Source organism: Stigmatopora nigra, chromosome 2 (genome assembly GCF_051989575.1).
Source record: "Stigmatopora nigra isolate UIUO_SnigA chromosome 2, RoL_Snig_1.1, whole genome shotgun sequence".
Lineage (NCBI taxonomy): Eukaryota > Metazoa > Chordata > Actinopteri > Syngnathiformes > Syngnathidae > Stigmatopora > Stigmatopora nigra.
This window is the reverse complement of record NC_135509.1, coordinates 7,613,544-7,843,439: the sequence shown is the minus strand read 5'-3', so window position 1 is coordinate 7,843,439 and position 229,896 is coordinate 7,613,544. Positions and strand designations below refer to the sequence as shown.

General features: G+C 39.0%; 6 protein-coding genes and 2 long non-coding RNA genes across 13 annotated transcripts; 2 read left to right on the top strand and 6 right to left on the bottom strand.

Moving 5' to 3' along the window:
* Nucleotides 1-22,577: 22,577 nt before the first annotated feature.
* LOC144213123 (teashirt homolog 3-like) lies at nt 22,578-78,382 on the bottom strand. Of its 2 annotated transcripts, XM_077741408.1 has the most exons (3): nt 78,367-78,382; nt 42,645-42,838; nt 22,578-26,652 (listed from the first exon to the last, which is right to left on the bottom strand). In XM_077741408.1, the coding sequence occupies exons 2-3, from the start codon at nt 42,682-42,684 to the stop codon at nt 23,366-23,368; spliced, it is 3,327 nt and encodes a 1,108-aa protein (XP_077597534.1). In that variant the 5' UTR covers nt 42,685-42,838; nt 78,367-78,382; the 3' UTR covers nt 22,578-23,365. The 2 variants fall into 2 exon arrangements, with proteins under 2 accessions (XP_077597534.1, XP_077597524.1); XM_077741398.1 differs by lacking the exons at nt 42,645-42,838; nt 78,367-78,382 and adding an exon at nt 29,233-29,318.
* A 2,375-nt stretch (nt 78,383-80,757) lies between these two features.
* On the bottom strand, nt 80,758-182,307 carry LOC144191252 (neural-cadherin-like). The gene is made up of 33 exons (XM_077710888.1): nt 181,099-182,307; nt 147,823-148,020; nt 144,414-144,639; nt 143,077-143,281; nt 140,270-140,381; nt 137,916-138,165; nt 133,762-133,904; nt 131,322-131,494; nt 128,407-128,575; nt 126,857-127,027; nt 126,609-126,781; nt 122,020-122,187; nt 119,284-119,533; nt 119,089-119,216; nt 118,279-118,465; nt 117,023-117,166; nt 115,040-115,323; nt 113,345-114,953; nt 112,235-112,328; nt 109,932-110,116; nt 108,631-108,860; nt 108,024-108,301; nt 103,705-103,919; nt 103,365-103,492; nt 102,921-103,048; nt 101,732-101,855; nt 100,743-100,932; nt 100,277-100,443; nt 96,932-97,196; nt 95,588-95,771; nt 93,122-93,372; nt 86,664-86,818; nt 80,758-81,531 (listed from the first exon to the last, which is right to left on the bottom strand). Exons 1-33 carry the CDS (start codon nt 182,081-182,083, stop codon nt 81,034-81,036), a joined length of 8,667 nt encoding a protein of 2,888 aa, XP_077567014.1. The 5' UTR covers nt 182,084-182,307; the 3' UTR covers nt 80,758-81,033.
* Nucleotides 147,600-157,997, top strand: LOC144191321 (uncharacterized). 2 transcript variants are annotated; one of them, XR_013325006.1, is made up of 3 exons: nt 147,600-148,006; nt 150,342-150,500; nt 157,730-157,997. It is a non-coding gene; the product is annotated as an uncharacterized LOC144191321 (long non-coding RNA). The 2 variants fall into 2 exon arrangements; XR_013325005.1 differs by lacking the exon at nt 157,730-157,997 and adding an exon at nt 156,027-156,405 and having other exon boundaries at nt 147,601-148,006.
* LOC144191310 (uncharacterized) lies at nt 177,433-195,159 on the top strand. Its single transcript, XR_013325003.1, has 4 exons — nt 177,433-177,507; nt 181,183-181,330; nt 184,502-184,621; nt 194,435-195,159. It is a non-coding gene; the product is annotated as an uncharacterized LOC144191310 (long non-coding RNA).
* LOC144191268 (protein MTSS 2-like) lies at nt 190,116-212,599 on the bottom strand. 2 transcript variants are annotated; one of them, XM_077710889.1, is made up of 15 exons: nt 212,204-212,599; nt 207,710-207,771; nt 207,558-207,631; nt 197,413-197,497; nt 197,244-197,335; nt 197,094-197,168; nt 195,821-195,978; nt 194,852-194,959; nt 194,667-194,764; nt 194,456-194,588; nt 193,432-193,506; nt 193,116-193,271; nt 192,111-192,263; nt 191,874-192,039; nt 190,116-191,175 (listed from the first exon to the last, which is right to left on the bottom strand). In XM_077710889.1, exons 1-15 carry the CDS (start codon nt 212,270-212,272, stop codon nt 190,529-190,531), a joined length of 2,151 nt encoding a protein of 716 aa, XP_077567015.1. In that variant the 5' UTR covers nt 212,273-212,599; the 3' UTR covers nt 190,116-190,528. The 2 variants fall into 2 exon arrangements, with proteins under 2 accessions (XP_077567015.1, XP_077567017.1); XM_077710891.1 differs by lacking the exons at nt 193,116-193,271; nt 193,432-193,506 and having other exon boundaries at nt 212,204-212,597.
* A 3,690-nt stretch (nt 212,600-216,289) lies between these two features.
* Nucleotides 216,290-220,252, bottom strand: mapk12a (mitogen-activated protein kinase 12a). The gene is made up of 12 exons (XM_077710892.1): nt 219,926-220,252; nt 219,195-219,324; nt 219,063-219,121; nt 218,536-218,647; nt 218,441-218,470; nt 218,330-218,377; nt 218,134-218,248; nt 217,618-217,689; nt 217,454-217,533; nt 217,319-217,397; nt 217,086-217,259; nt 216,290-216,642 (listed from the first exon to the last, which is right to left on the bottom strand). Exons 1-12 carry the CDS (start codon nt 220,042-220,044, stop codon nt 216,575-216,577), a joined length of 1,086 nt encoding a protein of 361 aa, XP_077567018.1. The 5' UTR covers nt 220,045-220,252; the 3' UTR covers nt 216,290-216,574.
* Nucleotides 220,253-221,155: 903 nt separating this feature from the next.
* Nucleotides 221,156-225,943, bottom strand: selenoo1 (selenoprotein O1). The gene is made up of 9 exons (XM_077742711.1): nt 225,249-225,943; nt 224,560-224,763; nt 224,317-224,494; nt 223,681-223,811; nt 223,344-223,621; nt 222,733-222,901; nt 222,476-222,661; nt 222,240-222,396; nt 221,156-222,083 (listed from the first exon to the last, which is right to left on the bottom strand). The coding sequence occupies exons 1-9, from the start codon at nt 225,794-225,796 to the stop codon at nt 221,859-221,861; spliced, it is 2,076 nt and encodes a 691-aa protein (XP_077598837.1). The 5' UTR covers nt 225,797-225,943; the 3' UTR covers nt 221,156-221,858.
* Nucleotides 225,944-226,230: 287 nt separating this feature from the next.
* Nucleotides 226,231-227,548, bottom strand: kxd1 (KxDL motif containing 1). Of its 3 annotated transcripts, none has more exons than XM_077742717.1 (5): nt 227,411-227,548; nt 227,107-227,227; nt 226,844-226,996; nt 226,727-226,773; nt 226,231-226,623 (listed from the first exon to the last, which is right to left on the bottom strand). In XM_077742717.1, the coding sequence occupies exons 2-5, from the start codon at nt 227,202-227,204 to the stop codon at nt 226,403-226,405; spliced, it is 519 nt and encodes a 172-aa protein (XP_077598843.1). In that variant the 5' UTR covers nt 227,205-227,227; nt 227,411-227,548; the 3' UTR covers nt 226,231-226,402. The 3 variants fall into 3 exon arrangements, with proteins under 3 accessions (XP_077598843.1, XP_077598841.1, XP_077598842.1); XM_077742715.1 differs by having other exon boundaries at nt 227,107-227,230; nt 227,318-227,528; XM_077742716.1 differs by having other exon boundaries at nt 227,318-227,528.
* Nucleotides 227,549-229,896: the final 2,348 nt, after the last annotated feature.

Sequence of the window (229,896 nt, the reverse complement as noted above, 5' to 3'; positions counted from 1 at the left end):
AAACTTTTTACAATACAAACGTAGAACAAATTAAATGTTACCATTTCAATGTCATCACTCCAAATTAAAAGCTAAATTTCTATAAAATCATCACAGCAAAAACAATTGACACAATTTTTAGCTGGTTTCCATCAAAATTAGAAAAAAGTAGCGACTATCTCAAAAACAGTAGCAAATATCTCAAAACGTTTTACATCAGAAAAGAATGCCATCGTCATGGTTCCATAACATTGTAGCTGTGTAACGTTATCTCTACAAATTAAAAGCAAATAGTTACAATAAAACTGTAGAGCACAAACATTTGACACAATTTTTAGCTGATTTACTACAAAATGGAAGCCAGTTGAGCTCAGATTAACCCATCATAGAATCATAACTCTCTCACAAACCATTCAACCACAAATTTAGGGGATTTGTGACCTCATCACGAATTAAAAACAGAATATCTACAAAACCACTACAGCAAAAACAAACACTTTTCCAGCACAAACGATCGAATTTCAGCCCGTTCAGATAAAAATGATGGATAGACGTCCAGTCCATTTTGACAGGGACCAATTTAAGAAAACACATCTAGTATTTTTCTTGAAAACCCACTACAGATGGTGCTTGAAGACTATTTCTTCGATTAAAAAAATTGCCCTGGCCTAGAACTACCCTCCCATTTTAGCCCTCCCACAAACAAAACCCCGGCACGACTAATTAGCCAAAGAAAGTCCAGCGTGAAATTCCTGAAAGCTTTGAAAAGAAGCAAACAAGAGCATTGGGTGACTGTTATTGATTGTGAGGCAGAGTCGAGATCAATGAAAAGAAACAGCCAGAGACAAAGAGTGGCATTTAAGTGCGTAAAAAAGCTGACATTTTCTCCATCACTGTCACAGACGCGGCCATAAAGCGCCGGCAAATATTAAAACATTTCTCAAGCGCGTGGGAGTATTGGCAGAAGAAATTGTTTTCTCGCCGCCGTGATACTCGGCTTGAACTCCCGGTAGATTCCCTCGGGGATGCAGATTGGTGCCGGTGACATATTGGCATCGGCGTTTCCTCGCAGCTGCCACTCACTCACTCACGCCGCCGCCGCACCCCCGGGCTAGGCTGGAGAGGGCAGATAGCGGGCGCTTGGACCCTCGTGGAAGTAGCTCGCCGCGCCCGAATCCGTCATTGATAAGGCCTTCTCCGTTTTGGCGGGGCTTCGGCGAAGTGGTCGGATTCTAATAGGAAGTCTTACGTGCGGACGGCGTTCCTTATCGTCTGTGTTTATGTATGTGCGTTGAAATTAATTGCACGCCGTGTCCTTTGGATGCACTCGCCGTGTGGTCTTGAACTCCCAGCGACACGGTTATTGAGGGGTCACGTGTCTATTTGGAGGATAAATGATATTCGGGCTACACTAAGAGAATTACACGGAGGATGTCCCTCGGAGACGACGGGCTGGGTGATCACTCATCGTTACTTTGCGTGGTCTTTGTAGCTTTTCTATCTGTACTTATCCGCCGGGTTGGAACGGGCGTTAAATGGCTGCGAGATCATATCCCGTCATTAGGAGATTATGTCTTTAAGTGACCCACATCAGGAGATTTTGCCCGGTAACTGACGAGGGAGATTCTTTGGCGAGTCACTTTTGGCCTGGGTTTGCCAGAAACTTGTGGTCAGGTGGGCAGCAAATAAGTTACATATTGTAATATTCCTTAGACGAAAAAGGTCGTTTTAAGAGATCAACTTTGGAATAAGATAAATGTTAATGTTAGGACTAGCTTGGAATTTAGTTGGACCCAAATGCAGGGAAGCAATCAAGAGGACAAGGACAGAAGACATGGAGGAAAACGAGGACCATGGAAGATGGCAGGGTATCCAACCAAGACTACCAAACACACAGGGTTTAAATAGACAGTCTAGGGTTGATTACAAGGTACACATACCTAATCACATGAGGAAAGCCATGAAGGACACAATAGGAAAAAGCCATACAAACCAACCAAAACTCCAACTAATCCTAACAGTTAAGTCCATATTGTAATATTACAAGATTCAAATTATGACATTAAAAGATTAAAGTGTGTGATGACAAAACTGTTTTTCACGTAATATTAAGAGATTCAAGTCAACTTGGAAAAAAAGTCAGAAAATGGCCGGAATAAAATCAGTTTTTACTATCATTTTGCTTATTTACACAATGATCCTGGAACGGTCCTGGAATCAAACTCTCGACCCCAGAACTGTGTGACCGACAAGCCGAAGAACCGAAATCTTTGATATGGTGTGTTTAATTACACCTTGTTGAGACTATCTTCACCAGAGTTGTGATTCTGGGGCTTTTTTTTGTAACTTTTCCCCACTGCTTCCCTTCCCTCAGAGGCATTGGATCGCAGTGAGTGGGGGGAGCAAACAGCAGGTGAACTCGCTCTGATCCTCTCTCGTGCCATCTGCTGCAGTCACATGACGCCATGATGTCCCATCATACCTGACACACCCATCAATCAGCGGCAAAGTGGAGGGCGAACATTAAGTTTTGTCCCTTGCCTCCTGATCATTTGAAATGTACACTCACAAAGGCAATGCAATACCTCACCTTACAAAAAAAAAACCCAACTGACCAATAATCCAAGTTATGAAATGCCTTTACGGTAAATTTGCATTTCTGAATGCAAAAGTTAATTCAAGTTACGATATGCGAAATCCTAGAAACTCAAACATCAGCCAAATTTCCCAAAAACCTAAATACAGTGTGTTATTTTGAAATTTTTGGCTGATTTGAAACAAATAACGACGCAAATATGTATGACCTCTGTTTTGGACTAGACTTTTCTCTTCTCAAAGTTATGGTAAAAACTATAATAGTATCAAATATAACAGTAGTCATAGTTGGTACTAACAGTGAGAATTTTAAATGCAGAAAAAAATATTTACTGGTTGCATTGTTTAAATTGTTTTAATTAGACTAAAAAAATGCTATGTATGGGTTAAATATAGCCTAAAAAATTCTAGTTAGATTGGAAATTAATAAATTGAGACATCCTTATACAAAACCGATTTTGGAAGAAATTAATTATGTAAATTGCGGTATGACAGTGTACACATAAAAACTCCATACCAATACAAAAGTCACCATAGGGGTCGAAGACACTATTTAAACAGCGTCGGCCATCTTTTTCATGACGTAAACGGCCGACCAAACCACACCAAAAACGTCACTTGAAGAATTCTTCCAATACAGTCCGTGCCTATCTGACCCCGTTAAGCCTTTTAGCATTTTTCCTCCAGGATCATATAGCGTAATTACACGGCAGATAGCGTTGACATCCCAACGCCACTTTCCGAAACCCACACGGCGTTGTCGCATTCCGGTTCAGGTGCAAAAAGAAGATAAAGCAAAATGCAGATCGCTCTTTGTGCCTTTTTTGAAAGGCTCGCTTACTGGCGTATTCTTTGGTTCCGCCTCTGGCCGGCGCTGCCTGTGTTCTCTGATGTTTTATTTGATATCCCACAATAAAGCCCCTCTTTGAACTGCCATCAATTGTGTATGGATTTTTCCTCTGAGGAGAAACAGAGAGCTGTCTGAAAGGGCTCCAGTCCCGCAGGCTGCCTTCATATTGATGCAGAGGAGTATTGCCATCTTCATTGCTGGATCAATCACTCACGTCACTCTTGTTTTATGGCCGGGGCCACTTCACAGACAGCCGCCTGACAACATCACCGCCGAGGTTTGCTTTGCAAAGCGATACGCCTCTGATAGTCCAGGCGAGAGGGGAGGAATTTAGATTCGGGAACTGTCACCAAAGCCGACATACACTTGTCTTTCCTGCGGCCCCGACACAGCCTCTGGGGTTCTCCTTTGGATGGAAAGCAGCACCAAGTTTTTTTAATCGTGTCGGTCCTTTACTTTATTGTGGTAGTTCTTGAAACCTGTCTTTCAATTTGGTGATTGGTTTGACCTGGTGAGAGGCTCGTGTCCTGGTCTGGATGTTAGGGTTACCGTATTTTCACGACTATAAGGCGCATTTAAAAGTCTTAAATTTTCTCCAAAATAGACAGTGCGTCTTATAATCCAGTGCGCCTTATATATGGAAAAAACTGAAAACCAAAAACGAAAAACCACCACTGTCGGATATTAAGAAAACAAAAACGCCTGAACTGAAACAATATTGTTAAATATGCAGATGCCTTCTTAGTTTACAAAATCTTCCATCATATAGCTCCTCCCCCACTGCAAGATTCTATACAAAAAATCCAAAACATCAAAAATGGCTGGCTCTAGAGGTGACTGTGTAGTGAGTCCTTCATACCTGCAAGTCAATAGCAATTACCGTATTTTCACGACTATTAGGCGCACTTAAAAGTCTTACATTTCCTAAATAGACAGTGCGCCTTATAATACAGTGCGCCTTATAGTCGAGAAAATACGGTAGTTTGGTTTGTTTGCTTTTGCCTCTTGTGTCCCTCCAGGCTTCCCTTCCTCTCATAACCAGCTGCGTGTACTTTGTAATCAACCCTTGTCTGTGTATTTAAACCCCATGTGTTTCTTAGACATTGTCAAATCATCAACTGTGTCTACCTCTTGCCAAGTTGCCACGCCACGTCTTCTGTCAGGTTTGGTTTTGTGCTTTGATTTCTAAGTCATTGTTATTTTCTAAAGACTCCTGCCTTTGGTAATTTAAGTTTTTTTTAGAGCGTGCCATGCATACGGAACACTTTATGTGACATTGGATGGTGTTAAGTTGCTCCCTGTATTTTGGGAAAGATTTGCCAAGTGGGTGTTTGTGATTGAAATTGCGCATTTCATTGTAAAAGTAAAATAACCATTTGCAATTAAATGCAACAGCCTAGATAACACAAGACAACATAACATAATTGAGAAATGGCTACACAAATTTAACTCATTGACTGACAATAACAGTCATTTATGTCCAATCAACTTCAACTGGGAGGTTTGGCTGCAAATAATTTGATGTCGACTACTGAAAAATTCATTAAATTCATCCTAGAAAAATGAAAAGAGCCCAAAATTGGACGTCTTAAAAAAAAGTTCAAGTCACCCTAATTGTTTTGTGTTTATAGCAACATTTTAAAGACCAGTTACTGTTAATCAAAGCATAAATCCTATTAAAAGCATAAAAGCAACAGGTGCGTTATATCCAGCCAAAGCGCAATCCTCCTATTTCTCTCCGTCCTTCTTCCTATTAAATGATGACGGGCCAAGCGATGACATCTGGAGTCATTCGGGGTTCATCTTTCATCTGAGGGAGAACAGGCCAACAGCTGTCCATCCGTTTAACGGCGGCGGCATATGACATCAGTGGTGTCCTTGGTCTGGCGCACTCCGGTCGGTCCCAGTTTTGCTCATCGGGTTTGTAGAGCGCTGCCCTACCAAGCCATCCGTCATCTGGCTGTGAACTCTATGTGACCCCCTATTTGTGTCTGCCGTTGCCACGTTAACCTTAAAGATACAGACGCTGTTTTTCCCAGTAAACCGTACATTGTCCCAATCTAATACTCGGTAACTTTGTCTCAAACGGCTATGCTAACATGTCTGCTAAGTAGAAAAAAATCTAATGACAGAGTTGGGCTCACTTTAACACTAAAAATATGATTTATCTTTTAATGGTGATATTATTTATTGCATTATATTCACTCGATGAAAAATTCTGGTCTTGGATCAGTTAAAAAAAATCTGAATTTATAAAAAATCTGCAAAGTTCCAATGCGAAACATTATTTTATGCAACCAAAAGTGTTTTTTTTTTTTGGTATACCGTATTTTCACGACTATAAGGCGCACCCTCAATGAATGACATTTTCCCCATATATAAGGCGCACTGGATTATAAAGACGCACCCTCAATGAATGACATTTTCCCCATATATAAGGCGCACTGGATTATAAAGGCGCACCCTCAATGAATGGCACATTTTATTTTTTTCCATATATAAGGCGCACTGGAATATAAGGCGCCCTGTCTATTTTGGAGAAAATTTAAGACTTTTAGGTGCGCCTTATAGTCGTGAAAATACGGTATATACATATTTTTCGACACAATATTCTATTGCCTTTGACTTTACTCAATATGACCGTGCAATGGTGCAATTATAACACAAATCCATCACCATACCCTCCCAGTCGAACCATATTGGACTTCTATTGGCGTCTACCAAAAAAAAAAAATGCAAAAAAAGAGAAATCGAGAAGAAAGATGAAAAGACATAATTTCTGTAGAAATCGCATCTTGTTATTATTGCCTTGATTCGACTCTTTACAGCTTGGCGAGATTGTCTGGTCCCGCACGCCTCCAGTGATCAAATTGCAGCCAAATTGGTGCAATTGGACTCATAATTTTGATATTTGCCATGGTGCAAGCCTCTAACTTTGTTAGGATCAGGTTTGTCACTCTTGCTTGTGTAATCTTTTTCCTTTAATGGCTTTGTTTTCCTCCCTTCTAGCGTCCCTATCAATGCTTTCACCAATACAAATGAGATTCAAAGTCCAGCTCCAGCTTTTCATTGAGCTCCGTCCCCTCGGGCAGAGTTTGTTTTATTTCTCTGATTTTCTTCTCTTTCCTACCTTTTGTCTTTCCAGTATATTTATCTTTTTTTTTCTTTTCTCTTCCCTATTATCCTCCACTCTGAGACACCGTGCTTGCACACACGCACGCATTATCCTTGGGCTATTACAGGATAAGTCAATTTGATCCATCCCAGGCAGCGGATGTCATTTTATTCATATATTTTCAAGCCTGCTGACTTTATTAAAGGCTACTGCTTCAGTCTATCTGGAATGGATGAATGCACCTACTGATGAAACAGAAGAAAAATGAATCCCGCACAAATAACGGCCGCCATCACGTTGGCGCACTCAACTTTTGTCATCTTTCAGAGAGCTGCGTGTTACCGACGTGCATTTGGCTGCTGTGTTTTCTATTCGTCTGTGAGCGACGAGGCCCGACGATGAAAGTCAAGAAGAAAAAGAGACATTATGGGCCGTGGAACAAAGGACTACCAGGTCACAGATTACTAAACCTTGGGTATAGTTTCGTAATCCAAGGGTATGGTTTACTAAACTGTGTCCACAATTTAGTCATCTGTGGGTACAGTTTAATAAAGTCGACAATCCGGTTTAGTATTCTGTGTTTAAATATGGCTAAACTGTAGGCAAAATCTAGTAATCTGTGGATACAATTTACTAATCTAGGGGTACAGATGAATAATACTGGTAGTCTAGTTTAGTGATCTGGGGTTACAGATGGCTAAACTTCAAAAGTGTAGTATAATCTGTGGGTAAATATTGCTAATCTGTGGATACGGTTTTGTAATCTGTGGGTATAGATGAATAAAATTGGTAGTCCAGTTTGGTAATCTCTAGTGTAATCTGTGGGTAAATATTGCTAATCTGTGGATACGGTTTTGTAATCTGTGGGTATAGATGAATAAAATTAGTAGTCCAGTTTAGTGATCTCTAGTGTAATCTGTGGGTAAATATTGCTAATCTGTGGATGTGGTTTAGTAATCTATGGGTACAGATGAATAAAATTGGTAGTCCAGTTTAGTGATCTGTGGTTACAGATGGCTAAACTCCAAAAATATAGTCGAATCTGTGGGTATACCTTTGTAATCGTGGGCAAAATCGAATAATCTCTGGGTAAACATGGCTAATCTGTGGTTATTTAGTTTCATAAAATTGCCAGTCCAGTTTAGTCATTTTAGTAGTTTTAATAAATCTACTAACCCACTTCAGTAATCTGTGGTTAGAGGTTAATTTGTGGGTACAGTTTAGCTATGAAAAATGTTTTTTTTTCTACTTTGGCACCATACTATTCAAAAAAATATTCTTAAACTCCTTGAAAATGGAAATGTCATTTTTTTAAGTTACCAAAAATGTTTTTTTTAGTTCTAAATGAGGTACAAAAAAAAAAAACGTTCTCTAGCTATAATACTCGCCAAATTTGCTCATAAAACGGAAAATCTGTCCCTCGGGCTGCCACTTTGGCACCTGTGGTTTAAAGTCAGGTGTAAAATATGCAAATTGGATAGCAAAGATAGAACTGGATCCATTTTGAAATGTAAAACTTTCGATGCCATTCTCCCCGGTTTATCCTTGCCTTGGTCGGCAAGCGTAACGCAAGGATGACAGTCGCACTGGACGGCTGTACAAGGAGACACATGTCTGTTCTCTGCTCTTCAAACGTCCAGTTTAAACTCCTGCTATGTGTGAATAAAGAGGACAGGAAGTGGCAGTTTGGCAGCTCCAACCAGGAGTGTCACTCTCAATCGCATCCCCTGCCAGCTCCAGACACGTCGCCAGTGCCGAGAGGTCACGGCTCCCACTTTTTTTTTTTGCCTGCGTCCCTCCCTTGGTTTTCCCCTTTCACTCTTTTTTTTTCATTTGTTTTTCAGGACATTCCATCCCGTGGATACCTACGCGCTGGAGGAGAAGACAGAATGATGCGGTAAAGACGCTAGCCGGAGCGCTTTTTGCTGGCGACTCCGGCCTTGTCTCGTCACGTTAGTGTGAAAATCGGCGTCAATATCGCGGTTGAAGTAGAGAAACACATATCCTGTGTTTGTTTTTGTGGCCGGATGGACCGTTGGGGATGTCCTCGTCGTGTGTGGGGGGGTTTCAGGGACATTGACGGCGATAGACGTCCAATCCGTTTTGACTAAGAATGAACAAAAGAGGGTGGAAATGAAGATAAGTTCAATTTGTTGAGAAAAGATGAATTGACAAATAGATTACATACAAATTTTCTTATTAAATGTAGTCCAATGTACTGAGAAAAACTTCCTACTATTGTAGATTTTTACACAAAATAAGGAGTCCAAAATATTCCACATATACATGGAGATTTTGGATCATGTAGGCCTTCCCAAATATTAATATTTTGACCCAAAAGTGGATATCCATTTAGGAGATGTCAGGTCTAGATCATTATCAAATATTTCAATCCCAATTTACTAAATAATTGACAGTAAATTAAAAATAAGTGTTCCCTTTTTTCAAATACAATTCTTCAGGAATTTTTCATCCAAATACCGCATTTTCTGGACAATAAAATGCACTTTTTTTGTCATTTGTAAATTCTGCAATTTATTTATTCTTACTTCTGACCATCAACAACTTATGTTGTTGTTGTTGTTTTGCCAAATTTCCCAAAAAAATCTTGTTCCTATCACGTGTCTGCCGACCAAAAGACCGGCGACCAACGGGGACCAAACATCCGGGCGACCAAACGTCTGGCGACCAAACGTCCTGTCATTAGGCTCCATTACCAAAAACCCACTCACCCAATAAACTGTGAAGTAATCGCGCCCACTACCTACACTACTTTCCCTATCAAAGTCTTTTGATAGTGATTTACGAAGCTCTAATTTAATCATTCCTGTAGGCCGAGGGGGCCGAAAAAAGCCCGGCGAGCGTGGCAAAGTGACAACAAATCAAAAAGTGATTCCACCAAGGCAGAGATCCATCAGAAAGACGGCGGCACACGCGGTGCCAGGCCAGGTGCCAGCCGGTCCGGGCGCCGTCCTCCGTGCCAGCTCCCCGAGGTTGCGCGTCCTCGTGGCAAGGACGGAAAGGTCGTTAGGACGGCGGGCGCACTAAATCAAAACACCTCCTCCTGTCCGCCGTCACGGCCGACAAAGCAGCTTGATGTAGAGTTACTGGGAGGCCCGGAGCGCCACGTACTGGTTTGCCCCTCATAATAACATCCTCTTATTGTAAATGATGGCATGATATACGAGGCTGTTATGACACTTGGCCTGTTTTTGAAAGCAACCCAATGTCGGCCAGGTTTTAACGCACTGTGACGGATTCCTTCTAAATGCATTTCGGGGTTTTACGCAAATACCTTTTCGGTGCTAAGTAAACAAACGCCGGGCCATTATGTAGATGTATCGTTTCTGTATTTTACCCTCGGACAAACAAAGAGAGACGGACAGCTCGGGTTGTGGCGGCGACGCTAATGGCCAAGGCGTGTTTTTTGCGTTCTGTCAGCATTTTGGCTATAAACTGATAGCAAAAGGTAGCACTTTGTGTGACGCGGGGACAGAATCGAATGGATTGATACACAGGTTTTGACATGCTATTTGAGCGAGGAGCTCCTTTATAATTGGCCGTGTCATTGTGCATTAAACTAACGATATATAGAGAGGTGCCCCGAGAAGAGCAAGTCTGTCAGATGTCCACGCAAAACGGATATGACAGCGACGGGCCCGCTGGTGAAGACGCTTTTGGAAATGGGCCCAACTCCAACGCTAAATGTTCTTTTGGCTCATTTTATTATTTCGCTAATTGTCGTGTGGGATGCTTTTAATTCTTTGCTATCGGCAGATGTATAATTCGTGTATGCTGGGAGGGTTGGCCTTAGACATCCAATTCATTTGAAATTGGAAGAATGGTAGTGATTATTGACCTTTGACCTAGTGGGAGTGTTACCTAAACAAATTTTATATGCATTTTCAATCATTTTGGATCTGTATGTGTTTGGATTACCGTATTTTCACGACTATAAGGCGCACCGCATTATAAGGCGCACTGTATTATAAGGCGCACTGTCTATTTTGGAGAATATTTAAGACTTTTAAGTGCGCCTTATAGTGGTGAAAATACGGTAATTGCTATTGACTTCCAGGTATGAAGCACTCACTCACTACACAGTCACCTCTAGAGCCAGCCATTGTTGATGTTTAGGATTTTTTTGGTATAAAATCTTGCAGTGGGGGAGGAGCTATATGATGGAAGATTTTGTAAACTAAGATGGCATCTGCATATTTAACAGTATTGTTTCAGTTCAGCCGTTTGTGTTTTTTTAATATCCGACAGTGGTGGTTTTTCCTTTTTGGTTTTCTGTTTTTTCCATATATAAGGCGCACCGGATTATAAGACGCACTGTCTATTTTGGAGAAAAGTTAAGACTTTTAAGTGCGCCTTATAGTCGTGAAAATGCGGTAGTTTTATTTTGGTTGGTATATTTGCTTGCGTATGCATGGTAATCAACCATTGTCTGTCTATTTAAACCATGTGTTTTTGTTAGTCATTGTTGGATCTTCTGTTTTCTTTTTACCATCCCAATTTCCTCATTATGCCATGTTTTTCCACGTTAGGTTTCCATTTGGGTCCCTCACTACATTCCACGCTCGACATCGCACCCGAAACCCAACAATGTGAGTCATAATCATCTTTTTTCGACTCCTCTTTGACGGGATTCTATCATTTAATGAACATGCAAGTAGGATTTTTCGAAAGGAGAATACCGATGAGATATTTCCCAGAGTTTGACGAAGAGCTTTAGAAGCATGCCTTGGAAGAAGCGACGATAAATTGTGCCGCGCCCACGGGCTATTGCTTTGGCAGCCATTTTGTTTTTGTAAATACAAGGCCCGTCTTCATCCGTCCGTCCGTCGGCGAGTGGTTGACTGTGATGGCTCTGACGGGCTGAATGCTCATCACTCTGTCAGGCAGGGCTCGCCTTTCATTAGGACGGGCCCCTCCGTCCGCCACACTCGCACAAATCACATTGACATCCAAACTCCTCACAACCACGGAGCAATTTAACTGATATTCATTAGAGGGATGACAAGAGCTGATGGGAGATCCGTAGAGTCGAGGCGGAGGGGAAGGAAAGGAAGGAGGGAGGTAGAGAGAGGGAGTTAGGGAGGGGAGGGAGATTCTCTTATTTCTCTTTTTTCCTTCTTCTGGTCCTGTCCGCCTTCTTTCTTTCCTTCCTTACCGCCGCCGACTTTGTTTTAGGAGCACCCAGGCACATCGGCGTCTGTAACGAGGCAACCCTAGAGGATGGCGCAGACAAAAGAACAATGCGTCTAATCTCTTTATTATCACAAAACGATGGAAAGGAGAGCTTTGCGCTTCTCCGCTCAAAACAAGCTCCAATGTCAAATCCGCACTTAGGACAATTCCTGTCCTCTTACAGACGCCATAATGCTCAACCAAGCAGAAGTCCAGTCATTTAGCCGTCTCCCTCCAGCCCCTCATTAACCCTCAAAGTGTCAACTATCTCATTAACGCCCCCGAGCATCTTCACTAGCATTGCGATGATACCATTTTTTTTTAGCTTCTGATGAACATAGCTAGCTGCACCATGAGTACATCGTCGCCATTTTTTTCTCTTTAAACATAAATTACTGTACCGTATTTTGCGGACTATAATTTGCTCTCTGCTGGACCTGCGACAAATACTAAAGTGCCATTTATACATGTTTTTATTTCCCTTCTGACCACCCAAGATGTTGTGTTTTTAGATTATAGTGATCTGCAAAAACTATTATGTTAATGCATGCCTATTTACCCGTTGTTTCCCATTTTAATGTTGTGTTTTTAGATTATAGTTATCTGCAAAAACTATTATGTTATTGCATGCCTCTTTAACCATTGTTTCATATTTTAATGTTTTGTTACCTTAACTTAAAATGGTTTAAAACTAAATTTTGAAAAAAACACACTGTACATTATTGTTGCATTTTTTGTTAGTTACTTAATACCAGTGACATCATTTTAGTGGCATTGTTACAATGCATAAAGGCATATAAAAATTTGAAAGAAAAGCTCCATTATGTCAAACATAACTGAACGCCCGCACCAACTTTGTAATGGCGGCTGATATTTAATAAGGCTGCTCTTTTTCATTTTATCATTTGTCTTCTTTTTTTTTCAAGGGCTACTGGCGTGAGTGCCATCTTTCAATTATCACTCTTTGTTAAGGGTTTTATTCTCGGCCGTCAGACGTGAGTCATCGTCAACGTTAGACCGATGTAGCCGAAACGTCGCGGGGCCGGCCGGGAGCCAGTAATGAGTTTGTGTGAGAAGACGGGGTCAGGACATAATGTGTGTGTGTGTGTGTGTGTTAATTAATCTGTTCCCGGGTGGGAGGAACTGAAGCGAGATGATGAGATTTAAGTAAGTAAATGGGTGTGCTGCACTGGAGCTGTCCTCTGCTGAGTGAGCGAGCGGGGTTAAAGGCTGGCCACATGGCCGTCGCCATGGTAACCTGCTAACTTCCCGGGTCTCAACCGGGCCATCACGTCAGTCAATCATGACCAGAAAGAGAACACAGCGTCCCTGGTTTGATTCCAAGGAACGCTAGTTGAAGCTGGGTCAATCCATTTGGATCGTATATTAATAATCATGGATGGCAGCTATGCGATTTTTTTTAACTATAAGGGCTATTTAAGAAATAAAATGATTATTTTATATATAAAATGCATGGGGTGGGATAGTTTAAAGAAAAAGCCTGACTATAATATGTTGTCTTTTTTTGTAAATGCAGACTAGGAATTGAACCCAGGATCCACATTTTGAGAGGTTAATGCACTAACCACTCAGCCAGTGGAGCCTACAAATTTGCATTAGACATGCGTTTAGACCACGTTAGATTTGATACCCGGACGTTTGGTCGCTGGTCTTTTGGTCGCTGTAAGGTTGAGTTGTAAAATGTAAAATGTAAACCCTAACCTAACTTCCAAATCACTGATCTCAGAGATCACTGTGGTCCAGTGGCAAGTGCTCTGCTCAGAACTTGAGATGCTGAAGTTCAAATCAGGAGTGGGTTTGAATCCACTCTTTGCAACTGTCAAATTCTTTATTGAGATAATTAAAGGATAAATATAACTTCCAAATTGTAAATTTCAGAAGTCACTGTGTTCCAGTGGCAAGTGCACTGCTCGGAACTTGAGATGCTGAAGTTCAAATCAGGAGTGGGTTCAAATCCCTTCTTTGCCTTTGTCAAATTCTTTATTGAGATAATGAAAGGATAAATATAACTTCCAAATCATAAAGTTCGGAAGTCACTGTGGTCCAGTGGCAAGTACACTGCTCAGAACTTGAGATACTGAAGTTCAAATCAGGAGTGGGTTCGAATCCACTCTTTGCCTTTATCAAATTCTTTATTGAGATAATTAAAGGTTAAATATAACTTCCAAATTGTAGATTTCAGATGTCACTGTGGTCCAGTGGCAAGTACACTGCTCAGAACTTGAGAAAGTGAATTCAAATCAGGAGTGGGTTCAAATCCACTCTTTGCCTTTATCAAATTCTTTATTGAGATAATGACAGAATAAATATAACTTCCAAAAAGTAAAGCTCAGAAGTCACTGTGGTCCAGTGGCAAGTGCTCTGCTTAGAACTTGAAATGCAGAAGTTCAAATCAGGAGTGGGTTCAAATCCACCCTTTGCCTTTGTCAAATTCTTTATTGAGATAATAAAAGGATAAATATAACTTCCAAATTGTAAAGTTCAGAACTCACTGTGGTCCAGTGGCAAGTACACTGCTCAGAACTTGAGATGCTGAAGTTCAAATCAGGTGTGGGTTCAAATCCACTCTTTGCCTTTGTCAAATTCTTTATTGAGATAATGAAAGGATAAATATAACTTCCAAGTAGTTAAGTTCAGAAGTCACTGTGGTCCAGTGGCAAGTACACTGCTCAGAACTTGAGATGCTGAAGTTCAAATCAGGAGTGGGTTCAAATCCACTCCAAAAGTGACACAATTTACTACATGACATCTGTCAGAAGCGCACGCATCACGTCAGAATTTGGACACGGTCGTAAACTTTCCGACAAAGTGTCAGCAGAGTTAGCAAATGGCACCACGCCTAAATTCAAACTATTCTGATGGCATCAACACCTGCCAGTAATATTGTGAAATCCGCTTTGAGGGAATAGCACCTGCCAGAGCATTCCACACTGCTGTCAGCTGGTCTCCACGCGCATATCCAGCATCCCCTTTATTTTTTCCAAGGGACAGTCACGGAGTCCAGGTGCGTGCCAGAGCGGCTGTCTGCGCCCGGGGCTCCTGATGGCATCGCAGCCCCTGTGGTAATCAGCCCACTCCGCCTTCTGCGCCTACCCCCTCCTTTGGTGGCTTGTTCCTGAAACATCTGGTGGTTTACATGCAGCGCGCAACACCTGCCAGGCGCCTGGCGGGTAAATCATCGGGAAAAAAAAAGCCTTACTATATTATGTCGTTTTTTTAAAGAAAAAAGCCTTACTATACTATGTCGTTTTTTTTAAGAAAAAAGCCTTACTATACAATGTCGTTTTTTTAAAGGCCTTACTATACTATGTCGTTTTTAAAGAAAAAAGCCTTAATATACTATGTCGTTTTTTTAAGAAAAACGCCTTACTATACTATGTCGTTTTTTTAAGAAAAAAGCCTTACTATACTATGTCGTTTTATAAGAAAAAAAGCCTTACTATACTATGTCGTTTTTTTTTTTAAAAAAAAGCCTTACTATACTATGTCGTTTTAAAAAAAAAAAGCCTTACTATACTATACTATGTCGTTTTTTTAAAAAAAAAGGCTTACTATACTATGTCGTTTTTAAGGCTTTTTTTAAAAAAACGACATAGTATAGTAAGGCCTTTTTCTTTAAAAAACGACATAGTATAGTAAGGCTTTTTTCTTTAAAAAACGACATAGTATAGTAAGGCTTTTTTCTTTAAAAAACGACATAGTATAGTAAGGCTTTTTTCTTTAAAAAACGACATAGTATAGTAAGGCTTTTTTCTTTAAAAAACGACATAGTATAGTAAGGCTTTTTTCTTTAAAAACCGACATAGTATAGTAAGGCTTTTTTCTTCAAAAAAACGACATAGTATAGTAAGGCTTTTTTCCTTAAAAAAACGACAAAGTATAGTAAGGCTTTTTTCTTTAAAAAACGACATAGTATAGTAAGGCTTTTTTCTTTAAAAAAACGACATAGTATAGTAAGGCTTTTTTCTTTAAAAAACGACATAGTATAGTAAGGCCTTTAAAAAAAACGACATAGTATAGTAAGGCTTTTTTCTTTAAAAAAAACGAAATAGTATAGTAAGGCTTTTTTCTTTAAAAAACGACATAGTATAGTAAGGCTTTTTTCTTTAAAAAACGACATAGTATAGTAAGGCTTTTTTCTTTAAAAAACGACATAGTATAGTAAGGCTTTTTTCTTTAAAAAACCGACATGGTATAGTAAGGCTTTTTTCTTTAAAAAACGACATAGTAAAGTAAGGCTTTTTTCTTTAAAAAACGACATAGTATAGTAAGGCTTTTTTCTTTAAAAAACGACATAGTATAGTAAGGCTTTTTTTCTTTAAAAAAACGACATAGTATAGTAAGGCTTTTTTCTTTAAAAAATGACATAGTATAGTAAGGCTTTTTTCTTAAAAAAACGACATAGTATAGTAAGGCTTTTTTCTTTAAAAAACGACTTAGTATAGTAAGGCTTTTTTCTTTAAAAAACGACAGTATAGTAAGGCTTTTTTCTTTAAAAAACGACAGTATAGTAAGGCTTTTTTCTTTAAAAAACGACATAGTATAGTAAGGCTTTTTTCTTTAAAAAAACGACATAGTATAGTAAGGCTTTTTTCTTTAAAAAACGACATAGTATAGTAAGGCTTTTTTCTTTAAAAAAACGACATAGTATAGTAAGGCCTTTTTTCTTTAAAAAAATCACATAGTATAGTAAGGCTTTTTTCTTTAAAAAACGACATAGTATAGTAAGGCTTTTTTCTTTAAAAAACGACATAGTATTGTAAGGCTTTTTTCTTTTAAAAAATGACATAGTATAGTAAGGCTTTTTTCTTTAAAAAACGACATAGTATAGTAAGGCTTTTTTCTTTTAAAAAATGACATAGTATAGTAAGGCTTTTTTCTTTAAAAAACGACATAGTATAGTAAGGCTTTTTTCTTTAAAAAACGACATAGTATAGTAAGGCTTTTTTCTTTAAAAAACGACAGAGTATAGTAAGGCTTTTTTCTTTAAAAAACGACAGAGTATAGTAAGGCTTTTTTCTTTAAAAAACGACATAGTATAGTAAGGCTTTTTTCTTTAAAAAACGACATAGTATAGTAAGGCTTTTTTCTTTAAAAAACGACATAGTATAGTAAGGCTTTTTTCTTTGAAAACGACATAGTATAGTAAGGCTTTTTTCCTTAAAAAACGACATAGTATAGTAAGGCTTTTTTCCTTAGAAAACGACATAGTATAGTAAGGCTTTTTTCTTTAAAAAACGACATAGTATAGTAAGGCTTTTTTCTTTAAAAAACGACATAGTATAGTAAGGCTTTTTTTTTTAAAACGACATAGTATAGTAAGGCTTTTTTCTTAAAAAAACGACATAGTATAGTAAGGCTTTTTTCTTTAAAAAACGACATAGTATAGTAAGGCTTTTTTCCTTAAAAAACGACATAGTATAGTAAGGCTTTTTCCTTAAAAAAACGACATAGTATAGTAAGGCTTTTTTCTTCCCGATGATTTACCCGCCAGGCGCCTGGCAGGTGTTGCGCGCTGCATGTAAACCACCAGATGTTTCCGGAACGCCTTACTATACTATGTCGTTTTTTAAGAAAAAAGCCTTACTATGTCGGTTTTTTAAAAAAAGCCTTACTATACTATGTCGTTTTTTTAAGAAAAACGCCTTACTATACTGTCGTTTTTTTAAAAAAAAAGCCTTACTATACTATGTCGTTTTTAAAGAAAAGGCCTTACTATACTATGTCGTTTTTAAAAAAAAAAGCCTAACTATACTATGTCGTTTTTTTAAGAAAAACGCCTTACTATACTATATCGTTTTTTAGGAAAAAAGTCTTACTATACTATGTCGTTTTTAAAAAAAAGGCCTTACTATACTATGTCGTTTTTTAAAGAAAAAAGCCTTACTATACTATGTCGTTTTTTAAAGAAAAAAGCCTTACTATACTATGTCGTTTTTTAAAGAAAAAAGCCTTACTATACTATGTCATTTTTTAAAAGAAAAAAGCCTTACTATACTATGTCGTTTTTTAAAGAAAAAAGCCTTACTATACTCTGTCGTTTTTTAAAGAAAAAAGCCTTACTATACTCTGTCGTTTTTTAAAGAAAAAAGCCTTACTATACTATGTCGTTTTTTAAAGAAAAAAGCCTTACTATACTATGTCGTTTTTTAAAGAAAAAAGCCTTACTATACTATGTCATTTTTTAAAAGAAAAAAGCCTTACTATACTATGTCGTTTTTTAAAGAAAAAAGCCTTACTATACTATGTCATTTTTTAAAAGAAAAAAGCCTTACAATACTATGTCGTTTTTTAAAGAAAAAAGCCTTACTATACTATGTCGTTTTTTAAAGAAAAAAGCCTTACTATACTATGTCATTTTTTAAAAGAAAAAAGCCTTACTATACTATGTCGTTTTTTAAAGAAAAAAGCCTTACTATACTATGTCATTTTTTAAAAGAAAAAAGCCTTACAATACTATGTCGTTTTTTAAAGAAAAAAGCCTTACTATACTATGTCGTTTTTTAAAGAAAAAAGCCTTACTATACTATGTGATTTTTTTAAAGAAAAAAGGCCTTACTATACTATGTCGTTTTTTTAAAGAAAAAAGCCTTACTATACTATGTCGTTTTTTAAAGAAAAAGGCCTTACTATACTATGTCGTTTTTTTAAAAAAAGCCTTAAAAACGACATAGTATAGTAAGGCTTTTTTCTTTAAAAAAAACGAAATAGTATAGTAAGGCTTTTTTCTTTAAAAAACGACATAGTATAGTAAGGCTTTTTTCTTTAAAAAACGACATAGTATAGTAAGGCTTTTTTCTTTAAAAAACGACATAGTATAGTAAGGCTTTTTTCTTTAAAAAACGACATAGTAAAGTAAGGCTTTTTTCTTTAAAAAACGACATAGTATAGTAAGGCTTTTTTCTTTAAAAAACGACATAGTATAGTAAGGCCTTTTTTCTTTAAAAAAATCACATAGTATAGTAAGGCTTTTTTCTTTAAAAAACGACATAGTATAGTAAGGCTTTTTTCTTTAAAAAACGACATAGTATTGTAAGGCTTTTTTCTTTTAAAAAATGACATAGTATAGTAAGGCTTTTTTCTTTAAAAAACGACATAGTATAGTAAGGCTTTTTTCTTTTAAAAAATGACATAGTATAGTAAGGCTTTTTTCTTTAAAAAACGACATAGTATAGTAAGGCTTTTTTCTTTTAAAAAATGACATAGTATAGTAAGGCTTTTTTCTTTAAAAAACGACATAGTATAGTAAGGCTTTTTTCTTTTAAAAACGACATAGTATAGTAAGGCTTTTTTCTTTAAAAAACGACATAGTATAGTAAGGCTTTTTTCTTTAAAAAACGACATAGTATAGTAAGGCTTTTTTCTTTTAAAAAATGACATAGTATAGTAAGGCTTTTTTCTTTAAAAAACGACATAGTATAGTAAGGCTTTTTTCTTTAAAAAACGACATAGTATAGTAAGGCCTTTTTCTTTAAAAAACGACATAGTATAGTAAGGCTTTTTTCTTTAAAAAACGACATAGTATAGTAAGGCTTTTTTCTTTAAAAAACGACATAGTATAGTAAGGCTTTTTTCTTTAAAAAACGACATAGTATAGTAAGGCTTTTTTCTTTAAAAAACGACATAGTATAGTAAGGCTTTTTTCTTTAAAAACCGACATAGTATAGTAAGGCTTTTTTCTTCAAAAAAACGACATAGTATAGTAAGGCTTTTTTCCTTAAAAAAACGACAAAGTATAGTAAGGCTTTTTTCTTTAAAAAACGACATAGTATAGTAAGGCTTTTTTCTTTAAAAAAACGACATAGTATAGTAAGGCTTTTTTCTTTAAAAAACGACATAGTATAGTAAGGCCTTTAAAAAAAACGACATAGTATAGTAAGGCTTTTTTCTTTAAAAAAAACGAAATAGTATAGTAAGGCTTTTTTCTTTAAAAAACGACATAGTATAGTAAGGCTTTTTTCTTTAAAAAACGACATAGTATAGTAAGGCTTTTTTCTTTAAAAAACGACATAGTATAGTAAGGCTTTTTTCTTTAAAAAACCGACATGGTATAGTAAGGCTTTTTTCTTTAAAAAACGACATAGTAAAGTAAGGCTTTTTTCTTTAAAAAACGACATAGTATAGTAAGGCTTTTTTCTTTAAAAAACGACATAGTATAGTAAGGCTTTTTTTCTTTAAAAAAACGACATAGTATAGTAAGGCTTTTTTCTTTTAAAAAATGACATAGTATAGTAAGGCTTTTTTCTTTAAAAAACGACATAGTATAGTAAGGCTTTTTTCTTTAAAAAACGACATAGTATAGTAAGGCTTTTTTCTTTAAAAAACGACATAGTATAGTAAGGCCTTTTTTCTTTAAAAAAATCACATAGTATAGTAAGGCTTTTTTCTTTAAAAAACGACATAGTATAGTAAGGCTTTTTTCTTTAAAAAACGACATAGTATTGTAAGGCTTTTTTCTTTTAAAAAATGACATAGTATAGTAAGGCTTTTTTCTTTAAAAAACGACATAGTATAGTAAGGCTTTTTTCTTTTAAAAAATGACATAGTATAGTAAGGCTTTTTTCTTTAAAAAACGACATAGTATAGTAAGGCTTTTTTCTTTTAAAAAATGACATAGTATAGTAAGGCTTTTTTCTTTAAAAAACGACATAGTATAGTAAGGCTTTTTTCTTTTAAAAACGACATAGTATAGTAAGGCTTTTTTCTTTAAAAAACGACATAGTATAGTAAGGCTTTTTTCTTTAAAAAACGACATAGTATAGTAAGGCTTTTTTCTTTTAAAAAATGACATAGTATAGTAAGGCTTTTTTCTTTAAAAAACGACATAGTATAGTAAGGCTTTTTTCTTTAAAAAACGACATAGTATAGTAAGGCCTTTTTCTTTAAAAAACGACATAGTATAGTAAGGCTTTTTTCTTTAAAAAACGACATAGTATAGTAAGGCTTTTTTCTTTAAAAAACGACATAGTATAGTAAGGCTTTTTTCTTTAAAAAACGACATAGTATAGTAAGGCTTTTTTCTTTAAAAAACGACATAGTATAGTAAGGCTTTTTTCTTTAAAAACCGACATAGTATAGTAAGGCTTTTTTCTTCAAAAAAAACGACATAGTATAGTAAGGCTTTTTTCCTTAAAAAAACGACAAAGTATAGTAAGGCTTTTTTCTTTAAAAAACGACATAGTATAGTAAGGCTTTTTTCTTTAAAAAAACGACATAGTATAGTAAGGCTTTTTTCTTTAAAAAACGACATAGTATAGTAAGGCCTTTAAAAAAAACGACATAGTATAGTAAGGCTTTTTTCTTTAAAAAAAACGAAATAGTATAGTAAGGCTTTTTTCTTTAAAAAACGACATAGTATAGTAAGGCTTTTTTCTTTAAAAAACGACATAGTATAGTAAGGCTTTTTTCTTTAAAAAACGACATAGTATAGTAAGGCTTTTTTCTTTAAAAAACCGACATGGTATAGTAAGGCTTTTTTCTTTAAAAAACGACATAGTAAAGTAAGGCTTTTTTCTTTAAAAAACGACATAGTATAGTAAGGCTTTTTTCTTTAAAAAACGACATAGTATAGTAAGGCTTTTTTTCTTTAAAAAAACGACATAGTATAGTAAGGCTTTTTTCTTTAAAAAATGACATAGTATAGTAAGGCTTTTTTCTTAAAAAAACGACATAGTATAGTAAGGCTTTTTTCTTTAAAAAACGACATAGTATAGTAAGGCTTTTTTTTTTAAAACGACATAGTATAGTAAGGCGTTTTTCTTAAAAAAACGACATAGTATAGTATGGCTTTTTTTTAAAAAACGACATAGTATAGTAAGGCTTTTTTCTTAAAAAACGACATAGTATAGTAAGGCGTTCCGGAAACATCTGGTGGTTTACATGCAGCGCGCAACACCTGCCAGGCGCCTGGCGGGTAAATGATCGGGAAGAAAAAAGCCTTACTATACTATGTCGTTTTTTTAAGAAAAAAGCCTTACTATACTATGTCGTTTTTTTAAGAAAAAAGCCTTACTATACTATGTCGTTTTTTTTAAGAAAAAAGCCTTACTATACTATGTCGTTTTTTAAAAAAAAAGCCTTGCTATACTATGTCGTTTTTTAAAGAAAAAAGCCTTACTATACTATGTCGTTTTTTTAAGAAAAAAGCCTTACTATACTATGTCGTTTTTGTAAGAAAAAAAGCCTTACTATACTATGTCGTTTTTGTATGAAAAAAAGCCTTACTATACTATGTCGTTTTTGTATGAAAAAAAGCCTTACTATACTATGTCGTTTTTTAAAGAAAAAAGCCTTACTATACTATGTCGTTTTTTAAAGAAAAAAGCCTTACTATACCATGTCGTTTTTTAAAGAAAAAAGCCTTACTATACTATGTCGTTTTTTAAAGAAAAAAGCCTTACTATACTATGTCGTTTTTAAAAGAAAAAAGCCTTACTATACTATGTCGTTTTTTAAAGAAAAAAGCCTTACTATACTATGTCGTTTTTTAAAGAAAAAAGCCTTACTAAACTATGTCGTTTTTTAAAGAAAAAAAAGCTTAAAAAAATAACAAAAGCTGTTGCCGATTAGTATAAAAAAAATAAAAACATTTTTAAGGCACACTTGAATAGCCAAAACATGAAAACAAAGTGACGCATAATGCAGAAAATACGGTAATAGGCCGAATGCTATAAAAAAACAAACAAAAAAAGATTCCCAGAAGGACATATGGGCTTAATTTATTTAAACATATTGTTTTAAAGTTTGTTTCCCAATTTGAAAGTGTGTCTGAGAAATGTGATCAATTTCCACATTGCTATAAAAAAAGAAACTAAAGACATCATATGCAGCATTAATTCGGTTTAATAATAGAAGCACGAGGCATTAACATAGTTGTCGTTTTTTCTTTATCAAATAACATTTATAAAACTAGTGTGCAAAACATTGTCCTTTTTAATTCTTCTTCAAGGCTCTGCACCAGTGGATAGTCGTAGTCCTTTTAAATTAAGAAATATAACAAGTATGCATAATTTAAACAGCAAATTGTAAGCATATATGTACACATTATGTACATTTTTTACACAAACAGACCTGGATTGTGTCTCTTAATCACTTTAGAAAGGAAAGTGAATTTTTACAATCAACAAGAAACGTCAAAGATTGACATAAGAAATGCATTGAAAAATAACATTTTGCCGTTGGGTCATTTTCGGGATTTTTTGGGGGTTTTGGTTATTTTTTTTAAGCTGCTTTAAGACCAATCAGAAGTGTCAAAAAAGTTGGGGCAGAACTGTACAAATGGGGAACATGCGGTTTACCAGCAACTCAAAACCAAATCAAATCACCAAAAATACAAAATAAATATGATGGGTACATTTCAAGTTTTGTCTTCTTGTGGCCAAACGTGAAAAAAAATGGAGACTGGCGGCACGATTCCCGACAAACGGAATATTTCGGACATTCAAATTGGATCTGAAAATGCTTGCTTTGTTTTTCACATGGAAATCCTTTGTACTGTCACTTTTTTTAATTACCAGTAGTAGTAGTTCTCGCCATCTTAGTGCATTTTACCGCATTTGTTGTTTCCAACAAACAGAACGGAACTTAGCCCGGCTTTCCCAGTGAGCAGCACACTAGTGTTTCTCCAGCTCGCATACATACAGCAAGTGATCTTCCGGCGACTTCCCATGACTCTTGCTGAGGTGCAGTTTGATGGCGTGCTTGGTGGCGAATTTACGGACGCAAAGCTGGCATCGGTACACGGAGCCGTTACCACCGCCGCCGCAGTCGTCTTGCGTCGACACGTACGCCTCCGTGGGCGTGGGCTTCTCAGTACGGGAGTCCCTGACGCTCTGTTTCGGGGAGAGCTTTGCCAAATCTCTAATTCTGAAGCCCAGGTGAGCTTCCAGGTGACTGACATACCCCGCCGGGGTCCGGATTTGCGAGGCGCAGTCGCTACAGAAGAAGATGGGTTGACCGGAGTCTAGATTCTTGAGGAACTTGGTCCGGCCTGTTCTTCTTAGCTGGTACTTGACGTTAGCTAGCCAGTGGCTAATGGTCGTCATGGAGAGACCGGTAAAACGAGACACGTGCATTCGCTCTTGTGGACTCAGGTCGTTGATGACGTACTTTCCCTCGGAGCTTTGTCTTAAAGTGGAAGCGAACTGGGCTTGCAGGAGGAGGAGATGCTGAGGGTTCCAACTGGAATGCCGACCTTTGCGTTTGTGACCGTGCAGGGTCGCATCGTCGTCCTCGCAAGCCGAAACCGGGCCCTCCGTTTTATCCACCGCCCGTGACCGAGAAGCCGGTTTGGGGGCGGGTTGAGATCGGGTCAGATTCCGCAGCATATCCGAAATATCGGACAGGGCGTTCTCGTGCAGAGGGCTGTCGGACATGTAAGGAGAAACAACTGTCAGCTGAGCGGGGGCGACCAGAGACGAGGGCGAGACGGAGGAAGCGGTGGACGATGGCGTCAAGGGGGCTGACGCCACGGATACTCCCTTTTCGATCTTTCCTTTGGTCAGGTCCATAGGTTGGTCGTCGCCCGACTGGCAAAAAGAATCGTCGGGTAGGATTTGGGGCTTCCTGGGTCGCGGAGGAGTGGCGGCGACGGCGGCTCGTTCGGCCATGCTTTGGCTGAACCTGGAAAGGAGGCTTAGGGGATCTTGGTTGGGTAAAGAGGGCTTGGCTGCTTTCCCCAAATGAATGCTCATCACAGACTGAAGAGCACTTAGGGGATTGACGAAGGGCTGCTCTGGAGGAGCGTGGCCGGTGATGATGGCGCTGCTACGCGCTAAATTGGACGCCGACGGGGATTTAACCGCAGGCTCTCTTTTGTTTTCCATTGCTGGGGATGCTCCCCTGTCGCTGCTCGCCGGGGTGACCGCCCTTAATTCCCGGGGTGAGTCGGCCTCGCCGCCCTTTTGCCATTCGCCAGCTTCGCTTTTACATGGAGAGAGACGGCTTTCCCTTCTGGGAGACGAACGCTTCACCCTCTGCTCTACTTTTGCTACTTTCTCCGTCACTTTTTTCACTAAATCCTCCATGGCTTGGAAGTTGTTGCTAGGGAAAGGGGAGGATTGGCTAAGGGGTGGGCTAATGAGAGGCCGGTTGCTAGCGACGGACGATAGCGCCGCGTCAATGCCGTTGAAGGTGAACTTCATTGGGGAGTTTTTTTCTAAGTTCCCCTGTTGTAGTTTCATAGCGCCGGGGAACTGGTAAGCGGCGTGAATGCTTGGGTAGCCCCCCCAACTGGGATTTCCACTCTGCGCCTTGTTAATGGCGGATGTGACAGTATTTTCAAGTGATTTCAGAATGTCCAAACCCCCTTTAGGATCCTCCTTCAGATCCTCTTCAGTCAGGTAGCTATATTTTGCGATATCATACTTTTCCTCCCCCTCTTCTTCCTTAGCCGTTGAAACGAGCGTTTGTTTTTCATTGGCGAGGTCAGCCTGCTTTGTACATTCCTCCTCCACCTCCTCCCTTTTGATCTCTTTGAGAGGAGGAGAGTCGGCAGGGGAAGTGGTTTGAAGAGGCGGAGGAGAGAAGGTGGAGGGCGCCAGTGGGACGGATTGAACTCTGGGCTCGGTGGGTGTGGCTACTCTGCCGGGGTTGGGGGAGGTGGCTTCCGGAAGTGTCCTGGCTCTTTTCCCCACGGAGTTAGTCACCCTCAGAAAGTGTCCGGTCACCATCATGTGGGTGCGCAGTTCATGCAACGTATTATGCGAGCTTCCGCAATCCATACATTTCAGGATCTGGAATTTGTTGGATTCAAACTGGCACGCGTAGCTGGCGCCGTTCTGTTGGGCGTAACGGCTAGCGGGGGGCGCATAAGGACTGGAGGAGCGTTTTGTGGGGAGTTCGTTCGAGTCCGAATGCTTAGATTTTGGCGTCCCTTCTCGGGAACGTGGCGAAGTGCTGAGCTCCAGTCCCAGGAGTCCTCTTTTTTTCGAAGACATCATTTTGGCGGCCACGGGGGCTACCGGCTCCTTCAGAGGCACTTTCTGGTAGTGTTTGGTCTTGATCATGTGGACACTCAAATCCTGTAGAGATTCAAAGGAGTGACCACAGTACATGCACTTCAAAACCTTCTGGGCGTCTTCCTTGCCCTCCATTTCCAGGAGAGAACGTTTACGGGGTTTGGACCAACGCTTGGCGCCGCTACCCGACTTGTCCTGGTTGTCATCCCGGTAGTGACCCGTGTCGTTCATGTGAACCGTCAATTCCACCAGCGTGTCGTAAGCGGCGCTGCAGCCCTTGCAACGGAACTTGCTGGCTCCGGTGAAGATGGAACCGAAGAGTTTCGGGTTCTGCCGGTGGAGTTGGACCGTACTGAAGAGGTTGGGTTCGGATTGGGTGGGGTGACGACTCGGTGGGGGATTCTGTCGAAGCGTTTTGGCCACTGCCGATTGGTGCCAGTCGTAGCCGCCGCCGCTGCTACAGCTGCTGCTGCTACTGGTGCTGTTGCTGCGTGCCGGTTTCTCCGCCGAAGATGGCGACGGTATTGATTTGCTGTTAAAGCTCAGTGGCGCCCACAGAGGGCCGGTAAGGAAGCTAGAGTAGATGGCCTTCATGTGTTCCAGCGTGTCCACGCCGATGGGCGGAGCGCCGTTCAGAGGCACGCCCGGGTTCACTTCCGGTTTCACGGTGGGCCCGTCGAAGTCCGAGAGGCGGTCGCTGATCTCGCTTGCGTGCGACTCGCTGTCCATTTCTTGCCCCGACAGGTCGGCGGCTCCCACCGAGTCTCGGTCGCATGCTGGATCCTCGGCAGGCTCGCCGATTTTCTCCGGTGTCTCATCTCTGACGGGGGGGTCGGCTGGAGGGGCCGGAGGGGCCGAAGGGGCCGAAGGCTGGTCGTCCTCTTCCGGGTCTTCATCCTCGTTCTCCGTGGGGTGCTTTGTCAGGTCCTCCGGAGAATACGCTGAGAGGAGACACAGACAAAGAAGCCGTTAAGTCAAATTCACATAGTTTTGCATGTGACTCTAAGTCACCTTGTTATGAGAATACGCTGATACCCAGGGTGGCGCATCCCAAAATCATCAGTGGGAGGCTGGTTGAACATTATACTAATGGATCATTTTGTGACTGGTTATCTTAACTCATTAACAACTATAACCATGCATGCATATATGTGCTTTTATGTATGTGTATGTATGTATATATGTATATGTACACGTATGTGTGTGTGTGCATGTGTGTGTATGTGTATAAATATATATATATATATATATATATATATATATATATATATATATATATATATATATATATATATATATATATATATATATATATATATATATATATATATATATATATATATATATGTGTGTGTGTGTATATATATATATATATATATATATATATATATATATATATATATATATATATATATATATATATATATATATATATATATATATATATATATAAAACACGCTGATTTATTTATATATTTATTCATGTATTTATTTATTAACTAACTTATTATCTGTCTATTTATGTCTAAAAAAAATGCCCTCTTACTACTGTAACAACGAAATATCCCGAATACGGGAAGAACAAAGTTATCCAATCCAAATGCTCTATTTCACTGCCATTGACAATGAGAGGCGTCCAATTAGCAATTATATCAAATTAGCCAATTGCAGCTAATGCGTTCATACCTCAAAAAAAATGCAAACCAATACAAAAAAAAACAATCTTTTTGACGGGATTCAAATTTTTTCGGCGGACATTCCTAGTAAAATAGCAAGGAGTCAAGACGTTACGTTCGACTAAGTGAAAAAGTTTGTGTGCAATGTGTGCCCGAGGACTCCCCGGGATAAATGAGCCATCTGTGTGGGAGCCTTTAAAGCTGAGCTGAGAAATTACAGTCATCCCATTTCACCTCATCAACCGTTGAGGTGTTATTTTCCTCTAGGCGAGCCTGTATTTATATACTACCCCAGCCACATGGAACTTATGCCTTGCCACTTTTCACTGCCCATATTGGAGGAAAACAAAAAAGAAAGATCTTGGCAAAAACATAATGCGCCATTTTATTTATCTCAGGGCGCAACAGCTTGAAATGAAAACTAAATCTGAAATTAATGAAGCCCAATCTTACTGTGGCATTCTCCTCTGGGGTAATAAATGAGTTGGATCAACCTCCATCTGTCAGTTAATATGTCTGACGCCTCTTCATCTGCCCTTTTCTCTGATCGCACTCACTTACAGACGCCCGTAATCGTGAAACGCCACAGTTTCCCAAAGAGGAACGTTTGAATTTACTAGTTGACGCTAGTTCCACGTGTCAGATACGCATCCGACGTCAAGCTGGAGAGTTCATTAACTTGGCTTTTATGTACAAATCTTGACAAAAAAGTACACCCAAATGTCTTTCTTTTCCTCCCAATTTTTAACAGAGCTTTTGCAACATTATCATCACATAAAAGTGTGATTTCAACAAAAAAGCAGCAGCAAAAAAAAAAACATGTTCTAATGCCAAATCTCTTTTGTGCACTACCAAAAATACAAACAAATTATTTAAATAATTGACATGAATAAAGTTATCCAGCTCAAAAAATATGGTCACCCAACTTGGTGAATTAAACTAATTTATAAGCCTATTTTACTATCGGATGTTTTTCAATAATGTCATTATAAATCTAGGAATATTATAAATCAGGTTGTATTCATATACTTTTTTGCATTATATTATTTTGTTACTTTTTTAGTATAGCTACGTATCTGCCAGAGAAAATATAAATGTTTAAAGCTGTCAATCACATCCAGAGTCAAAAGTAGTTTAAAAAAAATCAGAACAAAAGCACTGGAAAACATTATTAATTGGATTAAGAATATTTTTTTCTGTAAAAAAAAAAGGGGGGAAAGTCTGTGTTTTTCTTTTCTCTTTATCAAATAACATTTCTAAAACAAAGTCCTTTCATTTTTTTTCAAAAACAGATCCTCTCAGTGCTTTTAAATGAACAAAAATAACATGTATGGATAATAAACAGCATATATCTACATTCTTACACAAAAGGACCCTAATTAGTCAACGGCACTAACCAACCAGTTAAAAATACTTTATTGTCTATCATCGTCAATAAAAACGAGTAAATATCCCCGTTTTTGTAGCTTTTTAGCCACAAAAATGCCCAAAATAGGTGTAAAAGCGAGCCTGTCGAGCTAACTAATAGCCTAAAAACAATCTGTGACTTTAAGTGGAAATGACTTGTTCGCTCCCCAGCATAAATTGTGCATGGCAACACACAAGACTGAAAGCGTGCGGCCGCCACACTCACGCGACGACTCTAAACAAAAATGTCACGGCAGAAATAAGCCTCATTCCCAGTGCTAACAGCCAATCTCCAGACATCCTCGCGCCCGGCGCCGCTTTGATTTAGGCCCCGGGGGCGGAGCCGCTAGCCTGGCCGGTCAGCTTAATGGAGACCTGGCAGGTGCGACCCGTTCGGCGTCCTCGGCGAGATTCGGTTTGTCAGCGGGTATCCATTACCTGCCATTCTAAGCTGATCGGTCCCGACAGCCCTGATCAAAAGACGTCGTCGGGCCGCCATCTCTTTGGCAGTCGGTGGCGTGTGGTTTGCCAAAAAGGCCGAGCGGGGTGTAAATAAAATGACATGATCGCTTCCCCGGCCCCTCATGTTCTGGACACAATTATGATAATGTGGCGGCGGAAGGGCGGGAGGGGTTTGCGAGGATGGGGAGTTAAATTGCTCACGCTCGGGCAAACACGGCGAGGGAACATTGCTAGCGACCGACTGGGCAAGCTGGGCACACCCACTTTCCGTTGACTTTAGCTTCTCGTCAGGTTTGCCCCCTCTCTAAGGGATTGCTGTCAGATTCTCATTTGAAGGAGGAAATCCAGTCGGGCTGAGCTAGTCGCTGTAATGTGTTTGCATCCTCGCTAACTAGTCACAGATGTCAACTCGTATCAGGCTACGCTGCTCCAACACTTGACCAACTTGTCAGGTCACTTGTCATTACGGCGTGGAAATATATGTTACATGTCGACGCAATGGCCCAATTGGGGGGAGTGGTGAGCGTGTTGGCCTCGCAGTTCTGAAATTCAGGGTTCGATCCCGGGTTTTGATGTGAATGGAAGCTTGAGGTACATCCACGCCGAGACGGTGTATCTAAGTACCGTATTTTCATGACTATAAGGCACACCCTAAATGAATGACATTTTTTCCATATATAAGGCGCACTGTAGTATAAGGCGTACTGTCTATTTTGGAGAAAATTTAAGACTTTTAAGTGCGCCTTATAGTCACAAAAATACGGTAATTGCTATTGACTTCCAGGTATGAAGCACCCACTACACAGTCACCTCTAGAGCCAGCCATTGCTGATGTTTTGGATTTTTTTTTTGTGGATAAAATCTTGCAGTGGGGGAGGAGCTATATGATGGAGCTATAAGATTTTCTAAACTAAGATGGCATCTGCATATTTAACAGTATTGTTTCAGTTCAGGCGTTAGTGTTTTTTTAATATCCGACTGGTGGTTTTTCGTTTTTGGTTTTCTGTGGTTTTTTTTCATATATAAGGCGCACTAATTATAAGGCACCCTGTCTATTTTGGAGAAAATTTAAGACTTTTAAGTGTGCCTTATAGTCGTGAATATATGGTATGCTTGTATTCCATTTTGTACTCAATTTACTACGTCATTCATCCTCTGACCCACTTTCAAATTCATCTTCCGACTCGTCGCACGATAAAAACAACGAGTCCAGATTCCCGTTTTCCATTGAGTCACACCCCTACCAAGTCCTTTCAGTTACCTAGATTATTTCTATTGCACCATTTCTAAAGCTACGGATCTGTTTGAGTCTCGATAATTGATTTTTGAACACTCCTTGACAAGATTCTATCTTTTAATGAGTCTGTAAAAACCCGTGATAGCGAGACTTTTAATGGTACGCTGCCACATTTGCCGATTTTCCCGAGGGTCTCTATCGGCGCAAAAGTTTGTCGACGAAATTCAATACTTGTAAAGGACTGCAGCCCTATTAATGTTCATTTGTCATTAGGGCTAGATTGCAGAGTGGGGGAGTGAAGTCCAAAAGGACGAGCAATAAAAACCTACAGAGTGTAGCTGCGCTGCTCCCAGGCAATTTAAAATGCAAAACAAAAACCATTATGTCTGAGCGCTATCTGTTAATTTAATCCCCAATGACTGATAATCCATCACGTAGGGCGACAACCACATCCAATTATTCTCTTTGGCTTGACTGACAACAGAGGTGATTTATCAAGCTAATAAAAGGTGATGGGAGTATAGAGGCGCCTTTAGTATTAGAAGAAAAAAATACCCAGATTATTAAACTAACTCCTTGATATAGAAGCATATGGGCGAGAACCGGTATGTGTTTTTTTGGAAATACCGTTTGGAAACAAGGTATCGGAAGGGGAACTCGACAAATGCAAAAAAAAATACTAATAAATCAGGTAACTCCAACAAAAACATGCAAATGGGACATGCTTAGTTTTTTTTTACTACAATTCCTCTATGGTCAGTCTTCTCCAATCCATCTCAATGCAAAAAATGCCACACGATATGACCAAACCATTCCAGAAAAACTCCATTGACCAGAGATTTCCGTCTTAGCAACATTAGAATTTTAAACCTATCACACAAAGGGTCGCTTTTACTACACATTTGAGTTTGTCCAAATCAAGTCAGTCAATCGGTGAGGACGTCAGGCCGCCCAAAAAGCGAGCCATGAGGAAAGACAGTCGTCTCATCTTGGCATGCGGGAAGCATTCCTGTGGAGTATCATTTACGTAAACACCAGGGCCGCTGACTAGCGGGGAGAGAAGATCCGATAGAAACGCTGCGAAACAACAGACATTGCAAGGATGTGGCTGCCCCCCATAAGTGAGGAGCAAGACCCATATTTCCCTGACTATAATCCCTATTTATGTTTTTATATAGTTTGGCTGATGCTGCGACTAAAGTAAAACTATTCTCACATTATTTCAGTTGTACCTCTACTTACGAATGCTTCAATTTACAACCAATTCAAGTTACAAACACTTTTTTTTCATTTGTATTCTGAGGCTACACAAAAAAAATCAACTGTCATTGATGATTATATAAATCCAAACATGGTTTTATGAGCTTTACAGTAATAGAAGTTGAAGCCTTTTAAAGGCCTATCACTACCAGGGAGTTGAACTTTAGTCTAAAAGCATTTTGGCAACATTTTTTGGAACTTCCTTGCGCTTGAAAATCCAGATTTTATTTTGAAATACTTTAAAAAAAAGTGTATTTTTTTTTTTACTGTATTTAGAGACCACCCAAGTAAATGACTTCCTTTCTTTCCCCTTCTGCCAGCTGCTATTTCTGCAAACTGCATAATTGCTTTAAGTACACTTAAAAACAAGACTAAACATTTGTCCGTTTCAATCTTAACCCTCGGGAGCCGTTAATAAACAGAGAGATAACGTCAGCAAAATGCAGGCGGGATGAGAATATTGACGTTGAAGACCGACCGCCGTGCCTTTCAACTTTGGTTTTGGATTGAATCATTTGCGGTTAAAGGCACATCCAGGTAGTGTTTTTTAATGACACATCCTGTTTACTACGTGGCTCTTGGGTGTGGTGGGGGGCAGAATCTGGTTCCCAGATGGTTTTCCCAGATGCCAAGGGCCCGACACTATCTACTTATCTTGGGACTGATTTTTTTTTTGTGCCTGTATTTTAGCACTTGATGCCTGAACATTTAAGAAATATACTTTAAAAATCAGCAAAGGAATACATGAATTGCAAAAAAACTAATAAATCAGAGCAGATAAACATCCAAAATCATATTTCATAGAGGATGAAAAATAATTTTCATATTTTTTTTACATTTTCTAATCCTTTTCAAAGTGTTGCAATAGTTAATTATTGCAAATAAATAAATAAAAACTATTACTAAGTTTTTCATTTTAGCCAACACATTTTTTTTCCAATAAATAACTGAAAAAAAGTATTGCTATCTTACTTTTTAATTTTGATTTCAGTAGTTTTGAAACAAAATGCATATTTCGTAATTTGTTAAAAATTTGGCATCGTCAACTACGGAAGATTTATAGTATTTTGCAGCTCTGAAAAATCCTAAGACACTCCCACTGCAGAAAAACATAAACAAAAAATAACTAATCATAAGGTACTTTATCTTTGCTTATAACTATTATGACCTAAAATGAGCTAAATCGTAATATCTTATTTCATTCCACATTGCCCAGCACTTGGGTTGTCCCACATTTGCATCCACCACATTGAATTTCACTTTCCAAGCAATGACGTTCTTTCACATTCGGGCTACGGACACAGACCTATCGCGTTTGCTGTGATGGGGCGGCCATTGTCATTTGTTTTTTGTACGCCCTTACGTGTGTGTGTGTGTGTGTGTTCTCTACCCCCCGATGACTTTGTGAATACATTGCGTCCGCCGATTGTAGTGCAGGATGTGCGATACGGGAGATGAGAAAAACAGAGATTATTCTGGCCTCCAGCAAACCTTTGGGCTAAACCTTGTCAGTGTACCTCACTTACGTGCAAATACGCACGTGTACTAATATTTTTGCATCGACTTAAAAGTCCAATCAGAAAGTGAATCTCTTGCATTTTATCAAATCAAAACAGTTCCCTTTTAAATGAAGAAATCTAACAAGTATGCATCATTTTTTAACATTTACACTATATATACTTTATTTTTGCTGCCAACTTGTCACGTTAGCAAATTTGAAGGCAATATATTGATTGCCAATTATATTGTTTATAATTGGAGTCGTCTTAAATTCAGCTCAGAGTAAAATTTGAATAGAAATTATACATTTTGTACTTTCTGTTAGTGTAACAAGTTAAATAATGAACCCACGGCAACACGTACTTGAACAAGATGAAAAAGTAACACTAAAACGATAACAAATATTTTCAACACGGAGTTCAAACGAGGTGCAGCAGCTCAGATTCTTGTCTTGCGTCTTCTTATATTTTGAATAACTGTCAATGGAATGTTTTCATAAGCAGCTTACACGGCCAGCTTTTAAAAGCGTCTGCCCCCTCGCGAACTTTACCGAAAGACAACCTCGGCTATATCATGTCAGCATGAAGGTGTAGTCGTTCATCTGAATGCATGTCCGAGCATTTACTAACGTTGACGTGGGGACATGCATGAGTCATCTCCGAAAGGACTTTGTAGTCTACTACGTGTGAATTTTTCTCCCTCTAGCGACATTTTTCAACTAACCCACACTGTGAATGATTGTACTCTAGGGTAAATGTAACATTTCTTACAGCTAATATGCTTTTAATAAGTTCTCAAACTACAAAAATGTCCCCAAGACAAAAAGTAGGACTGCTAACAATAATGTCCAAATGATAAATAATTGGATTAGTACTATATTACTTTGAAATAGGATTTTTTTTAAAGGTATCAGTAGTGAAATGCTAGATTACGGAGATGATATTTGTGTTTTAACAAGGAAAAATGTGTTATCACAGTGTAAATTTGATTTTATGCTTATGAGCTCATTGACTATCATTGATTGGACAAGATGTCCAGTTCATTTAGACTTGAGTGATTATGTTTTACTGCCATTGACGGCTGTAGGCGTCCAATTCACTATAACAGCCATCCCAAGTAAAACATTTGTCCGTTTTTTGTAACTTTTAACCAACTATTTCACTGCTATTGACAGTTATCGACTGGGAAGGCTGGATTTACTGCCAATGAGTTGATACTTCAAAATGAATATATTTTAAAAACTCCATCTTCCGTTCAACTCTACCGAGACGTTATTCCAAATCCTAAATTCTGAAATGGATCTGATAGTCAGCACTTGGCATGAAGTAAACATAGGGACGACACAAGCCTTCTCCCATCACACATCTGCTGCCGTGATTGCCTAGCAACGAGAAGGTGATGGATGCAGCACCAAGATGGATGGCCGTCATAAATCTCCACCCATCGGCAAAAAAGGTAGAAGACACGAAAACAGGAATTTGCGTCAGTGGAGGAAAATGGCAAGTCGTTTGTGTCTTGGGTTGTATACTGCCTGGAAAATGTTCAAAAGGAGTAACTAACATGGAAGATCTATGTTTTTAGCCATTGAAAATGATAAACTTCCAAAAAATATACCGTATTATATGGAGTATAAGTTAAAATTTTATAAAAATAGTATTAAAGTGCAACAAATTTTTGTTTTCTTGAACAATATTTCCCAAAATATATATACTTTATACTACACAACATGGCAACATTGACGGAAACTTCCAAAAAATATACCGTATTATATGGAGTATAAGTTAAAATTTTATAAAAATAGTATTAAAGTGCAACACATTTTTGTTTTCTTGAACAATATTTCCCAAAATATATATACTTTATACTACACAACATGGCAACATTGACGGAAACTTCCAAAAAATATACCGTATTATATGGAGTATAAGTTAAAATATTATAAAAATAGTATTCAAGTGCAACTGATTTTTGTGTTCTTGAACGATATTTCCCAAAAATATAAATATTTATACTTTATACTACACAACATGGCAACATTGACGGAAACTTCCAAAAATATACCGTATAATATGGAGTATACGTTAAAATTTTATAAAAATAGAATTCAAGTGCAACAAATTTGTTTTCTTGAACAATATTTCCCCAAAATATAAATATATATACTTTATACTACACAATATGGCAACACTGACGGAAACTTCCAAAAAAATACCGTACTATATGGAGTATAAGTTTTTCCATAGTTTGGCTTGGCCTGTATTTAATACTAAAGTACAAAAGATTTTGGTTTTCTTGAACGATATTTCCCCAAAAATATAAACATCCATACTTTAATACTACACAACATGGCAACACTGACGGACTGAACACAAACGTTCTGGGAGTTTTCACGGTAAGATTGTGCAAAAATTGCATTGTGCAGGAGTATTTGGACACATTTGAACGTCTATAAGTGATTTATCGACTATTATAAAAGCTGTAAATTATGCAATTGCAGGGTGCACGAATATATCCCAGATAACTTTGGGTAAAAGGCAGACTAAAACCTGGAGTGACCTCCATTGAGCGAGAATTGATCCCCCCAAATCAAAGTAAAGCAAAAGAACCACTATATTAGTATGTGGCCCACCTAGTCCATTCATTTTGGCAGTTTCAGCCCTCCGATAAAACTGTCACTCCGACAAAATATGAGTTTGACACCCATGTAATAGTAAAGTTAAAAAAAAAAAACTAATTTCCAACCCAACTACGGCCACACGTGACAAGTCACAAAATGACACAAGGTTCCTTCAAATCCCTTCGGGTTGTGATTTCTGTTTTCTGAGATTACACCTTTCTCCTAGCAAGTCTCCAACGCTAGAAGTGTAGTTTGGGTATAAACATCCCCGGGCTATCTGATTATAGTCCACGGCTGCGGCGCGGGTGTCTAGTAACACTCAGAGAGAGCTCAACCATCCATCACACAGTGAGTGTCTGTCTAAGGCTTTCCAGCCTGCTTCTTCTCGTCCTGGCTCTCCAGTTACAGCCGTACACGAGCGGCCTAAATAATATTCTTCATGATAAATGGCACTATAAGCCCGGTATCCATCATTAATCTGATTTTTAAAGAAGCATCCATCTTTCAGAGAGCCTGTTAGGGCCACGGGAGAGAGGAACGACTCGGGTTCATTTAAAGGCCAGGCGGCTGAGTGAGTGATACCTGTCAGCCCTGCTCATCAGGGAACAGAAAGCACACACGCATACCACATTAAACACTGGCGCCATATGGTCACACGCCCGCACCCAAAATGTGCACAATGCCAGTACAAAAGTGTTTCGCTTGAGTTCAAAAAAAAGGAAAATCACACTTGTTGGGACTGCATGCAAGAACTGTCACTTTCTTCCACTACATTGGCCATACATATTACATGTAAACAAACAAATACACACAAACACAAACTTGTAACATAAAAAAAACCCCAAGAATTACCATTTTTGCACTGATTTATCAATGGATCTTCATGAAAACGATCAAACAGTAAACCTAAGTCATCCTATTATTCATTTATTTTCTATTCATGAGGGTTGCAGGGGGTGCTGGAGCCTATCCCAGCTAACTATGGGCAAAAGGTAGGGAAAGCCAGCCAATCACAGGGTTTATGAAGACAAATATGCGTTCCGTTTAGCATAGAATTAACCTAGAATGGGTTTTGGGTGTGAATACGTCCTTCGGACATGTACCGTATTTTCCGCACTATAAGGCGCTAATAAAACATCAATTTTCTCAATAAATGTGCCTTATATGTGAATCAATGATGGTTAATAATTATATGAAATTCCGTTTCATAAAGCTCCAAATCGTTGATATATAACACAACTAACCACTACTACTAATACTACTACTACAGCTCCAAATAGTAATAGACTACTACTACTACTACAGCTCCAAATAGTGATAGAATACTACTACTACAACTACTACAGCTCCAAATAGTGATAGACTACTACTACTACTACTACTGCACTTTATAATCCGGTGCGCCTTATATATGAAAACATTTTTTAACATTGAAGGTGCACCTTATAGTGCGTAAAACACGTTAAATTCACTTCCAGAATACATGTTTTACTTTACTTTCCAAACAATTTTTTTAAAAAGCGTCCATCCTGGTCACCTCGTCCCCTATTCTTCCATCTTCCTTTTGTCTGGATGTTATTTTTTGGGGGGGCTTAGCGCCCCACACAAATCCACCTTCTTCTCCCATGTGTGTCTGCTAAAGCCAGTTTGATAAATGACACACGTCACAATGTCAGAAGCGAAGGGGTGGGTCAGTGATAAATGACTCTGTTGAAAAGGAAATCGGCTCTCTGGCAGGGCCGGGCTATTCTCCTCCCGGATTGGGTTTCGGGGCCCCCGAAGAACAGCGTGGCTCAGTTTCCCCAAAACGAGCACACGTCCCGCCAGGCTCTGCTAGCGTCCCCCGATTGTCGCTCCGCCGCAGCTGCATCTATCACCACAGCGCCGGGACTATTTTTACAAAAGCCTGAGACTCGTGGTCCAGACGTGACGTCCCTGTTGAAAATCTCCACGGAAAGCTTTGTTTTCTATTCGGGACCCTGCACTTATTTCTCGTCCTGATTCGTCCCTTCGTCAAGTGTTTCTAAACCCACTTTTTTTTACCATTAAAAAATAAAATCCCCGTAAGAAGACATTTTGGGACATTGCTGTGTATGAGTGACCCAAAATGTGATTTTGCCATGCAAAAATTATTATTATATTATATTATATTATTATATAAAAAATATTATTTCAACGAAATAAAAACCTTATTGGACTATAAACAGCAATGTTAGGAATTATCAGATTATAGTCTAAAATTATGAATGGAGGAGTACAATTATAAAAAAAAAACAAGCTGAAAAAAACAAAGTAAGAAATATATAATGAAAAAAAAACACTAAATAAACAGTGGTTATTGCCCCAAAAGACCCTAAAGAGTTATTTTTATTTAATGTAATATTTTTTTACTTATTATTATTGTCTGTTACAGTCAATAAATTGTAAGAAAGTGACTATTTTGGTCATTTCAAAAATGCACTAATAAACTATCACAAAATATTATTTTATTTATCATAGTCTCGCTCAGAATATAGACTAAATTTAAGTTAATTTTGGGGCCTATATCAATTTTCATATTTTGACACCACTTGCATACACCAGTATAAACACACTGCCTGCCATTGACGTCAACAAAGTCTAATTAATTTAAACAAAAAAGTCGACTACAAACAATAACAACCCAACTTTGCTTTCCTCATCTTTTGCACTCCATTCCTGGCAGGGTGGCAACGTTATCATTACCCCGACAGGATTTATGGATTCAAAGCCCATGGCGAAAACAAAAAGACATCTGTCAATACCAGTGGGAAAGCCTCCGTCAGCCTTCCTTCCACTGGTGCTGGCGGCCTCATTAGGTATGCACTTATCAGACACGCACATCGCAGACGTGACTCAACTCCCACGGAATTCGGTCAAAACACTTTCGTTAGCAACCGGGCCAGAACGATCCACTACACCTGCAAATAAATGGAATGAGGCGGCGGCTACTTTTGCGGACGAGACGGCCTCTCGACCCTCGTCGAAATGCAAACATGTTATCTCATTTCGCTTTTACTACCGTGGATGTAACACGTGCGCGCAATGTGTACTCTGTGGTTTGTATTTCCGACTTGGCATTTGGAAAAGAAGACGTTGGCGCTGACGAAAGCGAGCGATCGGGCTCGCGCCCGGGCGATTTGCACGTGCTGGTGACTGACGGCTGCCAGTCTGGCACTTGTAAATCTGAGGCTGCAGAAATAGGAGACTCTCGACATACTGTTTCCATGGTGGCCAATCCAAATGGACAACTTTGACTCTCTCACTTTCTGTCAAATTCAAAGCGGGTACACAAGGTCAGACTCACTAACTGTGGCTTTTTAGTGCTAAATATTTTGGTCCTGGGTTCAAATCCAGGTCAGTCTACCTGTATGGAGTTTGAATGTTCTCCCCCAGGCATGCGTGGGTTTTCTCCGGGTACCCCAATTTCCTCCCCCATTCCTGACTAGACACTTTAAATTGCGGTGCCCCGGTGGATAAGTGTTTGCACGTCAGTCTCACAGTTCTGGGGTCGAGGGTTCAATCTCAGGTGATGTGTAGAATTAGCATAGCTAGGCTAATTGAATGCTAAATTGTAGATGGGAATGACTATAACGATAAATAAATGTCCTTTGTCTCCTTGTGCCTTGTGATTGGCTGGACACCAATTCAGGTTATCCCCCATCTGGTGTTGACAGTCAGCTGGGATAGACTCCAGCACCCCCTGCAACTTTAGTGACAGTGATTTTGAACCATGTAGCGGCCACAAAGTAAATTTAACGCGTGTTTCAATTGTCTTTCTGTATGGCCCTAATGCGAAATAATCGTCATGGCGAGCCTTTTACCACAAATCGTATCCCGAGGTCGCCATTTGTCACGAGGCATTCTTAATTCTCCAAACACGTTAGCGTATCCCGAGCTAGAAAGCCGCCCGAGCCCAGTTATTAAGAGCACGGCAACCCGATCCAGGTACGCCGGCCCATTTGTCACCTGCGGCGCAAAATTGAGTTAAGACACAAGCAAAGGCGAGCGGCTCGGCGTAATATCAAGTCCATTACATCAAAGTGGTGGCAAACCTCATTGGGCTGGCCACCCCGAGCTTGTCATCTCCAATCACGGGGGCCTGTCAGGACTCCATCAGCCTCTCGGCTAATTGGAGTCACGCTAATGAAACAAAAACAAGTTTTCCATCGCGGAAAAGACCCCTAAAAAAAGTGGGGTGGGGTGGAGTAAGGGTCAGTGTGTCACTACGGTGGTCATGGGGCAACAGTGATTATTTTTGCTGATCAGTCCATGATAAATAATCTTAAATGATTATTGATTGGTTGTCCATTAATTGCAGGCCTAGTGGAGAGGAGGACGTAAAGTAGAGTGTGTGTATGGGGGGGGTGTATTTTCCATGCAAGTCTCAAGGTTGCAGTGGGCTGACTCCCCCCCTAAGTCCCTAATCAAGGCCCATCATCTGTCATCCTTTTCTTTGCTCTCTCTATCAGCGCTGCTCTGTGCTGCAATCAATTCATCATCACCCTTTGTGTGCCACTGAACAGTTGACAACTTTATAACTTGCAGCTGCACCGTCTGACTGACAGGGGTGCAAGGGGAGTGTGAAGTGAGAGAGAGAGAGAGAAAACCAGAGAGCGAGAGAGAGAGCAAAAAAAAAAAAAATGAAGAAAATGGACAGTTGAATGAACGCACAAAGAAAGCGTGCTTTCGACTGGAGTCAGAAAAAAAAGTTGTTTTCTCCAAACACCAAACGATCTGTATTACAGCCCTTTTATTCCCTTTCATCAACAGACAAACAGTCGTGTGGCGGCGGAAGGAGGCGGAGGAGGACGACGAAGAGGAGGAGGAGGAAGAGGAGGAGGAGGAGGAGGAGGTGGAGGAGGAGGAACACAACAGCCTTCTCACTGATCTGAAATCAGAAAGCTCTCACTCATTCTTTATGTGCTCCCCGCGGCCACTCGGAGCCAGTCAGCGTGTACATTAGGCCGGGGCATTTTGATGAAATAAAAGCCCGGGCCAGCTTATGGCTAAACAGAATGGGAGCACTCACTCAGCCTGTCTCTGATTGACCATTAAAACCATTGATGAATGGGCCTGTCAGGGTGGAGACAATTAAATCAAACATGAAACAAAGCCGTTGTGGCAGAGCAAAACCCATTCCTCCCCTCCATTAGGTTGCGCACAGCTCCTTTTACAAGCCCTGCCGCCCCTCCCACCTTTGCCCACTGCGTACGTTCAAAGTGGAGGTGCCATCGACGATACTTTGGGGGGAGAAGAAACGTGAAAATGACCTTTAAGGGGAGTTGGGGGGGATTTTTGCGAGCCCGTCGCAAAATCATTTGCGGAATTGATTGGTAGGAAATCAGTCGAGCGTGGAATTGGTTGGTGATTAAATGCGGCGGATGGGGTGCAGTACTTGGATGTGACCAGCAGAGGCAGCGGTGGGTGTTTTCGACAATTGTTTCGATAATTGTAGGTGGGTATGAGCTTGTTTTGTGTTTTTTTTATTTTAGTTTTGATTTTAGGTACTGTTTATGGCGACAGGTGTCCAATTCTTTTTTAATGAAAGCGACGAATGAATGAACGTGTGTCTATCGGCGTCAATCTGTTAAGATCATACAGTCATAATCATTAAAAAATGATCATTATGCGTTTATAAGGCAAATAACTACCATTGTTCTTAAAATAGGAACATTTTTATCTCATAAAAACATACGGTGGCGTTATATTTTGGGTTACGTCGGCCAAAATATTAACATTTAGTAGACAAATGTGATTCAACATGTGATTTCCAAATATCTGAGTATGGAATGAGAAAAAAACTGCAAATAAATAGTTTTTTTATAAAACAACATTCAAATGACTAATAAACCAGGTATACTTGTTGTTTAAAATGTCTTTACTGACAAATGACATAGCAAGGGAAATGAATACCTATTGTAAACTAAGAAATAAGTCTTGTCTTCTCATTAAAGCTATTTATATCATGAAATAGCCACTGTTTCAAAAAAGTTTAATTAAAACAATATATATTTACTATTAACTCACTGCCTGTCATTGACAATGATAGTCCAGTAAATTTAAAGTGGCCGTGAATTCTTATTTTTCATCCCCATTGACGGTACTATACGTCCATGCAACATTGTTTAAAAGATGTCAGCAAATTTCAGTCAAAATAGATTGGACGTCCATCACCGTCAATGAAAGCAAACGAGTTAAAGAAACCAACAATTTCTACTTTCTTGAGATTCTATATGGCAACAGACTATAGCGCCACCTGTTGTTTCAACATGCACTCAACAACCTGCAACTACTAATCCATAAACACGTTCTGATATTTAAACCCACTCAAGAAAGCTCTCCCCCTCACTTTTTCTGAGTCACCACCACCAGTGCAACAAAAAAGAAAAAGAAAAAAGTCCAGCCATTCTTTGAAATCGGTCAAAACGTGACGTCATGATCCTGCCGCACATGGTGGGAAGTGATTTTCTGATGCAAATCGGGACCGATCACATCAAAGCCGCGTGACAGCCAATCAATCAACCGTCAAATCGGACGTGGCAACTGTCGATTATAGCTCCTTCCAGTCCACAAACCTCCATTGTCCATTCCCAAATTGTTTATCTTGCCTCAAACGCCAGCTAGACTTTGTTTTCAAGCCCGCGGAAAGAAGTTAACGCCATAGAAGAGCAACGGAGCGTCCAAGTCGTATCCTCGCCGATTAATCGCGATTTCCCCGCACGCGATATAGTAAAAAAAAATCAGGGGACGTACCTGGAGCGCGCTTGGGCGCCTCTTGTTTCCTCCGTGGCATTTGCGGCTGTATTCGTGGGGATTTCCGCCAAACTCCTCCTTGTTTTTTTCTCTCCTCCACACTGCACAAAAGCCACTCGCCTCCGTTTTTCGGGAAGATCCACCTTCCGCTTAGAGAGCCATCTGGACGCCTCAGCACGGCATGGAGGAGTCCGCTGCCGGAGAGCAAAAAGTCATGATGCGTTCGTGGTTGGCGTGTGGCGCGTTCGCGTGTCTCACGATAATGTGGGGATCGGGAACGCGCGCGTCCGAGTAGCTCGGTCGCTTGCTCTGTGGTAACCAGGGAACTTGGGGGGTGATGTGTGGTGTGTGGGGGGGAGAACAGAGAGGATCGCGTCACTCAAAGTGGGAGAATGGGCAGACCCGCCGCCCCGTTAACTCTTTGCGCGTCAGACTGACTGAGCTGAGCTGAGGGAGGGAGAAAGGGGGAGGTTAAGGGGAGGAGGAAGCCTCCCCTCTGCCGGACGCTTGAGTCACAGCTCCAAATTTGACACTAGTATATATATCTGTCATCATGACACAAACTAAATGGGGATTTTGGAAAAATAATCATTGTGACTCTTGAGTTGGGAATTCATTTGCCCATATGGCAGGGGTGTCTAAGGTAAAGCCCGTGGGCAGCAAGTGGCCCGCTAACGGGTCGTTGTTCGGTCTGACGGGGGCTTCGTAGCTCGACAAGGGCAAACCAGAAGTTTGTGATCAAGTGTGTTTTGCTCAATTTCCTATTTGCAATCACATTTGTTTTTTCACCATCAAAACAGCACCGACAATAGCAGCCAATGAGGAAATAGGGAGCCTTTAAATAGCCCCAAAACAACAGAAAGTCATCTGGAAATACCCAAAAATCAGCAGAAACTGACAAATGAGCAAAAAGTATATCGGAAAGTCCCTCAAAATCAAGAAGAAATGACCCAAAACTTAACTTTTTGGGCCAAAAATGCACTAGTACAACCCACACGCGATCTAGCTGGCATGAATATGACCCACAAACCAAACTGAGTTTGACACCCCCTAATCTAAAGGATCTAAAATGTCATCTTTTGACGACCACTATCCCTGAAAGAATTCACATTGAACTATTATGGCCAATTCAACAACAAATGTCAACTAGTACATAACTACTCATTTTGTAATACACACAAAACAAGATATTTCAATACCTTTCTCATACCATCACATCCAAAGCTCCTCTTCACAACCTATTGAAATGCTAACATACCCCATGTCCAGTCTCCCCCTTAAATTAATGTGAGTTGTTAAACACGAGCTTTCATCGCAATAAAAACATCAGTTCTTCCATATATTCATGTTCAGGAGAGCTCAAAGTCGTTTCAAGGAAACACCATCTTAGTAATAAGACTTCTTGTTCTCTCTTTGAGCTTGGAATGTGCGGGGGTAGTTGTTATTTTTAATTTTTTGTATTTATTTTTACTAACCCCTTTTGCATAGCAAATTCAGTGCACACATTAACTGCAAATAAACACCTCCGACACGTACTAATAACTGTTTCGGAAGAATTAGAGTCGTTTCTGACCGTGATTTGGCCGCGCCCCAACTGGGCTGTCACTTTAACAACATAAAGTTACAACCCGAATGGGATGTCAAGGGTTAGCGGGCCTTCTAAAAGAGAACTATGCGAATATATTTCCTCCTATGGACTCGCCCTCACGGTGACCTCCCTAGGGAACAAGAAGTAACCATAGTGATTGGCATTTTTACGGCCAAATTAAAAGATCTCCGAGCCGGCCCCCTGAAGGCAGTGGGGAGAAAGTGGTCTCTCCAAAATTAGTGAGTCGTCATCATGACAGAAAGTAGCGGGGACATGGTGTCATCCGGGGACGCTATCGATTAACCCATAAATAGTAGACGGTCAGTGTGCAGTCTCTCTCGGCTTTACACTGTAAATGGAAGTTATCGCTGTGGCGTTGGTCTTTTGCTTTCTAGGCTGTGTGAAATATAACTTGCTCCATTTAATCAGTGCTGAGTTGTACATATGAACAATCGAACAGGAGGAACATGTGGTAGAGATGGAAAGAATAAACTAACAATGAGTGAAGGAAAGGAGGGTGGTAAATATAATTTTGTTTTTAAAGGAGTGGGGCGATAATGCTGCATTTAAACTAGATACATTTCCTTGTTTTTGGTGTAAATGGACTAGAAATAGGTGAAATGATCTGCCGTTAAGTAAAATGAATGCATTAGGTTTCTTGTAATAAGAAAAATATAGATAGTTTTTCCATTTAGACTTATTTGAAACAATAAATGAGTATATTACATTTTAAAAACCAATTTTCAAGACTAATTTTAAAGAACACTGCATTAAATAAGCAAAAATTGCCTATTCTGAGAAATGTAATCGTTTAAAAAAAGCAACATATCAATCACCGTATTTTCCGGACTATAACGCGCACTTTTTTTTTCCATAGTTTGCCTTGACTTGTGACTAACTCTCAAGTGTAAATTTTATTTTTTTTTGTGTACAAGTGATACAATGAATTAAAATGGACGGAATAACTTTTCCAATTTCATTTCTGATCTTAAAAACCTACCAAAACAACTGAAAAAACTGGAATTGATTAAAATCTCAATTCATTCACTACCTTCCACAATGACATGCATCCAATCCAGTTAAACTTTGATGACAGTGGCCAATGACCAGCCACCATTTGTCCAACCCTCCCACAACAAATGAATTGGACATACACGAGCAGCGACGACACTAAAACAGTGCCAAACCGCATTGAAAAACCCCATCCAGGTTTGAAGGACCCATTTCCCATGACTAATGCTCCCCCTGACAGGCAAAGATAAGACTTATCCTTCACCTGAGCTGAGCCATTTCTCAGCAATAATGTTCATAATTGAGCGCTCCTCTGTCATTATGATGTGAATATATTCAAATAGGATTCAGGTTATCGGGCACCAAGGTCATGGGCGCAACACGTACAACAAAACGCCGCTTTTGTGTACTCCAGAGACAATAAATAAGTGGAGAGTATTGGGTGTGTGGCTTAATTAGATGTACGGACGACATCTGTTTTGAAAGGGAATCCGCAACTCTGGCACATTAATTTTCTTGGTAATGAATGACTGGATGTCAACGTGGGCTGCAAAATCATCACAAGGGGAAGTGAGTGCGCCTCGTGCGCAATACGGTGGCGCTTTTCCATCTGCTCGCCCCACCAAAAAAAGGAAAAAAAACTGTCAAAGCCTCGCTGTGGTCGGCGGGATGAGGAGTTGTTCAAGATAGCCTCGTGCTGATTGGAAGGCATTTTGACTGAGAGAACTGGAATAGATGGAGTGGACATTATACCGCTGAATCTTAGTTAAGGATGCTTCGCAAGTGGGTGACAGTGTCATTAATCTCTTGAAATTAGAAAAATGCAACACAATGGTGAGTTGCTATGAGAGAAAAAGGCCTTTTTTTTGCTGAAAATTTCTAATTATAAGAAAGTCCAAATGTGCGTGTTGGCAGATGTTAGAACTTGGACCAGGTGAAAAATGAATGAAAATTAATTCAAAAAGGGCCACGTGGTTGTTGATTGGTCGGATAGGTAGGCAGGTGTTAGATAATTTTGATAATCAAGGAGACAAAGGGAACAAGACACAAAGTGGAATAAACCACAATGTGGACCCAAAAAATGATCTAAATTACAAAAGTGGCAAGTAAATGTACCATTTTGGGATGTTAGTTTGAAGCTGGATAACGAAAACAACATTAAATGGCATTATTTATACAGATAGGTATTCAAGGTATTACTGGGAAATGAAGTAAAAATAAGATTAAAGTTAATATAAAGCCTTATAAAAAATTTAGAGTAAAAAATGCAAGTATAAGCTTTAACCCATTGTTTGCACACAATATTTCTCATTACGTTTATGTTCTTATTATATGTCAAATGGCCAGAAGAATAAAAAAAAAACACTTTAGACTCCCAAAAACTTAATGATTACAACATACATTACCCGGCTTAATTATTATTTCCATACAGCCAGATAAATATATCTCACAGAACAACTTCCAACCCAATAACACCAAAACTTAACCTCCATCCATCACATATCCCCCTATTTTTTTGTCAATATAAACCAACTAAATGACGCAACCCAAATCCATTCCTGACACTGCCAATCAAAATGAATGAATTTCTCCCGCATCTCTCTGAACCGCCGAATAATAAACAGTTAAGCGCCACAGCAAAATCCCCCCCAAAAAAACAGTTTTGCTTTATTATCATTTTTATTTGAAAAAAAGAAACCCGCTACACCGCCCCAAATCTCGTCATATGGCGTATTAGCAATTATGTTGCGTCCAGATGGATTAAAAATGTTTCCTTCCCGCGAGTGACAGTCCAGAGGGAACATTCGGCACCTGGAGTGACAGGCTGCCATCAGCGTGCAAATATGCTAATATGAATTCTGATCACCTCCGATAGTCGAGGGACTTGGAACCCCTTGACGTTTCTTACCGTTCTCCACACATGGCAGGGTTAATAGCTAATGGGAGGGGCCACGACGCAGTTGGCAACATAGCCAAATCTGCATGGACACTTCCTAAGTGATGATATTACTTAATGTACGCCATAATGTGTTAAATGCACATCTCTGCCTTCAATATTTTCATCCCGAGGAGAAATTTTGATGACAAATCAAGCGCTTAAACTCTGTCTGTCCTTCATTAGAGATGTTTCCGTGAACGTCGACTGGTCAAAGGCTAATTGCAACTAGCAGAAGAGACAGAGTCCCCGTTTTTAATTGGTGTAAATGTATGCAGATTTATTAGATTTTTTTTCTTTACGTAAATTCAAAAAGACAGCTCACTTGCTAATTCTTAGACGAGGTGTAAATAAAAGTGTATTTGCCGGACATAATAAAAAAAATGAAATTAGATGGGCCTAGAATATGCCTAAGAAGTCAAATTCAAAGCATTGGTATATTATGTAGAGTGGGCGCTAACTGAAATAAAGAATATAGCATTTATATTATTTTTTTATTCATTTTCTCTATTCTTAGGAAAAAATCAATTACTTAATTATATTGTTTTCTTTAAATTTGAGTTAAATAGGCCAATCTGGTGGAAAGTGGTTAGCATGTCCGCCTCACAGTTCAATCAAGGGCTCAATCTCAGACTCAGGCCTTGCTATGTGACATTTGGTGTTCTCCCTGTGTTTGTGTGGGTTTTCTCTGGGTACTTTGGTTCCCACGCACATCCAGAAAACATGCATGCTAGGCTAAATGCTAAATTGTCCATATCTTTGAGAACAGGACACACTTTTTTAACAGAAATTAGCATCAATGGGTCAGGTTTTTTTGTATCTGGCAACCAATTCAGGGGAAACCCCGCCTACTGTCCATTGTCAGCTAGGATAAGCTCCAGCACCCCTGCAAACCTAATGAGTATCCACATTAACAAGTGATTCAGAAAGACTACACAAGCTCAAGGAGAACATGCACACTCTACACAGTAAATACCCACCTGGGATTGAACCCTCGGCATTCCAACACATTAACCACTCATCCAACGGGCCTCTGAACCAAATATATAAATAAAACTCAATTTTTTCACCTGCCTATTTGAACAATGCATGAAAGCGGATGCTTAAGTCAAACAGGTTGAATAACGAATGCATAATTAAAGCTACTTTTACCCATAGTGTTTGATAAAAGTCTACGTGCCTATTAATACAGCAGGTAATTCATTTTTTAAAAAGCTGCCGCCAATGGCAGCGACTCATTTCCACCGGGCCAAGCGAACGAAGGGGGAGATGGAACGTTTGCCTTTGGCCTCGACGGCGTTCGCTTCCACTCATCTTACATTAAGACGCAAGTGTCTCCTGCTGCCGCAGCGTTTGGACTTTTGTCATTGATCTTCATTCTAAAATAATCTCTTACCATTTCTCATTGCGAGCCTGCAGAGAAGAAACCTTTTTCCAAAGCCACATTCATTAGCTTCACTCTGAAAATAGAACGTCTCCGGCAAAAAAAAAAGGTGGACATGCCACAGACGACGCTTGCTTGCCAGCGCCTTTAAAATATGTCCTCCAATCCACCTTAAACACTCATGATATTCTTTAAGCTTTTGACCGGCTGCATATTTCATGTAGAACTCTGGAAGACTTAACATCGTAAAAAAATACTTTGGAAAAACTCAAATTTACGGAAAATTTGTAGAAGCAGCGGTTGTAGATTTATACAGGTGAAATCGTGGTTAGTACGTCCTGTGTGGTTTTTCTATGGGTGCTCCCACATCCTAAAAAATGCTGGGTAGGTTGATTGGGCTCTCATAATTTGCATATATATTTACATAATGAGTGTGAATGGTCGTCATTTGTCTTTTTAACCAATTCAGAATGTGCTGCGATAGGCTCCAGCACCCCCTGCAACACTTATGAGGATAAACAGATCGAAAAAATGAATTGATATATAGTGCAAGGTGTGTCAGACTCGGGTTGGTTCTCCGGCCGCGTTACCGTCAATCCGATTTCATGTGGGCGGGACCATTTTAGATATAATATTTAGATTTTTTTTTAATTTATGGATTAAATGAACTGAATTAAAGGCCTTGAATATTCAGTTATTTTATAGATTTAAAACAATGTTTGCTTTAGCTTTTTTAAAATATTTTTAGATTTTCCAAAATTATTTTTGAACTAAATACAAAGAAAATATGGATTAAAAAATAGCTATTATCGATTTAAAAGGGAGAAAATCAGGAAATTTAATATACATGTATACTCTTCATTTTAATTTGATCCTAAAAGAGAAAGTCGGTACTCATGATTTACTTTCCCGGGCCACACAAAATGATGCGGTGGGCCAGATTTGGCCCCCGGGCCGCCACTTTGACACCCGTGATTTAGGCTAACAGAGCAACCAACTTCACTAGCCTATACATTTTCACAACATTTCCCACTTTTCCGTTTTTTTTAACGCTCAAATTTTGTCAAGCTCATTCCCTCATGTTACTGAGCTGTCCACTTGACTTTTACGCTCATGTCTGCATTACAGAACATCCTCCAAGTGAAGGGATCAGACATTGAAAAGGTCTCTTCAACATTATCCAAAGTCCACACGCGCGTCTTTCTCCGTCCAGACGAAGACACGCAAGACAAAAGAGGGCATTTATTAATCTGTAGCAAACTATTTTGAAAAAAAAATCCGATAATATTCCTCCTTTAGGCTGAGCAGACGACTTTCCAGCATTTCAATTAGCTCACCTCTGATTGGAAGGGGCTGAAATAAGACAATTGATCACATCTCTCTTCTTTTCTTGCCCAAAAGACCCTCTTAAAATATTCAGGTCGATAATGAATAGTTACTCCTTTATCTATTTATACCCACTTTATTGACAGTATTACATTTATATAGTGTCAAGGTGAGAGTTTTAATTTAACACTACCGCCGAGAAGCTCGGAATATTTAGCGGAAAGACTGATTTAGGAACGTTGATTTACATATATGATCACTCACGGCCTCACGCGGGAATTCTCGTGGAGATTTGCGATTCTCTACGAACCACGGACGACCTTGCGCGAGAAATTCCGTCAATCTAGCCGACGGTCGACGTGTCTTTGATAGGCTGATCTCTCTCCTGGACCCTCCCGCTTAGACGGTTAGTATAAAAAGGATGTTTATGATGGACGGGCATCTTTTTGAAAGCTAGTCATCACGCCATGGGAGGGATCCGAATCGGGATGGCCGCGTTGTGACGAGACAGACGGGAACATCCTTCTCGTCATGTCAAGATGTCAAACGGCGGGAGTCTTAGCAAGGATAGACAGGATCATCAGTCTCCCGAGTCGGGCCTCGTTTCTACCGTGTCGGGTCTGACTTCTTATTTTGGACGCTGGCTAGTTCTTTTCAAGGTGATTACTGACTGGCAGTGGGGAAAATCGGAAGGAAATTTGCAACTTGTCAAAACAGTCAGATTTGAACTAAGACCCCCAACGTAGCGTTTCGTGTCTTGGATCATTCACAAAGAATTGGCGTCACCTTGACGGAGCCGGCGAACCGAAATGTTGCCCCGTTTTCAATTCTTGTTATAGTCACGTAAATGACAGTGTTTTTGTAGAAAATTGATATTTTTCTTCTTTTGGCTATTTTTTTTTGACGCAATAGCAGTACGAGAAGACTTTTTTTTTCACTCGTTTTTGCTGTAAATGGACATCTCTTCAACTTAAGTAGTCAATAGTCCTTTTATAGAATTGGATTGATGTCTTTTGCTGTCAGTAGCAGTGGATAATAACAGCACAAAAACTGCAATTAGACTGAACACAAACAAAATCAAAGTGAAAGAACAGTATTTTTTTAACTAAATCAATACGACGGTGGCTCAGAGGTGTCAGACAAATAGTTCAAATGCTTTGCAAAAAGAAGAGAAAAAAAACATACAAACCAGAAGTAGACATTAGGACAAGGGTGTTAGACTCGGGTTGGTTCACGCGCCATTTTAGATAGAATATTTAGATTAAAAGAACTGGATTTAAAGCCCTGAATATTCAGTTTTTTATAGATGTAAAATAATGTTTATTTAAGCTTTGATTTTAAATATATTTTTTCATTTTACAAAATGATTTTTGAACTAAAAACACAGAAAAAATGATTAAAAAATGACAATTATTGATTTAAAAGGGGGAAAAAAAATCAGGAAATTTAATATAAATCTATACTCTTCATTTAAATTTGATCCTAAAACAGAAAGTTGGCACTCATGATTGACTTTCCCGGGCCACACAAAATGATGCGGCGGGCCAGATTTGGCCCCCAGGCCGCCACTTTGACACACGCATTACGACTACAAGCAATACAAAGAAATGTATCACCCCAAAGTGGCAATTTGTGAGCAAATTTTTGACTGACCAATGAAAATTTCATTGGACCAATCGTATTCTCGTCTATCATTGGCTGACCATTTTAAGCCCCCCTGACATGAGCGAGGGTTGCCGTCCTGCCCCTTCTGTTGTCTAAAGGGACTGCCATGCTGACAATAGTGTCAACTCTTCCCCTGGGGAGGGGTGCACCTCGCAGTGATTTGTGGTAGGGAAAAACTGATGAAGTACTATTGCCACCCAGCATCTTTGCAAGATCAATTCTATATGTAGGAGTGCACTTTATGAATGATGGAGACCTCCTCAAGCCATCCATACAGCTGCCCAAAGACACAGCCCCGGTCCCGTTGCACCCACAAGGCAGGAAAGAAGCCATCGCTCTTCTCAACGGGGCCATGCATTACCCACCCACACCCACGCATCGACACGCTACCGTGAATACACAGATAAGATAACAAGGCCGACATACAGATGGAAAAAATTAGAGGGAAATAAGTAAAGCTGCCGTTGCTTTAGGTTTTCTGCTTGTAATGATAATAATAATAATCGGACATAGGCTTTGTCATCATCATTGACTTGACAATAAACCTACCGTATTTTCACGACTATAGGGCGCACCCTCAATGAATGACATTTTTTCCATATATAAGGCGCACTGTATTATAAGGCACACTGTCTATTTTGTGCGCCTTATAGTCGTGAAAATACGGCAATTGCTATTGACTTCCAGGTATGAAGCACTCACTACACAGTCACCTCTAGAGCCAGCCATTGTTGATGTTTTGGATTTTTTTGTATCAAATCTTGCAGTGGGGGAGGAGCTATATGATAGAAGATTTTGTAAACTAAGATGGCATCTGCATACTTAACAGTATTGTTTCAGTTCAGGCATTTGTGTTTTTTTAAATATCTGACAGTGGTGGTTTTTGGTTTTCTGTTTTTTCCTTATATAAGACGCACTGAATTATAAGGCGCACTGTCTATTTTGGAGAAAATGTAAGACTTTTAAGTCCGCCTTATAGTCGTGAAAATACGGTAATTGTCATCATATCCAGAAACTACTTATGACGAAATTGAAAGTGCTTCTCCATAAGGTGCGTTTTCTTGGCAAAAAACCCAAATAAGTGATGATTTCGGACTCGTAATTTGGCATTCTGCTGTTATGATACGTCGCATAACCCCCTAGCAGATCACTAACCTCTCACTGTCTTTCACTTTACCTTCAGTCAGCCAGTAGGAGGCAGATAACCACCCAATGTCTTTTCATATTACCGTATATTCACGACTATAAGAAAAAATCCAAGTTACAAACCGAGTTCTGGAACCAATCCCTTTCCTAACTGGAGGTACCACCGTTTTTCCCATTTGATTCGGAATCTATCGTTTACCGAAAATCTGGTGGATGGACGGACGGATGGACGGATTCCCCGTAGAGTACTTGAGATGGATTTCCCATTTTAGTGGGTAGAAGAGCAGAGTGAGCTTCGATTGGAGCCGACGTCGGAGGAGTACTTCAGGGCAAACCAGCTGTGACTGGCCTGATGTGTAGCTGTCACCGTGTGGTGACATGATATAATATGAAATGATAGTGAACAACGTCGCTTTGGCACTAAATTGTTAGCAGAGCTTCAGGTCTGACAGCAGCCAGTTTATGGCTTTAATCCCAAGGTCCTTTAAACCTTGTTTGACATAAATTGAGTTTGGCTTCTTGGCAGCGGGGGGAAGAGGAAAAAAAAAAGAGCAATGGCAATGAAAACACGTTTCGTCCCTGTGCCTTGTTTGGCTTGCGCGCAAACTTTTTTTTTCTTCCCGTCTGTGAGTTTTCATTTGCACCCGTGCAACGGGAAACGTCTTTGTTAATGTTAGCGTGAAGTGGAGGTAGCGCTAAATAGAATCTGACGGCAGATTTAAATGTGAAGATGGCGGAACGTTTAAAAAGTCTTGCTTGGCTTCGTTTTGGGGGGGGGGGGAGACTTTTGGTGACCTAGCAAAGGGAAAACTACTTTCGGCGTCTTACCGTGAAATTACAAGGTTAATGTCTTATTTTCACGTTGCATTTACGTAAACCAGAAGTCTTGCTGATTAGGCGAGCTTCAACTTTTGGCGATGTAACGATTCTCAAGACTGCATTTGGCTAGTTTTTTTCCCACATCCATCTGGACTCTAGACTTGCGGTAACACGACATACCGTCCCTTCTGTGTAATAACTTAGGAGGTACAGTATTTTCGACCATAAGGCGCACCCTCAATGAATGACTTTTTTCATATATAAGGCGCACTGTATTATAAGGCGCATTGTATTATAAGGCGCACTGTATTATAAGGCGCACTGTATTATAAGGCGCACTATCTATTTTGGAGAAAATGTAAGACTTTTAAGTGCGCCTTATAGTCATGAAAATACGGTAATTGCTATTGACTTTCAGGTATGAAGCACTCACTACACAGTCACGTCTAGAGCCAGCCATTGTTGATGTTTTGGATTTTTTTTGTATAAAATCTTGCAGTGGGGGAGCAGCTATATGTTGGAAGATGTTGTAAACTAAGATGGCATCTACATATTTAACAGTATTGTTTCAGTCCAGGCGTTTGTATTTTTTTAATATCTGACAGTGGTGGTTTTTCGTTTTTGGTTTTCTGTTTCTTCCATATATAAGGCGCACTGTATATTTTGGAGAAAATTTAAGACTTTTAAGAGCACCTTATAGTCGTGAAAATACGATAATTTGATTATCAAATGGTTTTATAACATGAAAATTTGATAAGTAGGAAGTAATTCACAAGTAGAGGCATCACCTTATTTGCAGTCACTTCAACTTGATCGACCTGGATTGAACGGAGCGCTATGAAACGTACGGGGTGACGTGGTCTTTTTGAAGTTCATATCAAGAATCATATTGTGCCAAATGACACGGGTATCATATTTCATCAACCATCTGAGGGAACAGTTGCAAAAGAACGTCATAAAACTAATGCGGTGTAACCCAAATCCCAATCTTAAATATTAGAATTGACGCCATTGTGGAGTTTTGAAGGGCACCAAATGAAGTCAACATTTGTCACTTGGAAATGTGGAGAACTATCTTGGATCTCGTCCTCAAGCTCAAATACACGCTTTGACGAACAGTTGTTTTCATTTGTGGCCACTTCTTGGATTGATTCACTAAAATTAGCCCGTTAAATGTTAAAAATGTGATATGGCGTAATTTGTCTTGACAATGCCAATGTTCAAATGTCAAGTCTGAGGAGAAAAAAGTCAAGCTGTTATTACAAGACAACTTTTAACAATAAAGTCGAAAGGACAACAGACAACCTCTTTATAGTTCATTTTTTTCTTCATTTAACTCATTGGCAATAATAGACATCCAAGGGAGGAGCCATGTTGTTTTTTAAGGCTAAATTATTGGGAAAAAATGATTCTCAGGTGCATTGATGCGCCTTCTAAGATGAAAACAAAATACATTGATTGGCAGTGTCCCTTTAAATCTGGTCTTATCTCCAGAAAGGAATGAAAAGTCTTCTGAAAAACAAGGCATGCACGCATCCAACAAAGTGACCCCGCATCTCCCATAGTGACATCTTTGGACGTCAGTGTGGAAAATGTGAAGCGAAATCTGTGCATGTGTGTTTAGATACAGTACGTGCCACGTCTGGGATTTGAGCTTGATTCCAAGTGGCACCTCGTTGTGTGAGGACGGCCTTCAAAAATCCGCTCGTCATGCGAAAGATGTTGTCAAATCCCCCCTCCCTTCCTTCCTTCCTTCCCTCAGCTAGCCGTTTGCCACGTCTTCAAAAGCCATCAAAGACACGCAGGTTTTCACCCCCCCCCCCCTCCCTCCTCTGCCATTCTTCAAGTCGTCCTATTGTCCTTCTACTCCTGCTCTTTTATTCTCCTCCCACCTTTTGCCTGATTTTTAGTGACTCATACATAGCAACAGATACATAAACACTGAGTCATAGTGACCGGATGTTCAAGAACCCCCCCAAAAAATGTTCTTTGGAGTTTTAATGAATGCTACAAATACGAATGAGAGATTCAGGAATGATTGTAAGCAGAATACATTCATTCATTCATTTCCTATACTGTTTGTCCTCAAGGATTGCGTGACCGGACATTTGGTCACCGGTCTTTTGGTCGCCGGTCAAATGGTGACAGAGAGTTAAAACCAGCTCTCAAAATTAAATTCCAGAGAGTTTAATATCTAAGTACTGTTTAATATCTAAGTATTGTTTAATATCCAGGTATTGTTTAATATTCAAGTACGGTTTAATATCTAAGTACTGTTTAATATCTAAGTACTGTTTAATATCTAAGTACTGTTTAATATCTAAGTATTGTTTAATATCTAAGTACTGTTGAATATCTAAGTACTGTTGAATATCTAAGTACTTTTGAATATCTAAGTACTGTTTAATATCTTAGTATTGTTTAATATCTAAGTACTGTTTAATATCTAAGTACTGTTTAATATCCAAGTACTGTTTAATATCCAAGTACTGTTTAATATCCAAGTACTGTAGAATATCTAAGTACTGTTAAATATCTAAGTAATGTTTAATATCCAAGTACTGTAGAATATCTAAGTACTGTTAAATATCTAAGTAATGTTTAATATCCAAGTACTGTTTAATATCGAAGTACTGTTGAAACCAGGTCTCAAAATTATATCCATGAGAGAGTTTAATATCTAAATATGTACTGTTTTCAACAGTACTTAGATATTAAACAGTACTTATGTATTAAATGTGGGAGGAAATGTGGGAGGAAACCGTAGTAAAACCCACATGAGCAAAACGAGAACCTCCAAACTCCACACAGGAAGGGTTTGAACCCTCAATCTCAGAATATAGTGACATTAGTGCATTATTTGTGTTTGCAACTAACCTGAAAAGGAAACATGGCACAACCTAACCAACCTATCAGTGTTGCCGAGTTACGCCATTCACATGTGAAAGATTGGACGTCCGTTTTTCTTTCCATCATTTTCTTCACGTTGGCCTGAGGTCAAAAGCACACGCTCACTGGAGAAGATCATTTTTTGGTTGTTCAGTGGAGCAGATGATGCAAATATGAAGCGGGAAGGCGTGTCATCGACACGTCTTTTGATGTATTGTCTCCAACGCCGCCCGCCGAGCGCTCGGCATTTAACCGCAGCCGAGCTGTCGTGGACGTCCGTCTCGTGTGCCGTCCTCGCGGACACACGCCATCGGCTGCGCAATGCGCCATCTTCCACTGCCGGGCTAATAAATGGCTGGTGTCACAAGCTGAGTCAGTTTATCGGCGGCTCGTTTGGAGTTTGTCTGGAGGTTGACTTTAGAAGTTTGCATTCTATGGTAAAGTCTTGACTTTATGGATTTCTTTCTTCACTGCTCTTTGTCAAAATAACCCAGCGCAGCCCCTTAAAGACCACCCTCGCCGCCCAACATCCAGAGTGAGATGGTAGATCTCCTGGCCATTCTACCCTAACATACAAACACAAAAATGTACTGTTCTATGTATGTTTATCAAATAGACCCTGAAAAAAAACACTTCTTTCAGATAATATCATCTTAGCCACAGGTGGATGTCAAAGTGGCGGGTCGGGGGCCAAATCTGGCCCGCCGCATCATTTTGTGTGGCCCGGGAAAGTAAATCACGAGTGCCGACTTTCTGTTTTAGGATCAAATTAAAATGAAGAGTAGAGATGTATATTAAATTTCCTGATTTTCCTCTTTTTAAATCAATAATTGTGATTTTTTAATCATTTTTCCCGTGTTTTTTTAGTTCAAAAATCATTTTGTATAATCGAAAAATATATTTTAAAAAGTTGAAAAAAAAATTGTTTTAGATCTATAAAAAATCTGAATATTTAGGGATTTTAATCCAGTTCTTTTAATCCATTTATAAGAAAAAGTCTAAATATTATATCTAAAATGGTCCAACCCACATCAAATCGAGTTGACGTCAATACGGCCCGCGAACCAACCCGAGTCTGACACCCTTGATCTTAGCCATCTAACACAATCTAGGAGTACAACTTATAAACAGCCATGTCAATACCACAACCCCTGAACCATAAAAATACAATTGAATAAATAAAAATACTAATATAGTTCACATAATTAACATCATCTGACTACAGAGCTAGTCAGCATGTTGACTGGCAAATTCATTCTGGATGATTGGATTGAATTGAAAACATGATTTTTTTGTCCATAATCATCAACCACATCATAATATTTTATATTTATTTTTAAAATTATTTTAGTAGGAAAAACCATGTTAATGCTCCATTTTAACCTGGATGTAGTACCACATAACTGACACTAGGGTGGAGGCAATGGCCCATCTCCATGGATCAAATGGTCTACGCCACTAGACAATTGATAATTCAATGGAAACAGAACTTTTATGAGAGTTCTCATGCCTTAGGCGGTCGCCCACATTGTCCAGAGCAAAAACCGACCCATTGTCGTGATAGTAAAAAGATTGTGCTCGCCAATCTACTCCCTCTCTCTGCATCTCTGTTGTTTTCCTCTCGAGTATCTCTCCTTCTTTCTATTGTGACGCTGAGAAAATATCACACACCGACCAGGCATCCCATTGAATCGGCGTTGTGATTCATCGGGCAATTTCAAACTGCCAAGTGGCTAAATTGCACCGGCTCTGCCAAAATTCATCTCAGGAACACGCGGGAGATGTGAAAAATTAAATGTCACGGCGGCACAGTGGAAAACTTTCACCTCTCGTCGGGGCAGAATGCGTTCGCTTCATTCTGTCCTGATGGATGCTCGCCCGGGGCTGTACTTAACCTACTTAGTAATGTCATGTACTGCAGAATGTGTTTACTTTTGAAAAATTGCGCACAAACATAAACTCTATCAGAGCCTGGCATCTCGGCAGTCTTCCGGGCCGAATAAAGTGGCTTTTTATGTAGATGCCGCCATTTATTTCCTTTCTCGCCATGCACGTGTACGCGCTAGGTCACCCATTAACTAGCGCCGCTGGCAAAAATGACTATTAGGCCTCTTTCAGACGTGCCCTGAAGTCAGGTAAAGTGGCGGTGTTGTGTGTGGGAACAGAATCTGCTTTATTCTGAAGATTTACTGCATTATGGGCTATTTTGGTCACATTTCTGGGTCATTTTTGGTAGTTTTTCGGGAATACAAGTGGGATTGTTCTACAGGTTGTTGACGTATGTAGCTTAGGCAAGTTTATTTGTGTAATATATACTGCAAATGAGGAAAATATTGATAAATACGGCCAACCAAAAAAACAAAAAAAAAAATTAAAATGTGCTAAATTCTGTTGCATTTCTTAGCTTTAATGGAGGTAGCCACTTGTAGTGTCTTTCTGCTATTTCTGCTAAGAAAATTGTGTAGAACATTCAATTTGCTGTGGCACCCCCAAAAAATATGAGCTGAACAGTAAATTCTGCCAAGTTATCAGAAAATGACCCCTCAACAGCCCTACAAAAACAGATAACGACCCCAAATGATCAGGAATTGATCCATACATGGCCTGTAATAAACACCAAGTGACTCTAGGTCAAGAGGACGTGAGCAGTATCATGGAAATGACCCGTAAATGGCCCAAAAATAACGAGGAAGTGACCCCAAAGCAACATGAGCAGAACTGTAAATGCCCCCAAATGATCAAACTCTGACCTCTAAATACCCTGAATAAACCGTAAGTGACCCCAAATCAATACAAAATCAACTGCAACTAAATCTGAGGCAAAAAATAACCAGGAAATGACCTCTAAATACCCCAATCTCATCAGAAAGTGACCCACAGAAGTTTACAAACCACAAAAATACTGTTTTGACGCAATTTCTACAAACATTTTCTATTCAAAAAAGAAATATCTCATAGTAAGAATAACCATAGAACATGGACATGAATTGTCAAATAAAAAACAACATCTAATTTGAAATTTTGAGAGAAAAAAAAGGTGTCACAGCTAAATCCACCAAAAAAAAGCTCTCCCCATGAATGTTTTCACTAGACTCCTTCTCCCCTTGGCCAATTTTATGAAGAGAAAACGACGACACGGGGACACACGAAGAGATAACCGTACATTATCGCGCAGGAGGGCGAGATATAACGGGTAAAAAGGATGAGGCGGGCGAGAGGGTAGGAGGGCTGAGCGATGACTGGCTACTTTAGCAATTAAAATGTGGGGCAAAGACACAGAGGCCGGGTTTGACCGAGAGACTGCGCCATTCATCATCCGGGCTGCCATAAAGCAGCAGTAGATGGAATCTTTGATTTGAGCTTCACGGGCACATAAATCAAAATCCAAACTACGGGCTGTCATGGCCATCGCCAGAATAACCCATCTGAGGGACGGCTCGAATCGAGAAAAAGAGAGAGAGAGAGGAGTTACTTTTTTTTTGGGTCCCGTGCGCACCTTCTTCATCCTTCCATATTTTTTTGAAGTTCATCCACAAGCCGCCTCACAATCTGGCAACCCCGGGATCATTGATCAAGTGGCCGGCTCCTGTCAGTGGCCAGCGGTGAGCCTGACCCACCCCGCCCCTCTCCTCTCGTGGCCCCCCAGCCGATACAAGGCAGAGAACAAGGAAGTGAGGTCATGCCGCATGTACGCCCATCCATCTAAATAGCGTGACAACGACAGCTAATAAATCATTCATTCATTGTTTAATCTATTGTCTGCCTGGGCAAAAGTCACGCAGCTGATATGAAGACAGATTTACCCCATGCAGGTGGAGATTTTTCACCCTTTTCGAGATATAATGTCTTCATTATATGACTCGGAGCAATTAAAAGCAAGGTTGTGCCATTGTATTTTTTGCACCCGAGGTTGATTTTGAGGTCTGTGGACATCTTGGGTTCATTGATGGTCCTTTTATTGCGTTTTTTTAATGCAAAACCTAAGTTTTGGGGGGGTTTTCAGGCTTGGAGTTTTGTCTGGGTTGACACAAAACTGCTTTTGTTGAGATATTAGGAGATTGAAGTGATGCTATAATTATGAATGCTTGTAATATTACACTATGAAAGTAATACTTTGTGATATTATGAGATTAAAATCATTATGATAGAGGAATTCGCAGAATTATGAGATTAATTGTTTTGATGTTATGGGAACTAAAAGATTTTGGGGTTCACAGGCTTTGAATTTTGGCGATGTAAGACTAAAAAAATGATTTTTTTTTTGTAGATGGGATTATTCGTAAAATTTTGAATTAAATTATATCAAGAGATTACAATTATAATAATTTATATTTATATTTTGGGAATGAAGTCATGATTCGGAAGAAATGATACGGGAAAAACGTTGCAATATTAACGGATACAAACCGTTATACTACAAAAATAGTCAAACATTATAAATAGTACAGACAAAATTTGTAATCTATAAGATTAAAATGATTCAATTGTCCATTTATACGTCAACCAGAATTGGATTGGATTCACACACACCGGTTTTGGTGTCTTAAACTCTCACAACAACAACGACATGGCTTTTGTTTTAAAATTAGAAGGTGTAAACACTAAGATTTTAATGTCACCCTATTATTCATTTATACATTACCTGAAGCGAAAGATGTTCAGGTTTGCAGGCTTTGACTTTTGGCGACAAAAAGTCTGCGTCAACACAAAACATTTGTGACATCATTCAATGCAAGGCGTTTTTTTTGCAGCAAAACACCCCCCCCACCCCCTCCAACACACACACACCTGATCCACCGAGACTCGGGACAGGTTAATGAGGCTCCATTTGGGAAATGCATCTCATTACATCCGCCAGAGGGAAGGTTACCAAACAACATTTTCTTTTTTTTACATCCACTCGCACTTGGGAAAAGTTGCTTTAATCTTGATTATCCAAACTTTTTGTTTGGAAACACCTAAACTCGCCCGAGATCTACATTTGGAGGTCACAACGCCTCGGCGTGTGACCTGTTGTTAAAGTAACGCTTCCACGGCCGACGAGTCCGATTGGCGTCGTGATTTAGAAGCCATTAAAAGCCATGAGATAGCGTCCATCTCTCCGACAGCCGTCGTGGACTGATGGATGGTTGATCTGGAGAGTGACAATGGGAGGTCACGAGAAGGCGCCTGTTCATTTACGCCACGGCGTATTGCGGCGAAGAACGCCGCGTGGCACACTTTTCCATGCCCGCTTGCAGAGCGTGGCATTAGTCAGAGTGTGTAAAAAGCCCTAGCGGTCAGACGGGAGACGGTTTGAGGGAGATGAATGGGAGGCGGCTTGGCTTTATTACTGTCACTCGGCTCTCTCTTCCCAAGCTGCTCCAACCTCCCCGCTGCCAGCCGTCCATTAATCACATCTTACGGCCTCCTCTCCTTGCCTGCCTCAATGTCTAGATCTCCTCTTTCCGCCTTCCTATACCGCCATCAATAGCGCTTTGCCAACTCTCACTTTCTATTCCCTTTCGATTTTCTTCGTGAATCCAAAGCTGCCAAACGTCAAAAAAATGATATTGCGGGGTGGGTAAAGACAATTTTTCAGATTTTGATTGTCCTAGGGCATTCAGCGGTTACCGTTTTTTCACGACTATAAGGCGCACTTAAAAGTCTTGAATTTTCTCCTAAACATCCAGTGCGCCTTATAATACAGTGCGCCTTATAATACAGTGCGCCTTATAATACAGTGCGCCTTATAATACAGTGCGCCTTATAATACAGTGCGCCTTATAATACAGTGCGCCTTATAATACAGTGCGCCTTATAATACAGTGCGCCTTGTATATGGAAAAATGTCATTCATTGAGGGTGCGCCTTATAATGCGGTGCGCCTTATAGTCGTGAAAATACGGTAGTTAATTCTAAAAAATGAAAAAAAACAAATACTATTGTATTTTCTCGCATATTAGCCACATCTGAGAATAAGCCGAACCATTAAAATTGCCTTTGAATCATTGAATTTTACGTATTCTCTTGTATAAGAGACACCCCGATTCACAATTTTTACATCCATATTCATGGTTTTAGTAGGGACTCCAAATGTGTAAATTTTAACGGAAAATCTTAAGAAAATCATCGCTCGTGGTATTTCTGAGATACTGTATGAATCGAAAGGATGGTCTGAAGTCATGTGACCACTACAACAAGGAAGAGTGTCCATAGCAGTCTAATTTGTCATCCCTAAGTAAGATGGCGGCGCCCTGAGCGAGCAATGGCATACACAAGCAAATATTTTCACGTTTTATGCCAAATACTTTTATTTTTTAAAATTATTTTACCCTTGAATTTCATTCATAGACGTCAAAATTAATTTTCTTATGCATTTTATCTGTTTATCTTTTCTCAATTTTGAAATAAATGACCATACCAGCCACATCATCTTGCATTATGTAATTTCGTCTATTTGTGCGTATATAAGCCGCACCCTCTATTCATATTTTTAGCAACAAATACGGCCTATATGCGAGAAAATATGGTATTACTCACGTTTTCTTTTTAGCTCACACATGTCTACACTGCTAGAAACAACCAGGTATAAGCTCCAGCACCCTCACAAACCCTGTGAGGATATGCAGTAGGGAAAATGAATGAATGAGTTATAAAAAGGACGCATTTAAGGTGTTCAAACGTCGATCATTCACCCCCCAATTTGGCAGGCGTCCCCCTTGGCAATGACAGCCAAACCTCATCATTCACCAGCAGCCCCGATTTATAAGTTCAGCTTTTGCTGTACTGGCAACCTTTGAATGTGTTTCCAAGCTGTTTATTTCTTCCTTTCCCCCATCAGCAAGTGCCCGGGCCGCTGGCTCTCCTGTAGATTTGTTGTCTCTCATTAAATAAAAAGGAGCTGCTCCTAAAGTTGCTCCGTATGAAAAGTGCCTTGACATAACTGTTGCGGTGACTTGCCGCTATATAAATAAAAAGCAAAGTGTACAGTACAGTACGTCAGCACGAATAAAGAGCGTCTTGGCGAGTCCATAAACATGCAGAACGCCGTCCCAACGGCTCTGGGCCCGCCCGGCGTTTCCCCCCGGGCCACTCGTCACACGTCGGTGTTTTTGCACCATTCTGGAACCATATATATTTATACCCGTACCTCTCTGGGGTACCCGGATGAGCCGCACAGAGGGAGGGAGGGGCCATAGCGCCGCTCCCCGGTTCCTAATGGGTCGGTTGGGATTTAGGAAGGAGGGCGGAGGTGGACAGAGACGGATGGCTCCTGACAAACTCTCACTGACAACCAGTGAATACGGGGCAGCCTAGCAGAAAGGTCAGAGTAAGGATGGGTAGAGGACCGCTTGACTTTCAAAAGTTACCCGCTCAGGAGGAAAAGCGAAAGGGAATGTGTGTACTTTTGAAATGGATGTTTTAAAAAGGTTTGCGGGGGTCACGTTGTTGCTTTATGGGTTCTTTGCATAATTTCAAGTACCGTATTTTCACGACTATAAGACGAACCGCATTATAAGGCCTACCCTCAATGAATGACATTTTTACATATATAAGGCGCACTGTATTATAAGGCGCACTTTTGCGTCTATTTTGGAGAAAATTAAAGACTTTCAAGTGTGCCTTATAGTCGTGAAAATACGGTAATTGCTATTGACTTCCAGGTATGAAGCACTCACTCACTACACAGTCACCTTTTGAGCCAGCCATTGTTGATGTTTTGGATTTTTTTGTATAAAATCTTGCAGTGGGGGAGGAGCTACATGATGGAAGATGTTGGAAACTAAGATGGCATCTGCATATTTAACAGTATTGTTTCAGTTCAGGCGTTTATGTTTTTTTAATATCCGACAGTGGGGGTTTTTCATTTTTGGTTTTCAGTTTTTTCCATATATAAGGCGCACCGGATTATAAGGCGCACTGTCTATTTTGGAGAAAATTTAAGACATTTTTAAGTGCGCCTTATAGTCATGAAAATACGGTAAGTAGGGATTGTCTATTTTTTGCATCAAAGTCCAATCCGAGTCAAATGAATTTGTGGATATGCAGAAATGCGTGAAAAATATGTGTAAATTTTTGGAAACGCTTATCCTCACAAGGATCGCTGGGGGTGTCAAATATACTAACTACAGCCAGTCATGGTCACAGTCATACCTAGTGACAATTTGGAGTAATCAATTAGCTTAGCGAGCATGATTTTGCAAAGTGGGAGGAAAGCGGAATCCCTGGGGAAAACCCATGCAAGCCCTGGGAGAACATCCAACGGGTTTACACTCAAAATAAATGTGAAACTTCTCGATTCTAATCCTCTGAAAATGAAGCAATGGTGCCCGATTTTTGATCAGAAATGGTACAACTCCAGCACATCTGATAGCCAACGGCAAGGCTAAAGAGTGTGAGGCGGGCAGGCGGAGACAGAAGAAGAGGGTGAAGAAAGGAAAGAGTAAGTCCCCGGGGCCCCATTAGAGGCAGTTCTGAGGGCCCGTGACATGTGACTGGATCAGTGTTGTTCAGTGCGAAGCGGCACTCTTATCCACTCCTCCTCCTCCGCCAGAGTCAATAAACACATCACCTACACACAAACACAAAGACGCGGCACCCTAGGGTGAACGTCAGATGAGTTCATTTACAGAGGCTTCGATTCTGTCTTCTAGAAAGTACTCGGCTTACTAGTTTCACTTGGAAAGAATAGCAAGTCTTTTGCATATGTTTTAGTATGTTGTCGGCCTAATTTGAAAGATAAGGCTTGAGTTATTGATTAATTCTGACGGGAATTTTGGCAGAAAAGTAAGACGGTCTTGATTTTTGTTCATTGAATGAATGGTTTAAGGGTGTCTGACTCGGGTTGGTTCGCGGGCCGCATTAACGTCAACTTGGTTTCATGTGGGCCTGACTATTTTAGATATAATGTTTAGATTTTTTTTTAAAGTAAATGGATTAAATAAACTAGATTAAAATCCCTGAATATTCAGTTTTTTTATAGATCTAAAACAATGTTTATTTTAGATTTTTTTTAAATATATTTTTTGATTTTACAAAATGATTTTCGAACTAAAAAAACTGAAAAAAATGATTAAAAATGACAAATATTGATTTAAAAGGGGGACAATCAGGAAATGTATTGTTATTATTATTTTTGAACTAAAAACAGAAAAAAATGATTAAAAAATGACAAATATTGATTTAAAAAGGGGGCAAATCAGGAAATTTAATCTACATATACGTATACTATTCATTTTAATTTGATCCTAAAACAGAAAGTCAGCACTCATGATTGACTTTCCCGGGCCACACAAAATGATGCCGCGGGCCACATTTGGTCCCCGTGCCGCCACTTTGACACGTGAAATAGCTGATCTCAGCCAATGATGTAATTTTCTCAAAGCAAAATTCATTCATTCATTTTCCATAGCGCTTATCACGGGGGTCCCAGAGCCTGGAATCTCTTTTTCCAATTTTCCAAACGCAAGTCAACCAGTAATCAAGGCATCTTCCCGACTTTTATTTGACGTCGCGTGAAAGCATCCACACGTCCCCATGTTTGATTAGCCTACTTAGCCCGATCACGCGAAGATGGCGCCCGTCAGCATCCCGGACAAAAACGGGAAGGGACATTTCTCGACGGGACCCCCGGTCCTCCCGCCGCTCCTAGAAGGCCACGTTTCAGCCACGTGTCCGTCAACGCGGTCGGGAGGCGTCCGTTTTCCGGCCTCGCCGTCCGGCGTCTGAAGCGGCCTTGTCTCTTTGACGGATCGCGTGACCTTTTCCCCACGTCAGGTGTCGCGGCCCGTTACGTCAGGCCGACGGCGCGGTGTCAAAACGGCGTGGCGTTTGCCTCCGTGCGTTCCGTTAATGGTTTTACCCAAAGAGCGCTGCGTCAGAGTGAAACGTGATCTGATAGGAGATGACAGGCTTGACACAGGCGGGGCCGGGCAGACTTTATCCGACGAGGTGGCTCTCGTGTCGCTGCCAGCGTCCCATTAAGGAGGGATTATTTAGGGCTGGAGATGTTAAATTGTGAATTTTGTCGCCGGCGCCTGTGCGTTTAAGGGGAGCCAGCGCTTGCTGACCTTGCAGCCACTCGCGCTTTTTGATTTACTAGCGATCAGACGCTGGATGTCTTTTCGCTGTCTCGTAAGGCCTTTTCTTCTCCTTCATTACTTTTTTTTTTTTTTGTTAGTGGTCGGACAAAGCACATTGTAGTCACACGCCCAGAGGCGTTTTTTTTTTTTTTAATACATATTAGGCACAATAGGCGATTGCTTATGGCCTCAGGTTATTAGGGTTACCATAAAATACTCGGGTTGGTTCGTGGGCCGCTTTAACGTCAACTTGATTTCACGTGGGCATTTTAGATATAATATTTAGATTTTTTTTAGATAAATGGATTAAAAGAACTGGATTAATAGCCATGAATATTCTGTTTTTTTTATAGATCTAAAACGATGATTATTTTAGCTTTTTTTAATATAATTTTTGATTTTACAAAAGGATTTTTGAACTGAAAACAGAAAAAAATGGATTAAAAAATGACAATTGTTGATTTAAAAAGGGGGAAAATTAGGAAATTGAATATACATCTATACTCTTCATTTAATTTGATCCTAAAACAGAAAGTCGGCACTCATGATTGACTTTCCCGGGCCACACAGAATGATGTGGTGGGCCTGATTTGGCCCCCGGGCCGCCACTTTGACACACTTATTTACACACATTTTGATTAAACTGCTTTCGCCAGCCAAATACCGTATTTTTCGGAATATAAGTGGCACCTTTTTATGTCATTCGCCTGCACCTGTCCTTTCTTTACCTGTTATACCTCTAGTTATTAAATTAGTAATTGATGTGTTTTTGTAAATCGTTTTTTTCTTATGTAAAGAAGAATTTTAATATAAAAGCCCTAATCAAAGTCCTCTATGCGGACTTCATCTAATTTTGTATTAAATATATGAAATACTCAACAAAATAAGAGACAAAGGAAAATAATGTATCATTAAAATGAAAAACAGTGCATGCAAAAACGTTCTGTTGTTATTGAAGACCGTCAGTGAGAGATGAGGGGAAAAAATACCAACAAAACGCATGTAAACACACAACTTAAATTATAAATTGACTTTCTTGGGGCCCATACTGAAAAATTAAGAATAAAATTGCTTTAAGCGACTCAAACTCACAAAAAACGTGTTAGAACTAAATTAAAAATAAAATAGAAGATGCTACAAGTCTATTTACATTTCAGGGGATTTTTAAATGTTAAAGACTTTGCATTTCATAACTTGAATTTCTTTTGAAACTAAATATTTTGTATGTAGAAGTACCATGTATGTGTTTTTTTAGACTGGCCAAAATATGTTACTAAACTACGTTATTGTTAATACTTTAGAGTATGATATTCATTTTTCTTTAACAACTCCCTCTGCACAAAAAAAACAATTCCTCACTATTATAGCGCTTTATTATTATCATTAATTCACTGATGCATTTTCCAAACTAAGCCAAGATTTTTTTTCCCTTTGGTTAAGTTTTATCTGAAACCACCCAAGGAATCCACTTTCAATTAAAGCATTAAATCATCATTTTGGAGATGAATATAACATTTTACTCAGCAGGAAGAGTTTAAAATGTGTAACCAGCAACATAAATAATGCACTATAGTGTAGTAAAGAGTGCCTCAGAGATACAACAAAACAAACTAAAAATGAAATTAGTAAAAAAAGTATATTAAAATATGTAACTGCTTTGTTTATTGTCTTCTCACTCGCTACCTTTTGCCATAAGCCCTAAATTTGGTTAAATCCACCATTGCCTTATCACATTTGAGTTGACTCCCCCTCCCCCGGGGGCTGTTTACCCCCATGTGTACTCGTTTGAAGGGGGGTCAATCCAAGCGACCCTCCAATTCTGACACGCACTCCACATTTTCCTCAACATTAAACAACACACTGTGGCATTCATGTCTGAAGGGCACTTTAACTTGAATGGTCCTTGCACAACATTGCTGGTCACTAGAAAAATGGAGAAAAATGGTGGCGCCTTCCCTCTCGCGCTTGTACAACAATTTGATCCCAGGCGGGAACATCTCATTGCAATTTTCCCCAGCCAAAAGTCCCAATCAATGGCGGACCAGACTGTTCAAAATCAATTTTTAGGCCATTCAGATTGAAACTGAATTGCAAATTTGCTAGTCTGAACAGTCACAAAACAGATTGAAACCACATAAGGAAGTACAGTGATCCCTCGCTACTTTGCGGTTTAGCCACCGCGGATTCAGAGCTTTGCAGTATTTTTGGGGTTGAAAAAATAAATAAATAAATAAAAATATTATATTGAGACAACATATTTTACAGGTTTTTTGTTAAAACATGAATTTCACTCTCTCTATCCGTATTCTATATGGTGTACTGTACACGGGTGTGTGTGGGGGGGGGGGGCTAAAAAGTAAATGAAATAAAATAAAAATTAAGCATTTTTGAAGTGGCATCCCTACTTTGCAGGAATTAACTTATCGCGGGTGGCCCGGTTCCCGTTAACCGCGATAACCGAGGGATCACTGTAGTTTCATACCTGATATGGACAAGGTGCTTTTCAGTCCAAACATAGGATTAAACCTTTGGCCTCAGAACTGCGAGGCACACATCCGCAACACTCATCCAATGAGCCACCCCTCTTTGTTTCAAATCGCTGATCATGTTTTCTTAGCATTCCTGTAAAAATCAGCCTCCTTTCTCACATAAAAGCCAATTCAAGTGCACTTTTTTTGTTGTGGAAACATTGAGCTTGTTTAAAAGAAGGCTCAAACAGCTGCTGTTAATAGGGCAGAACGAGCCGGGCGTCCAGGGTGTGTTTGATAACGGCGGTTCCAGTATGACATGGGCAGCCAAAGGATGGCTCCCAGCTCTGCAAACAACCACCACACCCTCAATCCATTTTTATTGTATTTGAGCAGCAGTGTTATATTTCCTGGCCTCCCTTTAGCACCACACACACAGGCCACTCCAAACAAAAAATCCATACTATCGACCCGCCAGTGTCACCACAATTACTCTTCCCAAACAGCCATTGAGGACAAATTACATCTGCACTGCCTTTTCACCCGGTCACTATTGCTGAGGAGTAGCCCCCCCGGTCAACCCTCCCCCCCCTAAGTGGAACTATGAATACGAGGAGAACAACTGGAATTTGAAGGTAAAAAAAAAAGGTTGTTGTTTTACACGCCCTTATAAAATTGAGTCTTATTTTTCAACACTAGGTGTTCAGATGATTTTTTTTTTACTAATTTCAGGGTGTGTTGTGAGCAAATACAGACAAAAAAATATTATATTGCCTGATTCTCTGGACTATAAGTCGCACTGTGTTTTTGTAGTTTGCGACTGCTTCTGTTGTTATTTTATATGGTGTGTCAAAGTGGCGGACCGGGGGCCAAGTCTGGCCTGCCGCATCATTTTGTGTGGCCTGGGAAAGTCAATCATGAGTGCCGACTTTCTGTTTTAGGATCAAATTCAAATGAAGAGTATAGATGTATATTAAATGTCCTGATTTACCCCCTTTTAAATCAATAATTGTATTTTTTAATCAATTTTTCCTGTGTTTTTAGGTCAAAAATAATTTTGTAAAATCTAAAAATATCTATTAAAAAATCTAAAATAAACAATGTTTTCGATCTATAAAAAAATGAATATTCAGGGATTTTAATCGTTAGTAATTATGATTTATATTCCCATACAACTAACAGTCCAAAACATACGAGGAATATTAACAAAAGAATAAAATCAACATATTACTTATTTTTTCCTCACGTTCGGGTTCCGCAAACATAACATCAATGTAAAAAAATTGACATTTAATCGAAAAAACCTTTGAAGAGAAGGACTTTATAGTATAAATATAGATTTCCAACAGGTGGTGGGTGTGTCTTGACATTATTCCAATGCAAAAAGTTGGCAGCATCTCAAAAACAGTTAGCGAACATTGCTATAAAAACCAAAAAAAGAACAATGCCACTGACCACTTTCAAGCTTAGACATCTCCCACCGTCCGTGGCACCCAAAAAAGATTTTTTCTTTGCGTCTGGATCGACTGAGAGCGGGGTCAAAGCAACCTCCAGCTAAAGAAGAAAACCACTTGCCATGTTTACACGCATAGAGAAGCACAGCAAACCCCGAGCTATCGATTTTCTCGTCTGTATACACTGCCAAAACCATTTATTCACTATTGGCAGCGGTGCTAGCAACAACCGGCATTTAATGCTCTTAGCTATTAAGTTTCTTTACAAGTAATCTCCGGGAACATTCCTAGCCCTTCCACATCAGACAGGGTGATTACATTTTCCTGATGTTATGATGGCCCAGGAGGACATTGAAATGATTTCTGGTGCAGGTGCTGTATAGCGACTGGCTCCTCAGCACTTGATTTTTTTATTTTTTTTATTTTTTATTTTTTTTGATGGCGTTTAGGTCCCCTTTTCTGGATCGGGATCATCAGTCACCGCCCACACACACAAGCACTTAGACACCAGTGCCTTTCATAAAGGATGACAGGGTCTTACAGTGTTTTAACTGTAATAGCCGCAGTGCCATTTACGCTGTATTTCTTTTCTTCGCCAACCTCATCACGTTACTGAACTTCTTCAAAGGTCGTTCTCGCCACTATTAAAACGGAGAGAACTATTAAAACAGTTTTTATTTTTATCGGCACAGATGAGGAAAAGAGCTAATAATTCATTAGGGAGTCATATTTGTACACTTTGTAGGCCAATTTTTTGGTACACACTGAATTTTACTGTTCCAGTTTCAAAAAATACCAAAATTTCACAATTTTTTAGTTTTTTTTGCGCAAAATGTTTAGTGTTTTGGCAAAAATATATTAAAAAAAATAAATACATTCATTTTGAATGCTTCACATTTAAAATTGCTTTTTTAAATGCGTCTTTTATCCAATACACTTAATTTATTCATAAAAAACAAACTCCAGAAATCGCAACATGCAAAAATTTTATACTTTTTTTTGCCAAAGATTGCACAAAAAATGTGACAAAACATTCCCATTTATTTCCAATGACAAAATTTAAATGTAAAAATAAAGCAACAAAAATTAAAATAATAGCCAGCTTAAAAAATCATTGCCAGCCAATGCTTTTAAAACAGAACCACCTGAAACCACCTACCTAGTACACAATTAATTTAGCGACAATTTAGCATACAATTAGCCTAGCATGCATGTTTTTACGAATTGGAAATAAAACAGATAACCCATAAAAATAAAAAAACACACCAACCCAGACACAACATCCAAACACTACAGATCACAACCCAGAGGGAATTGAACCCTCGCTCTTAGAACTGTAAGACCGTTAACAAATGGAGCCACCAGTTCCAAAAAGCCTCCCCATGAAAATACTAAAATTCAACAGAGCCAGAAATGAAATAACATTAAAAGAGTCATCCATGACACAAACAAAATGCACATTTTTCAGCTTCCCCGACTAAATGCGGCCATAAAAACACCATGCCAATAAATCCACAAAACACCCAAATGACTCGACAAGCGATTCCACTCCCTCTTTGAATCTAGCATTAAACACGCCCCAATCCGCACCAGGACACTAATATAGCCCCACCTATAGCGAAGAGTCAAACATTCACGCATCTGCAAGTGTGTACTGGTATGATATATGGTGATCAGTCACAGGAGGGGTTTTTACTGCGTGATTATTTCTGCTGTGACACTAACGAGCTTTGGCTGCAGATCCACTGCAGACCAATTACACAGGAGAGAAGGCTGCTTGCTTATTACAGTCAGATAATCAGCAGGTTTTACCCCCCGTGTTACGGCTCCTCCTGCACGCATGAACATTTGATTTTTTTTTTTTTTTGCAGAATATGCACGGCTCAACGTCTGCCGCCTTTTTTTTACATTTATGACTCCCAACTTGTGCATTATGCAGCATTTTAAAAAAATATTTTCTTGTATTTTTTCAATGGAAAAGTACATCCACTTTCTTCTATATTAGAGGCGAGTCTATCTTTTTCTGATTTATCACTCCCGCATTGTCTCAATTGTATCTCGGGTGCCAAGATATGCCACCTCTGCACATATCAGATTGCGTCCGCCCTGGATACGAAGGATTTGTGACTGCTGGGGGGTGCTGGGGGTGGTGTTTTTTTTTCGATGGGGGGCGGGCAAACAAGGACAAGATGCATCCAAATCTCTCTCTGCTTCCCGTTTTTTTTACGCTTTATTCGGTTAGCATTTTCCAGTCAGGAGTTAAAGTTGCGGAGCAAAAACACCTTTTGATGTTCACGCCAGTGTCTGTATGTAACGCACTCTAATCATTTTAATTATTGGCACTAATTACCTGTGAATGGCTAATGAATTGCTGATCGTGTTGATGTAGGCGTTCTCCTCCATTTTGCGCTCTTAACTTGAACATGCTCAAATATAATCGGCGTAAAATGTTTTTTTCCCCGACAACTGGCTTTGTAGTATCAACCAATTCAATTGTATCAGTACTCTTTAAAAACATGCATAACATATTCACTCATTCATTCAATTTCCATACTTCTTATCTACACAATGAGGGTGCTGGAGCCAATCCCAGACAACTATAGTCACCCCAAATTGGTTGACAAACAATCACGGGACAAAAAACGATGTACATTCATGTACACACTCATACATATTGGGCTAAATCTAAGTCTAAAATTAGCCTAGCATTCATTTTTGGGGATGTGGGAGGAAAGTGGAGTACCCAAAGATAACCCACAAACAAGCAAAAAGGGTTGCCACAGGTATTCAATTTCATTGTGCCAAGATGGCTGCCCCAATCCTCAAAAAGATGGAACTCCAAATATGAAATTTCGTTAAAAAAAAACCCTGTTTTTAAAACTTATGAACTACTAGTATGTACTCACTTGAATATAAAATAATTGCAGTAATTTCGTAGTACTAGCCCATACCGATGACTATACCAATATTGCTTCAATCCCAATTGTAAGCATGCCAAAAAACTCCTATTTTATTTTGGAGCGCAAATTAGAATGAGGCCCATTGTAAAAATATGCCATGTTTGTTGTCCTTGCTTTTAATGATGTGGATAACATCACATACATTTCCACTTTGTTATGCTGCATTTTGTTTGAGGGTGGGTGTTTAAATTGTATTTATTTATTTCAACAAACATCCCATCCAAGGTCAACCCCCGGAAGAGGCACGATGGAACGATGGAGCGGGCCGAGGTAGACCGATGATGAATGTGTACATTTCGTGACAACAAAAGCATAATGACCTTATTCTATAATGAATGGATTCATCATTAAAAATCTCTGGCCTGCGGCAAAGTCTTTTTTTGCATATCATGATGTCACCTCTTCTCTGCTTATCACGTGGTTTCGGAGTAAGCGCACTACGAACGGATCTACTTTCAAAATACAACAAAAAAAATGGCCGCATGCTTCACAAAGGTCACAAAAGGGTGCTTGAGCCTATCCTAGCCAACAACAGGAGACCGGCAACCATGCTTACATTCATTCTTAGCGTGACCGGACGTTTGGTCGCCGGGCTTTTGGTCGCCGGGCTTTTGGTCGCCGGGCTTTTGGTCGCCGGGCTTTTGGTCGCCGGGCTTTTGGTCGCCGGGCTTTTGGTCGCCGGGCTTTTGGTCGCCGGGCTTTTGGTCACCGGGCTTTTGGTCGCCGGTCTTTTGGTCGCGGTCTTTTGGTCCCTCTTGGTCGCCGGTCTTTTGGTCGCCTGTCTTTCGGTTGCTGGTCTTTTGGTCGCCGGTCAAATAGTGACAGAGTTTATTGTTGAAGCCAGCTCTCAAAATTATATTCATGGGAGAGTTTAATATCTAAGAGTGAGAGTTTCATATCTAAGTACTGTTTAATATCCAAGTACATTTGACCAGCGGCCAAAAGGGACCAAAAGACCGGTGACCAAAAGACCAGCGACCAAACGTCCGGGTACCCATACCTAGGGGCAATTTGGCGTATAATTATCTTAGAATTCATGTTTTGGGAAGGAAACCAGAGTACCTCAAAAAACCCACACAAGCCCGAGGAGATAACTCTGCGTTTAGGAGAAGGCCACGAAGACGACGCCATAGTCGGGGGCATTGAGCCACTCATCTTGTCTGCAGTCAGGTGGGATGACAGGAGATGGCTGCAAGGCAAGGTGGGCGCTCGGCACCTCTGACAGCCCGTCACGGGGAGATCACTGCCACATGCTCGTCTGCTGACCCGTCCACCGCCGGTCGCGCCATCTCTGTCTGCCGTCGGGCGTCTCTGACAGCTGACAAGACACTTGGGGCCCGAAAGGCGGGGTGGCGCGGGGGGGTTCACGGCTACGCTACCTGTATCGACATCGGGCTGGCTTGCCGAGAAGGACTTAGTGGGGGGATGGTGAGATTTGCAAGCACACACACACACACACACAAAATGTTGGAAAAAAATGGGGTTTAATTGTGTTTGTACAAAGCGAGAGGCGGAGACAAAGGAAACGGGTGGCGAGAGTCGGAACATATGGCGCACGTCATTTATCATGACCGATGCTGGAGGAATCGTGGGCCGTCACCGGCTTGGCATTGGTCCGTGTGCCACGGCGCCGTTGTTCCCGGCAGCACTTCGAATGGCGGTCCCGCCATCATGGGATTTTAAACACTTGGGAAATTGTAGACTCTCGCCCAAGGGTGTTGAAATATAAATGATCAAGTCTCATGCAGATTCACGACTATAGAAATTGCCAATATAAACCAAGGCTGTCAGACTCGGGTTGGTTCACCTCTATTTCACGTGGGCCGGACCATTTTAGATATAATATTTAGATTTTTTGTTTATAAATGGATTAAAAGAACTGGATTAAAGGCCCTGAATATTCAATTTTTTTATAGATCTAAAACAATGTTTATTTTAGATTTTTATTATATATTTTTAGATTTTACAAAATGATTTTTGAAATAAAAACAGAAAAAATTGATTAAAAAATGACAATTATTGATTTAAAAGGGGGGGAATCAGGGAATTTAATATACATCTATACTTTTCATTTTAATTTGATCCTAAAACAAAAAGTCAGCACTCATGATTTACTTTCTCGGACCACCACTTTGACACCTGTGATATAAACAATAGCTGTGACGGTTTGCCTCCGCATAGACGAAACCGAGGACGTCATGGTAAGGATTCCATTCAAGGCCTTACTTTTCAAGAAAATCTAATTGGGGAAGAAAAGTGACTCAACTCTGACCCTCAACACATCCATCAACATGTCTTTTCCCAAAAATGGCCGCCTTTAGAAAGAACACAACATCAAAACCAAATCTCAGCGTCCCTCCGTATCATCCAAGCGAACACCAGGCGGCCATATTTTCACCTGGCTTTGTTAAAAACACATTTGCTCGCTCAGCATCGTTCGTCCGCAGTAATTCATCACCTCGGCCTTAGGCTATTGATGGAAGCGGCATCCGTTGGCGGCGCGGCTGTCAATGATTCACTCACTAAGCCCATCTGTCAGGCGCTCTGCCCACTCTTCCTCGGCCATACTATCCCGGCTCCACCCTTCTCTTCCTCACTGATGGATTCTCGGAGACGCCGAAGGCCTCAACTGGGCGCGATCCATGTCAAAATGAGCGTAATCCCCACAAATATTCCATCAATTTTTGCGCCCGAGTCACCCGCAGCGCCACGACGGGACCATTTACAACTTTGGGAAAAGAGAGTGTGTTCGGCAAGGTGATTGCTAACTGTTTGAGTATTCACAGCTTTGCCGGGGGGACGGATCGATAAATCAACGGCTCGCCGAATCCGTCTCGATTGTGCCGTTAAATGCTCTCGATACAGTCAATGGTGGAGAGCGGCTTACGTGTTACTAGGGGAAAGATGGCCGGGATAGGGGGGGGGGTCAAAGGAATAGTTACAAATGTGCGGCCCGTGGGTCTGATCAAGCCAGGTTTTTGGCCAAAACCAGAAGTTTTTGAGTGACTATGTGCTCAATTTCCTATCTGCAATCACAATGGTTCATTCACTATCAAAATAACACCATCAATAGCAACCAATAAGTTCATACAAAATCTTAAAAATGCCCCCAAACCCTTAAAAAGTCAGCTGAAAATGTTTAAAAATCCACAAGACGTGGCAAACAAGCCAAAACCATCCCAGAAAGTCCTTCAAAAACAATAAGAAATGATTCAAAATTTACCAGAAGTGACCTATAAGTACCTTAAAAGTGATCCAAATTGAACTCCCTCCCTGTTATTGACGATGCTAAATGTCCAATTAATTTAAACTGCCTGCGGATGGTCATCTTTCAGTGCCATTGACGGCGCCAAACGTCACTGGTGGCAAGTAAGTTAACTTTTTGGGGCAAAAATAAACTGGTTCGGCCCACATAAGCTCTAGTTGGCATAAATGTGGCCTGCGAACCAAACTGATCAAGTGACCAAGTAGAGATTAAACTGAAGGTCTTGAAGATGTGAGCACTGATCAGTGACTTTAGTCAGATCAGCAGTGGCGAACAGTGCCACCTCTTGGGTAGAAAGAACCAAGTGCATTCATGGATTGGACGTTTAAAGCCGTCAATGACAGCCAATGAGTGCCTTATAAAGAATATAAAAACACGTCAAAGTAGGAAATTGATAGCAAAGTGACTATTTATGGTCATTTTTATAATGATAAAATAATGATGAATAATAAAAATAATATGTATGGTATAAATACTATAATAATAATTGCAAATATGTATTATATTTTTACATAGAGCAGGTCTGCACTGAGATAAAATGAGATAAAATGTGCAAGAAAAGTCCATATGTTGTTCAAATATGAAACATGTTTGCTTAAGGTTTCAGAAATAATAGAATAAATATAAATGTATTTTCATTTCCACTTGAAAAAAGTGACATAGTACAAAAATGGCAGTCAATTTCTTAAAAAATATCATATAAAAAATAGTCCTAAAGTACTATCAGGTTCAATAAAATCCTGATTTACCAGATATGAATCAATCAATACACACTCCAATAATAACCAGATGAAATCCCCCCCAAAAAACACTCGTTGTTTCCGCACTACAGTGAACAAATGGGAGATGTGGCCTAAGCCGTGTTCCTCCATCACCAGACCTTGTGACCGTACAAGAGAGTGTCTGTCGGGATAACTGCCACGCGTGCCACTTGGCGGGTCGAGTGACAGAGCTGTCACTTCTGCCACATCTATGGCCCCGGGGCCTTAATAAGAGCAAAGTAAAGCGAGCCGCAATCACAGAGGGATTCCAGTGACAGTCCAACCCGAGCCGACCAGGGCCGCCGAGTGGCTCTGTCTGTATCAGGCCTCGTTCTTCCAATCTCCAACTGTCACATCAAACATGCTGTTATACCTCCATATTCAGGACCACCACCACAACAAACACACACACACACATCAGCCCTGTCAGACACACTTAGGCCTCATCATAAATGCATCTTGTCGTATATCCGCCACTGTAAGAGTGGATAAATGTCAATACATGAACTACAATAACATACAAGCCCTCAGAGGGAATTGTGTTGGGTTCTTCAGATCAGAACTTGTGGTCAATAAATGCACATTTACATATTTTCAGGTCTATTATTAATAGGAGTGGGGTTTTTTTGTCCACTGGGGTAGTCAACGGACATACTTGCTTTAATAAGACCACCAGAGGACAGTCTTGCACAAAATAAGAAGTGAAACGATATAAAGTCATGACTTCTGTTAACAGAGGTCCAAAATATTTGCAGTGGGAGGGTTGGCAGCAATATTCCCTCTAATATTTAAATATGTCTGAGCATAAAGTGTAAACCGAGTACCACTGTGAGCAACATCAGCAATGCACATTATGGTCAAATGACCTCTAGCATACATCAGCATTTCTATTACCCATAAATGATCTATTTATGATAAAATGTAATGATTACTTCCCACAAATAAAACATCTTAATACATGTCACTACAATATGCACAAAACTTACCTTATTTTTCTGGTCTGCCCTTCAAATGGCTTTTCTGTTGAATGTGTCAGTTAAGGTAGTCCACTTTCCATCTACTCCATATTTTTCCATTGGAAAACTTGCTTGCAACTTTAGTTCCTCCAATTTTCTTTAGCTGTTCTTTTTTACTTGGGTTCTGGGTGTCATGATCTGTCTCTGGATTTTCAACTCAGGATTTTAATGACAAAGTAATCATACAAAACAATAAACACAGGGACCAAAATGGTGACTGAACTGGGTAAAGCGCACCTTGACAAAGTAAAACATGACTTGCATGAAGGAGACCAAACAAAACAAGAGTTAATACTCCTCCAATCAGACATATCAGACACCAATTTCCAATCACCCACACCTGGCCACATAAGGTAAGGAAAGCCTGGAGGGACCAAAGAGGCACTAAGTACAATAACAAACAATATTTATTAATGTTAACTGATTGCCTGCCATGAAAAATATGTTCATCCACTGCATATTCATTCACATTGCAATAACAATGGGCAATATTGTAAATTGTGCAATATTTAAGAATTTACCTTGCCTGGATGTGACATTTTATATAACTTATATATGTTTTTACTTAGAAAAACGCACTTTGAGGAGTAGAATTACTAATTTCGTTATATTTAGCTTTTGTATAATGACAATAAATGTTTTTTTTAATTTTGATTGATTTGATATCCCACAAAAGAATATTTATTCACTACCAACCTCCCAATTGAAATGAATTGGACGTCTATCACCGTCATTCGTACTGAAACATCACTCGATACCAGCTCGCTCCGTTCAAATAAATTTGACACCAAATGCCCTCAATTAAAGCCACCCTTATGAATAAATTGTATTGAAATTGACTTGCAAGTAGTGTACTACTACATATTTGCCACTGGGTGGCGGTGTGCACTCAGAAAAATTGAACAATATAATACATATGCCTAATATTGATAGGAAGCAGATGTACTGTCACGTGTAATCTGATTTTACTTATGGCTAGTAAATCCATTAATTTCCAAATGGTTTAAAGAGAATCGACTTAACTACTTGAAGGCGCGTAAAACCATCATCATATCCTTTCCTCATACTGCATTATGTACATGAGGGGAGGGTGGGTTCTACTGGGACCACCTAAAAGCGTGCCTACCCTCTGAGATTACATGTCACTATTGTTCAACTCCAATGCAGGCCACTGAAAACTCCTATTGGTCCATTGGGATCTCCAAGCATTGGAAATTAGGACACATTGTTAAGATGTAAAGAAGTCATCTTAAATCAACTATTTTATTTATTTTTTATTATTTTTCCAAATGAGGACGTATTGGGAGCCACAAATAGTGTATCGCTTTGTCTGGATTCAGTCACTCAAAAAAAAAAAACAAGGCAGACAGATTAACCAGAGAGGATTATTCATATTATGCAAATGACAAGAGCATTTTCTCCGCTCGGCTTCCTGTCTGCTCAGCGTTTTTGGTTATGTAAAGTCGGCCTGGTTGAGGTGCCTAATTTTGACGGGATTGTTGTTTTATTTCACAGCAAATCTGAGGAAAAATGAGGAAAATCAACAATTACATAAAATGTCATAAATTTGCTCAAATGAGATATTGCCACATCACTTGCAGACATTTACGTAAACATTTTTTAGGAACAAATACACTCAACAAAAACTGGTCGAGGGATTGTGAGCGCAGTTTTTTTGTTGATTTTTGACAAATTGTAAACATTTTTTTGGCAGAAAATGGCTCAGAAGTAGTAAAAAAATAATGGCAAAGCCAAAAAAAGTGTTCTTTTTTGTCTGTTAAGTTCCATGATTTGTTTTTTCTTATTTGGTGCGCAAAAAAAAAAAAAAAAAAAAAAAACTATCAAATAAATACACTCTTTCAGCCAAAATGATTTGGACAATGGCATGCCTAAATGAAGGGTCAAATGGACATGTTTTTCAGGCAAAAACAGATATACTCCATTGCAACTTATATGTATTTTTTGTCCCTTTTTTTAGCATTCTTTGTGCACATTTTTTATAGTTAAAAAATCCTTTTTGGGACAGCAAATTAAATCAATTATACTTTTACGTATACAAATTGAAGAACTTTTGCAAGCCAAATAACGACTAGTGTGCGTTGAGATTCATGACTGGTGAGGCACAGAGATTTACAAATACAAGAGCCCACATTTTGTCCATAATTTTAGACAAAAAAAAACATTTTTAAAAAAGTTACCCATCCAAATGGACTGATTTTCAGTTATCTTGCTAATCTGTCACTCTTTTAGTCTCACTATCACTCCCTAAAAATCACATAAGAGCAATTTAATGCCACTTTTAAATGTGATATACCAATGTACCTTCCTTTTCTACCTGCCTGCAAATAACATACAAAAAAGCTCTTTCCAAAAAAAGGTATTTTTGTTGAGTATATTTGTCAGACAAGCCTCCAAAAAGTTCTTACTGTAGTCTTTACTGTACAGTGCAATGCCAAGTAAACAATACATCACATTTGATCATTCGTTTGATAGCCAACTGTTCAAATTTCCAACCGTCGGGTATTGACGGCCATAAAATCGGATCTCGGGCGCGAACAAGCGTCCCGACCGATGGTCATCACCGACGTAAAACCACGTCGGAATGATATTCTTTTTGTTTTGTTGTATTTTAAGTTCTCATCCACTCTTCCCACAGTTCAACTGACCTCTGTTCTCCTTCACTTTGTCTCTGGAGACCTCCGACGGTTTGCAGTCTACCCGAAAATCGCCAACCACAGCTCGTAGGGTTTTAAACTTGCCGCCGTTAGCTCCCCTGTTCTTGACATCCGCCATTTCCCCCGCGGATGTACGTCGCGGCAGTGTCCCCGGTTGGTCCGAGTCCCGGATAACCTCGCATAGGTAGCGGGCTAAGTCCTGGCTAGAGAAGGAGATGGGCTTCTTGGAGCGCCGCATGGTCAAAGGGGACGATAGGGTCTCCGTTTCAGAAGGTGGAACCGCTAGACGTAGAGCTATGGCGGCGTTGCCATTCCCGACGGACGAGGCCTTGGCGCCCGACTGGCTCGGCGACCGTTCTCCGGGACTTGACGACGGGACGCCTCGCGGGTAGCTGTAGCGTAGCGAGTGGGCCCGGTTTGGGTAGATAGAACGTTGTAGCTCCACCATGTTGAAAGCGTTCTGAAATAAACAACAGCAGAGGCGTGGTAAATGATTCCCTAGCGTAATCGCCTGGGCAACTTCAAAGAATCCGATATAGACGCCCAGATGAAGAACCGACTGGCAAAAAAGGAGAACGTGAGCAAGGACGTTGCCATTGATTGGACCATTAAGTAATGTTCTGATTGCAAAGAGGAGAAACGGCTATTAGGCACGCTATTAGAACAGCGCAATTAGACGTCTTTTGTACGGCTTCTGTTTCAACTAACTGGCGAGACGTTGGCGTCTTAGGATGTTGATGCTAGGCTTTCCATACAAACAAGGCTATTGATTGGCTGTCTGCTATTTTATGCGCTTTCAGAAAACGAACGACCCTGCCGGGGATCGGGAGACCTATGTGTTCTTTTGTCTAGGTCGTAATTTTTGAGGTATTAAATGCTCTGGTGTACAGTGTAGTACAACCCTCTCAAATCAACCTTCAAAATGGATTTTTGCGTAGTTATGTATTACTCTAGAGAAGGTGGAGTTTTTTTGTGAAATATGTATTTTGTTCATGATAATACAAGAAAGAATGGGATTCCTATTATTAAAATTGCTATTTGTACCATATTTTCACGACTATAAGGCACACTTAAGTCTTAAATTTTCTCCAAAATAGACAGTGCGACTTATAATCCAGTGCGCCTTATATATGGAAAAAACAGAAAACCAAAAACGAAAAACCACCACTGTTGGATATTAAAAAAAAACACAAACGCCTGAACTGAAACAATTCTGTTAAATATGCAGATGCCATCTTAGTTTACAACATCTTCCATCATACAGCTCCTCCCCCACTGCAAGATTTTATACAAAAAAAATCCAAAACATCAACAATGGCTGGCTCTAGAGGTGACTGTAAAGTAGTGAGTGCTTCATACCTGGAAGGCAATAGCAATTACCGTATTTTCACGACTATAAGGCGCACTTAAAAGTCTTACATTTTCTCCAAAATAGACAGTGCGCCTTAAATACGGAAAAAATGTCATTCATTGAGGGTGCGCCTTATAATGCGGTGCGCCTTATAGTCGTAAAAATACGGTAATTTGAAAAGAAGGTTGAATTTGGGGGTTGTGAGGTCAAAGGTCACGCAGCCAAAATTAATTTGTTGGTTTGTTCAAGAAAACTTTAAAAAAGACTAAAAGCAGTATTATCATCAGCATAAAGTGAACTGAGGTCAAAGGTCACCGAGCCAAATTGAATCTTTGGTCATGATGAATCAAAATCGAAATTGATTATTATGAAAAATGCTGGCTATGTCAGTAATACCAATAGTTCATTTTTGTATGTGTAATGGGGTCAAAGGTCAAAGAGGTCAGAAAAGATATATTTTCAGAGCATGCACAATTATTGATTGCCTTTGATTTCAAAAGGAGAGGTCTGCTCTCTCTCTCTCTGGAAGTTCCTGCAGATCCAGAAATCTAATGACATCAACCGTAAAATTGTCCCATCATTCGAGAATGAAAGTATACACACACAACATACTGCATAGATCTGAGCGATGACCATCAAAATCTATACCCGTGTTGGCAGAGATCAAAATATAAAATGGTAAACAAAACTGTTGAAAGGGCGAACTGGATACGGAACAATAAAGGAAATACAGCGATGAAAGAACTGAACAGTTGATTTCATGCTTATGCAAAAGCGACCTGACTGACCTCCATTGCAAGTGCTAATACGATCTACGTTTTTCGCCATTCCCATCCAAGTGAGTACAGACAAAGACCTGTTCACTTACTATACACTTGTTCACGTATTGACTACCTTAATACACACTTTTCCAATCTGATTGAATTTTTCGCATGGATGTCATTTGTGGAAATATTGCTGAGAGTATATATCTAAAGGTTAAATAGGAAAATGTTGAATGCCACTACTAGCTTCTGGCTTCCATTGACAATGATAGATGCCCAATTCAATTGAATTGAGCTGTACAAAATATACAAATAAAACATTGGACTATAGTAATATGAGCTGAAAACTATGTTTGTGATCGTTTTTAAAGATATTGACACAAATGTGAAGTAAAAAAAACAGAATAAAGATAAGAATGGAAGTAAAAATGTTATCTATTAAAAAAATGGTGGATGACGAATGAAATTAAAGATAGAAATGAAAAATTATAACATTTCTATGTTGTTCTACCATGCATTTGACAAAAACTTTTTGAATTATTATTAAAAATGTGCATTGACTTTTCGGTTTTATTCGATATTCACCTTGCATGTTAATCAGAAGTAAATAAAACTTTTCTCATAATTAACTGTACATTTTATTGCATAAATTATCTAATCACACCATTCCTAATATTTACCAAAATAAAATCGTGGCTTAATTTGTCACATCGCACATAAACATTAGGGGGATGGGGGAAAAATATCAAACACTAATAATGTAAGAAGCTCTGTCCTTAATCCCTTTCATTTTTTAGAGTTGGGACTTTGCATTAAAATAATAAATAAATAAAGCATAAGTGATCCACAGGGATTTTTTCATCTATCACAGCATGACCATTTAACAGCAACAGCTTTTAAAGTAACTATTTAGTCACCCTCTTTTAAAGTATTACTGTTATTATTGCTAGTAAATATCAATATAGGCACACACTGAGTTGCCATATTTCTGACCTTTGTGACCTTTGAACCTTTAAATGCTTACACTAAAAGTGTAAATTAAATCAAGTCAAGTTGTTGCCGTCTTCGTTTTCCGAAGGTTTGTGACCTTTGACCTCATAAAAAGATGAAAAGTGCCCCATGATAGGACGAATTCATGCTAATTACTAGTAGGTTAACATTAATCATATTTTGACTTACCGTATTTAAGGCGCACCCTCAATGAATGACATTTTTTCCATATATAAGGCGCACTGTATTATAAGGCGCACTGTCGATTTTGGAGAAAATGTAAGACTTTTAAGTGCGCCTAATAGTCGTGAAAATATGGTAATTGCTATTGACTTCCAGGTATGAAGCACTCACTCACTACACAGTCACCTCTAGAGCCAGCCATTGTTGATGTTTTGGATTTTTTTGTATGAAATCTTGCAGTGGGGGAGGAGCTATATGATGGAAGATGTTGTAAACTAAGATGGCATCTGCATATTTAACAGTATTATTTCAGTTCAGGCGTTTGTGTTTTTTTAATATCCGACAGTGGTGGTTTTTCATTTTTGGTTTTCTGTTTTTTTCCATATATAAGGCGCACTTGATTATAAGGCACAATGTCTATTTTGGAGAAAATTTAAGACTTTTAACTGCGCCTTATAGTCGTGAATATACGGTATATTGAATATAGACAAGCGGACAGAGAGGCAACCTAACTTTGGTAATGTTTCACCGACTGGTAAAAGTAAAAAATAAATAAAAAAATAAATAAAAACTGTCTCCCAGATGTCATCCCTGATATGAAAATCCAGCGGAAAAAGAGAAGATGACAGGCATCAATCAATATGTACTCTCCTGCCACTGCTAAACAATGATTCATTCCCTGGGAGCAAGCACGCATATTTACTTTACTTCTCCTTACGTTTCCATCAGTGACGTCTTTTTTATATTTCCAACTGGATGAGAATAGATGCATTTGATTTCAGGCGCAATAAAGGGCATCACAGATGAAGGCGGAGACCTTGGCGTTGATTTAATTCATCTTCCGCTTTGTGTTATTGCATAGAAATGTATCTAAAAAATCTAATTCATTTTCTTCCTCCACTTTCTTTAAGTCTAAAGGATCGCTTATTTTGTGGGAGGTCGCCAAATTTTGTTCTTTTTGGCACGATCGGGACCTTGGCATCGTTTGCCTGGCAGCGTTTTTGAAAAACAAATCCCATTTTCTGTCATTCAAAAAGGTTTGAATCAGGAAAAAGATGCTATTGGCCGGGTCATAGTGAATATTTTTGATGGGGCGTCTTTAGGGCAGCACAGTGGAAAAGTGGTGGTATCACAGTTCTGAAATTGAAGGTTCGTTCCCAGTGGGTTGTGACATTCTTATGTGAGGTTGACATGTTCTCCCTGAGCCTTTGTGGGTTTGTTTTCAGGTGCTCCCGTTTCCCCTTCACATTCCCAAAATATGCATGCTAGCCTAATAGTATGCTAAATTGTCTCAGGGGTGGGCAAGCTTTTCAGCCCGGGGGCCAAATTGACTTAAAAAATTTGACAGATGGGCCGGGTCAACACAAGATACGATACATATAAAAAAGTGCATCCGTTAATAGTACATATGAAACCTAAACAGAAAAAAGGGACTAAAGTATTAACATACTCATCACTCATCATTAAAGTAAAAAGTATAAAGTACAAAGTAAAGTAAAAATGAATGTATTAAAAAATATTAAAATTTCATTTAAAAAAGACAGAGGGTGTAAAACACGAAAAACAAATAAGAGTGGACAGAGCTACTGCCACTGGCTTCCGCGTGACGGCGCCATCTTGAAAAGAAAATATTTGGACAACGTCAGCGGGCCGGATTAAAAAGCCTAACAGGTCGGATGTGGCCCGCGGGCCGTAGTTTGCTCTAAAATGAATGGTCGTTAGTCTCAAAAAATTGGCTGGGATTAGCTCCAGCACCCCCACGATTCTTGTGAAATATATACACACACAAAGACATACATTCATAAACATTTATATATACTATTTTTACCTGTACCTGGAGAAAACCCACAAAGGCCCTGAAACAACATGCAAACTTCACACAGAAAGGCTGGAAATCTCCGAGTATTGAACATGCGATCTCAGAACTATGAGGCGGTACTGCCAACCACATCTTCACTTTGTTTGGAAAAGTTTGAAATAAAAAATCTGGAAAAACACCTGAAATAACATCCCACAGAAATGTCAAAAAGAGCCCATTGCGGCAGACTCGCTTTTAGCTGATGTCATTGCCCCCAAGGGGCTCATTTAAAATCGCATCGGATATCGAAATAGTCCCGCCGGTCGTATACTTTCCATCGATCCTCACTACATGCGGGTATCTGATTTAAAAATTTAAAAAAAATAAAGATTTCACTTGAAATTGTGCAGCTAAGCGAAACAATGACGATAAAAGCCTATGGGGAATTAATTAAGAGGAAGTTATGGAGGTTGGAGATGTGGGTCAATGGTTTTGATATCATTTACCTGGTCTTGCTCGCCTCCTCCTTCCTCGTCGTAGTTGAGTACGTTCTCCCGGATGTCCTCCCACTCGCCGCGTTGTACCGACACGTGGTATACGCCCTCCTTGGAGCCCTTGTGTCTCCTCCAGCATGAGTACACAAAAAGGCCCAGCATCAACACTGCAGAAGGGGAGCCAGAGAGCAGGTTACCGATTTTGACATTCACTCAAAATGCATCCACAAAAATGGATTACGAGGGCTGTCAAAACTCTTCCAGTCACCTCCAAAAAAAAGGTCTGTTGTGTTCAAATAGAATCAATTTCAAGGATGGACTCGATTGTGGGCGATAGACGTCCAATTTGATTGGATTGGCAGCCCCCCAGTTCAATTGGATTGTACGTCTATTGTCATTAATGGTAGCGGATGAGTAATACATTTGTAAAGAAGATTGTTTTGTTTTGTTTTTTTGCTTTTAACCTCAGTTCTGATGTCAATTGGAAGTGGAAGAATTCCAAGTTAGCCCTTGCATGTTTTCTTTTGAAAAAGTAATGGAAAGGCACTGTTAAAAGGACAAGCTATATTAACCCTTAAATGCCTATTGTACCAAATTACCGTATGTTCACGACTATAAGGCACACCGCATTATAAGGCGCACCCTCAATGAATGACATTTTTCTCATATATAAGGCGCACTGTATTATAAAGCACACTTTTGCGTCTATTTTGGAGAAAATTTAAGACTTTTAAGTGTGCCTTATAGTCGGGAAAATACGCAAATTGCTATTGACTTGCAGGTATGAAGCACTCACTCACTACACAGTCACCTCTAGAGCCAGCCATTGTTGATGTTTTGGATGTTTTTGTATAAAATCTTGCAGTGGGGGAGGAGCTATATGATGGACGATTTTGTAAACTAAGATGGCATCTGCATATTTAACAGTATTGTTTCAGTTCAGGCATTTTTTTAATATCCGACAGTGGTGGTTTTTCGTTTTTGCTTTTCTGTTTTTTCCATATACAAGGCGCACTGTATTATAAGGCGCACTGTCTATTTTGGAGAAAATTCAAGACATTTAAGTGCGCCTTATAGTCGTGAAAATACGGTAGTCATATCAAAGCAGCCTTAATGCATAAAAAAACAAAAATACCATGAAAACCTGTTGTTGTTATTTTGCACATGACACATTATATACTTTATTAATTTAGCATCTACTTGTACGCAAAATACTTTTCTTAAAAATTGTTTTTTCATAACTGAAATCTGAACACCATAACAGAAAAAAAGGCTAAATTCAATCTCCCAGTGTGAGGCATATTCAATCACATTTGCTTCTTTCCCTGCAGGCCAATAGTTTCAACAGCGCTGCTCTAAATGAAACAAGCCCACGTGATCAGAAAGAAGTGTGAGTGAGGCCATGTTTTGTCTGAAAACAGACACTGCAGGGGGAAAGCGGCTCGGATTCCTCTAGCTAGAATTAAGCCCAATGCATGGTACGATTCTACAGGTGCTAACAAAACCCAGACGCAGAAGCACAGCACCCTTTTACCAGATCCGTTTGCCGTCTTATCAAAGACAGGCAATCCCCGGGGATTTTCCCGTCAATCCTTAGCCGTCCTTCCTCGCTTTGAGGCAAAGCTTGGGCCGCCTCGGCTGAGCACACACAGCGAAATCTCGCCAGAGCCGAAAGGTCCTGAAGCATACATATCAATCAAAGCTGTGGTGCTCTGAATAATACAACACAGTGGTCTGACCTTTAAAGTCAATTAGTCGCACCCGTTTTCTTTCCTACTATATTTTATACTCGTTAATAATGACACTGTCCTCCTCCCCATTTTTTTCTCCTTCTGAACTTATGTGAATGCTTCCCTTGCCTATTCATTACTCAGTAAATAAGGCAGTGCTCTTGTTTTTAGTACTTCTACCTGTCGTCTTTTTTATTTAGTCTTCCATACAAGACGGGATGCCTTTTCAGCCAGTGGGGTATGAACTTCATTTAAATTCACCCAAGGAATGCCAGCAAATCTGTCGCCTAGAGTTATAATTAACAGCGACTGTCGTTACTCATTCACAGTTAGCTTAGCTACCGTATTTTGGGGGATTAGAAATGGCGAAAGGCCCAGATTTGAACCTCCTGTGTGGAGTTTGCAGATTGTGTGGGTTTTTTCCAGGTACTCCGGGTTCCTACCACCTCGACAAAACATGCGTGTCACTACCAAATCCATGGAAGTCATTATTTTGAAAAAAAAATAAAGTACTAGAGTTACATTAGTGTAAAAATTGAAGGCTTGGCCAAGCTATGAAAAAAAAGTGTGACTTATAGTGCAGAAAATACGACATAAATGAAAGCTCAAGGGTTAAAAAAATAATACAGTACATACTAAGTTGCACTGCAGTACCAACTGCTGTCTTGGACAAAAAACTATGAAAATAAAGTGTGGCTTATAGTGCAGAAAATACTAAATAAATGGAAGCTAAAGGGTTAAAAAAAATAATACAGTACATAGTAAGTCGCACTGCAGTACCAACTACTGTCTTGGTAAAAAAAAACTATGAAAATAAAGTGTGGCTTATAGTGCAGAAAATACGACATAAATGGAAGCCAAAGGGTTAAAAAATAATACAGTACATAGTAAGTTGCACTGCAGTACCAACTACTGTCTTGGACAAAAAACTCTGAAAATAAAGTGCGGCTTATAGTGCAGAAAATACGACATAAATGGAATCCAAAGGGTGAAAAAAATAATACAGTACATATTAAGTCGCACTGCAGTACACCAACTGCTGGCTTGGACAAAAAACTATGAAAATAAAGTACGATTTATGTCCAGAAACAACATCACCATCAGTGGAGTAGTTAAAAGACAAGAGCTGCTATTTGGACTCATAAGTGGAAATTCCTTTAAAAAAAAACAGCCTGTGCCTGAAAAGCCATTTTTTATCCAAATGTCCCTGAAAATATACCACAATCAAAATGAGCGTCTCTGAAACTTGGGCTGTGTTCCTTCTCTGGTCATAAAAAAAGAAGAAAAACAATATATTTGATACGCAATGCAGGGTTTTTTTGTAGAAGTATAACCTCTGGAGAATTTTGCCACTGTCTTTCCAGGGTGATCAATAATCTCCTACATTATGGATGAGTGGGTGAAAACAAGCACGTCTCGATCAAAACATTTGACCCCGTCAAGCGCAACCTGGGATTAATTACGGACGCTAAACGCCCAGTGATGGGCGGGGCCAAGGTGGACAACGGAGGGAGAAAACATCATTTAGTTTCAGGGGGATATAACAGGCACTTGAAATGATCCATAACTCATACGGGATCTTGGTTTGTCCCATCTTGGTCTGATTTGATGAGCGACTAATGAGGCTTAACCAGTCAGACATAAGCCTGTCTCAGTCAATAGCGCACGGTGAATTCACACTCCTGTCCTTGTGTGATTCCCTATGTAAAGTTTAATAATGGATGATCATTTTAACTTTTAATGCTCACTGAGGCAAAGCGGGAGTCCCCCTTTAATTTAGCACAGCGTTAATAGAGTGGGCCTTGGATGGGAGGGAGGGAGGGAGGGAGTGCTTTCCTAGGCTGGGTGACAAGACTGGGGATGTCCCCGTGCTAATTCAGATTTTTTTTTCATTTTTTTTTTACTTCACATCCATTTTTTTCCCATTCACATTCATAGCGATACACTCTTTAGTCTACAGTTTTGGGGATGTGGGAGGAAAACCCACACAAGCCCATTTGAACTCAACACAGGAAAATCTGAATCCAGAATTGAACCCAAGATATCAGAACTGTGAGGCAGATGTATTAACCACTTACCCACCGTGCTGACTGAAAAAAATAACAACAACACTTAAAGACTACCGTATTTTCACGACTATAAGGCGCACTTAAAAGTCTTACATTTTCTCCAAAATAGACAGTGCGCCTTATAATACAGTGCGCCTTATATATGGAAAAAATGTCATTCGTTGAGGGTGCGCCTTATATGCGGTGCGCCTTATAGTCATGAAAATACGGTAATCAGAATTTTTGTATTAAAGTGAGCCCTGGCGGTACCTTCATTAATAAATTATCTGTTTACCATTATTACACAATGCTCTGTTACTATCATTAGTTTCAAAGTTTGCCTAATAGTTTGATTTACAATAGACAAAAAAAACACAATTGTACTAAAAACACAAAAGCAAATAGAATCGATCCTGTACCAAAAGCAAATATCGTCCAAAATCATCAATATCGGATCAGGGACATCACTAGACAAGACTAATCCAACCCATTAAATTATCACAATATCATTATCCATTTGATTTTCAGCATGTTAGGGCACTTCCTAACGTCAAACTCCTTCATCTGACATAGGGAGAGATATATTTCACTTTATTAAAAGGTATGAAAGTTTAATGCATCACAAAAGAGCCCTCATTCCTTATTCATAATTGAATGGCATCACTAGGTAGCGCCTGCTCTTACCAACAAGTCTCAACCCCAGACGTGCTCTGAATCCATTATCTTAAAGTCTAGCAGGTATTTTACTTTGGAGACCCCAAAGCCGAGCCCACGCCCCTTAGGCGAGTCCGTCACGGAGGGCCAAGCATTTTACAAGCCCAGTCTCCGACACCAACACTAATAAACAACATGTCGCCCCAGCAGAGGGCCGCAACGGAATTCCAGGGTCTCGCCCGCATTTGCCCTTCTACCTTTATGAGGATCGCGATCATCCCCAAAGACCTCTGGAATGAACTTAAGCGTGACGAAAAGTCTTTTTAAGTGGCCTGTGTGTACGAGGGCCATCGACGCATACATATTTAAAAAGGCAAGGGCAGCTTGTAAAATGCAACGCTTTGGAGATTTTACAGGTTACGATGCCAGCCGGCAAGGCTTTTATTAGATTCTTCACACTGGTCTACCTTTGCTGGACCATTGCTAGAAAGTGAATTTATCGGGTGTAATATGAACCGTATTTTCCGGACTATAGGACGCACTTTTTTTTCATATTTTGGTCGACTAATACTGAAGTGGGACTTGCGTTTTTTTCCCTTTCCTTCCACCAAAAAGCCTATTTTATTGTTTTTTAAAAGCTATATATATATATATTTATATTAAATGTTTTCACTTTAATATTGTTTGCTCTTGGTTTCTGATCAAATGAAATCTTGCCCTCCCTGAAATGCAACTTATACCCAAAAAATATGTGTATTTTGTCAGAGGATTAATAATTAACCTCAAACTGTCAAAATTGGGGAAAATACTTTCATTTTCAAGCAATAGTGAGGAAATAATAAGGAAACAACATGCTTAAGAAGTCATTTTGATCTCATCTGTTTAAAGAATTTCATATTTGAATCATCTGAAGTGAAATTGATGGAATCAACTTAAATTTGAAAAAAATATTTCTGCTTCCCTACAAATAGTCTGTTTTAATAAGTGTGTTCTACACTACATTTGGATAAAGATTGAAATTGAATTGACATATTGAATAATTCTTTTAAAAAAATATATATATTGTAATGCATTTCTCCAAAACAGACCTTTGACATCCAATTCATTTAAACTGGCAGAACTGATTGTAAATGTGCAGGTTTTAATAGCACCCAATGAGTTCACTTTGTATGAATTCATATATAAACACATTGAGAACATTGACATACATATAAAGACATGAACAAGGAAAGACAGAAAAGAAAAATATAAAACATTCCAGGCCAAGGTAATGAGGAAAGGTTGGGATCCAAAATCTTTAGGACAGATGAAAGGTAAGGCTGAGAGTGAAAATGACTTTTGAAAGCAGAGTGCAACATCAAAAGTGACAAGGAACGCGGCATGCACAGACGGAAAATAGAAAAACACAAAAGTTGGAGACTTTTCTGCCATCCACAAATCTAGCAATATTATTTGCGGCATCTTCCAAATCTATTAAAAAATAATGGTGGCATGTTTATCTGAAATGAGCGACCAATCATGCTACATATACACAAACAGTGGTGAGAAAATGGCGACGTTTACATGGACACATTTATTCATATTAAAAGTCTAAAATAAAAACGCCCATCATTCAGAATACCATATTTTCACGACTAAAGGTGCACCGCATTATAAGGCGCACCCTCAATGAATGACATTTTTTCCATATATAAGGCGCACTGGATTATAAGGCGCACTGTCTATTTTGGAGAAAATTTAAGACTTTTAAGTGCGCCTTATAGTGGTGAAAATACGGTAGTCAAATCCACTCGGATCATGATTTAATTTTGAAGGAGAAAATCCCATTTGTGTTATAAATTATAATTTTTTAATGGACGCGCATGAAAACTTTTTTGGAATAAACCATCTTTTGTCCATATAAACGCAGCCAAATGTTTTAAAATGGCGAAAAAATGAAGAATGAAACAAAGTGACATGATAAGTTGGCAAAGCAAAATGACACATTTCGACAGATGGAGTCACCACAAGTAGAAAAGTACATAGTCAACATAGCTACCCAGGAAGGCCATCACGCAGATGCTGATGGCAAACATGGAGCTCAGGCTGAGGGTATTGCCGTCCTCGTTATGGAACATGGCCAGCGACACCTCGCAGTGGCGACCTCGGTAGCCTCGGTTGCATTGGCACGTGTAGCGCGAGGGCGAGTGAGCTACGCAAGAGCCGTAGCGGCACGGCCGCCCGGCGCATAACGTGTAGATGCACGCTTTGCCAGAAGGGCTCTCCCTGGTGATGTGACCTGGAGGGCACCTGTTGGAAAAAAGAAGGAGGGATTTAAATGTCTTTTTTATTTTAAATGAGTGCTTTAATTGGCAAGAATAATGAGATTTTAAGCTCAAAATTCAACCCATAAAGAAGTGATGTTTCTAGATCAGGGGTGGGCAAAAGTTTGGGGCCGGGGGCCATATTGACTTTAAAATTGTGACACATGGGTGGGGTCAGCACAAGATAGGATACATATAAAAAAGTGCATCCGTTAACAGTACATATGAAACATAAACAGAAAAAAGGACTTAAGTATTAACATACTCATCACTCATCATTAAAGTAAAAAGTATAAAGTACACAGTAAAGTAAAAGGAATGTATTAAGAAATATTAAAATGTCATTTAAAAAAAGATGTAAGGGCTGTAAAACACGAAAAAACAAATAAGAGTGGACAAAGCTACTGCCACTGGCTTCCACGTGACGGCGCCATCTTGGGGGGAAAAAAAACATTATTTGGACAATGTCGCCGGGCCGGATTGAAAAGCCTAGCGGGCCACATGTGGCCCGCGGGCCGTAGTTTGCCCATGTCGGTTCTAGATGATGAAGAAGGCTGGAAAAGCAAAAGCAACCAATTGTTCAATCTTAAAAGAAGACAGGAATCAACGAGCTGAGCTCCCAGCAAATAAAGTGCATGATTGCATATTTTCTCCTCAGCCAGTAAACAACATTGAGGCAGTTCAAGAACACTCTTAAAGAGGTAGATGCGTCATTGTCAAAATACTGGAGAGATGCTTTCATGAATGTAAATACTAAAGGTTTACTGCAACATGCAAACTACTGGTAAGGTTAAAAAAAATACGAGAATTGAATTGAATCGAAAATATCTTTTTGAAACCAAAAAACACCCATTCAGTACTAAATAGTTTTGGGTTACTCAAAAAACTGTTGAATCCCGATAAAAACAAAGTAGAAAAATGTGTTCCTTTTCATTTTGGGGTATTTTTATTCATTTTGTTGACTCATTGGCAGCCATTGACGGCGCTAGGTGTCCAATTCAATGTGACATTGATTTCCCCCCTCAGTCACAATGGAAATGTTTTTGAAAAATTGATGTTTTTTTCATCAAGTTGAGGAAAAAAAACGAACAAAAAAACACTTTGAAGCACTTTGAAAAATATGCTCCCCTCAGCTATTCGATTGTTCGCTACCTAAAAAGGAACTGAGATGGCTTCTCAGTAGTAGTCCCTCATTATATTCATACAAAAGCTGGGAATAGTATTCCTCTCCCCCTACTCGTTTTCAGGACATTGTATCCCGAGGTGGCGCCGGTTTCAAGCAAATTCGGACATCCGGGTAAAAAGTCCAGAAGAAATCACAAACCCGTATGCTCAAAAGTGCTTTTTCATTTGCCGATAGCATGTCACAACTCATTATTTTATTCACATTATTGAGGATTTTTTTCCTGCAGCCTGCTTATTTGATTATAGAAAAACAAATCTATTATGTGAACAAGACTGACTTTTCTATTCCACTCATTGCCTAACTACCGTATTTTCACGACTATAAGGCGCACCCTCAATGAATGACATTTTTTTCCATATATAAGGCGCACTGTATTATAAGGCGCACTGTATTATAAGGCGCACTGTATTATAAGGCGCACTGTCTATTTTGGAGAAAATGTAAGACTTTTAAGTGCGCCTTATAGTGGTGAAAATACGGTAATTGCTATTGACTTCCAGGTATGAAGCATTCACTACACAGTCACCTCTAGAGCCAGCCATTGTTGATGTTTTGTATTTTTTTTTGTATAAAGTCTTGCAGTGGGGGAGGAGCTATATGATGGAAGATTTTGTAAACTAAGATGGCTGATCTGCATATTTAACAGTATTGTTTCAGTTCAGGAGTTTGTGTTTTTTTAATATCCGACAGTGGTGGTTTTTCGTTTTTGGTTTTCTTTTTTTTTTTTCATATATAAGGCGCACTGGATTATAAGGCGCACTGTCTATTTTGGAAAAAATTTAAGACTTCTAAGTGCGCCTTATAGTCGTGAAAATAAGGTAATAATAAACTAGCCCCTCTTCAGTGTAGTTGCTCTTAAAAGTGATTTCCAAGTTTTGCTGTTCAATAATTCCACTGTCCAATAGTCCCATCAATAAAACGGAAGGAAATAACCATAGCAAAAGCCTCAAAAGAACGTCCCGTACGCCATTATTTAGTCATGTTTTTCTTTGGGCCGACTTGAAATTGGCAGTACCTGCACTCGTGTCGCCTCCAGAGATCCACACAGACGAGAGGGGGGAAGCAGGGATGTTTACCGCAGGCTTCCGAAGAGCAGCCGAGAGAAACGCCCTGAGAAGAGACCACCTGAAGCCCCTCCGACGGCGGCTCCCTATCCAAGGAAACCGCTCGACCGCTAAATCTCAGGTCTCGCATGCAGCCTGCAAAAAAAAAGGTGGAAAAATACACCAATAAGACAAGAGACCGCTGGCCAAATCCTTTATATAACATATATCATCCCTGGAATGGATACAGCAAGACTGGAAACAAAGAATAACAAAGTCAATGACCCACCTGCAGACGAAGGGGCGCGAAAACTCTCATGTAAACAAACAGGCCAAAAGCCCTTAGGCTTAGCTGTCAGCACTGGATGGAGAATTTAACGCCATTTTGGCTTCTAGGGGGGTTAATTAGGTCGGAAGAGTCTTGTAAATACAAAGCAGGTCTGAAGATTTATTTTGGTTGTCTGATTTGTTTAGAAGATTTTATGGCTTGGGGCCCGTACCATTTAAAATGGACGTCTATTGCGGTCAATGGTAGGTAAAGCAGATTAGATTAGATAATTTTATTCAGCATGTTTTTGGGAAATGTCATTGTCACAGTAGCAAGAGGGTGAGAATACAGGAAAATACATATTAGACATAAATAAATTGGTCATAAAGAAGTTGATAAATAAATATTATATGCTGCCATTATATGGCTAAGAGATTAATAAAGGAATCCTCATCTATATTGAAAAAAAAGTTTGGGGATTTTTATTTTTTTTATTTTTGGGTTAAAAAATAACTGAAAAAAAGTTTTTTGTCTCTGATTTTTGGACGACATACAATTTTTTTCTGAAAAACAAAGGCGTTTTACATGGTTTTCTTTCACGAGCTTGATATGGAATTTTATATGCGATTGATATGGAACTAATTTGACCCTCTAAACTGGCAGTTACCATTTCCTAGTTACTATTACACCTAAAACAATTCTGGTTGTGACATCACAACCAGAATTCATTCTGGATGTGACATCATCGTCTACTGAGAGATTTTTGAATGGGCGGGGCCAAGTCAAGGCTGAATAAGGACAACTAATTAGTATTACGACTAGATTTGTGTCCAAAATATCTCCTGTTCTCATTTCAAAGTCAGTTGTTGTACTTTTAATGAATGTATGGTAAACTCCATTGGGAACTGTGTGATGTTACCAGTTAATCTCGACAAATTACCTTGCTAATTCAATGATTGATTAAGCATCAACCAGCCCATTTAGCCAACAATTAGTCCAATGAATCACTTTTCTAAACTTTGAACCTCTTCTGCGAGTATCCACATACCGAGGAAGCTTCTGTTGTGTCCCGAGGGGAAAGAGTTTCCGAGCATCACCACGGACGGGTCGATAATGATTTCCTGACTCCGCCCAGGAGAAGCCGTTATCTCTCGCCGGCCGCCGCCCCCGTCCACGCGTAGGGCGAACTCCCGGCCGAAGCGGTCCAAGTCCAACTCGTGCCACTCTCCGTCGTCCATGCGAAGGGACGGCAGCGTTAGGTTGTAGTCACCGTCGCCCAGATTGTAGAAAACGGCTGGTAATCCGTGGACAACCTGAAGTGAAAAATATAAAGTTAAATTTGGCAATTGAGTTTGTTTATTAAAACAGTTACCAAGTCCTATCCTAGACTTATTTTGGAACTCAAATTTACAGATGTTGGGTTTCACTGGAGTTGAAATTTCTATCAGAATACAAAAAAAACATTAAAACAAATATAAGATTCCATTATTATTGAAAGATAGAGAGCATTAGTCGTAAGTTAAATTACGCTAGCTAATATCTTACGTTGGGTCAGTGGTCGGGAACCTTTTTGACGAAGAGAGCCATAAACAATTCATATTTTCAAACATTATTCCTTGAGAGCCATACTCAGAATTTAAAAGTAAAAATACATTAAAATGTGAGCATTTATTATTCATTTCACCACTTTGAAAGTGAAAAAAAAGTCTGAATTCTTTTGAGAACAAAATTTCACTGTTGCTAATCAATGAGAATCAATGAGAGAAGATGCATGCAGAAGAGTCTAATGAAGAAAAAAATATGATTTAAAAAGGCAGAGATCCATACACACCCATCAAAAGGGCCACATATGGCTCCCGAGCCATATACACCCATCAAAAGAGCCACATATGGCTTCCGAGCCATAGGTTCCCTACCCCTGCGTTAGGTTCTCACCATTTAGCTTCTTTTTGTATTACTATAAAAGAAAAATGTATACATAGAATTGTAAAACGTAAATATATTTTATTGAATTGAAGACTGTAATTTCCGCTTATTTTTTATTTAACTGGGCTGGATCTGATCTGGCAACCCTGCACGTGTGATGTAAATTCTCTTCTGATTCAGATGTTGCCATTTTGAAGACAGACAAACACAGAAATAGATCACGCCAATATAACAAGACATACGGCACCTTCTTTGTCGACCACAGAAAATGAAAAAGGTCAGGCTAAGTAAATAAAAAAAAGACTGCGGTGAACTTTCCAGCCAAACGGAAATCAAAACCTTCAGCGGCAATGAAGAATGTCGTAGAATTCGGTAGTCGGACGCACGCGGCACTGCAAAAGTCACCGCAAAAGGGAAGAACTGACAATTATCGGCAACGCTTAAGCTTGAGTGAACTCGCTGGAGTGGACCAATGAGAAGGTCCGATAACTGCGGTTTTCTACGGGTGGAAATCTTAATTGGAAACAGTGGGGTGAGATAATTCCCATTCGAGCCAGCCGCCGTTAACTATTGCTCACTCAGCAGGATTTCTCCAAACACCTCCAAAGCAAACAGAAAATAGTAACAAAATCCCACATGAATACATTCCTATTTGGCCTATATTTTCTATTGCATTTTTGCTATGGTCACTGTGAAACAATTTATAGTATCTGCTCCAAGAAAATATTTTTCTTCCATCCCCGCTCTCTATCTCTAAGATGAAAAGGCACTTTTTGCACTGCTGTGTGCTCACATCTAATCTTTTATACAAACTCTTCTCTTCCATTGCTAAAAAGGAAAGTAGACAACGATGTTTCCTTCCTTTTATCGCACAATGTCCCCAAAAAAAACAAGGCCAAAAACCTAAAAGGTGGCATTTGCCAGTTGCAACAATTTCAACTGGAGTAAAACCGGTTGCTTGCTCACATGCTGACCTGCCATTTTCTAAAATGAGACAGTCCAAACGGACCTGACAGCCATTTATCGCCAGGTGCTGTTTGTATTTCACATAACACGAAATGACATGAAAGCTATGAATAATAACCACAAAAAAAAATATGTTTGAATCATGTCAACAGTGTCATTCAGGAGAAAGTGCAACAAGACGGCATTTTTTTGTGCATTAACACCTCAGCTAAACAACAAATTTTCCGCACTACAGTAATACTTTGTTTATCGCAGTTAGTACATTCCAAGACCTTCTGCAATATGTGAACAATATCGCAATTGTTAAGAATTAACATTTACTTTTAAATTAAGTATTGCACTGTACTTTGTGTGACCGGACGTTTGGTCGCCGGTCTTTTGGTCGCCGGTCAAATGTACTTAGATATTAAACAGTACTTAGATATTAAACAGTACTTGGATATTAAACAGTACTTGGATATTAAACAGTACTTAGATATTAAACAGTACTGAGATATTAAACTGTACTGAGATATTAAACAGTACTGAGATATTAAACAGTACTGAGATATTAAACAGTACTGAGATATTAAACAGTACTGAGATATTAAACAGTACTTAGATATTAAACAGTACTTAGATATTAAACAGTACTTAGATATTAAACAGTACTGAGATATTAAACAGTACTGAGATATTAAACAGTACTGAGATATTAAACAGTACTTAGATATTAAACAGTACTGAGATATTAAACAGTACTTAGATATTAAACAGTACTTAGATATTAAACAGTACTTACATATTAAACAGTACTTACATATTAAACAGTACTTACATATTAAACAGTACTTAAATATTAAACAGTACTTAGATATTAAACTCTCTCTCTTAAATATTAAACTGTCTCATGAATTTTGAGAGCTGGTTTCAACAGTAAACTTTCTGTCACCATTTGATCGGCGACCAAAAGACCGGCGACCAAACGTCCAAGCACCGTACCTTGTGGTGTTGATAATTGTATCCAAGGCTATGTTCTTGTTCCATATGGCCAAAGTAGCTTCCATACATACGGTAGCATTATTATAAGACGTAACACGCTACCTTATTAAAAAGTGATAAAGGAAGTTATTTGTACTCTAGCACTAGCAAAGGTATTTTCCGGGCTGGATCCGGCCCTCCGGCCTCCCATTTGACCACCCTGGTTGAGTCAGGATGGGACAATAACCTCCTCGGGATGCAACGTGAGCTCATCACTTGAAACGAAAAGTGTCAAAACCTTCAAGAGCTCGGCAGGAGATGTGACCTTCACAAAAGTGCACATTTTCTTCTGGAAATGTTAGCATTCAACGTGTCTTTTCCAGGGTAACATTTACAATAGCATGAATCGCCAGAGAAAAAAGACACACGTGAGAAATACTACAAAAACCCTACAATGACCCACTCCTAGCTTGAAGAGCATTCACGGCCATTCCCGTTAAAGGACCAATCGTCAATTGGACCAGAAGCGAACCCGACTCACCTCTAAGCGCAGATATTCACTCTGATCCTGAGAAAGCAGGCTGAGGATGACACCAAAAGCAGCGCGGGTTCGAATCCCAACTTGTACTCGAATCCGACGGGCGGGCGGAGACCACAACATCTGGAGCTGAACGTGGCTACGTCCGTCAAAAGAAAACTCGGGAGCCGCTGGTCCGTGGGGAGCACAGCAAGCATGTTTGATTAATTGAGCTGTCAACTGCAACGTGTGTGAGAAAATTGCGCCATTTTTGCTATAAACTTTTACAAAAAGTGGGCGGATCTACAAAAAAATAATAAAAAACATTCACGAAGTGGCGAGAAGGGGGTCAGGATATTTTTGAGGAGTGGTAAATACTAATAATAGAGATTCATTTCGACAATAATACTTGGAAGGATTACATTCAAGTGCTGTTGGTTGATTTATTGGTAAAAAATAGACATATATAACACGAATCAGGAGTACTTACGTTGCTCACAGTGCGGGCCGGTCAAGCCCGCTTGACATTGACACCGAGCGGGACCCAACTCGTGGTCGCAGCGCCCGGTTTTGCCGCAGGAGGCGGCTTGTCGCGCCTCGGCGTGGACGCAGTGGTCGTCGGTGAAGGCGCAACCGGGCACGCTGTTCAGCGATTGGGCGGGGGAGCCCAGGTCGTAAAGCTGAGTGAGGAACAAAGCCATGTTTTAATGGAAAATACCCCATCAAGTCTTTTATTTTCATTTAGCAATGAAAGATAACATTCAAAATATGATAGAAAGGAATATAATGGAATATTCCAATGTAAAATACACATTTTTTTAGATATTTTTAGATTTGTTTCACTTTTTTTACATTCATACATTTCTATATCTTATTTGATGGGGGATTTTTACATTCTCAGTTTAGGACAGTTTTTTTGTATTTTTTACTTTAATTTTCTTTATTCAGTATTTATATGAATATTATTTTTGATGGATTTATGTATTCTTGTATTCCATTTATATTTGATAAATGTAAAGTCAGCCATGAACGCATTAAATATTAAAAATGCTAAATGCTAAAGTGCTAAATACAAAAAATATATATATTAGTGTCATTCATTCATTTCATATTATTATTTATGTTTGTATTCACTTTGTTTGTTTTATTTACTTTAAATTTTCCCACTTTAAGCTGTATTTCTTTCGTTAAATGTCCCATTTTGATATTTTATTTCCTTAAAACTATGTTATTACAGTAAAAAATCCTCCACTACTTTATTTTTATGCATAAATCCAGGCATTAATCACAGCCAGTTCTTACACATGAGTCAAATGCTGCATTTAGCATTAAAAAAAACACTCTTTAGGAATAAGACAGCGCTACATGAATTTAAAAAGGGCACTTAGGATGACCCCAAACATAGATGCTCTTTTAATTGCCTGTAGAACTCATTTATACTAGCAAAACAAGCTCAAAGTTCAAAAGTAAGCGCTTTACCTTGCTGTCTAAACGAAGATTTCGTAAACATCCGACATAATGTTTATGTTGTAGCTGCGGATATTCGTAAGACAGGTTCACATTGACCCCTCCGACCTGCAAAACTCGACTTGAATTTAGATACCTAGCGGGGAGGAATAAATAAAAGTGTCAATACATGTGAAAAATAATAAAAAAAGTGTCATTTCAAAATAAGGCAGTAGAACCACATTAGCTGTCAACATTGAAATGTATGCTTTCATTCTTCCTGCCACTGCTTTTACGGCACCCCTGACAACAAAGGTCATATTTTGTACCCGTTCGGGTTTTATTCAAAAAAAAAATAGATGATGGAAATCGACGCAAAGCAACGGATTTTACATAACGGCTGTCGAGAAATAAAAATAGGGCGCCCGCTTCTATTGTGACGCCGAATAAATGCCGTGGGTGGTATTATGATGTCAAATGAGCCAGGCCGTCAAAGCTATTTTCTATAGGTTTGAGTCAAATTTGCATTTGCATTGTTAGCATAAAAAGGGGCCTCGTGGCGACTCTCTGTGTGTCATTGTGTTTTTTTTTTAAAATACTTCCATGAGTAAAAAATAAAAACAAATGCTTTGCATGTTTTTAATAGTTGAGGAATTGGCATTAATAGGGATAAATAGAAACAACAGCCATTTTTTTGTGAATATCATAAAGCAAGGGGTAGGGAAACTATAGCTCAGGAGCCATATATGGCTCTTTCCATGGGTGCATATGGCTCTAAAATAATGTTTTTTTGATTTTTTTTCTGTTTTTTTAATCGTGTTTTTTATAAGTGGATAATGGAAAATATTTGTATATTTATTTTTAGATTTGACAAAATGCTTCTTGAACTATAAACACAAGAAAAAAATGTATTTAAAAAATTGCAATGATTGATTTTCAGCAAATGTAATGCACATCTATAATTATTTGAATTTGATCCTAAAACAGAAAGTCATCACTCATGATTTATTTTCTCGGGCCGCACAAAATGATGCGGCGGGCCAGATTTGGCCCCCGGGCCGGCACTTTGACACCTGTGACTTAGAATATATACAAATGTACTTGGATGGATTTAAATTCAGGAAAGGAAAGAATCAATGTGTGTACTAATTAATATTTTTAAATGAATTTAAAGAGTACGGGAAATATAGGTGCAGGGTGTAGTTTTTTTTTTAGGTCTTACTTGTCCCGATTGGGCGTTAGTCCTCGAATCTCACAGGACGAACGGTCCTCCGTCATAGCCCACGAGTCCACGCCTTCTGTCTCCATGACGATTGCACTGGAGCATCGATCCAGAGTGAAGCGCACTTCCTTAAATTGGGGACAAAATGGCGACAGCGTTCAAGATGCAAACAAAAAAAATCTAATATGCATTTTGCCTAAAAACAGAGACTTTTTTGCTACATAAGCAAATGCATGTAATTTAAATAAAACTTAACAGACAATTAAAATTCTTAAAATTTTTATCACATTTATAGATTATAGTATTAAATACTCATAATAAGTCTGACATTTGGAATTAGTTATGAAAAAAATAATCAAATTTTTTAAACAATTTTTCCCCCAAAATATTTTTTTTTCATCCCAGATTTCCCAGCTTTAAGTAAATAATAAACTATCATCTTACTTTGCTGTTACTTCTGACGTCAAGGCGATGCCAGCGTCCATCAGCTAGGCTAGCACTGTTTACCAACTGGAGAACTAGCGTACCAGAACCATGATTTATTTTCAAAATAGGAGCTCCACCCGTCAACTCTGTAAGAAACCAATAAAAATTCAAAAAAAAAAATCAAACAACATATCAATGAACATACATTTCATATTTTTGATAACTATAACCTAACTTTTTTGGTCACAGAAGAAAAACAATCACACAAAAAATTGCGCCCTATGATCCACAAAATACGGTACGGGCAATCCACTTGGAATGAATTGGCCCCTCCCATCCCAAGCGTCCTGGCGGTTACCTATGGCCATAAAGTCTTCGACATCTCCGGGCAAAAGCGTGGCCATTGGGCCAGTGTACAACAGCAGTCCGTCATCTTCTTCCGTCATAAACTCCAGAGAGAGATGGCTATCAAAGCACGGCTTCATGGGAGGAAACCAGGCGTAGCCGTTGCCAAGGAAACTACGTCTGGTCTGCTGGCAGTCCGGCCCATCGTGCTGAGACGTGCATCGGCACCTGTGGCACGCCAGACAATGACAAAAAGACAACATGGAGGGAACCATCAGTTGAGAAAAGTTCCAAAAAGTGACCCTATGATACATTTTAATGGGCGATATTTAGTTTATATGCCATTTTATTGTCAAAACATGAAGCAACTTAACCTATAATGGAGTGAAAATATATCATAATAAGCCGCCCATTTAAATGCAATAAATGTTTATGCTTAGACAAAACAGTATGACACTTTATTTATTAAAAATAAAAATTGAGGACTGTATAATATGTAATCCTTTTTGTTTACTGCCAATTAAAGCCTGATAAACGTACTTATGTGATCTAAACTACTACTTATGTCATCAACTAGTCATCTTGGACAGCAAATAGTGCATTTTAGAAGATTAAAAGCCATTTTATTTATAGCCAATTAGATTTATCATACTTAAAAGCTATCTTAATGTGAAATCATTAAATATATGAGAGAAAACTGCAGATGTATGCAGCTGTTGAATATGAAATTTAAATTTTATAATGTTAACCATAAGGTTTGTCCTTTCGTGTGTTGCGGGGGTGCTGGATCCCACCCTGGTGAAAAATCACATATCGTCTATTTTCCTCACAGAAATTCAGTTTTTCGCAAAATTACATTTTGGACAAGACAGCTGTTGGCTAAAGTGATTAGCGCCAATATACATTAGATTAGATCAAAATAAACTTGATTCATCCCATACTTGGAAAATGAGTCTTTTCACCATTAGCCAGAAGGTATTAATGTCAATGGTGTACACTGTTTCACATATAGACGATTTGATTAGCAATAAACATCTGCGAAAGGAACAGGAGTCTCATATGCAATCAATGAGCCAATTTAATCACGCACGTGTGCCGAGTTGTAAGCAACACACGCTAATACAAGCACACACCGATAATAAATCGCATTGGGGAAAATGAACCACCTCATTTTGATTTACTGTGCGTTTGATTGACTCACACATCTCGACTGACTTTGGGGAAGATGTGGGCAAAGATAGATACCCCACAATAGTATTTCTGGGCTCCAGATGACCCGCAATGCAGTGCAAGGTTTATTGTTTAATTACCAAAAACTGTCTCATGCCTGATAAATGCTTAAACATTATTTCCCCCATTATCAGACTCTCGAAAAAGGTACGATTTGCATACTTAAATCATCTTTCAAACCAAGGTCAGTTCTTCCAAACGTCCGTCCTTTTACCTTAGCAATCATTCACTGCCAGCCTCTTTCGGTTCATACGTATAAGACATATATATCACCATCAACGACATTGAAACGTATACCGTCTGCCCCAGGTGACGCCATTTTCAGACCCTAGCCTTCATCTATTTTCAGGTGTTGGGAATCTAAAGGCCATTTCTTACTCTCCAGAGTCTGAGATTGCACGAGTAAATGACTGTTTTGCACTTAAGATGTATAAAAAGGAGAAAACCTGCACCTCAGAAGAGGCATGAATCAACGACAATCCCCTCATTTAGTGAGCGTGATGGAGTAGATGGAGTAGTTGATCTCCTGCTCTGGCCGTACGTGAGACAAGGTGGCTTTGCTGATAATGTCACGGCCATTTATTTTCATGCGGCGTTTGGGGGAAGCTGTGTGTATAGAGGCCGTTAGGGCTCCCGTTGCTGTTTATTCTGCGGACTGCAGACGGAATACTGATTTGCGTTCACCTATATAGGTGGCTTATGCAGAGTGAAGCCTTCGCATACATATGTTCTGGCCCGGCGCAACCTCTCGCTCTTGTGGTGAGCTTTTCGTGAGCGCTACACTTGAGTAGCTCGAGTCGAGGGATCGTTTTTCCACTTCATATTGACTTTATCTAAGCAAATGCTGTCTGGAGATAGTTTGGGAGTTGCCATTCCTCAACACAGTGGTGAAAAGGATCGTTTTAACAATATTTCTTTTTTTGTCAAACTTAAGGCTCGTGGGCCAGATCTGGATCGGTGTATTGTTTTTTGAGGGCCGTGAATATAAAGTGTTTGTTTCCCGATGTGATAGCTAGATGATTGTCTATTAAAAAAAATGTTGGGATACAAGGATGTCAGACTCAGCCCGGTTTAATGTCAACTTGATTTTCATTTTATAATATTTAGATTTTTTTTAATAAATGGATTAAAAGAACTGGATCAAAAGTGCGGAATATTCTATTTTTTTATAGATCTAAAACAATGTTTATTTGAGTTTTTTTCTTAGTAAGGGAAAAATATCATTTAACCATTATATTCCATATTAAGTGGAAAACTGAAAATATTTTTATATGTTTTTAGATTTTACAAAATGATTTTTACCTAAAAACACAGAAAAATGTATTAAAAATTGAAATTATTGATTTAAAAGGGGGGAAATCAGGAAATATAATATACATCTATAATTTTCATTTTAATTTGATCCTAAAACAGAAAGTCGGCACCCATGATTTACTTTCTCAGGCCACACAAAATGATGCAGCGGGCCAGATTTGGCCCCCGGGCCGCCACTTTGACACATGTACTATAATGCAAACGTTTGTCTGAAAATAAAAACAAAACGTTTATTCTTCAAAAGAGCATATTTTCAACCTGATTTTGCATTGTTTTTTCAGTCTGGGTTCGATTCCCATTCGGTGGAAGTGTGAGTAGTTGTCTGTTTCATTGTGTGGTCTGCGATTGGCTGGCAAACAATTCAGGGTGTTCCCCGCCTATTGCCTGTGATTGGCTAGGCTTGGCCTGTTTTGATACGCTTGGGCGGACATAATGTCCCTATGAGGAAATCGTACTACAATGTGAACCATGACAAAGTTAGACAACTTTGCTCCGAGAGCGTCATACTACAAAGAGGCGGCAACTCACCAAAAGAGATAAAAGCAGAAAAGCATTCTGCGCCTCCTGTCTTTGAAGAGTATAGCTCTGCCAAACTCACATGTTCATGTAAATGGAATTAAATGAGCTTTTTTCCAGAAGTAGCGAGCATTGAGGGGCCCCCAACTTGGATTAATCCCAATGCCCTATATTTCTTTAATCTAGGCATTAGCATTAGTAGTGCATGTTCACTCCTTTGAGTCCGGAAGAAACCCACATTCAAAAGGCTTCTCCATAATTGCAATCATCCCGTCTAGTCGAAGCCAGAACCTCTGCGGGATTCGCCATACAATTGCCGTATGAGTACGGTATAAAAATTGTCGCTACGTTAGTCAAGTAATCATTGCCAGGCTCTTTAACAAATAAATGGCTGTGTGAAGACCTACCATATGCATGCACGTACATCTATGTGTATGTATATATGCGCTCATATATATGTATGTATATATGTGCTTGTATATGTATGTGTATGTATATATGTGCTTATATATATGTATGTGTATGTATATATGTGCTTATATTGGATAACTTTATTCATCCCGTATTCGGGATATTTGTATGTGTATGTATATGTGTGCTTATATATATGTATTTGTATGTATATGTATATGCTTATATATATGTATTTGTATGTATATGTATATATGTGCTTATATATGTATTTGTATGTATATGTATGTATGTGCTTATAGATAAGTATGTGAATGTATATATGTGCTTATAGATATGTATGTGTATGTATATGTATATATGTGCTTATAGGTGTATGTATATGTATATATGTGCTTATAGATATGTATGTGTATGTATATATGTGCTTATATATATGTATGTGTATGTATATGTATATATTCGCTTATAGATATGTATGTGTATGTATATATGTGCTTAAATATATGTCTGTGTATGGACATACGTGTTTATATATGTATTTGTATGTAAATATGAGATTATATATATATGTATATAGTATTTTTTTATTAACTTACTTATTACCTATCTATTTATGTCTAAAATGCATTTCCAATTTCTGCATCCTCACCCTCTTACTACTGTGACAACGATATTTCCCAAATACGGGATGAATAAAGTTATCCAATCCAATCAAATTCTAAAATACTAGTCAATTCATTTGAAGTGGTAGCTTGACAGCCAATGATTTAAGGGCATTTCCTTGGTCACTTTCTTCTCTAATTGGCATGAATGTGGCCGGCAACCCAAATTGAGTTTCACACCCCGTTCCAGTCTCACCTGTATCCTCCACGGGCATCAACGCAGGTCCCTCCGTTAAGGCAGGGGTTATCGGAATAGGAGGCGCAGCTTCGATGGGCCATTTCTCTGGCGGCGCAACCACAGACGGCCGAAGTCGTCACCTTTACGGAGACCAAGGATAAGGCGTCCGAGTCGAGTAGGGTCGGCGATTCGCCGGCGGTCATCTGCGTGGCGCATCCGCCCCATGCCTGGCAATGAGCACGAAGGCACTCATCCACTTGCACCTGGGTTACATTAACATGCAGTAGCGACTGCAGCTGCGAAGGAAAAGCATAGGGGCTTTAAGTATCTTCACACTTGACAGGAAGGTGATAAACGAGTGTAATGAAACACGGGGGGGAGCATAACATGACTTGGGCAACGTTCACGTGACAATAAAAACACGGGGATATACGGGATATACTATATTGTTTCATTATCCTTTAACGGTTTTTCGGGGATGTTCACTTATAGGTTGCACTTGAACGTAATGGAACGTAGGAACTATAAGGAAGACAAAGAGTTTCGACCAATCCGATAGAAAATGAGGGAAAACAACCCACGTTTCAGGTACGGTAACGGAAAAAAAAATGAAAAATGGAAGTACCTTGTCTTTGTGGGCAGAAAGTACGCCATGTAGCTTTTCCAACTGCATAAAGCCAGTAGCAGACAGTACAAAGAAATGGACGTCCACTGTCTTGTCCACGTTATCGGAAATGCTGAAAATGTTAACGCCGCCAGGTCTGACGGACAGAATCTCCGACAGGAAGTCCCAGAGTGTCTCCAGTCGAGTCTTCTTCTCGGCGCCAGAGTCGATAAACTCTCTGGCGGTTATGCCTTTGGGAAAATGAATGACGGACTCGTCAATGACAACTACGGAGAAGATCAAAAAACCGGTGGAGTTAACGCATCATTAGCAACGACAGCAAGTCCGCCATCTCCAGTTATTGATTTGCCTAAATGTGGGTGAGTCAAATGGAAATGGACATGACGCTTCAAAATCAACGTTACAGTCGAAGGCCAAATCGATTGGAATCTTTTGCGGCCGCCTTCCAATCAGATTTAGAGAATATAGCACCTTTCATCTTCCAAAATGATAATGGCTTGTCACAAAGGTTCCGTAATAGCCTTTGACTCGCCTCTTCTATTGACTTTTAAATGTCAAGGACTTCACCTGACACTTGCAATTTGACCTTTAGCGCCCTGATTTGTGGAGACAGAAAAATTAACGGGGAAACTGTTATGAGTAAACAATTCATCGGAAAGTTGAACACAAAAGGGAAACTGATTTGGAAGAGGGCGATTGAGGGCGATAGACGTCCAATCGTTTCTCTGACCGCAAGGGATTAAAAAAAAAATTAATAAATATGTTTTTTTGAGAAATAAACCACATTTATTAGAATATTTTTTGTCCATTTGGACATTTTAGTATTTTTTAATGGATTTTAAATGATTTATATGCATTATATTTATGGTTATTATTCATTAAATTTAAACTGTATATTTTTTACAGATATTTCTCAATGAATTCATTTATTTAACATAAAATTATTATCAACATTTTTATTGCCTATGGCGAAATAAACAGTTGGATGACAAATGGGGGCCGCAAAATATTGTCTTCATGGGTCATAATTGGCCCCCGGGCCTTATGTTTAAAACCTCAGTCTTTTATAAGCATGATAAATATATATATATATATTTTTTTTAAATTTCTGAATTCATGCATGCAAGGGTTAAAGACATTGTATCCTATTGAAATGAAATTATTAACTCTTCTTTTTGGTCATGTATTCCCGTCAATAAGCCTTAATAGTGCTTAGTTGCAGATTTGCACGAATATAGTGCTTTTTTAACCTGTCAATCAGAAAACAGGACAAAATAATCTGGTTATAACACATAAATTACCAATGAAACGTAGCGAGGCAGATGACAACAGTGCTTTTTCCTCCAGTTCTCTCACATGGACTCGAACCCCAGATATGACGTCGGGCCACACGCCATCCGATACACCGACTCTCATCCAGTAGCTACCAGCTGGCGTGTTTTGACGAAAACTCAGCATTCCTGAGCTTTGGTTCACGCTGAAATATCTGTCGATTGAGGACAAAACAGCTCAGGTTGAGGAAAATTAACATAATTGCCAGCAATGATTCTTACAAAGCAACATTTTTTGGTCATTTGTAATAATTCTGAAAGTCAGTTTTTGTGACTGCATGACTTTTCTGGTGTTGGGTTCTATTCTCTTTCCATCCCATAATTAGGTGCATCCATTCTGAGTAATGCAGGCAGTGGTGGATATTTTTCATTAGCATTCTTAACAGGTTTGCAGGTGCAAATTATCACATGCCAATGCTAATATGAAAAATTCTTGCCTTATAAAGATAAGGCTGCCTGCCATATACCTTGATATCATATTTTGGGTCACGTAATATTTATTATAGTAGTACAAATTTGGCATACATGGCCCAAAAAACTGTTTTTTATGGATGCATAAAAAGATACATTGATAAATTGTTAAAACAATAAAAATTACAAGTATTATTATATAATACTATAGAAGGATGCATTATGCTTATGGTACTAAATGATAAATAATGAATAAAATTGCATAAATAACAAATTTAAAAAAAATAATGGATGATTTAAAATCTTATTTTCAGTTTTTCATTTTTTATGAAAGCTTTTCAAAAATAAACAAAAAATGTAGGAAAAATCCCCCAATCAAAAATGATTGGACGTTGATCTTAACAAATAAAAATAATTTAAATGATTAAAATAATCATATTTTCAGTTAATCATTTTTAATGAAAGCTTTTCAAAAACAAAAAAAACAAAAATAAAGTAAAAATCTCCCAATCAAAAATGATTGGACGTTGATATCAAACAAGTTCTTTAAAAGAATACTACTCATTACACCAAAAAAGTTTTTTTAATGAATCTAATGGTCTTCTGGTTGTCAGTCAATTAATAATTGCACCTTGAATTTGAAGATAAATGCACAAAGCTTCCTTGGAGAAAACTGAAAGTAGCTGTTGAAACTGAGTTTATTTTCTTTAATATCTCTGAAATTACCTGACAGATGGCATTCTGAAAAATACATATTTTTCTTCAGTCCTTGGAAATCTTCCAGTAGAATGTCTGGTCCATATCAATTAAAAAAAATATACTCAACATCACTGAGGGAATGGAAAAAGATAGGCTAACTCCTTAAAGCCCAAGCTTCTAAAACAGTTGATAGTTGTCATGGTAACTGTCAGAGATTGCTGGATGAATGTACAAATATGCAATTGGTATTTCTTATCTGATCTTCACTTTTGAATGCCGAGTAGATGCACGCAAAGTAGCCACGTATGAGTGTGTGTATATGCTTGACGCAGTGTATTTGTGAAGACCATTGAACCACCTTCCGCTTATGAAAACAGATTTGTTTACATTCAAAATTTTAGAAATACATTTATATGCAGGTATTACATCCAGCTGAAGAGTTTGTGTAACCCTGAATCGCAAGCTAGCCTGGAACATTTTCCTGTGCGGATGTTTGGTCGCTGGTCTTTTGGTCGCCAGTCTTTTGGCCGCCGGTCTTTTGGTCGCCAGTCTTTTGGTCGCCAGTCTTTTGGTCGCCAGTCTTTTGGTCCCTTTCTGTCGCCGGTCTTTTGGTCCCTTTTTGTCGCCGGTCTTTTGGTCCCTTTTTGTCGCTGGTCTTTTGGTCGCCGGTCAAATGTACTTAGATATTAAACAATACTTAGATATTAAACAGTACTTAGATATTAAACTCTCTCTCTTAGATATTAAACTCTAATGAATATAATTTTGAGAGCTGGTTTCAACAGTAAACTCTTTGTCACCATTTGACCGGAGACCAAAAGACCGGCGACCAAAAGGCCGGCGACCAAAGACCGGCGACCAAAAGACCGACGACCAAAAGACCGACGACCAAAAGACCGTCGACCAAAAGACCGGCGACCAAAAGACCGGCGACCAAACGTCCGAGCAACGAACATTTTAGATCAAATTACCATAATTTCTGCACTATAAGGCGCAACGAAAAGACTTAACTAAGATCTAAGATGGGCAATTCATTTAAGCTGCATTTCATATTACCGAAAATACGGTATTCCAATGGCAACATTCACCAAGATTAAAATCATTAAACCGATGAGCATTTCCATTCTGCTTTTGTTCTGAAAAGCCTCAAATGAAGGACTTACTTTGCCGCACTGGTCTCCAGAGTGTAGGTTTTGTTATCCCAGTCATCGGGATCGAGGGTGTGTACTTTCCCCAGTGTTACATTTGCCATCTTCCCTGTTTAAGAAAAACACACAAAAACACACGTTCCTTAGGGACCAGTATTGCCGATGCCGACGCTTATCTCCTTATCTAGCCTTCTCGTCTACTTATTATGATCATGGCTATGGAGTTCAGCTAGGATGAATAGATTCCCAGCGCTCCACTTCAGAGAGTGTGGAGCGTCAGGAAGCCGGCCTATCTGAGTATGGATTATGTTATTATCAAACCGCAGTGCCAGAGTACGTACTGTATCTAAGTAAACAATGGCTGCCTGAATGAGTCAGACTTCTTCTGTTTTCCATCATTACGGGTAGTTTCGAGCACTTTTACTAGCATAAGGATGGCCAACACGCATTTCATATGAAAGGCATTTCCTACATGTATTTAAGTAAAAAAATGGAGAGTTATTTCGACATCTCACAATGGAAGAAATTATGTTTGTAATTTCATGCTTCGCTCAATGATGCATTGCTTGGCTTCGATCGATTATGTGAGTGCCAAAGGTTGTAATTCCATCTGTGCCCTAGGATGGACTGGCGACCAGTCTAGGACAAGAGGTGTTGAAAATGAATGGAAGAATGTTCACTCTATAGAAGCAAGATCAGATTTTTTTTTTTTTTTAGCAAATTATGATGACTCTGAACTCTTGGACAGTTTTAAGTTGCAGTGTCAAGGTTACACTAAGGTTGGAACCACCCAATTAAGACCTAAAACTTTAAAAAAAAACAGTTTTTAGAGTATTTTCACGACTATAAGGCGCACTTAAGTCTCAAATTTTCTCCAAAATAGACAGTGCGCCTTATAATACTGTGCGCCTTATAATACAGTGCGCCTTATATACGGAAAAAATGTCATTCATTGAGGGTACGCCTTATAATGCGGTGCGCCTTATAGTCGTGAAAATACGGTAGTAAAAGCCTTCCCCATCATTCCCGTTTTTCTCTTGAGCAATCACTTGGGATTCAAAACAAAGAGAAAAGAGCAGTAGAAAGAAAAACGAAAAATGTAATTTAAAAAAAACATTAACTCACCCCTGCGGCTATACACGTAGATATCTTTCTCCCCTGCCTGATGGGCGTTATCATTCTGGTCGCCAATGATTATTGTTAAAGTACTTGTGGCCGTCATAGCTGGATAGCCGCTGTCAGTCATCACCACAGGCAACAAGAAGTCACTCTGCCTTTCCCTGTCAAATCTTCGTAAGGCCGTGAGTGTGGCGGATCCGTTGCCGTGATCCTGCAGGTGAAATTCCGCCGAGTAGACGGATGGCAACGAGAGAACGAAAGGAGCCCCGTGTTCTGGGGTATCTCGGTCTGAAACCTGAAGCAGGGTTGATGTGGCGTTGAGAGCCACCACTTGAGGCGCTGGACTATTTTCCCACAATATGGGATTGTAGGCGGTCTCAAATTCTGGGCCGTTGTCGTTGACATCTGATAGAGGCAAGAAGATTGTCACACTGGCTGTCAACGCCGGATTGCCGTTGTCACTCGCTATTACAACCAAATCGTAACTGGACACCGCCTCACGATCCAGCGGCTTGGCGACTGTAACAATACCCGATTGGCTCACGTTGAAATCTCCGTATGGGTCAGAGTGAGGGAGAATACTGTAGGAAATCTCAGCGTTGGAACCAGAGTCAGAGTCAGTAGCTGGCACTTGTATGATAGTGGTTCCTATAGCGATGTCCTCCTTTAAAGGGGACAGGCGATGAGATTTCTGGGCAAACATGGGGACATTATCGTTTTTGTCCTCAACTAAAATGTAACATTGGATGAAGCTGGAGAAGTCAGCGTCTTCAACTTTGATGGTTAAGTTAAACTTTTGCTCTCCGGGTTTTTCAAAATCAAGTTTACGCTTCAATCTCAAAACACCCATCTGATCCAATCTATGAGTGGCCATGTAGAACTGTTGTCCTGGGTCTCCATCAACCACAGAAAATGAAAGTTGACCATTTGGCCCCGCATCTGGGTCCTTCGCACCCAACTCCAGAACGACAGTGTCCAAATCGGCGGATTCGGGCACTCTGGCAGCACACCTCTCCTGCTGAAACTTTGGTTCATGGTCATTAATGTCTGTTAAGATAACAGTGGCAGTTGCTGTACTTGTCAACTTCCCACCATCGCAAGCCTCCACGATAAGCCTATGATTGTCCGCCAACTCCCTGTCCAGACCTTCTGATGCCACTGATATGGTTCCAGTGCTGGAATCGATCATAAAAAGATCTTCTCCATTGGCGTTCTTAGCATTTTCAGTAATTTGGTAGCTGAGGATTGCATTCTGGCCTACAGCCGCATCGTCGAGGTCTACAGCCATCATTTCGACAACAAAAGTTCCTGTTGGCGAATTTTCCTCGATACTACTAAGGCAATTATCCGGAAGGCAAGAGAAGGTGGGGGCATTGTCATTGATGTCCCACACGTTGATGATAACATCCGTAAAACCGGTTAATCCCTCGCCCTCCTCGTCTGTCGCCATGACGACGAAACGCCAGACGGCACGCTCTTCTCGATCCAAAGTACGTTGGGCGTACATCTCGCCCGTTATGTCGTTGATCATAAAGTGGGATTCGGCGCCTTGGCCGTGGATGGAATATCGTATGGCTCCTTGGTTAGCGTCTTTGTCTGGATCGGTCGCCGTTACCTGCGAGGATAAAGACAAGAAAATGTATTTTTTTACTACAATTTCTCCTCCTACTTTTTTCAGAAAGTATCAACTTTGTATCTTACTTGTAAGACAAAGACAGGAGACCCATCGAGTTCTTCTGTGACTGATCCATAGTACTCATTCATGGAGAACACCGGTGCCTCGTCGTTTTTGTTCACCACTGTCACCACCGCGGCTGCGTAGTCTTCCCACTTCCCATCCGAGGCCAGAACCAGAAGTTTGTATCGTTTTTGCTGTTCGTAGTCTAGCGGTTGTGCGATGAATATGGTCCCCACTTCTGGTTCAATGTCAAAAACGCCACCTTTGTTGCCAGATGTGATCTGATAACGTAACTTGGCGTTGGCTCCTGAAACACAAGATGGACACTGTGGTTTACAACCAGAGTTTCACTAAAAATACCAGTTTTTACATTGCGACTAACTCTGGACAATCTGCCCAACCGCGAACTACATTTTGGATTTTAGTCTTCAATCTGTACTTTTTCTTCTGAGCAGTCCACCAACCAAACTGAAATCCGACACCCCTGATCTAAACCTTTGTCTCTTAATTCATTTTCAACTTCACCCTTCCATTTTTATAGTTTTAATCCTGCACTAATTAGATACAACTCAAACAAAAGAAAAAGCAAAACCCATAAAAGATAACACACTCTGATAGGATTGAGTAGAAAATGTCTTTAATGCTCTAACATAGGATTGAGGGTGATTGTATAGAAAATCTCTATATGTAGACTATTCAATCAAAGGGTTTGAAAGTCAAAGAGATTAAAAAAAATCTCCTGGAATGTACAGTATTTGCTTTCAATGACCCTGTTGGGTTAAAGTAGCTCCAATCCGTCGTATAAATACTCTAATCTGGACTATTAACACAAGCAGGGCTGACAAAGTGCAGCTTGTCTCCCACTGAAATCTGGCGAGGCTTACAACGGTCTCTAACCCGAACGTCGAGTTCTTAAACACGCTAGATTGAGTATAGGAGCGCAACAGTGCTTTAACAGTGGGGGTTGCTGTTATTCCACAACTGTTTATCATTAGTGATGCAGTACACTTTGAGCTGCACCCCCGCTTACCCATAAATACTTGATTAACAGACCTCAGAGTGTCTGATAAAGGGATGGCAATGTACTTCTATAGAGAGGATGAGAAAGTGCTTTATTGCTTAAATCCCAGCCACCCACTGAGTGGGAGCTTGTCACTCTTTTTGGAACATATGTGCATCAGTGCATTACCAAATCAGGAGTGCTTCTAAATCCAGCGTGCTAAAAACGGTGTCAGCAAAATCATTTTTTCAGATGAGGTCAGACTGGACGGTGGGGGTTGTTTTATGAATGTTCAGGGTGTGCAGACTGTAATCTTTTGGTCATCGCTGACTTTTGAATCTCTATTTTAGCAGATCCAGACAACTATATAGCTTTAATATTATAATCAATCTTGTTTATTGTAAAATAGTCAATCTTATCATTTATTTTCTGATCTGCGTATCCTTACATGAGTCGTGGGGGTGTGGAAAGATAAAAACTTTGTCTTACAAAATGGTATTTTACTTTACTAAAAAATCAAAATTAGCAGTTTTTGGCCAAAAAAGTAGAATCACAAAGTTTAAGGAAATTGATCATTTACTTTCAGGAGAAGAGAACTTCTAAATTATATCAAGTCTCAAAATATTTTTTGTCATTTTTAATCATTTTAATGCCAGAACAGTGTGAATCTGAGCCAAATGTGAGCATTCACTAAACAAATGATAAACTAGCAGTCAAATTACTCAAAAAAACAAAGAAAAATCATAATTAATTCATCTTAAAAGTATGAAAGTCCTCAAAACATCAAAATATCGATGACCACGCAATTGACCAATCACCAATAACCAGAATTCATAAAATCTGCCTTTTTAGATCACCTAAACTGCATAAGTCAAACTCTTTTTTGTTCACCACATAATTTCTCCATTTTGAGACAGTGCTTTACATGACAAACAAAATGCTAGCAGTTTTTCAGTATCAATAAAATCTTTGTTCCTTCCCCATCCAGTTGTCCCATCCAGCTTACCTTCATCTTCATCATTAGCACTGACAGTGACAACAACCAGACCCACGTCTGCGTCTTCATCCACGGCCACTTCATAGAGCCTCTGAACAAAGGCCGGCTTGTTGTCATTGACGTCGCTGATGAAAACCCGAACATATGCCGTATCTATAGCACAAGGATATGACAGCCTTTGTAAGAAATCGCAAAATCTGGCATCATTTCATCATGTCCTTTATTTATGAAGTGAAGTGTATAAGAACTGTCAACAATAGCAAACTGTGAAGTGAATTTTGTAAACTGTTAGGTTAAAGACAAAATACATGTAGAAATGAAATATTTATAAGTCGGCACGCATTTGTATCAAAACATGTCACTCATGGCATCCTCATTAAATTGCTTCCTTTTTTGGCAGTAAATCGAATAAATTACTTCTTTGCCAAGTAAACATAAAAATACTGGGACGCGTCAATTTAAAGGTGTCGCAGAAGTGATAATAATACGGGAACGTGAATGTTTTTGTTTTTATATTTCACCGCCTCTTGTCTATCCCAAGGGTTATGAAGAGAGAGAAAGAAAAAGGTAATGTTTGTAGAGGAGATGAGCCCTTCTAGATGTTTGAGATATGTCGCGGAAGACATGGCTAAGTCAGATTGCAAATACTAAGCAGGCCAGACAACCCTTAGAGAGATGACTTTCCTTTTCAAAACATCAGACTTTACGCATAATTACATCTTCACAAACATTCGAAAGACTCACTTTGGAATGCAAGCGTCATATTTACCACATTTTATGACTCCCGAAATGCCACTCAGACAGGGTTGTAAATAAAAAAGTCATTAGTTAGAAAACGAGTAGTTGAAATTAACACTGGGGGGGAAAGAGTTCTTGGCATAATGTCTAGGATTGTCAATAACTGCAGTATTTTTTTTAGAAAGCGCTACACATTGTGTAGTCCTTTTTTAGGTATTTCTGGAGAAAAAGGTAATGTTAGTCAGAATTGACTTCCAATATTGAACCAAGAATGACAAAATTAAAGCAAATGTCAACACCGTGCTTTTTAAAATGAATATAGAAACAATGTTCATGACCTTAATCAAAATATTCATTTCTTGCCTTAAAAAGTGAATCTAGGCAGACATGGAAATATATTAAATTTGTATGTGCTTTTTTTGCCATTAATACATTGCCAAGGTATCAAAAACTAGTATATTTAGTTGTAAATCTGAAAAAATACTGATTTAAAAAGTTATGGGTTACAAGTTTTTAGAAGGAATGACCTGAATTTGGCTGTTTGTTTTTTCCAGGCCGAGCCGATTCTTGTCCATCCACCGACTGGACTTCCAATAAATAAGAACTGCGGGCTTCTCGATCAAAAACGGCTTCCGTGTAGATGACCCCAAGTTTGGGTTCAATCCGGAACAAAAGGTGGTCACCGCTGTTGTCGTTAAGAAGTGAGTAGCTGATCTGCGGATTCAAAAGAAGACTTCTCATCAACTCATTGACTGCTGTTGACGATAGGCATCCAATCATGTGGCTCCTAAAAATGACTCCATATCACCAGTAAGCTGTCATTCTATCATAAATGGATAGTTCTAATGGAATGGATGTCAATGTCAACTCGATTTCATGAGGGCCAGATCATTTTAGATATAACATTTAAATATTGTTTTTATAAATTGATTAAAATAACTGGATCAAAAGTCCTGAATATTCAGTTTTTTATAGATCTAAAAAAAATTATTCAAGCTTTTTTCTTAGTAAGGAAAAATCTCTGTTCATGTTCCATATTAAAGTGGAAAATAGACAATATTTGTATAGATTTTTAGATTTTACAAAATGATTTTTGAACTAAAAACACAGAAAAAATTGATTAAAATAATTTCAATTAGTGATCTTCATTTGAATTTGATCCTAAAACAGAAAGTCGGCACTCATGATTTACTTTCACAGGCCACACAATATGATGCTGCGGGCCAGATTTAGCCCCTGGGCCGCCACTTGGACACCTGTGAACTAAACGGTATTTATTTCAATTTTTAGAGCCACATGATTGGACGGCCAAAAGAGTTAACGCTACTCCATCATACCTCTCCATTCTGACCCAGGTCTTTGTCATGAGCTGAAACCTGAAGAACTGAAGTTCCCATCTGAGCCCCTTCCGTCACAGACGCTTCGTAGATGGACGACGTAAAAAATGGCACATTGTCGTTCACATCTTGACACAGAGGCGAGAATTAGTTGCCATTTACCGTCATAACGTTATCCCCCTTTTTTTGCAGTACCTGTGACATTCACGTGAACGGTGCAGAAAGCAGCGAGCGGCACGGCGGCCACGTTCTGCGCTCGCACTCGTAGAGAAAAGAACGGCGTGCTTTCATAATCCAGAGGCTCCGATACGAGGATGGAGGCGGAGCCATCTTCGCGATTGGGGGACAGGTAGAAACGAACTGGCATGTTGGTTTCCGGGACCATTCCATCTTCTAGATTGTAGGTCACCCTGGGGTCACCTAGCTGAGATGTTGCCTTGATTGTCTGAACAAAAGACAAAAGACGGGAAGGACAGCTTTTATGTTAGCAAAACACAAGTTCCGACAAGGTTGAATGTAAGTTATTATTTTTTATCAGGTCCCCACCTTTAATTAACTCTTTAAAAAGAGCAAATTTTGCTATAATTGTACTGATATATGAGCAGTTAGTACCAGTCCTCCCAGTTTAAATGTGTTCGATGTCTGTTGTTGTCAATGGCAGGCATTGATTTAAATACTATGAAATGTAAAATAAACATTTACTACATAACAATTTTGAAAATATTTGTAAAAGTTATATAAACATTTATGATTTGTGATTTACAGGTGTAGTTTCTTGTTGAAAATTCATGTCTTCTCATCTCAAGGTTGTAATCCAGGTATTTTGTCAAATTATGGGATAAAAATATAATCTCATCTCATTTTTTGAACCGCTTGATCCTCACTAGGGTCACAAGGGGTGCTGGAGCATCTCCCAGCTGACCAGAGGCCCACCAATCACAGGGCACAAGGAGACAAACAACCATTCATGCTCACACTCATAACTAGGAGCAATTTAGAGTCCAATCAGATTACCAAGTCTGTTTTAGGACATTGAGTACCCGGAAAAAAACCCACACAGGCCCGGGACAAGATGCAAACTCGACACAGGTCCACCAACCTGGATTTGAACCCAAGACCCCCGAGCTGTGAGGCCAACCCACTAACCACTCATCTACCAGGATGGAAATCATTGCAATAAACTAAATGACAACTCCATCTTTTAAATCTTCATCAACTAAAAAGCAAAACACAAACTCAGTGCCACCCCTGAGAATTTCCCACATTCTCATTTATCTGAAATGAGGCACACTAACGAAAATATTTGCATTTAACACATCTTAAAGTTAAAACAATTTCCAAAAATTAAAAAAAATCAAGTGCTATCCCCTAAGTGACAAGTTACCACGCAATTCCCCCCCCCCCCAAAAAAAGTGCCTTCTACAGTATTTCCGCATTCATTAAAAGGTTAAGTTGACCTGTAAACGGATATAATTTATCCCCCCACCCTAAAAAAAAAGAACTGAGAAGCATCATTCATCAAAAATGCATCTCCAAAACAGCACCTTAGTTGTTTTCAGCAATTTTTGACAGCTTATCAGCATGAAATATAGCAATTGTAGAGTTGTTAGCTGAACAGCCTCAGGCGGAGAGCAACGACATCCTTTTTAGAGAGGTAATCAACTTCAACTCTTCATTCTGCCGCCGTGTTGTCGTACTCACAAAATCAGATTAGAGGTCCTCAAATGAACGATGAAATCGGCAATTATTGACCCGCTTCATCAAAACAAGACTATGTTTTGATCCCAATCCAATTCTGGAAAATGTAGCATTTAAGCGGAAAAATGTTTAACCTTAGGGACTGCAAATGTCCTGTCTGTAAAAATATTAACTGCCATTGACGGCAATAGATGTCCAATTCATTTAAATTTAGGAGGAAAGAATTAAGGCATGAATATTTGTGCGTATTATTTCCAATTCAAGCGCACACTGGTAATCTTCTTAATTAAAAACAAAATCCTTTTAAGACAAGTATTTTGAAGCAATTAAACGGTGCTTAATGTAGATTATTTCATCATAAAGCCTCAAATGATTTTTACACAGTTATATTTTTCTCATTTTTTTTCCAGGATAAATACATTGAGAATTTTTTTTAAAGCTAATTTCAGACAATATACTACTACACAGGCAAAATGATAAGGAAAATATTGTCTTTTCTGCCTTGTTTTTGGTGTCATTTTAATTACCGTATTTTCACGACTATAAGGCGCACTTAAAAGTCTTAAATTTTCTCCAAAATAGACAGTGCGCCTTATAATCCAGTGCGCCTTATATATGGAAAAAAATGGGGAAAAAAACGAAAAACCACCACTGTCGGATATTAAAAAAACACAAACGCCTGAACTGAAACAATAATGTTAAATATGTAGATGCCATCTTAGTTTACAAAATCTTCCATCATATAGCTCCTCCCCCACTGCAAGATTTTATCCAAAAAAAAATCCAAAACATCAACAATGGCTGGCTCTAGAGGTGACTGTGTAGTGAGTGAGTGCTTCATACCTGGAAGTCAATAGCAATTACCTTATTTTCACGACTATAAGACGCAGTTAAGTCTTACATTTTCTCCAAAATAGACAGTGCGCCTTATAATACAGTGCGCCTTATAATACAGTGCGCCTTATATATAGAAAAAACGTAATTCGTTGAGGGTGCGCCTTATAGTCGTGAAAATATGGTAATTCGCAGGCTCACATTTTTTGGTGAGTGAAGTAAGATGTTGAAAATGGATGGGTGGGGGGGGGGGGTTTGGGGGGCTGTCTTGTGTTTTTCATTTGTCAATGAACCGTATGAAGTATTTTCCATTGTGTGCCAATGTGACTTTTTCCAACAACGGGCTCATAACTATTGAACCTTGCCGCTAATAATATTCCATCTTTCATGACACAGTACCGCTATTGGCGTGTCTCTGGCGGCGTTTTCGGGTACGACGACGTGGTAGCTTTCCTCTTCCCATCGTGGCGGTTGATTTTTAACGTTAGTGATGGTGACGGAGAGTTCCACTGTGGCGCTCTTGTTTCCTCCGTCAGTGGCGCTGATCTCCCGCGTGATGTAGCTTCTCTGAAAAGTCCAAATCATTCAGATTCATGAAAGCATTCAAACCATTGGTGAAAGATGACGGCGTTCTGTCACATTTTATTCCCTCAGATTATTTCATCTATTGGTTTTTTCTACTTTGTCAAATTTTGCTACCTTTTTTTCCTTTTGCTCGACTTCCATTCAATTCAACTTCAATTCATTCATTTAATTTACATTCCATTTATCTTGGTAAGGGTCGCAGGGGTGCTGGAGCCAACAATGGGCACCAGGAAATAATTAATCAGATGATCAGCCAATCATAGCTAAGGGACAATTTAAAGCAAGGGGGTCGGACTCGAGTGGGTTCGCAGGACCATTTTAGATATAATATTTTGATTTTTTTTAATGAATGGATTAAAATAACTGGATAAAAAAGCCCTTAATATTCAGTTTTTTATAGATCTAAAATAATACCTTTTTTCTTAGTAAGGGAAAATCTCTTTTAAATGATATGTGCCATATTAAAATGGAAACAGAAAATACTTTTACATATTTTTAGATTTTACAATGATTTTTGAACTAAAAACTAAAAAAATATGGATTAAAAAATAGCAATTATCGATTCTAATAGGAAGAAAATCTGGGAATTTTATATACATGCTTATTTTAATTTGATCCTAAAACAGAAAGTCGCCACTCATGATTTACTTTCCCGGGCCACACAATATGATGCGGCGGGCCAGATTTGGCCCCAGGCCGCCACTTTGACACCTGTGATTTAGAGAGTTCAACCAGCTAGCCTATCATGCCTGTTTTAGGGATGTGTGTGGAATTGAACCCTTACTTTTAGAACTGTGAGGCAGATGTTCTAAACACTCTCTAGGCTTTTTATGCATTAAAAAAAAGAAAGAAATGAAAAGAAAAGATGATCAAATAATAACTGTCAATCAATTAAAAGTTTGCCCTTCTAACATTGAAAATGTTAAATTAAATTTTACCAAATATTTTTTTGTAGAAAACGGGCATGCAAACTTAACATGAGAAAAATGTGGATGAGTTTTGAATGGCCCACTCCATCTTTTAATTAGCCTAACAACAACAAAGTGAGTAATATGCATTGCGCAAAAGTTGATTAAGTTGGAAGTCAGGTAGCACAAAAGCTCCTTTGTTGCTTGTCTATTTTCTGTAATTGAAGCACTCGGAAATGAATGGCTAATTTCAATCTTCTATTCATCCAATACAAGTTCACAGGAGAATAAGCAGAACATCTTATTGGAGTATTTGCCTCTTTTTTTTTCCTTTGCCACGTCATTGTGCGTCAAATTAAGAAAAAGACATTTATTCAGTACTCTTTTTTTTTAACAGAAAAATACGCACGCTCTCAGATATTTTTTTTGTCTCGTTGGAGAAATGAATTGTTAACTTTGAGCGTGTCAAAACATCCAACTCAGTTGGATCTTAATGCAAATGAGGGACAGGCATTTCTATTATTCCATTACTAGATGATTGCTATGTGCCAAAAAAAAAAAAGGCGTTCTTACATCAAAATTATATTTTTTGCTTGTGTGGAAATTCAATTTGTATTCTTGAGCCCACACAATTATTTCTTGAAAGTATGGGTAAAGCATTGCTACTCGCGATAACCATTGTGGATGGGAAACTTAACTGGTGGCTCTTTGAATGACTGTAATTTTTTGAATAGAAAGCACACAGAAATGTAGATTTGTAAAGAAAAGAGTATTTTTGCATACAAAAGATTTACTAGGCTATAAATAGATAATATATAGTGGCTAGAGATGTTGTCATAATGTTAAACTTTGGAAATAATGAAATATTGATACCAAAAATTACAGTATTTTCACGACTATAAGGCGCACCCTCAATGAATGACATTTTTTCCATATATAAGGCGCACTGTATTATAAGGCGCATTGTATTATAAGACGCACTGGAGTATAAGGTGCACCGGAGTATAATGTGCACCGGAGTATAAGGCGCACTGGAGTATAAGGCGCACTGGAGTAGAAGGCGCACCGGAGTATAAGGCGGAGCGGAGGATAAGGCGCACTGGAGTATAAGGCGCACTGTTTATTTTGGAGAAAATTTAAGACTTTTAAGTGTGCCTCATAGTCGTGCAAATACGGTAGAACTATTTATTATTAAATAACAATTTTAATAAAATAAAAACACAAATGGTATTTTATATTATTAGATATTTTGGTGTTGTAGTTGATGATAAGTTTGCTTTAAAAAGTAATCAACATTTTTTAATTAGGATTATCACTAGTAGACGTCCAATCAATTTAAAATGTAAAAAAAATAACACTAATTTCAAGGATAGTGCAAAATCAAAATTACTCCATGGCATCAAATTTTTTGTGGAAAATCTAAAAAAAAGAGGTTTCCTGCAAAATCAAAATTACTCCATGACATCAATTTTTTATGGAAAATCTAAAACAAATGATGTTTCCAGTCAAATAACATATTTGGATACAATTCATCAATATTTGGATACTTTGGAAAACACTGCTAAACACATAGCGCTCATCAGTATGTCAAAACTGTGAATTACAAAAAAAGTATTGGTTTGTAACCCTATATTTAAATCAAAATCTGACCCAAAAGTGTGATATTACAAGGCACAAAATGTCCTTAAAATATTCTTTCAACATAGCCCTTGCTATCTTCTAGTACATTTCAACAAGAATATATCTCTACTATCTTTAGCATATAATTTAGCACTTCAATTCAATATCTCCACATTCCCACTGGGACCGGTGTATATAGTGTGATCCACCATAGTACATCTACTTTGCAAATTGAGGCCGCCAGAAAAAGAAATACAAAGTGAATAATACCCTGGACCAGACATTTCAAACTAGCAAGTTTATTAATAGCGGCTTTTATGAAGGGACTTACACTACAGAGAGTTTAGGCATGATTCAAATACCAGCACAAGCCCTGTCTTCAATATGCAACGTCTTTGTTCAGTGGAGGTTCGTTCTTAACACTTTCAATTTAACATGAAGTCAGTTGGAGGGAAAAAAGTATCAGAGACTTTTCACGCCCACACTTTTAAAAGTATGCTGAATAATACACAAGCGTGAGTGCCATTGCGAGTTTCTGACTGAAAAACAGATGCATATTTGAATGACTTAGATGTTTTCACATTTCGAAATATGTGGAAGATAATGTGCAATGTTCATTTAAAAATTATATTAAATTGAGTAAGTGACACGTAACTGACCTCAGGAAAGGTGGATGGTTAGTTTATAAATAATAACCTGGTATTGAGGGCGATAGGCGGTGTCCAATTCGTTCGAACTGGGAGGGCTGACGAGGAATTTGTTCATTCGTTGTCAGGCTTTCTCGTTTCAAATGAGATTCGACGGGTGACAAAGTGATTTAAATTAGAGCCGCCTGATTGAGTTTCTCTTTTAGATGAAGTTATTTTATCTTGAATGTGAGGTTGCAATCACACTAATGATTGGAATTATTACAGCTAATGGTTGTTCATAAAAGATAGGTAATGCTCTACTAGGAGTTGTGAGTGGTATTGAGTCTTGTGACTGACTGGGTGGAGATAGAATAAAATTAGTCATCGGTTTTTAGGGAAAGTGATGATTTCAGGTCATTTATAAAAAGAAATCGTAAATACTTGCGTGAATCATGTAAGCTACAATATTAATATTTGGTGACGTACACACATGGCTAATGCTATTCAAATAGTATCCTTTCAAAATAAATGCAAAATGTTTAAAGTTTATTTTGGACTTGACTTTGCATTTCGAGATGAATTGCCATGGTATATTAAATTGGCGGGCCAAAAAATAATAATAAATCTAAATTTTAATGTTTTTCATGTAAATTTTCTGAAGAATAACATTGCTTGATTTTCCATTTATTTTTGGGTACTTTACCCTTTCATTGTACATTCTTATACTCAGATTCGCCTTATAGTCCGAAAAATACCCCAAACTTTTTTTTCATGTAAATTTTCTGAAAAATAACATTGCTTAATTTTATTTATTTATTTATTTATTGGTACTTTACCCTTTCATTGTACATTCTTATACTCCGATTCACCTTATAGTCCGAAAAATACCCCTAATTTTTTTCATGTAAATTTCCTGAAAAATAACATTGTTTAATTTTATTTATCTACTTATTCATTTATTGTTTGGGTACTTTACCCTTTCATTGTACATTCTTATACTCAGATTTGCCTTATAGTCCGAAAAATACCCCTTATTTTTTTTCATGTAAATTTTTGGGGAAAAATAACATTGCTTAATTTAATTTAATTATTTATTTATTTTTGGGGTACTTTACCCTTTCATTGTACATTCTTATACTCAGATTATAGTCCGGAAAATACCCCTAATCCTCCAGCACTACGCAGAAATCATGTCATATTACATTTTTTCATATTTCACACAACTATGTAGTTATTTCTGACTAACCTGTGATATTGGTTGGTTAACATACACCCATCCAGTAACCGCATTGACCTTCAGGTATTCCGGTTGCTCCAACGACATAGAGTAAGTCACCGCGGCGTTGGTACCAAAGTCGTCATCGTGAGCTGCCACACGTAGAAAACTGGTACCCACCAAAGTGTCTTCTCTCAAGAAGTCTAAGGTGGATGAAACAAACGCACTGCCTTTGAATTTGAACGGCAAACGGCGTCAACTGTCGTCAAGTGACTTACATTCGTAGCGCGTGTTCTCAAACTTGGGGCTGTTGTCGTTCTCATCCAAGATTTGGACGGTGAGCTGACAGATCCCAATGAGCGGTTCCTCTGCCCAATCAGTGGCCGTCACTGTAACAGAATACTCTCTCTGCCGTTCCCTGTCAAAGCGCTGGGCCGTCACGATGGATCCTAGAACGCCGCAGTAATCAGCTGTCAATCATAAGCGCGTGACTGAACACGTGCTGGCACACATTGCAGCATTTTTAATCTACACTTGCATTCGTCCTTCCGCCGTGTTTACATCAATCATTGAAAATCTTGGCCTGTTTTTTAATGGACGGACTATTTTAGAGGAGAAGATGATGAAGATGAAAGAGAGTAATATCACACTTCACTGAACTGAACATCCAAAATATGTATATGAATTTTTATTAGACTTTGTCGATTAGTTTGTAATCAACAAGGCTCTGTTTGCACCTTGGATGACGCACTTATTTGCTTTTTTTTTTTTAATGTCTGCCAAAAAGATGACTGTTTTTTTTATTCAAGCCCATTTCAAGCTTTTATAGAGAAAATATAATTTTTCCTTCCGTTCTTTGCACATTTTCAGTTTTGCAATGGTGAGACTCATTTTAGGGTAAAAAAAAAGGCTGAATTACATGGACATGTCATCATCTGCTAAATTTAAAGGGAGACTAACACACTCAAAAAAAATGTGAAAGTCAGGTTATTTATGACTAATTTATTCAAATTTACCCTGAACATGGATATATTACTATAAATCTCAACAATATGTTGGTATGGTCTACAGTAGTTATACTCCTATAAAAAAATATTTTTTAAATATCTGTCCATACATTTTGACTTTTAAAAAGTGTCAATAATCTCTTTTTTTGGCACATTTATGATGGTAAAGATAGGTCATAATTTTCAAGTTATTAAATTGGATATTACTGGTAGCCATAGAAACAAGATATAGTTTTCTAGAGTGTGTTTTTCCATGAGTTGCATCTACTTAAAAAATTTAACATTTTTAGAGTGACAAATCACCTGTATGCATATGGTTACCATGGCAACCACAGACAATTTAAGTGAACATAATCAGTGAAGAAAAACATAATGTCAACATGCACTAGCAAAATGTTTTATTGCATTTAATAAATCAATAAATTAATTTCTTTTTGGTTCTGCTTATCGTCAACGGGGTGCTAGAGCCTATCCTAGCCAACTATGGGAAGCAGGAATTAGTTAATAGCAATGAGATGAACAGCCAATCATAGCTAGGGACAATTTTTAGTGTTGAACTAACCTATGATGTCTGTATATTTTTTTCTGATTAGACCAGAGTACCCAAAGAAAACCCACAAACGCATGGGGAGAACATACAAACTCTAAACCCACTGTGAATTGAACCCTCAATTTTAGAACTGTCAGGCGGGAGCGTTCTAAACCCACTTTAAGCCCTCCGTCTTTATTAAAACAAAAGAACAAGCCGGCAGTAAATATGCATTGGACGTCTATGGTCTTCATTTATTATTTTTTTTCAGCACTGCATGGGATAAAGTTACCTGAATCGGGATGAATTCTGAAAGCAGGCATAGCACCGTCTCGGTGCATTAAGCCATATTTGACTTTTCCATTTGCGCCCTCATCTGCATCCACTGCATGTACTTGTAAGACAAAAGTGCCTGTTGGTTGGTTCTCCAGTACTGAAGCCTGCTCACGATATTTCTGGCACTGGAATGGACAAAGTGGGTTGGTTGGCAAAATGATGACACACACAAATAGAAGGATCTGTTAGACGGAGGATCAAACAACATAAACTCATTATGTTGAGGGTCACTGCACATTCATAGGCAAGTCCTTCACATGAAACATAATATTGTGGCCGTCTAGTATGGAAAACCCAGTAGACCACATCCACGCATGCAAAAAAAAAAAAAGGAAAGGAAAAACACTCAAATGGATTCTTTTGAAGATCCAGCAATGAGCACTTTTTGTTTTGGTGGGGATGCAATCTACAACATTACCTCTAATGAACAGCCGCTCCAAATAAAAAGCTGTTCTCTGGAGCCCCCGCCCTACTTGTAATCAGTTATAAATACTTGCGTCTTCTTTCAACCAAATGACCATGAAAAACGGAGAGGAGAAAGGAGGAGGAGCCATTTTCAGAATAGAAGGAACAATAAAGAGAAGAACAAAAAGGTTTCAAGGCTAAGCATGCAGAAGGTAGAAATTGCTGTAGATTTTCAACAAGAATCACACACTTATTAACTCATTGGCTGCCATTCTTGGCTACAGAAGGCCAATTGGGATTTTTTTAGTGCCAATCATAAGTGATCGGATAACTGCTGCCATCCCTCCCTCTCCAAATAGAATGGACGTGTATACCCGTCATTGGTCCAGCCTTCCCTATCCAAATGGATTTAATGTACATTATTGTCAATAGCGGCAGGTGATTAAAGTTATTTTTTAAAGTTTAAATCAATATACCTAAGGGCTTCATCAAAACATCATTTAACACAAAATGTGAAAAACCAATATGATATTAAACCATATTACTATAATAATACTAAATAACAGCAGTCATAAAAGCATACGAGTAAAATTAATTTAACGAGAATAAAAAATGTCCCTGGAGAAAAATGGAGAGCCTGTTTAAAATAGGCGATGACATCATTGATTACATTAATTTATTTTGCTAATTCCTGAAACGGTCTATGAAACCCTTTTTGAGTAATTTAGTAAATTTAGTAAATAAACTTAACACAGTTATGTTTACATTAGGGTAAATTGAGTTAGCAAATATCGTATTTTCCCAACTATAAGGCGCACTTAAAAGTCTTAAATTTTCTCCAAAATAGACAGTGCGCCTTATAATACAGTGCGCCTTATAATACAGTGCGCCTTATAATACAGTGCGCCTTATATGTGGAAAAATGTCATTCATTGAGGGTGCGCCTTATAATGCGGTGCGCCTTTTATCGTGAAAATACGAAAGTTCCAATGAATTTGATCTTATAATAGCAATCACAAACATAAATCTTAGATTTGTATTCTTATTCAACGATTAGAACGATTAATAGAAAGTATCCTTAATCAAATGGCAGCCACTATATTAAATACAGTGCAATTAAATTTAACTGCTAACAAATATAACAGTAAAAACCCCTTGGTCACAGTCAATAACAATTGCTGTTGAATGTAATACTCCAAATCTGTGGCTAAGTCTACAAAGTCCTTGGTTCAAATCCAGATTAGTCCACGTGTGGCGTTTGCATGTTCTTTCCAGGTCTGTGTGGGTTTCCTCCGGGTACTCCGGTTTCCTCCCACATTCCAAATAACCACTCATCCCGCTACCTGAAACGCACATCAGACTCAAGTCACTGAGACCTTGACGAGCTTGGTTTAAACTGGTTCTTCTTATGAGGTGTTTCCGTAAAATTCAATTCATTAGGAAGTTAATTAAACAGCTATTGTATCGTGTGGCGATAGTGCACTTTTTTTTCATCCTTTAATTGAAATCCCAATAGAGAGCCGGAAGATAGAGTTGGCGCTAAGGCTAATCAGAACTCGCGGGAGAACAGAGAAGGAGTGAGATGGCGGCTGGGGAAAATGGGAAGATGGAAAAGAGTAAAAAAAAAAAAAAAAAACAACAAGGGAGCCAGCGCGCACAATGCGGAGAATGTGGCCACTGAATAATTGAAGATGGCGGAGGATGAGGCTATGGTTGCGGCGTTCAGGTTGACGACAAGCCAAAACAATCCTTGCTTTTGAGTGCTATAACGTTTAAGAGAATTATCGTTCAAATACCGCAGTTCCCAAATAATTTCCGCCAATTATGGTTACAACACACAAATGACAACTAATCTATCGTGAATTTAATTGAGAATTATCTGATGGCCGAGCAATCGTTCAAAGGTCCAAATTGGCGTAAATACTAAAGCCACCCTTATTGGATTTGTTAGAAAATCTAAATTAAGCATCATAATGGAAAAAAAATCATACTTTTGATGATCTTGCCCTTTAAGCACTGTAAATAGAATAGCAATTTTAAATAGAGGTGAACTAGAGTGTTCAACTATATTACCAAGTATGTTTTGAGATGTAGGAGGGTAACCGGAGTACCCGGAGAAAACCCACGCAAGCCCGGGGAGAACATCCAAACTCCACACAGTGAGGACCACCTTGACCCCAGAACTGTGAGTCTTTATTAATTGCACAAATGTATAATTTAACTATAATTTAAGCATTATGTTCCCACTAATCAATAAGTGGCGTAAAAAAATGCTCCTCATTGTAATCGGTTATTAACATTAACATTATTTGATCGCAATGAGATGGATGGGAAGGCTATTATCATCGATGACAGCCAATAAACTATAAGAATGGATAATCCCTAATCCCTAATCCAAACTATGAACACTTTTTCAAAATTTCTGATTGATCAATGTAGAGAATTGAAAGGAAACGTGTCCCTCACCTCTTCAAATATAGGTTTGTTGTTGTTAACGTCATCCACTCCCACTATGACACGCGCAGTGGACGAGAGAGGGTGCGGCCCGCCTGATGCGTTGTCATCCGTGGCTGTCACATTTAGGATGTATTCCAAGCCTTGGAGCTCGGGTGGTGGTGTGGAGCGCAGTCGGATCAGGCCTGCAAAGTTCATTGGAAAGTGTTAATAACCACATGACAATCAAACTGTCCACAGTATGTCGTGCAAAAATGGCAAAACAAGATGAAATGGCCAAAAAGATTTCAGTCTTAACTTTTCATATCTGCAATAAAGCAACTGACAAATGGTTACCAATTGACTCAAAAAAAATAATCAATGACTATATGGGTACTCGATTAATTATTTTGACATATAATTGACATTGAAATTGTCCAAATCCTCTTAACTCCTTGAATTATCGACACTCCAGATCAAGATTGATTTGAATTTTGAAAAAATACAAAAACTCAAAAGAAAAAAGTAACTTTTCTTTGAATTTTGTAGTCAATGATTAACATATAATTAATTTAGAAAAATGGAGCAAAAGTAAAGATTCAGATTTATTACTATTTTTTTTAAGCAAGGTATATAAAAATTTAAATATTGTCAGAATTTAAATAACCCTAATTAATTTAACCTGCTTCAGCTTCAGGTAAAAAAAAAACTATTCATTTCTATTAATTACTGAACATAACATTCATAGTCTGCCTTTTCTCAAGCAATTTATATTCCATTGATGACAAAGACTCATCGGAATATGACATATTTCAAATGTATTGAACATCCATCGCCATCAATAGTCGCCAGTGAGTTTAATCAACTGTCAAAATAATCATTTTTGGCAACACTCATATCAAATCCCAAGATTTCCAAGCCACTTGAAGAAAAGAAAGAAAAAAAAAACATTGAGTGAATCAGGTTAGAAGTTAACCAGGCTCAGCAGATGCCTCTTTGTCTACTTTCATTTAGCTGTCAAGATAAAAAGGCCGGATAAAAAGATAGATTAGCGTAACGTACGAGTCAACATCTTTCTCGTTAACAGTTACACAGACAGCATCATAAGAGGTTGCCAGATAAGAAACCAGCCTATGATGTGCGCCAAAAGTCATTGAAGTGAGACAACTCAGGGCTTCTTTATTTACGTGTTGTGATTCTATTCATCTCTTTGAACGTCCCCGATTCAAAATGGTTGCAATTTTATTCTCCTCTCGCCCAATTCTGACTGCCCGTTGAGTTTTTTTTTAATTCCGATGGCACCGTGTGACATTGTCAGCAGTGCGGCACGACAATAACAAAAGTGAGCTGCGGGATGTATTCGCAAAAAACCCTAAATGTCACACTTGTTTACCATGAGCTTGTTTAATGAGCCCTCTTTTTGCGTAGAGAGCCATACAGCAGAGTTTCAGAACACAAAGAGGATCAGCTCAATATTTTTTTTGCTTTGAGGATTCAGGGGAAATGAAGGGAAGAATTAGGAAAAAAAACAGGAATCAAAGACTTGCTTTGAGATTAGGAATGATGACTGTAACTGTAAATAGAAAGAATCTATGATGAATGTCATACTATTGCAGCTGCTTTTGAATCAAAGAGAAATTAAAAATAATTACCGTATTTTCTCGCATATTAAACGCTTTCACATATAAATCGCACCCTTAAAATCGTTGGATTTTACGATTTCTCGCATATAAGACACCCCCAGATTGACAATTTTCACTTCCATATTCTTAGTTTTAATAGGGAGTACAAATGTGGTACATTGAAGGGAAACAGTACTACCAGAAAATGTGTCCGTAGTGGTCTAGTTTTCAGCAAGTCTTTGGGTGCAATAATAGCATGAGATACACATCACGCAGGTGTCAAGGCTGATATTTTAATGACCTTCGATCAGCTTTAAAAACTATTGGGATGGCAGGCACGAGTTTTTTAACATTCAATTTTCTTCTTGAATTTCATTCCTAGACTTTAAAATTCATTTTGTTTAGTGCTTTTTATGTTTATCATTTCTCTATTCTGAAATAAATGACCATATCCCCGCATTGTTTTGCATTATGGCTTTTTGTCTTTGTCACATTGCACTTTCCTGCATTTCAAGTCTAATTTGTGCGCATATAAGCCGTACCCTTGATTCAGTCAGTTTTTTTTTTAGGTACAAATACGGCGTATCTGCGAGAAAATACGGTAAATTAAAAATAAAGATCAACCCGCTTGATCCTACAGTGTCTTCTTCCCTCCTGGGAAATTTAACATTTATTTATGAGCAACCCCTGATTAAAAAGGGACTTTTCTAACTCTTATCATTCCCTTGTGACGAATTTAAGGGTGCTAATGTCCGAAGAATTTATGAGTGAAACCTGAATGTGTGATTTGACAGATTACACTGTCAGTGAGGATGAACAATGGCTGTAAAAAAAAAAAATGAAGGTCTCACCTTTCCGGCTGTCAATGACAAAATTTCCCTCTTCATTCCCTGCCGTTATGGAGTAGCTGATTCCATCACCGTCTGGGTCTTTGGCTAGAACCGTGGCGACGAGGGTATTAGGGCCAGCGTCCTCAGAAACAAATGTTCGATACCTGCAAAAAGTAAGTGAAATATTGAACGAAGGCACGAGGATAAAACTTATAGCTCTTATTTGCTTTTTTGCATGTCTCTGTGTCTTCTATACTCAGAAAATGATAACGTCTGGTGGGATGTTAACGTTATTGTACATAATATTTGATGTTTTCCCTTTTAATGTTAATAACAAAAACATAGAAAATTGTGTTGTGTTGTTATCAAAGAGGGTAGAGAAGTGAGGTTGTTTGACAATTTACAAAAACATGCTAACATGTACACAAATTACACATATATTCGGCAAACTTCAACTTTCTTGGAGCCCAAGATGAAAAATATAAAAAAGAATTTGCTTTGAGGCATATAAATAATTCTGATAAAAAGAGTTTCAAACTCAACTTCTAGAGTTGATGTTTCAAAGCAGTGTTTAAAATGTGTGTTAGGATTTCTTAATAGGGTTTCAAGATAGATTGGGGGTTCCAAAGTAGGGTTTTAAACCAGTGTTAGGGTATCTAGTCAGGATTTCAAGATATATTGAGGGTTACAAAGTAGGGTTTTAAACCAGTTTAAGGGTATCTAATCAGGATTTCTATATATATTGAGGGTTCCAAAGTAAGGTTTTGAACCAGTGTAAGGGTGTCTAGTCAGGATTTCAAGATATATTGAGGGTTCCAAAGTAGGGTTTTAAACCAGTGTACGGGTATATCTAAGCCCCTAATCTAGAGTTAGGGATCTGAAATAGAGTTCAAAACCAGTGTTAGGGTATCTAATCAGGATTTCAAGATATATTGAGGGCACCAAAGTAGGGTTTTAAACCAGTGTAAGGGTATCAGGATTTCAATCTAGAGTTCGGGATCCAAAGTAGGGTTATAAACCAGTGTTAGGGTATCTAATCAGGATTTCAAGATATATTGAGGGCACCAAAGTAGGGTTTTAAACCAGTGTAAGGGTATCAGGATTTCAATCTAGAGTTGGGGATCCAAAATAGGGTTATAAACCAGTGTTAGGGTATCTAATCAGTATTTCAAGATTTATTGAGGGTACCAAAGTAGGGTTTTAAAACAGGATTAGGGTATCTAGTCAGGATTTCAAGATATATTGAGGGTTTCAAAGTAGGGTTTTAAACCAGTGTAAAGTATCTAATCAGGATTTCAATCTAGAGTTAGGGATCCAAAGTAGACTTCAAAACCAGTGCCGAAGTTCCGAAGCAGAGTATATAATGTCAACAATGATTTTCTCTGCAAGACAGACCAGAGCAATTTCCCACTCCGAGCCAAGAATGAACTTCTCGGAGACAAAAAGGAATGCGGACAATCGAGCGAGCGTACGCCATTTTCCCGATTGTAGCAACGTGACAGGTGAGAGGTTCGTAACAGAAGGAACATCGCAGATTTCAAGTCACCTCGTCAGCAAAAGTGCCGGCGGCGATTTGGTGTTGTTTCCTGTGTAAGTGTTGGGTGATGGCAATGGGGTGTCAAGTCAGAGGTGATTGATGGTTTACAGAAGAGCAATGATGGGTGATTCATCTCCGCCGAGCCGCGGCATCACGGCTGACCTGTAATCTGTCACTCGCCGCCCAGACGACCTCGCCGCAACGACGCCCGCTTGAACATATACCCTCTCAATTTGTCGTTCTGCGGAATGTTGCAACATCTCAAACGGTGAAGATCCACATGGCACAGCAGTGGGCCACATTAAGAATTTATTTCTCTACTCCTCGCTTGCCACTCGTTTAAATGTGAACTGAGAGAACGACTCTGGGGAGTTTTAGCTTATTTTCCCAAAGTCGGAGTTGATATTTAATGACCGTATTTTCACGACTATAAGGCGCACTTAATTCTTAAATTTTCTCCAAAATAGACAGTGCGCCTTATAATCCAGTGCGCCTTATATATGGAAAAAACAGAAAACCAAAAACGAAAAACCACCACTGTCGGATATTAAAAAAACACAAACGCCTGAACTGAAACAATACTGTTAAATATGCAGATGCCATCTTAGTTTACATCTTCCATCATATAGCTCCTCCCCCTACTGCAAGATTTTATACAAAAACATCCAAAACATCAACAATGGCTGGCTCTAGAGGTGACTGTAAAGTAGTGAGTGCTTCATACCTGGAAGTCAATAGTAATTACCGTATTTTCACGACTATAAGGCGCACTTAAAAGTCTTACATTTTCTCCAAAATAGACAGTGTGCCTTATAATACAGTGCGCCTTATAATACAGTGCGCCTTATAACACAGTGCGCTTTATATATGGAAAAAAATGTCATTCGTTGAGGGTGCGCCTTATAGTCGTGAAAATACGGTATATATACAAAGCAGGGCATTACCTTTCCCTGTTCTTCCCTCATCCAAACAACTTTAAGTGACATAAATGCCTGAATTTATAACTCAAGACTAATGTGCCAGGTTTGTACTAGTACTGACAGCCTCGACTTTTTGGTCTGCATTTCTTGAACGCCACCTTCTTCTTTTGTCTGCATATCTTTTCTTATTAACTATTCTACTGGTTCTTTTCAGAATAACAGGTTTCTCGCTTCTATTTTTTGGAAGCCAGTGAACAGTAGTAGCTCAGATTTTCTACCAAAAAAAAAAAAAAATTATCGAACTCACGAAACATAAGAATACAATAACCTATTATACAGCACAATACTCAACGTGCATTTAAGCTCTCCATGGTGAGCCTATTTTCACTTTTCAAAATGAATGGTATATTATGAATCCAGTCACCTACTGGCAGTGCGTGTCAAATAATGACACATCTCACAGTGGGGGATTTTTTTTTGTCTTGATAGATTGTTGCTGAAAATGTGTGGAAATATATATATTTTACCCAGAACATGGATAAATTGCTTCCAGCCTCTCCAGATCCACAAGGATTGGACATCTAATCGCCATCAATGAATGGCACTGACACACGATTGGTCACGAGCATTGACATTGAGATTTTTCCATTGTGTGCAATTGATAAATTCAAAACCCTGTAGGCTGGAAACAATGTAAACAAAGTACTGCATAGAAATGTATGGAATGAATGGAACAATGCATAGTTACTTGTCGCCATACAACTGAATATTGCTTATATTTCATGGACTTTACCATATTATTACACTCTATATCCGAATGCTTCTTAACATGAAATATGTGTATTTTTTACAGGGGATGTGACACAACAAGATATGAATATGTTTTTATATTTGTGTAATATGTGTAAGTACTATCAACATTTTTAGATGAATTAATAAACCCAGGTTTACTTGTCTCCTACCATAGATACAGTGAAACCAAGCATATATTCCCTTGCCTTTTGGGATATACTTACAGAAAGCGATTATATTTTAATTAATGGAGCTGCCATCTAATTCTTTACAATTACAGGCCCATAAAAATATCAATTTCAACACATTTTTGGCAATGAAAAGTAAACCTTTCAATGATAGTTTTATTCACGTGTCAAATTGGCGGCCCGGGGGTCAAATCTGGCTCCGCGAATCCTTTTGTGTGGCCTGGCAAAGTAAATCATGAGTGACGACTTTCTGTTTTAGGATTAAAATGAAGAGTATATATGTATATTATATTTCCTGACTTTTCCCCTTTTAAATTAATAATTGGCATTTTTTAAACAATTTTTCATTTTGTAAAATCTAAAAAATACATTTGAAAAAAGCTAATAAACATTGTTTTAGATCTATAAAAAACAGAATATTCAGGGTATTAATACAGTTCTTTTAATCCATTTATTTAAAAAAAAAACAATGTCTAAAATTGGTCTAATTCTTTGAAAATGCTATTTTTTTGTGGGAAATGTTACACATTTATTTATTCGTTCCGATCAACATCATTTGATGTAAAGCAGCTAGCAGCTAAATTTATCGAATCACTTTAATACAGTTGGAACCGTATGAAGATAATTGATCTATTTTCAAGTGTAAATTGGAATATGCCAATGTTACAGTGTAGTTTATGTACGAACACAAGATATTGTCACCATCATTGTCTCATACAGGACGAAAAAAATACTTACACAAGCTGTGAAAATTCCGGAGCTTCATCATTGACGTTGACCATCCTCACCCGGACGGTGGCGGTGCCAGAATGCGGCGTGTCCCCGCCGTCCACCGCCATTACCACAAATTCGTACAGATGATTCGGGCGCTCGTAGTCAAGCCGAACGGCAGGGAATATGGTACCATGTGGCGAGATGCTGAAGTCAGGGCTTAAGGTGTAATAGGTTAACTCAGCATTTAACCCAGAGTCACAGTCAGTGGCCATCACTACGGAGAAAAAAAAAAAATACAATTAGTAGTTCATCCAGACACGCTGATGATTAGCCCTTAATAGGTTCTCGGAACATGGAATACTGTAGATCAACCACCTGACATCGATGATAATTAGAGCATACTTGCAATGTTCATACTAACATTCACTTTGCACAGTGATTAAAACTAGCATACAAATTCTCCTTTGTACTTTGATCTAAACGTGCATGGAACGTGTATTTATGTTCGCTATACATCAACAAGACTAGAATATTAATATTCATAAGGTTGACTATTTCAATTTCCTTTTCTTCTAGTGTCCATTACATGAACCGGCATATTTTTCAACGTCAAATGGACTTGTTAAATTGAATTGAAAGCTGCAATGTTATTTCCACATCATGTACAATGATGGAATGTCATTCCTAAATGTCGAATTTTTTGACAAGTAATTACTATGCCAAACGCATTGCAAAAAATACACGACATTTTTTTTTCTTTGCTATAAAACACATTATGTCTACCATTTCTGAGATTTTCAATGAGTAACCATACCATATAGGTTTTATCATCATTCTAAAGGTTCTATTAAGCATTCCTTTAGGTGGAATGTCTACTTTTGTTCATACTCCGATTCGGCATTTGTTTGTCGGTGCATTGGTTTAAAATAGTCGACAGTTCTTCTCAACGCTTGCTTTACAGCGTAACACCACTGCGGGCTGTATATTTCGTTCTTTTCAGATTCCATTTCTTCAAATGTGCCCACACAAGGGTTTGCAAAGCACATTCAGCACAAGAAAAACACAAGAAGCACCTATGATGGCCCACAGGGGACAAGACAACCCACCATCACTCCAACATTTGACTAAATACAAAATAACTAACTGTCTGATATATTTAATCTAAAACAGTGCCTTGTTTGTGTATGCCAGTTAGCAAAATGTTGCTGAAATATTCTTTTGTTTATCCTCTCTCATGTTGTGAAGCAAAATAATTAAAAGATGGACGTGCTGAGCTTAATCACAATTGTGATTTGGGTCAAATAGCAAACAATGAATTGGATTCGAGCTTTTTCTCCAACAACAACATTTTTTTTTTATCTGTGACAGAACATGAGCGATAACGATAAAAACACACCATCTCACGCTTGATTAACTCATTAGAGCTCCAATTACTGGAAGGCTACTACTACTTTTTTTTAATGAATTATTTTTTTTATGTGTTAGGGTGGTTAATTAACAGCTAAATCATAATTAATTAATCGCAAAAGATCGAGTTAAAAAAAAATCACATTGTGACCAGTTACAGTTTAACAGAGCCTTGAAAAAAAACAAGGAACATTTTCAGTGCACAATATTCACCAAAAACAGACAAAAAATCATTTTTATGTCATCAATCTAGCTCACACACATTGTCAGTCACATTTTTAACTGAATTTTGTGTTACCAAACAGGTAAACTATTGTCTTTTTATGTAACATTGTCTGTAGAAGTCACTTTTTAAACTTATTTTTTGCATTTAGTAAGAGGAACTAGCAATGCATTCTGGGAAAAGCAAAGGATGATGGCATTAAACTCCAAATTGGATCAAAATGGCTGACAAAAATGGCGAATTTGGACCACTTTACTGAATTGATGTGCTGATTTACCTTGCAAAAAATCGATTTATTGTCAATTAATTGACCAACACAACCATTCTAGTCATTTCCACCCAAAAAAAACCCTAAAAATGTTTTGTCAATATTAAAAAAAAATCACTGCAGCACAAAATTGACTCATTTGCAATGATAGCCGTCCAATCCACTCTTCTTTGGAGAACTTTGCAGTGTATCCCTGAAAAAATGATCACTTAATATCAGCCCTTGCACTTGAAATGCATTGAAAATCTCCTAAAAAGGATTTTTGTATTTTTTAAATAAAACCCAGGCCAAGATAAAATTCCCGAAAAGCCTTCACGTAACAATTTGTAAGATTGCGTTAGTGTTCTGAAGCATTCTAAATCCAAACCAAGGTTTTCCTCCCAAGGGCCACCTGCTCTTTGGCTCAAACTTGAAGAAAAGAAGAAAAAAAAATGTTAACCTCGCCATAAGGGAGGAACAGCTGGACTTTATTGCTCTTACCCTGCAGCAAAGATGTTGCTGTGGTTACCGTCTCCGGAACTCCATCCATGCTGTAGATAGACTGAAGGAACTCGGGTACACAGTCATTCTCATCTGTTACCAGCACCTGAACCTGATTTGCAGAAAAAAAACACAGAAATTCTCAGAATGAACTTTTCTGAAACAAACCTCCATATTTTCCCCCCCTTTTTGCAAGCCTGACCGCAAATTAGTGTTCCCTCGCTTATCGCGGTTAATGGGGACGGGGACCACCCGCGATAAGTGCATTTCCGCGAAGTAGGGTTTGAATTTAATTCCAAAATTGTTATCATTATTATTATTATTATTATCATTATCATTATTATTATCATTATCATTATTATTATCATTATCATTATCATTATCATTATCATTATTATTATCATTATTATTATCATTATTATTATCATTATTATTATCATTATTATCATTATTATTATCATTTTTATTATTATCATTATTATTATTATTATCATCATTATTATTATTATCATCATTATTATTATCATCATTATTATTATCATCATTATTATTATCATCATTATTATTATCATCATTATTATTATCATCATTATTATTATCATCATTATTATTATCATCATTATTATTATCATCATTATTATTATCATCATTATTATTATCATCATTATTATTATCATCATTATTATTATCATCATTATTATTATCATCATTATTATTATCATCATCATTATTATTATCATCATCATTATTATTATCATCATTATTATTGTTATCATTATCATTGTTATCATTATTATTGTTATCATTATTATTGTTATTATTATTGTTATCATTATTATTATTATCATTATTATTATTATCATTATTATTATTATCATTATTATTATTATCATTATTATTATCATTATTATTATCATTTTCATTTTTATTTTTTTACCCCCCTGTATACAGTACACCATATAGAATACGGGTAGAGAGAGTGAAATTCATGTTATAACAAAAAAAACTAAAATAAGTTGTTTCAATGTAATATTTGTATTTTTTTTTTCAAAAAAAAATCCGCGAAGCACTACGTCCGCGTTAACTGAAGCGCGAAGAAGCGGGGGAACACTGTAAATCAAAATTGGATTCCGCCATCTAAAGTTGCCAGTTGAAAACGACATTCCTTATCTCCTCCTCTAAAAAAAAGTCCAAAATAGAAATGTTCCAAGCACGTGCCTCTTTAGTGTGTGTGTGTTTTTTTTTTTTTTGCGACAAAAAGGGCCCTCAGCCCGCCACGCAGCCTACAAGCTCCATGTCACCGCTGTGTGTAAAGTGTGAAGTGACAGCTGAGTAATAGTCCCAAAATAGCTGGAAAAGGTTTTCCTAGTATCCGTCTTCTGTTCCCGAAACACGCCGTTGAGCAGAAGAACATTTTTTCCTCCTCAATTCGTGAAGCAAAGTAATTGCCTGGCATAATAATTGGGATACAAACTCTTCAGATTAATAATTTAACCGCGACTGAATTCATGAATAGTTCATCTAGACATGTTCTGTTTGTGAATTGCATTTTTTTTTTTTACTTTTGGGTTCTAGTGGCAAGACTGTTCCATATTTCATCAAGTTCATCTTTGGATGATACTTTCAACAAGAGATTTCTCACCCTGCAAACAAACGAACAATTTGCTATTCCGGAACGTTTGCTTGTGTTTGACTGGCTGTCGACTTTGCCAGGAAAAATAAAAAGTTACTTCCCTTTCGCGTTCTTAGCGAGTTAATGCGGCTATTTCGTTTAACCCGGGAAATTTGGGTTGCGGGGGCAAACTTTTAATAAAAAAAAGCAAGAGGAAAGCTTCAAGCTACATGTCGTAATAAGAATGAGAATTATCTTAATTGGCTTTTATGTTATAAAGACATATTCCTTCGGGCATATTCACACCAGAAAGTCTATAATTCGCTTCTTTGGTCTGGATCGGAATACATTTGCAGCATATATTTTAGGGGCGGGGCCTTATCACGTGGCAATTTATGCAAGGGAGCTAGGATTGGATAACTATACATCACATGTTTGCACATTGCTCAAGTATTGGACAAAAGTTTACAAAAGTAAGGAATTTTTTCATATCGATATGGTTCGTGCTTGCAGGACTTTTGGATAATTAATTGCTGCAATGTGGATTTTATGCGGTAATATCAAAAAGTCTCCTCATTGCTTCGACTTACTGCTAAACAAACAACATACAAATAAAACATTCCAACAAAAATTCGGAAAACTTCACTCATTACAGCATTTTAAAGAGTACCACAGGTTTTATACAAACACTTTCTACCTCTTCTACTACTACTACTACTACTACTACTACTACTACTACTACGAATACTCAAAAACAAATTCCATTATCCCAAGCCTCTGTAAAAACACTGTATATTATAAATATATATTTAAATAAAACAAGCACCCTTGTTAAATGCAGTATTGCTTTTTTTTAACCTTTAATGCTATAGTTAAATATAATCAGTTTTGGATGCCCTAAACTAAATTGGATAAAAGTAATGGTCAAACTAGACTAGTAGGTAAAAAAAAAAAAAACATTCTAGTGTTGTGATTAAACTTACAGGGCAAGTGACTTTTTTTGGTAATACTATAAAGACCTTATGTCTGCATATGTACAATAGGTCACAATATTAAGCCAAATATGTTTCAAATGTGATGTCCACACTTGTGAATGCTGTTTCAGCCCAAATGGATTGTCCCATTTGGCAATGTAAAAAAAACTTTTGTGTGACCTTGTTTATCAAACAGAAGTACACTTTCTGATGAAACCAACCTCTGTGGCCGTGCTCAGGCTTCCCAGTTCCTCGCTGGCTCGCACCATCAGAAGATACCGGCGCTGGTCACTCTCATAATCCAAGGTCCGTGTCACACTGATCTCTCCAGTTTCCTGCTGAATGCTGAAAAGGCTGCTGGGATTGATCAGTAGGCTGTAGCTGATTGGCTGCTTTTGGAAGGAAATGGCAAACACAGGGAGGAACCTAGAAAAAAAATATATATATATAAATATATAAATATTTAATTATATACAAATATAATAATGGAGGCCAAATGTTTTCTGTAACTCTTCCCAGCCTGGTGAAGGTCTACAATTTAGTCTCTAGTTTACTTTGACAGCTCTATGGTTTTAGCCATAGTGGAGTTAGGTTGACTGAGGTTGTGGACACATGTCTTTTATACCGATAATGAGTTAAAACAGATGCTATTAATACTGGTAACGAGTGGAGACCTCGTTAGACCTCATTAGAAGAGGCTGGACCTCTCTGACAGCCAGAAATCTTGCTTGTTTGTTGGTGGCAAATACTTATTTTCCACTATAATGTGGAAATAAATTCTTTAAAAATCAAACAATGTGATTTTCTGGGGAGGTGTTCCACATTCTGTCTCTCATGTAGGAGATCTTGCAAAACTGGTGGTTGACTAAATGCTTATTTGCCCCATTGTAGGGATTTTTTGATTTATTTTATCATTAAAACCACAGGTTGAATAGGCATCTGTTAAAATAACTGTTTTTCTGAATGTCAGTGGTCAGAGAGGAAGAAAAAAAAACATTTCACTTGAGGGTTAGTCGCATGCCCAGTCAAACTATGAAATAAGCGCGACTTATAGTCCGGAAAATACATTACAGGACAGTACAGAATGATAAATAATTGATGGTCTACAGCTAATTGTTTACCAAATTAACTATTTTGTTAATCAGTTAATCATTTAAATAAATCTTTTTTTAATTGAAAATAGAATTAATTGAATATTTTGACTTGTATATTAGTAAACTTAACAAAATTTCCGATTTCAGAAGCTTGTGATTGCTTAAAAAAGGTTGAAAATAACATATGATCTGATTATTCGACAAATCACAAAAATAACCTGCAATTGATCGCAAAATAATCATTTGCTGGCGCCCAAGTCAGCAGCAAATGACCCTGTTTACGGTCTCACTGCCGACCCACCCAGTCAAAATGCATTGGCCGCCCATCAGTAACGGCCATAGAGGTCAATTTGAGGGTTGGACTAAAAAAATAGCCAGCTCGGGCAAAATTCAACCCAGAGAGTGGGACGATTTCTTGCGTGCTTTGGCCATAATATATTCCTGTTCACACACAATATACTCACGGCTGTCCTTCAGGCGTGTTCTCCGGTATAGAGATGGAGTAGCTGGTGTTGGCAAATTGCGGGGGTCGCGCCCCCGCCACCACTGAGAGAACGGCGGGCGAGCTGCGTCCGCCTAAGCCGTCCACGGCCACCACGCTTAACAAGTATTCTCTGTCTTTCATGAGCGCTTGCTCCGTGGTGGCCACCCGGCCCGTCTTCTTGTCCACCGCAAAGCATCCGTCGCCGCCTACGAGTTGACACACATCATAACAGTTGCCTGGTACACTGAGGTCCATTTTTTGAAAGTAATTGCTCTATAAATACACCGACAGACCATATACTACTGTACAAATTTGTGCAGTCATGCAGTTGTTATTAAAACGTACAATGTGCTGTAGAACTGTGTTATATTTCCAAGAGTCTCAAAACTACAGCAGTAATCTCTTGACTAGATTGAGTCGCAATCTTTCGTTCTTTTTGTGTGTGAAATAAACCCAAAATGTGACAGTTTCAATCCTATTTCGCTGTTGGCCTGTAAGCCAGAATCAGCCACAAAGTAAATTATTCATGTTGTTATGATAAAAAAAAAAATGTTTTACTGAAGACTGCTTTGACCAAGTGACAAATGACATGTTGCCAAAGAACAGTTGTCAATGCCAGTTTGGATATTTTCACATGAATAGTTATTAGTTTTTCAAAAGATTGGCTTCTTTGTAGAGTCGAAGGGCAAAAAATTTACATATTTATGATTAAGTAGGCCACAAAAAATCCTATGTTTGCAGCCCATGGTTGCTTTCGTGGAAATTTTTCCTCGAATTTACTCAGTTAAGCCATGTTTTGCTGATTATGAAAAATCTTTCAGATTTAACCCGTCCTCTGTTCCACTTTAAATTTCATATTCCTACTCATCACACGATAAAAACAACGAGTCTCGAGTACTTTTTTTCCATTGAGTTATACACCCTTATAATTAAATATAAAATTTCAACAGTTATATATCTGTGTGAGTCTTATTTTAAATACCCTGACAAAATTATATCATGTAATTGGTGTTCAAAAAGTAATGGTAGCTTTAAAAATAACGCACATCTATCACAGTGTATTACAGCCAATGGGTTAATATATACTTTTGAAGTCATTATTACAGTATTTTCCTGACTTCAGACTATTTCTTCAGTTGTACAAAATCTTTGACGCCCACTTGTGTCATTTTTTAAGCCCTAAGCGAAGAATTAACCCACAAAGCAGGCAAAATCACACATTTTTGGCAAGCCAAGCCCCGAAAGTACTATAAAACTATTCGTTATATGAAACTTAGCAATCTTAACAATAGCAGTCTCTTACTTTTCCCATTGTATATTCGAGAGAAACAATTGACGGCAACAACGTGAGTCAATAACAACACAGGTGAAGATAAATCATTGCAAACTGCTAAGTGGACAGTTTTGTCCACAATAGAATGAAGACAGCTTTCCCATTACTCAAACATGGTGAAAATAGATTTTTTTTTTGAAGCGCCTTGCTTTGAACACAGTCCAAATTTTGCAAGTATTTCTCGGTAGTTCTGTTCCAGAAGCGTGGGTCTCTTGGCAATTCCACTTGAGCCTTACATCGGGGGAGCCGTGCAATGGACTAATGTGAGTCAGAGCAAAGTCTGCGGTGTTTTGTTAAATCCCATCGGAAATGTTACCACATCCCTCCCTATAACATGCCAACAAACCGCTATCCCAGGGGTGTCGAACTCGAAAATTTTGGATGGCGCGCCACATTAATGCCAACTAGATCTCATGCGGGCCGGACCAGTTTATTTTTGGCTCAAAATGTTAACTTACCGTATTTTCACGACTATAAGGCGCACTTAAAAGTCTTAAATTTCTCCAAAATAGACAGTGCACCTTATAATCCAGTGCGCCTTATATATGGAAAGAACAGAAAACGAAAAACCACCACTGTCGGATATTAAAAAAAAAAAAACGCCTGAACTGAAACAATACTGTTAAATATGCAGATGCCATCTTAGTTTACAACATCTTCCATCATATAGCTCCTCCCCCAAAACATCAACAATGGCTGGCTCTAGAGGTGACTGTGTAGCGAGTGTTTCATACCTGGAAGTCAATAGCAATTACTGTATTTTCACGACTATAAGGCACACTTAAAAGTCTTAAATTTTCTCCAAAATAGACAGTGCGCCTTATACTCCAGTGCGCCCTGTAATACAGTGCGCCTTATACTCCAGTGCGCCCTGTAATACAGTGCGCCTTATATATAGAAAAATGTCATTCATTGAGGGTGCGCCTTATAATGCGGTGCGCCTCATAGTCGTGAAAATATGGTACTTGCCACTTCAGTGCCATTGACTGCACTAAATGTCAATGGCGCTGAAAGATGAGCATCCACAGCCAGTTTTAGTGAATTGAACAAGTATCATTGTCAATGGCAGGCAATGAGTTCATCTTGCGTCTTCTGTCACGTCTTGTTAAGGTTTTGGGTGGAGGTGTGTGTGTGTGTATGTTTGTGCTTTTTGCCTCTTGTGTCCCTCCGGGCTTCCCCTCCTCTTGTAGGCAGCTGTGAGTGATTGCTAATCAGCCCTATTTAAACCCTGTGTTCTGGTATGTCTGGTTGTGGGAATATTACCTCTTGTAACTAGTGTTTTGTTTGGTCCTTCAGGGTTCTACATGTAAGTCATGTTTTTGTATATTTGTCAGTATGCGTCTCCCCCAATTTAGTCCAATTTTGGTCCCTGTGTTTATTGTTTTTTGTATGAGTATTTTTGAATGAAACTCATAAGTTGTGCAGGCCATTTTTCTCTGCTTCTCGGATCCTGGGTTCTGTTCTAAGGCAGATATTGAGAGCCTCACTTCTTGTTTTTAAACATATATGTATTTAAATTCCATTTTAGGGTATTTAAAGATCACTTCTGGATGATTTTCTCAAATTTTTAGGGACTCTGTGGGATGTATTGTTAGTTTTTCAGTTCCTGTATATTTTTTCCCAAGTACCTATCAGGCAGATCAAAGACTCGACCCAAATCGGTACTCATTCACGGCCCAATTCCGGCCCACGTACTGCATGTTTTATATCCCTCCTTTATCCCCCCCCATTCCATCACCGGGAGGTCTACCATCTTGGCAGAATTCCAACTCTGTCTGCATTCATGTGTAAAAGAACAGACGCGGGGAAGTACGCTGAGCGAACGGACAAAAGGGCAAAGGCCAGTCGCTGTTGGTTCCATGAAACGAGATGGCGGCTAGATGTGACGGAGACGGGCAAAACTAATAGATGCTTTCACAACGCAAGGATGCATGAATGAAATGTGTGAACGCCCGCAGAGTGACTGTGCCGACACAAATTCCATCCCATGCTTATGCGTCACACGCTAAACGTAGCCTAATTCAGCCCACGCCTCATTTAAAACCAGAGATCTTACCGTCAACCAAAAAATATTCCACTTCCCCGCTAGGGCCTTCGTCCCCGTCCAAGGCCCGCAGCTGGTAGACAAAAGTCCCCGTGGTGGCGTCAGGCGACACGCCGGCCTGGTAAGGGAAAGGCTTCATGTTCCACTCCGGGACGTTGTCGTTGACGTCGGTGATCGTCAGCTTCACCTTATTCAGGTACCAGTCGGGGCCTGGGGGGTGGAAGGGTAGATAGTGACGGCAATGTAGCTACTCAAAGTGACAGCTGTCATGTAAGTGTGTGTGTGTGGAGGTGAGGCCGGGCCGAAGCCAGCAGAATCTGGAGCACAGGCTTACAGTCAGCCATCTAGGGTGCATAATTGATCGTGACAGACATTTCCCTCCAAAAGATTTGGCCAATTCTTTTATTTTTAGACTGAAAGCATTAAGTTTGATGCCAAAAGATATATTTGAGAAGAGAGAGACACCATTTTTGCCTTTAATCTGTGCTTATTTGGATTCATGCATATTTGAAGGTATTATTTGGAAAGAAATTGCAAAAAAAATTAAAATAATATTAATTTAATCAGACATAGGCATTGTCGTCATCATTAAAATAAAAAAAATTAAATAAATTAAATCAGGCATAGGCATTGTTGTCATCATTAAAATTAAAAAAATTAAATCAGACATAAGCATTATCGTCTGCATTGACTTGACAAAAAAAAAAGCCTACCGTATTTTCACGACTATAAGGTGCACTGCATTATAAGGCGCACCCTCAACGAATTACATTTTTTCTATATATACGGCGCTCTGTATTATAAGGCGCACTGTATTATAAGGCGCACTGTATTATAAGGCGCACTGTATTATAAGGCGCACTGTATTATAAGGCGCCCTGTATTATAAGGCGCCCTGTATTATAAGGCGCCCTGTATTATAAGGCGCACTGTATTATAAGGCGCACTGTATTATAAGGCGCACTGTATTATAAGGCGCACTGTATTATAAGGCGCACTGTATTATAAGGCGCACTGTATTATAAGGCGCCCTGTATTATAAGGCGCACTGTATTATAAGGCGCACTGTCTATTTTGGAGAAAATTTAAGACTTAAGTGCGCCTTATAGTCGTGAAAATACGGTAATTGTCATCATACCCAGCTGCGTATGACGAAATTAGTAAATTTTTGGTAAATCTATTGGAAATGATATATTTTGCATTTACCATTTATATATATTTGAGATGAGATGACCCAGAAATAGAAATGTGTATTAACATTATGATAGAAGTAGACTTGGGCTTAAAAAAATACAAGTACTCCTTATTTTTAGGCTTTTTCATGAATAGTCTTCCAATAGAGATTTTTTGCATGATGTCTAACATGAAAAAATGGTGCTATTTCTTAAATTAGCCATTAATGTCATACCCAAGTGTGTTGTCAGGGTTACAAGTGAAAGAAGTGCACACTTTCTTCTGCTGGTTTTACAATTGCTGCTAATGTCAGAGCTGCAACATTGGCTACTGGATGGTAATGTTAGCGTTTGACGGCTCTAGATGACAACTTTTGGAGCAGAGATAAACACAAAGCCAGATCTAACAAAGAGTATCTACTGTTACAAAAGGGCTTCTATTGTAAGTTTACATGTGTTTCAGTCTATACTTTTGCTGTGCTCATTTGTTATTGTAGCTATTGGCTATATATCTTTTTCTTTCTTTTGCAAAGCATACAATATTTGCCTGATACTCCTCATCTTGGGGTTGGATGGGATAAATTTCAGCTATCCGCCATTTTTGGCACTAAAATGTGATTCATACAGCTGTCAGCCCTCCCAGTTCAAAATTAATTGGACGTTAAACACCGTCAATGGCAGAGAATTGACTACAAACAAGTGGAATTGAACAAAATAAGACATTCTTATTTTGTTGTGTTTTTTTTCAGAATTGTTGGTTTGTGGATTACAACATTCCATTAAAAAAGCATACTCTGTAGGTTTTAAGTTTGGGGTTTGACTTGTGCTTACTTTTTCCTGACTATTTACAATGTATGACTCGTTTGTTTTGTTATTTTTTCCTTACTGTTGCCTTATTGATTTTATCTTCTATTTTTAATATCAACCTCCCCAAAGGACTAAAGATAAAAACTAGCCATTGGCTATAATCTTTCATATTTACATATATATTTTCATTCATACGTATTGTCCCTTTCTTAAATAAATCAAACTCAAATTAACCCTAAAGGAATATAGAGCTCTGAATTATTATTATCTCATTAATTTCCAAGTAATTTTGACACTCTCCGCCCTGTTTTATCAAGTATAACTTTGTTTTAACCTTGTCAAGAATGTCCCCTGCATATTTTACTTATTTTATTGTAGAATCGGTATGGTAAGAGTAGAGCCACAAATGTGCAGAAATACATTTTTTTTCCCTCTCGCATAAAAAATCCACTCTTCCATTTTCCATTAAGACTCTCGGGATCCAAGGAGACGGCGTGTCAGCCACTGTCTCCTCTAGCAAATCTTTGAGAAGTTGTTTTTATCCTCCCGCAGGGGCTCAGGACGTCGCCTGGTGGCTGCAGGCATTTGCTTCCCAGTTCGCTTCCTAACCACAGCCACTAAGACGATTGATTCCCACAATCCAATTACCAAGTGGTGTGCGATGTTTGACTGTGGCAGTCACATTGAATCCGAGTGTACACTAAGTCTCAGGTATTGTGATATTACAATTTTATCATTTCAGGAACACTGATTTTTGTATGAGATATGGGGAAAACTTTACTTTGAAATGGTTCAATGTGTAAATTCTTCTTCAGCCATGAATTTCCATACTGCAAAATATTTGTATATATTGCTATGGAGACAACCAATTTTCTTATTACCCACAATGTAAAGAAAAAAGGAAATAAGGTTATCTAATGGCAGCAAAACAAAAGTATGAAAATCATCAAAACACATCAAAATGTCTATGACCACCAATGTTCCCTCAAATTTTTCGTTGGTCTGGGCAGAAAGACGACCTCCCTGAGCGCACTTAGTACCATTGTGAGTGACATCATCATTGCTCGTTATGGGCACACCAGTATCACACCTGCCATAAGCAGGTGTATGTCAATATTCCCTCTAATTGTTCATATAAAAAGTGCTGTAAAACACAAAAAAAACATAAGAGTGGACAGAGCTACTGCCACTGGCTGCCATGTAAATGCCGCCATAATTGGGAAAAGGGTAAAAAAAAAATAATAATAAAAGTTTGGATTTTATTTACTGCACGCCATATGATTGCTGCTGCGCAGAGAAGATGAAAATACTGCGCAATTGCGTATGCGCACATTTTGGAGGGAATATTGGAGCCAAAATGATTTTACATCCAAATGGATTTGACGTCTGTCATCAATGGTGATTGTACCTTTTTAAGTGGTGTAATGGTAATAATAATAATAAGTGGAGCAAACATAGTGAGAAAAGCCACTTTTTTAAAACAAATTTATATTAGCCGTGATGACGTGTCAATGTGGTGGGAGGAAATGTCAGATGAATTGCCAAATAGTTCAGTTGGCAGCCATCTGAGATTTCCACCCACAAAAAAAGACCCCCTGCCGTGACTGGCAAACACATTGATATGAAAACAGTGACGCTGCCTGAATCAACTTTTGCTGCCAGACAAAGGCAGACACCCAGACATCCCCAAATTTATCTATCTACAAACATGAAAGTAATCCTACTATACAAGCATTCACCTGAATGTGGTCGAAAGGATAAATTTAGACTTTTAAATCCATGTCAAAAGTAGTAGCAGATCGACTTACTGCACTAAACAAGGGTGTGCTGTCCTAAAATAACATTGTTGGTTCAATTATTTATTAAAATATATTTAAAAAAACTGAATTTACATTCAATCCATATGAACTTAAAGACAATACAAATACATAAAATGACTATTAACCCAAAAAATATTAAAGATAGAGAATTATTTGAAAAATCCTAAAAGATACTATTTAAAAAGTTCTCTTTTTAAAATTAATTAATAACGAGTAGTCAATTTCCCAAACAAAAAACGGAGGAATTTGCTAACAATTTCCTCAGAATCAATATTTTTAACACTACTTTTTATATTAGAATTATTATTGTCCATTTTTTTTAAAGCAAGTTGATCACGATCAATAGCACCAATGCTATACTAAAAGATACTATTTAAAAAGTTCTCTTTTTAAAACTAAATTATAACAAATAGTCAATTTCCCAAACAAACGTAGGAATTTTTTAACAATTTTCTCGTAGAATCAATTTTTTTAACTACTTTTTACATTCGAATTGTTATTATCCATTTTTTTAAAGCAGTAAGTATGCTTTAGTCCATCACGGTCAATAGCACCCAGTGAGTTAAAAGAAAGAAGTATGATTTCTTTGTTGATGAACGAGGCCGTTTAACGCAAAAATCTTTAATGGCTGCCGTTATTCATCATGCGCTTGGTTCCGTTTTACCAAGCAGGATGATCAGGCTTAAATTGCGCTAACCACCCTTGTCGACATTTAGGCGATAGCATCTGAACATTGATTAGTTTCTCCACGACCGTGTAACGCTGGCAATTTATCTGAAAAGGAAGTATCGTCAGGATCCGAGCCAGAACTTTTCTCACGACGGAGCAACTTTAAAGCCGAGGCAAGCAGATAGATTAATTCTTTTTCCGCTTGCTTCTTTCTCCTCTGGTATTATCCCTCTAACAATCCTTTTAGAAGCTGTCACACGCTGCGCACTATTATGCTAGTGTTGTGAACTCTGCAGTTTGGAACGTCTCGTAGTTGTGATCAAAGTGCATTTTCAATGTAAAGTGCGTTCAAAAGAACGGCTGGCTTACTTTAAAAGTCATTTTTTGCGTATTACAGATTACACATATCCTTCTTTTTGTTACTTTAACACAGGTTAACAACATTTGGTATTGGAGGATACCATTTTTGTATTTTCCTCGTTATCACAATTATGTGCTGAAATAATGACTAGCCAATCACAGCAGGTTAAAGACAACCATTCACACTTTTTACCCTATAATTTTTTTTGCATACAATTAGCCTAGCGTGCATGTTTTGAGGATTTGGGAGGCTACCATGTTACCCCAGGAAGGCCCAAATTTGGGGTGCTCGGATGTTTTGGTTGTTGTTTACTGTTGAAGCCAGCTCTCAAAATTATATTCATGAGAGAGTTTAATATCTCAGAGAGTTTAATATCTAAGACAGAGAGAGAGTTTAATATCTAAGAGGGAGAGTTTAATATCTAAGAGAGAGTTTAATATCTAAGAGAGAGAGTTTAATATCTAAAAGGGGGGGTTTAAATATCTAAGAGAGAGTTTCATATATAAGTACTCGTTAATATCTAAGTACATTTGACCGGCGACCAAAAGACCGGCGACCAAAAGACCGGCGACCAAAAGGCCGGCGACCAAAAGACCGGCGACCAAAAGACCGGCGACCAAAAGACCGGCGGCCAAAAGACCGGCGGCCAAAAGACCGGCGGCCAAAAGACCGGCGGCCAAAAGACCGGCGGCCAAAAGACCGGCGGCCAAAAGACCGGCGGCCAAAAGACCGGCGGCCAAAAGACCGGCGGCCAAAAGACCGGCGGCCAAAAGACCGGCGGCCAAAAGACCGGCGGCCAAAAGACCGGCGGCCAAAAGACCGGCGGCCAAAAGACCGGCGGCCAAAAGACCGGCGACCAAAAGACCGGCGACCAAAAGACCGGCGACCAAAAGACCGGCGACCAAAAGACCGGCGACCAAAAGACCGGCGACCAAAAGACCGGCGACCAAAAGACCGGCGACCAAAAGACTGGCGACCAAATGTCCGGCGACCAAATGTCCGGTCACGAAATTTGGTATTGAACCCACAATCTCAGAACTGTGAGACCGTCACGCTACGACCAATCATAATAAAAGATGTAAATCACATCCGCAAAAGCATTCACCTGAAAGTCTCTTTCAATAACACAGTCATGATTTTTACAAGACTTCTAATTAGCCTGTTATACACACTAATCAGAGCCAAGGCTGATAATTAAAGCCTATCACTTCTGGAATGATAATTATGACTATATAGATAGATACCATATAATATCATATGAGAAAACGGCAACAAACCCTTGACCGAGTTCACTCTTAATCTACTATGTTGCACAGCAGGTGCGCGACCCAAGACAGGGAGACAAAAGATGGGATCAAATGACGGAAAATGAAATAAAAAAGACTTTGCTGGATTTCGAGTCGAGTGCGCCTTTTTAGTCCTGGGGCTCAGTGTGATAAAACACTGCACTGTACGCAACAAATCTAAGAGCAGAACCGCCTTTGCCAAAATAACGAGGTCTTCTAAAAAAAAAAAAAAAAGCTAGGTTTACGTCTTTTTGTTGTTGAGCCTCTCCTCGGGTAGTCACTATATAAAGCCGCTAAGTGGAAGAAAGGGAAAAGTTGTCCGAAGCGCTTATATACGCATACTGTCATCACAAGCTAGCGTACGCAAACACTGCCCGCAGTGCTAAAAGGACGTACGCCGTGTGTGGGATGAAAAGTAAACAGTTAAGCCAAAGGATCATAGATACACAACACGCACAATACCCACAGAGAGAACAGCACACAAGAATAAGTCATATCAGTTGGCTGTTACGGATCCCCCTTTGCTTACTTCCATAGCCGACAGGGATGGATTGAAATCGACAAATATTTGCAGGGAATTAAAAAAAAAATCTGCGTCCGCAAGCAAATAAATGGCAATGGTCCAAGTGAGACTAAGAAATTCAGGGGTGCCGTGAGTGGAAGGGTTTGATATCACTCCGGTGGGGGGTAGTAATTTTTTTATCAATAAGCCTTCCCGTACACGTACGCAAGGAGGTTTATTCGGGGAATCGCTAAGATGGACGGAAAAGTGTGAAGATGACAGCTTGAGATGGAAGTGAGCGCGTTGACTTGGTGAGGCGAACACTTGACGGCAGCCATTGCTGAGACAAAAGACACTGAGACTCAATTCATCGGCTCAACCAACCACGACCAATCAATTAACTGATGTTTTTTTACTTACCTAGAAATTTCACAAACCCTTTTTCAGGGATCTCTACTTACGAAATCAATTAGTTCCAGAAATGGTTTCGTAATTGAAATTTTTCGTAAGTAGAGACGCATTTTACATGTAAAAACTTCAATCTGTTTTAATACTAGCACCTAAATCAGTGGTTTTAGGCAGCATGATAGGGGGTCCGATCCAGCTAGTGGGGGTGCTCTGCCTGACTTTTTAGCTCTTGTCAACCTCAGGCAATTGCTCCTCTTATTAATGATTGAAATTAATCTTATTAAGTGATTCAAAATAATGGACAAATGCAGTGCGATACGTATTTACTCACATAGGATCCCCTTAAAAGTCCAAAATCTAGTCAAGTGGGCGGGTGCCCAATCAGTATGCACTAAATTCATGATTCTATAGATGTCGCTGTATGATGGTTGACTGTCTGGGTACATTGCTTGCTAAGGCGCTATATTAATATAGTAAAAAGGTGGACAGGTAAAAGCGGAATGAGCATATCATATCATGCTTAAAGCATGACAATATTAGCAGTTACCAATGGCCTTTTTGTCTGATAGTGTCCGAGAAAATCTGGATTAGAGCTGAAATGGGTAAAACGAGAATGGTTTTACCAAAAATGCTATTTAAAAAATCCTGTACAAAAATTGTTAAACGGCGTACACTTTGAAATGATAAAAAAACGTATAAAATATGGGAACAATTTTACAAGTGTACTTACAGAATTATTTTTCAGGTCCTGGTTGAAAATGAATAGTTATTAATGGGCATGTTCATATAAATGGTTTTTTGTCCTACTTGGCAGAATTGTACATATTTTCGTAAAACTGAAAGATATAAAATATACAAATATACTGATATATATATATAAAAGAAACTTTGCACAACTATTGCATTGCCAGGGTTTCTGAGCTAGCGTGTTTTTTTTCTTTATCCTCACTCTCACACACACTGATTCAACATAAAGCTTTATAAACACATATGCCCCAGTGGGCATTGTAGGTTAATTAAACACATGGCTTGACTTTACAGAAGCCGTTTGCTCAGTGTGTTACTTTTCTATAGCCTGGATTTTAAAAAAAAAAAGTACTTTAAGCACGATAGATACCGACAATATGATAAATGCAATAATAAAAATCAGACAATATTCAAATCCAAAGTCTGAAGCTTTTTTTTTTTTAGGGTGAGCAATGCAACAGTCATAAAAGGACGAGCAAAGATTCAAGCACCTGTTTTTTTTTTCTAAGAACAAGGTTAACATTTCAAAAATGAAATGGAAAAGAAAATGTATTTCAATGAATGCAATCTTCGAGATGTTGTTTTTTTTTCTTCCTTTAAATGCAGTGAGCAGACATTAGAAAAGTTTGCTTCTTCAATATTTCATGACATGTTATTACGTCGTTGTCTCCTGTATTGTTTTGCTTTCGGCGCACACGATATATACAAAATGAACAAACAAAAACTCGGGCTCATTTTGTACCTTCATGTCAGCACGCGAGTGTTAAAATCAGATACTCACACTTCTTGCCGTGCCAGGATATTAAAGTTGAAATGACTAGAGTGCAGCAAACAGATGGTGTCACAGTAAAGATGACAAATAAAGGTAGCAAAAGCAGACAGATACAGAAGTACAATGTCTTGTGATCTGTGGCCTGTGCCTGCCACGAAAACAATTCACAATTATTTGCTCGGAAATCTGCTACAAATAGTTTTGAGGGGTTTTTGGGGCTTCAAAAAAAATCAGTAAAAGCATTTGGGACTTTAAAATAACCACAAAATGTCAAACTATGAAGACAAACAATTAAAACAGGGAATTAGGCAGATATATACATATCTCTTCTCATTTTCTGAACCACTTTATCCTCATTGGGGTTATAGGGGGTGCTGGAGACTATCCCAGCTGACTCCAAGCCAAATGCGGGGAACCCTGAATTGGTGACCAGCCAATCACAGGGTACGAGGAGACAAACAAACAATCACTCATGACTAGGGGCAATTTTTTATCAGTTTTAGCAGTTTTAGCAGTTTTAGCAGTTTTAGCAGTTTTGGCAGTTTTAGCAGTTTTAGCAGTTTTAGCAGTTTTAGCAGTTTTAGCAGTTTTAGCAGTTTTAGCAGTTTTAGCAGTTTTAGCAGTTTTAGCAGTTTTAGCAGTTTTAGCAGTTTTAGCAGTTTTAGCAGTTTTAGCAGTTTTAGCAGTTTTAGCAGTTTTAGCAGTTTTAGCAGTTTTAGCAGTTTTAGCAGTTTTAGCAGTTTTTATCAGTTTTTATCATTTTTTATCAGTTCAATCAGCCTACCCATGTTTTTGCAATGTGGGAAGAAACCGGAGTACCCCGAGAAAACCCACAAAGGCCCAGGGAGAACATGCAAACTAGACACAGGTGGACATAACCTGGATTTGAACTCAGAATATAAGGCTGACGCACTAACCACTCGCGCCACCGGGCCGCCATATATATATTTATATGTAATGTTATATATATAGGCGGATTATTATATTCATAACAAAATGTTATTCATCAAAAGTGTTTATTCAGTTGAAGTACTCAAATTTTTTGTCAGTAAATCATTCACCTTGAGCCTGTTGCAAGATGTCCGTCGATGAATCACACTTTAAGACACTTTATATAATAGCTGTTTTTTTTTACTTCCCATTATTTTCACCTGTTGCGTCAACCAATCAGCTTCCCACTTCTCATCTCCAGCCAGTTTCTCATTGTCTTTGTCACCTCCATGTCCCTCATTCTTAGCCCCAATTTTCCTAGTAGCTTTACTCTGATACTTCAACTCTTTGTTGTTTTTGTTAGGGTTTCTAAAGTGGGTTTTTTTTTGTTTTTTAGTTAGAATTTTCTAACCCCCCCTCCTATTTTCCCCACTCCTCAATTCAGCTCTGCTCTTTCACTCGCTTGCCAATCGTGAAAAAAGTGGTGGACGACCACTCCAGATTGATCCAGTCTGATGAAACATCTTTCAACAAAATGAGTGGCCATTAACACGTGAGGAGACAAAGAAATCAAAGCATTGATTTTTTTTTTTTTTTAGCCTTCGTCCTCTTCTATTTCATCCCCACGTATTGTCCATTTGTTTTGAGGCTATTTCCAACCATTTCTATCTTTTGACTCATATTACACAAGTGTAGCAAATTTTATCGACTCTGAAAATTCAACCAATCACTCGAGATTTTACTCCCTTTTTAAAAAAAAAAATGGTCAGATCATTTTTTATGCTAATCTAAATTTAGCCATGCAAAAAATCTCAACATTTTTCCTAACACAGCAACATGATCAACTTCCCATCCACCTTCACATAGATCCCTTCCAGCCGAGTTATGATAACCTTAATTGGTTTATATAATGATATGCCAAGCTTGGAACTGCTAATTAGCCCCGTGAACCTTTGCATATTTTCAGTGTAATTTCACTACCTTCATTTTTTATGATGCTCGTCATTAAAAAAAAATGTCCTCCATGTGCTGCACCTTATTTCCACATTTTCCCGCCTTTTAATAGTGATAATCTCACCCTGATTTTTTATAGTCGAACACAGTGATGATTAATAGCAGTCAAAAGTGAGTTGTTTTTGTCAGCCAGCCAATGCAGGTGTTTGTCAAGCAGAATGTAATGCTATTGAGACAATTTCAAAATAATAAAATAGCAGAAATGTATTTACAGTTCAGGCAGATTTTGTAACTTGGGTCTTGTTTTCTTATGTTGGAACAGTCATTTGCATATCAAAGGTTTTTGTAACCTGATCCTTTCTTATGTACAGTGTTCCCTCGGTTATCGCGGTTAATGGGGACCGGGACCACCCGCGATAAGTGAATTTCCGCAAAGTAGGGATTCCTCTTCAAAAATGCTTAATTTGAATTTAATTCCAAAAAAAGAAATTAATTTTTCTTAAATTTCTTATTTTATTTAAAAAAAAATACCCCCCTGTATACAGTACACCATATACAATACGGCTATACAGAGTGAAATTCATGCAAGAACAAAAAACTGTAAAATATGTTGTTTCAATGTAATATTTGTATTTTTTCCCCCAAAAAATCTGCGAAGCTCTGAGTCCGCGGTAGCTGAACCGCGAAGTAGCGAGGGAACACTGTATTTACAATTTTGGGTGGATTTTGTAACTTGGATCTTGTTTTCTTAAGTTGGAACACTAATTTGCATATCAAAGCTTTTTGTAACCTGATCTTTTCTTATGTAGATCCCTTCACAAGTAGAGGTAGTACACTGTCTTATTTTTGAAACCAGATGGTGTAGGCCAAGTGAAATAAGAATCCTACAGGTAGAGAAGAAGCCATAGATCTTCTGTTTTACGGCTTTGTTTGATGCTTTTTATGAGCAGTTGGCATTAAAACCGGCCATCATTTTTCCACCTCGTGGGCACGTAGACAGAAAGCAGAGCAGTTAACTCGACCAAGACCTTCTTCATGACGCGCCCCGTTAAATGGAAAATGCGGAGAAAAAGCTACACGGAATGTTTTGGTTGAGTGGTGTGAAAATGAGTTGTCTTTCCGTACCATTAACGCCAATGGATGCCCAATTTATTTGGTAATTTTCCCCATTTTTATTCAGGTAAAGCCAAAAAATCCGAAATAAACACATTTGTAGCACAATTTTACTCACATTTTTTTAATCTTAAGTGTCAGATAGGCCATATTTATTATAAAAATGAGTTGTGTTTCCGTCCCATTAACGGCAATAGATACCCAATTACTTTTTTAACTTAAAATGTCAATTTCATCATTTTTATTCAGGTAAAGCCAAAATATTGAACTAAACACATTTGTAGCACAATTTTACTCACATTTTTTTTAATCTTAAGTGTCAGATAGGCCATATTTATTCAAGTAAAAATGAATTAAACAAAAAAGAACAAGTTTGCAACACGAGTGTAAAGTTTGAAATAATCCAACCTGCTCAGCAAATCAGACTATTAAAATATGAATATGATTCTATACCTTTTGTCAGTTTTCTGCCTGTTTTGAGCACTTGATTGGCAGGTGAGTATAATTGATGCAAATATATGCAGTAGAGGAAAGTGAAGATTTTTACATGTGCAGGCAGCTCCTGTATAAGGTTACATTGATAGGAACATCTCATCAGTAGTCAATTGTTCCATCTTTTACAATTCTTCGCTATACATAATGAGATGTAATGTTGAAGCATGCTTACTATTGTCAAATTTGTGGTCCAACAATGTACCTGCTAACTAAACAGACACTTGATGCTGAGATAATTAGCACTCAAGGATTCATACGGTACACTCACGCTCCACCAACTACGCCGCAGGACGTGGACGTGCCCAAGCAGAAAAATGCACTTTGTTCACACACATCTACATAAAGTTAGTCATTATTCGGCATATTAGTCATAGTTGGATCAAAATAATGGTTGTGTGTGTTTGTGTGTGTGTGTGTGTGTGTGTGTGAGTTGTATGTAGAATTTAGCTGCATTAGGTGAAAAAAAGGAGAAATGTGAGCATATTTCCAATTTTTATTTAATTTAGTTTGTTTCGTCATTTAAAAATGATAACACAGTGTTCTTTTGACTTTCTTAAATTGATATTAATAGGAGTCTGAATAAAATAGGATTAAGAATAATATTTAATAATTTTACTTCCATTTGTAAAATTGGTTTTGGGGAAAGACTGACTTTTTATGTCATTTATTTATTGAATTGATTGAATTGATTGAATTTATTGAATTTATTGAATTTATTGAATTTATTGAATTTATTGAATTTATTGAATTTATTGAATTTATTGAATTTATTGAATTCGTTGAATTCGTTGAATTCGTTGAATTCGTTGAATTCGTTGAATTCGTTGAATTCGTTGAATTCGTTGAATTCGTTGAATTCGTTGAATTCGTTGGATTTGTTGGATTTGTTGGATTTGTTGGATTTGTTGGATTTATTGAATTTATTGAATTTGTTGAATTTATTGAATTTATTGAATTTATTGAATTTATTTCATACATTGAATTTTTAAAATATAAATAGTAATTGTTTTCTAATTCAGTTAGAATTTATTTTAGTGGAAATACATGACATGTCAGTGCATTGGCTTCACAGTTCTAGGGTCGAGGGTTCGATACCAGATGCGTCCACATTGGGTGGAGTTTGCATGTTATCCCTGAGCTTGTGTTGGTTTTCTCCGGGTAATCTGGTCTATTCCTACAAACCTGAAAAACATGCATGCTATGCTAATAGTACGCCAAAATGTCCCTAGCTTAAATGGTTGTTTGTCTTTTTGTGCTCTGCGTTTGGCATGTCGCCAATTCCGGGTGTCCACACTATAGTTAACTGGTATCGGCTACAACACCCCCGACCTCTATGAGGATATGTGGTTCATAAAATGAATGAATACATGACATGAATACCCAAGCATTTACTATTGTGACCCACAAAAATGAGCTAGTGGGCCACATGTGGCCCCAGGCCTTCGAGTTTGACACCATTTTTGCAACATCCACCAACGCCAAGCATGTACGTGATTTAGTTTTCTGCAAATATTTAATTTGATCTGCAATTTGACCGAAACAACACTGATCTTTTGTTTCTCCATTTTCCCCCTATTTTCTTTTACATATTAACCTGAATTTATTGAAGTGAGCTAGCGCTCTTATCTAAGATCCAAATCCCCTTTATTCATGGCCCCGTAAAACAAGCCCCTGCGCCAAAGAAGCCAGACACCTCATTGTCGGGAAAAGAAAAAAAACAAAAAAACAAACGGAGGAGCGCTCTCGACGCCCTTTTTCGGGTTGGAGCTCGCCCGGGGTCTGAAAAAGAAACATGGCTGGGAGAGATTCAACGACGCTCCAAATAAATAACTCCTATTTCCCCGAGGGGGCCGAGGCCAGGATTAAGTTGGATGTTTACCAAGAGAAGAGAGAAGAAGGAATGGCAGTTGAAATAGGAGTTGAGCTATCTTTCATTGGGAGGTGCGCTGCTCAAACAGGCTTTCATGCGCTCGTTTGTCTCTATCAGCGGCCATCTCTTAGTGTTAGTGCAAGGGGTGCCTAGCTATCTTTCTTCTCTTTCTGCCTTGGTGATGGAGGGCTAATTTCACTTTGTGGGCACTGTGAGTTTGGTGGACATAAGAAAAAGCTGCGGATTTTGTCACTTATTGAATCTGTGGGCGTGTTTTTTTTTTGGCTTGTGGAGCATGAGGATTTATGTCCATTATTTGGGGCTTTTTTTGGTAAATAGGACTGGCATAGATACAGTTTTAACACTACTTTTTTTACTCAAAAATGCCATATTGGTTATGTTTATTCAAGTAAACATGGGAAAAATCACATATTTGTAATCTAGAATGGCAGATTGCTTCTATTTATTCAGGTAACTATGGAAAAACATTACTGTACCCACAGATTTCTGAATTTAAATGTTATATTTATTCAGGTATATATGAAGAAAACCAAAATAAATACACTGCTTTACTCCCACATTTCTTAATCCAATGACTCATTTTTATTCAAATATATATGAATAAAACAGACACACATTTGTACCTCTAATTTAATAACACATTTGAAATCTCCTACTGGTCAAAATTATTCATTTATTGAATTTAATTGAATACCCTTATTGTCATTATACAAGAACAATGAAGGATTTAAAGCTTCATCTAAAAGCGCATACCGTATTTTCACGACTATAAGGCGCACTTAAAAGTCTTAAATTTTCTCCAAAATAGACAGTGCGCCTTATAATACAGTGCGCCTTATATATGGAAAAAACAGAAAACCAAAAATGAAAAACCACCACTGTCGGACATTAAAAAAAACACAAACGCCTGAACTGAAACAATACTGTTAAATATGCAGATGCAATCTTAGTTGACAACATCTTCCATCATATAGCTCCTCCCCCACTGCAAGATTTTACACAAAAAAATCCAAAACATCAACAATGGCTGGCTCTAGAGGTGACTGTGTAGCGAGTGAGTGCTTCATACCTGAAAGTCAATAGCAATTACCGTATTTTCACCACTATAAGGCGCACTTAAAAGTCTTAAATTTTCTCCAAAATAGACAGTGCGCCTTATAATACAGTGCGCCTTATGTGTGGAAAAAATGTCATTCATTCAGGGTGCGCCTTATAGTCGTAAAAATACGGTACATAAAACTTAGTCGTAAAAAAATTATATACAATAAAAAATCATTTCTTGCCAATGATTTAAACAATTTCCCTGTAGAGGCTTAAAATACCCTCACTTATTCACCCCATTTCATTATTCAAGATCAAGCCTGCTCCAATGTACCACCCAAACAAAACCCGCTAATAAAACACCCCTTTTCAGATGCCAAACATCCATTCTGCCTAGTACTAAAACTTTGGCATAAAAACCTAATCACCCGCCATCACCTTTCCCATCACCCAACAGCCCCCTAATGACAAATAACGAGAAATACCATTCCGCTGTCAAAAAAACCACGAAAAAAAGCAGCCACCCTGCCAGTCCACATCGCTTAAACACGTCAAAAATTCCGAAGGAATTCCAACAGCAAATTTGGCTTTGAGTATCCTAGCAAGTTGGTACACGGCACCCCGGCCAATAACAAAAATGTCGACGGTGTCAGCTGGACCCAAAAATCTTCCACAGAGTCATCTTCTTCACTGGAGTGTGAAATGATTTTAGCTCCCTGCTCATTATGGGATTTTAGAATGCATTATAGTTCGAGCTTTTATGGTGTGCCGCAGCATTAATTTAATTTGCCCAACTCACGCTTTGGTATTATCACGCTCAGTTCACGCTACGGGGGAGGAAGCCGTTGAGCCTTATCTCCAAAGGATAGAAACTACACTACCCAGCTCAATCAGGGGGACTCCTCTAACCATCAAACAACATTCCTGTGACGGACTCCATCTCTCTTTCTTCATTTCCGTCCCGGACCGTGATTGATGGAGGTTGTCCCGCTAGCCTTTTCGATATCTTTCCATACAAACATAGACAGATTCGCGGGTTTTTCCCGACTCACATCGGACTGAGAAGAAGCCACGAAAGTTTAATAGGAAAACGCTGTGAATCAGAACATTGCGACGGGGGGCAAGTAGTGGGAGCTCCAGATTTTTAAAGGTGCCTTGAACTCCGAGTCCAATCAATTGTTGGATTGGGTAAAAGTGAGGAGTGTTGTGAACAACTGTGACAAATTTGAAGGAAATAAAACTAATAATATTTCTATGATTTTTTTTAAGGTGGTCCGATGATAAAGTGGATAGCATGTCCGGCTTATGCTTCTGAGATCGAGGTTTGTAAGCCAATTTTTTTTTTAACCTTAGCATGTTCTCCCTAGGCATTAGTGAGTTTTTTCTGGGTACCACATTACAAAAGTATGCACATTAGGCTAATTTAATGCTAAATTGTGCAAAGGTATTGTGGTCTGTCTTCTTCGTGACCGAACGGTCTTTTGGTCGCCGGTCTTTTGGTCGCCGGTCTTTTGGTCGCCGGTCTTTTGGTCGCCGGTCTTTTGGTCGCCGGTCTTTTGGTCGCAGGTCTTTTGGTCCTTTTTGGGCGCCGGTCTCTTGGTTGCCGGTCAAATGTACTTGGATATTAAACAGTACTTGGATATTAAAATCTCTCTAATGAATATAATTTTGAGAGCTGGCTTCAACAGTAAACTCTCTGTCACCATTTGACCAGCGACCAAAAGACCGGCGACCAAACGTCCGGCGACCAAACGTCCGGCGACCAAACGTCCGGCGACCAAACGTCCGGCGACCAAACGTCCGGCGACCAAACGTCCGGCGACCAAACGTCCAAGCACCGTCTTCTTGTTCCCTCCGATTGGCTGGCAACCAATTCAGGGTGTCCAAATTTTTGTGAAATATGTCTCTATTAGTGTGCCCCCTTTTATTTTTTAATAGTTTAAATAATGCCACCATATTTAGTGCATTGTGGGATTGTGCATATTAAAAGCATTGCGGTGTTGGCCCTTGTTAAAATGGAAAAATGACCGGCTTTTATCGTGGTAAGGGCAGGCCAGCTTCAATTCCCATTTACACCCCAACTAAAACAAAAAAAACGTCAAAAATCCAACAGTTTGACAACCCTGCCTTAGAGGATATATATAATGTTGCGTGACCACGTAGTGACAAAACGTAAAGGAAGGACAGTTCATCCGGCGTCCACTCTACAGAAAGCCTGACACGGTGTGCTTAAGTTGCATGTATTGTGCTTCGTTGGCATCAGCATGTGACCGACGCGTGGCTTACAGGAAATGGCAGAGGAGGAGGATTTAGTCCTCATTTAGACAACTAATCCAGTGAGCAGCCCGGGCTGTGAGGACCATCATCTCCTGTCATTAGCGAGCGGCAAGATTAAGCAAGATCAATGTTTAGGACCTGCTGCGCCGCGGAAAAAATGGACCATTAAAACCATGACGGACGTGATTCGGGCTGCGTTAGGCTGTTTATTAGGCACACTTGTCCTATTGCTCGTTAACAGAGGTGGGTGTTAACTAGGATTGTCCCGATGGCGTATTTTTGCAAGACAGTCGAGTCTCGCCCGATTTTTGCGGATCTGCTGATACAAAATCAAGATCCAATATCCCTGTGCAACATTAAAACCTTATTATTAAAATGTTTTTTTAGCAAAAACTATCTTTTTTTTGCAAATCAGCTGTGCAATCACATTACATTTAAATATTTAATTTTCAGGAAGAAATTCATATATAAAATAGTTCAATGCTCCTCTTATTTTGAAAATATATATATAGCATAGTATGTGTATATGTATTTTTTCAATATTATTTTGTTGTTTGGAGCCATTGAAATTCATTCCAATAATAAAGGCTGGCATTGAATAAATCAGATTTCACTACCATTGACGCCGCTCAACGTCCAATCCGTTTTGACTGGATTCAATGGTCGCCAACAGGCCTCGCAGTCAAAGTGGATTAGACCTGTACTACTATGAATAAAGTCTTATCAAGAGTTAATTGAGTTACCCTATAAAGCCATTACATTGCAATGATACCAATACTACATAGTTAAACACATTAAGGCACCCAAAAAAAAATATATATATATACATCCAAATTACGGTAACGCCCGTTTGTGTGCGGAATTACTGAAATAATTCACATGGTAGCAGAAAGGCCAAGCAGTAATTATGAGTCAATAAAGTGCAAATGAAGAAAAACGGAGACGATTTCAGCGCTTCTCGGTGAATTATGGACCATCTTTAAAAGCCTGCCTGCCATTTTCTTCTTCTGTGTGCTTTTTTTTTGTGACAAGCAGCTAAAATGACTGCGGCGAGCTCTGGCCTCAGCTCCAGGTCTTGATCGTTAATGCGGGGCAGCGGCGCGTGTCTGCGTTTCCGCGGCCAGGCTGGCACGGCTAACGACGCAATGGCATCCCAATTGTGTTCTTTTCAGAACGGCTGGATCAAGGAATTAAAGCGGCCATTGCTAAAGTTCTTTGAAAGACAAAAAAAAACCTGATGTTTCTGAGAAACCACGACGAGCGCCAGAAATACGGTGCTCAGACGTTTGGTCGCTGGTCTTTTGGTCTCCGGTCTTTTGGTCTCCGGTCTTTTGGTCGTCGGTCTTTAGGTCGTCGGTCTTTTGGTCGTCGGTCTTTTGGTCGTCGGTCTTTTGGTCGTCGGTCTTTTGGTCGTCGGTCTTTTGGTCGCCGGTCTTTTGCTATCTAAGTACTGTTTAATATCTAAGTACTGTTTAATATCTAAATACTGATTAATATATAAGTACTGTTTAATATCTAAATACTGTTTAATATCTAAGTACTGTTTAATATCCAAGTACTGTTTAATATCCCAGTACTGTTTAATATCCAAGTACTGTTTAATATCCCAGTACTGTTTAATATCCCAGTACTGTTTAATATCCCAGTACTGTTTAATATCCCAGTACTGTTCAATATCCCACTACTGTTTAATATCCCAGTACTGTTTAATATCCCAGTACTGTTTAATATCTATGTACTGTTTAATATCTAAATACTGTTTAATATCTATGTACTGTTTAATATCTAAATACTGTTTAATATCTCAGTACTGTTTAATATCTAAGTACTGTTTAACATTTAAATGCTGTTTAATATCTAAGTACTGTTTAATATCTAAGTAAATTTGACCGGCGACCAAAAGGGACCAAAAGACCGACGACCAAAAGATCGACGACCAAAAGACCGGCGACCAAAAGACCAGCGACCAAAAGACCAGCGACCAAAAGACCGGCGACCAAAAGACCAGCGACCAAAAGGACGGCGACCAAACATCCAGTCACGAAAAATCAGGGCGTCGAATCACGGGCTGGTTTTTCCATTGGAACACGCCGCCATTGTCGGTTGTCTCCACTCGTCAAACCCGCCTACCGTCGTCTAAGCGGCGTTTTGCGAGGAAGGACGTGTTGTCTCCGAGGTGCTGTTCATCAGCTCGGAGAAGCTCGACATTATGTGCGCCTCAAGTACATGCGCTCCTCTAATCAGCAGTCATCTGGCAGGAATGGAGATGGAGACGCTGTCTATGCGTCACAAAATGGATTCGATTACTAGGCCCAGAAATAGGAGTCATCTCGGTACATTTGCTTTCTTCCTTTTCAACCTGATTATTCGTCAGGGAACTTTTTTGGATGTCATTCGCAACTCTCAATTTATCTGTTCGACAAAAGCGCCACTGCACTTCCACCACCCAAAAAAAAAAAATGGAAATACGTGTCCAATTTTATTAGCCAATCTCCTCTCTGTTTTGTGACTTGGAGAACACAGTGTTCCAGATTAGGGGTGTTCCAAATATTTTTCTTCCGTCTGACCAATGGGATTTCTGCTGAAATGAGCCGCACCTGAATGCAGTTGACTGATAGATTGGTGGAAATGGACAGTCCTCATTTTTTTTGGATTGGAACAATGTGGTCACTACGGCCATTGAGGACCACTTTAGACATGCTGTTCTCGATCAGTGGTGTGCGAAACTACTGAAGTACTGAATGGTAAATATCTTACATTTACAGCCCTTGGTTTTATAAGCAAGCATTGGTGATTAAAAATTAATTATATATCATCTGAGATTAAAACAAGGATTTTTTTGGTGCGTTTTTGACTAAAACCTTGTTATTTTGGTTCCTATGTCTCTGTAAATATGGCAACTAGCCTCCATGTTAACCATCTAACATTAGTATATTTTACTGTAATTTAGCCCCAAAGCAATTAGCTAAACATTAATTGTCATTTGGTCAAAGAAGTCTTCTAAAAAATGTTTGTACTGAAGGAAAATAGGTTAATGGTCCACTTTCTTATTTTGTTTTCTGCAAAAAAACTTAAGTTTTGTTCTGTAATGTTTCTTTGAGTTGTGTCATGTTTCAATTAATGCCAACCCAATTGAACTATGCCAATATTTAAGTGACTAGCGCTTCCTAGTGTTAAAGGAGAGAAGTGCAAATGAATATTGGCTAAACTCAAGCTTCTTGTACGGGCTGTGTTCAATGATAATGTTAGTATTTGCTCTACTTGTTTTGTATATTCTTTGTGTTTGTATTGAGTGTAATATTTGCTGTTCGTGTACAGTTCTTTTGTGGTATTCCACTCATTTATCTCAGTTAACCCTCTGGGTTTGTTTTATTATATTTTTTTCAACCATTGACCTTTTTGTCACGTACGCGTTTTATGACTGCCTTTTCATGTTCGCGTGTTTATTTGAGTTTAATAAAACTAAAATAAAAACTTACCACGTCACGTTAGTATGAGTCGTCTGCTCCGGGGTGTCCAAACATGTTTTTAACCAACGTGTAACAATTTTCTGAGCAATTTAACATCTGCGATATTTCCTTATTTACAGCAAATGACAAAAAATACTGCATTGAGGTCAGAGTTCAATTTGTAAACCCTTCAAAATGTCTAAGTGTCTGTATTTAGCGGTGCCCTTTAGTCCACCGGGAGCTGAGCACCGACCATTTTCCCGCTTACTTAATTGGACCTCGGGGGTACTAAAAGTTGCAAAACGCAACGGCATATAGACAAATAAGCACCACGGATCTTGACGCCAGTTCGGGTGAAAGGTGGGTAGATGGCTTGATTCATTGTGGTGTTTAAAGACGGTCCTATCAGTGTATTTTCGAGTCTTTGGGAAGTGACAGCGACAGTCTGGCAGGGGTCATTTTGTGACATACAAATTGTGGTTTAAAATGTTGTTTTGTGCGTAGAAGCAAAACAGCTCCCGGTTGAATCGATACCGTCCAATCGATGCGGCTCCTCCGCTGGGATGCCAACGAAAAGCTTTCCGACACGCGGGAGAGAGAAATTTGGATATGGAAAGAAAATAATGGAAGGGAAAGTCCTCCTGGTCCAAGGGATTGGACGTCTATTGCTATTAATGGTAGCCAATAGATTCATCTTCTTTCCAACTAAAGCAAGCGTAGCAGTGCTATACTCGTTTGAAAATATTTACCAAGCACATTTTTTGGCATTTGATAACTTGAAATAGCACAATCAACAGATTGTGAACCAAAAGCAAATGGAAATGACCCAAAGTTAACAGGAAGTAACCTCGAAAAATATCCTAAAATGTACTAATAGTGACTTAAAATTGGCAAAAAGTGACTCATAAGAATGCTAAATTGTCTACCATTGACGTTCTTTTTGTTCATTTCATGCCATTTGATGCTTTTCCTTACTTTTCCAACATTATTTCTAAGATGTTGCCTACACTATTTTACTTATATAACTGCAGTCTATTTAAATATGATCTAGACCACAGGTGTCAAAGTGGTGGCCCGGGGACCAAATCTGGCCCATGAGGCATTTTAATCCGGCCCACCGACATTGTCCAAATAATGTTTTGTTTTTTTTCTTCACTTTGTACTTCATACTTTTTACTTTGATGATGAGTATGTTAATACTTTAGTCCTTTTTTTCTGTTTATATTTCATATGTACTGTTAACAGATGCACTTTTTTATATGTATCATATCTTGTGCTGACCCGGCTCCATCTGTCAAATTTTTAAAGTCAATGTGGCCCCCGGGCCCAAAAGTTCTCCCACCCCTGATCTAGACGATCAGCCATCTTTTAATTAGTATCAGTACTTTCTCATCCACATTCAGCCAAACCCTCGTTCCAGGGGCACGAAATATTCCAACAAACCGCCTCACATCATGTCCAATGGGAAGAACCCAATTTAAAACGCAACACTCATCTGTCGAAGACAATATATGGCGTGCGCTGTCGGGGTGGGCCGCGAAATGTTTTGCCGGATTGCACCTGCCTCCTTGCTTTGCCGGTGGGTGACAATGCACGCGCTAATGGGCATCAATAATGTAAGCCAGCATGCAGCCGTGAGTGCCCTCAGCTGCCGTGAAAAATACCCCCCCCCCCTCCAACGTTCCTCCCCCCCGACCGCCATTGACGCCAAATGTATCACATGTGACCTTATCAAGGTCATTTAACACGTGGCGGTTTTTACAATTGTACTACACAAATATGAAGCACGACACGTTATAATTATGTATTTGTCGGCGGATTTCAAATCTGGGAAATGTTCTTCTGCTCGGGGTAATTTGAATTTGGAACTACGATACTTTTGTGGATGGCACGGTAGAATCTGCAATTCCTTAAGGCTTGTAGAACACAAAAATAGTCCGAGACGAATATGCTGACTCACTTTTGAAGTGGAAAACACTCCTGTAGGCCTCATGTGGGCTGACTTTTATCCAGCATTACAGAATATCTGTGTCATGAGATGATTTTTTTTTTACTGTATGCAGTGTCCAACTCATTTTTCATTACACTTAACTGATGAAGGTTGGTCGCTTTTGGGGTGTATTTTTTTGTTTTTTTAATTTTGATCTTGTTTTTACCTCTGTATGCTTGTGTTTGAGATTTCAATTGTACTCAGTGGAAGTAGTCTGGTGGCGCAAGTGGTTAATGCGCTGGTCTCACAGCTCTGGGGTCATGGGTTCAAGCCCAGGTCATATTAATGTAGATTTTGCATGTTCTCCTGGGCCTATGTGGATTATCTCTGTGTACCCTAGTTTCCTCCCACATTCCAAAAACATTCACGGTAGGCTGATTGGACACTAAATAGTGATTCAGGACTGGTCCAGATTCAGCTGGATTTAGCTCTAGCACCCCCTGCAACCCTAATAAGGATAAAGCAATTCAGAAAATTAGATGACATAAATTTATTGGTATTCTACAATGAGATTTAGAGCATTGCCCTAAAGTGTACACAAAAATATATTTATTCTATAAAAATAAAATGAGGTATAAAAGTGACTCAAAGTCAAAGATGAGAATTAAAAACTGAAGTAAAACATTACTTATTGATATGCATCTGGCAGCATTTTGCCATATTATACTGCAGTGACAGTTCATAATTGAGTCTCCCTTGTATCATTACTCAGTACAAAACTGATTTATTTCACCTGGTTTGATCCGCCCCCTCGTTTCTCAGCCAATCCGCTTCCTCTCAGCTCCCACACCTGTTCCTCACTGTCTCATCAACCTCTTTCAGTCTATTTACAAACTCCCTGTCGACCTCAGATTAGATTCTCTGTTTATATACTCATATATTATCTATATATTGTCTTCAATGCTCCAGATTCTGTCCACAGTAAGTTATCTAAAATTACTCTTCTGTTTTTTACCCCATGATTTTTGTCCTAAAACCTTTGTTTGGTCATCTAGTTAATATTTATTGAAGATCTTTTTAATGTACCCCCTATTCTTGGTATGTGTCCATCTGTCCTATCGTGTCTGTTCCCCAACTTGAAATGGATCGAGCAATCTGTCGCCATCAATCGTGGTGAAATTCTAACATCGTATTAGCGGGTAAACCCAGCTGTTCTTTTTTTTCCCCCCTCTGCTTTTCAAAGGGCAGTAAAGTAGCTCCGCCTATCTCGCCGATTGAGACAAACGATATCGAACGTCTGCCCTTTCGCCAACTATACGGTAGTATTGTATTTTCCCCTCTCTATCCTGAAGCCATCTGTTGGCTTGGCTCCGCCTCATTCCTCCACGCCCTGCAATACTTTGTCTTTTCTGACCTCTGAGCAATTTAAGATTATGTTCCGGCTAACACAATACCCCGACTAATCGGTCCGGCCTTCCCTTATCGTCTTCTGCAGGATACACACACACACACGCACGTATATACACACAAAAATACACACTTACACACACGCCATCTTGTTCCATTTTCAAGCTTTCGGATGTTTTTTATCCTTCCTCACCTTTGACTCTTGAAACCTTTTTCTGGCTTAAATCATGTGGTTGGCAGTTTTGTGCTGTCCTTTTGACCCCTTTAATAGCGCAGCCTTGTGTTCATTTTACGTATAATTCTCAATAGAATGTCGTAGATGTTTTCTGTAATCGTTTTGGATGGACATTAAATGTTAAGTTAAGGTAATGTGAAGGAGAAAATAAGTTTCTTGGGAAATCCCTGCAGATTTCATATTTTTTTTATTCATTTTGATGCCTTTTTAGGTCACTTTACTGTTGGCATTGGCTGCCATTGCTAATGATTGTTTATTTAGGTTGAAAAATGGTAACATGCAACCAGGATTATTTTTTTTGTGAACATTCAATGCTTGTTTTGTTCAAAATGTATAGTTATATACATGAAATCATAATAATATGAATACTGGTTTATAAAAAAAATGTAAAAACCCTAACTAGATTTTTTTAAAGCATGATTTTAGTTATTAATATATTTTTTAATCAGTTCAGAACAAAAAACGTAACTATATATAATGTCCAAGTAGCTACTGTAAATGTAAAGTGAAATACAGCTTTAAAAATTCATAAAATTCTATTTATTATCCTTGTTTTTGGTCTAACAGCGTTATTTTAGCATCTATTGAAGTTTAATCCATTGAATAAAAATGCTATTCTGACAAGAATCACCATCCTTATTGCTATTCTAGGAAAACCAATAACCTTAACCATAATAGCATCAAAGAAAAATGACTGTTTATTAATCACTCCCTTCCATTGACAGCAATTGACGTCCATTTCTTAACTAAGGGAGCTGAATATGTGCTGCTGACCCTCCCAGCCAAACAAAATTGGCCATCTATCCCTAATGAGACAAGCACACATCTAGCACTCATTCTCTACTCATGCCTCTATTTTTTAAATTTATTTTTTTAATACAAACCAGAAATTCTCCATCTCTCCAAGCTTTCAACTTGAAGGCTTCTTTTATCCTTTCAGGAGTTGTTTGTTTTGCTATGAACACCATTACAACTTAACCGGGCCATCCATCAAAGTGCCATTGTTTAAGTTTCAAAAAAACAAAAAATAAATGAATAAAAACACACCAAGTGTGTGCATCATTAAATTATGTAAATATGGCTACCCTCCCTGTGGAGGACACACAAGGTCCACTAATGTTTGTCTCCCAGATCCTAACTTGCATAAGCATGACTGCAACATGATGCAAATCCATCATACCTACTAATAATTCAATAACAATGAATTATTTGCAGTATTTTGCAGAGAAGTGCTCGACAGAATATAAACTGGTGAATAATAAAACAATGGGAATAATAAAATTTCAAGTACTAACTGATTACTAATGGTTGCAGATTTAAGAGACGAAAAAAAAACTACATTAGAAGTTGCACTTTTCAGGCTTTGATATATTTGGTTAAATCTTTCGGGCTTTCTCTCTGGGACGATGTGGGTTTTCTCTGGGTACTTCAGTCTCCTCCCACATCCTCAAAATATGCAAACTAAATTGTCTAATCTCATTTTATACCAGGCATGGGCAAACTACGGCCCGCGGGCCACATATGGCCCATTACACTTTTTAATCCGGCCCGCCAACGTTGTCCAAATGTTTTTTTAAATTATTTTTCCCCAAGATGGCGCCGTCACATGGAAGCCAGTGGCAGTAGCTCTGTCCACTGTTATTAGTTTTTTGTGTTTTACAGCCCATCTATCTTTTTTAAATTACATTTTAATATTTCTTAATACATTCCTTTTTACTTGACTTTGTACTTTATACTTTTTACTTTAACTATGAGTGAGGAGTATGTTAATACTTTAGTCCTTTTTTTCTGTTTATGTTTCATATGTACTGTTAACTGATGCACTTTTTTATATGTATCCTATCTTTTGCTGACCTGGCCCATATGTCAATTTTTTAAAGTCAATATGGCCCCCAGGCCCAGAAGTTTGCCCACCCATGTTTTAGACTGACTATAGTTTATGAATTGAATAGGAATTGGACGTCTACTGCTGTCAACAACACTGAAATATGATCATTCCATGCCAACTTTTTTTCCTATTTCCTGAGGAAATTGATTGTTTCCACGTTTACCTGGTTCCTTTTATTTTTTTATTTACCTGCTCAGTCATGCAGAATAGTGGATGTGAGTGCCTTTTTTTTCCTGCTAGAACGCTGTTTGAAATACTCCCACTGTGGTTGTTTGTGTTGTGTTATTTATTGAAAACGCATTCGGACAAAACAGGTTTTGTCAGATGACATGGTGAGAAAATCAAGAGAGGGAAAAACAACAGGGAACAGCAGACAAATAATACTACAGGGTAACGTTCGGGGGGTGCTTCAGCACTGCTGGAGTTTCTAAGGAAGTCATGGGAAAGTGCTCTTGTTTAAAAAATAACACATTCTTCTCTGCTTTTTATTCATTGAAGCCACATGTTTTTTCATAGCAAAAATCACCCACAGTGGCTTCATGGTTATTCATTCGCTCTCCATGCCGCTTATCCTCGCAAGGATCGTGGGGTGCTAGAGCTTATCCCAGCTAAGTTTTGGCAGTAGGCATGGTGTCAATTGTCAGCTAATCAACTGGGTGCAATGAAACAAATGATCACAATTAGACTTCCACCTAGTGCACAGGTGTCAAAGTGCCGGCCCGGGGGCCAAATCTGGCCCGCCGCATCATTTTGTGCGGCCCGAGAAAGTAAATCATTAGTGCCGACTTTCTGTTTTAGGATCAAATTCAAATGATGATAAATGTACATGACATTTTTTTTGGTTTTTAAAAACAATCACTGCATTTTTTCATCCAATTTGTGTGTTTTTAGTTCAAAGTGCATTTTGTAAAATCTAAAAATTAATATTTTCCGTTTTCCTCTTGAATATTGAACATAATTAAAAAATATATTTTGTTTCCATTTGAAATTAAAAAAAACATGCTTAAAAGAAATTTTCCATTACTAAGATAAAAAAAACTCGAATAAATATTGTTTTAGATCTATAAAAACATACTATTTAGGACTTGTGGTCCAGTTCTTTTAATCCAATTTTTAAAAATATAAATATTATAAGCCATGGCATAAATTCTTAAATTATTATTTTTTCTTAAATTGAAAACAAGTCCACATTATGCATTGCTTTCAAAAATAAGAGTGGCGAGTTGAAATCTTCATACTCGCTAAAAGTGGTCCACAATGAGTTGAAACTGCAGTATCTTAATCAGTAGAGTTAATTAGAAAATAGCAACGATGTATGACTAATGCATCAGTGGCGAAAAAGCGTATTCTTATCACACAGTATTCCAATACATGCCGGATTGAAAGTTTCCACTTAAATTATGCGCTTTGAGCTCTACTTTGTTTCAAGAACTGGAAAATATGATTTGATTCTTTTCAACACTTCATAAGTCAAGAGAATGCAATATATGGCGTGTTGATGAAACATGTTGCCGTAGAGCAATAACGAGAAATAAAAAATAGACTGCACAGTAGTATGTCATTGAGAACGCATAACTCCAATCCCGGCTTATCTGTACTGCGCCAGAACAGAGCAACTTTAAAGTGGCCGCCTCTACAAACCCACAAAGTAGAAAAAAAACTCAATGAAATAACAAATTTTTTAGAAGAGTCACCTAGATCATGCCAACTAGATCCCATGTGGGCTGGACTAGTTTATTCTTGGCCCAAGAAGTTACCGTATTTGTAGCAAAAAAAAAATTTGGTGATTAAATCAAGAAAACGGCTTATATGCGCATAAATTAGACTTGACATGCGCAAAACTGCAAGGTGACCAAAACGAAATGGAAATTCCGTATTTTCACGACTATAAGGCTCACCGCATTATAAGGCGCACCCTCAATGAATGACATTTTTCCATATATAAGGCGCACTGTATTATAAGGCGCACTGACTATTTGGAGAAAATGTAAGACTTTTAAGTGTGCCTTATAGTAGTGAAAATACGGTAAATGCTATTGACTTCCAGGTATGAAGCACTCATTACTTTACAGTCACCTCTAGAGCCAGCCATTGTTGATGTTTTAGATTTTTTTTGTATAAAATCTTGCAGTGGGGGAGGAGCTATATGATGGAAGATGTTGTAAACTAAGATGGCATCTGCATATTTAACAGTATTGTTTCAGTTCAGGAGTTTGTGTTTTTTTTAATATCCGACAGTGGTGGTTTTTCGTTTTTGGTTTTCTGTTTTTCCATATATAAGGCGTACTGGATTATAAGGCGCACTGTCTATTTTGGAGAAAATGGAAAACTTTTAAGTGCGCCTTATAGTCGTCAAAATACGGTAGAGAAAAGATAAACAGATAAAACGCTGACTAAATTTTATTTTGACGTCTATGAATGAAATTCAAGAAAAAAATATGGTATTTTTCATAAAACGTGGAAAAAAACTCACCTGTACCTGCCATTGCTCGCTAGGGATGGCGCCATCTTATCTCTAGGGATGCCAAACGAGATATGCAATAACATACGGTAACTAACTTTTGGTGTCCAATCTATTTTGGAGGGGCTAATGAATGATTGTCAATGGTTGTGAAAGATTAGCATTCAGAGCTAATATAAGCGAATTGGACATCTATCGTAGATTATCAAAATTGTGGTTAACCTTAAATAACCGCTATGTGTGAATGAATGCAATCTGTGGTGCATTTAGTGGAGCAGTAAGCTTAGCACCAATGGAACAATGTGTATATTGTCGAGCCTATTTTAAAGAGTTATTGAAAGAACACTAATACCGTCATAGTCCAGCCGCCAGCAATAAAAATGTTAATGTCAAAGAAGAAAAGGAGCCTGCTTGGAGCGTGTTTTTTAAAATGACAGATTTGCAGTGTGGCCATATGCCAACCGAATGTGAAAAGGAAGGACAATAATCCTCGCCTTTTCCGAGCCCCGCCATCGTACATATTGCACTATTTGTAAGGTCAGCACGCAGGAAGTGTTACTTGACTCGAATATTCTTCAAACTGATGGCCGAATGGTGTGTTTGGCATTCAGAGGGGGAGACGTGCTGGCCATTCTGAACCAGCAACTGGGGGCCTCGTTAGAACAGACTTTATTTTTTTGCTCCGATGACCAAATGAAACGTGTTCATAAATAGTGCAGAGGTAAATTAATACAGTGGATATGAGGTATTTGTCTCCTGAAAATCCAGAATATGTGAAAAAGGCATGATGTGGACTTATTTCGGGCAACCTGTTCTATTATACAGTCGTACCTCTACTTATGAAAGCTTCTATATATGAAATATTCAGGTTACGAAAAGCCTCAACGGGGTAGATAGAATCCCAGATACTTTAACAATCCAAGTTAGGAACTGTCAAGTGAAATCAAGCTTTCACCAAAACGGAAATTGACCTGTATTTTTCCTTCTTCTCTAGAGCTGCTCTTCCACTGTCTCGCAACACCTTGCTGGCTTCCTATTGGCTAGAAGGAATCTGCGTCTCCATGACGCACATCTATCCGACAGTAAGTTTCTAAATCGTATGCCTTCTTTGTCGCAGAGTTCTAACATGTTTCTCAAGTATTTTTGAGTGTGCCTAACATAATTTTAAATTGTTTATGTATGTTTACTAAGCTGCCACTCATATTTCCTCCCCATTGGAAAAATGTCTGTATTTCTTATTCATTTTAATGGATTAATAATGAAATTTTTGTATATATTTTTTCCTTTATTTCGCTTACGTATTCCATACAAAATAGCCAGACTTTTTTTCAAGGTGCTTTTAAGGGGCACTAATGATAATGATACAAAGTTATGAAACTTGCAGCTAATTAATTTCAAAAGTAGAAGTATTGCTTCACATATCATTGGCTACCATTGAGCTAGGCATTCAAAATGTTTTGAGATTCGTTTATTCGCAATCTTCCACTCGATATTCATTTATTATGCATTCCCTTTATCCTCGCCAAGAGATGGCAGGGGTGCTGTAGCTTATGCCAGCCAACTGTGGAGGACATTCTGAACCACCCTGTTTGCCAGCAGTAAATGACACTTTTGGAAGTCCTTCCATTTTTTTTCCTAGAAGGCAGTAGTACTTGTTGGGACAGTAACATAAAGCAGTAGAAGAACATTTTTGGAGTGCGCCAACCGCAATCGAAATGGGAATGTGGACACCAATGTCTCTAAATCCGTCACGCAATAGAAAGGCAACCACAAGGAAGCTCAAATCAGGTAAAGGAGACAACTTCAATCAGACATGTGTGCCAGGGGCCAATCAGGAGAAACATTTCTACCCTCTCAGACAAGCATCAGGATTCAGCTGGGAAGGCTGTAGTAAGCATAAAGGACAACGGCGGGCCTTTGATCAGGAAAGGGAGAGTTACCTAGGCGGGAGAGATCAAATGCAAGAAGGTATTTGAGTGTCGAAAGCGGCTTATTTTGCCCGTTGCATCCGGGGCGAGATATTGTCAGATATCCGTCTGGGTTTTCTGCCCTAGAAAATCTCCAGACATGGCTATGCAAATCGGCAACCCAATCAAGAGCGCAATTAGAATCTGGGAAAAGACAACTCTCCCTAGTGTATCAAACCAAAACAAGATTTCTTAATTATGAGTGTGTTCCTAAACCACCACCCCCCCCCCCCCCCCCCCCCGTCCATCCACATGTGAGCCCCCGCCTTCCACCCGCTAATTTGAGGGCTTGTCAGACAGTGGCGGTACCATTTCAAATCCCTCAGCCTAGAGAGTGAAGCGAGAGGGGGATTAGAGGGGTAATGCCAGTAGATGAGAGCGAACGGGCCATAGTGGTTTGCCACTCTGCAAGGATTAGCTCCCAAAACTACTTCACAGTCGCCAACTGTGTCAATCAAGGACATAATTCAGCCAGTCTACCAAATCTCCCGGCAACAAACGGTTGCTGGACTTTTTGAACTATTTGGAAAATGGCTGTTGCAAATCATCAAAAAAAGCTAATGCGAAACTTCTCTCATATCTTTATTTTTTTATTTTGGGGCGAGTTGAGGGTACTTTTTAGGGAACCAATGCCAAACCAACGGCCTTTGACCTCTCACCATCCGGAAAATAAACAATAGATGGCTGCACTTCCATTCGTGTCAGCTAGTTGGCAGTAGTCTGCCACCATACTAAAACGTAGCCCGTTTCAAATATTACTAAATGCTATATTTATTCAATAAAAAGAGAGTAATGCTCAAAAATAAGATTCTTTAAAATCTTTTACCCAATGGTGGTTACTATACTATATCTGGAATGCTAATGTTTATGTTTTTAACTGCCATTTTTTTTATTAAGTGCTAAAATATATGTATTTTTAATCCTCATATTTAGAATCCTGCAATTAAGCAGATTTAGCATAAAGCCGCTTTGGAATAAAATTGTAGAAAATGATAAAACGAAGCCCATATGTTATTCAAACATAAAACAATGTTTACATTAGTGCTGAATGAGCTTTCGAAAATATAAATGTACTCTAACGTCCAATTTGGTTTATTTTTTTTACCAAAGTAGTATACAAAAATTGCCATCTTTGTCTTAAAGGTAGATAAATTGGGATTGAATCATATCATATTGGTGGATATGAAAGATTACACAACCCTAACAACCAACATATAGGCCTGCTGTTGATTTACCCAGATGACTCAAATAAGGATAAGGGGAAAGGATGCTACTCAACTGGAAAGAAAAGTTGAGCTATTTGGCATCCACCAGACCTGCCAGGCTTGGCGGATGACTAATTCTGAATATGACCTAAATAAGAGCATGGAGGTGAAAACCTTATGTTGTGGTGTGTTACTGCAAAAGCGACAGAGCCACTTCCCCTGCTGGCAGGAATGAATGGAGCCGTTACAGTGAGATATTGCATGGAAATCTCATTTCCTCAGCAGGAACTCTGAAGATGGGTCATCCTGTATCGTGACAATGACCCAAAATAAATTGCCATGGTGTCAAAGAAGTGATCCAAAAAGAATATCGAGGTCACCAATTGATGCAGTTCCGACTCTAGATTTCAACCCGAAAGAAAACCTGTCAAAGTCCAAAGTTGCGGAAAGCTTTGTAAACTTCATAAAATGTCCTAACTTTTATTTGACACAGAACAGATTTTTACAATGGTTCTTATATCATGATGTAATTTATGACTCTGCAGGTATTGTGCACCCAAGCATAAACCACAAGGCAGTTTTTAGCAAGGAAGATGCGCCTGTGCCTTTAAATCTTTCACTGCTATTGACGTCAATAGATGTCCAATCTATGTTGACAGTCAAAATACGGCTGCAAATGCCATTAAAAAACAATCAACACAAATATTTGCTCAGATTATCCATACATAAAACTACAGTATATCTTCACTGATACTTTGAATACTGTCATTTTCGGTACTTGAAAGACTTTTGGGCAAAAATATGGTTTTATCTTTTTCAAAGTGGCAATGGAATGAATGTCCAATCAACAAGGGCCAAAAAAACAAGCATAGCAATAACGCATAACTCACATCAAAGGTACATAAATGCTCGTATACCCTCAAAGACCAAAATTGACAGCCACATAAACAGAATTAGAGACGCTTAATTCCTTTCATCCCGGTTCAATTCAGCCCGTAGAAGTACAAAACAAGTATTTTCCCAGCTGTTTATATATATGCCAGACCAAAGTAGTGAGAAACAACATTTTAATTGCAATGGAGATTTAAAAACAACCTTATGTCGTTTTAAAAAGTTTGAAATACTCTAACTTTTTTTTAAATGAATGAATGAAAAAATTGTGGCTCATATTACACGCATCCAAAATGGCGGTTGAGTGCAGAAGTATGAGCGATGTTTGCAGGAATTTCCAAAAAAGTTGAGTTTCCTATCTTGGATAATGTCTAAACTATGAATAAACTCTCACCACAGAAACATTCACTTCCAAATTTGTGTGCATTCTGTACGTGTAATTATAATTTGACATGATTTAAAAACACAATCCTCCATAATGTTTCAGTACCATTGATGGGTGTGGACGTCCACCAGTTACACTGTGTCCATCTCCCAGTCCAGATAAATTGGACGTCCATAGCCGTCAATGGGAGTGCACAAGTTAATGATCGACACCAATTAAACCTACCTCGTTTGTCCCGAATCTTAACCGTGAGTTCCACAAAAGGTTCCGATTCCCTGTCCAGCTTCCTTACGATGGTGATATCTCCAGTTTCAGGACCCACGGATACGGGAGAGCCGTCCAAATCCGGGCGAAGGAGCTGAAAAGACGCCGACTGGAACGTGTTGGAACTCAGGCTGGTGATTACCGAGCCTACGCTGGCGTCTTCGGACACGTTGAGGGACAGCGAAACTGCCGGGTAAAGTGACGCCCTCGGTGCCCGTCTGAGCCTCTCGACCTCGGTCGTTTTCCCCTCCATCCACTCGCGTGGAGAAAAAATCAGCCGTACGCGTTGACTGCTCTTGGGTGGCCATCCGTGATCCGTAGCCGAAACCCAGAGTTCCACGTCCGATCGCAGCCCCAGAATAGAATCGAGTAGCAAAACTTGGCCCGTTTTAGGGACTACGTAAAAAGTACTATTTCGGGGGAACGACGTATAGGTCAACCGAGCGTTTCGACCGCTGTCCGCGTCAACAGCTCGCAGTTCATAAACCACGCTGCGGACGCTTGTGGTGTCGTTTAAAGTGACACGCGTGGCTTCCGTGAGAGAAAAAGTCGGTTCGTGGTCGTTGACGTCCAAAACGTCCACTCGGACCCGAGCTATGTCCACCGCTGACGCGACCGGAGAAGAGCAGGTGCCGCAGCAGGAGGCCACTCTCAGCCGGTACTCCGAGCGCTCTTCCCGGTCCAGGACTCGGGAAGTTCGCAACAAAACGTCGCCCCGTTTGTGGTGTACAAAAGCGCGGAAATCACGGCTGCCAACACCGTCCACTCGGAAGGTGATTCCGGGTGTTGGGCAACGTTTCACCCCGTCGACGCGTCTTAGCGGAATCCTCAGGCCGATTACTTTGGAAGCCACGGGGGAGTTCTCCAAAATATGCCCGCGGAAGAAAGGCAGTCCGGTTGACGGCGTCCACAGGCAACACGTGAGCGACAAAAGAGGGAGAATCATGTTTCTTGCAAGTTCTCCAAAAGGCCGCCTTTGAGCGCTTCGGGGCGGCTGGAAAAAAATTAAAAAAACAAATAAAGAAACCAAAAAAAAATTTAGGGTAAGAGCTGCGATGTCGCTGCTTGGTTCCTTGTCGTCCTTCCGGGAGACGTGTTGAACTTGCGGCTTTTGGGGGACATGCCGAGGGCTTGTTGCCTTGCCCCCGCACGGCGCTGCAGGCTGTTTGGCTCTGCTTGCATCCAGCTTTCAGGACCTACAGCGCTGGACAGCGCCGTGCCGTGCGACGGGGGAGGAGGAGGGAGGGGGGAGGAGGGAGAAAGGGAGGGAGGGAGAGAGGGAGGGAGGGTGGGTGGAAATAGCGCCCCAGCCTGTGAGATGTTGGTCAATCGTTCTCCTTTTTTTTCGCCAGCACACACGTTGAGGGTGGGAGAAGAAGAAGAAGATGGGGGGTCTTGCCTTTCTGAACTCGTGTCACAAATCCACCCTGAGATTAAAATGTTCTCGACAGAAGGAAGGGAAGGAGGGAGTGAGGGAGGGAGGGGGGCAAGAAAAACCACTGTCACAGATGAGCAACTGGAAAAAAGACATATGTTGCTGTAAAGATGGACTTCCAGCACTGGCCTCGATACGGCTCGCTGGCTTTTGCTCTTAAATGTCGGGGGAAATTAAAGGGGGGCTTGCCAGGGCTGCCGTTGACGGACCTAGATGTCCATTTTGACCATTTGATTAAAAAAACATCTATTTACTCTTAGTTTTTTTATACTACTACTACTACTACTACCACTATTACTACTTCTACTATTTCTTCTACTACTTCTACTATTACTACTTCTACTATTTCTTCTACTACTTCTACTATTACTACTTCTACTATTTCTTCTACTACTTCTACTATTACTACTTATATTTCTTCTACCACTACTACTACTATTACTACTTCTACTATTTCTTCTACTACTACTACTACTGCTACTGCTACTGCTACTGCTACTGCTACTGCTACTGCTACTGCTACTACTACTACTACTACTACTACTACTACTACTACTACTACTACTACTACTACTACTACTACTCCTACAACTATTACTACTTTTATTTCATCTACTGCTACTACCATTTCGTCTACTACTATTTCTTCTACTACTACTACTATTTTGTCTACTAGTACTACTATTATTTTGTCTACTACTACTACTACTATTTTGTCTACTAGTACTACTATTTCTTCTACTACTACTATTACTACTTCTACTATTTCTTCTACTACTACTATTACTACTTCTACTATTTCTTTTACTACTACTTCTACTATTAATTCTACTATTACTACTACTTCTACTACTACTTCTATTATGACTACTTCTACAACTACTTACACTATTACTACTTCTACTATTATTACTTCTACTACTACAAATTTTACTACTACTACTACGACTACTGCTATTGCTACTACTACTGCTGCTGCTGCTTTTACTACTACTACTACAACTCCTATCATGACTATATTTCTAACACTACTACTTCTACTACTACTGTCTCCCTGTGAATCATCATCTTTCCTAAAGAAAATCCTCTAAGTAACAAGCCATGTAAAGTATAAATTTTACATGGCTCAACTTCATCACTTTCTGTAAATTCTCTTACATCCCGTCTTCATATTTGACATGCACGATCAATATTTATACGCGTGCGCGGAAGGATGTCCTACGGTGTATTCGCCCGTCTACGTCACTGTTGCGCTTCTTCACAGCTGATTTTGAATATTTATCAAACGCATACCCATTTAAAAATGGAATCCGTCATTGCAATTTTAGTGGAATCGGCTCTCTGCGGTAAATTGTTATTTTCAAGGCAATAACCACATGTGAGCCCCCAGACATTTCTGGGTGGCGGCAGCAGCTGGAGCACAAAGCTCATATTGCTTCGTAGCCGTGTTTTTTTTTGTTTATATGTGGGGGGGGGGGGGTGCAAACGGTCTATGTAGTGTCAAACCATCACTAGCCGTTCCGACTTTGTTAGTGTTTTTAAAAGTGCAGGACTGTGGAATAAAAATAGGATCCAATGCTTTCTAGAAAGTGCAATTTCTGAAGGCTTTTTGGTCAAAAATATTTGCCTTTCGGGCGGCCATGTGGTCGAGTAGTTAGCACATCCGCCTCACAGTTCTGTTAACCAGGGTTTGATCGCAAGTGTGTTAGGGTTAGTTGGAGTTTTGGTTGGTTTGTTTGCTATTCGGCTCTTGCGTCCCTCCAGGCTTCCCTTCCTCTTGTAACCAGCTATGTACACTTTGTAATCAACCCTTGTCTGTCTATTTAAACCCCGTGTCTTTGTTAGTCATTGTCGGATCTTCTAACTTCTCTGCTTTATGTCTGGTTGTATTTTATTTATTTATTGCTAAATCCTTGTTATTTTCTACAGATTCCTACATTAACAAGTCAAATTTTGTGAGAAAACTCCATTCCAAGTTCTCTTCTGCTTCCGTGAATTTGTGCCCTACACTACATTCCACGCTCGACATCGCACCCGAGACATAACGAGGTGAGTCCTTGGTCTTGTGTGGGTTTTCTCTGGGTACTCCATTTTCCTCCCACGTCCAAAAAAACATGCATTTTGTCGGCTTAAAGAGGGAAAACAACTAAATTACGGTGAAAAATATCATTTAAAAAACCAGTATGCCTTAGTTAGTTTCACAATGTCATATTTGAATGAAATTGTAGTTTCTCTAATTAGTGTCCAATCCCGCCCACTTTTCCTTGAATGATTTTATAAGGGCGGTTCATATCTGTAAATAAATGTCTTTCCGTTTCTACTTGAGAGAAGTTGAAAGGCCGCCATGCTCATAAGAAGCACAAACCCTTCATGATACGTTCTTCCTTTTAAGACGCAAAACATGAAAAAAGGTCATCGTCCGTCTTCCCTTACGGTTAATCAAGAGCCGGCCGGAGGGCATTATGCCGACGTACGTACCGCAAGAGAGCCCATAAACATCAATAAAGCAATCTTAATGAATTATTGACCAAATTTATTGCTTTCATTCAAAAACAGACCAATATTTCAAGGGCGACTTGTCGTTTTCTCGTGAACTGCCGTCGATGGTGATAGATGACCAATCTTTTGTCTCTTTTCAGCTTTCTGTTGTGATTTTAAATGCGTTTAGAGCAAGTTAATGTCCAATTTGTTTGAAGTGGGAGGTATGGTAGACTTCCAGATTAGATGGTTGGGTTTTTAATTCTGTTAAACTCATTTAACTGATTTAATTTTAAAATTTATGGACACAAGTGAATTTTTTAAATGAGTTTGAATGTATTTGCTATCGATAAACTCATTTAAACAGTTTTAATTGATTTGATTGGACATCCACCATCAATAACTCAAGCAGGATCAAACAAAGTCAGTCATCCATAAATCAAAACATCTATCAAAATCGATCCCAGTCCAATGAAATGCAAGAATATTGCAATTATACACCCCAAAAAATACTTAAAATGATAGGCCAGATCATCTAATTTAGCTTCTCGCTTCCAACAGATGCACAACTATTCTGATATCTGTAACACTCAAGCAGCCCCCTGTGAAGACTCATTTCAGAAAGAACAAAATGCTGACTTGAGCCTTCAACCTGGCTTATGACTCACTCGGGACGTCTACTCCTTGGAACCTCAGGCAAAAAGCCGTTAAAGGTGCTAGATAAATATGAAGACATAATTAGATTTGATCTGTGATCCCCCAAGGCACCTACCACCCACTGTCCTTTTTAAACTGCGCTGGCGTGGAAAAAAAGGGGCGTTATAAATTAACGGCTTTGTCTGTGTCTCCCGTCAATGGCAGCACAGGCAGATCTTCTCCAAATAACCAAATCCGAGCCAGATCATCACATATTTAAACATCGTATGGAAGTGTTTTGGTGGCTTGAAATAAAGAAACCAATGTTGAGTAGAATACGATAGTGGGAGGAAACCAGAGCACTCGAAGAAAACCCATGCAAAATAATTTGTTTTTACTTTTGTCACTACATTTGCACTTTAAAAATAGGCTTCCATCTCACTCAAGCAGCATATCCCTGTGTGTCAAAGAAGAACCCTAGCCTACTCCAGCAAAACCTAACCCTAACCATTTTGTATTTAAACACACCCTAAACCTAACCCCTAACCCTATTTAAACACGCCCTAACCCTAACTCTAATCGTAACCCTAACCCTTACCCAAACCCTAACCCTAACCATTTTGAATTTAAACACTTCCTAACCCTACCCCTAACCCTAACCCTAACTCTAATCGTAACCATAACCCTTACCCAAACCCTAACCCTAACCATTTTGTATTTAAACACTTCCTAACCCTACCCCTAACCCTAACCCTAACTCTAATCGTAACCCTAACCCTTACCCAAACCCTAACCCTAACCATTTTGAATTTAAACACTTCCTAACCCTACCCCTAACCCTAACCCTAACTCTAATCGTAACCATAACCCTTACCCAAACCCTAACCCTAACCATTTTGTATTTAAACACTTCCTAACCCTACCCCTAACCCTAACCCTAACTCTAATCGTAACCCTAACCCTTACCCAAACCCTAACCCTAACCATTTTGTATTTAAACACTTCCTAACCCTAACCCTAACTCTAATCGTAACCCTAACCCTTACCCAAACCCTAACCCTAACCATTTTGTATTTAAACACTTCCTAACCCTAACCCTAACCCAAACCCAAACCCTAACCCTAAACCTAACCCTAACTCTAATCGTAACCCTAACCCTTACCCACACCCTAACCCTTACCCACACCCTAACCCTAACCATTTTGTATTTAAACACACCCTAACCCTAACCCAACCCTAACCCTTTTGTATTTAAATATACTCTAACCCAACCCTAACTCTAACCCAAACCCTTACCATTTTGTATTTAAACACACCCTAACCCTAACCCAACCCTAACCCAACCATTTTGTATTTAAACACACCCTAACCCTAACCCGTTTTTTAAAAAGAAAAGCCTTACTATACTATGTCGTTTTTGAAGGAGAAAAGCCTTATTATACAATGTCGTTTTTTTTAAAGAAAAAAGCCTTACTATACTATGTCGTTTTTTAGAGAAAAAGCGTTACTATACTGTCGTTTTTTTAAAGAAAAAAGCCTTACTATACTATGTCGTTTTTTAGAGAAAAAAGCGTTACTATACTATGTCGTTTTTTAGAGAAAAAAGCCCTACTATACTATGTCGTTTTTTTAAAGAAAAAAGCCTTACTATACTGTCGTTTTTAAAGAAAAAAGCCTCACTATACTATGTCGTTTTTTAAAGAAAAAAGCCTTACTATACTGTCGTTTTTTAAAGAAAAAAGCCTTACTCTACTATGTCGTTTTTTAAAGAAAAAAGCCTTACTATACTATGTCGTTTTTTAAAGAAAAAAGCCTTACTATACTATGTCGTTTTTTAAAAGAAAAAAGCCTTACTATACTATGTTGTTTTTTAAAGAAAAAAGCCTTACTATACTATAACGTTTTGTAAAGAAAAAAGCCTTACTATACTATGTCGTTTTTTAAGAAAAAAAGCCTTACTATACTATGTCGTTTTTTAAAGAAATAAGCCTTACTATACTATGTCGTTTTTTAAAAGAAAAAAGCCTTACTATACTATGTCGTTTTTTTAAAGAAAATAGCCTTACTATACTATGTCGTTTTTTTTTAGAGAAAAAAGCCTTACTATACTATGTCGTTTTTTAGAGAAAGAAGCCTTACTATACTATGTCGTTTTTTTTTAAGAAAAACGCCTTACTATACTGTGTCGTTTTTTTAAGAAAAAAGCCTTATGTCGTTTTGTAAAGAAAAAAGCCTTACTATACTATTTCGTTTTTTAAAGAAAAAAGCCTTACTATACTATGTCGTTTTTTAAAGAAAAAAGCCTTACTATACTATGTCATTTTTTAAAGAAAAAAACCTTACTATACTATGTCGTTTTTTTAAAAGAAAAAAGCCTTACTATACTATGTCGTTTTTTTTAAGAAAAACGCCTTACTATACTGTGTCGTTTTTTTAAGAAAAAAGCCTTACTATACTATGTCGTTTTGTAAAGAAAAAAGCCTTACTATACTATTTCGTTTTTTAAAGAAAAAAGCCTTACTATACTATGTCGTTTTTTTTAAAGAAAAAAGCCTTACTATACTATGTCGTTTTTTAAAGAAAAAAGCCTTACTATAGTATGTCGTTTTTTAAGGAAAAAAGCCTTACTATACTATGTCGTTTTCAAAGAAAAAAGCCTTACTATACTATAACGTTTTGTAAAGAAAAAAGCCTTACTATACTATGTCGTTTTTTAAAGAAAAAAAGCCTTACTATACTATGTCGTTTTTTAAAGAAAAAGCCTTACTATACTATGTCGTTTTTTAAAGAAAAAAGCCTTGCTATACTATGTCGTTTTTTAGAGAAAAAAGCCTTACTATACTATGTCGTTTTTTAAGGAAAAAAGCCTTACTATACTATGTCGTTTTCAAAGAAAAAAGCCTTACTATACTATGTCGTTTTTTTTTAAAGAAAAAAGCCTTACTATACTGTCGTTTTTTAAAGAAAAAAACCTAACTATACTATGTCGTTTTTTTTTTTTTAAAAAGCCTTACTATACTATGTCGTTTTTTAAAGAAAAAAGCCTTACTATACTATGTCGTTTTTTAGAGAAAAAAGCCTTACTATACTATGTCGTTTTTAAAGAAAAAAGCCTTACTATACTATGTCGTTTTTTAAAGAAAAAAAGCCTTACTATACAATGTCGTTTTTTAGAGAAAAAAGCCTTACTATACTATGTCGTTTTTTAGAGAAAAAAGCCTTACTATACTATGTCGTTTTTTAAAGAAAAAAGCCTTACTATATATACCATGTCGTTTTTTTAAAGAAAAAAGCCTTACTATACTATGTCGTTATATAAAGAAAAAAGCCTTACTATACTATGTCGTTTTTAAAGAAAAAAGCCTTACTATACTATGTCGTTTTTTTTTTTTTAAAAAAGCCATACTATACTATGTCGTTTTTTAAAGAAAAAGCCTTACTATACTATGTCGTTTTTTCAAGAAAAAAGCCTTACTATACTATGTCGTTTTTTAGAGAAAAAAGCCTTACTATACTATGTCGTTTTTTAGAGAAAAAAGCCTTACTATACTATGTCGTTTTTTAGAGAAAAAAGCCTTACTATACTATGTCGTTTTTTTAAAGAGAAAAGCCTTACTATACTATGTCGTTTTTTTAAAGAAAAAAGCCTTACTATACCATGTCGTTTTTTTAAAGAAAAAAGCCTTACCATACTATGTCGTTTTTTTTAAAGAAAAAAGCCTTACTATACTATGTCGTTATTTAAAGAAAAAAGCCTTACTATACTATGTCGTTTTTTAAAGAAAAAAAGCCTTACTATACTATGTCGTTTTTTAAAGAAAAAAGCCTTACTATACTATGTCGTTATATAAAGAAAAAAGCCTTACTATACTATGTAGTTTTTAAAGAAAAAAGCCTTACTATACTATGTCGTTTTTTTTTTTTAAAGCCTTACTATACTATGTCGTTTTTTCAAGAAAAAAGCCTTACTATACTATGTCGTTTTTTAGAGAAAAAAGCCTTACTATACTATGTCGTTTTTTAGAGAAAAAAGCCTTACTATACTATGTCGTTTTTTAAAGAGAAAAGCCTTACTATACTATGTCGTTTTTTTAAGGAAAAAAGCCTTACTATACTATGTCGTTTTCAAAGAAAAAAGCCTTACTATACTGTCGTTTTTTAAAGAGAAGAGCCTTACTAAACTATGTCGTTTTTGAGAGATAAGCCTTACTAAACTATGTCGTTTTTTGAGAGAGAAAATCCTTACTATACTATGTCATTTTTTGAGAAAGAAAAGCCTTACTGTACTATGTCATTTTTTGAGAAAGAAAAGCCTTACTATTCACTACCTTTTATTTAAGATAAGGTAGAGGTAACAATGGATTTTTGCTCCTTTGTGGAAGTTTTGAATAGATTAGGGTGTTTGGTGTCAAAGACAATAATCAGGCAGTTGGCAGTAAAAAGCTGCTTTAATTGCAGGATATATAGACAGTGCAGGACAGTGATAAAAACACAGCCATATTGCTCCTATTAGACATAAATCACCCAGCTGCTGCTCTGCGTATGAAACATAACCGTAATAATAGCGCTTGTAGAGTAAAGATGGGCAACAGCACACGCACGGAAACTTGCGGATGGTCACACCGCCACGACGGGAGAAAAATGAGGCAACATTTGTCATAAAAACAGGCTGTCGCGCGCTTGTTTGAAGTTTTCTGACACCAAAAAAAGAGGGGAAAAAAGAAGGGAACAACGGACACAAACGACAAAGCAAACTTGAAAAAATGAAGCTGGCGCGAAACAAAAAAACATAGAACGGCGAATGACATTTAGGGAATCGTCGCCGCCATTTCCAATCTTTGGCTACCGTAGAATTCTCGGCGCCGACCGGTCATCGGTGACAGTTTTGCGGAGCTTGACGCCTCGACGAATGGTCACCAGCATGTTCGTGCTTTCTTGAGGTTCCGGGGATATCTGGGGTGGCGCCGGATTCCTCGAAGGCGAGCCAGGGAAAGGGAATTGACCCTCTCCGAGAGCCAGAGCGCTCGCCGCTAGCTCGCCGATCTTCTCCACCAAGCTGTGTCGGTTAGCGGCGAGCGTCGGGTCCTCTTCGGACACGCCTCGGTTCCACGCCGCGTCAGGTGGGCTCCTTTGCCGAGGGGATGACCCGACGTCATCCGGGTAGAAAAACTCCTCGTTGCCGTCGTCTGGGGTTCGAACCGGCACCACGGGTGGGCGGATGGGGATCGGGCCAGAGGCGGAGGGCGAGCGCCGTGCCCCGGTTTTGGAGGATGGTGTGCGGCGAATGGTGGCGGTTCCAGGGGCAGTGGGGGTCCCGTCGGAAGAGCCCTTGCTCCCCGGGAGGCCCGCCGTGCTGGCCGGTCTTTTGGTTTGGATCATGCGGCGGTAGTTTTGGGCCAGGTTGCTGTGGCGTGGGACAGTGGACCATTTGTCAAAGTCGCTTTGGGCTTCGCCGTCACCGTTCAGAGAGTAGCACTCGTAATCTGACCCTGCGCACAGAGAATACTTTGTTTAAAATTTCTATTTGGAACAACAAGAAAAATACTTTTGCTGTAAACATGGGAAAATGAAGCCATATTTAGAGTAAGTTTACGTAAAATGATCACGTCAAGTCATTCCGCTTAGATCAAGAGTGTCAGACTCGGATTGGTTTAACGTCAACTCGATTTTATGTGGGTCTTAGATATAATATTTAGATTTTTTTTTAAATAAATGGATTAAAAGTTTTTTTATAGATCTAAAACAATGTTTATCTTAGCTTATTTTAAATATTTTTTTAGATTTTACAAAATTATTTTTGAACTAAAAACACAGAAAAAATGGATTAAAAAATTACAATTTTTGATTTTAAAAGGGGAAAATCAGGATTATTTAATAAACATCTATACTCTATATAGATTTTAATTTGAACCTAAAACAGAAAGTCGGCACTCATGATTTACTTTCTTGGACCGCACAAAATGATGCGGCGGCCCAGATTTGGCCCCCAGGCCACCACTTTGACACCCGGTGGCTTAGCCTCAAAAGAGTGAAATTAACGAAAATGACTTTGGGTGTAATAATTAGCAAATTGAAGTTATATTGCGAGTAAATAGCCACAAAATGATCCAGTTGAATTCACTGTATTACATATTTACTACTACGACCCTCGAATTTAGGTTTAGGTGTCTTTTAGGGTTAGGGTTACCTTGGGAAGGTATGGTGTCCTCCGAGCAGGAGGGGGTGTTGGTCTGGCTACTGTAGCCGCTGGAATACTGCAGAGAGTCTCGGCTGCTCTTCTGCTGCTCCATGCTGAGCCCTCGGGTCAGGACCATGGCCAGCGTACTGGCCGCCGGAGAGAGAGGCTCCCCGTGCTGAGGAACAAGCATTGGTTCAAATCCCACACATTGACTGCCAGCGCCACGCCCCATTTGATTGGTCTTACCTTAGCCGTGAGAACTCCCGAGTTGATTCTGGCATCAGGGTATACCTTGGGACTGGGCGGAGCTTCCGCATCCCTCATTTTTTCTGGCGATTCCCTCCGCCGTTGCAAAGTGTTGGCCAAGGATGGCTCGCACTGATTGGCTTTGGCCCACTCCTGAAGTGACGGCAATGAGCACAAGTAGCGTCCCGCCATCTTTCAATTGGGCTCTCATGTTTTACTCTCTCGCTTGTGTGCTAACGTGTTTTTTTTATTTTAGCATGTTAGCATGCAAGTCCTGTATTCCTCCTTGTTTCTTTAGTGTAAATATAAGTATTTATATTTTCGGGTATCCATTTATTGCCGTCAATGGCGACCAATAATGCTTAAAATACATTATAAAAGCCGATGTTTTTAAAAAAAAACTGATTCTAATTGTCTATTAATAAGTAAAAATGTAAGAATTTGACTGTCTTTACCGTAAAACTGTAATTTCCGGACTATAAGTCGCCCCAGCTGAAGAATGCACAATGAAAGGGAAAAGATTATAAAGTCCCACCCGAGTAAAAGTTGCATTTTTGTGGGCTGTTTAAAAAAATAAAAATAAATAGATAAATAAAAACATTATATGTTAAAATAATAAAAATTAACCAAAATAATAATAAACCCAGTTTTAGGACAACTTTGGCCTATAGAGACAACAAGATGTTGGCAATTACTAGAGGTAAAAAAATAAAAATAAATAAAACTCCCAAAAAGTGCGACTTATAGTCCGGAAAAGACGTTAACGAAATGATACATTTCTCTATTGTTTGGTCAATAACAATGACTGTCTATTCACCAACCTTCTGATTTGGCTCATGGACGTTAAAGGATGTCGCCAATTTCTTTTCATATAAAATAATAAAAATATAGAAAACAAGAAGGAAACGGAAGTGGATGACCAATGGAAATGCGACACAAGAAGCCAAGAAGCGAGAGAGAAGGACAGAAAGAACCCAAAAGTCAAAAGTGCAAATGAAAACAAACCTTCCAGCTAGGAGCTTTTGATGTGGGTGAGGGAGTGCTGGATCCGGGGGAGCGGTTAAATGTGGGGGAGGCGGGAAGTATGACAGATAGAGGCCTGATGGCGCCAGTGTGAGAGAAAGCGGGGCGGAAGGTGCCGAAGGACGAGCATGAGCCAAACTGCAGAATCAATGACACAAAGGCCCCAGTCAGAGTGCTTCAGTTCCACAAATTGTCCAAATTTGAGCTCCAGCCACTTCCCTTAGGCTCCGACCGGCTAAGGCTAAGGTGGGCTATTCAATAGGACTGTTCGCGCAAACGGTGGGTGAACGCCACTAACCGCTGTGGGGGAGTTGCACTCGCTGACAGAGCGGCAGCTTTCGGAAGCCTCGGACGAGGCCGAGCTGGTGGATTTCTGGGAAAGGAGATGGAGGGAGGGAAGGAGGGAAGATAAAGATGGAGGAGGTGGAGGAGGAGAGCCAAAAGGACACGTTGGTGAGGGATGGAGAGGTGGCCAACAACAGTCTTACTTTTCGGACAGTAAAGTCAGGTTTAACGATGGGATTCCATACCTGTCTATTTATACCAAAAAGTGAAAATAATAATTAATTTTAGTACAAATATGTAATACGATGATTTCAACCTGGTCATTTTGTGGCTATTTACTCGCAATATGACTTCAATTTGCTAATTATTACACCCAAAGTCATTTTCGCCAATTCCGCTCTTTTGAGTCACTGTGTCAAAGTGGCGGCCCGGGGGCCAAATCTGGCCCAACACATCATTTTGTGTGGTCCGAGAAAGTAAATTATAAGTGCCGACTTTCTGTTTTAGGATTAAATTAAAATGAAGAGTATTGATGTATATTAAATTTTCCACCTTTTAAATCAATAATTGTCATTTTTTAATCAATTTTTTCTGTGTTTTTAGTTCAAAAATCTTTTTGTAAAATCTAAAAATATATTTTAAAAAAGCTAAAATAAACATTGTTTTAGATCTATAAAAAACGGAATATTCAGGGCCTTTAATCCAGTTTATTCCCCTATCACACGCCGCCTTTTCGCTATATACGTAAATATAACGCATCAGCAAGCAATGTACTTAGACAGTCAAGCTGTTAGCGTTATACAGCGACATCTACAGAATCTTGAATTTAGTGCATACTGATTGGGCACCCCGTCCACTTTAGAGAAAAATTTAGACTTTTAATTGCGCCCTATGTGAGTAAATAAGTGCTGAGTTGCATTTTTTTACATTTTTTATCGCTTAATAAGGGGAATTGCAATCATTAATAAGGGGAGAAATTGGCCTAGGTTGACAGGTATGGGATTCTATCGCCGTAGTGGGCGGGGAAGGATTTCTACCTGGCTGGTGATGTCCGATGGCATGGGAGAAGGAGGCTTGGAGTGGGTGTTTGCGTCCTGGGAGACGAAACCCGAGTCATGGGAGGAGACACTGCTGAGCCGATGAGCCCCTGCCGACGGCATCTGGAGGAGACTATTCGCCGAATAGCTTTTATCAAGAGTTTGGACTACTTCGGATTTTTTTTGTTTGTTTGTTTTTATGGATTTTCACCTGCAAGTGCTGCTCTTTCTCGAGGTAATGCTGCTGGGGGAGGAAGGAGGAGTTTGGTAGGACCAGGTAAAGTCCGAGCCTTTCAGGTCCCGGATCACCTGTGGGAGCACAAAAGAGTACGGCACTCAGCGTCCAATCCGTTTTCACTGGGAACAAATGTTAGTGTCAGTCTTTTGAGGTGATACCTGCTCACTGGCTGGAGGAAGTTTGTGCGGGTCTTCTGTCAGCAAAGTGAGGTCATCAGCAATGGCTTGTAAGTGTGTTGTTTCGCCCAACATGGCGATCTCAAGATTCTGACAAAGCAAATACACCTTATGAATAATAAGTTACATTTACTACTATATTGGCTATACATACTATATTGGCTATACATACTATATTGGCTATACATACTATATTGGCAAGGTTGGAGAAATGCACCAAGATGTACAGTAAAACCTCATATATCACGATTAATAGGTTCCAAGATCTGAGCCAATATGTGAAAAAACGCGATGTTTTAACTGTTTTTTTACAGTGTGTATTAAATATTATTTGGATTTTGAAAACTGTCTTTACAATTATTTAACCCTAACCCATTACAGTACAGTGATTCCATTCCAGTCAACTTATAAGTTTTTCCCATATTTTATACATTTTTGTATATGCTATATAACAACTTTTGTACAGGAAAATAATTTTTTTAAAGTACATTTTTTTGTAAAAAAATATCTAATTTTACCCATTTTAGTCAAAAACGTCATCATCAACTGCTAATATTGTCATCAATGTTATATTTAAACATGATATGCACATTCCCTTTTCATAGGTCTGCCTCTCCCCTATATGAATATAGCACGTCAGCAAGTAATGTAGTGTCAAATACCGACATAATCTTGAATTCAGTGCGCTCTATGTGAGTAAATATTTGCCATGTTGCGTTTGTACGGTAGCTTAATATCTTAATATCTTACAATTGTAAAAATATATTATATTAATAATGAGAGCAATTGGCTAAGGTTGACAGCCATGCTATTCCTGTGCTAACTAGAACAATAATTAGGAAATACAATTGAAATTTAAATAAACATTGTACTGTAGTTTGTTGTGATGATGTTCTTAATCCAGTGTAATTCACCAAATCCCCACACACATATTCCAACATTTTAGCTCACCACAACAGGCTGAAGCAAGTTAATGAAGGCACAATAGCGCCCCCTCTCCTCCAGAAGAGCTCTGCGCACGGCTTGCTTCTCCGTCTCCTCCATCAGCAAATACAAGTCGCTCACATCCTGCATGGCGCTGTCCAACTGAGGTCGCAAGTTACCCCGCCCTGATCATGAAAAGCAGGAAAAAAAAGGAAGGATGATTAGAAAATGTAACGAGAAAGCGAATGTTTATGTGGTAGCTTCACGTCCACGTCAATGGGAGGACAATGAAGCATGTCAGAGAGAATGACGGGATGCGGCGTTAACTGGTAATGACTGGGAAAGCCTGGAATGGATTTGATCACAAAAGTGTTCGTCAAGGGGGCGGTTAAAGACACACTTGCACGGCGATAGACGACTAGAAAATAGAGATTTATAACAAAATTCATGTTTTTCCAGTCCTTTAAAAACTAATTTCTATTCCTCAAAAAAAATGTGTCAAAGTGGCGGCCCGGGGGCCAAATCTGGCCCGCTGCATCATTTTGGGCGGCCCGAGAGGGCAGACTTTCTGTTTTAGGATCAAATTCAAATGAAGAGTATAGATGTATATTAGATTTTCAGATTTTACCCCCATTTAACTCAATAATTTGATTTTTTTAATCATTTTTTTCTGTGTTTTTAGCTCAAAAATCCATTTTATAAAATCTAAAAATCTATATAAAAAAGCTAAAATAAACATTGTTTTAGATCTATAAAAAAACTAAATATTCAGGGCTTTTCATCCAGTTATTTTAATCCATTTATTTAAAAAAAATCGAAATATTATATCCTTAATGGTCCGGCCCTAACGTGGCCCACGAACCAACCGGAGTCTGACACCCCTGATTTAGAGTAATCAATGAACTTTAGCATGCATGTTTTTGATCACGATTTACTGCCAACCCTTCCCACTGCAAATATATTGGACACCTATCGCCGTCAGTGTGAATGAATGAAACAGGACACAATGAATGTTCTAACGCCGACGCCTTGAAGAACAAGCACATGCAGACATACCGAGAAGCTCTAAAGTCGAGGAGAAAAAGCCACAACCACGTCAAGGGGAGGAAAAAAAACAAGCAACGTTAGCGCCAAATCAAAACATACCGTTTTTTTGTATGATTTTTCCTTCATAAAATATTTGATCATGAAATACTTTCAAATTCCGTTTCAATCCCCGTTTATGTCAGCTGATGCAACGCCTAAAACTACCAACAGAGGGCGATAGTTCAATTCAATTCAATTCAAACTGGTTTCTGACCTTTTCTAGCCTTTTTCTGGAGTTTGATGGTATCCAATGACTTGCGCTTGATTTCTTGCCGGGACCTTTTGTACTCTGTTGGAATATAAGAAAAGGAATAATATATTTGTTATTTTTGTTTTAATTACGATGATTGTCGTCGGGATGGACCTTTGGCGTGGTCCTTGTCCAGCTGATTGGCCGTCTTCTTCCATTCCTCCATTCGATCCTGCAGCGGCGTGACCAGGCCTTCCGCCAGAGCGCTGCGGTGATCACATGACACTCAGAAAACGAAGCATGGGTCGCAGTAAATGGCCGGAGGTTAGACCAGCACGCTTACTTGGTAAAGTGGCGTAGTTTTGTCTCGATGCTGCGGTGGCGCATGCACATCCTGGTCAGAGCTGAGCCGATATCTCTGGTGGCACCTACAAAATAAAAGATTCCATCTTTGAAACCAAACCTATTCATCAATGTTTTCCCTTATATTTTTAAGGATAGAGATAACTTGAAAAAATATAGACAAAATATAATCCATTTTAAAAACTCTATTTAACTATTTAAAAGGGATTAGAATATAGAATGACTTTGGAAAAAATAAATGTCCACAAAAGATGAACATATTTTTAAATTTCATTTGAACAAGTAAACAATTAAAACAATACATTACTTTACAACCATAAAATAAATGGATTTTAATGTAAGACCACATATTTTTCTAGTGTTCATTTCAAAAGTAATCAATACAAGAGAACTAGAATTTATATATATATATATATTTTTTGTCATGTTATTTATATATATCCATGTGGGTATATATATATCAAATACTTTTTGAACAACAATTCCCCATGAAATAATACTGCATTATTTCTCATTAATGCTAAACACAACCAGTGTATATTACGACTATATAAAAAGCACTACTTTAAACATAAAAAAGTGCACTTTTAAGATGTTTTTTAGGTTGTCAAAAGCAAAAAAAAATTTTTAAAAATTGATAGGACGCCGCCTCCCCCTTTGAATAGCAGCCGTCACACATTTTGAGCAGTACTTTTCCTCTCTGCTCAAGTGTAATTAAACTGTCTTAATCTCTAAAGCTCAGACATGCCGACAGCATCTCAACGACCACACCATTCATCCTCTGGTAATCTGGGCCACAGATTGCCAATCTGTCATTTTTCCTTCAATTTGAAAAAAACTATTCCCACATTACAATCATAAAAAAATCAGGAGCCAAAGGATTGGACGCCGACCGACTGGCCACAGTTCTTAGCCCGGAGGAAAAAGGAGGGAACCTGTAAGGGGATATCCCCTCATTCTTCCTGCCTTGCTCTGCCTATCCGGTTCTTTCTGTTTGCTAAACACCATTCAAGTGGGCGGGGCATTGGCGTTCATGCCCCGCCAAAATAAATGTCATAGAACCAAATCAACACAAAGTCAGAAAAACGCCCTAAAATCAAGAGGAAGTGACCTGAGGTCAATACAATGAAGGAAATTATATCATAACAATAAAGGAAATCAATAACTGTCGTTTTACTTCCGTGAATTCACAGTTCTGAAATTTCGATGTTTTCCCTTGGCCTGTGTGGGTTTTATCCGGGTACTCTAGTTTCCTCCCACATGCCAAATACGTATAATTGTATCTAGGGATGAGTGTAAATACTCTTTGTGTATTTGTGCCCTGTGATTGGTTGGTCACCAATTTAGGCTGTTGGCTGGGAAAAGCTCCAGCACCCCCTGCGATGAAAAATGAATAAATTACTTTTTTGGTTTCTTTTCCAAAAGAAATTGACTCCAAGTTGTCCAATCAATTGAATTCAGTAGTAGAAGTACTCCCCCGACAACACGTGATAAGGGGCCCCTTTAAAATCTCACGATAGGTCGCAGACTAACCGTAACAGGAGTGGTTTTATGGCATAGGATTTACAGAGCGTTGCCATTTTCTATTTAAAGATTTGACGAGCCGTTAGCAGCTGCACCTGCGCATGGCTACTTCCTTTAACCCCCCCCCCCCCTCGAGTCGGCCGGCCGGCCAGCCGACTCTTCCGCTCCCTCCCCGTAAGAGAATCAAGTGACAGCAACATCCTGGGGAGGTGCAGACGCTTCCTGGCCCGACCCTGAGACCCCCCTACCCGGCCGGCCTCGGGGCCCCCAGCCGGATGGAGACACGGGACAAGTACGAGTCACTGTCACGCGCCAGGAAACGGTGGCAAACGTGCGGGTGAAGTGATCTTTGGGCAAGAAATGGATATTTCATTGATGGCCCAATCCATTTAGAATGGGGAAACTGGGCAAAATGAATTGGTCAATAGTAGCTAATGAGTAAAAATATATAAAGATGACATTTGTGGTAGTTTTGACGGTTTTTGTTAGTTTGTAGTTTAGTATTTTCTGGGATTTTTTGCAGTTTTTATGTTTTGGGTGGATTTTTTTTTACATTTTTACGATTTTTTTGTTGTATTTTTCAGTTTTGGTGTTTTCTACTGTTTTTGCAGCTTTGTGGTTTTTCTGAATTTTGGTTTTTTCATCTTTGACTGGGTTTTTGCTATTTTATTTTTGCAATTTGTCGATTTTTTATAGTTTTTAAAGGTCTGATAATGGATGTTATTTTTCAATATTTTGCATTTCTGCATTTTTTTTGCAGTGTTTTTATGCTGTTTTTACAGGACACAATACCATTTTTAAGAATTTTTATAAAAGTTTGTTATCTTTTTTTGCGTTTAATGATTTTCAATATTTTGGTTAATTTTATGGGATTTGTGGGTCCATTCCTGAAAATTTGGGGGCATATTTGGGGTGAACTCTAAAACAAAAGCCTGTACAGCATCAATTTTTGGCACATTTGAGTGTCAAAAAACGCGCCAAAAAAAAAATCGAACTATTACATGTTAATCTGTTGGTAAAATAGAAAAACAGTCCAATGTTACTTGGTTTTCTTGGCGGAAGTCGCTGGACGGCGGAAAAAGCTGGAAAAGCTATTACGTCCAAGATTCTGGCTCCGACACCCCCACGTGATGGGATCGAGTCAAACTCAGGCCTGTCATTTATCTCAGCTTGAACAACATCCGCCAGTGACTCAGCAGTTCCTTCCCTCAGCCGCATGCATGAAAATCCAAATTTCCATCGGCTTTTCTCCGCTTCGTTTAGAACGGACCGCTATCTCGCTCCATTCGAAAACCGCGGTGGGAAATTACAAAGAAGCGAGGTCCAACTGAGTGTGGTCTAAACACGGAGTTCTGATTTTGATTATCTTCCCTAATTCCTACAGGAAGGGGGGCACGGGGGGTCCTGTTCTGGTTTATAGCGGTCCCGGCCGGGCTCCCCTGCCAAGAACCCAGAAGCGACTGATGTCTTCAACATGGGAACTTTACGCATTTCTCTCTCCACGATTGCTTCGAACTACTGGTCTGGATCGAGAATCTGGCGAGAGTCGCAATCGACCTGTCGTAAATTCCGTCCCAAGACAGCGAGCGACCAATCGTACGGAGCGAACGTTGGCGATTTGGTGTTTTTCGGGCATATTTCATGAAAAATTGGCATATGTTCAAGTATTCAACCAAAACTAGGGAGCAATTAGCCTAGTATGCATGTTTTAGGGATGTGAGTACCCGGGGAATACCCACAGAGAACATGCAAACTCTACATAGGACGTTTGGAAGCCACTGGGGATTGAACCCTCGAGCTCACCATTTTAGATATAATATTTAGATTTTTTTTTTAATAAATGGATTAAAAGAACTGGATTAAAAGCCCTGAATATTCATTTTTTATAGATCTAAAACAATATTTTAGCTTTTTTTTTTAAATATATTTTTAGATTTTTCAAAATTATATTTTTAGATTTTTCAAAATTCTTTTTTTAGATTTTTCAAAATTATTTTTTTAGATTTTTCAAAATTATTTTTTTAGATTTTTCAAAATTATTTTTTAACTAAAAACACAGAAAAAAATGATTAAAAATGTCAAATATTGATTTAAAAGGGTGAAAATCAGGAAATTTAATATACATCTATACTCTTCATTTTAATTTGATCCTAAAACAGAAAGTCAGCACTCATGATTAACTTTCCCGGGCCACACAAAATGATTCGTGGGGCCAGATTTGGCCCCCGGGCCGCAACTTTGACAACAGTGCTCTAAAGAATTCGTACTTTTCCAAGTAACATGCCTCTCTACTTATGTTACAAAACCAATCGATTTCCTTAATTCGAAGAACCTACTGGATGTAGTTAAGTTCTTTTATTGTCCCGCTATTTGAAGAAGAGAAGGGCCGCAATTATGCGCTAAATTTACAGCATTTAGCGCCACTTCCTGGCATCTGTCTTCTCTTAGCGGCGCCGTCATTAACCCAAAGCCAGGAAAGCACCTCGGCCACGATTGTTTTGGTCCACACACCAGGGAGGAGTCCCACCAAACACTCGTCCTTTTGTAGAGCGCGCACGGCCATTGGCGGCTCCGGCACCCCCGGCTTATGTGGCGTGACGGCGTTCTGGAGAACATTATGAGCAGAAGCCATGTTTTGGAGGTGGAACATAAACCTTTCTAAAAATAAAGTGGGCTCTTTGTCCGAATGTGTTTTTCATTGGGGTTCAAAAGGGGGGCGCTATAAATCTAAAGGCATAGCGTAGCCACGGGGGAATGTCCACGCGTTAGCTTGAGATATTTACATCTTATACAAGGAAAGAATTTGTCTTGAATGGCACCTTTGAACTCATGATGTGTTTCATTGCTAAAGTTTTAAAACATTTATATTAAGTGTAATAATAACAAAGTATTTCTAGTTCATTCGGTCATTGTGGGCTGCCGTCCTCCCACCACAAACAGATCGGACGTTTACTACTGATAAACACATTAACAGTCAGTTCAAAATGTCCGCTATAGTCTCTCACCACTATTGATTTTATCTTATCAGAAACTAACATACATTAACGTAACAATAGTTAAATGGGAGAAAAAAGGCCAAATAGGCAAAAAAAATGGTCAGACAGGGAAAAATAAAGCTTTCTAAGTCGTAAATGATGAAAAAATTGTGACTTATACTCCGGCAAATACGACACTTGATAAAACAAGAGTTAAATTGACCCCAAATGACTTAAAAAACAATAAACAACTAACCCCACATGTCAGAACAATACATCTACAAGTGACAAGACTTAATTCAAATGGTTAAATTCCCTTTTTAAAAACCACATGCTCAGCCTAGCGTTACTTTCCATATGTTTTCCGTACACCACCGCCATTTTTGGACACGTTTCAATTAGCAAGAGGTCAAAGGGCGGCGAACATAAGACTAATGTTCCATCAGAGCCTCGTTGGGATGGGGGGTGGTGGCGGTGGGATTTCCACGGCTCTTGCTATCCAGGCCCGCCATAGGCGTTCCGCTAATCCTCTTAGCCCAACTTTACAACACACCGACTCAGACCGGCCCCCCAACTTGCACAAAATTCCCACCAGGCGACCGCCACCATCGCCCAATCGCCGTTACGGACCCGTCGCGGCCCTCGCCGAATCGCCATTCACATCCGCAGCTTTCCCACGCAATGACCGCCATCGCAAAGCGCAAAATCGAGCCAAGGCGCGCTAGTAGATCAGTGTGTCAGGGAAGTATTAATCCACTGCTACGCCACCAGGGCTTCTCCGGCCCTGGCAGATGGGACGCATATCCCTCGTGGCCATCTGGACGGGGCGAGTGACGACGTCGTGTGGAGCCAGATCAGCGGATTACGCAGAAATGCTACGGCGGCGAGATACGATTCGTGTTAAACGATGAGAGCGTGCGCCGGGACGGAGATTGACGTCCGTCGATGGCGGCTATTGTCGCGTAAGCGTCGCAGCTGGATAGTAAAAGCCGTGTTCGATGTGGCCTGATGATTTGGAAGGATTTAGGCCAGGGGTGTCAAAGGTGTGGCCCGTGGGCCTGGTGGGGGATCACATTCGGCCCGGCGGAATTAAATACCGTATTTTCACGACTATAAGGCGCAACTGCATTATACGGCGCACCCTCAATGAATGGCACATTTTATTTTTTTCCATATATAAGGCGCAGTGGATTATAAGGCGCCCTGTCTATTTTGGAAAAAAAAAATAAGACTTAAGTGCACCTTATAGTCGTGAAAATACAGTACGTTTTTTTAGGATTTTTTTTTAATTCTGCGTGGAGGCCACTATTGGTTAAAGTACTATTGTTTATTCAATATATATTTTTTGCATTTATCAGTGTCAGTACAGATTTTGTTGTTTTCCAGCCTTATTCTATTTCAAACTTGACTGTAGAAGCCAAATACCATATTTTACATATATAAGGCGCACCACATTATAAGGCGCACCCTCAATGAATGGCACATTTTACTTTTTTCCATATATAAGGCGCACTGGATTATAAGGCGCCCTGTCTATTTTGGAGAAAATTTAAGACTTTTAAGTGCGCCTTATAGTCGTGAAAAAATACGGTACTTTTCTTTTTTTTGGACAAGGACGCCGCAAAACCGGAAAGTCAAAGAAAACAATGATTAAACTATAGTCAAATTAATTAATTTAAAATACATATTGACTTTTGGGAGAATCGAAGCTTGGTCAACAAAGTTTCTCTCCGATTCAGGTGTGAATAAAGAATGAATTTAGTTTTAAGAAGAAGATGGTGACCTTTTTCAATGGAAAGTCAAGGCGAGTTCAAAAGGAGGAACAGGCAAAAGGCTAGAATAATAATTGAAGAGAAAACACATTTGCGGGCTGCACATAGTTTTGGTTGTGAGGCCAAATACCAAACTAAGAAGACAAAACAGCAGACTTGAGGCGAACACTTTGTTCTGGAAAATTTGCGCATGAAAAGTGAGCCGGGAGTGAAAAGACTGGAAGGAAAGAAAACAGTATTATGCATGCTTTCGCTTATTATGTAAGAGCAATTTCTTTCCAGCTGGGAATTTCTCATAATTGTTTTGTGACTACATTTTTGTGCCTCTAGCCATGTGTATTTGCCATCATAATTATAAGGACATTATTTTAACTGGGAACCAACAGATGAATCAATAAAGAATTTAAAAAAAATCATTTTTTTGTATTTTCTTAAATAAGTTTGCCTGTAATTTTCACATTTTTTATTTTGTAATAACTTTGTAGATATGTATTCTTTGTTTTTTTTTATCTTTTTGATTTTTTATTAGGTTCATAATTATTATAATTATTATTACTATAGCAATGCTATATAAAATATATTATGATGTTGACTTTGAAATAATTTCTGATATATTTTGTTTTAATTTTCATTTTTTATTTTGTAATGTATTCTTTGTTTTTAAATCTCTTTGACTCTGTTTTTCATTTGAATGGATCTTTTTAATGAGGTTTATAATTATTATTATTACTATTACAATGCTAAAAAATATATTATGATGTTAAATTTTTATAAATATGTCTTTAAATTTTCATCTCTTTCTTTTATTCCCATTTTTATATTTATTTTTTTCATTTTAAAGGGGGACTTTTTAAAATTCAGGATTCACCTATTTAAAAAAAGCCTTTTGAAATTTAATTTTCTATATTAGTGTTTTTTTCCATGTACTTTTGTACACCCCAATCCTTTTATACTTAATAATAACTTAAATATCTTATTAAATATCAATCCAGATGCCAGGGTAATAAAAAGGGCTCAAAATGCTCACCGCAGAAAGCATTTGTAAAATGGCACGTCCCCAAGAGTTGGCTTAAAATTGAAATCCAATTGAAGACACTGTCTTGACCCCACCTTTAAAAATAGCCCTGCCTTGAGGACAACTTTAAGGAACCCCGCTGCGATTTGTCTGAAGACGGATTCACCGGCCGTCATCCCACTTCCCCCCCGAGAGTTCCTCAAAACACACAACATGACGCATGGACCATAAATGGACTCCACGGGCGAAAAGAAGCGGCCACTGTGGCCCTTTCACACATCTGCGCGCATGCTAAATAAGGTCGCTAGCACTAGTCAAAACGCCACGAGTCAAAATCCTAAAATCCTGTTTCATGAACTTTTCTCCCTTTTTGGACTGCGATAGGGAAACTCTGTTGAAATCCAGGCAATCAAGTTCAAGGCAATGTGGGTGAAAGGATTCCAAACTGTTGTAACAATCAACAGGGAGCCGCACGTGTAACTTCCAAATGTCAAAATAGGCCATATGCCAAAGAAAATAGTTGCTTTTTTCTAATGTTTGTTGTAGGAGTTGCTATTGTTTTGTTTTCTTGCGTTCAGCTTGATGTTAATGGAACAAAAATACTGTAAAAGGAGTCAGCTTTGATATTGAAAGGAATATAAAAGTACTGAATGGAATTGGTACTTGTATTGGTAATAGTATTATATTATAAAAATATCAAAACACAGTTATTTATGTATGTTTTGGGCATTTTGGGGAAATTTGATTTAGCAGTTCTCTTGTTTAATTTCACATAGTATACTGTGTACTGTGTATACTGTGTATATTCGACGTCTACTAGTGGTAAAACCTTTGAAAGACAATCCACATGATTGGACATCTATCATTATTTTTAACATTTCATAGTTATTCCAGTCAAAATCATGCATCAGGGAACGCCCACTTTTTTCATTGATTCATGTTGTGATATCACAAGCAGAATCAACGAAAAAAATGGGATTAAAAAAAAAAAAATTGATGATCGGGTTTTACTTTTTAGTGCAGCGCTAGCTAGTAAATGTTGGCAGAATGACACGTAACAGCAAGAGTATAGCACATCTAATGCTAGCATGCTAGCTAACCAACTACAAACACCCTGTTAACGTTGTGAAAGAGGTTCCTAAAGAGACAGAGTCCCATTTTTCAGACGTTAGATAGTAAAGCAATCTTCTATGGAGCCAAGCCTGATAAACATATACATGTACATATGTTTTTTTTATATATATGTATATATAGAACTCACAAATGAACTCTGAGCAAAACTGTTACTAGATTGTACTCTAGAACGACACTATATACCAGTAAAGACTGCACTACCTTCCTTTTAAACTCTAGTTCCGTCTAACTTTTCTCTGGCAAAGGTCACAAAGATTTACAGTGTAAATCGAAGCGCGCTGGCTGTTTGGAAGATTGATAGCGTCAGGCCTATATAGAAAGTTATTGCAGGTTTTTCTACCCTGAAACGAGAGCTTTGGGGGGGATCACGCAATCCCACGCTCAGAGGCCGCCAGGACCTCTGATCACTTTCCTCAGAGAACATTTTTCTGGACTTCAAAGCCCGGCTCGGCCCCGTTGATCCCGCTCGGCGGCAAATCCAAATGGCCGACAAAGCTTCAAAAAGCTGACGCCATTCCTGATGACATCTCCGACTACAAGGCAAGGGGTGCGAAAGGTGAATTCCACTCGTTCCCATTCTGATAATGTCAGTACATGGTAGGGTCGTTCAATACGGTGTGAGAATAAAAATTCGACTATTTTCCATTTTAAAACCCGTCTACAAACCCTAGGATCCCGATTGGCTTTCAACAACCCCAATACTCGTAAGACGTGGTGAGTTCAGGGCCACTCGGAGAAATGACAATCCCTGTTTTTTCACTCCTAATGAGGTCTGCCGACCTGCTTTGTCAACCAAATCGCGGCAGACGAACCACACACGCAGCTGATTAACACAGTTTTTTTTTTTTTGTTGGTCGATCGTCGAGAGCAATATGTAGGTCAAAACCCTGTGTGGAAATTCTGAATGCAACCGTGGATGCTTATATAAGCGCAACAGCTGGGACGGGGATATCTGACCTTTTCAGGTCACATGCTTTTAAACAGCCTATCGCGCAACGTCATTGGCTCGCTGCCACGACTTTACGTGGAAACTCTCATTTTTTGCGTCTTTGATTGACGGGAGATTTTAGAAAGAAGTGCATTTCTCAAAAGTAGTCAGTATTTTTATTTGAGTAGATTTGGGATTTAAAATGAATAATGAACGGCTTCACTAGGCTTGTTGTGATATTATTGTTTTCATTTCAAGGTACCGTATTTTCATGACTATAAGGCGCACTGGGTTATAAGGCGCACTGTCTATTTTGGAGAAAATGTAAGACTTTTAAGTGCGCCTTATAGTCGTGAAAATATGGTAATTGCTATTGACTTCCAGGTATGAAGCACTCACTCACTACACAGTCACCTCTAGAGCCAGCCATTGTTGATGTTTTTTTTGGATAAAATCTTGCAGTGAGGGAGGAGCTATATGATGGAAGATTTTGGAAACTAAGATGGCTGATCTGCATATTTAACAGTATTGTTTCAGTTCAGGCGTTTGTGTTTTTTTTTAATATCCGACAGTGGTGGTTTTTCGTTTTTGGTTTTCTGTTTTTTCCATATATAAGGCGCACTGGATTATAAGGCGCACTGTCTATTTTGGAGAAAATTTAAGACTTTAAGTGCGCCTTATAGTCATGAAAATACGGTAGATGTTTCATTTCTGACTTTTCGAATCGGAATTTAATGATGTGATGACATTTTCTCCGTGTGGATTAAACGGTCTTACCTCTTGAGTTGGTCGCCATGTCCGCCACTTTCTGAAAAGCATCTAAAAAGGCCACGGCCGCCAGAATTGTGGTCCTGCACAAGCAAATGGTTTTTTACATGAAAACAGTGGTGGGAAAAATTTGGAACTCTTCCCCAAACAGAGTTGCTCACCTGAGTTGAGAATGCAGTTTTGTGGCCTTGGCACTGAAATCTTCCCAGACAGGGTAAGAGCTCTGATAAAGGTCAGAAAAAAACAACAAAAAATCAGGCACAAATATTCTTAAACAGTTCCAAGTCTGCAAAACGTTGATGTAACAGCATAACTCTTATGTTTAATGTTTGCTACGTTTAGAAGGGAAGCTTTCTAAAAGTAAACTAGCAGCTAATTTTGTTCAATTATCATCTGTTAGTAAACTCATGGCCAAAAATATTTCTCATCTATACGCAAGCTAGTGACATTGTTGTTGTCTACGCAGAAGGTGATTGATTAGGCTATTTAGATGGAAACGTGAATGCAGTAATCCCTCAAATATTGCGGTTAATGTGGACCAAACATGGCCGCGACAATTGAAAAACCACGTAGTTATTAAAAAAGATATTTTTAATATTTTTAGTTATTTTTTAATCCTAGTTGCAAGAATGGCTTCTGGTTACAAGTTTCAGGATGTATTTTCAAATTTTTATGAACTTTAAAAAATATATTAAAAAATAAAAAAGATTTAAAAATCCCCAGAAAAAAAATCTGCAATGTCGTGAACCTGCGAAGGTTGAACCGTGAAATGGCGAGGGATTACTGTATTTGCTAATGTTTTCCCCTAACATTAACCGCTCATGCTCAAGATCAATACATTTTTTGCTAGTTAGCCTGTTAGCCATGGGAGGTTAGCAGCTAAAGAACGTTGCCACCCACCCAGTTCAAACAAATGAGACGTCTACGGGCGATAAACTCATTTAGGATGTTTAAAATGTGCTTAGCAATAGCTAGCAGCGCAAAATAAAGAGTTAAACATCCTCTCCTGTTTTTTATTGCAAGTTAAATGGATGCTATTTACTGGAAGTGGGATACACACAAGTACTTTGCTCATTATATGACAAATACAGCGTTTTTTAAAAACAATCTGGAGTGAATTTAGTTCAGGTTAATCAGTCGATGCCTTAAGCAAGAAGAACAGAAGCTCACCATGAAACACATTCAAGTCGGGGAAAAGAGCGAAAGATCTATTTTGGAAAGTGCCACAACATTTAATGATAGCCATTACAGGAAATACTTGCCGTTTAACTCATTAACTGCCATTGGCAGCAATGGCGAGTTCATTTTGACTGGAAGCGCTGCGGCAAAACGATTATTTAGGGGATTATTCGACTAATCAGGTCACATGAATCACGTTATAGTACTCAGGGGTTTACGTTTTGGCTAGAAATGAGGAGTAAAAACTATGTGCTGAGATTAGGGATGTGTCGATTTCTGTACGTTAGTTCGATTCCGAGTCATGTGATTTTAAAGATCTGCCGATAACCAGCTCAGAATTGTCGCCAATGGGAAAATAAGTACGGGAAAATGTGAAATAGTTTCCTTAATAGACTTTGTCATTCTTGTATGATGCTATCTTAGCATTAGCTTCATTCAAAAACTAGTAAATAAGTACTTTACATACAATAGCGGATAAGGAAATGCATTTACTTTTTGGGGGATTTTGTAACTTGGATATTTTTCGTATGTTGAGTCACTCATTTGCATATTAAATCTTTCATAACCTAACCTGAAAATGTTGTAAGTAGAGGTATTACTGTATTTTACAGCTTTCTTTTCCTTAAAATTCTAAAACAATAACATTTTAATACCCAATCTTTTACACCCGTTTCCGTTACAGTATACAAACTCCATTGAATTTCCACTGCTCATATTATAAGCAAGACTCGAATTGTTATGATTTTTCTTTTTTTTTTGTACGAGACACAATTGTACACAATTGAGATCACCACAGGAAACTGTGGGTCGCTGCTACCCCCGCAAAGCTGGCCGCCCGGCTTGTGTTAAGCAGTCAGGCGGCAGCAATGGGGTCAGATCTCTGTCTAGGACAGTGGACACAAATTGTGCCGACTCGGGGCTTTTCAATACAATTCTTTCCCCTGAGCCCCGGCACAAAAGTAAAGGCCCCAAACTAAAAGCGCCGTCCAATCGCCGAGAGCTCCCATTTGGTAGAAGCTAGTGCTTTCCCAATTGGAGATGACCCCGATCGGAAATCGGAAATCATTTTCAGGGGATCAGGTCGAGAAAAAAAATTGTATTAAATGTATTGCTTTACATTTTTAGGTATTAACTCATTGGCTGCCATTGAGAGTGATAGACCTACAATCTAATTGACTGGGAGGGCAGGCAGGGTCTTCCCCCAGTCGAACTTGATTAGATGCTTCTCAATGTCAATGGCAGTGGAATATGATCACATGTTATGGCACTTAAAGAGATAAATAATAGAATAAATATGTATAGAGTTTGGTTTGGTTATATTTCTATATCTATTCAAATTGACACTATGTAAACAAATCAAAAACTAAATGTCCAACAAATCACAAGTAATATTATTTTGTTGTTGTTGATTGTAATGTTATTATAGATCTATCCAAAAGACATTTAGATATATTACTTTTTAACCTTACTGTATCAGCAGATTCTCAAAATCAGGCAATTCAGTATAACATGCAAAAATATGCAGAAACAAAAAATTTCTTGACTTAAACACAAGAAAATGATTTACCATTTACTTGTTATATTATAGTATTTGGCATAATTTTTAACATTAGCATCAGAAAACTAAGAAAAATTGGATTTGATCGGAAGTCAACTCCGAAAATAATCGTCCCAAAGGCTATCAATCAATAACAAATGGGCTTGACACGCTAGCTAGCTAGTTAGCGATGGAGACTTATTTGGAAGGAGCATCTCTGAAGCCCAATGAACATGTTCACACTTTCCATCTGTTGTCCCCAATAAGCAAAGACCACCCGGGTTCCACTTCCTCCACTTGAAACCCCCCACCCACCCTGGCAGACAACAAACACATGCTTCAAACCGGGGCGCCGAAAACATTTGGTGCTTTAAAAAGGAGCAAAAAACAAAACAAAATGGGTGCATGTCAAATCAATTACCCCAGGGAGCACTTTAGATGATATTTCAAGCAGGGCTTTTGTGGAGATGGTTATGTTTCTGAAAGCTCCGCAGATGAGATTTTAATCTAGTGAAAATGTACAAGCTGGGATCAAAGAGGACAAGAACATTTTGGGGAATCAGATTTAATAATACGGGGGAACAGCATTTTGGTTGAGTTGAGGTCTGACGGCCATTTTTTTACTCGTTTTTGGCTCTATGTAACCCAAATTGTAGTTTTTTTCTATAAAATCAAGCTTTTTGACTAAAGGAGCAATTTTTCCTAAATAAAAAATATATGAAATTTATTGTGCTTAAGTCTTTTACTGCCATTGTTGATGTTTAAATAGAGGTTTTGTTAATTTAATTCTGACGGCTATTTTTTTACAAAAATAATTGAATGTTTTCTCTATCGAATTAAGTTTTGTTTTTTTATTTATAGTTCTATTTTCATAAAGAAAAAAGAAAAATACTGTACTTAACTCATTTAACGTCATTGTTGATGGTTCAGCAGGTTCAGTTTGATCGATTCAGGCCAAATTAGTTTTGACGTCTATGGCCGTCAATGGCAGCCATTGAATGAACGTACAGAGGTTATGTATACAGTCTAGTACTGTTTGTGTTCAGGAAATAATTTCTAAAAATGCATGTTTGTAGTAATATGAAACAGTAGACGTGATTCAATTTGGGGGTAATAAGGTCAAAGGTCAGAGAGGGCATAAATTGATTTTTACGGCAATTTGACAAGAGATTAGTCAATTTAAATTTAATTTACAGGTGGTATGGGGACAAGAGAAAGGGCGATGACATTTTGGGGTATGAGGTCAGACAAAACTAACAAAAATGGTGATGCTTTGAATTTGCTGGCTTAGGCAGATTTTGCTCTCCTAGTGCTTCTTTGGTTCAGGAAATAAGGTTAGAACATTTTATGCCAAAAAAAGTATTGTCATAATTTGTTTAATGCAAAAAGTTTATTTTTAAGATTAGCTCTGGTTCATAGTTTGTGCATGCGGTAACCATGTTGATAAACTTTGGAGAAAAAATAACATTCATCCCCGAGGAAAATAAATGATGGAATTCTAAAATCAACATGCCTGTTTAAACATAATTACATATTACAAAAAAAAATAGTTTAAATGCACTTTCTTAGCAGTACTTTAAAGTTTTCTGTACTCTCAACATTAATAAACCCAATCGTCAAGCTATTGAAATAAAGGTTAACCTCACAAGTGCTATTTTTTTATATGAAAATTGGGATTAAAACGAGTTTACAATGGAAATGTTTTTTGGAGAGAAAAAAATCGTACTAGGTGAAACCTGCTGCATGCACACTATGCAAATAAGACAAAGAGAAACATGTTGGATGTCCCAGTTTGTCCTGTTTGCAGTGACAAAGTGGCCAAGTGGAGAAGTGGAGTGGGGGTGTTGTTTTGTGAGGAGCTACTACTACACAAAGGCCGTAAAATCATTTTTTACATTTTAAATAGAAAGTGTGCAGTCTGTCACAACATGAGCCTTACCTTCATTTCGTTGATAATCGCCTGGAAGAGTCCACCCAGGGCACCGCACTCCTTCTCCACAGACTCCATGATATTGCAATGAACAGCGACCTTCTACACGTCAGACATCCGCGCTTGGTTGCCCTTACTCGGGGCAAAGAGAGGAAGGACACCGCTACCCCCCGGCCAGCCGGCCGGAGCAGACAAAACGCGACTGTTCCGCTCGATGGCACCGGGGTAGAGAGCGAGGAGAGCGGGCGAAGGTCCGCCAAGAGCCCCGGGGGAGTGCGGGAGTGCTGGAGGCAGTGGAAATAGAGATCGGTGGCTGCTGGACGCGGGTTCGAGAGGCGCCGTTCGTTGTTCGCCGGAGCGACAGCAGATGTCGAGGGGTAACCAGATCCATGGGAATGGAAGGAAAGAGGGCGGGGCTACATGGGGGCAAGGGCGGGGCGACAGGGAGACGAAGGCACGCCTCTTCTCCTCCCCCACTCGCTGATGAACACAAAAAGTGAAGCTGCGTTCCTATTGGGTCGTCTTAACAAGATGTTAAATCGGATTTGGTTTTGGGGGTTTGTATAACGTAGTGGTGGGCAAAGCGGGCCTCGGGGCTGTTTTTGTTCCAACCGATCCGGCACAGTCACTTTGACCAATGAGGTTTCTGCATAAAACAAGAAGCACTCTGCATAAAACAAGAAGCACCTGATGGCAATCCACTGATTGCACTTGTAGGACACCAGATTGGTGAAAAGTTCATTCAGCATCATTCACCCTCATTGGTTAAAATGACAATATTGTTTCATATTTTAACATTCTGTGTTTCTGGGAGACCCTCATTTCAAAATGTGTGCCTTATTTTCAAACATTTTTTATTTAATATAATCATAGAACCGGTGGATGAGTGGTTAGCACGTCGTGGTGATAGGCTCCATCACCCCTGCGACCCTCATGAAGCAAAGAGGTACTGAAAATATATGAATGAACAAGCCAAGTTTAAACCACGTGTTGGCATCTCAGAGCAAAAAAAAAGACAAATCTGGCCTTCCACAGCACCCCTGTGGAAAAACAGAATGTTCTGTTCTTTGCCACAGCGCACCCGCACATCTGCCAGCGCTCCGTTAGCTCGGTTTCTATTCCGTCTCCCCTTCGATTTGACCGACAGAAAGCAATCATGTGCCTGGAACATGTCGGTTCTGGCGGGAATCCCAACATTTCCAGCGGCTTACGTAAGCCAATTTACGCATGCGGTAAAATACATTGAAACCCCCAAAGAAAAGCAAACCCCCTTTTCGTTAGTATACAATGTTATAATCTGCCATTTGCTCTAGAATGTTTTTCTACGTTACATAAAGTGCTGGGATTAACCACAATCCCACATTTAGTTTTCTTGTCTAACCGGCTATTGAAAAAGTTTGCACCTCCCTCGGCTTGGCGTCTGCGAATATTAAGTGTTCCTGGTAGCTTTAGCCACGCCCCCTCCAGGCACACACTCTTACCTTCCCAAGACCAATGTGGAGAGATGCCAGCAGCGAATAATCCAACAAATTTCCCCGCCATCCTTCCCACTTCAAATGGATTGGACGTCTAGTAGCATCAATAGCATCTGAAGAGTTACCATCTGGCCTTAGATAAACCCATGAGCCAATTATTTTGTCATTAGGAGATGTCCAATCCATTTGAAGCATCAAAGCCTGCCCCCAGTCCAAGTGGATTGGTCGCCCATGGCCATTAATGGCAGCCACTCAGTTAATACTTCAATTCGGATTTAAAGCCAGAACTTTCATTCATTCTTTTGACAAGCTACTAATGCTCACGAGGATTGTGGGGGTGCTGGAGCATATCCCAGCCAATAGTGGGCAGTAAGCAGGGGACACGCTGATTTTTTGTTGTTGTATTTAACAAATAAAAGTGGTAGGGTCTTAAATTCAAATCCAGGTTTGTCCACCTGTGTGGCATTTGCATGTTTTCTCAGGGCCTGTGTGGGTTTTCTCCGGGTACTCTGATTTCCTCCCACATTCCAAAGACATGCATGGTGATTGGACACTCTAAATTGCCCCTAGGTATGAGTGGCTCGAAGTCAGCTCGGATTGCCTCCAGCACCCCCCTATTGAGGATAAAGCGGTTCAGAAAATAAGATGAGATGAGATATAATAATGGGAAAAAATAGGAGCAATGCTGGTATAAATCCCCCGAGCTAAACCCCATCATGGGATTGCAAAAGCAAATATCGGTGCAACGTGAGTTAAACGTTAAGATGGAATTTCTCAAGAGTTCAACTTATACTCCCTTTGAAATATTTTCAAAATATACAGTGGAATTGAAAAAAAAATAATAAAAGAAGACAGGGTTGGCAAGGCTTGAGGAAAAAAAATGTTCCAGAGCCAAAAGAAGCGTGAGCAAGATCTTCTTGTTTAGGAATCCAAGCATTTTTCATCATGTCTGGAAAATATGCAGTGCAAATATGTATTTTCCCAAGACAACCATACGTCCATCTGTGATGTGTTGACACCATGTTTGCTTTCAAGAAGAGGGGAATTGACAAAGACCATCTGCTCCAATGAGCTTTATTTTTATCAACTGACTGCCATTGCAGTTTGGAACGTAGTCGTGGAAGTTGGATTATTTTTGGCGTCAAACTTCAATTCTCTTCTGGAGACAAACATTTTCTTCAGCTGCAAATTTCACATCCATGAAAAATGTCAAGAAGATGGAAATGTGTCATGGTGGTCTTCCAAAAATGGGATGCAATGTGAGCAAAGACAGACCAGGGCGGAAGAACTCCCGTGCGCGCTAACATCTGGAGGGTGCCGTACACAATGTACACAAATACTCGGCGGGTGCTGTCAAAACACAAATGCGTGGAAAGACTTGACAGAAACAAGATGGGGAAAGTTTTGGTGGATATCCAAATGGTGTTTGTTGGATAAGTAACACGGAATTCCAAATGATTATGTTGAGAAACAGGCTGGTTTCCATTGAGTTCAATGAAAGCTAATGAGCGACAATCATTAATAGCATCATTAAACTCTTTGGAGTTTATTTAAACATGCTAAGTTGATTAAATATACTCATTTTTGGGAGTATAGTGTTGTCTAGTCGGATACTGTGATAGGCCGGCGACCAGTTCAGGAAGCCTTGGTAGGTTTTACATTCCCACGATGGGGTTTAGCTCAGGGATTTTATGCCAGTGTTAATACTATTTTTACCTCTTATTATATCTCATCTCATTTTCTAGACCGCTTTAGCCTCACTTGGGGGGTGCTGGAGCCTATCCCAGCTGACTTCGGGCTAGAGTCCAATCAGCCTACCAGGTTTGTTTTTGCGATTTTTTGGGAAACCAAAGTATCCAGAAAAAACCCACACATGCCCAGGGAGAACATGCAAACTCCACACAAGTAGACCGACCTGGAATTGAACCCTAGTCCCCCACTGTGAGGCCAACATGCTAACGACTTATCCACCAGGTCGCCGCCCTAAATATATTATCCTATTTAATGTTTTTCTCTTAATTTAATCATATTTTCTGTATCATTATCATGGTATTTAGCTGAGAGAATACAGTTTGTATTATTATCTTTTTACATTTACTACTACTGTATCTTCTGGACTATAAACCGCACTTTTTTCGGATTTTGGCTGAGCTTGCGATTTATTTAGTTTTTTCTTTTCATGGTATTTAGCTGAGAGAATACAGTTTGTATTATTATCTTTTTACATTTACTATTACTGTATCTCCTGGACTATAAACCGCACTTTTTTTCGGATTTTGACTGGGCTTACGATTTATTCAGTTTTTTCTTTTCATTCAACTATGGAAAAAAATAATAATAATTGAGTCAAGTAGTCTGATTAAGACGCCGTCCCTCCTCTCGGCCCTCCGCAAACATCTCCATTTTCCCTATCAGTTGTTTAGCATTGCTGCGATTCCTTCTCGAGGTCAGCGTACGGCTTCCACCAGGGAGCCAATGTTTTTCTGTTCGCGGGGGGAACGGTGGCAGAGCTCCCTGATTCCACAATCGTCGGGAAGGAGGATGCGCCCCCTGCAGGGGTCACGCGGCGGGAGGTCAACTCGAGAGACGCTTGTTAAATTCAACACCAAGCGGAGAGGAATGCGGGTGAGGCAATAAAGCGTTTATGGGATAGAAAATCCTGTGCATATGCACAGCCAGCAGTTTTTGATCAGATTGAATTTTTGTGCATCAAAACCACCAACAAAATAGTCATAAAAATTTAAACGCTCCACTATGTCTGTTATTGCTAACCATAAGATTCCGTTTTAAAAACAATAGGCAAATGGAGCGCTTTGAATAATTGGAAACATAATCATTAAAAAAAAGGCATGCAATTGCTGTGTGAAATTGAAGAACAAAGAAAAAAAATGGCTTTTTTCGTTTCTTACAAAGAGGTTTCCTTGGATTCCGGCACAACAGGCTTGAAAGTTAAGATTTCCGTAAAAGTGTGACCTGAAAAATGAAATAGGAAATATATCAGACAAATATATTTGAAAAGTTTTGAAGAAGTTGAATTATTAGGTAAAAATTGTTGAATTTTTAGAGAAAAATTAATAATATGTAATAAAACGCTGCTACATCAAGTGACTATTAGAGATGATTTCACTGGCCACTAGAGAGCAGTGTCTAACTTGGGGAGTTAAAGTATACATACAAGTATACAATTTTGGGGGTAAAAAGGCAAGTGGCAATTGGAAATTCTGTCACTGGCCACGAGAGGGCAGTGTAAGAGTAGAGGGAGTTTGAAAAGTGCACATAATATTGAATAAACACTATAAAAACATATTGTGGCAGGTCTTCGAACCCAAAAAACGCCATAAACGAGGTATTACTGTAAACAGGAAAATACAGGTGCACCCAAATTTTCCGTAAATTTCTTTCCTTGTCCATCTTACGTTTCCACTGATCCAAAGTCAGCTCGGCGTTATCCAACGAGTCGTCGTAGGGCGCCACTTCCGTCTCCTCCTCTGATTCGCGGAAGTGGGCGAAATACGGCAGCGCCAGGGCGTCGGCCGCCGTGGCCCGCTCATCCGGATCCAGTAATAGCATGCGCTCCAGTACACATATGGCTAAAAATGAGACGGGAATCCCTTCAAATTGAGGAAATGGGACGTAAAACGCGGCCTACCTTGAGGGTCGGCGTTGGAGAACACTTGGCGAAGGTCTTTCTTTTCGACTTTTTTGAGACTTTGTACGTAGCGTTTAGCCTGAAAATTGCAGAACGTCAATGCAGATCGGTAGCCATTTTGTGGGGGTAACTTACGTCCTCTGATTGAAGTTTGGTGATCAACTCCGGAGACGGCGTTCCAGTGATTTTCATGATTTCGTTCAGCTGGTCTAGATCTGAGGAGCTAAGAGTCAAGGGAAGGATGGTGACATGGCGGCCATTGATGGCAATTGACGTTAATGAGCATGTAAAAAGGATACGATCGTTGCCTTTAAAAAGGGGTTTTCCTTGCAACATCTCCGCCATGATGCAACCGACTGACCAAATATCCACTGGAGAAAAAAAGGACAAGAACCCCCCAAAAAAAATCACGTTGAACGAGCGCCCTCTTGTGGAAAACCTAAAAGGTAAATCTTGTGTGTTGACTTGATGTTTTATGATAAAATTCCCATGAAGATTGAATGTTTACCCTTTTAAAATAAAAGTTCAAACAAGAATTTTTTAAACAAAAAAAACAGAATATTAAGATCCCCCCCTAATATTTCAATCAAAAATTACATATTTTCAAATCTAAATTTTTGAAAGATGAATAAAACTGAGAATATACCTTTTCCATTGTAAATACATTTAAAAACCACAATGTTTACAATTTAACATTTTTTTAAAATGATATATTCAATGTTTCCCCTGATTATAGTTCTAAAAATGCAAAGATCTGCCAAACATTTGCATGTTTTTTTGTCTTTTTTCATAAGAAAATACAAAAAATGAAGTACCGGTCTGACTGTAGTGCATCCAGCTCAAGATGACCTCCGGGGCGCGGTACCAGCGCGTCACCACGTAGCCCGTCATCTGAGTGTCGGCCTGACGCGCCAAACCAAAATCCAAGATCTGAGAGGATACCAGCCATACACAGAGTCAACATTAGGCTACTGCCACGCTACTCCCAAAGAAAACCAAAACAAGGCGTACCTTGAGCTCGCAGTCTGGATTGACGGCCAGATTTCCGGGTTTGAGATCCTAAAAATGAGCAGCAGGCCGCTGTGATGGCACGCATTGGATGGGGAAGAAAAGCCAACTCACCCTATGAATGATCCCAGCAGAATGGATGAACTGGAATGGAAAGGAAGAAATTAGAGGAGAAAAGAAAAGGTCCAAAAGAGAATGGTCAGACCCACCTTGAGGCCTTTGAGAATCTGGTAGACCAAATATTGGATTTTTTCTTCCGACAGCCTCTGCAGCTTCATGACTTTGGCCAGGTCCGTCCCCATGAATGGCATTACCAGATAGCTTCAACGTAAACAAAAACAAAACAAAATTTCCAACAATCCATCCATCCAAAATATTTCTAAAAATATAGACATGAGCATTAAGAATTTTACATATTTTATTGTCATTTCGTTGCTTATGTTTTATTATTTTGCTGTGTATTTAAATCAACTTTCTTAGTTGGATTTAGCCAAGCTTGAAAGCAAAAACATAGGTAAGAGTTTTAAATCTTAGTTTTTTTTCCATCAAAAAAGTCTATTATTATTAGCTTCAATTAATTGCAATTTCTTTTTATTATATAATTAAATAATTTCTATATTGTGAGACTCGTGTCCAATATAAATGCAACAGCAACAACAAAAGAGGAATGAAATCCAAACAGGTGTGTGAAAATGTTCAAACGAAATGATATTTTTCCCAAACTATTCCTACTCACAAATCATGAAATTTGTCCAAGGAAAGGTCAGCAGTGAAGACATCTAAGAGGCCGATCACCTGTCGAGGAATAAGGATTTGAATCAGAGATGGGCTGGAGAAAAAAAGGGGGAGAGGGATCATTTCATCTGACATTTTCATGTTTGATGTGTTTGAGGAGCCGCAGTTCCCTGTAGGCCCGTTTGGCAAAAAGTTCAGACTGGAAAGGCCGGTACAGCTTCTTGATGGCCACTTTGTTTCTGGATCGGACGTCCGTTGCTGAGCTTTAAGTGAGAAAAAAAAGAAGTTTGGTGAAAATTCCTGCGAGATGTCCAATCACTTTTGACTGGGAGAGCTGATAGCAAATGGAATAGGAAGATTTTTGTTTTTAAACGCACAAGTTGCTGTTGATATTTGACGTCCAATCCATTGTCGGCAGCAAAGACAACTACCAATTATTTAAAAATATATATATTTTCAATACATTACATGTTCAGCCCTGATATAATAATTTAAAATCAGGCTCCAGTGGTCAATAGATACTGGCTTTTGCTACATAGCTATCAAGTTTCAGGCCAATCGGTTCATGGATAGCGGCAGAGTTGGCGTTCAAAGTGGTATCCACAAGAACGACAACAAACTGAGAGAAGACATAAAAACTGGATTTTTTTTTGTCAGGTCATTCCCCCAACTCCATTGATAAAAGTAATATGTGCAACAGCGCCCCCTACATGCAATCAACTCGAAAACCGCCGTTGACTGGTTCCGCCTACAGAGTCAATCATTGATGTTCAATTTGTTTTGTTGCGTTTTGGGGCAAATCTAACATCTACACTTCAAAAATATGCGTTCAAGAGCAATAGGAATATTGGAAATTGTACTCACCAAACCGTCCCGTAGGCTCCGGTCCCCACCTGCTTCAACTCGCGGTACCGATCGGGTACCTCCCAGGTGGTTTTGTTGATTTCCTGTCGACGGTAGCCCGGTCTGACGCGGCGAGACATACTTGTCGTGGGAGAAAGGCGAAAAAACGCTCTTCTATTCGAAAATTCAGCTCCTCTGGTTTAGCGTCTAAAGTCGTCCATTGTCCCAGCTTGTGCGCCTTGAACGTGGCGTGGCAGGGTCTGTGTGTATCAGTGTGTGTGTGTGGGGGAGCTAAGCTAAGCCACACCCAGCGTCACTTTGGACGCCTGCCACCAAAAGTGAAACACCTGGAAGGTAACAAGACACTCATAACAGGATGGTTAAGCACGCCGCGTTCGAGGGGAATCGGATTTTTTCATGTCTGTTTTTAAAAAAAAAAATCCACTTGCAAAAAACAGCCTGTACAAGTAAATAAATAAATATTTTGGATAAACAAAGGTCGAATACCTTTTGTGGTGGAAATGGCACATAGTCCCCAATGGTGACTAGGAAAAAAACGTTTTTGTAGTCATCTACACTAATCTGTACATATCATTTATTCACATATACCAACATATTATTAAACTGTGGGTACTGATTAATAAACAGTGCACAATTTACTGTATCAAAAGATTAGTTTACAGTTTAGTCACCGGTGGTTACAGATGACAAAACTATACATACAGTTAAGTAATCTGTACTCACAATTTACTATCTGAACTAAATTGTGTAATTTTGGTTACCGATTATCTATATTTTTTTCCTATGCTGGGATCTGAGGGGGCTTTGTAAAATGCAGCTCCAAGCAAGACTTGCTGGGACATGATCACTCATCACTTTGCCTCGAAAAATGTTGCAGCATATATAGTGAGTGTCCTCGCTGCACGTTGAGCGTGCTTGTTAAAGAACGGCTAAGATCAAACTTGTCTTTTTAATTAATATTCGATAACAACTGAGGTCAAGGAGAAAATTTGTGAAAATATGAAGTTGGGTTCTTGTGCTGATTTAGAGAAATAAATGAATAGTTTGCGTTAAAAAGTCAAGATTGTTTTGCAATATGAAACAGAAGAGATGAAATGGTCATGACGGGGTCATAGAGGTCAATAAGGAATTGGACAATAACTCAAATTAGCAGAATAAGTAATACTTTGAGAATAGAAAGGGTCAAAGGTCACATAAATCAGAAAAAAATGCATTGCATTGCATTGGCAGTTTAGGCTGAAATCTCTAGTTCATCTTTATTTTTTTTAATTTGCTTCTTAAATAAATACAATTTGGTATATGGCACTCTAAGGTTGATTTTTTAAAAATATTTAACAAATAGCCTGCCACAATTAACAATAACCATCCAATTCATTAAAATTCCTTAACACCAATCAAACTTTGCATATTCTTCAATATCTTCTTTATCCTCTGCCAAGAACTACTAATTAAACATGTAGTTTATGCAATATATGCATGTTTAAGCATCACTGCCACAAGTGGACAATCAGTAAATTGTCCACCAAAGCAACAAAAAAGTCTAAATAAAGTATAACCTGATATGGCATTTGACTCCCACAGTTTATCAGTCTCGAACGAGTCTTTGTAAGATTTTCCATTCGCGACATCATTAAAAGCCAGCAGACACTGAACAGACAGGTGACAAAACAGGCTGTTGACGGTCATAGACGACCAATTTTGCGACAAAAGCTGAGAATGAGTGAAAAAATGACTTTTAGATTATTATCATAACAATGCATTTTTTTCACCTGTCTGCTTGTGTCTTTGATGCTTCCTGTGGAGCGCCAAACGTCAAAAACCCCTCCATCGTTGGCCCCTGATAGGCTAATCAGACCTTACCATCTAAAAAGGAAGCCACACGCTCAAAACTTCCTCCCATTAGCCGGGCCAGTTCCCCAAATCGAGGAGGCGGTTACGAAGATCATGTGACACAGATAGCCTGAGACCAGGTGGGAGGTCGGCTATCGTATGGGACGGCGCGAGGCGACTGCGAGACCCCTTCCCGCCGCTCTTCTTCGTGGTCGTCGTCGTCCGCCTCCGCCTGTTGGCTGGCGCCACCTCGGCCCATCCAGGCGGGGACTTCCAGACCCGGTTGGGCGGAAAAAGGCTTCTCCAGAACTTTGAGGACACGTCGGACCTGAACCAAAGCAGAGAAATTGATTTCCATTGATCTAATGGCGCCTTTAAGAATGCGTTTTGGATAGGGATGTCCCCATCATATATATTTTTTGAACCAAGAATACTTAATACATCGCAGTTCCAACAGATTGTACATCAATCAGGCAATTCAAACCTCGGAAAAGTCTCCATTCTCTGCCGCCTCTATTGCATTCTGGGCGATGTAGTTCCTGAGCACCACTCGTGGGTTGTTGTCATCCATCACCCTGACTCTCTCCTCCTGCACAGCACGGATATCGCTTTGTCCGTCCATTTCCTGAGCCAACCGCTTCCTGCCAGCGAGAAAGTAACCTCTTCAGAACTTGGACGCCAGTTTCCCGTTTTTATTTTCCCACCCCATAAATCCCTCACCGATAGCGCGCGATCCAGCGGCTCCAATCCTCGGCCTGCTTGGCTTTGAGTCCTTCTTCGTCGGTCTCCATCAGTTCTTTGAGTTTGTCCAGTTTGCTCAGCTGTTTGGCCACGGTGGCCCTGTCTGAGATCATCTGGAAGAGTGCCGGGTTGCTCTGAGCCATGGATAGCAGCATGGCCAACTCACTGTAGGAAACAATAGCATTTTTAAAGTAGCTTCGTCAAGGAGATTCTACAAAATACTACGTTGTGCTCACCGTGGGTCCATGCTGGGCTTATTGGCAGCTTTAAACTCCTCCAAAGAAGCGCACTGCTCCAATAAAAGCTTGACGGCTTGCTTGACCGGCTCATCTTCTCCCTCGTTTTCTCCCTCGGTCGGGCAAGAAATCTGACTGAGACTGCGGAAAGTGTTGGTGAAGTCGGCACCTGGTAAGAAATGTTAAAAAAAAAACACTTTCAGGAGTTTGTGAATGACAGAACTTTGTCCAAGAGTATTACCGTATTTTCACGACTATAAGGCGCACTTAGAAGTCTGAAATGTTCTCCAAAATGTGCTTTATATATGGAAAATAATTAAAATGTGTCATAGTTGTGAAAATACGTAATAAAATAGAAGTTGCATTACGCTTGAAATTGTGCAATAAAGTTAGGTTGGGTCAGGGTTGGCCTCTGCATAGTGGAAACCACTGATGTTATATAAGGTAAGGATTTTGACAGATAGCATACAACTCAATGGAAAATGGTAGTGGAAACTCGTTGACGTTATCGTGCAACGAGTCGGAATCCGAAAATAAAAGATTATGGAGAGATTTTATAAACTTTAAGTAAATGGTCATGTTTGAGTGCCACTGACGTCAATTAGCCCAACCTGTGTCGTGCATTGTTCGCAGCAGCTCCGTAATCAGGATCTCGTCCTCGGGTTCCTCTTTTTTAAGTAAACCCAACTTCTTCCTCATCTGATCGAGATAATAGCTGTTGTACAAATCCAAATATTCCTCCATGACGGCCTCGGCCCGGTCGGGGGGAAGCTCGGGATCCAGCGCTTCCGCAAACTTGACCAGATTCCATCGGCAGATGGCGGGTTGGGCCTGGTAGGAGTAGCGTCCGGAGTTGTCCGAAGCGTTGCAGATGAACTCTGGGTCGAACCTGAGACAAAAAAAGGGGTGTGTCTGAAAACAACAACTTCTCTCTTGTAATTAGAATACCTGTCCATGAAGCCGTAAGGACCGTAGTCAAGCGTGAGGCCCAAAACGCTCATGTTGTCGGTGTTGAGGACCCCGTGGCAGAAACCCACGCATTGCCAGTGAGCCACCAGTCGAGCCGTCCGACGCATCACCTTCGTCAAACCGAGTCAGAAAAATAAGACACGTTTGCATTTTGGTCACCTTTGAGAATTTTCAAAAGCACATTTGCGGGGAAATGGTTGATAAACTTGAAAAAATCTGGACCATTTTTTGAAAAACCTGTTGCAAAACGTTTTTGGTTTTTGTCATCTTATTTTAAGACAATAATAAATAATTTCCTGATAATTTTCTCTCATTTTGGTGTTTCCTCATATCTGCAATACAAAATTGGGACAATTTGAGCAATTTTAAAGGGTTTAATTAGTAGTTGTGTGAGGACTGTGGAATGAATTAGAGAATTTACATATAAAGTATATCTCTACTTACAAAATGTTCAAGTTACGAAAACAATTCTGGAAGAAATTTATTTACTAAATAGAGGTACGATTGTATCCTAAAAAATTGCATTATTAACTGGAAGTCAGAATTTCTTATTTCAAACATGCTTTGTGTGGCTAAAAGGTCTTGGGAGTGTAAAAAAATAAAAAGTGTTGCAACCTCTCTAAAGAAGGCCACATTCCTCTCCACCCGGTCCGAGTACTGCCTTTGGATCTCGGGATAGAACATCTCGATGACATAATCCAGCATCCGAACCCTGATCTCGTCACGCCCGTAGCTGGGACCCTGACGTCCGGAGAACTCGTCCGCTGGCTTAAAGATCTCAAATGAACCGAACCTGTGCGGATCGTCGACGATGACGGGAAGCGCGCCGGGACGCTTCTTTCGAGGGCGACGACTGACCTCAAAAAAGTGGGCGCGATCCTCAGGACGGCCGCGCAGCTCTCGTGTCGAGGGTGTCCGCTGTAGTACACGTCCCTGACCACTCTGCTGTCCGAAGTGACGACAGAGCCCGCTCGCGTGGTGGGAACGCGGAGGAAGAACATGGCCTCGCTGCAGAGGAACTCTCTGATGCTGGAGCGAAGGACCTTGCGCCCATCGGCTTGTCTGGAATTGAAGCGTTAATGTAACATATACTTATATAGTAAAAGTTGATAGAGTAGGAACAATAATACTTCAAACATGTAATTTTGAAAAAAGGCAATTTAGTCTGCCTTTGAGAGTAAAAATAAATAGTATGTGTCATACTAATTTGAACTAAAAACAGAAAAAACTGATTAAAAAAATTAAAATTATTGATTTAAAAGGGGGAAAAGCAGTAAATTTAATATACATCTATACTCTTCATTTTAATTTGATCCTAAAACAGAAAAGCACTCATGATTTACTTTCCCGGGCCACACAAAATGATGCGGTGGGCCAGATTTGGCCCCCGGGCCGCCACTTTGACAGTGATGGTATACATGTGAAAAAAAGGGCAAATCACAATTAGAGATTACGTCACTGTCCAATAGAGGGCAGTGTCTACATTCATAAGTTAAAAAGTAGTACAGAGAGGATCTTGAAAATCCAAATATATAAATAATAGTAACCTCGAATATGGTGTTAATCCGGCTCCTTTGACCTGAATCTCCCATCGGCCACTTGGGTTCTCGTGCAAAAGTTGGGCGTCTTGATTTTGCGGGACTCTGACCTCCCCCAGGTAGCAGGCCGCCCCGTCGCCCAGTTGCCCGGCGAAATGCCCGAACTGATGCCCGCAGTAGCAATGGGCGGCGGGCTCGGAGCCTGGCATGATTTTAGTGCCACTCAGGTATTCGGGCCCAAGCGGGTCACCGGTCACTTCGTCCCCATCGAGGCCGAGCAGAGCCAAAGCGTGCTGGGACACCGCCACGAAGCGAGGGTTGCTCAGCGGTTGCGGCTCCACTCGGGAGAAGCAGGCGCCTTTCACCTGTCGCACGCCGGCCTCCTCGGAAGTGTCCAGGGGGAGTTTCTTCAAGGCGACGTTGTCAAAGTCCAGGCGTTCCAGAGCCGAACGACTGGCACCGAGCCCCATTTGGTCCATGCCGGCCGAGGTTAGAAAGCGAAAGAAGCCAGCGGGGAAACTATTTGCAGTTCTCAAGCGAAACAACGCAAACGCCATCAAATTGTGGGCAGCCCCATTTGGCTGCCTCTCAGTCGCCTTGTGTCGTACTTTTCACGAGTTACTTAGTCACGCTTTCGTAATCCGGAATCAGCAGCGGATGTTTGGGTTCGGGTGGTGTCGCATTATTATTATTCCCACCAGGAAATGGTAGCTTTCCGGAACCTTATGTTTATGTGCGTAACACGGCACTAACGATTATATTTTTTAGTGCTAGATATTAAATAATACACAAAATTGCACCAAAATAAACGCTACAAAAATAAACCGCACACGTTTAACACAGCGCTCTCTGGTGCTTCCTTTGAGAACTACACGTTTGTTTAACTGGTCTGCCAATGACAACCAAGAAGAACTGAGTTCAAGCGTCAAGTTAGACGTCTACTCGTGATACATTTTTAATTAAGTTCATAAGAGTCACGTGATAGGATGTCTATCATCGCCCAAAAGTCAAATCTTAAAATATTGCTTGCAGACATTGCAAGTCAAGTAGTTTGGAACACTTTGTCACATTGAATGCAAATCAAGTGACCCAAAAATCTGTAACAGGGAAACAGAAAAGAGCCACTTTCTGCGAGTTCAAGTCCATCCGCCCAGAGCTCGAGGCTACTCGGCGGGCACGCTATCCGGGCCCTCGTCCCGCAGCCCGGCCGTGCGATGGGTGTCTGAGGCGGACATTTCTCGGGAGAGCTCCTCGGGGTTATCGGGCGAGGCCACGTCCGGGCTGGAGTCGCAGCAATCCGAACTCTGGCCCGAGGTGGCGGCGCTGGGAGGGGCCGGCTCCGCCTCCATGTCCTCATCCTCCGGAACGGGCGACTCGTGGATGTCTGGGAAAAGAAAAGAGGAGTGGTTCAGGCAACGTGGCTGACCTTCACCACATTATAATCATCGTGTAACACCCTTTATAGATGTAAGCAAATTGTGACTTACTACTGAAAGCATCTGGATATTGCTTGCCAATCTTCCCTTTAAGTGTCCTAACAAAACAAAAAGAAAGAATAAATAAAGACCACATTTTTGTCTTTAAAAAAGTTAAAATGATCCGACCTTATCCGTCGGAAGATGCTGTCCAAATCTTTCTTCATCTCGATGAGAGTGCGCGTGTGGAGTAAGAAGCGCTCGTTCATCTGCTGCAGCCTCACGTTGGAAAGCCCGTTGAAGTTGATCAGCATTTCGTTGGTCTTCTCAAAGCGGTCCAACCTGAATGGGAAAGCTCAATCACTGCCATTGACGGTGAAAGACGTCCAATCCATTGAGCTCAAATGACTCAACCAGTCAAATGCATCCGACGGATTTTGACGCTGACATACATGTGTCTCTGGGCTTGGATGATGGCGTTGACATCCTCAGAGTTGACCATACTCAGCATTCTACTGCAGAACACACCAGAAGCGGTGGGCTCCACCATCGTGATGCTTCAGGTGAAGAATACTTCTAAAAATAATTAATATTAAGTGGAAAAGAAGAGAGGAAAATAAATAAATAGTAAACGGAATTCTTATTTAACATGCGTTTACTCACGGTGAACACTCCTGCTAGAAAATAATGCTACATGTAAATAAGAAAATAACACTCATAAAAATGGAAGATATAATCAAATATGGGAGTGAATACCTCGGTTACCGAAGAAGATATTTATATTGCCGAAATTTTGTCTATAAACGGCATAAATGAAGTCCATGCAACTGCGCGTCAAATCATAATAAACACCTTCCGCAATTTTCGTCACTTCCTGTCATGAGACTCGTATTTCTGGGGACTCGTGGAATTGAATGTCCCCTTTGTAGAAAATGCGTGTCTTTTAAAAAAAATGTGTCAAAATAGAAAATATCTTCAAGAAAATACTAGTTTTCGGTTTCTCGTTTTATAACGAAATCCTGTTGGTATGGTTGCGGTTTAAAAATATATATATACAGAAGGCGAGATGACAAAATGTGTGGTCTTGAGCGAAAATAACCGGCGGCCATCTTGCGTCGGAGAATGTAGGCTTATACTAACGCACATTGTGCATCTAGCTTCTTATTTGTGATATATTGGTAGAGTAGCTACTGTGGCGTAATTACAATTCGTGCGTATTTTGTTTTTATTTTGCGAGTATGGCATAAACTTATGAAAGAGTATTATACTAAGTAAATCATCACAATCCTACTGAAATTCTCAAAGCGAACGAAGTACTTTAACCTGAAGCTAATAGTACTGTCTTGCAAAAACTTAAAAAAATATGTTTATTCATTTTCTGATCCACAGAATAAACTTTGTATAGTGTACCCTGAAAACAAATTGACACAAAACCTCCCCATAAAACTCACAAAATTACTTTTATTAAGGGACAAGTAAAAAAAGTACATGATGTATAAAAAATACAAAAGCGCTTCATCTAACGTGAGAGCGAAAGAAATGCATAGCAAAGATACATGCAAAGTCTAGCGTGATGGATCCTAGCGATCCTTTTCTACAAGCTCAAAGGGGCAAAAACAAAACAAATAAAAACAGCAGAAATCAAAATACAATTGGCTGGCAATCTATTAGCTGCTCCATTTACCATGACAGGTCAAAAAATGACGGCAGAAAATAAGTTAGGTCGCGAGCAAGGGTCAAACGACGACAAAATAAATACGGAACACTTGAAAAAGTATGGACAACTCGGTCGTTTGAACGCCGTGCAAATCTCGCGGGAGAGTTTTGCGGACACTGGAAAGAATTCATAGCGACTCTATTACGAAAGAAGAGAAAATAAATATGAAATAAATAAATAACCGAATCCCATTACGGCCCGCCAGGTCTTGAAATATATACATAATGTGACATCCGCCTTCTGGATACAATGGGAAAATTTCATATTAGTGTTCTTTCTTATCTTTAGAATAACAAACATACATAGAAACGCCCCCGTAGAAAACCTGCATTGCTTTTGAAATATGAAACATGGGGGTTAATTTTAATGTGCTTTGGTTTCTTTTTGATCAATAAAGTCTTTTTGAATGGTTTTGAAGCTCAACAGATTTGAAGAAATTCATTTGTAATCATTGCCAGTAAAAGTTTACGTGCTTTTCTCAAAACTGTTATAAAAAGTTTTCTCATCATCATATAATACGATAGAGTTTTAAGGCCAAACAAAGATAGAAAAAAATGACTAAGAGGTCAAAGTGGTAGTATTAGTACAAAAGTAAAGTTGTGGTATTGGTACGAGAAAAAAAAGTAGTCGCATTAGCAGAAAGTCATAGTATTAGTTTGAGGATAAAGTCGTAGGATTAGAGGATTAGTATACAGGGGAAAAAAAGGTGTAGTTTTAGTACAAGAAAAATTCATAGTGGTAGTATTAGGGGGGGGGAGTAGTAGTACTAGAAAAATATTAGTATTAGAATGAGAAAAAAAGATATAGTATTAGTTTGAGGATAAAGTTGTAGAAGTACAAGGAAAAAAGTCATAATATATTAATTAGTACAAGGTTGAAGTAATTGTTTTTGTACTAGAAAAAAAGTGGTAGTAGTATGAGAAAAAAAGTTGTGGTATTAGTACAAAAATACGAAGACTTTTTTACATGTGCGATTACTATGGCAATTTTTTTTTTCGTACCAATATGCTTAATTTCATAGTCCTATTTTTCTCTCTTTTTTTGCCTCTAATATTCCATCGTAATATATGGCCAGATTTTGGTGGCATTGCTGTGTCTTATTGTTTGATTTTTTTCCCCACCTTTGTATTTTTTCATTTTAAATACAAAAATAAGTTCATCAGAGGGAATCCACCCCCTGGAAAGTAAAAATAAAAATAAAACATAAAGCCCGATTGACATTTGGTATAATACTATGCAACTCATGCATCAGATCGTGGGGGTCTTTTGGATGAGTGGGCTTTCCCCAAAAAATATAAATAAATAAAAAAAGCACTACGTGGTGCTGAGGCCACAATAGATGGTCGCGACTGTCCCTTTAAATTTCCCTCCATCTTGTTCCTCGAAACCGGAATAAACGCTAAAACGTGGCGAGCGAGCGAGTAAGGCTAGTGCATTTGCTGTTGAAGCTGTGAATCGGCCAGCGTTCCGACGCCACTCATCGAGAACGTGAAAACGGACAGTTTTTTTTTCACCAGGAAAAAAA

Excerpts from the sequence above, each read along its gene's own strand:
- LOC144213123 (XM_077741398.1), bottom strand. The coding sequence starts at position 29,293 with ATGGCGGCCCGACGACGTCTTTTGATCAGGGCTGTCGGGACCGATCAG. Across the intron at positions 26,653-29,232 it reads CGATCAGCTTAGAATGGCAG|CGTATTCTCCGGAGGACCTG; the intron begins GTAATGGATACC and ends GTCTCCTCTCAG.
- LOC144191252 (XM_077710888.1), bottom strand. The coding sequence starts at position 182,083 with ATGATTCTCCCTCTTTTGTCGCTCACGTGTTGCCTGTGGACGCCGTCA. Across the intron at positions 86,819-93,121 it reads CTGCGTGATGGCCTTCCTGG|TGTTGATGCTGGGCCTTTTT; the intron begins GTAGCTATGTTG and ends CCCCTTCTGCAG. Across the intron at positions 81,532-86,663 it reads GAGGAGGCGAGCAAGACCAG|AACGCTTTCAACATGGTGGA; the intron begins GTAAATGATATC and ends TGTTTATTTCAG.
- LOC144191268 (XM_077710889.1), bottom strand. The coding sequence starts at position 212,272 with ATGGAGTCTGTGGAGAAGGAGTGCGGTGCCCTGGGTGGACTCTTCCAG. Across the intron at positions 197,498-207,557 it reads CATGGCGACCAACTCAAGAG|GTGCCACCAGAGATATCGGC; the intron begins GTAAGACCGTTT and ends TTTATTTTGTAG. Across the intron at positions 193,272-193,431 it reads AGTGCAACTCCCCCACAGCG|TTTGGCTCATGCTCGTCCTT; the intron begins GTTAGTGGCGTT and ends TTGATTCTGCAG.
- mapk12a (XM_077710892.1), bottom strand. The coding sequence starts at position 220,044 with ATGTCTCGCCGCGTCAGACCGGGCTACCGTCGACAGGAAATCAACAAA. Across the intron at positions 218,378-218,440 it reads CTGCTGGGATCATTCATAGG|GATCTCAAACCCGGAAATCT; the intron begins GTGAGTTGGCTT and ends GCTCATTTTTAG. Across the intron at positions 217,260-217,318 it reads CTCCAACGCCGACCCTCAAG|CCATATGTGTACTGGAGCGC; the intron begins GTAGGCCGCGTT and ends TCTCATTTTTAG.
- kxd1 (XM_077742717.1), bottom strand. The coding sequence starts at position 227,204 with ATGGTGGAGCCCACCGCTTCTGGTGTGTTCTGCAGTAGAATGCTGAGT. Across the intron at positions 226,997-227,106 it reads ATCCAAGCCCAGAGACACAT|GTTGGACCGCTTTGAGAAGA; the intron begins GTATGTCAGCGT and ends TTTCCCATTCAG. Across the intron at positions 226,624-226,726 it reads ATATCCAGATGCTTTCAGTA|ACATCCACGAGTCGCCCGTT; the intron begins GTAAGTCACAAT and ends TTCTTTTCCCAG.